Consider the following 288,358-nt stretch of genomic DNA (forward strand, 5'->3'; position numbering starts at 1 on the left):
GTGCACCAATACGCAACAATTCAAGTGCATTCAAACATAGAAGATGACTCAAATGAGAGAACTATCCTGCAAGCTCAACAAGTACCACCACAAACAATGGTAAAAAGCCATCACACACCGTAGAACCAAAACACACGAATCAAACACAAAGGATCATATCCCAACATAACTTCACTGCAATGCGCCACCCTATCCAAACACTGGCCCACTTGAAATACCTCAAGTCACAATGCTCAAAATCAACAATCACACGCAATTTGATGTCTAGTACCAAAAGTGCATGACCATAACCACTGAGAAGCAAATAACTCAATACCATAGTCCGGAAAGAACATAATCAATGCGCAATCAATCATTCAACATCCTAATACCTCTCTCGCTCAAATTCCGCTATACGGGCCAAATAGAACCGCACCAAGTGTGCATATAACCAACGAATCACACCCCTCGTAACATAGAAGAGTAGCTCACAGAACATATCAGAATACAAATAATCTCAACTCTAACCGGATAGCACCTCCCTCCACAATAGCAGTTAAGAGCAAACCAATCCGACCCTGTGTAGAAGACACATCCTTATTAGGCCTACCAATGGACCCCAAATCAACTCTGGTCACCTACAAATATATACATAACCCTCCGAAAGTCCACAATGACTGAACCATAACACATACTACCATCTGACTAGCTTTGGCCACATCTGCACAGTCCACAATCACGAAATAATCTATTTCCGAGAACTCCCGGTCTCCAAATCCATAGAACACACGAATCGCCATATCTGATCTCAACTCCACCGCCCGAATATCTAACACATCTCTCATACACGATCATCCCACGAGGAATACTTCGATAATTCTTCCGTGCCACATAGCAAAAATTCGAATATCAGTAGTCGATCAATGAGGTGAGTACCGCAATACCAATGAAGCATCCGTAAGTCAAAACTCAGTGCGCCTTCTGATATGCGCACCCTTCACAGTCAATATCGAGTAGTTATAGCATTCATCTAAATATCGGAAACCATCCATGATGTCTAAGAATTTATGATCTCCCCTTCAAAACTGACTTGTGACCTTGCACATGCAAATCTTAATCCCACACAACACACCACATTTATCATGCCATCATAGGAAAAGTACGAGAATCTCATAATCAACTCTGAGTCACAAGCAAACTACATACTCAATTATCCAGGAACCTTCCATTTGATCTCATCCAGAAGAAAATCACAATACGTAACATGTTCCTTGCGCCAGTAGGAAATATACACCTCTAACCGTGGTAGAAATCCGCGAGAGCACTTTGAAATCTATTTGCACACAATCAAGCCGTCAGATCTGAATCTCTCTAACTCAACCAATCCACGCGAGTCACCAAACCCAAGAGTACTGCCACAAAATACCTGTAGAGACTCACCACATCATGAGAACCAAAAGAACCAATCATACCCATTATCGTGCTGATCCAATCTCCTACCAAACTGTCATATTTCTCCGAGTTCCTTCCGAATCACCCTCAAGATGACACTTCTCCTTGCCAGAACACCACAATCCTTAACTAAAACTCAACCCACGAGATCCTAAAATAACTTCACACCGCCCTAAGGCCCATAAGTCGTTGTATCCCCCCCCTTAAGCACCCCAAAAGTATCGCAATCGAGACACCCACGTTGAAGAGACCTTCCGTGAGTCTAAAGTCGTTTCCTTCACCTTCCTGATACTAAAATGTAGAATCCATAGTGATATATAAATACTGCGAGTCTCGACACCATCTAATGTAAATCTCATATTCTAGCAGTAAACAAATCCGAAAAAATTCTCAATTGATACATATAAATCTTGAATCCATTAGAACCCTTTCAAGAGTCATCTACTCTGCTCGAATCTCAATTGCACCGCCCAAATGGGCCGAACGACCTGTGCCCCATTAGCATAATAACACCTAAAGAAGTAGCCCCGCCTTAACGCGACCGAGCAAAGTCCTACTCCATACACACTACATCTTCCGCAATAACAACTCAATCATTCCATGATACCCATTTACCCATAAGGTGTAACATAACCTGTACCCAGAAGTTCCTTTACTCAAGTCATCCTCGGTCTCAATCTCTGCAAGTCATATCCGATTCACAAGTATGCCTCAAACCGAAACCAGTACAACACATAACCGTGCATTCAAATCGTCGATAGCAGACTCTCCCACTTGGCTCAAAGCCATATAACAAAACACTCGATAACGCATAATACCCCTACTCTATTACTAACATGATCCCGCACTGAAGCTAAACTCAATCCTTCATAAGCTCATGTAACACAAACCCTCTAATACCTCAAATCATCTGCAAACTTCGCATTCATCCTCGTGACGGTCAGGTCAACTATTACAACCGATCCAAACTCAGATCACACAAATATAACCCACTGATAGAAAATAAAGTCTTTACACAACATCATAAGGATCACACATCTGTAGATTACCTCGCAGGTTATAACCTACCTGCTTAGCTTCAAACTGACATCTCTCTATAACCTTTCACAATCATAACTACTATGCCATCACTTAATCTCTCTGAGTCTGAACTCACAACAAGACATGAAAATATTCTTCGTTCCACAATTAAACAACATGAAAAATCTTTCAACACACTCATAACTTGAGACTATACGTCATATCAAGACAGAAATCAGGCACTCGATAGTCCTTTCACATCCCAAGCAAACTCTTCTCGTCAAATTCAACCCATCTGGGCACATCTCGCAGTCACATCATACTCATCATATAGCCATCCAGCCACTCATCGAGCCATAAATTCCACTCATAGGGGCACTACCGGACATATAAGTCCAAAAGCATGCCCACACAACCAAAATCACCATGCTCAAGCTACAGTCAAAACTCGGCCTCAAGTCCTCCACACTGGTCCATCATCAGCACACCAAAATCACATCTCGCACCTCATCCATGGAATCACAAGTCGTCGATGTACAACTAATACCGAGCGCTCACATGCGCATACGAATGTGTGGAAGGAATTCAAAGAGTTACGCTTCAAGCTGAATCAATACTGCACGATAAGGAAAGAAAGATAGAAAGTTCATCCTAAATGCCCTGTAGCCTCTCGAAGATAGGTATGGACGCCGTCATACCGATTCACAAGACTCTACTAGATGCTTGCTCATGACTTGTAGAACCTATGAACCTAGAGCTTTGATACCAACTTGTTACAATCCAAAATCCATCTAGTCGTGATGGCACATAACCCAACCCGCTAGGTAATCCAACTAACAACTATCCAATTTAATAAGATTGATCAAGAGAAGAAATGATAATACAACTACTTTTATACAATAATTTCCCAAGGACTGGTAGTACAAATCATAAGCGTCTAAGATTTAGAATTTACAAAGCTGATATGAAATAAAGTACATTATCTGTTTGAAATATACAGGAACAAATTAAAATTCTAAAGCTACCAAGATCAAGAAGCAACTATGACTGGAACGCAAGTACATCTTCAAATCCAGCTTCCGCCGTACACAACAACATCACCATCCAAAATCTGCACGCAAGGTGCAGAAGTGTAGTATGAGTAACACCGATTTCATGTACTCAATAAGTAACAAACCTAACCTTAGGTTGAAAGTAGTGACGAGCTGGGACAAGGGTCAAAGTCCAACTCTAATAACCAGCCACAGTTCATAACAATATAATAGAAATGGTATGAGAAAATAACTCAGAGATAAGATGCTCAACTCGTTCACAGTTACGAAAAATAGGCATACTTTTCAAGTATAACAGTAAATCCCAAGTCTTCCACCGAAAACACCTAAAAATAACATATGAGTAAGTTCAAAAACTATGATTTTTCCCAAAAACCTTTCAACAATAAATAAGATGTTTCATTTTTCATATAGTATGAGGAAAGTACATATCTATGCCTACATGTTAATACGTAGGTGAAATCATGAATGTCACCAAAGCCGGGTAGTAGAAGGAAATGCATCTCTATGCATGTATCTCAAGTACGCATGTCAAATGCAATGCATCTCAATGATGAACTCATGTACTCACACTTTCAGAGTACTCAATCTCACTGTCTCGTATTCTCACTCTTCACGCCCAATACTCATCACACTCAATCACTCAGTATTGTACAGGGGCAGACCCAACCCAATGCAAATGAACCAAAATAAAAATAAACCAGTGCAGATCCAGCCCAATGCAAATGAACCTGGGCAGATCCAGCCTAAATGTAAATGATTGCTAGCAATTGCGCCCATTGTGGATGTGCAGACTCCGGAGGGACCGATCCAGCCCAAGTGCTATAATAAGACAAATTCTGGTATGAATCAATAAAGCCTGCTGCGGCGTGCAGCCCGATCCCATAAATATCACTCGCAACAAGCCCTCGACCTCACTCAGTCATCAATCTCTCCAGTCTCTCGGGCTCAAAACACTCATGCTAAGCAGCCCTAATCAATGATACGAGATGTGACAATATACGATAACAGAGACTGAGTTATGATATAAAATGATGAATGCAACTGAGTACATAACTGCAATTAAGCAAATAACTCAATAGCAAAAAATGACCGCTGTGGGTCCCAATAGTACCAATATATAGCCTAAACACATTTTCTAGCATGAATCACAGCTCAAGTGCTCTAACACATAGTGTACAGTACAAGTATTCAGATAAGATAGCTACCCAATTCCATGAAATCGACTAGATCACAATTTTTACAGTGCATGCCTACACGCCCGTCATCTAGCATGTGCGTCACCTCAACATCAATCACATAACACGTAATTCGAGGTTTCATACCCTCAGCACCAAGTTTATAAGTGTTACTTACCTCAAACAAATCAAATCCAATACCGAGCAAGCCAAACGATGCTCCAAAAATGTCATCCCACGCGTACCGACCTCTAAACGGCTCGAAACTAGCCAAAAGCAACTGAAATTCATCAACTAAGGCCTAAGGAATCAATTCCAAATTATAAAGGTCGAATCCTTAATTCAAAAGCCCAAAATCAACCAAAAGGTCAAACCCGGGCCCGTGCCTCGGAACCCAACGAAACATATAAAATCCGACAACCCATTTAATTACGAGTCCAACCATACTAGTTTTACCTAAATCTGACTCTGAATCGATGTTCAAAACTCAAAAACTCACTCTATAAAACTTTAGGCTAATAACTCCCAATTTCTCTTTATAATTCATAATCCAAATGCCAAAATCAAAGATAGATTAATGAGATATAACCAAAACCGAGTAGAGAACACTTACCCCAATCCACATGGTGAAAATCGCCTCAAAACTTGCTTCAATCCGAGCTATATAGCTCTAAATATGCTAAAATGACCAAACCCTCGAACTTAAAGCTTCTGCCCAGCCCTCTTCGCTTTTGCGAACAATGACCCGCTTCTGCGGAAAAAGATGGAAAAATGACTTTTCGCACCTGCAGAAAACATTCGCTCCTGCGTAATCGCAGGTGCGACCACTGAACGCACATCTGCGCATAGGATTGCCCATGCGCCCAAGGATTTCGCTTCTGCGCACACGCATATGCGCCTCTTTCTCCGCATCTGCGATAATCTCCGGCCAAGCCTGTTTGTGCTTCTGCGACCAATTGTCCACGTCTGCGGACTCGCATCTGCGTCCATTCTTCCGCAGATGCGGAAGCACCAGAACCAGCAAACCCTACAGCAATGCAACATGAAACGAAAATGATCCGAACCTCGTCCGAAACTCACTCGGGCCACTCGGGCCACTCGGGACCCCCGTCCAAATATGCCAACAAGTCCCATAATATAACACGGACCTACTCGAGGCCTAAAATCACACATAACAATATCGAAACGACTAATTGTACCTCAATTCAAACTTGAATGAATTTTGAACTTTCAACTTCCAAAACTCGCGCCGAAACATATCAAATCAACCTAGAATGAACTCAAATTTTGCACACAAGTCCCAAATGATATATCGAAGCTATTCCAATTTCCGGAACCACAATCTGAATCCGATATCCTCAAAGTCAACTTCCGGTCAAACTTATGAACTTTCCAAACCTTCAAATTTCCAACTTTCGCCAATTAGTGCCGAATCCTTCTACAAATACCCAATTGCAAATCTGGGCATACGCTCGAGTCCAAAATCATCATCCGAACCTAACGAAACCATCAAAACTCCGTTCCGGGGTCAAATTCACATAGGTCAAACTTGGTCAACTCTTCCAACTTAAAGCTTCAATCATAAAATTTATTCTTCCAAATCGATTCTGAATAACCTGAAAACCAAGACTGACGATTTACACAAGTCATAATATATCATACGGAGCTACTCAATACTTCAAATAGCTGAACGGAATGCAAATGCTCAAAATAACCGGTCGGGTCGTTATAGTCATACACACATACACATATATACACATACGTAGCGGTACTGCTTTACTCCCTAAACTTTAAAAATCTTATCTTTCAAAGAGTATTTCAGTCTACATTCAGCACGGGGGGAGCTGAGTTTGAACTTAGCACATGGTTATATTCCAAAGAGTTGGCAGCAACTGGTCTGCTCTTCATTTGCCAACACTTACATTATTCAACCACTTAGATTATTTGAAAAAAAAGACCAAATACACCCTTCTAATTTCATTTATTGTTCAATCATATTTTCCCTTATATATACTTTCCGTTCACATGTACCATTGTCGTTCATCAAAGTTAGTATATTTACCCCTATTTTAACGGACATAACACGTGTCAATGTGTGAGTGAACGAACCAACCCAACAACAAAAAAACACATCCCTGTTCGGGTTACCCGTAACCTGTCGGACCCTCTACTCCCAGTTAAAACTCTAATCCGGCTTTGTACTTCTACATCCACCCCACCTTCAAAATCAAGGTCTCCATGAATGGAAAACATTCATTCAGATTATTCAAATTGTTGTTATTATTCTGATTGTTCAAATGCCCCTGAGATTAATTTCCCAGTGACGGAGTTTGATTACCGGTAGCCAATTCCGGGAACAAATTAAATCCAGCTAGAGTTGCCCAATCCAAGTTTCAAGAACACATGTGTTAAAGATTGAGCTTATCATCTTGTTGTAAATTCCTAAGAGAGTTCAATTTTGGTAAAAACTTTTGGGAGAAATTCACTCTTGCCCAATCGAAGTTTCTCCATAGATTGCCTTGCCTTTACAAATTCAAAAATAAAATTATTTGTTAATCAAGTTAAGGAACACTAAAATTAAATTTGAAAAGCTTTAGCAAGAAACATACTTGGGAGAACCCGAGGATCGAATTTGTACAAATCAATATGGCCAGCAACTTTTACCACATAAGCATTGAACTAAAGGCTCCTCATCAGCAACTTTTCCAAAGATTATTTGTATTATTTTATGGGTCACGGAATCAAATTCTTTCCAGAAAATAACGTAACATTTTTCACATGTATTCTTATTATAGTAGTAAAAAATGTTATCTTTAAAAAAAAAAAGAGTACTATAGTCCACCTTCCTTCAGCACTGGTGGAGCTAAATTTGGACTTATTAGCACATGGTTATTGACTTACTGGTTATATTCCAAAGAGGCTGCTCTCATTTGCCAGCACCTACATTTTCAAGTACTTTCATTATTTGCATTAGTTTCACATGTATTCTTATTATCTATTATTATAAAGATTGAGAATTGTAACCGACTACATACACCGATTCACATATTACACGTGAATGCTTCTCGAATAGACACGTGGCCATGAAGACCGATAAGAGACGAGTCAGCAAATGGCTAGTACCGATTACAAGCATATAACTGGCATTACATAAGTTTCGAAGGTATCAAGGTCGGGGAAAAGAATTTAAAAATAAGGTACCGGTTGAAATAGACAGCACTAAAGGAGCAGCCATTACAGAAATCATAGCATTTATTTTCAACTATTATGCGGGGGTGGAGATCCCCTCCAGTAACAATATGTCCATTATTGCTCAATACACTTACTGATTTGTGCCATGTGTCTACTCAATTAATTCAAGGTTGAGATTCAATAGGTTAACAAATAACTAAAAATGATAATGCACTTTCAAAAAAAAAATAGCAAAAAACTTAGTACTAATGGCATCCGTCTATTACACCGTTTCTTTCACTCAAACACAATAGGTAGGTCTCACCATGATATCATAACTAGTAAAACATAGTATATAATAAGCATAAGAAAAGTAAAAGAAAAATAACGTGGCGGGAATTCAACTTACACAATCATTTACCCGCCAAAAAAGGTCCATCACCTCTTTCCTTTTGTAAACGATTACGAATAATAAATCAAAGATCTGGTTTATCTTTCTAACTAATAATATATTATAGATTTTATATGAATATTTCTTTCTATTCTTTTCCTAAGAAATCAAAAGTGCCATTGTTATTGAGATCAACTTCGTAGCAGTTGAAGTGAACTTTTGAAAGACAAGGTTCTACTCTCTTTTCTTTTTACTAGACTTATTTTGATTTTTTTAAGTTTGGTTTGTTAAGTTAATGTGATTATTTTATATTCTTTGGAAGATGGATTACATCTGTTCTAGTATAATATTTTTCCATTACTTATATAATAGAATTCAAATGCAACAAGTTTATATTTTTCTAGTTAAACTATTCAAAACTTAATGATATTTTTATGTTTTGCATTCTTTTTCTTTTGAAGTATAATGGACAATTTCAGAGAAAGCAAGTATGAAGCTACTGCCGAAAAAGTTTTACAAAGTACTCCCTCCATTCATTTTTACTTGGCATGTATACTAAAAATAAATATTTATTTTTATTTGTCACTTTACACATATCAAGAGAAGACAAATTTTGTTTTTCCTGTTATACCCACAGTATTTATTACTCATTTCAAATCATTTTCTCAAATCTAATAAAATATGCATCAATTAATATGGATATCATGGTAAATTATTCACTTCATTTATTATTTTTTAAGGGGTGTGAAAAGTCAAAACGTGCCAAGTAAAAGTGAACTTTCAAGGATCAATAGATCTTGAGCCTGCACTTGGCCTTGAGTTTGACGACGATGAGAATGCATTTAATTTTTACAATGAGTACGCAAGAAGGATCGGTTTTAGTGTTCGCAAAGAGTACGTGAACATAAATAAGAAATTGGGTTACGTAACATCACGGAAGCTTACATGTTTTAAGGAGGGTTTTCGTGGAGATGATAAACAAAAATATTAAGCTAAAAATCTACGAAAAGAGACTAGAACAGGATATCAAGCTCATATTGTTATTACTCGCCAATCTGTTGGAAAGTACCATATTACTAAGGTTTAGTTACAACATAACCATCCTCTCGTTCTACCGACGATGATTCACATGTTGCCATCTCACAGAAATTTAAACGACGTACAAACTCATGAAATCGATTTGGCAGGATGCTTGATTATTTTCTAAAGGAACTTTTGATTTTATGAGTCTTCAAGCTGGTGGCCGAGCAAATTTGGGCTACACTAAATTAGATCATAAGAACTACCTTCGAACTAAAAGACAAAAAGCTATGGGACAAGGAGAAGCAAGTAAATTTTTCTTGTTCATATTGCATAATAATATTTTATTAGTCTTTTGAATGTGATTTTCTCATATTAAAAATTGTACATACATGCTTCTTTTTGGTATTTTCTTCCGGGAGTACTATTAGAAGATTTTGAGAAGAAAAGAGTTGAAGATCCATCTTTCTTTTTTGCGATATAGTTGGATGTTAATGATATGATCACGAACATATTTTGGGCAGATTCTAAGATGATAATAGATTATGAGACTTTTGGAGATGTGCTTTCGTTTGATACTACATACCAGACAAATAAAGTTGGCTAGTTTCATTGGATTTAATAACCATAGAAAAATGATTATTTTTGGAGGTGCACTGATGTATGATGAGACTTCAGAGTCTTTTCAGTGGTTATTTGAAATATTTCTTAGAGCAATGTCTGAAAAAAAACTAATAACTATTTTTACAGATCAAGATGCTGCTATGAGTAAGGCCATCTCATTCGTCATGCCTAATGCTCATCATAGGTTGTGTGTTTGGCACATGGAACAAAATGTAGCAAAACACCTCAATCAAGTTTGTAAAAGGTACACTTCTTTTCGTGGTGATTTTAGAAAATGCATTTATGGGTATGAGGATGAAGGAGAATTTTATAAATGCTTGGAATGCTATGCTTGATGAATATAATCTTCATGAAAATAAATGGTTGCAAGGAATATATGCTTTTAGAGAAAAACTATTTGCAGCATATAGAAAGCAAATATTTTCGGCTAGCACACAATTGAGTGAGAGCTTGAATAGTGAATTATTTGCTTTCTATATGCTGCAAATAGTCTTTCCAGATGAGTATATGCTGCAAATGCTTTCTAAAGGATTACTTGCAGTTTGATTATAATTTGATACGTTTTTTTAAGCATTATGATAGAGCAATTGAGGACAAGAGATATAATGAGCTGCAAATGAGCTGCAAGATACATGTAATGCATCACAACGATTGCCGGTATTAAAAGCAAATGTGCCAATTTTGTTTCATGCTAGAGAGGTATATACACCAAATATTTTTGCAAAGTTCCAAGATGAATATATGAAGTCTTTAATAGTCAAAGTGAATGGATATGAGGAAAATAATTTTTCCATCATGTATAAGGTTAGCAATTATGGGCATACTCGAGAGCATATTGTTAAGCTGGCAGAAGCAGATCATATATCTTGTACTTGCATGCAGTTTGAGTCTATGGGTATACTTTGTTGTCATGCAATAAGAATTCTTGATGTGATAAGAGGAGTGAGTAAAATTCCAGATGAGTATATTTTGAAAAGGTGGACAAAAACTGCAAAGGCCATAAATATTAAAGAAATTAATGGGCAAGATATAGAGATCAAGGATTCAAAGCTGACCTTTGTGAACCGTTATAGAATCCTTTGTCCTATATTTGTTAGAATGGCAGCTAAAGCTTCTGAAACAGATGAAAGCTATAAGCTAGCAACATCATGTGTAAATGAATTAAGTGCAAGATTGAAACAAATTATGGAGGTGACAGCTCCATCTCTCCGTACTACGGATTCGACAATAGATTTACCCGAAGAAAATAATGACAAAGATCTCCTCTTATGAGCCAAAAGTTTTAAAAAGAAAGATAATGTAAAACATATAAAAAAGAGGATCAAAACTTCTCTTGAAGCGAACTCAAAGCGCAAGAAAGCTGGAGGAAAGAATTCAGATTGTATTAATCAAGATGTGTCGACAGATAATGATAGAACTCAAATTGATAAGCGGAATTGTATCAACCAGGTATATCATATTTTATTTTCAGTTCATAATTTGAAAATTTAATATTGACTAACTGTTGTAATGTTATACAATTATACTATTTCTTATATTTATTCGTAGGATTCAACACGAGAGAACTTTTTTTACAATTCTAATTTAAGTGCTTCTCGTATGACTTGTGCCAACTTATCCCATCACTCTGAGTTTTCACTTTCGATGGCATCTCATAGCTTTACTCAAATGCTAACGGTAATATTAACACAAATTTTTTTGGTAATTTTTTTTTATCATATATATATATATATATATATATATATATATATATATATAAAATTTTCTTTTTTTTTTCTTTTTCTAATTGACTTAGTTTCTATTATTTGTGCAGGAACCTTTTTATTTTGATGCTCTTGCACATATACAAAATTCTTATTCTCTTCCTCATGATCAGGTTCATATTAAAGAAGTTTTTATGTTTATTTTTAATACATATCTTTTTATTAATGCATAGAATTTATCTACATTTGGCAGGCAAGCTTTTTGGAGAGTCACGGAGCACAAAAGTTTCAAGATAATAATCTATTGTGATCTATGTCAATTTATTTCTAGTTGTTTTTTATTATCTTATTTAAGATATTGGACATGTTATTTAAGTACTTCTAAAGCATCTTTGGACTTTAGAAGTAATTGGATGATCATAAACTATTATTTTTTAATAATAATTATTGCATTTGAACAACTTCAGTTGATTCTCATTATTCAAATATTTTTGAGGAAAAGACCAAAACAATACATCATCTTTGACTTTAGAATCAAAGTCATATATATTCTTTCACATGAAGCACTAATAGTACATTTACTTTAACAAAGTGATGCACTTTTAGTCATAACACTGAAAAAAACCTAAAAACATACATTATCTTTGGCTTTAGATTCAAAATCATACATATTCTTCCACATGGAGCACTAATAGTCCATTTACTTTAACAAAGTAGTGCACTTTTAATCATAACACTAAACACATTTTAATTTTTAACAGAAATCTAAGATATGACAAAATATATGTTTCCTTTATTTTCTTGTTTACCGAAAGAAATAAAGATGACAGATTTATCTGGATTGCAACTAGTAAATATACATAGAATTTATTTACTATTTATCTATTTACTATACGTAAAATATATATTTTACTAAGAAATGTTAAACACCGTTAATTTTTATTTGCAATAATTTTTATCTAGATAACCTCAAATGTTATCTAGATTTTTTATTATATACATAATATTTACTATACGTTGACATAAAATAAATATACGTAAAATCATTGCTGAGAGTAAAATAAATTTTATTACTAAAATAAATATACATAATATATATATTTATTAGATGTTTTTATTTTATGGGAGTCAGCGTATAGTAAACATAATATTTATTTTTATTTTATGTATATATAATAAAAAATTTAGATAACATTTGAGGTTATCTAGATAAAAATCATTGCAAATAAAAATTAACGGTGTTTAACATTTCTTAGTAAAATGTATATTTTACGTATAGTAAATAGATAAATAGTAAATAAATTCTATGTATATTTACTATTTGCTATCCAGATAAATCTGTCATCTTTATTTCTTTAGGTAAACAAGAAAATAAAGGGAACAAATATTTTGTCAGATCTTAGATTTCTGTTAAAAATTAAAATGTGTTTAGTGTTATGACTAAAGTGCACCACTTTATTAAAGTAAATGGACTATTAGTGCTTCATGTAGAAGAATATGTATGACTGTGAGTCTAAAGCCAAAGATAATGTATGTTTTTGGGCTTTTTTCAGTATTATGACTAAAAGTGCACCACTTTGTTAAAGTAAATGTACTATTAGTGCTCCATGTGAAAGAATATGTATGACTTTGATTCTAAAGCCAAAGATGATATATTATTTTTGTCTTTTTCTCAATATTTTTATATCAATATGGAAGAGATAATTCTTGTCATTTATTGTGTTATTTGTCAAGTTTCATTTAAAAAAATAATAATAGAAAAGACCAATTCTAAAAGTTAAGAAATCACTTACATCAGTAAGAATGAATTCGGGAACACATAACTCTAGTTATGACATCATGATGGGACCTACCTATTGTATTTTAGTGAAAGAAACGGTTTAATAGACGGATGCCGTTAGTACTAAGTTTTTTGCTATTTTTTGTTTGAAAGTGCATTATAATTTTTAGTTATTTATTAACCTATTGAATCTCAACCTTGAATTAATTGAGTAGACACATGACACAAATCAGTAAGTGTATTGAGCAATAATGGACAAATTGTTACTTGAGGGGATCTCCACCCATTATGCAGCTATGGAGAGGGATTTTCACTGTTCTTAAAGAGGAGCATGATTTGAGGATCTTGTCTTCCAAATTTAGCTATAAATAGTGAAATTTGTACTCATTGAAGTACACAAAATACTTGTATGAAAAAAAACTGATACTATTTTCTCATTCTATAAAGCTTTATTTTACTGTTATTAAGATTTTCACATTGTTCTTGGCTCCGGAGAGATCAATTCGAAGCCAGTCTTGTCTTCTCTTCAATTCTTCTTATTTTACTCTCTTTGCTCGTTGTTATTTTATCTTATCGGATCAATTTAATCTACGTGTTTATAAATTACGTTATAAATTCAATTGTACCTGTTTGCGTGTAAATACTTTCGCGTGAATGACTTTTCCATATGCACTCTTTATCTTTACGGGGAATCTTATGACCTCCTTAATTATGTTTGAAGTGTAACATGTAACACCTTTTAAGCCCATGCGGCGTTGAGAGTGTAAGACATAACTAGATATTAAGAGTTTATATTTATTAGTATTTTTTATTAAATATTAATTATATTTTACTTTTTAATGTACAATATGTAAAAATGTAGGCCCAATTTTCTTTTACATATCATTTTCTTTTCTTCTTTTCTTGTCTTATTCATTATCACATTCCATTACTGTCACTTTTATCGCCACCACAATGCTGTGTTCACTACCACCAGCAAAACCAATTCTTCTGTCTACACTACTGTAGTGCCATTTTTTTTGTTTTTCCTTCTCCATTATCTTTTATTTTCTTTTCCACCACCTCCTCTTCCTTCACTATCACCATAACCACCACCATAAGCATACCTTCTACGAAAAGTAAAATCAGCCAAATAATCAGTCTTTATCCTTGGTGAGTTTGATCATCAACGCTCGTAGTAACATCTGACACCTATACATTAACATTTCCCATCAAAATTATTCTTTGAGTACAACCAATTTATCAATTGATCGAAAAAAATTCAAAATCACAAAAAATAAAAAATCAATTTCAATTTTTGCAATACTAAATTCGAATTTCAACTTACCAAAAAGATTTGAATCTTGTTTGAGAAAGATGAGAGAAGTTTAAGAGTTTTAGTCTTGGGCTTCCATGACTTCTTCTGTTGTTGCAGAGCTCTAGTTGGGGGGTGGTGGGAGGGGGAGGGGCGGGGGGATCTTTTTCGTGTTACTGTGTCACGATCCAAAATCCAACTAGTCGTGATGGCACCTAACCCAACCCGTTAGATAAACCAATTATTAACTATCCAATTCCAATAATATTAATAAGATAATTATTCAAAAGAAATTATATGAAACTAATACATTTCCCCAAGAACTGGTAGTACAAATCATGAACTTCTAAGAATAGAATTTACAAAGCTGATATGAAGTAAATACATCTTCTGTTTGAAAAGTACATAAACAAAGTTTTTATAAATCTAAGGCTACCATGAACAAGAGGCAGCTACAATAGAAACGCAGGTACATCTTCAAATCCGGCAACCATCGAGCACAGCAACAACAGCAGCCAACATTTACACGCAATGTGCAAAAAGTATAGTATCAGTACAACCGATCCCATGTATTGAGTAAGTAACAAACATAACTTTAGGTTGAAAGCAATGACGAGTTGGAACATAGGTCGGGTCCAACACCAATAACCAATAGCAGTTTATAACAATGTAGAGCATATAAATAAGAAAGTAACTCAACGATAAAAATGCTTAGCTTTTTCACAGTTTTTCGAAAATAGTTCTACTTTTCATGAATATCAGTGAAACTTAAATCCTTTACCGAAATCGTCGTAAAATATGAGATAATTTGAAAACCGTAATTTTTTCCAAAAATCCTTTCCACAATAAATTAGATGTTTCGTTTTCTTTCTAGATAGCAAGTATGATATACCTCTCTATGCCCACATATCAATGTGTGTAAAAATTCATGAATGACGTGATACCGTACAACATGAGAAAAAATATATCTCTATGCCTGTATGTCATGTGTGCATGCCAATACCATGTATCTTAGAGATGAATCATGTACTCACACTCTCAGAGTACTCAATCTCAGTGTCTCACACTTTTCACTCATCATGCTCAACCACTCTGTACTGTATATGGCCCAGGGAAATCCATCCCATAACATATACAACACTGACTATAAGTCACCAAGTACCGAGGAAAAAGGGAAATCCAACCCTGTGGAGAAATCCATCTCCAGGTATCAAGTACTTTCGGACAAATCTATGTCCAGGGAAATCCATCCCTCAATAATATCATCTGCGCTCACTAGGGTGTGTTACAGACTCCGGAGGGGCTCCTATAGCCCAAGCACTATCATAAGCCAGATCCAGACATAAATCAATATAGCATACTGTGACGTGCAGCCCGATCCCATAACTGTCACTCATAATCAGGCTCTCGGCCTCACTCAGTCATCAATCTCTCCAGTCTCACTCACGAGCTCACAATGTCATGAAACTAGCCCGACAACAATGATATGATGTATCAATAAATAATAACTGAGACTGAGATACGATATGAATGCATGAATATGACTGAATACGAAATATCAATAAAATCAGTGAGATGACAGCAATAAACGACCGCTATGGGTCCCAACAGTATCGGCATAAAGCCTAAACATAATATCTAGTATGATTGACAGCTCACTTACTTTATCACATGGTGAAAATACGGATATCAACAAAAATAGGCCCATTATACAGTGCCATGGAAACAACGGAGTCCCAATTCACATGGTGCATGCCCACACGCCCGTCACCTAGCATGTACGTCACCTCAATACCAATCACATAACACGTATTATGGGGTTTCATACCCTTAACACTATGTTTAGAAGAGTTACTTACCTCGAACAAGCCAATTCCAATACCGAGCAAGCCAAGCGATGCTCCAAAAATGCCATCTCACGCGTTCCGACCTCCGAACGGCTCGAAACTAACCAAAAACAACTCAAGTACATCAAACAATGCCAAAGGAATCAATCCCGATCGAAAAAGATCAAATCTTGAATCAAAAGCCCAAAATCGGCCAAAAGCCCAACCCGGGCCCGCAGCTCGGAACCCGACAAAATTTATAAAAATCTAACAACCCATTCAATTACGAGTCCAACCATATTAGTTTCACTCAAATCCGACTCCAAATCGGTATTCACAACTCAAAAATTCATATTATGAAACTTTAGGCCAAACCCCCCAATTTCTCTTTAAAATTAATCAACCAATTGCTAAAATCGAAGATAGATTCATGGAATATATTCAAAATTGAGTAGAGAATACTTTCCCCAAATTGTTGTGATGAAATTTGCTTCAAAACTCGCCTCAATCGGAGTCCCACATCTCAAAATATGAAGAAAGAACCAAAACCTCAATTTTTATAACTCTGCCCAGCCATTCCGCATTTGCGGTCAAATTGTCACATCTGCGACCACCGCTTCTGCGGTAATTCCCCGCTTCTGCAAAACAACCTCACTCAGCAAAACCTCACACCTGCGGTCCTTAAGCCGCTTCTGCAATTGCGCTTTTGCGCACTTGAACCGCATCTGCGGTTGCGCAGGTGCGTCCAAGCACCCGCACCTGCGATCCTCACGCCCAGCTCCCTTTCTCGCTTCTGCGATGGTACTGCCGCTTTTGCGGCTCCGCACCTGCATTATACACTCTGCAGGTGCGGTCATACCAGAATTAGAAAATCTCCAGCAATGCAATATGGAATGAAAATGGACTGAACCTCGTCCGAAACTCACCCGAGCTACTCGGGACCCCGTCCAAATATACTAACAAGTCCCATAACATAGCACGGACCTACTCGAGGCCTCAAAACATACATAACAACATTGAAACCACGAATCATACCTCAATTCAAAATTATTGAACTTTGAAACTTCAACTTCCACATCCGATGCCGAAACCTATCAAATCACGTCCTATTGACCACAAATTTTGCACACAAGTCAGATTTGACATTACGGACCTGCTCCAACTTCCGGAATCGGAATCCAACCCCGATATCAAAAAGTCCACTCCCGGTCAAACCTTCCAAAATTCCAACTTTCGCCATTTCGAGCCAAATTCTACTACGGGCCTCCAAACCACAATCTGGACGCGCTCCTAAGTCCAAAATTACCCAACGGGGCTAACGAAACCATCAGAAAATCCAATCCAAGGTCAAATACTAAAAAGTCAAAACTTCGTCAAACCTTTCAAATTTAAAGCTTCTAGCTGAGAATCATTCCTCCAATCAATTCTGAATAACCTGAAAGCCAAAACCGACGATTCACATAAGTTATAATACATTCTACGGAGCTACTCATGCCCTCAAACAACCGAGCGAAGTGCAAATGCTCAAAACGACCGGTCGGGTCATTACATCCTCCCCTACTTAAATATACGTTCGTCCTCGAACGTGCCCAGAGTTGTTCCAAAAGCTATCAAATCGCCGTGTAACCTTACCATGCACATACCCGGGGGTGATCCCACGTCCCCTATCCCATATAGGTCTGATAACACAATATGACTGAAATTTCTTAATCCAACCTAGCCCATAAGCCTTAGAATCCAATTTCCACATCCGAAATTTTTGATAAGATCAGAATCTCGCATCTACACACTTTATAAGTCTGAACAAGTTGAATCTAGTCATAGCCATAACTCAAGATGAAATCACATGATATACCACATAACTCAACACTCATAGCGATAATTTCTAATCACAGTAGCTGCTCTAAATAACCCAATGCCGGTAATAAACCTCTTATCAAACAAAGCCTCGTTCTAACACCTTCATATACTGTCAACGATGAAAGAAACACGCAGAAACTCATAACCCTTCACCAGATCAACAAGTTGTGGAACTCCTTTTCCTTCGATAGGAACTATAGCAAATTTCTAAGCCGATCAGTATCAATATCCTTCCAAATATACCGCAATTAGATCCGATAGTACCCATTCTAGTGCGATGACCTCATCACATCTAACATAATCACTCTAGTGACATAACACATCAATACAGCTTAAAGCCACAACCCGTGCACCAAATAACAACATTCTAAATGTACTCAATCCTGAAAATGCCTCAAACGAGAGGGTTGTCCCGCCAGCTTAACAAGTACCATCACAACACCATGCTAAGAGCCTAGCACACACCGTAGAACCAAAACACATGAATCCAACACAAAGGATCATATCTCAACATAACTTCGCTGCAATACGTGACCCCATCCAAACGCTGGTCCATATTATATACCTCGAGCCACCTTGCTCAAAATCAATAACCACGCGAAATTCGACATCAAGTACCCACAGTGCATTACCATAACCATGGAGAGCAAATAACACAATACCACACAAACCCGAAAGAACATAACTAATGCACAATTAATCGTGCATCACCCAAATACCCATCTCGCGCAAATTCCGCTATAAAGCCCAAATAGAGCCGCACTAGGTGTGCTTATAACCAACGAATCATAACACCTCATAGCATAGAAGATAACTCACAGATCATTTCAGAACACGAATAAGCTCAACAACAACCGAATGGCACATCCCTCAATAATAGCAGTATGAAGTCAACCAATCCGGCTCGATGTAGAATACCCATCCTAGTTGGGCCTACCAATGGACCCTAAATCAACTCTGGTCACCCACAAATAGATAAATAACCCTCCGAAAGTCCATAATAACTGAAGCATAACACATATTATCACCTGGCTAGCTTCGGCCACGACTTTACAGTCCGCAACCATGAAACAATCTGTTCCTGAGAACTCTCAGTCTCCAACTCCATAGGACACACGAATCACCATATTTGATCCCAACTCCACCGCCAGAATGTCTAACACATCTCTCATGCACGGTCATCCCACGAGGAATACTTCTAAAATTCTTCCGTGCCACGAAGCAAAATTTGAACATCAGCAGTCGATCAAACAAGAGAGTGCCGCAATACCAATGAAGTATCCATAAATCAAAACACATTGCTCCTTCTGAAATGTATACCCTCATCAAGCCATACCAGATAGTAATATCATTTACCTAGTCGTCCGAAACTATCCATACTACCTAAGGACTCATGACCTTCCCTTAAAAATTGAATCGTGACCTTACACATGCAATTCTCAATCCTACACAACACACCGCACATACCATGCCATCATACAAAAGAATATGAGAGCTTCGTAATCCACTCTGAGTCACAAGCAACTGCATACTTAATTAGCTAAGAACTTTCCATTGATCCCATCTAGGAGAAAATCACTATACATTACATGCTCCTCATACCAGTAGAAAATATACATCTCTAACTGTGGTAGAAACCATCAAGAACTCTTTGAATCCCATTTGTACAAAACCAAACTGTCAGGATTGAACCCCTCTAACTCAACCAGGCTATGCAGGCCGTCAAAGCCCAAGAGTATTGCCACAAAACACCTGTAGAAGCTCACTACATAATAAGCACCAAAAGAGCCAATTGCATTAGTTGCCATGTTGATCCAACCCATTACTAAACTGTCCTAATTCTCCGAGTTCCTTCTGAATTACCTTCAAATTGATACTCTTCCTCGCCATAATACTTCAATTCTCAACCCAAGACTCACCACACAAGACCCTAGCATAAAACCACACCGCCCTAAGGCTCATAAGCCACTGAATGCTCTCTTAAGCACCACAAAAGTACCACAATCGAGATACCCACTCTGAAGAGACCTTCTGTGAATTTCAAGTTGTTCATCTTACCTTCCTAATAATGAAATGTAGAATCCACAATGATGTAGAAATACTGTGAGTCTCGACACCATCCAGTGTAACCCTCCGATTTTAGCCATGCATAAATTCGCAAAATTCTCAACTGCCACATTTAAACCTTGCATACATTAGAATCATTCTTGAGAGTCTTCCACTCTACTCAGGTCTCAATTAAATTGATCAAACGAACCGAACGACCTGTGCCCCATTAGCACAACAACACCCAAGGAAGTAATCCACTCTTCTAAGCAACCGAGTGAATCCTTACCCCATGCACGCTATATCCTTTACAAATAACAACTCAACCATCCAGTGCTTCTCATATACCTATAAAGCATAACACAACCCTTAACCAAAATTTCCTTTACTCGAGTCACCCTCGATCTCAATCTCTATAAGCCATAACGGATTCACCAGTATACCTCAAACTGAAACCAATACAACACATAACCACGTAATCAACCTGTCAATAGCAGACTCCCTCACTTGGCTCAAGGCCAAGGAATAAAGCATCTGATAACTTACAATAGCCACCCCATATTGGCATAACACATCAATAGGATTCAACTAAATCTTTCCTAAGCTCATGTAACACAAACCACATAATACCTCAAATCATTTGCAAAATTCGCATTCATCCTCGTAACAGTCAAGCTAACTTCCACAAGCGATCCAAACTCAAATTGCACTACATATAATTTACTGGTAAAAGAGAACTCTCAACAAAACAACATAGGGATCACACAACCTCAGGACATCCCGCAGAAGATAATCCACCTGCTTAGCCTCAAACTGACATCTTTCTGTACCCTTCCACAGTCATAACTATTACGCAACCACTTAATCTTCCTGAGTCTGAACTCACACCACGACATGAAAATCTACTCCACTCTTCAACTAAACAACATGAAAAGGATTCTTCAACACACCCATAACTTAAGACTATATGTCAAATCAAGATCGAAATCAAGCACCAAATAGTTCTTTCTACACCTCAAGCAAACCCTTCTCGTCACATTCAAATCATATGAACACATCTCGCAGTCACATCATACTCATCATGTAGCCATCCAGCCACCAATTCCACTACTAGGGATACTACCGGACATATAAATCCAAAAGCACGTGCTCAAGCAGTCAACACCTTAGTGCTCTAGCTACAGTCAAAACCCAGCCTCAAGTCCCCCAGACTGGTCCATCGTCAACACACAGAAATCACATCTCGCCCTTATCCAGGAAATCACCAGCCGTCGATGCACAACCGATACCGAGCGATCACGTGCGCATACGAATGCGTGGAAGGAATTCGAAGGATTATGCCTCAAGCTGAATCAATGCCGCAAGATAATGAAAGAAAGATGGGAAGTATATCCTAAATGTCCTGTAGCCTCTCGAAGATAGGTATGGACGTCATCATACCGATCCGCAAGACTCTACTAGACACTTGTTCATGACTTATAGAACCTATGAACCTAGAGCTTTGATACCAATTTGTCACGACCCAAAATCTAACTAGTCGTGATGGCACCTAACCCAACCCGCTAAGTAAGCCAATTAACAACTATCCAATTCCAATAATATTAATAAGATAATTATTCAAAAGAAATTATATGAAACTAATACATTTTCCCAAATACTGGTAGTACAAATAATGAGCTTCTAAGAATAGAATTTACAAAGCTTATATGAAGTAAATGCATCTTCTATTTGAAAAGTACATAAACAGAGTTTTTATAAATCTAAGGCTACCATGAACAAGAGGCAGCAACAATAGGAATGCATGTACATCTTTAAATCCGGCAACCATCGAGCACAGCAACAACAACAGCCAACATCTGCACGCAATATGCAGAAGTATATGATCAGTACAACCGACCCCATGCACTGAGAAAGTAACAAACATAACCTTAGGTTGAAAGTAGTGACGAGCTGGAACATAGGTCGGGTCCAACACCAATAACCAATAGCAGTTCATAACAACGTAGAGCATATAAATAAGAAAGTAACTCAATGATAAAAATGCTCAGCTTTTTCATAGCTTTTCGAAAATAGTTCACTTAAATCCTTTACCGAAATCGTCGTAAAATATGAGATAATTTGAAAATCGTAAATTTTTCCAAAAATACTTTCCACAATAAATTAGATATTTAGTTTTCTCTCTAGATAGCAAGTGTGATATACCTCTCTATGCCCACATATAAATGTGTGTAAAAATTCATGAATGACATGATACCGTAAAACATGAGGAAAAATGCATCTCTATGCTTGTATGTCATATGTGCATGCCAATGCCATGTATCTCAGAGATGAATCATGTACTCACACTCTCAGAGTACTCAATCTCACTGTATCACACTTTCCACTCATCATGCTCAACCACTCGGTATTGTATATGGCCCATACGGCAAAAGAAAATCCATCCCAGAACATATACAACACTGACTATAAGTTACCCAGTACCGAGGAAAAGGGCAATCCAACCCTGTCGAGAAATCCATCCCCACGTATCAAGTACTTCGGACAAATCCATGTACAGGGAAATTCATCCCTCAATAATATCATCCGCGCTCACTTGGGGTGTGTTACAGGCTCCGGAGGGGCTAGTACAGCCCAAGCGCTATCATAAGCCAGATCCGGGCATAAATCAATATAGCATGTTGTGGCATGCAGCCCGATCCCATAACTGTCACTCATAATCAGGCTCTCGGCCTCACTCAGTCATCAATCTCTCCAGTCTCACTCACGGGCTCATAATGTCATGAAACTAGCCGGACAACAATGATATGATGTATCAATAAATAACAATTGAGACTGAGAAATGATATAAATGCATGAATATGACTGAGTACGAAATATCAATGAAATCAGTGAGATGACAGTAAGAAACGACCGCTATGGGTCCAAATAGTATCGGCATAAAGCCTAAACATGATATCTAGCATGATTGACAGCTCACTTACTTTATCACATGGTGAAAACACGGATATCAATAAAAATTAGGCCATTATACAGTGCCATGGAAACAACAGAGTCCCAATTCACATGGTGCACGCCCACACACCCATCACTTAGCATATGTGTCACCTCAATACCAATCACATAACACGTATTACGGGGTTTCATACCCTCAACACTAAGTTTAGAAGAGTTACTTTCCTCTAATAAGCCAATTCCAACACAGAGCAAGCCAAACGATGCTTCAAAAATGCCATCCCGCGCATTCCGAACTCCAAACGGCTCGAAACTAACCAAAAACAACTCAAGTACATCAAACAATGCTAAAGGAATCAACCCCGATCGAAAAAGATCAAATCTTGAATCAAAAGCCCAAAACATACCAAAAGCCCAACCCGGGACCGTACCTTGGAACCCGATAAAATTTACAAAAATTCAACAACCCATTCAATTACGAGTCCAACCATACTAGTTTCACTCAAATTCGACTCTAAATTGGTGTTCACAACTCAAAAATTTATATTATGAAACTTTAGGCCAAAACCCCCAATTCCTCTTTAAACTTTATCAACCAATTGCTAAAATCGAAGATAGATTCATGGAATATAATCAAAACTGAGTAAAGAACACTTACCCCAAATCGTTGTGATGAAATTTGCTTCAAAACTCGCTTCAATCGGAGTCCCACATCTCAAAATATGAAGAAAGAACCAAAACCTCGATTTTTATAACTCTGCCCAACTATTCTGCATTTGTGGTCAAATTGTCGCATCTGCGACCACCGCTTCTGCGAAACAACCTCACTCAGCAAAACCTCACACTGCGGTCCTTAAGCCGCTTCTGCGATCGCGTTTCTGCGCACTTGAACCGCATCTGCGGTTGCGCAGGTGCGTCCAAGCACCTGCACCTGCGATCCTCATGCCCAGCTCCCTTTCTCGCACACTGTCACTTTTGCGACTCCGCGCCTGCACTATACACTCCGCAGGTGCGGTCATACCAGAACCAGAAAATCTTCAGCAATGCAACATGGACTGAAAATGGTCCGAACCTCGTTCGAAACTCACACGAGCCACTTGGGACCCCGTCCAAATATACTAACAAGTTTCATAACATAACATGGACCTACTCGAGGCCTCAAAACACACATAACAACATCGAAATGACGAATCACACCTCAATTCAAAATCATTGAACTTTAAAACTTCAACTTCCACATCTGATGCCGAAACCTATCAAATCATGTCTGATTGACCTAAAATTTTGCACACAAGTCATATTTGACATTACGGACCTGCTCTAACTTCCGGAATCAGAATCTGAACCTGATATCAAAAATCCACTCCCGGTCAAACTTTCTTAAATTTCTTCTTTCGCCATTTCGAGCCAAATTCTACTACGGACCTCCAAACCACAATCCGGATGCGCTCCTAAGTCCAAAATTACCCAACGAGGCTAACGGAAACATCAGAAAATCCAATCCGAGGTCAAATACTAAAAAGTTAAAACTTGGTCAAACCTTTCAAATTTAAAGCTTCTAACTGAGAATCATTCCTCCAAATCAATTTTGAATAACCTGAAAGCCAAAACCGACAATTCACATAAGTTATAATACATCCTACGGAGCTACTCATGCCCCCCAAACAACCGAGCAAAGTACAAATGCTCAAAATGACCGGTCGGGTCGTTACACACTATTTTTGTTCAAATTAGATTCAAGCATGGTATAGTGCTCTACTAGGAACCAAAATGTGGTTCTTTTGGACTCACAGAACCAAAATGTGTGGAAACAAACCGGTGACCATAATATATATAACGCCCTTTTATAAGGCGCTATACCTTAACGACCGTTTGCCCAGTTAAGTATATCGCCCTTTTTTAAGGCGTTATATTTGAACTCAAACGGGCGGGAAGGTATAGCGTCCTCACTTAAGGCGCTATAGTATAATGCCCTTACCTAAGGCGCTATACTTACATAAATAATCATCCCTTCCCCTTCAGCTTTTTCAGGTCGACAAGATAATACTCATAACGTGGTATTTCATCGCGCTATGTTTCGCGTGATAATGATTCTTTCGGGTATAAAACAACTTCTTAAATTGAACTAAGTCATCTGTATTTCAAAGACCTTTTGAATAAACATTACAACATCCATTTAAAAAATGCCACTAACATTTAACAAGTGGTTCAAAAAGAGACAAAAGGGTGAAGGTAGTTCAACAGATCCCCATGGAATACGTCTTAACACTATCGATTCCTACCTTGAAAAAAATATGCTAGGTGGCTACACTGACTTGGTTGATGATAAGTGGTATGGTGTTCTGCGTACCTTGAAAAATAAGCCTATCAATATACACACTAATCTTAAAGTTGCAGGGCACATTATTGAGGGCAAAGCACATTCTACAAAGCTTGAAGGTATGCGAATTTGGGGCGAAAAACTACAATGGGTTCCCTTTACTCAAAACGGTGTGATTACGAAGTACTATGTCGCTGGCATGGGCTTGTTGTGCCATAAGCACTATCTGCAACCTTCTAAACAAACACACACAAAGATGAACCAGAAGTGATTCGATATTTGATGAAGGAGATTCTAGAGATGGAAAAGGCACTAGTTGTTCATCATGCAATTGATGATCTTAACTTCCCGGGAGGAACGGAGGCTTAGTACTGGGATTTATTAGAAAATGATAAAATTCATAGAGACAAATATTATCATGTTTTCCCAACAATTGTCGAGTGGGAGGGACTACCTAAGTTTCTACCACAGACGTTGGACGTAGGAGTCCTATATTGTTGTAGAAATCAAGCAAGTGGTCTTCTTGATGATAGCAATGAAATGCGAGAAATGTGTGTCAACTGGGGCCTAGATTACGATGCCCTCGGTCCCAAAGGGTACGTACACAATGTTGACGGAGAAGATGAAGACAATGATAATGAAATAGTGCCAGATAGCGACAATAATGGTGAATGACAATTTTTTTTTCTTGGGGTGTATGCTAAATTATTGTACTGAAGTATTAATGCTAAATATCAATAAGACTTAACACCAATGGAAACATAATTTTATTTCATACATTCTACAAGATGAACATGTACATACACTTATTACAACAAATTATTGAAGTACAATACTACGGGTATCCTTGATAATTGGGCACATTGCATGAACTTCCACCGGGAGCTAAATTACTACCGCCATCCAAACCAGCTGAAGGACATTTACGATGGTCATGTCCTATTTGCGAGCATATGCCATATTTACGCGCATAAACGGTATCACCAATATTCATTTAGTTTCGTATACACATTCTTTTTTGCACTTGTCATTGACGCAAATACTCCTTGTTACACACCATTTTAAATGGTTCCGGCGGCCAATAATTCTCAGCACCCACTGACTGCAACTGTCCACTATAGGTGTTTAAGTATGCTGCAATACTATATTCTTTATCAACGTAGCTGGTTGCCGCGAAACCTGTATGTTGAAAGCACTTTATGGCATGTGAGCACGGCATGTGGTAGATGGACCATTTCCCACAAGAGCATAACCTTCTGGCTTCATTTACAGTGTGTATTATTCCCCCGATTTTGATGGATAGCGATGCGAACTTCAAAAATATTTCGTTTGTTGCAATACTGTAAATATGAATGCCAATGTGCTCACCTCCTGTATTTCTCAAATCTTTTCATTGGTATTGGCATAAATTCAACACCTTTTTCCATCATTGATGATGCACCTCTAGCCCTTTCAACAAACCTCTCCGCCATCTGTTTGAATGACATCCGCACCATGGCAGTGATAGGCAATCCACGTGCAGACTTCAATAACCCGTTAAAAGACTCTGACACATTTATAGTCAGAATTCCCCATCTTCTGCCACTATCCGCATGCAAAGTCCACTTGTCAAGCTCATGTAGCATCGACCAATGATAGGCTCCTTGGTCTTCCTACCTGATCGATTCCATGCGCCTCCTGAATTTACACTCTTGGTGCTCCGTTGCAGCCATCCACATTAAATCATACAAATCCTTGTTGGGATGTGCCTTCTGGAAATTGGCCTTCAGGTGCCTCACACAGTAACGGTGGTAGGCATACGGTTCCTGCCATGCAGGCAAATTCTGTACAGAACTTAAAATACTACCATGCCGATCAGATCTTAGACAAATAACTGAACGTTGTCTGACAACGTGCTCCTTCAAGTGGTTCAAAAATAATGTCCATGTCTCTTGGCTTTTATTGGCACAAATAGCAAAAGCTAGGGGAAATATACTTCCATTAGCATCAACTGCAACGGCGATCAACAACTTAATATCATACTTTTCATAGACATGACGTCTATGGATATTACCGGCCGGCAATGCACAAAACCATTAATTGCTGGTTTAAATGCCCAGAACACATATCTGAATATATGTTCTGGTATTTTTGGACTCCGCTCAAGCTTTCATTTAACAATAGTCCCGGGGTTAAAGTGTTGCAATGCGGCCTTGTACCTGGGTAGAGATGCAAAGGACTTATCCCAGCTACCATAAACAATTTCAAACGCACGTTTGCGCCCGAGAAATACCCTTCTTTTGGTAATGGAACACCCATATTCCTGGTGGACAGATGTTATACACTCTTTGATCTTTTACCTTATGGACGCTTCAATGTGTGGAAACAAGATAAGAGAAATCAAGTCAACATTCAAGTTAAAATGATTCTCACTGAATGTGTCCATTTCACAATTGTGGGTGCCAATGTATTTACCCACAACCCACACATTTATTTTCTTCTTCCTCGCACACAGCATCCAATTACAACCCATAAACTATCTATGGCAAATAACCTTGTATACATCCTGATATGACTCTGCTATCATGATCTCACGACACTCTTTTATGCTATACATTCGCACCGCCCTACTTAGACGCGCTTTATCAGGAAAAAGCATGCCCTTTGACAGCATTGTTGCTCTAGATTCATCCCACATTGCTGTTCGAATTTTGTCAATATCCCTTGTGAGGGCATCCACATCTGGCATACTTGGCAAATGATCAAGGTAGGGAATCTCCCTTGAATAAAATGACACGTGAGACTCGTACACTCTTGGTTTAACGGGAGGTGGAGCATGCTCCCTCATCAAATTAGGTTCAGCATTCTCTTCCTCCTCATCATCACCCTCATTAGGGAAAGGTGTGTCATCTCCAGACTCATCGGCATCATTGTCATAATCACTATTCTCTTCCTGACTCTGCGCATCTGCCAGATCCCGATTAAATATATCGTCTTCGGGCAATTGAGTAAGGACATGACCTTCAAGTTGCTCGTTTTCACTACACAACCAATAAAATAATGAGTTACTCAAATTGATCCAAACTTTACATATAGCTTTATCACTTCACTTACAAATCATAATGTATTGATATCCCATAATGGACATTATCCTATTATTGATGACTCCCAGATGGACCACCATGATCCAACACACCAAAACTAGGCATATTCCAACTGGGCGTTGGTTCATAAATTGTAAAATTCATATATGGCCGGTACCCCCTGTGGAATATATGAGTATTAATACAAATTCAATACATCAAAAATAAACATCGTAACACAAAGAAAAATTGAAGTTTATCACTCGGCTTGTGGATTATGTAAACTAGGAGAGAAATTATTTCCTCGCTCCTCATTCGCTCGTAGAAATAAGTTTAGATCATGCCAAACTCTTTCACCCGGAACCTGTTCGGCTAAAACTGTTCCAAAATTACCACCCGATGACTGAGGGATATCCCTACTTTGTACAACCTCATCATAGTGAACGTCTTCAGCCTTGACGTACATTTTCAATATTTTTATCACAAGAAATTCCCGGTATTCATCCGAAGTCCTCAAACAATCTCTCAGAGTTTCATCGTCTTCGATGTTAAACTCGGCATAACAAGCAACCCCATGCGGAGTGACAGAATACAAATATCTTCCGGTTACTTTAATATTCACCGTACGTTTGCCCACACTCATTTTTTTATATAAAAACAATATCAATATATCGTACTCCATTATAAGTGGCAACTTAACATGATACTGTGGAGATAAACTATAGCTTACTGAGTTATTCACCACCACAACCTCACCCCTCAATATAATGAAACCCTAATTCTTCGCTATTCAGATATTATGACAAAATGCAAAATAACTTAATATTTCAGAAGACTTGATAATATTTATGGATGGATTTTTACAAAATCCTTAACCTCTTTAAATAAGGAAAAAATCAGTCCGGGGGTATAATTATTTGAGGTATAGCGCCTTAAATATGGGCGCTATACCCAGTTGAATTATTATTATGTCAGTTAAGCCCAGAAGAATCATTGGTGAGCCACATAATATATATAGCGCTGTAAGTTAGGGCGTTATATATATAACGCCTTAAAAAAAGCCGCTATACTTAACTGGCAAACAGTCATTAAGGTATAACGCCTTATAAAATGGCATTATATATATTATGGTCACCAATTTGTTTTCCACATATTTTGATTCTTTGAGTCCAAAAGAATCACATTTTAGTTCTTTGAGTCCAAAAGAACCACATTTTGATTCTGGATTCGTCTGGTGCTAGTCTTCACCCCTGACGGGTCAACAATTTTCCAGTAAGGTGTCTGCGGCTATCTAGGAGCATGAAGGGGAAATGGGTTGCAGACATAATGATAGTGAAGAAAAATAAAGTGAAATAGGAAAGAAAATAAAAAAGAAAAGAAAGATAATGAATTAAAAAAAGATTAATAGAAAGAAAAAGAATAAAAAAATAATTGATTTTACACGTGGCATGTAAAGATTGGTGCGTAATTTACACTTCATTTTTGAAACTGGGATTGGCTTTAAAAGAAAATATTATTACACTTCAAACATGTAAAGATAAAGGTACATTTAGCAAAATCGTTTAACGTTAGGAGGGTAATTATGAATTTTCCCTTTAGTTGTGCTTCAAACAACCCGTAACGAGTTGACATGAGATTGATTTAAATAGTATTTAAGTTTTAATCGTAACCAAATTTACATAATGTAAGATCATTTTAGTGATGGCAATTCTCCCAAAAGAATACAACATTTTCCAACTCTTTTTGTTCCTAATATTTCCATCGAACTGCTAAGCACCTTCATTCCAAGTCCAACCTCCTCCAACATATATCGGGTATTGCAACACATCAAACCGATTATTTCTCACTTCCTATTATATATTAATTAATTTGGACATTGTTAAATATAGAGTCAACTAAAACTTAACGAAAAATTTAGGGAGCGTACCCGAAAATTCTTTTTTTAAAAATCAAATAAATATATTAGAAGTTAATCGAACCAAACCTGAATTGATACTAATAAAAAGGAATCGAATCAATTGCAATAATTTGGAAAAGTATTATTTTTATTATAACAAACGGCTAAATAAAAAATTAAACCGTTAACAAAAAAATTTGGGTTGGTACACTTTTCTAAAAGTAAACAATAGAATTGAACCTCACCCCTAATCTGAAGTGAATGTATTTTAAAGCAAATATATTTTGTCCAAATAATGAAAGCAAAAAAAACAAACTACTAACCTTATTAAAATCCTCCAAGCCCACGTTGAAGCCACCCATTTATGACCAAAAGTAGGTTCAGTTTTAGAACATCTCAGTTCAGCACCCAGTTTTATATATATCCCTATAATAATTTATGCAAACCTTTAATCGAATAGAAGCTGCCTTGCAATCCCCTCCGTAAAGTAAAAAAACTCTCCCCTTCTCTCTTTCTTTTCCTTCTTCAAATAATACAACATCTACAACTGACTTTTCCACCCTGCACTGCAAACCCTCAGTATTCATTACATCGCCTTCTCCACACGGCGAAAATTAAATTCCCACTAAAAACAGAGGTATTTAACTGCATTATATGAGCCATGGTTTGCTTTGAAAGTCATGATAGATTCGTTTCACTTCCCATTTATCTCCTCATCTTGTTGGTATTATCATGTCCTATGATTCCAAATGCGGCAGCGCTGCCATCAAATCCCGAGAATCGGATCCGGTACCCACGTCCAAGTATTAGCCCAGCAATGGCCATTATCATAGTGGTTCTCATAGCTGCCCTGTTTTTCGTTGCACTTTTCTCGATTTACATCCGCTACCGCATCTCCACTAACGGTAACAGCATCCTCCAAACACTTTCCACGCGCCGCCGCCCTTCTGCTGCAACACGTGGACTCGACAATTCGGTCATCGACACTTTCCCCACCTTTGCATACGCCGAAGTGAAGGATCATCATATTGGCAAGGGTGGTTTGGAGTGCGCAGTATGCTTGAACGAGTTTGAAGACGACGAAAAGCTGCGGTTGATCCCAAAGTGTGATCACGTGTTCCACCCTGAATGCATCGGTGCTTGGCTCAAGTCTCACGTCACTTGCCCCGTTTGTCGAGCTGACCTTACTACTCCTCAACCTGATGTTAAAGCCCAGGAGGTACTAAACCGTGATCAAGAAGGGACAGAGAATCTGCAGCAAAATAAGGAAGTTTCAATACAAATAGGGAGTGATGAAAATTTAACACAGCAAGAGGAGACCTCTAGTGTTAAGCGATTGAGTTTCGACGTGCCGAACCGGCCACCAAGATCGTTTTCTATAAAGAGACCAAAGATGCTGAACAAGTTTAGGTCACACTCGACTGGCCATTCATTGGTGTTACCTGGGGAGAATTTGGACAGGTACACTCTCAGATTATCAGAGAATGTTAGAAAAGAGGTAATGAACCGGGCACTACTAAACCGGACAAAGAGTTGTGCAGTCACTTTACCAAGACATGGTAGCACTAGAAGAGAGTACAGAAAAGGTGCCGGGGAGGGAAGCAATAACGAAGTCTCAATACAAATAGAGAGTGATGAAAATTTGATGGTACAACAAGAGGAGACCTGTAATGTTACGCGAAATTTGAGTATCAACATGCCGAAGCGGCTACCAAGGTCGTTTTCTATAAAGAGACCAAGGACGTTGAGCAGGTTTAGATCACACTCGACCGGCCACTCATTGGTGATAACGGGGGAGAATTTGGACCAGCATACTCTTAGATTACAGGAGAATGTTAGGAAAGAGGTAATGAACCGGGCATTGCTGCTGAACCGGACAAAGAGCTGCGCAGTCACTTTATCAAGATATGGTAGCACTAGAAGAGGGTATAGAACCGGAAATGGAGAAGGAAGAAAGATTGTACCACCGTTCTTTACTAGAGGTCCATCGATGAAGTCACCGAAAATAATGGCTGATATCGAAGAGGGGTCCACTTCACGCAGTGTGAAAATGGCAGTCAAAATGCCGTCGTTCAAATGCTTGGAGCCAAAAGGTGATGAAGCCAGTTTGCTGACAAATGAGTTGGCTTGAACTCTAGTTTAAAAAACTCAAGCCTGTTTAGTTGAAAGTCATCAACCATAGCATGATCCATACTAGTTTTGTTGCAAAGTACAATGCCAAAAGTTGAAATTCAAGATTGTCCATTTCTAGAAATTCTTTAAAATGTTGATTAATTGTTTACGAACAAATAATTTTCAACTTTTTGGTTTTTGCGGGGTTAGAGGAGGTTCAAGTGTGTTTTTCTAGTTGGTGGTTTTAGTAATTGAGACACATTCAATGATGTAATTATGTTTTTGGTTCTCGGTTTCATTCTTCAATGCAATTTTAAGACAAGAAAATAGAAAAGCTGAAAGAGAATATACTCGATACTATGTCTTTTATTTCCTTGGTTAAGATGATGGTGCTGATCTCGATTTTCTCATCGTCTGGAAGTGGTAAGTATTATGCAGCGCATTCTGCAAACGGCAAAATGGATATACTAGTCGTGCAAGAAAAAATATATTATTGTTATGGGATATTCAATACAATACAAGAGGTCCTTATTTATAGTTATACAAGGACATACTACTCCTATTCTAATGTAGGACAAGACTACACTATCTACATAGCTGTAAACTAACACTCCCCCTCAAGCCGGTGCATACAAATTATATGTACCGAGCTTGTTACATATATAACTAATACGAGGACCAGTGAGAGACTTGGTGAAAATATCTGCAAGTTGATCATTCGACCTCACAAACTTTGTAGCAATCTCTCCTGAAAGCATCTTTTCTCTGACGAAGTGACAATAAATCTCAATGTGTTTAGTTCTCTCATGGAACACCGGATATGATGCAATATGAAGGGCAGCTTGATTATCGCACACAAGTTCCATCCGACTGATTTCACCAAATTTCAACTCCTTGAGTAATTGTTTGGCCCAGACTAGCTCACATGTTGCTATAGCCATTGCTCGATATTCTGTTTCTGCACTAGACCGAGCAACTATATTTTGTTTCTTGCTCTTCCAGGATACCAAATTGCCTCCTACTAAAATACAATATCCAGACATAGAACGTCTATCAGAAGGTGATCCTGCCCAGTCAACATTTAAGTATCCAACGATCTGCTCATGACCTCGATCCTCAAACAATAACCCTTTGTCTGGAGTCGATTTTATATACCGAATAATACGGACAACTACATCCCAATGACTATCACAGGGAGAATTCATAAACTGACTTACAACACTCACATGATAAGAAATTTCGGGTCTAGTCACTGTGAGATAATTTAATTTTCCAACCAGCCGCCTATAAATTGTAGGATCGCTAAGCGGCTCCCCTTGTCCTGGAAGAAGTTTAGAATTCGGATCCATCGGAGTGTCAATAGGTCTACAATCTATCATCCATGTCTCCTCAAGAATGTCTAAAGCATATTTTCTTTGAGAAATAACAATACCTGAGCTAGACTGGACAACCTCAATACTTAGAAAGTACTTCAATCTGCCTAGATCCTTAGTTTGGAAGTGCTGGAAGAGATGCTGCTTCAGATTGGTAATACCATCCTGATCATTGCCAGTAATAACAATATCATCAACATAGACTACCAGATAAATACAGAGACTTAAAGCAGAGTGCCGATAAAACACAGAGTGGTCAGCTTCACTACGAGTCATGCCAAACTCCTGGATAACCATGCTGAACTTACCAAACCAGGCTCGAGGAGACTGCTTTTGACCATAAAGTGACCGACGCAAGCGACATATAAGGCCACGAGACTCCCCCTGAGCAACAAAACCAGGTTGTTGCTCTATATAAACCTCATCCTTAAGATCACCATGAAGAAAGACATTCTTAATGTCAAGCTGATAGAGGGGCCAATGACGAACCGCAATCATGGATAGAAAAAGGCGGACTGAAGCCACTTTAGCCACGGGAGAGAAGGTATCACTGTAATCGAGCCCAAATATCTGAGTATATCTTTGGCAACAAGACAGGCCATCGGGACCAACTTTGACTGCATAAACCCAACGACAACCAACATTAGATTTACTTGAGGGAAGAGGAACAAGCTCCCAAGTACCACTTGTATGTAAAGCAGACATCTCGTCACTCGTAGCCTGTCACCATCCTGGATGAGACAACGCTTCACCTGTAGACTTAGGGATGGAAACCGAGGACAAAGAAGATATAAAAGCATAATGGGGAGATGATAGATGATGATAACTCAAACCGACATAATGAGGATTAGGGTTAAGTGTGGTCCGTATAACTTTTCAAAGTGCAATCGGTGTATTAGGAGCAGGGTCTGAAGTAGGATCAGGTTCAGGTGCAGGACGAGAACCAGTTGGGCCTAATGTAGGGCGCGAACGATGATGATAAGTCAAGAGTGGTGTTCCTGTGGCTGGGAAACTAGGAAGAACAACACTAGACTCCTCAACGGTTGGTATGGGTGAAACCTCTATGGTCGAAAGTGGAGGGGGAGCTATAGTAAACTCCTCAAAGGTCGGTATAGGTAAGACCTCCGAGATATCATGGTGGTCAGCAGAAGTAAAGAAAGGTTTAGACTCAAAAAATGTAACGTCAGCTGACATAAGGTACCTACGAAGATCTAGAGAATAACAACGATATCCCTTCTGAACACGAGAATAACCAAGGAAGACACACTTGAGAGCACAAGGATCTAACTTATCTTTCCCAGGGGCTAAGTTATGAACAAAACACATGCTCCCAAAAATACGGGGTGGAAGAGAGTATAAGGGTGACTGGGAAAACAATACTGAATGCGGAATCTGACCCTTGATGGGAGATGAATGCATCCGATTAATCAAATAACAAGTTGTGAGAACTGCATCGTCCCAAAAACACAATGGAGCACGAGATTCAATTAGAAGTGTGCGAGCATGTAACACCCCAGAAAATTTCGAAGCACTTAAGTGTAAAGCCCAGTAAAATTTTGCAAAAGAATATAATGTTTCGTAGTGTCGAATTGGGCTTATGTGCTTGAGGATTGTATAAATTCTTCGCGGCGATCTTGCTCGCCGCGGCTCGGACTTTTTGGGTTGAACAATGCACTGAGGGATAAAGGAAAATATTTGGCAGAGAAATGCATTTCTGCGGTCCATTATGTGATCGCAGAATCACTCTGCGGACCTCATAATGGCCGCAAAGTGCGGCAGGAGAGGGGAAGTTTTGGATGCCATTTTGTGGTCGACTATGTGACCGCAGACTTGCGACCGCAGATCCAGGCAGATATTTGCAAGTTTTGGACACAAATTATGCGGCCGATATGCAGTCCGCATATCGATTATGCGATCGCAGACCTTGTTCCGGAGCTTCATTTTTGGGTTTTTATAATCCGACCCTACTTCGTTAAATACACTAAAAGGATCATTTTTGAGCAAAAATTCTCATGTTTTAGAGAGAAGGGAGAGTGTCTTAGAGAGAGAGAAAACCCTAGGCTAATTTTCATCAATCTTTGCTCAAATCTTGGACGATTAACAAGGAAAACCCATAAGGTCTTCATCCTAAAGGTAAGATGCTACACCCTAACACTCAATTTCGAATTTTGTCTAGAATTGGGTAATTAGTAAGATAATGTTTTGGCATGGGAGTTGTCCATCTTACATACATGTGTTATCAAGGGGTGTAGGAAGATTGTTGAACTAAGCATGGTAAGAAATGGGTTGTGGGATGATGGAATCCTCCATAAAAAGGACCTTGAAACTTTAATATACACCTAGTGTTTGATAAAATGCTTAAATGAGCTAGAACCATGATCATCTTCCTAATTTTGGTTTAATTTGTTATATTTCTACAATAGATTGAAGTTGCTAAGAATTTCAAAATATTTTAGAGTTTAAGGAAGCTCCATTGAGGTATGTTGGCTACAATAGATTGAAGTTGCTAAAATACTAAATACGGCCAACGTGCCACAAATGATTTTATAATTATGTCCATTAGTGCCAATGAAATGAAAATATGTAGAAGAAGTATGAAATGTGATAATTGATATAAAAGGTTGATGTCTCGAATAAGATAGCCTAGCCGATCAGGTCGTGATCGGACACCATGCCGCACACATGGTGGTGATTGTGTTGAAAATTGTAATTGAAAGAGTAATTATGGTCTATGTCCCTAATGGATAGCCTAGCTGATCGGGTCGTAATCGGACTCTGTGTTAAATATGGTGGTATTGATATTGAGAGTAATTGTGGTTGATGTCTCTAATGAGATAGCCTAGCCGATCGGGTCGTGATCGGACTCTGTGCTGAGAGCACGGTGGTATTGGTATTGTAAATAATGGTATTGTGAACAATGGTATATAGATACTAAAAATCTCCCAATGTGAGATATGGAAATTAATTTGAACTCTGTCTTGATCCTAAATTGAGGTTTGGTGTTGTTTAAGGCTTACATTGATATTATGATATTCTTGTTTGTATTATTTATCATTCTATTGAGAGGGTGTTTTGTCATTCATACTAGTACTATTCCATATGTACTAACGTCCCTTTTGCCAGGGGCGCTGCATCTTCAATGGATGTAGGTGGTTCCACAGCAGGAGACATTGATTAGTGACAATGGTACATCCTCTTCCCAGCTGACTTGGTGAGCCCCACTTCATTTCAGGGTCATATATCTTTTGTTTCTCGTGTATTATGTTTGAGGTATAGCCGGGGTCTTGTTGCCGGCATTATCATAATACTCTTTTGTATCTATTAGAGGCTCCATAGATATAGTGTGGGTTGTGTATTGGTGCTGGGAAAGTCAAACTATATTATGTTGTGGTTGTATTACTTGTCCATTTGAGACTTTAAAAATGATGAAACTTATGGTAAGAAGTTGGTATTGCAGACATGATCATCTTGTTGTCTAATTAACGAAAATATGTATCCTATTTATTCATGGATGAGTTTGGGTAGAAGAAAATCTAATAGGCTTGCTCGACCGGGTTCACTCGGTTGAGCACTGGTCGCGCTCCCCGGTTTTGGGGCATGACAGAGCAATCTCAATAAGGTGCCTATTCTTTCTCTCAACAACCCCATTTTGTTGAGGGGTATAAGGACAAGATGTCTGATAATATAATTCTTTGAGAAGTCATAAACTGCTGAAACGGAGAAGATAAATATTCTAAGCATTATCACTGCGAAAAATACGAATAGAAACACCAAATTGATTTTTGATTTCAGCACAAAAACTCTGGAATATAGAAATAACTCAGAACGATCTTTCATTAAGAAAAGTCAAGTACATATTGAATAATCATCAATGAAACTAACAAAATAACAAAATACCAAGGTTGAACTGACTCTACTAGGACCCCATATATCAGAATGAATTAAGGAGAAGACAGACTCTGCATGACTCTCAACAGTACGCGAAAAGGAGGCTTGGGTATGTTTCCCAAGCTGACATGACTCACAATCTAATGTAAACAAACTAGATAAACTAGGCACCATATTCTGAAGTTTGGATAAACTCGGATGTCCTAAACATCTATGGATTAGATTTGGAGGATCTGTAACTAGACATGTTGTGGAAGGACTAAGTGAGTTAAGGTAGTAAAGGCCTTCTGATTCACGTCCTATACCAATTGTCTGTCCCGTACTGCGATCCTGCATAATAAAAGAATCGTTAATAAAATATATACCACAATGGAGGGCACAAGTCAAACGACTAACAGATGCAAGACTAAAAGGACAACCAGGGACATAAAGAACAGAATCTAGGGTGATAGAAGACAAGGGATTAGCTTGTCCAACTCCTTTTGCCTTAGTTTGACATCCATAGGCTAAAGTAACAGTGGGAAGAGACTGTGAATATACAATATTTGACAAAAGTGATATTTTACCAGAGATGTGATCAGAAGCGCCTGAGTCCATGACCCACGGGCCAAGAGTACTAGACTGGGAAACACACGCAAAAGAATTACACATAACAGAAGTATTAGTCTGAGCAATTGAGGCTACTTGTGGAGATGTCTGCTTACTTGCTCGATACTGAAGAAGATCATTATATTCTTTTTTAGATAAAAAAAATCCCTGATTACCTGTAGTCTCGGTCTGAGCAATGTAAGCATTTTTGGGTGGACGACGATGTAAGGAATAGCACATTTCACGAGTGTGTCCAAGTTTGTGACAATAAGAACACTTGGGTCTAGATCTTCCAAAACGACCTCCTCCTCGTCTATGCTCCATAGTTTGAGATAACCGAACATCCACTATATGGGATGTAAGAACAGAGGAATCAAGTATCTATGATGAGATCACTGGGTGACTTGGTGCTGCAACAAGTCAGAGTAATCGAGAGAATAATTTATCAACTATCGGGACAGTCGGCCTAGCCAAAATTTGGTCGCGTACTGAATCAAGATCATTAGGAAGTCCAGCGAGGGTAAGAACGAGAAAACATTTTCTATCACTACTCTTGTTGTTTTTCAACACTAGCAGAAACTAGCATCAACTTCTCAAATTCCTCTGTGACTGCCTGTACTTGACCCAAGTAAGTAGACATATCTAATTCCTGCTTCTTTAAGTTTGTCATCCGCGATATCACATCATAGAAGCAAGATATGTCATTAGTGTATAAGGTGCGTGCCTTTACCCAAACCAAATAACATGTCTGGAATGGACGAAACAAGGGCATCAACTTGGAATCAATAGACCGCCACAAGATGCTACATAACTGAGCATCGATCTTCTCCCAAAGTGCTATTGCCTTTTCATCTCCTTCGCTAGACTGTTTGATTAGATGATCTTGAACACCTTGGCCTCTACACTACAACTCGATAGATGAAGCCCAAGCTAAGTAGTTTGAACCTCCCATTAAAAGTTCAGAGGTAATAATAGCACTAGAGCTTCCAAAACTCATGTTTCTAGACCCAAAAGTATCAAATCCCAAAGACATCGTTGTAAATTATTACCAAATAAGAGAAAGAATCAACTGTAATCCATTGAAACAGAGTAAGGAAACACAAAAACAGAATAATGAAATATCGTAGCTGCCAGAATCTTACTGTAGCTGCCGAAAAAACTCAAAGTGGTCGGAATGAAATGAAAATAGTAGGGGTAGGATCAGAATTACCATGCGACCCAACTGTTCTGAATGAAGTTTTTCAAAAAACGGTCGGAAGTGGTCGTACGCGCCGGCGCGTCAGTTCACACATGTGAGCTTCTGGTGGTGCATGGAGGCGCGTGAGGAGGCTATCGCCAGAGATTTTAACTGGGGTTTGGTCGCCGGACAGTGATGACTCTTGTGGTAGTGTTGGATTTTACACAACATTGACGGAGATGAAGCAGACGCAAAACAACCTTAAAAAGAGTCTCCGAAAAAAGACTTCCGCTGACTGATTTCTCTTCCCGGAATCGCTGAAATTTATGCACAGTGATAAATCTCTCACAATTGCTCTGATACCATATAAAAAAGTACGGGAAAAAATATGTTATTGATATTGGATGTTCAATACAATACAAGAGGTTCTTATTTATAACTATACTATATAAGGACATACTACTCCTATTCCAATGTGGGATAAGACTATACTATATACATAGCTGTAAACTAACAAGCCGCAAATTAATCATAGAGTTTTCTAAAACATGCCAATATCTAGAGCAATTTATGAGAAAGTCTGTGAATCGTAGAACTGATATGCGACTAGAATAACTAATATGCCAGTCACATAATAGGAGGCTGTGTAAATATTTAGTGTTTGTATTAAACTAGTAAACTAGATTTTGTTATAATCTTTTCCATTTTTGTTAGGGATTCTAGAGTTATTTGTTAATGTGTATATATACTCTTCAATATCAATGGAAGAAGCACACTTTTCCTTCCTCTCCAAGGCTAATTCTCTTTGAATTATGGCATGGCATTGGAGCCACGACCTTAGACCATCATACTCATGGCCGGAGAACATTAGTAAGGGAAGCAGTCCAAGCAAGAGCAATGCTAGTGATGGAACAAACCCGAGAAATATAATCTCTCTTTATGATATAACATCGAATGATAAACCTAAAATATTGATAACGCAAGTGAAACTGAAAGGAGAACTATTATGAATGGGCTCTGTCCCTGAGGACTGCCTTGAGGGAGAGAAAGAAGTCTAGGTTTATCGACGGAACAATCAAGAGACCTAATGAGCAATCTCTAGATATTGAAGATTGGTGGACTATCAACTCGTTGTTGATATACTAGATACGGAACACAATCGAATCCACTCTGTGTTCGATCATATCACATATGGAAGTAGCTAAAGACTTATGGGCAAGTATTAGAGAACGATTCTCTGTGTTTAATGGTTCAAACATACAACAATTGAAGGTTGAACTTGCTGAATACGAACAGAAGAGTATGATCATAGATAATTACTATGAAAAATTGACAAAGTTTTGGGAAGAACTTGCTAACTTCGAGTAGATTCTGACTTGCAAGTTCGGAAAATGTATGTGTGATCTTGGTGTTGTGTTAGAAAAGAAAAGGGAAGAGGATAAGGTGAATCTCTTTCTTATTAGGTTGGATGAGACTTTGTATGGGACAGTGAGACCAAATCTGATTGCTCAGGGTCTACTCGAAATTGGTACAATGAATAGGTAAATACCATGGTAGGAGGAGCTGACAAGCATGGTGAAGTGATGACCCTTGTCGTACAAGGCAGTACTTCCTACAGAGCTCGTAATGAAGGAAGGAGAAATTGTTTCCACTAAGTGGGTATTTCGATTGGTGGAGAGAATGTCCTCGTGGTAAGGGAAAGACTGGCAGACGTGATAGAGAACAACAACAATAACAAAGGGTTAGAATAAATGGGGGATGCAGGCGACCGTGTGTGAACACTGCACAAGCCGTAGGAGGAGGCAATCCTGCCGGAGCCATGGTGAAATTAGAAAAATCTAGACCTCCAAGTTTGAGCAACAAGCAGTAGCATACCCTTGTTGCTATGTTGAATAACCAAAAGTTAAGTTCAGGTAAGAAGTTGACTGGTAAGTATAAAAATATCTCTTGGATCATCAACAATAGGGTCTAATCATATGACAGGTAGATTGACTATTTTGCATAATGTACGAAAAATATCAAAGTGTCTAGTTATTCTACTTGATGGGAGAAGCACTATAGCTATGAACGGGGGTTTGACTAGACTTGATGGGAATTTGGTCCTGAAAAACGTTCTTTATGTTCCCGACTTAAGTGCAACTTGATTTCTATGTCGTAATTTATAGATCACTCAGATTGTTTTATTCTATTCACTAAAAGTTTGTATCTTATATAGGAACGCATATAGAGGATGTTGATTGGAGCAGGTGAATGTAGAGATGGACTCCATTATTTCTAGAACCAACCACGGATACAACATCTAAAGGCGAAAGTTGTAGGCTCGTTAGATTTTTGGAACAAGCGATTGGGACATCCCTCTCTACAAGTTAACAAATTAATTTATTTTATAGATTTTAGAAGAAGTAGTGATATTTTGAATAAAATTTGAATGTATGTCATTGAGCAAAGCAAAGAAGAGATAAATTTTCTTTGAGTAATTTTAGAGCTTCTTGTATTCTTGAATTGATTCATTCTGATTTATGGGGACTATATCGAATGACTTCTTCTTGCGGTCCATCATATTGTTTTTACTGTTGATGATTTTTCACAAGCTGTATGGATTTTTCTATTGATTGACAAAAAAAGGTTGCACAAATTTTGAAGAATTTCTTTGCTATGCTTGATAGACAATTCAATAAGAGTTAAAAAAATTAGGAGTGAAAATTGAACATAGTTTACGTGCATGAAAAACTACTTCTTGAGTTTGGTGTTGTTTTTCAAACTTCTTGCACTAGAATCCCACAACATAGTAGTAGAGTGGAAATAAAATATCGTCATATATTAGCTTGAGTTTTCAAGGTAGTTTTTGGGAAAATATATTTTAACTACATGTCACTTAATTATTCGGACCTCTATTTTACCTGGAAAGACTCCTTATGAAGTTTTTATGGACGAGTTCCTGAGTACGGGCATCTTCGGGTATTTGGGCCACTATATTATGCGCACAAATAAAGAGAACATGCGCCTAATGTTTCAAGTAGGAGTAGTAGGTGTATATTTGTTGGGTATCCCTATGGAAAGAAGAGATATAAGTTGTATAATTTGGAGACAGAAGAGTATTTTACCTCCCAAAATGTTGATTTCTATGAGTTCGAGTTTCCTTTCGCATAATCAATGATCGGATCGAACAATGGTATCGACAGAAGAGTGTCCGTGGGGAGTCTGGAATTGATGAATTTGAAGTGGGGGGGGAGGGGGTGGAGAGTGCCCAAACGGGTGAAGTAGAGCAAGAGGATCATGAACCCTAGGAAGTGGGGACCGAAAGTAGACAAGATGAAATAACAGAAGAGAAGAAGTTAGACGCTATGAACGATAAAAGGTGGAGGGAGACAATGAAATAAGAAATACATACTTTAGAGAAAAATGTGACATGGGTAATAGAAGATCTGCTCTCTAATAAGAAATCTCTTGATTGCAGGTGGATTACAAAATAAATCAACACTCTTGTGGTACTATTGAACGGTATAAGGCTTGTCTAATTATTTTCGACAATCATCAATTGAAAGGTATTGACTATACTAAGATGCTTGCTCCCGTAGATTAGATAGTGACTATACGCACATTTTTGGAAGTTGCGGCTGTAAGGCACGAGTGGCACCAAATGGATATGCAAAATGTATTCGTCCACGGGATCTTTAAGAAGAGGCATGCATGAAACTATCTCCTGGATTTCAGGTGGCAAGTCCAAGGAAGGCATGCTGAATTGGAAAACTCTTTGTGTATTGAAACATACACCACGATGTTGATTTGCTAAGTTATTCACTGCTCTAGAAGACTATGAATTCTTTCTGACAACTCGCTCTTTACTCTACAAAAAGGGTAAGGTTCACATAAATGTTTTGGTATATGTTGATGACTTAATTATTTTGGGAATAACCCTACGACTATCTATAATGACTCGATCAGTCATTTTGAGCTCTAGCATATTATTCGATAGTTTGAGACCTTGAGTAGATTCACTTTATATATTATCACTTGCACGTGTGGTTGGTTTTGATTTTCGAGAAGTTTGGAGTTGATTTGGAAGAATAATTCTCAATTAGGAAGCTTTAAGTTGGAAGAGTTGAATAAGGTTTGACTTTTAAGTAAACGATCTCGGAATCAAGATTTGAATGTTCTTAAGGTGATTTTGGACTTGGGCATATGTGCGGGTTGAGTATCGGATGGTCTGGGAGCATTTCGGCACTTAATATCAGAAGTTTGTATTTCGAAGGTTTTGAAATTTGCTAAGTTTGACTTGGAGTGGATTCTAGTGTTATCGGACTTCGAGTGGTGTTTCGGGACCTTAGAAAGGTTCATTTTATTAATTGGAAATTCTGTGTGAAGTTTTTTCGTGATCCGAAATGTCTAAGTGTGATCCGAATGCGTTCGATGAAGTTTGAAGGTTTGGAAATTAAAAGAAGGGTTTTGATTGTCGATTCGTGATTTTGATGTTATTCGTGGCATTTCAAGCCTCTAGATTAGTTTGGATGAGGTGTTGGGACTTGTTGGTGTGATTGTACGTGGTCCCGGGGACCTCGGGTGCATTTGGTGGTGGTTTTGGATCATTTCTCTATGTTTTGCAGCTGCTGATTTTTGGTGTGCATCGCGATCGCAGAAGCAGGGTCACAATTGCGAAGGGTTAAGTGGATTAGTAGAGACTTTATTCTTCGTGATCGCGAAAGGGGTGTCGCGATCATGGAGCTTGATCAGGTTGTGCTTTGCGTTTGCGTAGTGATGGTCATGAACGCGATGAGTTAGTGGGGCTGGCCTGGGTTTAGAAGGTTGTTCATTGCGATCGCGTAAGGGATTTTATAAGGCAAAAAGTTTTGACCTTCACGTTCGTGGAGCTAGGCTCGCGTTCGCGAAGGCTTGGGCAGGTTGAGCTTCGCGATAGCGAGAGGGACCTCGCATTCGCTAAGAAGGAATTTTGGGGCAAGGCTGGTTTGGCCTTCGCGATCGCGAGGGAACTTCTGGGATTGCGAAGTGGAAAGATCTGGGCAGAACATGGATTTAATACGTGACTTAGCTCATTTCTCTCATTTTTCACTTGGGTTGGCCGATTTTGGAAGCTCTTTGAAGGGAGATTTGTATCATCTATTACAAGGTAAGTGATTCCTACTCATTGTGAGTTAAATACATAAATTACATATGAATTTTAACATGAAAATTTATAGAAATTATGGATTTTGGAAGAAAACCTAGAAATGATATTTTTGAATTTTTACCACGAAATTGGATATAGAATTGGGAATAAATTATATATTTGAGTTCGTGATGCTATGAGTAATATTTATCTTTGAAAATTTTTGGAATCCGGGCACATGAGCCCCGGGGTTGACTTTGTTGACTTTTCGAGCGGAGTTGAGAATTGTTATAAATTGGTTAAATTATGAGTTTTTGAGTATATTTTTGATTGATTTGTAAGTTGTTTGGCTAGTTCTGGATGGTTTGGCATTAGTTTGAGGAGTTTGAGAGGTGTTGGAGCCAGTTATCAGATTTCGGAGCAAGATAAGTCTCATGTCTAACCTTGTGAGTGAAAAATTACCCAGTAGGTGTTATATTTTCTATGTGTTACTTGTGGTGGGAACTACGCACATATTAGGTGACGAATGTCCGTGAGTATTCTTGGATTCCTGATTAGGTCCGGGTAGACTTAGACTAACGTCATGGTTTAATTGTAGTATTTGAGTTATTCTTGCATGTTTAAATGCTTTAAATTACATTTTTGCATGAGACTAGACTTGCGTAAGTATCAGACTTGCTATTTTAGATATTTGAAGATCTACTTGATTAGCAGTAGAAACTGCACTTCCTTTTACGAATTTCTCCTGCGTTGTACGAAATTGTCCAAAAGGTTTCTTGAATTCCATAACTCTCACATATATTCGTGAGTAGGGCCAGTGACCCGTCAAGTTTCACTATTCCTATGGAAAAAGGCTGAACGCCTCAGTAATACTATTATGGATCAGGCTGTACGACCTTGACAGTATTATGAGATGCATCTATGGTTCGTGTCGGTCGACCCTCGGCAGTGTACACGAATATTATGGAATTGGGCTGAATCCCTCAATGGTACTATTATGGGATCGGGCCATGCGCCACGGCAGGAAATCGTGCCATTAATCTTATGGGATTATGCCGCTCGCCTCGGCAGAATCATGCATAATATTCGATAAGGAGTCAGAGTACCTATGAGATTTTTTGACTTGAGATGTGACATTCTATCTGATGTTGATCATTATGTATCCCATGTGAGGTAGTATCCGATTATTGAGGACTTCATATTTATCCTTTTGTTGAGGATCGTGATATGCACATATATCTGTTTTGTTGCTTTTACCTGCTATGCCTCATACTTGTTACTTTTATATATTTGATTTACTGGACCACTAGTAAGTGTCGACGTCGACCCCTCATCACTACTTCTTCGGGGTTAGGCTAGATTCTTACTGGGTACGCATTGATTTATGTATTCATGCTACACTTTCACATTAATTGTGCAGGTGCTGAGACAGGTTCATTTGGTGGTGATCTTTGCGCATAGGTGCAGTTGCTGAGGGGATTTTATGGTAAACTGCATTTTATGTTACGATCCGTAGCACGCAGAGTCTCCATCATATTCATTTATTTTATCCTGTCTATTTTGTATTCCAGATAATTTTACTCCCTAGTAGATGCTCATACACTTGTGACACCGGGTCTTGAGGATATAGAATTGCTCTTGATTGTATTCCTCTATGATTTTTCTGGTTCATATTTTTGCGTTATTCGAACATTTAAAATAATAATAATAACTATATTTTTTATAAAAACGAATGATATCCACTCTTATTTCTATAATTGTTTCGAAATGTATTTGGATTAACTAATAATGTGATGATTTAATTATTAGCTTTTCTAACGACGGCGTTGGGTGCCATCACGGCCTATTATGGGATTTGGTTCATGACAGTTGGTATCAGAGCACCGGATTCACTAAGATCTCACGTTTCATGAGCTGTGACGACCCTATAGGTCTTTTTGAGTTCTAGCCCTTATTCCGCATCCTGAGACCTCTATTAGCTCCATTTAGTATTTCTCAATTTGTGTGCACAGTCAGTGTCTTTTTCCGAAAAGTTTTTATTTAAAAATTTAAAAAAATATGATTTTTAGTTTTAAAAATGACTTGAGTTTACTACGGTCAACATATTATGTAAACGACCTTGGATTGGTATTTTGATGATCCCGGTGGGTCCGTATCGTAATTTTGGACTTGGGCGTATGCCCGGAATTGAATTCAGAAGTCCCTAACTTAATTTGACTTGATTTGTTGAAAACTAGTAACTTGAAGGTTTAAAGATTTTTTACGTTTGACTGTAGGTTGACTTTATGGCTACCTAGTTCGGATTTTGGTTTTGAAACGTGGTATACGTTCATTTTACAATTTAAAACTTGTCTGCAAAATTTGGTGCAAAACAGAGTTGATTTGATAGGATTCAGAAGCTCGGTTGTAAATTTGGAAGTTCTTGAGTTTCTTTGAAAATTACATGCATTTTGATGTTTGATTTGTAGTTCTAAGTGTTATTTGATGATTTGATCGCGCGAGCGAGTTCGTTTGATATTATTACACTTGTGTGCATGTTTGGTTTGGAGCCCGATGGACCCGGGTGAGTTTCGTATAGGCTACGGACCATTTGAACTTAGGAAAAATTGCTGGTTTAGCTATCTGCTGGTATATGGTGTTTTGTGCTTTGCGATCACGAAGGAAAAATTGGGCTAGGACGGATTCCTTCTATGCGAGTGCGAGGATGGGGTCACGAACGAGAAGCAGTAGTGGGATTACCCTTCGCGATTGGGACCGTACTCACACGAATGCGATGGGTTAATGGGTCTGGGGGTAGACTGGGCTATACTCTACGCGAACGCGGGCCTAGGCTTGCGAACGCGAAGGACATATGGGTGAGGCCATAACGAACATGGAGCATATCTCTCGAACGTGTAGGCCATTTGGGCCGCTGTGCTTCGCGATCGGCACTTAAATATGCTCGCTAGTCGAATATAGTATAATATAATATCGTATCCACATGGATTGGAGTTAAACAATATTTTCGTAGTTTATAGCTTGGTTGCTATCCAAGATGATCAACAATTGAGAATTATGTGATTAAAAAATGAAAATTAACTAAGAATCTAAAGCTAATTGACGAATGACAATCGAAATAAAAGTAAGCAAATAAGATATCAATGGGAGAAAATAAGGATTGATTGAATAGGTGCAAGATAATTGTCTGGGATTTAACTCTAGTTAATTCACTTTTAGTGTTTAAGTGAATTTCTCAAATTCACTCAATTATTAGTTCAAACGTTTAGTATAAACTTCTCTCTCGATTATGTATTGAATGCTTTTTTTAATTATGAAGTGAGTTAATTATTTCTTTAATTATTCTTGTTCTTTAATATTTCCAAAGGGATTAGCTAACCCTAGGACTCGCCCATTAATTTCGAATTAATCTTGGAAAAGGTAATTTGGGGTTGGTAAAGATTAATTAATAAGAACTTGAGGCATTAACCCTCGTTTTATAGATTCTACCTAGGTATAGGATTGAACTACTTGTAGCCATAATCGGGTGCACTTAATCTCTTAATTGTCTTAGGGATAATTCAGTTAGGAAGTCTTTTTAGTATTCGCAAGTAGCTAATAAAGAATTAATATTCGAGGCTAATTAACAAACTTGCTCATATTTGTAAAATCGTAAAATACATTGGATCGTTACTTGAGTGTAATTCCCCGTGTATCCATGCTTGTAGCTATTGATCATTTTACTTACATTCTAGGTTAGTTTATATTTTTGCATTTAGACATAAATATTCTCTCAAAACCTTTTTTAGTGTTTGGCTTAGCATAATAAGAAATAATTCTCTTACTTGCCCAATCGCCTACATATTGTTCTTTATGGGATTCGACCCCGACTCATAGTTGGGTATATTATATTTCATGCGACCGTGAGCGCTTACTATTTTAGTAGTGCACTTGGACGTCATCAACTATCTAAGTAAGAAGTTCATGCCCTACGAAGCTCAGTATTCTCTATTAGAATGTACCTGTTGTGCTCTGACATGGATAGCCTAAAAGTTGAGACATTATTTCTGCCCATACACCACATACCTCATATCGAGAATGGACCCCTTAAAGTGCATTTTCCAGAAACTTATGCCTACTGACAAGTTGGCAAAGTGGCAAATACTGCTAAGTGAGTTCGACATTGTCTATGTGACTCAAAAGGCAATCAAGGGGCAAGTACTGGCCGATCACCTGGCAGAGAACCCTTTAGGTGGAGAATACGAACCATTGAAGACGTTTTTTTCGGACGAGGAAGTATCTTTCATAGGAGAAGATATAGCCGAAGCTTATGATGGTTGGAGAATGTTCTTCGACGGAGTGGCAAACTTCAAGGGAGTGGGCATTGGAGCTATCCTTGTATCAAAAATCGGCCAACATTATCCGATATCCACCAAGCTCAGGTTCCCATGCACCAACAATATGGTAGAATATGAGGCTTGCATTTTGGGACTTATGTTGGCCATCGACATGAACATCCAGAAATTATTGGTAATCGGAGACTTAAACTTGCTGATACATCAGGTACTCAGAGAATAGGCCACTAAGAATACCAAGATACTACCGTACTTACACTGTGTGCAGGAATTGATCAAGAGATTTATAAAGATAGAATTCAAACATGTTCCCCAGATTAAGAACAAGTTTGCAGACGCATTGGCCACCTTATCTTCCATGATACAACACTAGATAAGAATTATATCGAACCCATCCCGATAGAGATCCGCAAGCAGCTTGCCTACTGTGCTCATGTCGAAGAGGAATTTGATGGGAATCCATGGTTTCATGATATCAGGGAGTATCTGGAAAAGGGAGAGTACCCGAAAAATGCTACACACACTCAAAAGCGGACATTACGGAGGTTAGCTAACCATTTCTTTCAGAGCAGAGGAATCCTGTATAGAAGAAATCCCGATCTAGGATTTCTAAGATGTGTCAACGCCAAGGAAGCATCCAAACTACTCGAAGAGATACATGCCGGTACATGAATACCACATATGAATGGGTTCATTTTAGCCAAGAAGATATTAAGGGAAGGATATTTCTGGATGACTTGGAGACCAATTGTATCAAGTTTGTAGAGAAATGTCACCAGTGTCAGGTACACGCCGACATGATACGGGTACCACTCAATGAACTAAATGTGACGAGTTTGCCTTGGCCTTTTGCCGCTTGGGGCATGGATGTCATTGGCCCAATCGAGTCCACTGCCTCCAATGGACACAAATTTATCTTGGTAGCCATTGATTACTTCACCAAATAGGTCGAAGCCTCCTCCTACAATGTCGTGACAAAGAAGGCCGTAGCAAATTTTGTTCTGGATCTATTGTTGCTGATTCAGGGTGCCAGTCAATTATCAGTAATAATGCCGCCAATCTCAATAGTGATCTAATGAAAGTGATCACTCCCAACTATGACTTACAAAAAGGACTAAACGGTCGCTGCAAATGAGTCTAGGGTTGAATCCCACAGAGAACTAAGGCTTAGCTATAGTTATTTAATATCACTAAGAAAATAAGTTCAAACAATTTTCGATTATAAAGATTAAGATTTTTTATTTAGACTACTAAACTAAAAAAATTACTAAAGCAATAAGATTATCAACTAAAGAGAAATATGTGAATTGAAGATAAAAAAGCCTAGGATTATGATTTCTTCAATTATCAGGATGAATGCTTAACGTGTTCACTATAATCACGCCGAGTTATTCTCCATTGGTCATGAGTTCTCCTATTACCACAATTATCTATCGATCAAAAGCAGTAATTTTCTATAATTATTCTCTTGAACTAACCCTAGCTAGCAATTTCGGCGACTCACAAAGATCGCGCCAAAGTTTTATTATTTCTAATCCCACTTTTAAATTCAAGTAATTAATCTCATAATTTACTCAAAAGTGACACTGTTCAACAACAATCTAATCAAGTTTTCGTTTTCAAGCAATACATGATAAATAGGTACAGTTAATCGATGGCCATTCAATTAACAACAAGCAAAACATAGTTGAACAAATAAATTATAAAAATGGCTCAATTATAAATAAGCATGGTCAATAATTCACCCAATAATTAATTCCATCAAAATCTTAGAATAAAGGTTTAGCTACCCATACTATTACTCAAAAATATATAAACCATTGTCAGGCCAATATCTATAGAAATAAAGATAGAAAAGTAGAGAAAAACTCTTTGATTCGTCTTGTGCAATGGACTTGAGGATCTTCCAAGCTCGATTTTACTTCAACAATGGTGTTCCTTGCCTTCTCAAGCCAAGAATGCAGCTGAAATAAGGGTTAGAAGCTTTTATATCACGTCCCTAAGACAAATGACTAAGTTACCCCTCAAGATAAAATGCATGCGAATTTGTACTTGTGCTATAGTCGTGCTTCGCACAGGATCTGGTTGAATTTCCGGATTTTCATGTGCTTTTCATGTGCTATGGGCAGTTACTTCACTGTTTGGGTCACGATTTTCCTTTTATTTCTTCAGTAATTGTCCTTTAGCTTCATTATTTCTCAAATCACCTTTATTGTTTACTCTTGGCGTCCTACGTAACAAACTTCAAACATTAAGCTCAATTGGTCATATTTCAACCTTCAAAACACCTAAAAATATACCAAATCAGGGGTAAAACATATCAGATTACATATAAATCTAGCATATTATCACCACCCCACACTTAGATTTTCGCTCGTCCTCGAGCAAACACAAAACATCACAGATAAATCACAAAGTAGTCAACCTCATTCAAACTCCTTGTCAAGTGATTATTCAGAGACATCAGAACACCTTTATTTTGCTCATATTCATATTTTGAAACTCGAAACATTGCTCCTCACAAATTCTGTTGAACCCCACAATCAAAGAAATTCCCCTAAAACACACATCTATAGTAGAAAATTACAAACACTAGGGCATATAAAACAAAACACTCACACTCATCAAGGAGTTTCACATGAAACACATACAGTACCATAAGCTTTGCCTTTCTGTCACTATCCACTAATGTAGGAGTCTCAATCCACAGACAAGTATGACTTTTCAAAGCTTGTAATGTTGGCTTGGGGTAAGGTATGGACACTTTTGAATATATAGTGATTAAATCTTTCCCTAAACACTTTAAGCATCACTAACTTCTACGTTTTCTACTCTTTTATTTTGTAAACACTTCCCACTTTCATTTGTTTTTCTCAGCTCAATCACCAAAGACCCCATTTTTTTTGTCTCCCTCTTATTTTTCCAATTACATTTTCCTCTTCTTTTTTTAAGATGAGAATGTAGTTTCAAAAAGAGTATATCAAGGGACTTAACTTTCATTACTTTCATTCTTGATGTAAGTTTGAGTTTTTAAGTACATAATATTTTATCACAACCACAACTTCTGCCCAATCACATAACCTAAATTAGTTAAGAGGAAGATGGGTCAATAAGAGAAATTAATACAAAATGGACATGGCTTGTAACATGGGTTGCCAAAGAAAAGGTTAATAGGAGCAAACTGGGATGCTAGGGATATCCATTCATTTGGTAGGCTAATTTAGACACTAGTAGTTTATATCAAAGAAGGCCTACTATCAGTCTAAGGATAAAAACTTCATAGAATTTCGCCTCAAACAACAGGCAGGGCTAGTTCTAGACTGGCATGCATACACAGTAATACATAAAAAAAAAACTCCCCACACAATTTACATGGAATTTGCAAGTCACTCAGTTTCAACCGTTAATGTACAAATATGAGCTCAGAAAGGAGGTTCAAGAACAACTTAGGTAACTCTCACAAAACATAGCTTTTCAAGGATTGAATTCTCTTTTTTTCAAGTTCTCTCTCTATTATATTTTTTTACAAACAAAAAAAAAATTCTTGGTTCAAAAGAAAAGCTCATTCGGAAAGAACCAAGTCCAAGAAAACTCAATCAGATTACTATGCTAAAAAAATTAAAATACGCTACATATAAGATATCCCCCACCCTACACTTAATATTGTGCATTATCCCCAATGCACACCATAAATAATAAGAGGATAAAAGAAACTCCTTGGAAGGCCAATGGCCGAAGCATTAGCAGCTCATAGGGTACTCAGACTTCTTCCAGGCATAGTCCTTTGTGCGGGTACCCCATACTTAGTTCCAACCATCTCGCTTGCTTTACCTTCTTCCAATGACTTTGCCTCCCATGCTCATACACCAAAAAAATAAAAATAACACTATAAAATAATACAATAAAAATTAACTAAATAAAAATAGAATAAAATAAAAATGCAATAAAGTCGGGTTGCCTCCCAACAAGCGCCTTAGTTAATATTGTGACACGACGTGAATCACTTTTTGTCTCCACCTTGAGATTATGAATTGGATCCCCAGTTTAGACACAAGCTTATGATTATCCTCTTGGGGTGGTGGAACAAACTCTTGCGAGCCAAAAACTAAATATTGCATTTCGCACTTCTTGGCCTTCAAACTCGGAACATTGTTTTGCCTAAATGGCATTGAATCTCTTTTATTTTCGTAAGGATCCACTCTCATTTCACAGTCCGAACACAATGTAGAGAACTGTTTGGAATAAGGTCTTACACGCTCAAATACATGAATTTCAAGCTTGTCAACATCCTCAACACTAATGACACTGGAGTCAACTAAATTGGTATCCTCAACGTCCATGACTGACTCTAGTAACACTTTTTCAACATCGACATCATCGAATTCTAGTTGGTTAGACTGTTGGTGTTCTACTCTGACCTCCTCCATTAGCACCTCAATATATGCCTCTATTTCATGATCTTCTTGACTACTATCCATAATAATAGCTTGTATAGCATTTAAAGCTTCAACCAGTTGACTCACTTGAGCCTCCAAGTTGAGAATAGTTGTCTCCTGCCTTTGCATCTGTAGTTGTTTCTCATTATTTTGCTCCATGAGGCACTTTAACAAATCCTTTATCGACTTCAGGTCCGCATCCCCTAGTTATTTTTTCCTATTAACTTCATAAGAAAAAGTAGAACCATCATAATATGGGTTTTGGGGAGGATAAGAAATATAAGTATAATTATGAAAGTTACCATCTTGACCACCACACACATCACACACATTCTACAAATAAGATTGAGTTGGTGCACATAACTCGCTCTCAGAAACAGTTTGATAATTGTTCCACGGGTGGTTTCCTCCACAATAAGCATTATGAAAATCAAAAGAAGATCTACCAACATCCAAACACCCATAAATCCAAGATGTTATAATTCTCGTATTACAAATAGAATAAAAAATAAAATAAAACAAAATAATATTAATATCTAAACTTGAGCCCTAGCAATATATACACCTACAACTACACTGTTAGTTCCCCGGCAACTGCGCCAAAATTTGATCACGCCCAACTATGCCTTATAAAAAAGACTAAACGGTCGCTGCAAATATAACCTGGCGTATGAGTCTAGGGTCGAATCTCACAGAAAACTAAGGCTTAGTTATAGCTATTTAATATCACTAAGAAAACAAGTTCAAATAATTTTCGAGTTATAAAGATTAAGATTTTTGTTTTAGACTACTTAACTCAAAAAAGAAATACTAAAGCAATAAGATTATCAACTAAAGAAATATGTGAATTGAAGATAAAAAAGCCTAGGATTATGATATCCTCAATTATCAGGATGAATGCTTAACATGTTCACTATAATCACGCCGAGTTAATCTCCATTGGTCATGAGTTCTCTTATTACCACAATTATCTCTCGATCAAAAGCAGTAATTTTCTAGAATTATTCTCTCAAACTAACCCTAGCTAGAAATTCAAGCGGCTCACAAAGATCGTGCCAAAGTTTCATTATCTTAAATCCCACTTTTAAATCCAAGTAATTAATCTCTTAATTTACTAAGAAGTGACGTTGTTCAATAACAACCTATTCAATTATTCATTTTCAAGCAATACATGATAAATAGACACAGTTAATCGATAGCCATTCAATTAACAACAAGCAATAGTAGAATAAATTGATTATAAAAATGAATCAATTATAAATAAGCATGGTAAATAATTTACCCAATAATTGATTCGATCAAAACCCTGGAAGAAAGATTTAGCTACTTATACTATTACTCAAAAACACATAAACCATTGTCATACCAATATCTATAGAAATAAAGATAGATAAGTAGAAAAAAAACTCTTCGATTCGTCTTGTGGAATGGACTCGAGGATCTTTCGGGCTCAATTTTACTTCAACAATGGTGTTCCTTGCCTTCTCAGGCCAAAAATGCGGCTGAAATAAGGGTTAGAAACTTTTATATCACGTCCTTAAACCAAACGACTAAGTTTCCCCTCAAGATAAAACGCATACGAATTTGTACTTGTGATATGGCTATGCTTCGCACTGGATCTGGTTGAAATTCTAGATTTTCTTGTGATTTTTCTGTGCTATGGGAAGTTACTTCACTGTATGGGTCACAATTTTCCTGTGCTTTTCCTGTGCTATGGGCAGTTACTTCATTGCTTGTGTCATGATTTTTTTTTATTTCTTCAGTAATTGCCTTTTAGCTTCATTATTGCTCAAATCACCTCTATTTTTCACTCTTGGCTTCCTACATAACAAACTTCAAACATTAAGCTCAATTGGTCATATTTAAACCTTCAAAACACCTAAAAATATACCAAAGTAGGGGTAAAACATATCAGATTACATGTAAATCTAGCATATTATCATAAGGCCATGTGCGAAACAGTCAGGATCAAACACCACAATTCCACTGCATATAGACCACAGATGAATGGATCCGTAGAATCCGCCTACAAGAATATTAAGAAAGTACTAAGGCAGTAGGTGGACAACTACAAACAGTGGCGCGAGATGCTACCATTTGCTTTGCTTGGATACTGCACTACACTCCAAACATCAACTGGGGAAACTCCATATCTATTGGCTTATGGTACCGAAGTTGTTATACCCGTCGAGGTAGAAAGTCGATTTGATCAGCTGGCTCTCATCGACGGGAAAAGAATGAACACAGTATGTCACAGATAACTTTACCAGAACAGAATGGCAAAGGCTTTCAACAAGAAGGTTAGACCAAGACAATTCACACCGGGGCAGCTAGTTCTCAAGCGGATATTCCCACATAAGGATAAAGCAAAGGGTAAATTCTCACCAAACTAGTGAGGTCCTTACATGGTTCGCCGAGTATTGACGAGAGGAGCACTCATGCTAGCATAAATGGATGGAGAGATATGGCCAAAACCTATCCATTCAGATGCCGTCAAAAGATATTATGTCTAATTTGTATTGACACTTTCTTCTTGATGTAACATGAACTATGCTTGAATTAATTCCCATTTAAGAGGGAATACGTAGACAGCCCTGTGGGTTCGATCACATTATAATAAAACTTCCTTCTGTGGTCAAAACCTGGGGCAAGATTTGGAGCTTCGTCAAATTCAATGTTGTCGTACCAAGTGTCGACGAAAGGATATAGCCGAAAGTATCCGTCAGAACTGGGCAGAATTTTAAGGGAGTCCTCAAAATTCCATTTAGGACAAGGACGTTGCAATGTCTCAAAATGTGTCACAGTCTATGATTGACAAAAACTATTTTTTATTTTTTTATTTTTATACATTATCACGTGTTTTAATAACTATAACGACCCGATCGGTCGTTTTGTGTAATTGCGCCCCCTTACCCATTTTTATGCTTCGCACATGTGTGTTTATGGTTTTATTTACGGGGTTGACTAGTTTCATTCAAGAAACATTTCGCGTTGTTTTGGACCCTTTTGTTCTTCACTTCAAAACTTAAGTTAAAAATGTAGACTAAACTTTGACTTTTGTGAAAACGACCCTAGAAATATATTTTGATGGCTCTGATAGCTTCGTATCGTGATTTTGGACTTGGGCATATGCCCAGAATTGATTTCAAAAGCCCATAGGTTGATTTGTGTTGTTTTGCTGAAATTTGGCAATTTGAAGTTGAAACGTTTGACCGTAGGTTGACTTTTAGATATCAAGTTCGGAATTTGATTTTGGGACTTGGAATAGGTCTGTTATGCTATTTAGAACTTGTCTGCAAAATTTTGTATCATTTGGAGTTGAATTGATAAGATTCAGATGCTTAGTTTCAATTCTAGAGATTCTTCAAATTTACTTTGAAACTTATGCGTTTTAGTGTTCAATTCGTAGTTTTAGATGTTATTTTTTAGTTTTGATTGCGGGAGCTAGTTTGTATGATATTTTTAGACTTGTGTGAATATTTGGTTTGGAGCTCCGATGGCTCGGATGAGTTTCAGAAGGTTTTAGACTGAAAATGAAAAATCTTGTGTCTGATGCCTCAGGTATCACATTTGCAAACACCAGGTTCGCAATTGCGAGCTTAGCAGGGGTCTCAGGCTGACAATTGCGAATTAGCTCAGGATTTTGGGTAGCTCGCATTTGCGACTAAAGTGTCTCTTTTGCGAAAGGACATAGTTCGCATTTGTGAACCCATTTGTCTCAATTGTGATGTCCCTAGAGGTTGGTTAGTGGCCGCATTTGCAATGAATTCTTTGCAATTGCGAGGGTTCGCAATTGCGAACCCAAGTCACAATTGCGACATATGCAGCTGATCGGGATTTCATCTCATATTCTCTCATTTTAGAACCCTAGACTTGGTAGGAGGCGATTTGGAGAGGGGATTTTCATCTACAAACTTTGGGTAAGTGATTCTAATCTATTTCCAACTATATCTCATCAATATATCTTAGATTTTAACGTCAAAATCATGTGAATCAAAGTGAAAATTTGTGAAACTTTGTCAAGTTTTTGAAAAAATAGAATTTGCATTTTGAGAGATGTCACGACCCAATTTCTCCTTTAAGCCGTGATGACGCCCAACGTTACCGCCAGGCAAGCCAACAGTGAACTAACTCTGTGATCCTTTCTTTTAAAGATTGAAATAGTTGATTGTCAGTTTGTGCCTAAATAAATTTAAAACAAAGAATAAGAATTTAATAAAAATCGTGAGATCAAAATTTTCATAAGTAAGTGAGATAAGTAAAATAACCCAAAACCATCGAGTGTCTGCTAGCACAAATCTCCAAGACCTGGTGTCACAAGTGTATGAGCTACTAATAGAATATACAAAAGAATACTACACTACTGTCTGAAACGAAATAGACAGAAAATAAAGCAAAAGAAAAACTTCGGCTGTTGCAGAATGGGCTTGGAAGGCAGCTTACCGCAAAGTCTCGTAGTAGTCAAGGATGCGCGCCGGATTGATATCCAGATGCACCTGCCTCAGATCATGCACATTTAGTGCAGGAGTGTAGCGTGAGTACATAAAAAATATGTACCTAGTAAGTTCTAGTCTAACCTCGAAAAAGTAGTGACGAGGGGTCGACTTCGATACTTACTTTGGGCCAACAAAAACAAATATATAATTCTAATTAAACATGGGATATATACATGACAATAGAACTCGACAGCAAAAAGAAAATAATTAAACGATCATTTCACCGATAGTAAATACCAAATCAAGTTCCCTCATTTAATCATTTAACCTCTCAAAGCATAGGCTGATAAGGCCATACAAGTATCTGTATACATGACATTTGTCTACAAGCCTCTAAGAGTACATAAATGTCATAAAGGTCATGACAGGGCTCGGCCATACCAATCAATATATATCCAAATCATACTGACCAAATAGGCAACTGCGGAGCAAATGGATTGCACAAACATGGACCACGGAGCTAATAGCCTACTAGGAGAACTCTCAACCTATCTATCGGGACCTGCGGGCATGAAACACAGCGTCCCATGCAAAAGGGACGTCAGTACAAATAAAGTACAGAGTATGTAAGGCATGAAAGTAGTATATAAAAGACATGAAAGAAACATTTAGAAAAGAACTCAACCTGTAATTCTGAATAGCTCTGTGAATCATGAAAAATTTATAATGTCATACATGTGCGTATAAATGTCATACCATGCATAGGTATATGCGTACATAACATCATCAGGCTTCTGAGGGCATCCCATCATATCATCTCAGCCACTGTGGGCAAAATCATCAACGTATACCAGCAGATCAGGTGGTGGTATGTATATAATGACATAACCTTTCCCCATACCCCATATACATATAATATATGCGTATATAACGTCATCTTGTCATGGGTATTATGTATAAATGAATGCAATGCATGAGAAGTAAGTCAATAAGATCTCTCGGAATTTCATAAAATTATTATGCCTTCGATTAATATCATGAAATAAACTTTATCAACTTACATATTTTTTGAGACCCATGAATAGACGATAGAATAATAGGACACATGGGGAATCAAGAACATAGGAACTCCTACTACTTTTAAGAATAGAATCATTTATGAAAGTTGTGTGCTTGTTTGTTTCGTTGTATCATGTGGATCATGCCAAAAGGAATGAAAGGATAGCTTTAACTTACCTCAAGCCATCAATGCAACTCAATAACAAGCTTACGGCAACTAGCGCGCCAACCCTATAACAAAGAAATACATGTACAACTTAGATGGCGCTAGTATATCACGTATCTCAAACGATAACTCGATTTTAAAATACAACGGGCAGCATTTCCCTTGATTTTAATGATCCCTCAAGCCTACTATAGGCGAGATACAAATACAATACAATTAGAAACTCAAAAACAACCCAACTACAATTTGGGACCTTCAATACAACAAAAACCCCAAATATACCATAACACACCCAATCAACAAGTTATCAATTAGCCTGAAATTGCAACAACGAGCGACCAGCCTACTACCCTACCATATGTGGCATTTCTCCACACCCTTCATTCTTCCAAACTCCATAAATCTACAGAACAATAGGCCACCATGAGTGGACTACAAAATAGTCCACTAAAAGTGAAATAAATCAAACTCACGGCTTCCGATCACCGTCCCGTGAGTTATAACTATTAGGAAACGAATTTATCAATCTTACTTGATATATAAAAGTTTAAAAACATAAATTAGACGTTTTCTTAACTATGAAGTACCTTCCATAACTCAAACTACAAAGAAAAAGAGAGGCGATATAGCGATACTTCTGTCGTAGGGATCGTTCTAATGTTATCGCGTCTTGATTTTGTACTTGGGATGTTAATCTTCTTTGAAACCCTAGAAGAGAGCTCAGGTATATGTTTATGGGTGTTCTATGGTCGTGTGCTTTGGAAACATGAAGATAAAGACGACCTAAGACCTTAATATATCAACTTTTGAAAAGTCAAAGAGGTGCTAGCTTGGCACCCTCTCATTGGCCCTTCTTCCGACGCTTATATATTTTTATCTCGATGCTGTATAAATAAACGGTTAATAGCATTGGAAAATACATTTCGAAATCTTCAATTTGGTATATAATATGTTCCAAAAAGATGTCATATAACACACGAAGTGTATTGCTCAAAAAGCTTAAGTGACACACCTACTTGTATCCTGTGCAGTCTGTGCAGTCTCGTAAAACTGAAAATATCTCTCTAATCCAATGTCGTATCAACAAATGGTTTAATGCTTAGAAAATAGACTCATATATCTTCAATTTTATATGTGTATTATTTTATGTGAACTCAATAAACGGAAGATGATCATCCTATCTACCCCTGAAGTCTATCACACAAGCCCGTAGCATATCCTCAAATGTCTGAATAGTACGCTTAGCCTGACCGTCCGTCTGGGGATGAAATGCAGCACTAAAACTTACTTGAATCCCCAATCCTTTTTGGAAGGACCTTCAGAAATTAGCTGTAAACTGAGCACCTCTATCAGAGACAATAGATATAGGGACACCATGAAGTCATACTATCTTCTTAATGTTAAGCCTTGCATAATCCTCTGCTGAATAAGTAGTCATGGCATGCAGAAAATGGGCTGATATTATAAGTCGATCAACAATGACTCATATAGAATCAAACTTACGCTGGGTACGAGGTAAGCCTATGATGAAATCTATATTAATTACTTCCCATTTCCATGTTGGAATCTCTATAGCCTGCAATAATCCACAGGGTTTCTGATGCTCAATCTTAACCTGCTAACAATTAGGGCACTGAGCAACAAACTCTGTTATATCCTTCTTCATTTCATTACCAATATGTTTCCTGGATATAATGATACATCTTCGTCACTCCTGGATGAACAAAATAGTGAAAATAGTGAGTTTCTCCCATAACCTGCCGGCGCATCCCTACCACATTAGGAACGCATAATCGACATCGATATCTGAGGACTCCATCTCCTGTAATCTCAAATAATGTCTTCTCCTTTTGAGGGGTTGTATCTCTGTAATGAGCTAGCACAGGATCCTCATACTGGCATTCCTTCACGTCATTTACTAAAGAGGATGTTGCCGAGTCCTGAATAATAACTCTAGTATCACCTGAATCAAGTAATCCAACTCTAAGACTAGCTAGATAATGAATCTCATGGGCTATCTCACTCTTCTATGGCTGTAAATATGATAGGCTACCCATTGATGTACGACTGAGGGCATCGGCTACTACATTCGCCTTTCCTGGGTGATATAAAACATCAACATCATAGTCTTTCAGTAGCTCCAACCATCGCCTCTGACATAAATTCAATTCCTTTTACTTGAAGATATATTGAAGGCTCTTATGATCTTTATAGATATCAACATGAATGCCATACAAATAGTGCCTCCATATCTTTAGTGCATGAATCACCGCGGCTAACCCTAAATTGTGGGTCGGGTAATTCTTCTGGTGCTTTCTTAGTTGTCTAGAAGCATAAGCGTCAACCTTACTACACTACATCAGTTCACAACCCAATCTAATGCTCGAAGCATCACAATAGATAGCATAACCATCGGTTCCCTCCGGGAGTGTCAGAACCTGTGCTGAAGTCAATCGGTCTTTCAATGCTTGGAAACTCCGTTCACATGCATCAGTCCACTGAAACTTAGTTGCCTTCTGAGTCAACTTTGTCAATGGTGCGGAAAGAGAAGAAAAGCCCTCTACAAATCTCCTGTTATTACCTGCCAAACACAGGAAGCTACGAACCTCCGTTGGTGTCATGGGTCTAGACAAAATCTTCACTGCCTCAATATTCTGTGTATCAACCCGGATACCCTCACTTGAAACAATATGACCAAGGAATGCTACAGAATTCAACCACAATTCACATTTAGAGAATTTTGCCTACAACTTCCTATCTTGTAGAACGCTGAGCACAATACGCAAATGATATGCATTCCCAGCCTATGAACGATAGTAAACCAAAGTATCAACTATAAATACAATCACAAATAGATCTAGAAAGGGTCTGAACACATGGTTCATCAAGTCCATGAATACTGCTGGGGCATTGGTCCAACCGAACGACATAACACGAAACTCAAAGTGCTCGTATCTGGTACTGAATGTTGTCTTAGGAATATCTTTCTCTTTAACCCTTACATGATGGTACCCAAACCTCAAGTATATCGTCGAAAAACACCTGGCACCCTGAAAACTGATGATATAAATTATCAATCCTTTGGAGCGGGTACTTATTCTTGATCGTCGCCTTATTCAACTGCCTGTAATTAATTCACATCCACAAGGAACCATCTTTCTTTCTCACAAACAACACAGGTTATCCCCACGGTAATGTACTTGGTATGATAAAACCTTTTTCAAGAAAATCCCTTAGTTGTTCTTTCAACTCTCTCAGCTCTGCAGGTGCCATTCTATAAGGAGGAATAGATATCAGCTGAGTATTTGGTAATATGTCAAGAGCAAACTCAATCTCATGCTTTGCCGGAAGGCCTGGAAGCTCATCGGGAAAAACATCGAGAAACTCATTAACCACCGGGATAGACTGAAGGGTCAGTTACTCTTCTTTCACATCATGTACCCGAACTAAGTGATAAATATAGCCCTTTCTGATCATCTTCCTTGCCTTGTGATAGGAAATAAACCTACCTCTCGGCGATACAGTTTTACCTTTCCACTCCAGAACTAGCTTCCCTGGAAATTGGAACCGAACCATCTTTGATCTACAATCAACGTTAGCATAACAAGAAGCCAACCAATCTATACCCAATACAACATCAAATTCTAACATATCTAACTCAATTAGGTCTACTATTGTAGAACGACAATGAACTACTACAATACCATCTCTAGCTATCACTGGATCCGCAATAGATTTAGACACTTCAAAAGGTTCAATAACCTCAGATTCAATCCCAAACTTACTAGCAACCAACAGAGTGACGTACGATAAGGTGAAACCTGGATCAATTAATGTATATACATCATATGAGGAGACTGATAATAAAACTGTAACAACATCAGGTGACGACCCATGATCCTGCCGACTCGCTAATGGATACATGTGGTTTTGAGGACGGCTCGAGCTAGATGCTCCACTTCTGCCTCTACCATGACCGACTCGTGCCTGTGAACCTTTCCTAGGGGGGCGTACTAATGATGATGAACCAGCTATCGATCTCGCTGGTTGAACTATACCTGCACCACCTCTCGTCGGACAATCTCTCATAACATGGCATGGATAACCATAAGTATAACAAACACCACACCTCATAAGGCACTGCCCGACATGCTGCTTACTACACTGAGCACATCCTAGAAAGGGTGGCCTTATTTGACTTGACTCACCCCTATACTAAGAACTACAGGCCCTGGAACTCTGACTGGGCCCTGAATATGTGGAGCGATCAAATCTCCTACCGGCAAACTGAGAGGGTGTACTAGCCGATGGAAGGGCTGAATGCCTCGAGTACTGCTGTCTCTAACCACCTCAAAATTCACCAGAAGAACCTAAAGATCTCGCTCTCTTACTCTGGCCCCTATCATGCTCACGATCAACCCTCTGTTTCTGCTTCCGCTCCTCTACACCCTGAGCATGTACCTGAATACGAGAAATATCCATGCCTGGCTGAAGTGAGACCGATATACAGTTATTAAGCAGGTGCAACTCCAATCCCATCACAAACTGATGAACCTGAACCTCCATCTTGTCATGCCCCGACCTCGGGGAGCACGACTAGTGCTTAACCGAGTACAAGTAATAGACCTGAGAAGAGTCAAGTGTTTCCCATTATTCAAAAGAGATTCATTTACCACTTCAAAATATTAAAAGTTTATAGATCTGATGAAAAAACATGTTTGCCACATACCAACACTTCTAGTTCATTACCTAACATCAAACACCACCAACAATCTATCTACGGAGCCTTTACATACAACAGAAGGGAAGAATGGAAGTGCCGGTGACAAGACCCCAGCTATACCTCCAAATATAAAGTACAACGTCAAATGACATGAAGCCCAAAAAAGAGTAGGGCTCACTAAAATCTGCTGACTAGAGAGTAACTTCTAACGAGGATCAAAATCACCCGCTGACGAACCACCTGCATCCATTGAAGATGCAGCTCCCCCGACAAAAGGGACGTTAGTGCATATGGAATAGTACTAATATGAAAACCAAAACACCTACTCAAGGACATAGAAATACAACATGAATATGATGAATCATGGTAACAATAAAAGGCTTAGTCAGCCGTTAAATTCATAACAAATTAATTAAAAGCTTTCAATAACATTTATAAATTCTTAAGTCGGGGATCCTCTACAACTACACTTACACAAAGCGGCCATGTCGCCTCACCCCAATGTATGCGGGTGGAGGTGCAATCACGATACCCTCAACACTACATAAAGCAGCCTTGCCGCCTCACCCCAATGTATGCGGGTGTAGGTGTATCACAATACCACAATCCCTACACAAAGCGGCCATACCGCCTCACCCCGATATATGTGGGTGGAGGTTTATCCACAATACCATAACTCTAGATTTCCAAAACGATAATAGTTCGTACAAGGGGTTCTCTTTCAATCAACCGTTTGGTACGTTTGGCCTTAGTAAGAGTAGGTTCATAAGGTTTCATCATATGAGAAATAAGTGTTTGATTACATTGATTTCATACAAGGTTTTTTACCCAAGAAGGGTGTATAAAATAATTAAGTCACAATAGAAAATCTTTAACACATCATTCATTCTTGAAATACTTTTTCCCAAGAAGGGCAATACACAATTTCAACTCATGAATATATAAGGGCTCAAAACACTTTGGAAATACTTACAAAGCATAGCATTAATTAAGACAGCCACATTTGGGCATGACTTGAGTACATAAGCTTTTAGGCACATCTATTTTTGAAGTAAATTTGGAACAGTTTAATCAAGGCCTATTTCATTACCTTTCTCACATCATTTCATTTCCTCGGCACCATTGGCCACAAGTATAACCTTCATTCTTGGCACGTTGGCCACACTTTATATCTCCAACCTATTACTTTCGCTTTCAATCATCCTTATAGATTATCAACAACAAGGAATTTCTACCCAAAAATTTAAATACATATTTGAGCCACTAACAAAATTAAAGGGTCTTAGGCACATGTAATTTCTTACACAATTCGACATGCTAGTTTTCATTAGGATCACGTTTTCAAAGCATAACATATTAACACACGGCCCATGCTTAATCACCTTCTCAAATATTAACTAAACATAACAAGTACATTTGAAATACAAATTGAACGCAAATATCTCTTGTCACAAGGCTTATTCGGAATAATCAATTTATAATGAGCAACACGGGACTTACAAGGCCATTGTGGGGTTCTATCCTAAAAAAGGAGTTTAGCCAACATGTCTTGTTTGTTCTTTATTTAAGTTACTACAACGTCCCAACACTTCTAGCAATAACAATCTATTGGAAGATAGCGAAAATTGGATAATAATTAGAAGGATTCACATGGTGTAACTCTCTTAGGAATTTTGTCAAACACCTTGTATACAAAATAGACTACAAATTTCTACAATGGTAAACCCTTCCTCCCTCAACCAATTTCAACAAGAAACTAACCAAAATGGTTCATTAATCCCACATACTACGACCTATTGTCACATGCATGGCCTATTTCCACCCCCCACAATATAATAGAACTCATAACCTCTTGCATGAAAGCTTAGTAGTAGGACTTACCCGGATAGATGATAATCTAGTGATTTGTTTCCTTGATTCTTGAAGGTTGGTGCAAGATTGGATGATTTGAGTGTTAGATTTCCTCCTTCTCTCCCTAAAATGCTCTTACCTCTCTCTAAAATCATCAGGTAATCACCCCAAAAAATGCCCCAAAGGCTATTTATCAAAATGGGGTTGGGTTATAAAAAATAGAAAAGTGGACCCTCCGAACACAAGTCTGCGGTCGCAAAATGGACTGCATAACAGATATGCGGTCCACACAATGGACCGCGAAACTGATGTCCAAAACCTGGAATGGTCTACGACAGGTCTGCGGTCCGCATACCACTTATGCAACCGTATATTGGACCGCAAAATCACTCTCCAAAATTCTTCATGCCAAATCTACGACAGAAATGCGGACCGCGAAACAAACCGCAGAATTGCCTTCTTCGGGTAAAAATTTCCATCAACTCCTTAGTGCATTCTTCAACCCAAAAAGTCCGTACTCATTACCCGACCTCGACAACACAAATCTATAATCCCTTAGCAAATTTTTATGGGGCCTTACATCCTCCCCCAGTAAGGACCATTCGTCCTCGAATGAGGAGTAGAGTCCGCCCAGAACACCTAACATAATTCATTTCTCCTTTCGCACATCACAAGCCCCCAAATTTGACTAGCTCCCAAATTTTTCAAACAGTTGCAGAGTCTGCCCTGTAATTGGGCCTATCCACCTGCCAGGGAACCACCAAAACAATTACTAATAGCACATCCACAGCTTAACAAAACATCACTGTCACGCCCCATCCTCAGGAAGCACGACCGACGCTCAACCGACTGAACTCGGCCGAGCAAGCATGTTAGATACTTTCTACCCAATTAACCCATGATCAAGAGGAGACGTAATTTTATTAATTATACAGTAGGAGTCTCATTCATACAATCCTAAATCATTTCATTAGTCATGACGCTTTTCAGTCCCAAATTACACATTTCTTAAAGTTCAAGTGGAACAAGTGATCAAACACAACATGACTTGTTTAACATTCCCAATATCCATAACCTACATAGTGTCTACAGAGCCTCTAAAGATACAAAAGAGAGTAAAGATGATGCCAACAATAAGGCCCCGACTATACCTCAAAAAGTGACCATAATATAAATAAAAGGTACAATACATGACCCCAGAATGAAATGGGGCTCACCGAGTCCATTGAGAAGAGGATGCAGCACTATCTGAGAACCGCACTGTCTGCTATGTAACCACCTGCATCCATTTAAAGATGCAGCGCCCCCGGCAAAAGGGACATTAGTACTGTCGAATAGCACTAGTATGTCTAGCTAAACACCAACTCAATAGAATGAATAATAATACAAGAGGAATAGTCAATAATTCAATAAGGGTTTCAAATAATAGTAAATTAGCAAGTCAAGGATCATATACATTTTCAAGACAATTTCCATATTCCTAGGTTGGGTGACCTTTAGTACCGATTTTCCACAATTCACAATACCTCCGTATTCTTACACGGAGTTCGATCTCGGCCTGATCGGCTAGGCTGCCTCATCTGAGACATTACCATAATTTCATTATAACATTCCAGCATAATACCACCATGTGTGCGGCATGGCGTCCGATCACGGCCCGATCGGCTAGGCCATCTCATTTGAGACATCAACCCTTTTCACAATTTCATCCACAATACCACCGTGTTCTTACACGGAGTCCGATCTCGGACCGATCGGCTACGCCATCTCATTTGAGACATTACCTTTTTCAGTCAAACATCTCACATTGTACTTCTTTCATGTACTTTCGATTCATTGACACTAGTGATTACGATTACAAAGTCATTCTTGGCACTTGGCAGTATTTCATAGTTCCAGACCCGTTTTCCACATTCAATATCATTATCAAAATCAATAAGGCTCCCCATTCAAAACATTAAATTCACATATGAGCAATTTGGGAATCTTAGGCACATAGAGGCTTTTCATATAATTTGGCATAACAACCTTTATTTCTATCTTGACATAAGGTCTTAACTTTCTAACACATATTCCACATTTTTAAACTCATCCTCAATGACACGATAACATGATGAAGCATTTAGAATAAATATTGAACTTGCATCCTTCAACACAAACACGTTAGAAATCGCCAATTCTATAATGATCAAGGGCTTACTCCAATTACATGATCACTGTGGGGTTCGATTCTTAGAAGAAGAGAGTTTAGCCAACATACCTCGCCTTAAAACTCTAAGATGTTCCGGAATATTAGCCACTTCAATCTATTTGAGCAATATAACAAAATTGAACCAAAATTAGGAAGATGAACATGGTTTTAGCTCATTTGAGCATATTATCAAACACTAGGTGTGCATCAATGTTTTAAGGCTCTTTTATGGAAGATTCCATCATTTACCAACCCACTCTCTACCATTATTAGCTCACAATCTTCCCACATTCTACAAGGATACATGCATGCAAGGTAAGCACTCCCATCCCCATGAATTACCTTACTAATGGCCCATTCTAGTTACATCTTGAAATTAAGGGTTTTGGTGATAGAATCTTACCTCTTAGGAAGAAGACCTAGGTGCCTCTCCTGATAATCTTCAAGATTTTAAGTGAGAATTGGAGAGCATTGTGATGAATATCACTTCTCCCACTAGGACCCTCTCTCTCACTCTAAACATATCAGAAAATATGATCAAAACGGTCCATCAGATATGTTTTAACGAAATAGGGTCGGGTTTAAAAATCCCAAAAATGAAGCTCCGTAACAAGGTCTGCGATCGCATAATCGATATGCGGACCGCATATCGGTTGCATAATCGGTGGAAAAAATAGCCAAAATTCTGTCCGTGTCTCCGATCACTATGCGGCCCGTAAACCTGTTCTGCGGTCACATAATGAACCGCATAACAGTTATGCGGTCGCATAGTCGATCGCAAAATTTCATCCAAACTGGCCCAATCAACCGCCTCACTCTGTGGCCATTATGCGGTCTGCAAAGTGATTCTGTGGTCGCATAATATACCGCAGAAATGCATAACAAGGCCAAATATTTTCCTCTACTATTATTAACCTTTATGCCTACTTTGGCATCACGAAAATTGGGTTTTTAGGAAAACTTTTACGGGACCTTACACCCACCCCCCCCCCCCCACTTAAGATCATTCGTCCTTGAATTAGGATCATAGTCCATTATTAGCACCTTGTGCAACTCAGTTAACATATCCTACATTAGCAACCCCAAATTTAACTAACTCTCTAAATTCTCAAAACTTTCGCTAGAGTTTCATTTGTAACTAGGCCTATCCACCTGTCAGAGAGCCCCAGAAACACATCTTTCAAAAATTACAGAATCGAACGACATAGCATAACTCATAACCACACCAACTATGGCCTCATGTAAACAATATATAATCAAAAGGAGCATCTTTACATTAACTGAACAAGTGATACAAAATTCTTAGGCGACAGATTCATAAAAGAAAGGATTATACAACTATTCAAATAAGTGAGGATACGTTTTCTTCATCTCTTCCTCGGCCTTCCACTTGGCCTCTTCAACCTGCTGGTTTTGCCATAACACTTTCACGGAGGCAATTTCTTTATTCCTCAACTTTCGAACTTGCCTATCAAAAATGGAAACTGGAATCTCTTCATATGATAATTCTTCATTAACCTCAATGGTCTTAACCGGCACAATAGCTGACGGATCTCCAACTACCTTTTTCAACATAACATATAGAATACCGGGTGCATTGATGACATCTCGGGGGGAAACCTTTTTCCCAAACCACATAATACCTTTCATAGGGGAAACCTTCAAGAATACCCAATCATCTTCTTTGAACTCTAAGTCTCTATGACGAACATCCGAATAGGATTTCTGACTACTCTGAGCAGTTTTTAATCGCTACTTTATGATCTTAACTTTTTCCATAGCCTGATGTATAAGGTCTGGCCCTATCAACTATGCTTCCCCAATCTCGAACCACCCAATGGGAGATCTACATCTCCTACCATATAATGCCTTAAATGGTTCCATCTGGATACTTGCATGAAAGCTGTTGTTATAAGCAAACTCTTTGAGTGGCAAATGATCATCCCAGCTACCCTTGAAATCAAGAACACAAGCACGCAACATGTCCTCAAGCGTCTAAATAGTCCGCTCTTCTTGCCCGTCGGTCTATGGATGGAAAGCTGTACTAAGATTCACCTGAGTACCCAAACCTTGCTGAAATTTACTCTAAGAGCCCCTCGATCGGAAATGATAGAAACTGGAGTGCCAACTGAGCATACTGTTCCGCTATTTCGGCAGGTTTAACTGGCAAGAAGTGTGCTGATTTCATGAGTCGGTCCACGATCACCCAAACTGAGTCAAACTTGCACGTAGTGCATGGTAATCCTACCAAAAAATTCATATTAATCATGTCCCACTTCTACATTGGAATTTCTATGTTTTGTGCCAACCCACCAGGCTGTTGATGTTCGGCCTTAACTTGCTGACAGTTTGGACACCTTGCCACAAAGTCCGCCACATTCCTTTTTATGTCATTCCACCAATAGGCTTCCTTGAGGTCGTGGTACATGTTCGTAGAACCTGGATGTACGAAATACCTAGAAGCATGAGCTTCGGTCATGATTCTTTCCCGGAGACCATCTACATTTGGAACACATAGTCGCCCTTGGTGCCTTAGTGTACCATCATCCATACTAAGAGCAAAAGCGGTAGTCTTATGGTTTTAAATCCCCTCCTTCAATTGCACCAAAAATGGATCGTTGTATTGCTTCTCTTTGACTTCCACAACAAGCGATGATTCGGCCCTATTTTGCACAATTACCCCCTCCTTCATTAGAATCCGTAAGAAGAACTCCCAAACTAGCCAATTGATAGACTTCCTTGGCCAATGGCCTTTGATATACCTCTAAGTATGCTAAACTACCCATAGATTTCCGTCTATGAGCATTCGCCACAACATTGGCTTTCCCCAAGTGATATAGAATATCGATGTCGTAATCCTTGATTAACTCAAGCCATCTTCTCTGCCTCAGATTCAGCTCCTTTTGTTTGAAAACAAATTGAAGACTCTTGTGGTCCATGAATATATCCACATGGACCCCATATAAATAGTGACGCCAAATTTTCAGTGCAAAAACCGTCGCCGCAAGTTCTAAGTCATGTGTTGGATAATTCTTTTCATGATTCTTGAGTTGTCTAAAAGTATATGCTATAACTTTGCCGTGTTGCATTAACACACACCCAAGCCCAATTCTTGAAGCATCACAATATACCACAAATTCATATGTACCCTCTGGCAAGGTCAACACCAGCGCTGTAGTCAATCTCGATTTCAACTCCTGGAAGCTCCTTTCACAGGCATCAGACCATTGGAACTTAACTGCTTTCTGAGTCAATTTAGTCAACGGAGAGGCAAGAGTAGAGAACCCCTCCACAAACTTCCTGTAATACCCTCCTAAGCCCAAGAAACTACGAATCTCGGTGGGCGTTGTAGGTCTAGGCCAATTCTTTATAGCTGAAATCTTTTGAGGATCAACCTTGATTCCTTCTCTAGAGACAACATGACCCAAGAATGTGATAGATTCGAGCCAAAATTCATACTTTGAAAATTTTGCATACAATTGGTGCTGATGAAGAGTCAGCAACACTGCCCTGAGATGATCAGCATGATACTCCCGACCTCGTGAATAGATAAGAATATCGTCAATGAACACTATCACAAAGGAGTCGAGGAAAGGCTTGAAAACCCTATTCATAATATCCATGAAAGCCGCTGGGGCATTTGTTACCCTAAAATACATCACCAAAAATTCAAAATGCCCATACCGGGTCCTAAAAGCTGTTTTCGGAATATCCTACTCCCTGATCTTCAATTGGTGATACTCGGATCATAAATCAATTTCGGAGAAGTATTTATCACCCTTTAACTGGTCAAACAGATCATCTATTCTTGGTAGTTGGTATTTGTTTTTGATTGTGACTTTGTTGAGCTGCCGGTGGTCAATGCACAATCCTCAGTAACCCATCTTTCTTCCTCACGAAGAGAACCGGTGTGCCCCATGGCGACACAATCGGTCGGATGAAACCCTTCTCTAACAAATCCTTCAATTGTTCATTTAGTTCCTTCAATTCTGCTGGTGCCATTCTGTAGGGCGGAATAGATATAGGCTGCGTGCCTAGTATCACATCAATCCCAAAATCAATCTCCATGTCTGGCGGAATTCCAGGGAGCTCATCAGGAAAGACCTCCAAAAATTCTTTCATAATTGGCACAGACTCGAGTGTAGGTGCCTCAGCATCGGTGTCCATAACCCAGACCAAGTGATAGATACACCCCTTGTATTCGTGGCCTTAAGGTAAGAAATAAACCTACCTTTTGGCATCACATTATTCCCCTTCCACTCAATAACCGGCTCATTAGGAAATTCAAACCTCACAATTCTAGTTCGACAGTCGAGCTTAGCAAAACATGAATAAAGCCAATCCATGCCCATAATTACATCAAAATCAACCATCCCCAATTCAATAAGATCGGCCACGGTGTCCCGACCACGCACCATGACAACACAACCCCAATAAACTCGTGCGGCCACAATAGACTCGCCAACCAGAGAAGATACATAGAATGGCTCAGGAAGCTATTACGGTTCTATCCCAAATTCCATAGCAACATAAGGGGTAATATAGGATAAGGTGGAATCGGGATCAATAAGACCATATACATCATGAGCTTGGATAATAAATATACCTGTGACGACATCTGGAGAAGCATCTGTATTCTGGCGACCGCTCATAGCATAGAAACGGCTAGGTCCTCCTAAACTATGCGCACCACCCCTAGCTGCACCACGCCATGCTGGTGCCGAATGACCTCGAGCTGGAGGGGGTGCGAAAGATAAAGCAGTTGCAGAACTGGATGGCTGTGTTGTGCCCCTGCCCGCACCCTGGCGGGATAAACGACACTCCCTTTGAATATGACCTCTCAATCTGCACCCGTAACATAAAGGTAAGTCCAGGTAGCAAATTCCTGAGTGCATCTTCCCACACCCGGGGTATGGGGGCCTTCGCTACTGTGGGAACCTCCCTCCTGATTGGCCCTGATGGTGCGGTCACCTGCTGCCCTGATTAGGCCTGAAGTGACTCCCCTGCTACTGATTGTGCCTCACTGGTGGTGCACTGGCTAAAGACTGAGCATGAGACTGGGTTTGCCTTGATGACCCTCCCCTAAAAGCTGATCTCCCCCCACTAAATGACTTCTCAAAGTTGCCCGCTGACCGAGCCTTGCTCGTACTCTCTTGCTCCCTCCTGTTCTTCAATTTGTGGTCCTCTGTAGCTTGAGAAAATGCTACCATTTTCCCATAGTTCATGTCTGAATTCAAGGCAGCTGTAGCGGCCTCATTGATAACCAAGGGGCTAAGCCCCTACACAAATCGGCGCACTCTAGCCTCTATAGTAGACAACATGAGAATGGCATATTTTGACAAGCGCACGAAATCCATGTGATACTCCCACACACTACTACTCCTTGTCTCGGCAAGCAAGAAATGGTCTATAAAGGCATCAGCAATCTCACTCAATCTCACTGGAGGGCTCCCCTCCTCCCGAAAGTCCTCCCACAGCTCAAACCAAGAATAGGCCACTCCTTTCAGGCGATAGGCGGCCAACTCCTCTCCCTCCGTCTCAGTAGCGCGCATAACCCAGAGAGTCTTATGCATCTCATCAATGAAGTCCTATGGGTCCTCCTCGGGATTATCACCCATGAACACCAGAGGATCCACTGTAGAAACCTGTTCACCCTGGAACCACTAGAATCCTCTTGTTGGCTAGAGGATGTAGGTGCAACATTCGACCTTTGGGCCTGAGAAGCCACTATCTGAGTCAGCATCTGAATAGCTCGCCTAAGATCCCCATCAGAAATACCAGAGCCAGAATCTGGGGTTAGAGGTGGAATCGGAATGCCAGGTGGAGGAACAATCACACCCTCAGTAGGTGTAGGAACTGGTGTGGCCTAGGTTGGTGTAGTGGAATCAGGTAGTGTAGCAGTCGGGGGATTATCCTCAGCCCTCGGGTGTTCACCTACATAATCTAATAAAGTGTCAACTGCCACTCCTTAGGCGGCATTGGCTCCTTGGCCAGTTCTTGCTCTCTTCTTAGGTCCAATATACTGAAAGTTAAAGGAATGCACGAGTTAGAGGATAAACAGTTGCACAATTAGTTTCATCGCGCGATCCAGAGTATCAAAGAAGGGTATTATTCCTAAATGTCCAAGTAGCCTCCAACTTATAGAAGTGGTTGACAACACACCGATCAGAAGGACTCTACCAGACATGGCTCCGAGACATTCTAGGACACTTTAAAACCTTAGGCTGTGATACTAAGTTTGTCACGCCCCATCCTCGGGAAGCGCGACCAGCGCTCAGCCGAGATACCCGGCCGAGCAAGCCTGTTAGATACTTTTTACCCAATTAACCCATGATCAAGAGAAGACGTGATTTCATTAACTATACAGTAGGAGTCTCATTCATATAATCTTAAATAATTTCATTAGTCATTGCGCTTTTAAGTCCCAAAATACACATTTCTTAATGTTCAAGTGGAACAATTGATGAAACACAACATGACTTGTTTAACATTTCCAACACCCATATACAACCCACATAGTATCTACAGAGCCTCTAAAGATACAAAAGAGAGTAAAGATGGTGCCGGCAACAAAGCCAAGCCCCGACTATACCTTAAAATGTGACTATAATATAAATAAAAGGTACAATACATAACCCCGGAATGAAATGGGGCTCACCGAATCCATTGAGAAGAGGATGCAACACTATCTGAGATCTGCACTGTCTACTATGTAACTACCTGCATCCATTTAAAGATGTAATGCCCCGGCAAAAGGGACGTTAGTACCGTCGAATAATACTAGTATGTATAGCTAAACACCAACTCAATAGAATGAATAATAATACAAGTGGAACAGTCAAGAATTCAATAATGGCTTCAAATAATAGTAAAACAACAAGTCAAGGATCATATACATTTTCAAGACAATTTCCATATTACTAGGTAGGGTGACCTTTAGTACCGATATTCCACAATTCACAATACCTCTGTATTCTTTCACGGAGTCCGATCTCGGCCTGATCGGCTAGGCCGCCTCATCTCAGACATTACCGCAATTTCATTTTAACTTTCCAGCATAATACCACCATGTGTGCGGCATGGCGTGCGATCACGGCCCGATTGGCTAGGCCATCTCATTTGAGACATCAACCTTTTTCACAATTTCATCCACAATACCACCGTGTTCTAACATGGAGTCCGATCTCGGCCCGACCGGCTACGCCATCTCATTTGAGACATTACCTTTTTCAGTCAAACATCTCACATTGTACTTCTTTCATGTACTTTCGATTCATTGACAATAGTGATTACGATTACAAAATCATTCTTGGCATTTGGCCGTATTTCATAGTTCCAGACCCCTTTTCCACATTCAATATCATTATCAAAATCAATAAGGCTCCCCATTCAAAACATTAAATTCACATATGAGCAATTTGGGAATCTTAGGCACATAGAGGCTTTTCATACAATTTGGCATAACAACCTTTATTTCGATCTTGACATGAGGTCTTAACTTTCTAACACATATTCCACATTTTTAAACTCATCCTCAATGACACGATAACATGATGAAGCATTTAGAATAAATATTGAACTTGCATCCTTCAACACAAACACGTTAGAAATTGCCAATTATATAATGATCAAGGGCTTACTCCAATTACATGATCACTGTGGGTTTCGATTCTAAGAACAAGAGAGTTTAGCCAACATACCTCGATTGAGCTCCTTAAAACTCTAAGATGTTCCGAAATATTAGTCACTTCAATCTAGTTTAGAAATATAACAAAAGTGAACCAAAATTAGGAAGATGAACATGGTTTTAACTCATTTGAGCATATTATCAAACACTAGATGTACATCAATATTTTAAGGCTCTTTTGTGGAAGATTCCATCATTTACCAACCCACTCTCTACCATTATTAGCTCACAATCTTCCCACATACTACAAGGATACATGCATGCAAGGTAAGCACTCCCATCCCCATGAATTAACTTACTAATGGCCCATTCTAGTTACATCTTGAAATTAAGGGTTTGGGTTATAGAATCTTACCTATTAGGAAGAAGACCTAGGTGCCTCTCCTGATAATCTTCAAGATTCTAAGTGAGAATTGGAGAGCAATGTTATGAAGATCACTTCTCCCACTAGGACCCTCTCTCTCACTCTAAAAATATCAGAAAATATGATCAAAATGGTCCATAGGATGTGTTTTAACGAAATAGGGTCGGGTTTAAAACCCCCAAAAATGAAGCTCCGGAACAAGGTCTGCGATCACATAATCGATATGCGGACCGCATATCGGTCGCATAATCGGTGACCAAAACAGCCAAAAACATGTCTGTGTCTGCTATCATTATGTGGCCCGCAGACCTGTTCTGTGGTCGCATAATGAACTGTAGAACAGTTATGCGGTCGCATAGTCGAACGCAAAATTTCATCAAAATTAGCCCAATCAACTACCTCACTCTGCGGCCATTATGCGGTCCGCAGAGTGATTCTGTGGTCGCATAATGGACTGCAGAAATGCATAACACTGCCAAACATTTTCCTCTACTATTATTAACCTCTACGCCTACTTTGGCATCACATAATCTGGGTTTTTAGGAAAAATTTTATGGGGCCTTACATCCTCCCGCACTTAAGATCATTCGTCCTCGAATGAGGATCATAGTCCATTATTAGCACCTTGTGCAACTCAGTTAACATATCCTACATTAGAAACCCAAGTTTAACTAACTCTCTAAATTCTCAAAAATTTCGCCAGAGTTTTGTTTGTTACTAGGCCTATCCACCTGTCAGAGAGCCCCAGAAACACTTCTTACAAACATGTACAGACCTTAACGACATAGCATAATTCATAACCACACCAACCGTGGCCTCATGTAAACAATATATAATCAAAAGGAGCATCTTTACAATAACTGAACAAGTGATACAAAATTCTTAGGCGACAGGTTCGTAAAAGAAAGGATTACACAATTATTCAAACAAGTGAGGATAATTCTCCTTCATCTCTTCATCTACTATTATTAACCTCTATGCCTACTTTGGCATCACGGAACCCAGATTTTTAGGAAAATTTTTACGGGGCCTTACAATAACAATATATATTAATAACACCAACCTCAACTATAAGTGCATTACATTAACAGAAGTGGTATCTTGACATGAACTGTACACATTTAAATCATAACACATAGAAATTACCTTTTGAACCACAGCCATTTGGCTCTACAAACGAGTGAGAATATTTCCTTTCCACAACACTTTCAGCCTACGAGGTGATCTCCTCGACTCACAGACTTGGACACAATACTTTGATGGAGGCAATCTCAACTTCCGGACTTATCTAACAAGGATGACAATTAGCTACCTCTCATAAGCCAATTACCCATTAACTTTACCTTCCATAGCTTCCACCAGAATGATAGACAAACGACTCCCAACTACCCTTTCGGGCATAGACACATGAAACACCGGGTGCATGGAGAACAATGATGGGGGACACATCATACTCATAGCTTGGCCTATTTCTTTCAAGATTCCATAAGGCCCAACTATAAACTATTCATATCTTACCTTTATTAACAATTCACATAGTATCTTCATGGAGAAGGTCTGGAGAATAACCCGTTCACTTTGTTCAACTCTAAATCTCTACGTCAAACACCCAAATTAAACCCTTGGCGACCTTCAACCATTATTCTATAATCGGCTAGAATGAATATGACTATAGAGTTCCTACCCAATATGTTTGATCATGGAATGATGCTCCTTCTTTGACATGTGAGAAACTACAACTCTCTAGAGATCTACTACAAATGGGAACAACGAGGTGCGCGTTTGAGCTAGAATTGTTCAAGAATCAACCAAGGTGTTGAACAGTGCATTTCAGGAGGTTATATTCTAAGAGACTTGAGGGCGACTACCAATAGTGATGACATGGTTAATCATCATAATGACATAATTGGTTAGAAAGGCTCTAATTGGTGATATGATGCTCCGGGGAGAAAGACAATTAACTCTTATCCACCCACGGATGTGGAACATTAAGGATAGTAAATTTTTCGCATATGACAATGGCATAGTAAATGATTCTAGAAGCCGGGTGTTTAAAGGTAACGGAACCCGGGGAGACACTATAAAATAATCATGGAAGGTTTGCAGATGTTCATAATGAGTTCGCCACGGATTTTATGACCTGAAAAGTACACATACGCTTCCAGAGGATGGGAAAAACATAAGAAGCCAAAATGAAGCTATGATAACCCCAAAGGTGCATTTGGTCTTTAAGGAGAGCCTTTTAAGGACCCTTATGAAAAAGGAAGTGTTGCAGCAATATATGGAAGGGTGCGATCTCTCATGGTTATCCAACAATGTCAGAAAACTAACACAATGAATTCACTAACTAAGGAACACAATTAATACATGTTTAGAGGTGTAACAAGAAAATGAACATTTGTTATGAGCTGGACACGTTTCTGCTATAGTAACTCCCAAACTGCAATACAAGGCCACGTCATGGGCAACTACAATACTAGGAACAAAGTGAGCTACTTACTACGGAATGTTCTAAGTGGACTTGAAAGTTATACTAAGATGGGCAAAAGCAAGATCTTCTTATGACGGATGGGTGAGGATATCAAATTTCAAAGAGCCTTTACGGAGACAAGTGACCATCTCAATTGACATGTACACATATGATAGGTATTCAGACATGCCCTTATGTTACTAGACAGTGAAAAGGGTCTATGACAATGTTCACAAAGGGAGTAAAGTGATTCTTTAAATCCCATGAGCCAACTTCACATACACAGAAGAGGGAGAGAGAGGCTCAAGAAAGATCTCGACACTGGATTGCCTTATATTAGATTTGATACTACGTAGGTAAACTTTACGACGGTGCATGCATAAGCACCAGTGAGCAGATGTTATCCATCTGAATAAAAAAGTTCTGTAAGAAATTCATCAGGTATAGTCCCTTGTTGGGAATTTAGGGAAGCAAGTGAGAAATATTAGCCTAGAGTTATAACTCAATTCAAGGACATAATTATATAGCTAATTTCCACAAGAGGTTGTAAATAAGAGAATTTGTGATAAAGAGGCTTCACAAATAATGCGCCTCGTACAATACATCCAATGTTTTGTGATTCACATTCTTGTTAAGACCATATCTATGCAGGCTCTCAATATAGATGTATATATACAACAAGGAAAAATATGTGGTGTTTAGAATGATGTACTAAGGAGTAACTTACTTGGTAACTTTAGATTGACGGGGGCAGTGCCTTAACTGATGCCCCCTGACTCCACATCTATAACATACATTAGTACCATAGTGACATACACCCAAATGACATTTCCTACACTTCACGCAACGAGAATGACGTCCACTAAACAGACTCGCCCCACTAACCTGATATTTACCTTTTTTGCATACATGATAAACATCCCCCTTATCCTTCTTCCAAGAATCCATGGCGGGAGTAACAATCTCTGTACCTCTTTGTTGTGTGGGCCTTTGGAGTTGCCCAAGCCTGCCACCCCTAACACTCCCCTGAGAATACTTACAATATGAAGGCAAATGTTCCTTCCCGCATATCGGACAGACCGTGATAGGTGTTCCCAACCTAGGGCATTTGTTCTTCCTATGGCCCCTCTTTCCACAACCATATCATATTTCAAGAGTCATCCAACATTTCCCCAAATGGCGCTTATTACAAATCAAACAATATGGCTCATTGGTACCAACAACCCTATTTCGTTTCTTAGGTACTCTCACCACATGATCCGGTGGTGTTGTGAAATTGATAGGACCAAGGACACTTTCCTTAGTAACAAGTTCTTCTAATCCCTCCACGGCTCGATGCATTCTCCCAATGAATTGTGTAATCTCCCCCAGATTAAATGGCGGGTCATTTCCTCCTTGTTGCTTCGAACTCATAGATTATTCATTTTGAAAATGAGGCATAACGAGGAAATTAGCTTCATATCTTAAGCTCTATCGCACAATCTGGAGTATCAAAGAAGTATGAAATTCCTAAATGTCCAAGTAGTCTCCTAATTATAGATGTGGTCGACAACACACCGATAAGAAGGACTTTACTAGACACGGCTCCGAGACATCCTAGGATAGTTTAAAACCTTAGGCTCTGATACCAAGTTTGTCACGCCCCGACCTCGGAAAACGCGACTGACGCTCAACGGAGATACCCTGGTTAAGCAAGCCTGTTAGATGCCTTCTACCCAACCTTGCCCATTAACAATATAAGAACTAGTACAAGTGATAGACATGAGAAGAGTCAAGTGCTTCCCATTCTTTTTCCATTATTCAAAAGAGATTCATTTACGACTTCCAAATATTACAAGTTTATAGATCTGATGAAAAAACATGTTTGCCACATACCAACACTTCTAGTTCATTACCCAACATAAAACACAACCTACAATCTATCTACGGAGCCTCAACATACAACAGAAGGGAAGAATTGAAGTGTCGGTGATAAGGCCCCGGCTAAACCTCAAAACATAAATTACAACGTCAAATGACATGAAGCCCAGAACAGAGTAGGGCTCACCAAAATCTGTTGACTAGAGAGTAACTACTAACGTGGATCAAAACCGCCCGCTGACAAACCACCTGCATCCATTGAAGATGCTGCGCCCCGGAAAAAGGGATGTTAGTACATATGGAATAGTACTAGTATAAAAGCCAAAACACCTATTCAAGGACATAGAAATACAACATGAATATGATGAATCATGGTAACAATAAAAGGCTTAGTTAGCCGTTAAAGCCGCATCTATTTTCGAAGTTTATTTGGAATAGTTGAATCAAGTCCTATTTCATAAGCTTTCTCACATCATTTCATTTCCTCGACACTATTGGCCACAAGTATGACTTTCATTCTTTGCACGTTGGCCATACATTATATCTCCAATCCATTTCTTTCCTTTTCAAGCATTCTTAAATGGAAAAATTCAAGGAAAGAATTCCAAGAACTTCTAAGAACGCAAGTTCTATAGCCTTGACAAGATCAAAGCAACAACGTCTTGATTTATTTAAGAAATCAAATGCCTTTACTTAAAAGAAAATCAAAACAATAGATTCAGATCTTGACCGATTTACGAGTAACTTGAGACAATAATTTATAACTAGTATTAATCGTCTTCTAAGAATACCACAAAGAAATCAAAGATATCACAATAGAGAAGTAATCTTACTACCTTGAACTATGAACTAGTAAAAGTTGAAAGATAAATCTAAAAGCACAAGTAACAAAGGTTCAAAATAACTCTCAAAGTATGATATACTTAATCAATAATGAAATCCCTCAATGAATGAGAAGAATTCCGTATTTATAGGAGTACTAAGGCATAAAAAGTCATTACAATTAGGTAGGGTGGTTGCTAAGGAGTAAGAAAAGTCATTACAATTAGGTAGGGGCGGCCAAATCTCTTTGGGGCAGATTTGGACCTTAAAACTACTAGTTTGGGCCATTGGTTTAGACTCCAATTGGGATTCTTTTGAAACACCCCTTTTTGGAGCTCTTTTAAGCTCATTTTGAGCCCCTTTGCTGAACTTCAATGGCTGATTTGGTGGCCCAATCTTCCTCCTCTTGGACTTCAATTTGGATCACTAAATAATTATAAACTTGGATAATTCATATACTTTGGGCTTGAGCTCCTCCTCTACAATTAAAAGTTTCTTTATTTTCCATTGAAGTCCAGCAACCTTAGTCGACAACTCTTTAGCTTGAGATCTTGTAAATAGCCTTAGAGCTTCCAAAACTCTATCTTTTTCCTTGATGCTATCATTCCCCTCTTCTTGAAAAGAATTCATCCTCGAATTCGATCCTACATCAAACAAAGACAAATCAGCAACATTGAATGTAGCACTTACTTGGAAGTCACCAGGAAGGTCCAGCTTGTAAGCATTGATTGTCTCCAATCCTTTCAAGGACTTGAAATGGGCCATCTCCTCTAGGATGCAACTTTGACTTCCTTTTGGAGGGAAATCTCTCCTTTCTAAAGTTAACCCAAACTGAATCACTAGGTTTAAAAATAACTTGTTTTCGACCCTTATTCTTTCTCAAGGCAGTTTGCTCATTTTTCTTCTCAATTGCAAGCCTTGTTTGTTCATGAATTTTTTTTATCATCTCAGCCTTTGTCCTACCATCAAGATTAACAATATCATTAGTAGTTAATGGTAATAAATCAAGGGGCGTGAAGGGATTAAAACCATAAACAACCTCAAAAGGAGACATACCTGTAGAAGAAGGGATTATTCTATTGTAAGCAAATTCAATCATAGGTAAGTGAGCTTCCCAAGAAGTTAATTTTCCTTTCAAAACAGCCCTCAACATGTTTCCTAAGGTTCTATTAACTACTTCAGTTTGTCCATCAGTTTGTGGGTGACAAGAAGTAGAAAACAACAATTTAGTGCCTAATTTCTCCCAAAATACACGCCAAAAGTGGCTCAAAAACTTAGCATCCCTATCACTAACAATAGTTCTAGGTATACAATGTAATTTGATAACTTCTTTTACAAAAAGATCAGCAACATGTGAAGCATCATTAGTCTTTAAACAAGGAATAAAATGAGCCATTTTGGAGAACCTATCTACTACAACATATATACTATCCTTATCATACCTTGTTCTAGGCAAACCTAACACAAAATCCATAGAAATATCAATCCAAGGTGAAGTAGGAGCAGGTAATGGCGTGTAAAGACCATGTGGCAACACTTTAGATTTAGCTTATTTACATTCCAAATATTGTGCACATATTCTTTCAACATATTTTCTCATTCCAGGCCAACAGAAATTTTTAGCAAGTATGTCTAGTATCTTTGGGACTCCAAAGTGACCCATAAGCCCTCCACAATGTGCTTCCCTACTTCACGTAAAGAGCAATTAGGGATACACAACTTATTTTCCTTAAATAGAAACCCATCTTGGAAGTTAAACCTCTCAAAAGGGCCCAACTTACAATCTGTAAAAATCTTGCCAAAATCAACATCATTAGCATAAAGTCCCTTGATTTGATCAAAACCCATCAATTTAGAAGTCAGGGTAGAAACTAAGACATACCTTCTTGAAAGTGCATCCGCAACAACATTCTCTTTCCCTTGTTTGTAAGAAATTACATAAGGAAAAGTTTTAATGAATTCAACCCACTTAGCATGCCTTCTACTAAGCTTACCTTGACTCTTCAAGTATTTCAAGGATTCATGGTCAGTTTTAATGACAAACTCTCTTGGCCACAAGTAATGTTGCCATGTGGCTAAAGCCCTTACCAAAGCATATAGCTCTTTGTCATAAGTGGAATAGTTCAATGTGGCTCCACTCAACTTCTCACTAAAGTAGGCAATAGGTTTAGAATCTTGCATCAAAACAGCACTTATTCCTTTGCCAGAAGCATCACATTCAATTTCAAAAGATTTAGAAAAATCAGGCAATTGTAACAATGGAGCAGAACATAACTTTTCTTTCAACAAGTTAAAAGCATCATCTTGTTCTTTTCCCCATGTAAAAATCTTATCCTTTTTAATAACTTCAGTTAAAGGAAAAGTAATGGTGCTAAAGTCTCTCACAAACCTCTTATAAAAACTAGCAAGTCCATGAAAACTTCTAACTTCAGTTACACTCTTAGGTTTAGGCCATTCTTTTATTGCTTTAATTTTCTCTTCATCAACCTCAACTCCTTTAGAACTAACCACAAAACCCAAGAAAATCACACGATCCACACAAAAAGTATACTTTTTAAGATTAGCAAATAAGAGTTTCTTTCTAAGAACTTCAAAAACTTGTTTAAGGTGTTCTACATGCTCTTCTAAAGTGTTAGAAAAGATCAAGATATCATCGAAGTACACCACAATAAATTTTTCATGAAAATCCTTAAAGATATAATTCATTAATCTCATGAAAGTGCTAGGTGCATTAGTCAAGCCAAAAGGCATAACTAACCACTCATAAAGCCCATATTTGGTCTTAAAAGCAGTTTTCCATTCATCTCCAGAATTCATTCGAATCTGATGGTAACCACTTTTTAGATCAATTTTAGAAAAGATTTTGCATCCATGTAATTGATCCAACATGTCATCAAGACGAGGAATAGGATGGCGATACTTTACCGTTATCTTGTTGATTGCTCTACAATCCACGCACATCCTCCAAGTTTCATCCTTTTTGGATACCAATAGGACGGGAACAGAGCAAGGGCTCATGCTCTCTCACACAAGGCCTTTCTCAATCTGCTCCTCAACTTGCCTTTGAAGCTCTTTTGCCTCTTCTGGATTACTCCTATAAGCAGGCCTATTTGGGATTTGTGATCCAGGCACAAAATCAATTTGATGCTCAATGCCACGTAAAGGTGGAAATCCATTAGGAATATCTTCAGGAAAGACATCTTCAAAATTATGCAAAAGAGAAGAAATACTACTTGGCAAAGAAGAAGTTAGTAACTCAGAATTAATCAAAACTTCTTTGTAAGAAAGTAGTATTATGGGCAACCCCTCTTTTCTTGCATTTAAACACTCTTTGGCTTTTATATAAAAACTCTCTTTTTTTATTTTCTTAGCCTCTTTCCTCTCACCAAGACTTTCTATTTTTTCATTCAAACCCTTTTTTTTTATCTCTTCTCTCAAATTGCTGCCCTCTCTCTCTTTCTCTCGGCCATCTTTCTTTTTTTTCTAACTCTTGGCCTCCTTTCTTTTCTTTTTTCTCAAGCTCACTTTTTATCCCTTCCCTTAGTTTTCCCATTGTTTCCCTTAATCTCTTTTGATCTTGAAATACTTGAGAGGAAGATAAAGGTGCAAGAGTAAATTTCCTGCCATTTAGCTCAAGAGAATATTTATTCTTCCTTCCATCATGAAAAACATTCCTATCATGCTGCCAAGGACGACCCAGTAAGATATGACAAGCTTGCATAGGGACTATGTCACAAAGAATATCATCCTCATATCTACCAACATTGAATGAAATCATGCATTGTTTGTTTACTTTTAGTTCACCACTATCATTTATCCATTGGAGTCTATAGGGAGTAGGGTGTTTCATGCATGCAAGTCCCAATTTTTTCACAAAGTAAGAACTCACCACATTATCACAACTACCACTATCGATGATCATAGAACAAGTTTTTCCCTTTATCTCACACCTAGTATGAAATATATTCTCCCTTTGTTCTTCACTATTGCTTCCCAAATTGATAGTCATAATCCTCCTAACTGCCCCAATCATGCCATCATTAAGTAGTTCTATATCATCATCATTAATCACATCTCCATCTTCTTCTCCCTCACTTTTTTCACTCTCATATCCTCCATCTTCTCTAAGAATGATGTTTCTTCTAGTTGGACATTCATGCATCATATGTCCCCTTCCTTTACATTTATGACATTGAATAGAACTAGAAGTGTAAAAAGGTTTAGGGTTAAAAGTTTTACCTCCCTCTTTGTTCTCAAATTTACCTTTATCCTTGTCTTCTTGAGGTCTAGAAGAACTCTTCATCTCCTGATTCGACCATGGCTTCTTGGAGATGGTGTTTGACTGACCTTTCCACGAGCTAGTTTGGTTTCTTTTATTTTGATTTTCTACCTTTACAGACAAATCAACTAACTCATCTATTGTTACATATTGTTGTAATTCTACTACATCAGTTATTTCCTTATTTAAACCATTTAAAAACCTAGCCATTGTAGCCTCTTCTTCCTCCATACAATTAGCTTGGATCATAGCCATATCCATAGCATTAAAGTACTCATCCACATACATGGAGCCTTGCTTCAATGTTTGAAGACGTTGTTGTATCTCTATTTGAAAGTGTGATGGTATGAATCTCTTTCTCATCACCCTCTTCATCTCAGCCCAAGTAGCAATTGGTGTTTGTCCTTCTTGCAATCTGTCCCTAGTAAGCTTTTTTTACCAAATAGCAGCATAGTCAGAAAACTCAACAATAACAAGTTTAACCTTCTTACCCTCAGAGTAGTTGTGACAGCCAAAGATGGCTTCAATCTTTCTCTCCCAATCAAGGTACAAGTTTGGATCCCTTGTTCCCTTGAAAGATGGCATCTTTATCTTTATACTACTTATATTATCGTCTTCTACTCTACCTCTTTGTCCCCTCTTATCTCTTCCCACCCTATCAAAATCAATCTCATTAAAATCATCTATAGGGTTTTCTTGATTTACAATGGGAGCAGGGGGTAAATTTCTCCTAGCTTGGGGCCTAACATTATTTTCCCTTCTAAGTTCAGTTATTGTATCATTTTGCTCAGCAATGGTGTCCCTCATCTCTTGGAGTTGCAAATTCCACCTTTTAAATTGGTGATGCATAGCTTGCAAGGTAAAATCATTTCTTGCTTTGATTTCGGCTTCTTGAAGAACCCTTCATTCATCATCACTACATGTACGTGACATCTTAAATAATTAAACTATATCAGATAAATTGACTTTTCCCTCAATTGTTCTCACACACACTTTGCCTTTTTTTTTTCTCTCGAAATAACCTTTGAACAAAATACTTTGTAGATTTATAGTTAAACCCAACTCGTATAAAGTTCTTAGTAGTAAAATATAGATTTTTGGGGAACAAATGAAAGAAGAACCAAATCCTAGAACTATTAGGCTTGGTTGAAACAAGACACGAATAAAAAGGAAAGGATTATATATTTAGATTAGAAAGAGTAAGAAAAATTGAATTTTTGTCTTATCTTTGAAATCTGGGATTCCCTCTTTTTGTTTCCTTTGATAGTTTTTGAAAACAAATTAGATACAAAAGAAAGTTCCTGGAGAGCAAACAATTTTTTTTTAACTAATTTTTGTTTTTTTTGTTTTTTTCGCTATTAGTATTCAAGAAATCCCCAGAATTATCAAGATCGAAACCTTGATAGAACCGCTCTAATACCACTTGATAACGACTAGGTCGGGAATCCAAACTAGAGTAAGAATTTAAAAAGTAAATGAGGAAGCAATAACAATAAGAAACTGAACAACTAGAACTAAAGGGCAGAAAATAAAGGATATGGGAAAATTCAAGGAATAGAACGGAAGTTCTATAGCCTTGACAAGATCAAAGCAACAACGTCTTGATTTATTGAAGAAATCAAATGCCTTTACTTAAAAGCAAATCAAAACAATAGATTCGGATCTTGACCGCTTTACGAGTAATTTGAGACAACAATTAATAACTAGTATTAATCGCCTTCTAAGAATACCACAAAGAAATTGATATCACAATAGAGAAGTAATCTTACTACGTTGAACTATGAACTAGTAAAGGTTGAAAGATAAATCTAAAAGCACAAGTAACAAAGGTTCAAAATAACTCTCAAAGTATGATATACTTAATCAATAATGAAATCCCTCAATGAAGAACTCCGTATTTATAGGAGTACTAAGGCATAAAAAGTCATTACAATTAGGTAGGGTGGTTGCTAAGGAGTAAGAAAAGTCATTACAATTAGGTAGGGGCGGCCAAATCTCTTTGGGGCAGATTTGGACCTTAAAATTACTAGTTTGGGCCATTGGTTTAGACTCCAATTGGGATCCTTTTGAAACACCCCCTTTTTGGAGCTTTTTTAAGCTCATTTTGAGCCCCTTTGCTGGACTTCAATGGTTGATTTGGTGGCCCAATCTTCCTCCTCTTGGACTTCAATTTGGATCACCAAATTATTATAAACTTGGATAATTCATATACTTTGGGCTTGAGCTCCTCCTCTACAATTAAAAGTTTCTTTATTTTCCATTGAAGTCCAGCAACCTTAGTCCGCAACGCTTTAGCTTAAGATCTTGTAAATGGCCTTAGAGCTTCCAAAACTCTATCCTTGTCCTTGATGCTATCAGGTTATTTCAACCTACCCCTCATCGCTGACTAACGATACTCCCAAATATTTATTATATAAAGGACTTTCAGTTCACTCATACTCTTTTACTCATATTTTCATTTCATTGGCACTAGTGGCCACACATGTAATGTCATTCTTGGCACGTCGGCCGTATTTCATATGTCATGATCACCCCTTTCACATTCAAACATCATCATGGATTATCAACAAGAATGCATCCCTAATCACGACCTTTAGTACACATATGAGCAAATAAGATTCTTAGGCACATTGGATTTTCTTCCACAAATTGGCATATTAACTAGCATTTAAGACATAATTGAATTCATAATATTTCAACACGTGGTCACATTTGAATACAATCTCGAAGGATAACACAATATGATAAGAGCATTCGGAATACATTTTGAATATATAACTTTCCACATAGCGTTTATTCGGAATAGTCAAGTTTATAAGAAACAACTCGGAACACGAGACGTAAGAGCTTGAGCCAATCATAACTACAACTTACAAGGACATCATGGATTTGATTCTACAAGAGGAGTTTAGCCAACATACCTAGCTTTGAGCTCTCCTTAAATTACTATACAATTCCGAAAATCCTAGCAACTTTGAACTATTTAGAGACATGATAAAATTGAACCATGATTAAGAAGATATTCACAGGTTCAGCTCACTTAAGCATTTTATTAAGAACTAGGTGTGCATTATGATTTCAAGTCCTCCTATGGTGGATTCCTTCATCCCACAACCCAATGTCTACCCTTCTGAGCTCAACACCTTTCCCACAACTTTCTTGGTACATGCATGCATAGATAACACCCCCCATACCTAAGAATCACTCTCCTCATTACCCATCTTCTATCCCAAACTCGAAATTGAAGACTAGAGTATGGAACCTTACCTTTTGGATGAAGACCTTGTGAGTTTTTCTTGTGAATTCTCCAAGTCTTGAGCAAGGATTGATGAATAATTAGCTTAGGAATCCCCCTCACTATAGACCACTTTCCTCTCTCTAAAATATCAGTTAGGACCAACCAAAATAAACACCAAGTTATTTTTATAAAAATAGGATCGGGTAAAATTTTCCAAAACAGGTATGCGGGCCCGCAAAGGGGACCGCAGAAAGGGTCCCAAAAACTCGGCAGGGCTAGACAGGTCTACGACGAATCTGTGGTCCACAGATCAGTTTTGTGGTCGCATAATGGACCGCAGAACCTCCTTCCAAAGTTTTCTCATGCTGGATTTGCGATGGGTTATAGGGCCCGCAAAATATTTATGCGGTCGCATAATGGACTACATAATGGTCCTCAAAATTAGCTCAAGTTTTGCTTCACTCTAAGATCGATCTACAGCCCACAAAGTGGTTCTGCGGTCGCATAGTGGACCGTAGAAAGGCCCTGGTCTGCAAAATAATTCCTTCAACTCCCCGACGTATTGTACAACCCACAAAGTCCGTACTCTACCTCGGCGCCACGAAACCCCGAGTTTTAGGTGAAATTTTACGGGGCCTTACACATTCACACTTATTTATCAATAACATCCTGGCCAGGAGCCCTTACTGCCTCTCCCTGGCATCATGCTTGCATAATGTTCTGGAGTCGTAACATATCTATAGGATTCGAATAAATGCATTGTCATCCCTTTCTCCTTTTTACCGCATTCTTCCTTTACAATTCCATAGTTAGTTGAACCACTTAACTCCGACTTAATACCATATCACACCATCTTTCCTCCCCCCCCCCCCCCCTCCCAGGGGGTACTAACATTTAATGCTATGAAGATTAACCTATAAATATTTTACCTCTTCATCTTTGGCCTCTTTTCACATCTTCACTAACTCTTACTCGTCTTGCGGTATCCCTTCTGTACAAAGGATAACTGAATTTCTTACGTACGAGGGTGACACCTAGTGTAACTAGCACACTTAATCCCTTAAGCTTTGCTTTAGGGAAGTGTCTTCATGAATGACCTTTAAAGGTTATTCTTCTGTTGTCTTTTTTATTATTGCCGGAATGCAATCTCTAAAATTCTCACGGTGTCGACTATTATCAAATCCTTTGATCCCTAATTCATGTTTACTTTATCTTGTTCACAAGCCCATACCGATTTCTATTACACCCTAACTTTTCCTTCTAGTAATCACGTTGGAGTCAGCAACTCATTTCTAGAAATAAGGATATGACTTTATGGCTTATACTCTTTTATTGTCTCAAGGCCTGTCACGTCTTGTCTTTTCCTTCACATGACTATAGACTCTATCATCCTATATATTTTGATTTACTGTTATCACCCATTTATCATATATTACTCATAATGCTTCATTTACTCTCTTCTTATTCTCCTGCTACTATTTCTGTCTATTACCTTATTCTGAAAACTTTAACAAAACATTCTTTCGCTTTGAGATCCTCTTTCTCCATCCATTGGCTCTTCAGGTCACCTAACATTCTCTCTTTACTAGGGACGGGAGCCATACTAAGGTAAATATTTTTCCCTTCTAGGATCTCGGTGCCTATCTTCTGAAATTTCTGAACATTCTTATGTTCATATCTACTGTACTATTCTAGAGTACACCACCTGGGTGTCTCACAAGGAGAACTATTACCATGTTTGCAATATCCTTCTGAAATGTCAGCTAGCGCTAACAATTCATCCACTATTTTGGGTCGTTCTAACTCAATTGGATCCTGATATCCCATCCTTCTCTTAAACTATATTTGTTAGCTCCCATTAGGCATAACTGAGATAGGTGTGGCCAATCGTACATACCTCTGTTACTGTTGAAGGTAACTCATAATGCTTATATTTCTCTGCTTGAATAGTAATACTGATAATCTTCACTAATTGGGTACCCCGTACCCTCATTTACCTTACTTCTGTTACTTGTTGAAACTTATAATTTTACCTTCTGATACTCCTATGGCCTACTATTCACGGGGTGTGTTTGTTAATCCCATCTTAGGGTCTTAAGCAGGAAATTTGCACATCTGGTATGCATGATCTGATAAGGCCTCAATCAGGGCCACGTTGTCAAGAATTCTCTCTCTACTAGTGCCCTTACCTACTGTTGTATTAGCCCTCTGGCTAGCTTTAATGCTTTTAATTTCAAGCATCTCTATATCATTAGCAAACATAAGTCCTAGCTCAAACTCTTATGACTCAGCTCTATAGCACGATTTGGATTTTAAAGAAGGGTAACAGACTCCTAGATGCCTAGTAGCTTCTTGTTTATATAATATGGTACACAACACATCTATAAAAAAGGCTCTACTAGACACGACTTGTAGACTCCCTATGATAGAACTGCCCTGATACCAAGTTTGTCACGCTCCAAACTTGGGGGCATGGACGGCACCCGATACCTCACTTGACCGAGCGTACCAACCTAATACTGAAGGACTCTAAACATATAACGTGATACTTTGGCGGCAAGGCCACATTGCAGGATAATTTGTGAAACAAAATATAAAACTGAACGGAGACTAGCTCCAACTGAACATCAGTATAAAGCTGAGCCGGCAAGGCCGTCATAACATCGGCCAACATGCGAGCTGACAATACCAATCAAGGCCGACGAGGACATATTCTGAATCATCTGAAAATAATGTCTATCTCATTTGAGGGGTAAACATAGCGAAAAAGTCATATACATAACTATGCAGGCCGACGAGGCCACCATGAACATCTACAACCAGCCATACCAAACTGAACATGTACACAGGGCAAGCAAGAACACAATACTAATATATAAAATATGCAGGACTCGTCTACAAGCCTTTAGAGATAACTAAACTTTATCATGGTCGGGACAAGGCCCCGACCTACCCATATAATCTCTATATATAAAATGGACTCCAAGGTCTAGACCTAGTAACCCCAGGGAAGTGGAGCTTACCAACCAAGCAGATGTTTGGCTCTTTCTACTTCCAGTTGTTTATCATGACCTGCTGGCATGGCATGCAACGTCCCCAGCAAAAGGGACGTCAGTACGAAATAATGTACCAAGTATGTAAGGAGATAGAATAACTGAAAGTTAAAACTGAACTAATAATATAATAATAACTGGGAGTCAAAAATGATCTGAAAATATGCTTACCTGTTGATACTGACTCAACTATCTCAATATAGTAAGTAAAATAGTTGTTCGACCTTATAAGGCTCGGTACATGTAACTGCTCTGTCGTACTAGGCTCGCTCATAGGCGCTCGTCCTTACCAGACTCGGTATCTCAGTCATTTTGGACTCGCTCATAGGTGCTCGGTCACAGTAGCTCGGTACATAACTTACCATCTGATCATAGGTTGTCCAATAGGGGCCTTCCCACCGATTATAAGGTCCAATACGGGAGAATAGTGCAACTTATGAGACTAGGATAATGTACATAAGTTCATGAATTCGAACTTCTCTTTATGACTCGTTATCAAACGCATGTAGTTACGGGATCATGCCAAAATAAAGGAACAGTTTAGCCTTAACATACCTTATCACAATCTGTCTAATAACCACATTCAACTCATCTCATCTCACTTTAATCTACAACACGATAATAATGCTATCGCTAATCTACGAAAGAGGAAACTATCGTACAACGAACGACAAGCTTATTTTATATTAAAACAGGTAGCATCTCCCTTGTTTCCCTTTATTTCCCCAAGTCCATAAAAACAACAAGAACACACACAACCTTCAACTATATACTTTTAACATAACAACGCAACCAACATCCAATAACACAAATCAATCTACACAACAACAAGTGCACACACGTTACCAACGAAACTACTATTTAACACGACGAGCGGCAAGCTTGGATTGAAAGCAAACCCCAACTCTTTTTCCCATATCCCATATACTTACAACACCATCAATAGGTCCATCAAATAAACATACTATTGACATGACATTCCAACCTTATATCCTCATAAAAGTAACATCAAATAACTCAACAAGATATAACAACAACATGGACAACTTCTAGGTATTGTGTGGTCGCTTCTTCTCCTATTTACAACATCATCAACATACTCAACATATTGACAAGCATAACAACAATAAAAACATTATAACCAATCTATTCCCCACTATTTCCAGCCATATGAACTCATATATACAACTCCAAAATAGTCCAATAAGAGACAACAACTTCTTATACCACTTCAAGTGCTATCTTATAGTTCTTCATCCAAATACCTTAACCAATACATAGATAAGATTAAGAACAAGAAATAGGGTGTTATACGTACCTTAAATAATCATAACAAACTCGAACCAAAGATTCCCTTAGCTTAGAAGCACCCTTAATGACATCACAACGCCATAAAGGCTCTTTTCTTCACTTAGGCTAACGTTTGAGGTTAGATTTAGGTAAAACCACTTTGGATTCGACTTGGAACCTTGGAGAACTGTTAGAGAGGTTTTGGGAGAGTTTGGTAACTGTCCTTGGTCGAAATTGACCAAAACTGAGCCTCCAATCACTTTAAAATATTCAAGGGTCGTCCACCGCCTAAGTGGGCCCCATAGGGAGCTGTTTGTCCAGTCTCGCAAAAACTTGAATATCATTCGATTCTGATGTCGTATTGATGCACGGTTCAATGTGTTAAAAATTAGACTCGTAGATCTTCAATTTGATGGATAGATCATTCCCTAACTCAAAGTATATTGGGAGAAAAACTCAGTGACATTATACCCAAATTTCAATTAAATTAATGAACGTAACTTGTGACGACTTTTGTCGACTTTTGTTTCATAACTCGCTTGACTTCAAAACTTCACAAACAACTATCATGACTAAAATATCTCATAACATCACCTTCTTATCATATTAAGCACCCTAGTCTCACCCCAAAAGTAGGGGTTATAACATTCCCAACTTGCTGACTTTCGACTGAACTTATTTTCTTCGATTCGTTTAGCTTCTAAACCTTCCAATCCTCTTGGTACTTGCAGTTAATGATCTTAAATATTTGTAACCTCCAAGGTAACATGATTAACTTACTTTATATACTTTCAAAGAGGATCTCATTTTTGAGCTTACATCAATTGACTTATGACATACTTTATGTATGAAAACATGAGGTGTAACATCATTCCCCCTTTAAGAAGATTTGTCCTTGACTGTTGGCTGATGCGCTTGTCGGTATCATAACCTACAGCTGATACGGATACTTTAATACTGTCCTTTCCATCTAGGAAATTATTTTGTGAATAAATCTAAAGTCCGGAGCATTCCCCCCTTTAGGCCTCTTTCTCATACCATGACCTCTGGTCGGAATTCTTCCAATCTCATAATTGTTGCTACCTTCTGTCATGCAACCTTTACGAATCTATCCTTGTACACGTGCTTACGTGACTCTTCCCTCCTTTTTCCTCCAACTTTTAGTCAATCTCTAGGCCTCACTTTGCAAGCATTTACAAAACTATGACAAGCTATTCCTCTGAGCGTCTACAGGTGTACTGAAGTTCTTCGTTTGGTACTTTGTCGAACTTGCGACGATTGCTATACTCTATTTCATAGCCTTAGAACTTTTATCCATCTATTGTTGATTCACTTTAATGTTGATCTATAATCCACCAGTGATAACTTGAAACTTCTTACATAATACATTGTCACTAAGGCTCACTTCTCATCGGCGAACATCTGAAGTTATTTGCCCGATCCACCTTAGGGACGATACTATACTTTAATAAGCGTATTTCATATCATCTCAACGTGATTCATTTTATGGGGGGTATTTTAATCCCATGCAATTCATGAAATCCCTTCACGTTGAATCATTACTTCAGTCGAAGGCTATATTCCTAAACGTCATCCTCTTTTCATTTATCACAATTACCCTCTTCTTCTATTACCAGGGCAGCATCCCATCTCTTCTAAATGCTCCTAGTCTTAAATTCCTCCGAGTTCATTCAGGTTATGCTGATCTTTCTATAACTTACGGAAACCATCAACTCTCTTGTCTTGATAGGCTAAATCCCGAGGCCTTACCTATTCTCGTCACCTTCTCACTCACATTTTTCTTATCCTTACTCCTATCTACCTAAAATCATATCTCTCTACCATACTTTAGCTTGCGACCTACACATATCTATTTATACTACTCGCAAAAGTCATTTAACTTGATAGCACCATAGATTTCATTATGTTATTCTGGAACCTCAAGAGAAACATCATGTCGTCTCTAACTCTTCTTTACTCTCTTAACTAGACCTCTCGATACCTGTAAACCATACGCTGGAAGATATGTTACTGACAACACCACTATCATTTTCTGGATACTGAATCACGACGCTTCTAGCCTTATATCTGAAGTCTAGACTATTCAAAACCTTCTGTCCATAAGTATCTCATACCTTCTTCACATTTACCTTACTTACCTTCTGTCGCTTTCATAATTTCCTTTCCACATAGGTAGAATTCATACACGCCTTAAAGCTCTACTGTAATACTTGCACCTCTGGTGCATACACAATCTTGTGGAAGCTTTATACTGACTTCTTACGACTCAGCTCTATGGCACTATCTGAAAACAAAAAAAGGGTAACATCTCCTAAATGCCCTGTAGCCTCTCAATTATAAGTGTGGCGCGCAATACACCCATAAGTGAGACTCTACTAGGCATGGCTTTGTAGACTCCCTAGGACAAGACCTTCTCTAATACCACTTTGTCACGCCCTAACCTGGAGAGGCGTAGCTGGCACCCGATTTCGTACTGGCCCGAACGAACCACTTTGTAATTCATGATCGTTCGACGAATACTAGAACATACATAGGTCGACTTGGTTGAACTCATTCTTTCTGTAACTATCCTAGGCCAACATGGCCACAACTCGTAATGTATAACTGTAAGTGGGAAAACGTAGTATCAGCGAACCATCGTACTCAAAATATGAATACACATGGGCCATCAAGGCCTCTAACATACTATACATAATGAACTTGTGTCTACAAAGCCTCTAAGAGTATCTGACATCTAAACATGATCGGGACATGGCCCCAGCCTACCCATAAGTCTGTAGCAAAACTCTGACACGATGATTTATAAACTCGGCTGCACTCCGAATGAAGTGGAGTCTTACCGATCCTTCGCTGAATGCTAACCTCGTCTACTATGAGGGCTCGTCAAATTTATTACCTACACCTGCAGGCATGAATGCGGTATCCAAGTATGTAAGGCAATAATGTACCAAGTATGTAAGGCAATAGAATAACTGAAAGCTGAAACTGGACTGATAATATAATAACTGAAAGTAACTGGGAGTCAAAGATGATCTAAAAATATGCTTACCTGTTGATACTGATTAAACTCTCTCAATATAGTAAGTAAAATAGTTGTCTGGCCTTATAAGGCTCAGTACATGTAACTGCTCTGTCGTACTAGGCTCGCTCATAGGCGCTCGGCCTTACCAGACTCGGTATCTCAGCCATTCTAGGCTCGCTCATAGGTGCTCGGCCACAGTAGCTCGGTACATAACTTACCATTTGATCAGAGGTTGCCCAATAGGGGCCTGCCCACCGATTATAAGGTCCAATAAGGGAGAATAGTGAAACTTATGAGACTAAGATAATGTACATAAGTTCAGGAATACGAACTTCTCTTTATGTCTCGTTATCAAACGCATGTAGTTACGGGATCATGCCAAAATAAAGGAACAGTTTAGCCTTAACATACCTTATCACAATCTGTCTAATAACCATGTTCAACTCGTCGCATCTCACTTTAATCTACAACACGATTATTATGTTATCGCTAAGCTACGAAAGAGGCAACTATCGTACAACGAACGACAAGCTTATTTTATATTAAAATGGGTAGCATCTCCCATGTTTCCCTTGCTTTCCCCAAGTCCATAAAAACAACAAGAACACACACAACCTTCAACTATATACTTTTAACACAACAACGCAACCAACATCCAATAACACAAATCAATCTACACAACAACAAGTGCACACACGTTACCAACGAAACTACTATTTAACACGACGAGCGGCAAGCTTGGATTGAAAGCAAACCCCAACTATTTTTCCCATATCCCATATACTTACAACACCATCAATAGGTCCATCAAATAAATATACTATTGACATGACATTCCAACCTTATATCCATCATAAAAGTAACATCAAATAACTCTACAAGATATAACAACGACATGGACAACTTCTAGGTATTGTGTGGTCGCTTCTTCTCCTATTTACAACATCATCAACATACTCAACATATTGACAAGCATAACAACAATAAAAATATTATAACCAAGCTATTCCCCACTATTTCCAACCATTTGAACTCATATATACAACTCCAAAATAGTCCAATAAGAGACAACAACTTCTTATACCACTTCAAGTGCTATCTTATAGTTCTTCATCCAAATACCTTAACCAACACATAGATAAGATTAAGAACAAGAAATAGGGTGTTAGACTTGCCTTAAATAATCATAACAAACTCGAACCAAAGATTCCCTTAGCTTAGAAGCACCCTTAATGACATCACAACGCCATAAAGACTCTTTTCTTCACTTAGGCTAACTTTTGAGGTTAGATTTAGGTAAAACCACCTTGGATTCGACTTGGAACCTTGGAGAAATGTTAGAGAGGTTTTGGGAGAGTTTGGTAACTATCCTTGGTCGAAATTTACCAAAAATGAGCCTCCAACCACTTTAAAATATTCAAAGGTCATCCACCGCTTAAGTGGGCCCATAGGGAGCTGTTTGTGCAGTCTTGCGAAAACGTGAATATCATTCTATTCTGATGTCGTATTGACGCACGGTTCAATGTGTTGAAAATTAGACTCGTATATCTTCAATTTGATGGATAGATCATTCCATAACTCAAAGTATATTGGGAGAAAAACTCAGTGATATTAGACCCAAATTTCAATTAAATTTATGAACGTAACTTGTGACGACTTTTGTCGACTTTTGTTTCATAACTCGCTTGACTTTAAAACTTAACAAATGACTATCATGACTAAAATATCTCATAACATCACCTTCTTATCATGTTAAGCACCCTAGTCTCACCCCAAAAGTACGGGTTATAATATTCCCAACTTGCAGACTTTCGACGAAACTTATTTTTCTTCGATTCGTTTAGCTTCTAAACGTTCCAACCCTCTTGGAACTTGCAGTTGATGATCTTAAATATTTGTAACCTCCAAGGTAACATGATTAACTTACTTTATTTACTTCAAGGAGGATCTCATTTCCGAACTTACATCAATTGACTTACGACGTACTTTACGTATGAAAACATGGGGTGTAACACTATTGTTTTTTGTTAAAAAAACATTTCCTATGAAAAGATATAGCTTCATCTAGTATAGCTCATGCATGGAATATCAACTTCTATTGTAGACCTCTTAAAGTTTTTGCATGGGAATTGAATAGTCAAACACAATCTTTTACCCTCTCACCTTTTTTTTTTGTCCATCCATTAGAGTAACTTAGTTGGTCATCTAAACTTTCACCTTAACGACGAGGGTTTTATTTCCCTGCCTTGTAATCCCCTCCCCTATTTCTCTTTCTCCTGCCCCTATATATTTTTTTTTTTTAAATTTAAAAAAAATTCTAGATAGAATAGAATCAGATCTACCATATCAATAAATAAATAAAAGTTGTTTTGTAATTGCACTATCTAAGTAGCCCCTAAGCTAGCATCCCGCCCACGCTGATCTGCTCATTTGTCTTTTTCTTTTTCTTTTTTTCTTTTTCCTGTACCTTTTATTTTTCCGCTTTTGTTTTCTTGTGTCAGCAAAATAGTTTTCTCCATATAGTTGATACTGCTTTTATGTGTTTTTTAATTTTAATTATGAGGGGTTCTCCCCGCAAACTGCTGTGCACCATAGTCCGTTTTTTTTCTTCTCAAATTTGAAATTTATTTGCCATAGGAATACAGGACAGAGTGAGGCAACCGCACCAAGGGTTGGTGCACAATGTTTACAACACACTAGATATACATGGCAGTTGCATAAAACATTTTAGGAAAAAGAAAGTGAAAGAACAGCGCGACAGTTACATGTTTCATCCTTCAGCCCTTTGCAGCTTCGATAGTTTTGCTTAGTTCTACTCTGGAAAGGGTATAGCACAGGTATAAATGCTAAATCAAAACTAGTGTAAAACCGCTAACCAGTATAAGCTCTGCAAGGGTTTTAGCCCTGATATCGATTGCCTTAACCGCATTTTCCACTAGTATTCAGTAGCTTTGAAGAGGTGATGCAAGAAATAATCTGCAATTTTTCTTCTTATTTTCTGAGTCAACCACATATAATAGTGGAATATAAATGTAAATTTGAGAGGAGACAATAATAGGAAACAGGGCAAAAAAATTGTGGGGGTGGGGGGGGGGGGGGGGAGAGTACGAGGAGCGGAAGGAGGAGAGGAAACATAACAGAAAACTACCACCTACAGATATAACCATATATTCACCCATGGTGTCCCAAAATTATGGCAAAAATGGATATACTGCAAAGCCTGCATCTATCTTTGACTGACTGAGATGGCGGCAAGCTTCAGTTTGATGGCCTCAAATTCCGCATCCTGTCTCTCCTCATTTGTCAACCAGGACGATAAGCATCGACTGATAAAATCACCGGAACAACTCACATGAGAAATGCCCCTGCAAACTTTGGGCTTTCCAAAACTCATAATAAGTTGTAAATTCGTTTCTGATGGATTTTCTGCGTAATTCTCCAGAATTTCCCTAATCGCTCTGCACCAGATAGGACGGGCCACCTTCAGGAATTCATGCACAGCCAACATCGGAAGGCTCACACTTCCCACCTCAGACTCCTGCTTCCCCCCTCTTCCATGGAAATCCGAACCCCCAAGCTTCAGCAGATCATAAGCATCTGCTAGGTCGTTGTATGCTGTTCACAGAAACAGGTGAATGGAAATATAATTAAAGGCAGATCAGGCATTTCAAAGATGCAGAGTATCAATTGGTATTTTTTTCCCGAAAAGCAGGCATGAGATAAAATATCTCAATGTTTCCCTAAGATTTCGAATAGCGGTCCCAAATTCAGCTTGATTCTATTTCCCAATTATGGTTCTAACGGATTCGATCATCCATATAATATACAAAAAGAAAGTCCAGATACTGCCCACTATAACTATTGTGGTAGTGGGTACAAACTCAGAATAAATAAATATTTCTTTTTCACTATATTTATGCTTAAGTCGAGCACCAGCTCCCACATGCTACATGTACCCCGAAATATAATCAAGGTGAAGAACACAATAAAACAAGGTTGTTATTTTACAGCATATATATAGTGTAGTATTGTCTCACATTGGTAGAGTAGTAGTATGTCCTTGTATAGTATAGCTATAAATAAGGACCTCTTGTATTGTATTGTTCATCCAATATCAATAACATATTTTCTCCCGTGCCTTCTCACAAAGGTGAAGGACGAGACATTCACAAAAGCACCGACTTCTAAATAGGCTGGGAATCTGTCAAAGGTAATTAACACAACCATCTACATTAAATAGTTTTGGCATACGACTTCTATGTACCACGAAGATTGGGAGAAACAAGGGCAACGCTAAGTAAACAGAGAAATTGCAAGCATCCTACTTTCTTCGAACAATCAAGAAGAGTCAAAATACAAAACCTGTCATTCCAGAAACTTGTTTGTATCATTGCTATCCTGTCAATATTAGTCCTTCACTAATGATAAAAGCACAAGAATTCATAAAATCAACACATCTGGCTTGATGTCCAACCAATAGAAGGAGGGGAAGGTGAAAAGTTAGAGGATTATTGTTGATATAAGAATTTCAACTTGATTTTGCTCTTTCTGCTATAATGCAATTATATTATTACTATGAGTTATTTTGCCCTTTCTGCTATAATGCAATTATATTATTACTATGAGTTAATTTTTATGCATTTAGAGGTAACATATTCACAAAAATCAGTTGAAGTATTAAACACTAGGGCAAAATGTATGGTACCTGCAAGTTTTCCATCACTCCTGTAGGCCTCTATACCATGTAGACCGACTTCTTTCAATCTTCTAACAACAGCTATTGGATCTTTTAATGCCCATGGATGTGCCAAAACTGCCACGCCTCCTGTCTCACGTATAAATTGGACGGTTTCCTCTGCAAGTGGCTCACTTCCCCTGTACCACAGCCACTCTTCATCAAACTTTTCAATGAAACAAAATAACCTTAGCAATAGATTTAATCTAACCAAAGCGTGATAATTACGTAGCATAAGCAGGTCCTCCGTCATAAAGATATCGGGAAAATGCCTGTCTTAGATTCTCTACATGGCCAGCTTCAACCATAGCACGAGCAACATGCAGCCTCCCTGGAGCAACTCCTTCTCCTGCAATTTTTGCTACCTGCTCCCACTTAAGGGGCAACTTCAGTTTGTTAAGTTTTGAAATCATGTTCTCCGCGCGGAGGAAACGTCCATCCCGTATACCACTCAGGAACTTCTCTAGTTGATCATATTTTGCTGGTCCGCAACTGCTGTAATATGCAAGAATGTGCACTGGTTCATCTGATGCAGAATCCCACCTGTAATGAAAACCTTTAAAATTCTGCAGTGAAGTGATGACAGGACTGAAAAATCTCCAGGATCAACAGAGTCGTCAAATTTGTAATGGAACACCAAAAACAGAAAATTAAAGAAAGACCTTGTTGTATCATAGAGTACTTTAGAGAGAGAGAGCCAAGAAATAATTTTCACATCTTTGCCCTGTTTAAGGTAGAACATTAAACCAAATCAATAGACTGACCCTTGGGAGAACATTGTACTGATTTCAACTCCGGGAATAATCTTAATGCCAAATCTACGAGCTGCTTCCAGTGCTTCTGGGATGCCAGACATAGTATCATGATCCGTCAATGAAAGAACTTTTACCTGTTATTGAACAAGTTGCACTAAATTAGTTTCTCAATATGCAATTAGATGGAAAAATAAACTAACAGTAAAACGTAACATAGGCAACTAATTGTGAGAAAAAAGAATTTTATAGAAGCAGATTTAGTTTATACAAATAGAAATAGGTGTCAAGGTTTTGCTGATGTTGAATCTTTTCCCCCACCTACAAATGTTGTACAGAACCTCTTTACCTGTGAAAAGATAGCTTCTTAGTTGATCACTTATTCAACAAATTACTAATTTCACTTTCTCTAACTTTTCGAAGAGCATCAAATGCCAAGCCACCTCCCCTAGCCCCGAAAATAGATAATTTAATTCTCCAAACTAGCTTTTCAATAAAAAGTATGATGGATGGGATTCCTGCTGACTTTATGTCCTTATTTCCTATGCCCGAAAAGTGGAAAGGCAATTGGATAGGAGAAGGTGCAATTTTCAGTGGTTGGGAACTCGAGATAGAAGAAAGATGCATTTAGGTGAAATGGAACATAGTCACAAGTAACAAACAAATTGGAGGTTTGGGAGTTAAAAATCTCAACCTACGGAAAAAAAGTTTGCTCTAAAGTGGAACTGGAGATTCATGGCTGTTAGCACTCAGTTTTTATGATGACAAAATTAGAATCAGAACAAAGTATGGCAAACGGTTTTTGCAGGAATAGAAAAGGGACTGAGATCGAAGGAAGATCAATTTAACATCAACGGGGGAAGATCAAAGCAGCTATTGGAAGAATAATTGTAAAAAGGGAAAGAAGATCTGTCAAGAAGCTTCACAAGGAAAATGAGAAATCAAAGGATAATCAAATACCTTTAATTGAAGACCTGAAGATAAGAAGAGCAGATTCTTAGGAGCAAGATTGGCAATGGTCAAACAGAAAAGGAAGAATTACAAGACAAATAAGGAAGAATATCAGCGAGATGAATGTGCGAAGATAGTAACAACAGCAACAACAACAAACCAGTAAAATCCTACAAGCGGGGTCTGGGGAGGGTAGTGTGTACGCAAACCTTACCCCTACCCCGGAAGAGTAGAGAGGCTGTTTTCGCTAGACCCTCGGCTCAAGAAGACGAAAAGAGACAATAGATCAGTAACAGCAACAGAAGCCAAGAAGATAATATCAGCATCGTAAGAGCCAGAAAATAGATGAAAAAGCAATAACAATACCATTAATAATGGCACAGTACTATAAAAACGGAAAAATAGTGTGAACACATTATTAACCACTAGCAGTCTAAGATAAAACACTATCAGACTAACCTAGCCTCACACCCGGTACAAAGTAGAAAAACGTTCAACTACCTCCTAACCTTCCACCCTAACGTTCGACCTCCACACCTTCCTATCAAAGGCCATGTCCTCGAAAATCTGAATTCGCACCATGTCCTGCCTGATCACCTCTCCCCAATACTTCTTAGGCTGCGTTCTACCTCTTCTCATACCCGCCACAGCCAACCGCTCACACCTCCTAACCGGGACATAAGCATGATCACGGAGGCCAACAGAAAACACAAGGAAAGAAGACCGAAGCATTTAAAGCTCCATTTTTGTTCCTGGAAAAGATCACAAGAAATCAGCAATATGATGGAGGCCAGTAGAAGACACAAGGAAAGAAGACCGGAGTATTTAATGCTCCACCTTTTATTCTTGGAAAAGATCATAATATATCTTTTCCAATAACCAAATCCTTTGGGTTGTTATCTTTGTATCAAGGAAATCAAATCAATCGCTGAAATCAAAGATGAGCATCAACTGGCTCTGGCTATATATTCAGAAGAAGACGAGGACTCAAGACATACTTCCATCTACTAACTTCCAAGCTCTTTGTTCTACTCTTAACAAGCATTGTATTTTAGTGAGAACTATTGTGTAATCAAAAGAGAGAAGAGAGAGATAAAATCATTGGTGAGGCATTGTATCTAAAGAAATGAGAACCTCTAGAATTAAGGTTGGTGTGTGCGTAGGAAACACATCAACGAAGTTGTTACAAATTCACCAAGGAGTTTACTGAGAGACCCTCTTGCAACCCAAGGGACTAGATTAGGATCCATATTGAATTTGAACCAGTATAAAAACATCGTTGTGTCATTTACTTTCCTGCACTTTACATTCAGTATTTATTTAGAAGCCCTGAAAGAAGAAATTGTCATAGTATCCAAAACCGGGAATGGCCTAATGAAAAGATTCAGGAATGCCAAGAAAGGCATAACAAATTCCATTAAACCAAAAAATTTCAATGAACAGGAAAGAAATAATGGAAAGTGATATGAATGTCGAAAATATGTACATATCAAGGCTGAATGCCCATAACTAAAAAGGAAGACATCCAAAGAATATCAGAAGAGTAGATCATTTGGGTGTTGGAGTGATGAGGACACAACAGATCATGACGAAACTGCAAATATACGCTTTGTGTCCCTTCCATGAAAATGATTTCTCCGGATGCTGGAATGATGAAGACATTTCAGATGATGATCATGAAGACTTAGCAGATCACTGCCTTATGGCTAAAGGAGAAACAAGTGAGGTAAGACCCTACAACTGCAACAGATGTAATGAATTACAAGATATTCTAGATTCTGCATTAAAAGAGTCTGTAAATGAAATAAAGAGGCTAAATAGGGAAAAGAAGGATCGGGAACTTAATCTTGAAGTCTGTGAACTCGAAAGAGATAACTTTAAGGAACAAGTTCAGGAATTATTATTGCAAATAAATGGTCTGCATAAATCCACCGGTCACAGTTCAGTTAGGTCAAACCAGCCAATTCAATCTTGTGAGTATACTGGAAAAAGACCTACCAGTAACACATCTAGACAAAGTAAGTCTACATGCAAATCTGTTACTAATGAACAGTCTGCTACCTCATGTTACTACTATGGCAAGTTTGGACATAAGTACTCAAATTACAGATTTTGTCATAATCAAGGATGGGTCTGGAGACCAAAAACTAATACAGGAATCATCAGATCTAACCAAAAAGGACCCAAGTAAGCTTGTTACCCGAAAGGAAGTAACTTCTCTATTTTGAAGGAACACCACAAGAAGAATCACAAAAGGAAACGGTAACTTGATAATGCGTGTTCCAGTCATATGATGGGTGATAAAAACTTATTTAGATTAGTCATAAAGATGAAGCTCTAAAGAACTTTGAGATCTTCTGCAAGAAAGTACAAAGAGAAAAAGGATACTACATTTCTACTACACAGAGTGATCATGGAGGCGAATTCGAAAGCAAATCCTTTGAAGTATTCTGTGATGAACAAGGATTCACACACAATATTTCGACACTCAGATCCTCCCAACGAAACATAGTGGAGCGCAAAAAATCGAACCGTGCAAGATATGACAAGAACAATGATTGTTGAACACTCCCTGCCAAATCACTTCTGGACAGAGGTAGTAAGCACAACATGCCACATTCTGAACAGGTGTCGTATACGAACTATTTTGAAAAAGACTCCATATGAACTATGGAAAGGTAAGAGACCAAATATCAATTATTTGCATCCCTTCGGATGTAAATGTTTTGTCCACAACAACGGTAAGGACAATCTGGAAAGTTTGATCCTAGGAGTGATGAAGGTATATTTCTTGGCTACCCAAACACTAGCAGAGCTTATAGGATTTACAACAAGCGTACTATGTGCGTAGAAGAATTTGTTCATGTCATATTTGATGATATTAATCCTATGATCGAGAAAGATATCGTTGCAGGTGATGAAGACAATAATCAAGAAGTATCTCAATCTGCTTAGTTGATGGAATATTTTTTTGGACAATTATTATGTTGTGTAGGACTGATGATTCAGTCAACTTGTTGTAAACTCTAAACTTACATTTTTTGACTGGTTGCTTTTGTCTAGCCGACTGTTTGGTATGTAGTCGACTTACATATTATCTGCCATGTTTAGTCAACAATATGCTTTATTGTGTGTCTAGTTCCTTTGTATTTTCCTTTTTGTTGATGCCACTGAGGGAAGTAACAAGTCTTGATCTCAATTTTTTTTAGATAAATCATTTTCTAATTTTTATTGTCATCATCAAAAAGTGAGAAATTGTTAGCACCCAATTTTTATGATGACAAAATTAGAATCAGAACTAAGTATGGCAAATGGTTTTTGCAGGAATAGAAAAGGGACTGAGATCGAGGAAAACCAATTTAACATCAACGGGGGGAGATCAAAGCAACTACTGGAAGAATAATTCTAAAGGAAAGAAGATCTGTCAAGAAGCTTCACAAGGAAAAATCAAAGGATAATCAAATATCTTTAATTGAAGACCTGAAGAAGAGCAGATTCTTAGGAGCAAGATTGGCAATGGTCAAACATAGAAGGAAGAATATCAGCGAGATGATCGTGCGAAGATAGCAAATGCAAGAAATCAGCAAGATGATGGAGGCCAACAGAAAACACAAGGAAAGAAGACCGAAGCATTTAAAACTCCACCTTTATTCCTGGAAAAGATCATAAGAAATCAGCAAGATGATGGAAGCCAGTAGAAGACACAAGGAAAGAAGACCGAAGCATTTAAAGCTCCACCTTTTATTCTTGGAAAAGATCACAATATATCTTTTCCAAGAATCAAATCATTTGGGTTGCTACCTCTGTATCAAGGAAATCAAATCAATCACTGAAATCAAGGATGAGCATCAACTGGCTCTGGCTATATATTCAGAAGAAGACGAAGACTCAAGACATACTTTCATCTACTAACTTCCAAGCTCTTTGTTTTACTCTTAACAATCATTGTATTTCAGTGAGAACAATTGTGTAATCAAAAGAGAGAAGAGAGATAAAATAATTGGCGAGGCATTGTATCTAAACAACGACAACAACAACAACGACCCAGTAAAATCCACTAGTGGGGTCTGGGGAGGGTAGTGTGTACGCAGACCTTACCCCTACCAAGGAGCTTACTGAGAGACCCTCTTGCAACTCAAGGGGACTAGATTAGGATTCACATTGAATCTGAACCAGTATAAAAATATTGTTGTGTTACATTCAGTATGTATTGAGTTCTTTCAGGATTAGTCGACTAACATGATAAAGTAGTCGACTGTCAAAGAAGAAAACTAAAAAGGCTTCAACTCATCAACGAAGTTGTAACCAATTCACCAATGAGCTTACGGAGAGACCCTCTTGCAACCCAAGGGGACTAGATTAGGATTCACATTGAATCCGAACCAGTATAAAAACATGTTGTATCATTTACTTTCATGCACTTTACATTCAGTATTTATTTAGTGTTTTCACTGTCTCGGGATTAGTCGACCAGCGTGGTAAAGTAGTCGACTGCCAAAGAAGAAAACTAAAAGGCTTCAATTCAACCCCCCACCCCCACCCCCACCCCAAACCTTCAGTGGCAACAAAGAGTAATTATGGAAGGATGTGATAATAACTAAATATGGTAGAAGAGATGAATGGTGCACAAATCTGGTGAGAAAACAAGACTCTGTATAGAAACATATAAGGAGTCAATGGGATGAACTCAATGATAAGGTCAGACTAAAGGTGGGCAATGGCTGCAAAAAAGATGCAGACTGATAGATGGTTGGATGACCTAAGGAGGTATTCCCCGCCATTTATGAGATTGTTAACAACAAAGAGTGTACAGTGGCTGAATGAGATTGTTAACAACAAAGAGTGTACAGTGGGTGGGATCTGCACCTAAGGAGGAACCTTAATGACTGCGAATTTGATTGCATAAATGAGCTAATAATGCTGTTGGCAACTGTTAATCTTGAGGAAAATGTGGAAGATTCCTTGGTATGGAGAGGAAGAAAAGATGATAAAAGCATGCTATAAGAATTTCCAGTGGGCACGGGAAAACTGGCCTTAGAAGATGATTTGGAGGACCATTGCACTCCAGGGTAGCATGTTTCAGTTGGATTGCAGCACATAATGCTTGTTTCGCCAAGGATAATTTAGAGAAGTGGGGGATCATAATTTGCAGTAGGTGCTACATATGTGAATAAGCCTTGGAGTATGTAAATCATCTATTACACTATAATCACATGTAGCAACTATGGTCAATGTTCCTACATATCTTTGGAGTATATTGGGTTATACCTGGAAGCATTCAGCAGCTGGAATGGAAAATTCACAATGAAGGGCTGCAGGAAGCTCAATAACGCAGTACCTATCTGCATACTATGGATCATTTGGACGCCTCTGTGGAAGGAAAGAACATATGTCCTATGTGAAGAGTAAATGTCGTTTCTTTTGGTATAAGAAGAATGTTGTAGCTGATTTTGCCTTTTTGATGGATCGTTTGTACTTCAATCTGTACAAGGAGAACTTCCTTTGTATCATCACAGTACCTTCTTGTACTTATCACTAAAACTTTTACCTATTCATTAAAAAGATAAAGAATACGAAAATGACAGACAGGAAGAACGGGGTTGCCAGAATTTTGATTTCACGCATGGAACGCTGGCTGAATTATCTTGGAATGTCACATAGCTCTCTCGATAACCCTTACACAACAGAAGTGAAAGAATGTCACTTCGGCATGTCCCTGTTTATTGGCATCTGTCATAGGACACAAGGGAATTACACTAGATACGGTGTTCTCTTGTTTACTAAGTAACATTCACACTGTTCCTGAACATTTAGAGAACAGTTGACCTAGACAGTTTGCCACTCAGAAAAAAGGAAACCAATCAATGTTTCTTTATTAATAATTCAGATAGCATTCAGACTGTATCATACTATGTTAGTAATGTTTGCAGAATATTCTGGGACGTAAAAGATCATACCATTTAGTGAACTTCTGTTTTCTTTTAGACAAGTTGATTTGCAATTTAACAAATAAGGCATCCCAAAACAACCAAAGAGTACTTGGTTTTTGAAAAGCTAAAGTCTTAGGATACGTGCGTTGCGCGTGTTCCCCATAATAATAAAATACAAAATTTTAAAGAACCACATAATAGTAATGCGTTTGAGTCATAAAATTAAAATTAAATTAAAAAAAAATAAGTTCATGAAAATGATGAATCATGTTGATTTTTAGCCATAATCTTCATTTTACATTTGTGGTGTTCAGTTGATCAAAGGTTTTAATTTTTCACTTTAAATCATGATGTCATGTTTATTATACATATATACCCAAAATAAAAACAATTTTGGAGTTCAAAAACTAACTTTTGAAAGAAGATTAGCATAAGAGACATTTTATTTTTTAAGAATAGCTTCATGCATTTCTTCGTGTTATGTTTTTATTGCCTTATTTCTATTTTTCACAAATGAAATAATGTTTTACTTGCAATATATGTTTTGAATAGGTCATTATTCAAATTTGCCTACTCATTTTTGTTAATAATTATCTTGGAGCTATTTGTTTAAAAACTTTTGAGCTCGACAGTTTATAGGGATAAACTTTAGGTCTTTAAAAACAAATATTTCTATGATTTTCATGGAATTAAAGGTTGAGCATTTTTTCCATCGATTTTCTATATTTTTGGGTGTGGCTAGCTGGCATCACAGATTTAAATTGTTATTATTTATTTTTTTCTTAATTTTAGTTCGATAACATTAGATTATCTGTGCATCGGTTGGGGTGCGACCCTTCCTTGTACCCTGCGTGAATGCGGGATGCTTCATGCATCGGGCTGCCCCTTTTAACATTATATTATCCATGTAAGGCAGGATTAGGGTCACAAAAGTTATCAAAAAGTATAGAGAAAAATACTTGAGAATATTTTTATGCTTAATTCATTCAAATGATTTGAACCCACGACGAAACAACAAATGTTCAAGAGTTAGTTCACAAAATAAAAACATAATATACGTGAAGAAACAAACATCACAACTTTAATAAAATTAATAAATAATCACAACTTAAATAAGAAAAAAACTCAAACACATGCAGACACAAAATATATAAAAGTGATTGCAGAAAAATCGAGAAGGCAATATGAATGAAAAACATAATCATAATTTAGGCATAGTCATCCGTACTAAAATATGATTATGTTTTCATTCATATTATCTTCAATCATATGCATATATCCAACATAAAATCTATTTTTGCATAGAGTTGGTTAAAATTATTAATATATGCATACCTTGGTTTTGATGTCAATTTTGCACATCTATAGTGTTTTTTTATAAATGACTAAATTATCATCTCATTTTTAATCATAACAAGACAACATATACTTTCAAATTGTACAAACAAATATATACACCACTATTTGACATTAATGCAAGGCTTTGCATTCTCTAAACGGCATATAATCAAACGGTGAACCAAAATGCTACTAAATAATTGCTGGATAATACTCAAATTGCTCATAGTGAGAATATTTTTGTATGAGAGTTGTTGCTAATTTGACAATGTAAATTGTATAATGAAATAAAAGCACTAAATATCATGAAAATAGGAGAACGAAATAAAGATATAAGAAAGAGTGTTAAATAAAAAGAGTTGGGTCTTCTTCAATTGTTCTTTAACAATTCAGCACTTTCGGTGCTCGTTTTAGCTGTACTCCCATTTTTTTTTCTTTTTTTTTCTCAGATTTTCTTCGGTGTTCATGGCCAAACCAGTTTATCGAGATTCGGCAGGGCAGGTGTCAACTCTTATCCAACTCTATGGAAGAATAGATTACAACATCAACAACATACCCAGTATTATCCCACACCGTCGGGTCTGGGGAGGGTAGTGTGTACGCAGACATTACCCCTACCTTGTGAGGATAGAGAGGTTGTTTCCAATAGACCCTCGACTCAGGAAAGCATAAGCACTACATTAATGAAAATATAGACAAGGACAGTACCAAAAAGCCATATAAAAGCAGAATAAAAACAACAAGACAGTAAGGTGATCAACAATGAAAGAAAACAACGGTTAGGCATAAAAACCTACTACCAACAGAAAGCGAGACTGCGTGCCAATACTACTGCTATGAACACTCTAGACTACCTACTCTACTACCCTAATCCTAGACCTCCATACCTTCCTATCAAGGGTCAGGTCCTCGGTCAGCTGAAGTTGTGCCATGTCTTGCCTAATCACCTCTCCCCACCTCTTCTTTGGCCTACCTCTACCTCTCTGTAGGCCCTCCAATATCAACCTCTCGCACCTCCTCACCGGGGCGTCTGTGCTCCTCCGCCTCACATGACCAAACCACCTAAGCCGCGCTTCCCGCATCTTGTCCTCAATAGGGGCCACACCTACCTTGTCGCGAATAACCTCATTTCTGATCCTATCTAACCTGGTGTGTCCACATATCCATCTCAACATCCTCATATCTGCTACATTCATCTTCTCGACATGAGCGATCTTGACTGGCCAACACTCAGCCCCATACAACATCGTTGGTCTGACCACCACTCTGTAGAACTTACCCTTAAGTTTCGGTGGCACCTTCTTATCACACAAAACACCTGAAGCGAGTCTCCATTTCATCCATCCCGCCCCAATACGATGTGTGACATCTTCATCAATCTCTCCATCCCCTGAATAATAGACCCAAGGTACTTAAAACTCCCTCTCCTAGGGATGACCAGCGAATCCAGCCTCACCTCCCCTTCTCCTCCTTGAGTCTCGCCACTGAACTTACACTCCAAGTATTCTGTCTTGGTCCTGCTCAACTTGAAACCTTTAGATTCCAGGGTGTCTGCCTCCATACCTCTAATTGCGCGTTCACACTGTCTCGCGTCTCGTTAATCAATACAATATCATCTGCAAATAGCATGCACCACGGCACCTCCCCTTGGATGTGGCGCGTCAGTACATCCATCACCAGAGCAAACAAAAAAGGGCTGAGTGTCGACCCCTGATACAACCCCATCATAACCGAAAAATGGTTCGAGTCCCCATCCACCGTTCTCACTCGGGTCTTTACTCCATCATACATGTCCTTAATCAACCTAGCGTAGGCAACAGGTACACCTCTAGCCTCCAAACATTTCCACAAAACCTCCCTCGGAACTTTATCGTATGCCTTTTCTAAGTCGATGAACACCATATGCAAGTCCTTTCTCTCCCTATACTGCTCCATCAATCTCCTAACAAGGTGGATAGCTTCTATAGTCGAACGCCCCGGCATAAACCCAAACTGGTTCTCGGAAGAATAGATTCTAACCGCCTAAATGAATTAATATATATTCATTTAATAATTTGCTTATTTAAAAATCTTTTCGTTAGGATATTAATTCAATCGTTATATCTTGATAAATAGTAGAAAGAATTAAATTTTTAGTTTTTCTTCTTGCACATGATTACATGAATAAGATTAAGGAGTTATAGTTATTTTACACAATTCAAATAATAAAAGAATTTACATAAATAAAATTTTGCGCGACTTTAATTCCTAAATATTAGGCACATAACTGAAACATATGGTGATGAACATAAGAAAATTATAATTTTCCTCAATGTACTTTGGTGTGTTAGCTGCAAAGGATCCAAAGGCTTCTAAGATCTATAATATGCAACCTAAAACTGGAAGGAAGAATTCACAAGAGTCGGTCAATACCAAGTTTAGAAAAGAAGAAGAGATGAAAAACATAAGCAAAACCACTAATAAGCAATAAAGGAGTTTGAATCAGAATCAACCATTAAGACTTCAGCAACCCTAACGAAAATATCAAACTATTAATATGGCAAAGTAAAAAGAACAAAAAAGAGAATCCAAAATAAGACTTTTTCCAAGTTTAAGCAATAATCAACCATGAATAGCGTATACACCACAAAGTAAAAGACAGGAAAATTGACTTTTAAAAGCAATAATGAAATCTTTAACGTAACTAAAATACAAGTCAAAGACAAATATACCATAGTTCACCTCAAAGAACGCTTATGCCATTGGGAAAATAAAAACTTGAGAGAGACCCTAATATCAGAATTAGTGTGATTATAGTTTATTACATAAAAGGATATAATTTTCATAGCATAATATCTTAATTGATCTTAATTTCCTAAATTTTAGGAATTTCTACATAGTTCAAATAAGAAAAGATTTAGCAAATTTTAGTTGCTTTGAAAGACCTAAATATTAAGAAAATATTAAATAACAATAATTTAATTATAATTTTGTCCAATGTGAAATATATTTTTAAAAGGTAAAAGGTGAACGACATTTCGCTAAGGGTATTCGTACTTTTAATATAATATATTTTTATAATTCATTTTATGGGGCTTTCTCCTTTGCTCTGGCGAGAAGAAAAAGTCTCTCTTATAGAGGCTTCTAAAAAGGCCATTTTCTTCGAGAGAGATTCCCAACTCAGCTCTTTTTTATGTCATCTTCATAGTCTTCCTTCCTAGCAGCCTATGTCTAGTGTTAAAAAGGCATTAGCAAGGTCTTTCCACATGGACCTTGATGGACTTCCAAGTTCTCAGTTTCATCCATTTATGGAAGCAAACAGAACGAGACTTAACCAGAAATACATGGTTATGTAAAAGTATTAAATAGGAATGTAAATTAAAAAGATAGAAGGACACACACAGACAAAAGAGCAATATTCTTCAACAATTAAAAAGAAGATGGAAACAGAATAGCTTGATTAGGTCTGCAACAGAAGTGTTTAAGCTTCAGGTTCAATTCTACAAACATTATGTTTCGCGCTTAATCCCTTTTGGAGGTTACATAGATTCCGAATAACAGACATTCAAGCAACTTTGACCCAATTTGAGCACACAAGGAAAAAACTGGAAGTCAAATCACTGTGTAGATGCTTCACCACAGTAGTTGGCAGATACAAGATTAAAACAACAAGGAGCCTTGGACCGCCAAGATGTTTATAATAACTTCAATGAGATTACAACCATTGAAGCTCATGAAATATCATATTTCTGGCTAAAAAGTTGATTCTGAGTTATCACTTGAATAAAGTGACACCATATTTCTCTCCAGCACAAACCAGTAGTACTACAAATTAATGAGTGAAATGACACACAAGTTTAAAAAAAAAAAAAAAATGACAGCCTATGTGTCAGGATAACCAATATATCTGCAAATGCTTTTCTTGTTCCTGAAGAATGAACCCTAAGGAAAGAGAAACTACTTGAAATTTCATATCATCCATCTCAAGCTCCAGCAAATAACAATACAATCTACAAGAAAGCATATATGCAGAGACACCAACCAACAAAAACAAAACTATTCGCTAAAGGGGGGGAAAGGGAACTCACTCCATTTTGATGGGCTCTCTCAACGAGCTTGAAAGGTGATAAGAAGCCATCGCTATGAATAGAATGAGAATGAAGTTCAAAGACTAATTTCTCTTTGGGTTGAGGAACAGCAAAATCCTCAGCTGCAGGTGAAAGAGGAGAGCGGTCCAAGAAAACCCATTCACTCACACAATTATACGCCAAAGTCTGTTCAGATGTCATTCTCCTCTTTGAACCACCTCTCTTCTTCTTCTTCTTATTGGAGCCTTGTTTCTTGGGGATTTCTTTGTCACCCATCATAGGATTCTTCTCTACCAATTGGGTACTGGGTCGGTCCAGAAGTAAGAGGAGTCTATATTGGGTACTGGGTCGGTCTATAAGTTTTATTATTATGGGCAAATAAGGGTGTCATGTGGGCCGGTTAAGACCGGGATCCGTCGAGTATCGCAAGCCAAAATGGGCGATGGGCCTAAACGGTCCTAATCGGATAGGACCGGGACCGTGGGGAGCTGGGCTGGGTAGTGGGCCGATCCTATAGGGGAGGCCCGTGAGACCGGAACCGTTTGGGACCGGGACCGGTTGAGAAGTGGGCCGGTTCAAGCGGTCCTAAACAGGCCTATCCGGACCCAACGGATAATTTAAAAAAAAATTGACCATTTGGCCATTTAAAAACTACTCGTTTGGTCTGCCAAAATAGTCATTGGCTATTTGCAAAATAGTCATTTAATCCCCCAAACTTTGTTTTAACCCCAAACTTTTTATAATTATACTTTTTTCCTATTTTCAACTATAAATACCCCCTCATTCTTTCATTTTTCTCACAAAATCATCAATCTCTCTCAATCTTTCTCTAATATTCTTCTATAATTGCTTACTTAATTGTTACATTTTGTGCAAAATTGTGAAGTTGTTGAATTGAAGTATTCAAGGCTTCAAGTCTTCAACGATAATTAATTTTCAACAAGTTGTTCGTCAATACAGTAAACTCGTTCCAACTCTTAAGTTTTAATATTATAGTTTTATTTGTTTTATTTACTTTGCTTGATTAATTAAGATGGCTTGTTCCTTAAAAAAAATATTTAGTAAAAATAAGAAAAAATCCAAGAGTGGTGAATCTAGTGGCCAATCTGTTCCTCCTCCACTTCCCCCGGATCCCCGACCCAAACCTGTTACCCTTCCTACACTTCCTATTCTTGATAGCGATAATAGTTTATTACAATTTATCGAGAGTCAATTTTGCCATAATATTGCACCCGGTGAACAATTAAACTATGAATATATGAATGCTCTTTATGGTAATCCAACTATTTATGAAAATGATGATGAAGAAATATATTTTGATGAAACGCAACTGGATGACGATACACTCACTAGTCCTGCTCCTGAAGTTAACCCAACTAATAATAATCCAAATGATGCCCCGGCTGACCCTCCTGTTACTGCCCTTACTTTTTCTAGACAACCTTCGAAACGGACAGAAACATCTCTTGTTTGGCCATTTTTTACTCAAGTAAGAGAAAAAAATAGGGCTAAGTGTAAAAATTATGGCAAAGAGTTAGTTTTTAAATATGTTGGAAGTTAGGGGGGACGGGAAGTTTGACTAGACACATATTGCTACACCCTCAAGATAAAGCTATATATTTTCGTATAAAAGCTTTGGCCGAGGGGACAAGTGCACCTAGTCAGGCTGACCTTAGTACCAGGTCAAATCAATTTCAACCGGGAATTAACACTGTTACTGGTGGTATTTTATATTATGATCCAAAAAAAGATCGGGAAGAATTGGCAAAAATGGTTAATGTTACCCTATAGTTTTCCTTCTAACCCTCACTTTGTGCATTATATTAGAAAAGTTTATAATCCTACTTATAAAGGTTTTCCTCGCACAACCGTAAAGAGCGATATTTATAAATATAAACATGAATATGAACAATATTTGCGCTATTTATTTACTTATATAAATTGTCGTGTTTCTATTACAACTGATATTGGTATAAGTGGTAATGACTGTGATTACCTTACTGTTACCAGTCATTGGATTGATGAGGATTGGATAATGCAAAAGCGCATTATTGCTTATAGAATAATTAATTTACGTCACACAGGACAGTTTATTTCTAGCACAATTACGGATATTTGTAGATATTTTTGCATTAATGATAAAATAATGTCAGTTTTAATGGATAATGCTACTAGTAACACAAATACTGTAGTCTTGCTTACCACTACACTAAGTCCTGCATTTAGTAACATTTTTCATGTTAGATGTATTTGTCATATTTACCATTTAATTGTGGGTGATGGTATGCGAATTTTAAATGTTGAAGTTGAAAAGGTTAAAATGGCTCTTAATTGGCTTTTAAATTCAAACTGTAGAAGTAGACTTAGAGAATATTTTAAAAGATGCGATGAATTTGGCCTAAGAGAAAAAAAGGTTCTTAAACCTTGTCCGACTAGATGGAATTACATGTATGAAAGTTTAGTTGTTGCATATGAATATAGAAACTCCATAAACTCAACGTTTAATGCTCATGTATGTGATGATGATGAGCACCTTACAAATGCGAATTGGGCTAATGTTAAAATACTTGTAGATTTTTTAGAAAAATTTCATATTGCTACAAATGAATTTTCTGGGCAATATTATCCTACTATTTATAACTGTTTAGTTTATATTGCAGAACTTACAAATTTATTTGATTATTTTTCAGAGGGTGGAGAAATTTATCAACTTGCTATTGATTATATGAGAAAAAAGTTTTAAAAATATTTTTTCCCTATTCCCCCTATTTACGGTGTTGCTGCATTGTTAAATCCTACTATAAAATTATGAGGTCCTCAATTTTGGTATGAAACTATTTATAATGGTTTAGCACTTGAAGATGAGGAGTTGTCTAAACTTCCGGACGCAATAACCTCAATTAAAATAAATGTTCAAACAATTTATAATGCTTATCAAGTTGCATTAGATCATGCTAGACCAAACGTTCCAACTCCTTCTTCTAGTTCTCAATCATCTAAAAGAACCGCGGGAGTAAGAGCACTTAGTGTTTGGGTAGGGTTCAGGGGTTCTCAAGGTTCTAGTACTAGTGATTTTCACAACTAAATGAGCTTGAAGTTTATTTGTCACAGGGAATTGAGGAAGTGAATCCCAACGGCTCCTTTAATATTTTGGAATGGTGGAAGGACAAAGAAAAATACTTTCCGATTCTTTCAAGGATGGCCCGAGATATTTTAACTACTCAAACTTCAACAGTGGCATCAGAGAGCGCTTTCAGTCAAGCAAAACTTCAACTCGGTGATTATAGAGCGTCTATGAGGGAGAGCTTGAAAAAATCAGTACTTTTCAGAGATTGGATCCGTTCGGAAAGAAGAAATTTTGGACTTGCTGAATCACAACCAGAGGTAGACGAAGCTTACGAAGAAATGCTAGCTGAACTTGTGGAGGATGATGCTTCGCCTGGAAGCGGTGATGACCAAGCTTCATTTCCGCCACCACCAACGGAAATTCCTCCGGACCTTGAAGGATTTATGAAATTTGTAAGAGATACCATGTAAATTAATATGTAACTTGTATTTTGGCACATCTTGATTAGTTTCTTTTTCTTCTCAATGGTGGTATTAGCACCTTGTTGTGCTCATTCCATAGGGGGAGGAAGACTAAGAAAGATATTGCCATAATTTTTTAATGCTATAATAAAATTATAACGCATTGCTTTGAATATCTCTTTAAAATATTTTTATTTTTTTATATATCTTAAGCTGTATATATATATATATATATATATATATATATATATATATATATATATTGTGTGTGTGTGTGACAATTCTATAATATAATTTACAAATTGCCTTAGATATTTTTTATTACCATTTTTTTTCTCTAACTTGTATAAAAAAAAATTTAAAAATAGAAAGTATATGTTGGGTCCACTTAGGCCCGGGACCGGCCCACTTAACCTGGGACCGTTACTTCGTGGTCCCGGTCCCGGGCCGGTTCCAACAAGAAGCCCGCAAAGTTCGGGACCGCTTAGGATTGGCCCACTTAGGACCGGGCCCGCAAAATCCACTTAGGACCGGGCCCGGCCCACATGCCACCCCTATGGGAAAACTACACTATATGCCTACAAAAACACAAATTATTTACCCACTTTTGCCCATCTTTAAACTATTTATAAAATTGTATAGGGCGTCCTATTTGGTCGCCCCTTTATAACTTATACCCTTTTTATTTTTTCGTTTGCATCCGTACCTATTTTTTTGTTAAAAGCATTTTAAAAAGACGATTTTACCCTTCGTTAATAAAAGACTATTGACAAATTGCAGGACAAAAACTTAAGCATGTTTAGGCTGAAATTTTAGCAAATAAACTAAAAAACTTTAGCTTGTTTAGACTGAAATTTCGGATAGAATTCAGGACAAAACTATAGACTGCGTTACAAAACTTCAGCATATTTTGGTATGAAGTTTTAGCAAATGAACTAAATAACTTTAGCATGCATTAGCAAAAACTCTTTAGAAAATTACATACTGCAAGACAAAAACCTAAGCATATTTAGTCTGAAATTATAGCAAATGAACTAAAAAACTTCAGCATGTTTAGTCTGAAGTTTTAGCAAATGAACTAAATTACTTCAGCATGTTTTGTCTGAAGTTTTAGCAAATGAACTAAATAAATTCAGCATGCATTAGCAAAAACTCATTAGAAAATTACATACTACAAGACAAAAACTTAAGCATGTTTAGTCTGAAATTTTAGCAAATGAACTAAAAAACTTAAGCATGTTTAGTCTGAAGTTTTAGAAAAAACTTAAACATGTTTAGTCTGAAGTTTTAGCAAGTGAACTAAATAATTTAAGCATGTTCAGTCTAAAGTTTTAGCAAATGAACTAAATAACTTAAGCATGTTTAGTCTGAAGTTTTAGCAAATGAACTAAATAACTCAAGCATGTTTAGTAAGTTTTAGTAAATCAACTAAATAACTTAAGCATGTTTAGTCTGAAGTTTTAGCAAATGAACTAAATAACTTCAACATGTTTAGACTGAAGTTTCGGAAAAAATTCATGACAAAACTGTAGACTGCAGGATAAATAACTTCAGCATGCATTAGCATGAAATTTCAGCTTCAATGTGAAATAACTTCCATGCTATATTAGCATGAAGTTTTAGCTTCAAAATAAAATAACTTCATGCTACATTAGCATGAAATTTTAGCTTCAAGGTGAAACAATTTCATGCAAATGTGATTCTGAAGATGAATCTGGACAAGTTTCTGATTTTTTTATAAAGTTGCTGAGAGGAGGAGATCATTTTATATCTTTTGTCAGGGGTGTAATTGTCATATTATTATGAATTTTTTGTGAGATGGATACCAAATCAATAATTTTAAAAAATAGGGTACAGGTTAAAATGTGGCACAAATATAGGGTACGGCTGCAAATCCCCCATATTTACCTATAGGGCCTAAATTCATTACACGCCTACCCATTCCCTTCCCCCCCCCCCTTCCCCCTTGATTCAATAGTAAAGGGTCCGATGTAAATGCAAAGCTCTTCCTCTCTTTCATTGTGCAAGCATTTACCTGTAAAAAGGAAGTTTAGTGTACCTATTTTATTTTATCTTTATTTTGTTAAATTGAAAGGAGTTTATTTCTATAATATGCAAAATTACGACATTTATAGATTAGTTATGCAAATAATTTTTTATGATAAATATCAATAGTAACCTAATAAAATTATAATAAACATAAGTTATATAAAAAACAAATACTATACTAATAGTATAAAATATTTTTATATTATTGTTAATGTATATAACTTAAATCAAAAAATAAAAAATTCTCTTAAACTTCAATAACGAATCAACTATGATTCTAGTATTGCTAATACATGAAAGGGTGATGCCTTGCTAGCTGTATCTTCTGTTAACTCTTTAAAGAGCGAAAATTTAATAATTTATTTTTATATATATTTGCAAACCCTAGTTAATCTATTTATTTTTGAGCAATTTATACTAACTACCTACTCAAGTCAAAATAATTACTCGTTTATACCCATTTTAAAAATAATTACAATACATGTCTATTCCACCAAAATTAATTACATGTCCATCTATCTCTGCCTAAAAAAGGAGTTGTCATCACGGCCTTTTTAGTAGAACTCGTATTCAACGGAAGTGATTTAAGCTGAAGGCAAAATAACATATCTAAATTTTAGTATAATCGATGACGCACAAAATTGAGTTAATTAGTTTATATGACAACTGATATTATTTCAGTTTAATAATTGAATTAATTTTTTTTTTAAAACTCTTTGTGTATAACAGTATACCCTGTTTGTATAGCTATATACTATACTGGTATCATATGTTAGTTGGAACCTTTTTTGGTTGTATTAGCTATATTTAATTGGTACACTGTTTGATTTTTCTTTAGTAATAGTAGAATAGTACAATATCTTAAATTTTTTTAATTTTCCTTTATGCATGTGTATTATGTAATCATTTTAATTTTTTCTTTATGCGTTTGTTTTATATAATAGTATTATAGTATAATATCTTGAAATATATTATTATATTAATATGTGGTATACTATTTTTTGATTTTTCTCTTTATGCATGTGTATTATGTAATAGTAGTATAGTCATACTGGAATTCATTAGTAGAACTGTATACCCTATTGGTATAATTATATGTCATATTGGTATCATATGGTAGTTGAAATATTTTTTGGTTGTTTTAGCTGCATTTTTAAATGAATTCTATTCTGAAATGATTTATATGATCATGTTTTGTTGTGTTAGATTTTCTTGTACCTATGGACATAGATTTTGTGTATTATGTAATAGTTTTTATAGTTATATGCAGTTGTTGGAACGACCCCGTACAACTATATACCCTATTAGTATAACTAAATACTATATTGGTATCATATGCTAGTTGAATCCTTTTTTGGTTGTATTAGCTGCATTTAATTGGTACACTATTTGATTTTTTTTTTAATAATAGTAATATAGTACAATATCTTAAAATACTTTATTATATTAATATGTGGTATACTATTTTTTTTTTATTTTTCTCTTTATGCATGTGTGTTATGTAATAGTAGTATACTCATAAAGTTACCGAAAATTAACCAGTAAAATTGTATACCATGTTGGTATAACTATATGCCATATTGGTATCATATGGTAGTTTGAACATTTTTTTGGTTGTTTTAGCTGCATTTTTAAGTGAATTCTATTCTTGAATTATTTATATGAATATGATTTGCAGTGTTGGAATTTTTTTGTGCCAATGGACATAGATTATGTGTATTATGTAATAGTTTTTATAGTTATAAGTAATTGTTGGAACGACCCCATACAACTATATACCCTATTAGTATACGGAATGAGCAAGTTGCTTTACGAATATTTAGTTTGCAATGTGAGCATATAATTTTTTCATACTTTTATTGCATCCTTTATGTTTTGGTATAGTAGTATAGTCGCAGATAGTTGTAGCAATATTCTAGAGCAATCATATACCATATTAGTATCATATGGTACTAGAAGTCTTTTTTGCTACTTATACTTTTATTGTATTTTCCAATATTTTATTATCATTTCTATTCTAACTAGTATATATGGAGATTTGGTGGCTATATATTGTGTTTTCTTGCTCCATAACTGGTTGTGTTATTGCTAATGGTAGAGTGTGTACTGACATTTATAGGGAAGGAGATCAAAGTTTGCATGGCAATCACGTGTTTATTCTTAGAATCTGATTATGTAATTTATGGTGCTCAGCAACAGTCAGTGTGATATTCAGTGAATTAGATCAAGTGACAATTGATATTATTTCAGTTTAATAATTGAATTTAAAAAAATAAAAAAAAGATAAAAGGTATATTATACTAGTTATATTAAAAAAAAAGGTGAACAAATATTTACTATATCAATTATTTTTTCTTATTGTATAAAAAAAGAATAAAAAAATAATGAAAACAGTAAATGAAATTAGATTATGAAGAGAAAAAGAATATAAAAAAAGAAGTTAAATAAAATTAGAAAAGGAACAAGAAATAAAAAAACAAACAAAAGCAAAAAAAAGAAGAAAAGAGCCAACATTGAGTGTGAAATTAAATTATGATAATAATAATAATAATAATATGATTTGGACCAAAATAAATAAACAGAAAAAGAAAAAAAAAAGATGAAAACGAGAAAAAAGAAAAGAAAAAAAGAAGGAAAAAAGACAAGAAGCTGAGAAATAAAAAATAATAGGTAGGAAAGGTAATTAGTTTGATGGGTAAAAAAGTAAATGGGTAGGTAAGGGTAAATAGTTCTGTTTTTGTGGATAATTGTGTCGTTCCCCCTTTTATTTTCTTACTATTTTTATATACTATTTTTAAAGTAAACTAATGCTCAAAAAGGATAACAAAGGTAAAAAAAAATACTTGAATAGCAGAATAAAATGTTTTCGTCATATTAAACATTAAAAAATTCAAGTACAAAGCATGCAATTCTATTTTTTTAAATTTTATTACTTGCATGTCCCTCCCTTTATATGCCTAAGCTCCCTCTAAAATCCTACCCTTTTCTTTCTTTTCTTGTTTATTTTTTTGTTGTTGTTGTTTTTATTTTATTTTATTTTTTCCCATTTTATTTTAGCTTTGTTTTTTTCTTCCTAATAAAACTTTGCAATCTTTTTTATTTTCTCTCCTTTTTTTATTTCTTTTTTAGTTTTTTGTTCTTTATAATAATAATTACTCGCTCTTTTTATTTTATTTATTTTGTCATAAAAAACTTTTAGTTGTATTTTTTATTTTTTTATTTTATTCTTTCCAGTAAAATCTCTTCATCCAAAATATTTATCACTCTTTTCACTTTCTTTACTTTTTATTATTGTCTATCTTTTAATTAATGCGGTGCTTATGTTTTCTGAGCCGATGGTCTATTGGAAACAGTCTCTTTACCTTCACAAGGTAGGGATAAGGTCTGCGTACACACTACCCTCTCCAGACAACTCGATGTGGGATAATACTGGATATGTTATTGTTGTTCCTTTTTCATTATTATTTTCCAATAAAATTCTCCCTTCCAAAACTTTTATCACTTTTTCACTTTTTTTTCTTTATAGTTAAATAGTCAAGTGCAAAAATTTATGTTGAGTTACTTTCTACATAGTCCCTAATCGATCATAACTGTTAAGAGTTATCGTGTCACACTTTTTTGTTTATTTTTATTTTTCAGTTTCTTTTATTTTTCTCATTTTATTGTTGTATTTTCACTTTATTTATTTCTTTCTAATAAAATTTTTCATTCTTTTTGAGTTTTTTAGTTTTTTTATTTCTTTATTATTTATTCTTTCTAGTAATAATCCCTCACGGTTTTTCACTTTATTTTTTTCTTATTTTATTTTTTATTATTTTTGCTGTAATTTTTATTTTTATTTTATTCTTTCTAGTAAAATATCTTTATCCAAAATATTTGTCACTCTTTTTCACTTTCTTTTTTTCATTATCATATTTGGCCTGTGTTCGTGATTCTAGTGCGGAGGTTTCTTCCATAGATTCAGTACCTGTTGACTGTTGTGCGTGAGTTTTCAGAGATGTTTCCTGCAGATCTGTCGGGGATGCCACCCGAAAGGGATATTGATGTTTGTATTGATTTGGCTCCGAGTACTCAGCCCATTTTTATTCCACCATACTGTATGGTGCCACCTGAGTTGAAGGAACTGAAGGGGTAGTTGCAGGATTTGCTTGATAAAAGATTCATTAGGCCTAGTGTCTCGCCCTAGGGTGCACCAGTGTTATTTGTTAAGAAGAAAGATGGTTCGATGAGGGTGTGTATAGATTATCGGCAGTTGAACAAAGTTACCATCAAGAACAAGTATCCCTTGTCGAGGATTGATAACTTATTTGATCAACTTCAGGGTGCCAAAGTAGTTTTGAAGATTGATTTGCGATCTGGCTACCATCAGTTGAAGATTAGGGCATCGGATATCCTTAAGACAGCTTTTCGGACTTGGTACATGCATTATGAGTTTTTAGTAATGTCATTTGGGTTGACAAATGCTCTAGCAACATTTATGGATTTGATGAACCAGGTATTTACGCCCTATTTGGATTCTTTTGTGATCGTATTCATTGATGATATCTTGATCTACTCCCGCAGTCGAGATGAGCATGAGCAGCATCTTCGGGTGGTACTTCAGACCCTGAGAGAGCATCCCTTCAAACTCAGTTGTGTAATGACCCGGACGGTCGTTTTGAGATTATTAGCCCCGAACCCCTAATTATTGCTCCCTCTATTTTATTTTTGGGTTTCGTGACTCGCTGGGAGGTTTGATTTTTGGTTTCGGAGTGGAATGGGACACATAGTCCCTAAATTGGAAGTTTAAGTTCTAGGAATTTAACATAGTTTGAACTATAGGAAGATGACCTCAGAATGGAGTTTTGGCAGTTCCAATAGCTTCGTAGGGTGATTTTGGTCTTAAGAGCGTATTCGGATGTTGATTTGGAGGTTCGTAGGTCATTTTAGCGTCAATTGACGAAAGTTGGAAATTGAATGATTTTTGAAAGGATTGACCTGGAGTGGACTTTTTGATATCGGAGTTGGATTCTGATTCCGGAAATTGGAGTAAGTCCGTAATGTCAATTATGACTTGTGTGCAAAATTTGAGGTCAATCAGACTTGATTTGGTAGGTTTCGGTATCGGATATAGAAGTTTGAAGTTTTAAAGTTCATTAGGCTTGAATCGATGCGCAGTTCGTATTTTTGGCGTTGTTTGATGTGATTTAAAGGCTCGACTAAGTTCATATGATATTTTAGGACTGGTTGGTATATTTGGTCGAGGTCCCGGGGGCCTCGGGTGATTTTCAGATGGTTAATGGATCATTTTGGACTTGTGAGAATGGCTGAAGTGCACCAGTTCTGGTGCAATCGAACATGCGCAAGATTTACCGCAGGTGCGGCATGAAGGCCGCAGAAGCGGAGTCGCTTCTGCGGAAGGGTGATCGCAGAAGCAGACGAGTGTTTGGGAGGCCTGTCCACAGAAACAGACATGTTTGCGCAGATGCGCACCCGCAGAAGCGGGATTTGGACCGTAGAAGCGGAATTGGGCAAGGGAGCTGGGACCGCAGAAGCAGCTTGGTGGCTCGCAGAAGCGGAGTAAGGGGACACAGGAGCGGAATAAGCCATAGATGCGGGTGATTGGTCGCTTCTGCGACGCCGCAGAAACGGTTAAGTTTCCGCAGAAGCGAAAGTGATGGGTAGAACACTTAAATACAAGGGTTCGCGATTTTGCTTCATTTTAAATATTTTGAGCTCGGGTTTTGGCAATTTTGAGAGCATTTTCGAGGGATTTCTTGAGGTAAGTCACTTGGGATCACTTTTATTCAATAATATTGTTTCCCCATTGAATTTCCCACCTAGTTTGTGTGTATTTAAGGTGGAATTTGGGAGTTTGAGGCTAGGAATTTGGAGAGTTTAATTTGGGGATTTAAGTGGCGATTTGGTGGCAGATTTTGGTAAATTTGGTATGGTTGGACTCGTGGTCAAATGGGTGTTCGTATTTTGTAACTTTTACCCGATTCCGAGATGTGGGCCCATGTCGACATTTTGGGGTAATATTCTAATTTCTTGCTAAAGTTGTAGTTTCATTATTTGAATTAATTTCTTGTAGTTGTATATATAGTATGTAATTGCTTTTGACTAGATTTGGACCGTTCGGAGTCGGAAATTCGAGGGAAAGGCATTCTTATCGATTGATTGAGCAAGATTTGAGGTAAGTGACTTGTCTAACCTTGTGTGGGGGAAATCCCTTTAGGATTTGGTACTGTTGTAACAATTTATGATATGTGAATGCCATGTACGTGAGGTGATGAGTGCGTACACATGCTAAATGTGGAAATTTCGGTTCTTGTTGAGTAGTCTTATTTTAATTCCTTAACTGAGTTGCCTTAACATGTGTATTTATCATGTTTCGCCTAGTATTACATGTCTACGTGTCTTAACTCTTACTTGCACTTTATGCAACATGCTTAGTTGAATTACCTGCTTCCTTGATTTTGTATTCAGTCTTTAACTGTAGGATTTTTTGCTGTAAATTCGTTGTTCCATAAGTTATGAGTTGTGTATTTACTTTTGGGACTACGAGGCGGTACCTCGGGAGCTCCCCGTTGCATATTTACTTTTAGGACTACGAGGTGGTACCTCGGGAGATCCCCTACTGTATATTTATTTTTAGGACTACGAGGCGGTACCTCGGGAGATCCTCCTGTTGCATAGTTACTTTTGGGACTACGAGGCGGTACCTCGGGAGATCCCCCTATTGTGTATTTACGTTTGGGACTACGGGGCGGTACCTCGGGAGCGCCCCTGTATTTTTACCTCTATTTGATGTGTTGTACCTTCCTGAAATTTCTCATTGTTAAATCCTCAGTCATTTTATTATATTATTATATCTTCTACCTCGTTTCCTTTTATTCCAGTGGGGCCCTTACCTGACCTCGTCACTACTCTACCGAAGTTAGACTTGGCACTTACTACGTACCGTTGTGGTGTACTCATACTATACTTCTGCACATCTTTTTGTGCAGATCCAGGTTTTTCCTACCAGACCAGATACTAGTGTGCTGGGCCGTACGTGGAGACTTCAAGGTATATCTGCCAGCGTCCGCAGACTTCGGAGTCCCCCTCTATCCTTATTATGTTATTTTTCATTATTCTCTTTAGACTCTGATGTATAGAGATAATTAGTATTTTCTCTTAGAAGCTTGTGACTTATTTCTACCGGGTTTTGGGAGTTGTAATTATTTGAATTGCAGTTTCTATTTATATTTCATGTGTTGAGATTTGAGTTCAATTTTATATTCAGTTATTCTGCAAATTGTTAGGCTTACCTAGTCTTAGAGACTAAGTGCCATCACGACATTCTACGGAGTAAAATTTGGGTCGTGATAAGTTGGTATCAAAGCTCTAGGTTCATAGGTGTTATGAGTCACAAGCAGGTTTAGTAGAGTCTCGCGGATTGGTATGAAGACATCTGTACTTATCTTCGGGAGGCTATGGAACTGTTAGGAAAAGCTTCACTTCTTTGATTCCTTATCGTGCGAGATTTTGACTTCGGATTCTAAATTTCTATCTTTCTATTCTCTCACAGATGGTGAGAACACGTACATCTGGATTAGATGACCAGACACCCGCGCCCCCTGCTAGAGCCACGAGAGGCCAGGGCTGGGGTAGAGGCCGAGGACGTCCACATGGTGTAGCCAGAGCACCCGCACGAGCTGCTACAGAGGATCTACCAGTAGCTGTAGTTGGAGAGCAGGCACCTGAGATGCCTGTTACTGCACCAGCCCTCCAAGAAACTCTAGCCCAGTTTCTGAGCATGTTCAGTACCTTGGCTTAGGCAGGATTGATACCACTTGCTCCTGCCACATCTCAGGCCGGGGAAGGAGTACAGACTCCCATCACCGATACCCCAGAGCAGCGGGTCCATGTCGACCAGGTTCTAGAGGTCGTACCAATGCAGTCGGTAGCTCCAGTTCAGCCAGAGGTTAGGGCAGTAGTTTCTGAGGTGGAGCAGCTCAGGCTCGAGAGGTATAAGAAATACCACCCTCCTACTTTCAGTGGCTTGGCGTCAGAGGATGACCAGGGTTTGCTTGAGGAGTGCCACTATATCCTCTGTACTATGGGTGTTGTAGAGACTAGTAGGGTTTTTTTCACTACGTTTCAGCTTAGAGGAGCGGCTTATCAATGGTGGCGAGCAAATGAGTTGGGTAGTCCGGCCGAGGCAGCTTCACTCACTTGGACGCAGTTCTTAGATATGTTCTTGAGGGAGTATGTTCCTCAGAGTCTCAGAGATGCATGGCGCGCAGAGTTTAAGCAGTGCCCCAGTGTTCTATGACCGTGTCAGAGTATACAGTCTGATTCAGTGATTTGGCTAGGCATGCACCAGCCTTGGTTGCTACTGTTCGAGAGCGGGTTCGTCGATTTATTGAGGGGCTCAACCCCAGTATCAGATTTAGCATGGAGCGAGAGTTAGAGATGGATATTGTGTACCAGCAGGTAGTGGGGATTGCTAGTAGGTTAGAGGGTATGCTGACTCAGGAGAGAAAGGAGAGAGAAGCTAAGAGGTCTCGAGAGTCTGGCACTTATAGTGGTACTCGTGCCCCAGCTAGAGCTCATCAGGGCATGAGTTATATGGGTCGCCCTGTTCATTCAGCACTTCCAACCGCTAGCGGTGCTCCGGCCACTCCTAGGCCCCAGGATCCCTATTATGCACAGCTGGTGTCTAGTGTACCTCCTATATGGGGTGCTTTCAGCGATCAGTCCAGCCGATCAGGCCCGAGCTAGTTGCAGCAGCCACGTCCTCCGAGAGCTTGTTTTGAGTGTGGTGACACTTTTCATGTGGTGAAGGATTGCCTCAGACTCAGGAGGGGTGCGCATCCATAGATTTCTCAGGCACTGCGTGCTCCATGGGTCCTCAGGCTATGATTACAGCACCAGATACCACTCCACCTGCACCGCCAGCTAGAAGTGGAGGTCGAGCAGGTAGAAGTCACCCTAGAGGGGGAGGCCAGGCCAAATATTATGCCCTTCCTGCTAGGATGGAGGCAGTTGCATCTGATTCTGTCATCACAGGTATTATTCCGGTCTGTCATAGAGATGCATCAGTCTTATTTGATCTAGGCTCCACTTATTCCTATGTGTCTTCTTATTTTGCTCCATATTTGAGTGTATCCCGCGATTCCCTGAGTTCACCTGTCTATGTGTCTACACCCGTGGGTGATTTTATTATTGTTAACCGTGTGTATCAGTCGTGTTTGATTGTTCTTGGTGGTTTTGAGACCAGAGCCGATTTATTATTGCTAAGTATGGTGGATTTTGATGTTATTCTGGGCATGGACTGGTTATCGCCTTATCACACTATCCTTGATTGTCACGCCAAGGTGGTGACGTTGGCTATGACAGGTCTACTACAGCTAGAGTGGAGAGGTACTTCAGATCATGTTTCTAGCAGGGTTGTCTCGTTTCTTAAGGCTCAGCGAATGGTTGAGAAGGGGTGTGATGCGTATCTGGCCTATGAGAGAGATGTTAGTGTTGATACTCCTACCGTCGAGTCTGTTCCGGTAGTGAGGGACTATTCAGATGTATTCCCGGCGGATCTTCCGGGCATGCCGCCTGACAGGGATATTGACTTTGGCATTGATTTGTTACCGGGCACTCAGCCCATTTCTATTCCACCTTATCGTATGGCCCCAACAGAGTTGAAAGAATTAAAGGAACAGTTGCAAGAGTTGCTCGATAAGTGCTTCATTCAGCCTAGTGTGTCACCTTTGGGTACTCCTGTCTTGTTTATAATGAAGAATGATGGTTCTATGCGGATGTGTATTGATTATCACCAGTTAAACAAGGTTACAGTGAAGAACATATATCCATTTCCATGTATTGATGACCTATTTGATCAGCTTCAGCAGAGTGTTCTCTAAGATCGACTTGTGTTCAGGCTATCATCAGTTAAAGATTCGGGAGCCAGATATCCCGAAGACTGCTTTTAGGACTCAGTATGGTCATTACGAGTTCCTCGTGATGTCTTTTGGGCTGACCAATGCCCCAACAGCATTCATGCACTTGATGAACAGTGTATTTCAGCCCTATCTTTACTCTTTCGTCATTTTGTTTATTGACGACATTCTGGTGTACTCCCGGAGTCGGGAAGATCATAAGCAACACCTGAGGACTATGCTTCAGACCTTGAGAGAAATGAAGTTGTATGCAAAATTTTTGAAGTGTGAATTCTGGCTAGAGTCAGTGGCATTTTTGGGTTATGTAGTGTCGAGTGGGGGGATCAAGGTAGATCCGAAGAAGATTGAAGCAGTGCAGAGTTGGCCCAGACAATCCTCAGCTACGGAGATTCGGAGTTTTTTTGGCTTGGCGGGATATTACCGTCGATTCGTAGAGGGTTTCTCATCTGTTGCAGCACCTATGACCAGATTGACCCAGAAGGGTGCTCCGTTCAGGTGGACCGAGAAGTGTGAGGAGAGCTTTTTAAAGCTCAGGACTGCTTTGACTACAGCCCCAGTGTTAATGTTGCCTACTAGATTGGGGTCCTATACGGTATATTGTGATGCGTCGCGCATTGGTCTCGGCATGGTATTGATGCAGGATGGTAGGGTGATTGCCTACGCATATAGACAACTGAAGGTGCATGAGAAGAACTATCCTATCCACAACCTCGAGTTAGCAGCTATTGTTCATGCCTTGAAGATCTAGCGACACTATTTATATGGTGTCTCTTGTGAGGTTTTCACTGATTACCAGAGTCTACAACATCTGTTTAAATAGAAGGATCTTAACTTGCGGCATCGGAGATGGTTGGAGCTGCTTAAGGATTATGACATCACCATCATCTATCATCCTGGGAAGGCCAATGTGGTGGCTGATACCTTGAGTCGCAAGGCAGAGAGTTTGGGCAGCTTAGCATATCTACCGGTAGTAGAGAGGCCTTTAGCCTTGGATGTTCAAGCCTTGGCCAACCAGTTTGTCAGATTGGATGTTTTCGAGCCGAGCAGAGTTTTGGCTTGTGTGGTTTCTCGGTCTTCTCTTTATGATTGTATTAGAGAGCGTCAGTATGATGACCCCCATCTGTTTATCCTTAAGGACACGGTGATGCCAAAGAAGTCACTATTAGAGATAACGGTGTATTACGGATGCAAGGCAGGCTATGTGTGCCTAATGTAGATGGTTTACGTGAGTTGATTCTCCATGAGGCTCACAGTTTGCGGTAGTCCATTCATCCAAGGACCGCGAAGATGTATTAGGATTTGAGGCAGCACTATTAGTGGAGGCAGATAAAGAAGGACATAGTGGAATATGTAGCTCGGTGCTTAAATTGTCAGCAGGTGAAATATGAGCATCAGTGACAGGGTGGATTTCTTCATAAGCTAGAGATTCCGGAGTGGAAATGGGAGCGGATCCATAGTTGTTGGGCTCCCACAGACTCAAAGGAAGCTCGATGCAGTTTGAGTGATTATGGATAGATTGACCAAGTCAACTCATTTCATTCTCATTGTTACTACTTACTCTTCGGAGCAACTGGCTCAGGTTTACATTCGCGAGATTGTCAGGCTTCATGGTGTACCGGTATCTATCATCTCTAACCGGGGTATGTAGTTTACATCACGGTTCTAGAGAGACGTACAACATGAGCTGGGTACTCAGGTGGAGTTGAGTATAACCTTTCACCCTCAGACGGACGGTCATTCCGAGCGCACTATTCAGATATTGGAGGATATGCTTCGTGCATGTGTGATGGCTTATAGGGGTGCTTGGGATCAGTTCTTGCCACTGGCGGAGTTTGCCTACAACAACAGTTATCAGGCGAGCATTCAGATGGCCCCGTATGAGGCTTTGTATGGTAGACGGTGTCGGTCTTTAGTAGGTTGGTTCGAGCCGGGCGAGGCTAGGCTATTGGGTACAGACTTGGTTCAGGATACTTTGGAAAAGGTTAAATTTATTCAGGATCAACTTCGTACAGCCCAGTCCAGGCAGAAGAGTTATGCGGATCGAAAGGTTCGCGATGTTGCATTCATGGTTGGGGAGCGGGTCTTGCTCCAGGTTTCGCCCATGAATGGTGTTATGAGGTTCAAAAGAAGGGAAAGTTGAGCCCTATGTATATCAGGCCTTTTGAGATTCTTGAGAGGGTTGGAGAGGTGGCTTACAGACTTGCACTACCACCTAGTCTCTCTGCAGTTCATCTAGTATTCCATGTTTCCATGCTCCGGAAGTATCACGGCGATCTGTCCCATGTGTTAGACTTCAGCTCAGTCCAGTTGAACAAGGATCTATCTTATGTTGAGGAGCCGATGGCCATTTTGGACAGGCAGGTTGGAAAGCTGAGGTCAAAGAGCATCGCTTCAGTGAAGGTTCAGTGGAGGGGTCATCCGGTCGAGGAGGAGACTTGGGAGACCGAGCATGATATGCGCAACCATTATCCCCATATTTTCACCACTTCAGGTATGTCTCTATACTTGTTTGAGGATGAACGTTTGTTTTAAGAGGGGGAGGATGTAACGACCCGGCTGGTCGTTTTGAGGGTATTAGCTCTGAACCCCTAATTATTTCTCCCTCTATTTCATTTTTGGGTTTTGTGACTCGCCGGGAGGTTTGATTTTTGGTTTCGGAGTGGAATGGGACACATAGTTCCTAAATTGGGAGTTTAAGTTCTAGGAATTTACCATAGTTTGAACTGTGTGAAGACGACCTCAAAATGGAGTTTCGGCGGTTCCAATAGCTCCGTAGGGTGATTTTGGCCTTAGGAGCATGCACATATGTTGATTTGGAGGTTCGTAGGTCATTTTAGCGTCAATTGGCAAAAGTTGGAAATTGAATGATTTTTGGAAGGTTTGATCGGGAGTGGACTTTTTGATATCGGGGTCGGATTCTGATTCCGAAAGTTGGAGTATGTCCGTAATGTTAATTATGACTTATGTGCCAAATTTGAAGTCAATCAGACTTGATTTGGTAGGTTTCGGCATCTGATGTAGTAGTTTGAAGTTTTAAAGTTCATTAGTCTTGAATCGATACGCAATTCGTGTTTTTAGCATTGTTTGATATGATTTAAAGGCTCGACTAAGTTCGTATGATATTTTAGGACTGCTTGGTATAATTGGTTGAGGTTCCGGGGGCCTCGGGTAGTTTTCGGATGGTTAACGGATCATTTCGGACTTGTGAGAATAGATGAAGTGCATCAGTTCTGGTGCAATCGCACCTGTGCAAGATTGACCGCAGGTGAGAACTCGAAGAAGTGAGCATTTGGGCACAGATGCGGGGCTGGAGGAAATGGCCCGTGGTCGCAGGTGCGGCGTGAAGGCCGTAGAAGCGGAGTCACTTCTGCGGAAGGGTGATCCCAGAAGCGGACGAGTGCTTGGGAGGCCTGTCCGCAGAAGCGGGCGTGTTTGTGCAGAAGCGGGATTTGGACCCCAGAAGCGGAATTGGGCAAGGGAGCTGCGACCACAGAAACGGCTTGGTGGCTCGTAGAAGCGAGTCCGCAGAAGCGAAGTGAGGGGACGCAGGAGCGGAATAAGCCGCAGATGCGAGCGATTGGTCGCTTCTGCGACACCGCGGAAGCGGTTAAGTTTCCGCAGAAGCAGAAGTGCTGGGCAGAACACTTATACAAGGGTTCGTGATTTTGCTTTATTTTAAATATTTTGAGCTCGGGTTTTGGCGATTTTGAGAGCATTTTCGAGGGATTTCTTGAGGTAAATCACTTGGGATCATTTTTATTTAATAATATTATTTTCCCATTAAATTTCCCACCTAGTTTGTGTGTATTTAAGGTAGAATTTGGGAGTTTGAGGCTAGGGATTTGGAGAGTTTAATTTGGTGATTTGAGTGGCGATTTGGTGGCGGAGTTTGGTAAATTTAGTATGGTTGGACTCGTGGTCAAATGGGTGTTCGTGCTCAAGACCGCCTTGACTACAGCTCCGGTGTTTGTATTACCCACGGGTTCGGGATCCTATACGGTGTATTGTGATGCATCGCGTATTGGGCTTAGTGTAGTATTGATACAGGGTGGCAGGGTGATTGCATACGTGTCGCGGCAACTGAAGGTTCATGAGAAGAGTTACCTTGTTCATGACTTGGAGTTGGCAGCCATTGTTCATGCATTGAAGATTTGGAGGCATTAACTCTACGGCGTACCATGTGAGGTATTCACGGATTATCGGAGTCTACAATATATGTTCAAGCAAAAGGATCTCAATTTGAGGCAGCAGAGGTGGTTGGAGATATTAAAAGACTATGATATCGCCATTTTGTATCATCCTAGGATGACCAATGTGGTGGTTATTGACACTCAATTTTGACCATCCGTATTTAAAAATTAACTTCTGCAGACTTCCAATTCAAAAATGATAAAATATAGTTTTTTGCACATTATTTAGCTCTTATTCAATTTATTGATAATTATTCTTATTTTACCAAAATATGTGAATTTTTATCATTTTAATGTAATTAGTTAAATACTACCATTTTGGTGCATTTTTCTAAATTTCAAATAATTTATTGATAATTATTCTATTTTTCAAATATTAGGATACTCTGCCAATTTTTTGTCATTTAAAAAAATAAAATAATTACTACGTCATCGTAATAGTTACATTTTAAAATAAATACTACAAGATTTTCTAACTGAATAATTATTTTCTAATTATAGCACAACCTAGTAATTACAAGGAAGGCAATAGAATTTATTTCAAAATACGGATCAGGTCCGGTCAAATTTAATATTCCATCAACATCCGATGTGACAAGACATTGACGTGACTAGACATTGACGTGGCATTGACATGACATTGATGTAACTTGATGTGACATGTCTTTCTTTAATTGTTGACCATACATTTTTCTTTTATATTTTACCTTTTTTTTTATTCAAAACTTGGTCCCTAATTTTGTTACCCCACAACCCACATTTTATACACACTACAAAAATAAAAATACACCCACACCCCACACCCCACTTTAATCCATCAGATTTTTTAAGGGCTTTTGAAAACCCTAAGGCTCATATTTTTTGGGATTTGGCTCTTCATCTCTCTCTCCTTTGAGAGGAGCCCCCCCTTTTCTTTGTTGCCTCGTCACTGGCCGGCCACCAACGGCCATGGCTAGCACCTCTCATTACCTCATCTCTGTTCTTCTCCTCTCTCACGCCATCATACCCTCAACGATGGTGAACGGAAAGACAGAAACTCGCCGGAAATACCAAGAAATCCGGCGAAACTCCATGAAAACCAGCGACCCCTACTCTTCTCTTCACTGCTATGGCCTTTATGCTGAGTAGAGAAAGGACACGACTCTCCGGCAACAACGAGTTGGAAACTCAGTAGCCAGGTTGTTTGTCCTCGTTGTCTTGTTTCAGGCGATGACTCGCCAAAATCCCGGCGACTGTGTGTTCCCTCAGACCCGACTGAAAATGTATCCCGGCGACTGTGTGTTCCCTCAGACCCGACTGAAAATGTCCAAATCTGGCTGGAGTTTTGATTTTCCAGCAACCCTCTTAGGATGTCGTTTGGACCCGTATTTAGTTATTATTGCTGTGATTTGCAGTTTTGATCGATTATGTGGTATATGAATTTTTCCGGCGACGAACCACTATTTCCCTCTCATTCCGGCGACCCTTGTAAAATCCGGCATCCTTGTTGTCTATTTCGATTTTGGGGGAGTTTGTTTGGTTTTGTTCATATTATCTAAAGCATGGCCTATTACTATTTTCTGCTATTTTCAGTTGCACTAACGCTTGTGAATGATTGACTCTCTTAGAGAATTTGTTCATGGTTTTGGTCTATTCCTGCCTTGCCTTGTACCTGTGACTTTCTTATTTCTGTCATTGGTTCTGTTGCTTAATATGCTGCCGCCCCGTTGGCTTTAACTATGTTTGACCATTGTGTTTAAATCTTTCTGTTTACGGCACACAAATTCAAAGTTTTGAGACCTTTTGATCCTTGCTGGACTGTATTTTTTATTTTGACCCCATTGATCGTTTGCTAGTATTCGTTATTGGGCTCAATACTGTTATTGAATAAATATTATACATAGGCCGATGAGAATAATTATTTTGAGGCCACGACGCCTCGAATGACCCTCAGATTGGGCCCGAAATAACGAGGCGATGATGATAAACATCGGGGAATAAAAGACGAGGATGCGATAAACCAATAAAACCTATGGAGGGCGACACGGTTGGCCACCAGAGTCGCTACCGAGGCGGTTCCCGTTCTCATGTCTAGACGGATATCAGAAAATACATATCTGAGCCTCCTATATTATTTTTAAAACTATTTTCCAAAACTATTTTTCAAAAACAATTTCCCAAAAAATACTTTTTCAAACAATTTTTCAAAAATTAAAACATTTTTCAAATCACTTTCAAGAGCAATTTTCCAAAAAAGTATTTTAAAACAAAAACCATTTCAAAAACATGTCACTTTATTAGCTTATCTTTTACGTCATATTATTTCACTAACAATTTCACTTCTCTTGTCTTGCGAGGTACTATCATACGAAGTCGTTTTCGGAAGACCCCATTTGGAGAAAGATCGAAGAAAATCCCTCATCGATCCCTGCTTCGTACTTCCCGTTGTGTACCTAAAACGTAAAGTGTAGTGAAATTGTAGATAAATGTTGTGCTTGCTTGCTTTGATATCGTCTACTTACTAAACACTTAGGGTAAATTGCATATAATTAACAATTGAGTTAAATTGCAATATTGCACGTTAGGTGATTTTCATGGAGTTTGTATATATCTTGAAGATGCCATATATATTTTACAACTCAGTTGATTAATTAGGATCAATATGCATATAGTCAACTAAATTAGTCATATACATAAAAAAATAAAAACATGTCATCTTCTTTCAAAAAAATAACAAAAAATAATAATTTTGTTGTCCTCTTAAAGTTATATTAGCATGTTTTTCAAACCATGTCATATGTAATTATGTTTTTAATTGACGCATCTTAAGTTGAAAATTTGTCACGACCAAAAATCCCACTAGTCGTGATGGCACCTAACCCAACCCGTTAGGTAAGCCAATTTCCAACTATCCAATTCCAATGAAATTAATTAAAAGAAATTATCTAAAACTGATACATCTCCCCAAGAACTGGTAGTACAAATCATGAGCTTCTAAGAATAGAGTATACAAAGCGGAATGAAATAAATACATAGTCTGTTTGAATATTACATAAACAGAGCTTTTATAAATCTAAGGCTACCCTGAACAAGAGGCAACTACAACAGGAACGCAGGTACATCTTCAAGTCCCGCAACTATCGAGCACAACAACAACAACAGCTAACATCTGCACGCAATGTGCAGAAGTATAGTATCAGTACAACCGACCCCATGTACTGAGTAAGTAACAAACCTAGCCGTAGGTTGAAAGTAGTGACGAGCTTCTACCAAGGTCGGGTCCACAACCAATAGTACACAACAATCCATAACAACATAAAGCAAATAATACCATAAATAACTCAGGGATAAAATACTCAGCCAAATAATGATTTCAAAAATTGTAGTTCTTCCTTCCAAATATCTCAGTGAAAACCCAAATCGTTTGCCGAAGTTTCCAATAATATAAATAGTTTGAAAATAATAAATTTCTCCCAAAATCTTGTCAATAATAAATAAGATGTTTCATTTTCCTTCCGGATAACCCGTGTAAAACAAATGCATCACTATGCCCATCTGTCAACAATGTGTGAAAACTCATGAGTGATGTGATGTTGTACAGCATGAGGAAATACATCTCTATGCATGTATGTCATGTGTGCATGCCAATGCAATGCAACTCAATGATAAAAATCATAAACAGCCCCTCGGGCAGAACATCACTCATATACAGCCCCTCGGGCAAACCTCACAGTCACTCGTGCCACTCGGGCAAACCTCACAGTCACTCTTGCCACTCGGGCATACCTCACAATCACTCTTGCCACTCGGGCATACCTCACAATCACTCTTGCCACTCGGGCATACCTCACAATCACTCATGCCTCCCAGTCACTCGTCACTCGGCACTCGCACTCAGTAGGTACCTGCGCTCACTGGGGGTGTGTACAGACTCCAGAGGGGATCCTTCATCCCAAACGCTATATCAAGCCAAATCATGGCATAAATCACTTAGTTATGCTGCAGGCGGGCAGCCCCGATCCACACTCATCCTCACAAATCAGGCCCTCGGCCTCACTCAGGTATGCTGCAGGCGGGCAACCCCGATCCACACTCATCCTCACAAATCAAGCCACTCGGGCATTTTAGTAAAACAGGGCATTCGGCCCAAAACATTTATTTGCATCAAAATATAGTCATAAAACTGAGTTATGATATGCAATGAAATGAATATGACTGAGTATGACTTTTCAATTTAACACAATAATTCACAGCAATATGACCTCTGTGGGTCCCAATAATACCGGCACATAGTCTCAACATGATTTGTAATATGCTTTTCAGCTCAATTTCTTTAACACACAAAACCGCATGGAAAATACCAAGGTTATTTAACTATAACATTCCACATAAACAATTATATCACAATTTCTATAGTGCACGCCCACACGCCCGTCACCTAGCATGTGCGTCACCTCCCAACAATGCACAAAATACATATATTCAGGGTTCATACCCTCAACTCCAAGATTAGAAGAGTTACTTACCTCAATCCAAAAAAATTCTTTAATCCAATAAACCTTTTCCTCGTGATTCGGCTTCCGAATGCCTCGAATCTTAGTCAAAATAATTTGATACAATCAACACGAGGTATAGAAATCAATTCCATATGAAAATGCTAATTTTCTATAAAAACCCGAAATTTAGCTCAAAAATAGCCCATGGGGCCCACATCTCGGAACTCGATAAAAGTTACAAAATCTGAACACCCGTTCCGATACGAGTCCAACCATACAAAAATTATCAAATTCCGACATCGGATTGACCTTCAAATCTTCATTTTACATTTTTGAAAGATTTTACAAAAATCAGATTTTTCTTCCATAAATTCATGGATTCATGATGTAAATGAATATGGAATCATGAAATATAATCAATATAGGATAAGGAACACTTACCCCAATGTTTTTCCATGAAAATCACCTAAACCGAGCTCCCCAACTCTATTTTTGTCAAAAATGGTCAAAAATCCCGTTTTATAGACCCTCAGATGTTTCGGGCGTCACAAGTAGCGTGGGGCGCTGCCTATGGCACAGTTTCCAGTACCCAAAAATTCCCAGCGCCAGGGCTAGCGCCCCACGCTACCCTGGGCGCTCGCGGCGACGGAAAAATCGTTCCAGTTACGAAAATAGGCATAACTTTCTCATACGATGTCCGAATTCAATGATTCTTTTTGCTATGGCTCCGTAATTTCAATACGGATCTAATACTTCAATCAAAACTGAATTTGGAGCTCATTTGCTTAATGTTATACCACATATTCTTGAAGAATCGACATCGAAACATAGAAAATCAATCCGGAATGAACTCAAATTTTGTGTACAAGTCATAATACCTCGTAGGAAGTTATTCGAGACTTCAAATAGTTGAAAGGAGAGTAATTACTCAAAAAAAATGACAAGTCGGGTCGTTACATTCTCCCCCACTTAAACATACGTTCGTCCTCGAACGTGCTAAGAGTTGTTTCCAAGCCATCATATCATTGTTCCATCTTACCACACACGTACCCGAGGGTGAACCCACGTCATCCTATTCCATATAGGCTTGACAACACAATCCAATTGAATTTATTAATTTAACTCTAGCCCATAAACCTTGGAATTTTATTTTCAACCTTTAAAATTTCTTTCAAGATGCAAATCTTACATTTACATACTGTATAAGTCCGAATAAGCTGCATCGAGCTATAACTATCACCACGGATATAATCAACCAACATATTATACAACTCGCTTGCTCGTAGCACCATTCCCGACCATAGTGACTACTCCAAAACTAACCGCATACTAGTATTAAACCCATATCGAACCAAACCTCATCCCAAAACCTTTGTACATTGTTGATAATAAAAGAAACACGCGAAATAAACAAGTCACGAAGCTCTCTCGCCCCAACCAGAACCATAATTGCTTTTTGAGCCGACTTTCAATATTATCCTCCCTAACATACCGTAATCAAATATGATACTACCCATTCGAGGTTCAATGGCCTTATATTACTAAACACAACTATTTTCACAGACATGCCGCACCAATATAACTCATAGCCATAATCCGTGCCATTTGTTCACCAATATGCAACAATTCAAATGTACTCAGTCATGAAAAATGACTCAAATGAGAGAACTGCCCTGCAATATTAATAACTACTGCCACAACGAAATGCTGAAAATTCATTATACACCGTAGAACCATCACCCGATTCTAACACAAGGTTCATACCTTAATATAGCTCTGCTGCAATGTGTGTCCCCATCCAAATGTTGGTCCATATTATATACCCCAAGCCACCCTGCTCAAAATCAATAACCACGGAGAGGCAAATGACAAAAAAATGACACACAAAACCTGAAAGAACATAACCATTACGCAATCGATCATGCAATACCCAAATACTCACCACGCTCAAATTCCACTATAAAACTCAAATAGGACCGCACTATCTGTGCACATAACCAATGAATCACAACTCCTCGTAGCATAAAGGAGCAACTCACAGATCATCTCAGAACACGAATAAGCTCAACATCAACCGAATGTCATATCCCTTAACAATAGCAGTATGGAGCCAACTATTCCGCCTCGGTATAGAATACACATCTTAATTGGGCCTACCAATGGACTGCCAAATCAACTCGGGTTACCCACAAATAGATAAAAATTCTTCCGAAACTCCATAATGGCTGAATCATAACACATTCTATCATCTGGCCAGCTCCGGCCACAACTTCACAGTCCATAGCCATGAAACAATCCGCTCTTGAGAACTCCCAATCTCCAAATCCATAGAACATGCGAATCACCATATTTGATTCCATCTCCACCGCCCGAATGTCTAACACCTCTCTAATACAAGATCATCCCACGAGAAATACTTTAAAAAAATCTTCCGTGCCACTTGTCAAAATTTGAATATCAGCATTCTATCAATAGTGTGAGTATCGCAATACCAATTTATACATCTGTAAGTCAAAATACAGTGCACCTTCTGAAGTCCACCCCCTTCTCATACAACATCAAGTAGTAATAGTATTCATCTAGACATCGAAAACTATTCATGCCTCTAAGAATTTATGACCTCCTTTTTAAGGCTAAACCGTGACCTTGCACACGCCAACCTTAATCCCACACAACTCACCGCATCTATTATGCCATGATGTGACAAGCACAGGGATCTTATTATCAACTTTGAGTCACCAATAATTTACATACCCCTTTTAGTTAGAAACCTTTCTCTTGCTTCTTTCCAAGAGGAAATCACAATACACAACACGTTCTCCACACCGGTAGAAACTATCAAGAATACTTTGGAATCCATTTGCATATAATCAAGCTCTTAAAACTAAATTTCTCTAACTCGACCAAGCCACGTAGGTCGCAAAGTCCAGGTGTATTGCCACAAAGCACCTGTAGAAAGCCCCCACATCACAAGCACCCAAAGAACCGATCATATCCATTACCATACTGATCCAACCTACTACCCAGTTGTCTTATTTTCTCCGGGTCCCTTTCGAATTTTTCTTTAGATTGATACTTCTTCTTGCTAAATTACTATGATCTTTAACCACGACTTACCCTACAAACCTTAGCATAGAACCACAACGCCCTACAGTCCATAAGCAACTGTATTTTTTTTCCTTTTTCTTAAGCACTTTCAAAAATACCACAATTATAACACTCACTTTGAGAATACCTTATGTGAATTTAAAATTGTTCTTCTTACATTCCTTATACAAAAATGTAGAATCCTTAGTCATATAGAATTTTTGCAAGTCCAGGCACCATCAAACGCAAATCTCGGATTTTGTCCATACACAAGTCCGGAAATATTTTTAATTGCTACATATAATTCTCAAACCCACTAGAATTTTCTCGGGAGTCACCCACTTTACTCAAATCTAATTGCACCGCCCAAATGGGCCAAAATACACGTGCCCCATTAGCACCACAACACTCAAAGAAGTAACTCTACTTTAACACCACATATCAAATTCATACTCCGTGCGCACTACATTATTCACCAATAACAACTTACTCATCCCGCGAATTTCATTTACTCATACGTGCAATATAATCCTTATTCAGGAATTTTCTTATTCGAGTCATACTCGATCTCAACTTTTGCAAGTTATAGCTAACCCACAAGTATGCCTCAGACCAAAATTAAAATTTAACACCTAACCATGAAATCAAATTGTCAATAGCAGACTCCCCCACTTGGCTCAAAGCCATAGATTAAAACATTTCATAAATCACAATACCAATACTCTCTTACTGCCATAATGGCACAGTCAGTCAAATGAAACTTCTTCCCAAGTTCATACAATGCCAACCATAAAAATACCTCAATCATCTGCTAAGCTCGTATTCATCCTCTTAACACACAAGTCAACTTTCTCAACCAGATTCATATTCAAATCTCCACCCATACACCCCATCGGTAGAAAAGAAACTCTCTACTCACATCATAAGGAATACTCCTACGTAGATTACTCCGCAGGGGATAATTCACCTGCTTAGCCTCAATCTGGTATCTTGTTATACCCTTTCGCATTCACAATTACTATGCAATCACTTAGTCTATCTGAGTCCACACTCATTAACTAGACGTGAGAATTTAGTTTTACCCCAATTTAACAATGTGAAAGATCCATCAAAACATTCATACTAGAGACTGTACGCCACATCAATTCGAAAATCAAGCACCCAATGGCCTTTCCTTTACATTTCAAGGAAACACTTCTCGTCATATTCACATCGTCTTAACACATCCCGCATTTACATCATACTCATCACAAAGCCATTCCACCGCTCATCGAGCCACAACTTCCACTCATAGGAATATTACCGGACATATGAGTCCAAATGTACAGGTTACAACTGAAGCTACCGAGCCTAAGCTGCGGTCTAAACTTGGCCTCAAGTCCTCCAGACTGGCCCATCACCAAAACACAAAATACACACCTCGAACCTCATTCATAGAATCATAAGCCGGCGATGCACAGCTGATACCGAGCGCTCATATGCTCATACGAATACGTGAAAGGAATTCAAAGAGTTATATTTCAAGCTGAATCAATTCCGCACGAAAAGGAAAGAAAGATGGGAAATTATCCTAAATGCCTTGTAGCCTCTCGAAGATAAGTATGGACGTCATCATACCAATCCGCAAGACTCTACTAGACACTTGCTCATGACTTGTAGAACCTATGAACCTAGAGCTCTGATACCATCTTGTCACGACCCAAAATCCCACTAGTCGTGATGGCACCTAACCCAACCCGTTAGGTAAGCCAATTTCCAACTATCCAATTCCAATGAAATTAATTAAAAGAAATTATCTAAAACTGATACATCTCCCCAAGAACTGGTAGTACAAATCATGAACTTCTAAGAATAGAGTATACAAAGCGGAATGAAATAAATACATAGTCTGTTTGAATATTACATAAACAGAGCTTTTATAAATCTAAGGCTACCCTGAACAAGAGGCAACTACAACAGGAACGCAGGTACATCTTCAAGTCCCGCAACCATCGAGCACAACAACAACAACAGCTAACATCTACACGCAATGTGCAGAAGTATAGTATCAGTACAACCGACCCCATGTACTGAGTAAGTAACAAACCTAGCCGTAGGTTGAAAGTAGTGACGAGCTTCTACCAAGGTCGGGTCCACAACCAATAGTACACAACAATCCATAACAACATAAAGCAAATAATACCATAAATAACTCAGGGATAAAATACTCAGCCAAATAATAATTTCAAAAATTGTAGTTCTTCCTTCCAAATATCTCAGTGAAAACCCAAATCGTTTGCCGAAGTTTCCAATAATATAAATAGTTTGAAAATAATAAATTTCTCCCAAAATCTTGTCAATAATAAATAAGATATTTCATTTTCCTTCCGGATAACCCGTGTAAAACAAATGCATCACTATGCCCATCTGTCAACAATGTGTGAAAACTCATGAGTGATGTGATGTTGTACAGCATGAGGAAATACATCTCTATGCATGTATGTCATGTGTGCATGCCAATGCGATGCAACTCAATGATAAAAATCATAAACAGCCCCTCGGGCAGAACATCACTCATATACAGCCCCTCAGGCAAACCTCACAGTCACTCGTGCCACTCGGGCAAACCTCACAGTCACTCTTGCCACTCGGGCATACCTCACAATCACTCTTGCCACTGGAGCATACCTCACAATCACTCTTGCCACTCGGGCATACCTCACAATCACTCATGCCTCCCAGTCACTCGTCACTCGGCACTCGGCACTCGCACTCAGTAGGTACCTGCGCTCACTGGGGGTGTGTACAGACTCCGGAGGGGATCCTTCATCCCAAGCGCTATATCACGCCAAATCATGGCATAAATCACTCAGTTATGCTGCAGGCGGGCAGCCCCGATCCACACTCATCCTCACAAATCAGGCCCTCGGCCTCACTCAGGTATGCTGCAGGCAGGCAACCCCGATCCACACTCATCCTCATAAATCAAGCCACTCGGGCATTTTAGTAAAACAGGGCATTCGGCCCAGAACATTTATATGCATCAAAATATAGTCATAAAACTGAGTTATGATATGCAATGAAATGAATATGACTGAGTATGACTTTTCAATTTAACACAATAATTCACAGCAATATGACCTCTGTGGGTCCCAATAATACCAGCACATAGCCTCAACATGATTTGTAATATGCTTTTCAGCTCAATTTCTTTAACACACAAAACCGCATGGAAAATACCAAGGTTATTTAACTATAACATTCCACATAAATAATTATGTCACAATTTCTATAGTGCACGCCCACACGCCCGTCACCTAGCATGTGCGTCACCTCCCAACAATTCACAAAATACATATATTCAGGGTTCATACCCTCAACTCCAAGATTAGAAGAGTTACTTAACTCAATCCAAGAAAATTCTTTAATCCAATAAACCTTTTCCTCGTAATTCGGCTTCCGAATGCCTCGAATCTTAGTCAAAATAATTTGATACAATCAACACGAGGTATAGAAATCAATTCCATATGAAAATGCTAATTTTTTATAAAAACCCGAAATTTAGCTCAAAAATAGCCCATGGGGCCCACATCTCGGAACTCGACAAAAGTTACAAAATCTGAACATCCGTTCCGATACGAGTTCAACCATACAAAAATTATCAAATTCCGACATCGGATTGACCTTCAAATCTTCATTTTACATTTTTGGAAGATTTTACAAAAATCAGATTTTTCTTCCATAAATTTATGGATTCATGATATAAATGAATATGGAATCATGAAATATAATCAATATAGGATAAGGAACACTTACCCCAATGTTTTTCCATGAAAATCGCCCAAAAATCGCCTAAACCGAGCTCCCCAACTCTATTTTTGTCAAAAATGGTCAAAAACCCCGTTTTATAGACCCTCAGATGTTTCGGGCATCACAGGTAGCGTGGGGCGCTGCCTGTGGCGCAGTTTTCAGTACCCAAAAATTTCCAGCGCCAGGGCTAGCGCCCCACGCTACCCTGGGCGCTCGCGGCGACGGAAAAATCGTTCCAGTTACGAAAATAGGCATAACTTTCTCATACGATGTCCGAATTCAATGATTCTTTTTGCTATGGCTCCGTAATTTCAATACGGATCTAATACTTTAATCAAAACTGAATTTGGAGCTCATTTGCTTAATGTTATATTACATATTCTTGAAGAATCGACATCGAAACATAGAAAATCAATCCGGAATGAACTCAAATTTTGTGTACAAGTCATAATACCTCGTAGGAAGTTATTCGAGACTTCAAATAGTTGAAAGGAGAGTAATTACTCAAAAAAAATAACAAGTCGGGTCGTTATAAAATTATAGTTGGATTATCATACTTTTCTTTGAGAAACTTGGGCCTTGTAGTCATTTGGGCTTGGCTCACATAGTTTGTGTTTCAAGACCAAGACTCGAGAGATGGTCTTTAGTTACTCATTGAATGATGACTCTTTTTTTAGAGCGAATATTTCTTTGTATTGATGGGATAATTTCTATGTTATAAATATTTTGATACATTTTCAGGCGCCCTCCTAAACAATGAGCATTTCATTTCAAAGTCAAATTTTTCAGGCGCCCTCCTGAACAATGGGCATTTCATTTCAATATCAAATTTTACAGGCGCCCACCTTACAGTACGAGTTTTTTAGATTTTAAATGCTCCGATATCGTTTCGGACCGGTAAACAATCCGGAGTTTTTTTTTCATCCAAGTGCTCCGATCACTTCGGACCGGTACACAACCCGAATTTCCTTTTTTCATCCAAGTGCTCTGATCACTTCGGACCGGTACACATCCCGGATTTACTTCAATAATCCAAGTGCTCCAATCACTTCGGATCGGTACACAACCCGTACTTCCTTCAATAATTCAAAATGCTCCGATATCATTTCGGACCGGTATCTAGACCGGATCTCTTTCGAATTAGAGTTCCAACCTGGGGCCTACTTCATTCAAAATAAAATCACGTCATTCTTGCATCGCATACAATCATTATTCAAGTCATTATAATCCATCTATCTTAAATCAATGGAAGCATAGTCCACAACTCGTCAACTCTACTGATCAAAGACGCGATACAACGTGGAACTAACTTCTAAGCAAATAAACTGGGGCATATTTTGAGGACGGGTGTCGAGCTTTCCAACATCAATCGATGACATATCTCAAGTATCGTTCTTATGTCCCATTGGCATGGAGTGTGTAGGTAATCCGAACCCTCATAGTCAAAATAAAACACCTAGTGTCATCACAGTTTGACGTTGGGGTAATTTTCAAGTCAAAAATAAAAATCCCATCGTTTTCTCGAACTACAATCGGCCTGATTCTCGTTACATCCGAGATATGTAGGAAAGCTCAACAAAGAGCCCAGCTGTATCCACAACAAAATCCATTCAATCTATCTATCCATCCAACACCACGTCCTAGTGTTACCACAGTCTGACCCTGGGGAAAGTTTGGAAGCAATGTCGAGATCACACGAACCCTTTCGTCCTCGAACATTTGACTTCCACTCCATTTAGCTACGATTCACATGTAGTAATCAATCCTCTAGAACTACACGCTACCTGATTCTCGTACAACCCGAGATATGTAGGCAACTCAAAAACCAGAGTTCGGTCACAACCTTCAAAACATCCTCATTCCCACCCTGTCATGTAGGGACAAAATTGAGTATGATGTCAATTTCTATGCCCGAAGACTCTTAGATCATCTCCGGTCAAAGAGAGGCAGCTGTTGACACTCAATTTTGATCTTCCGTATTTAAAAATTAACTTCTGCAAGCTTCCTAGTAAAAAATGATTAAAATGTAATTTTTTTCACATTATTTTGGCTCTAATATAATTTATTGATAATCATTCATATTTTAACAAAATATGTGAATTTTTATCATTTTATTGTAATTAGTTAAATACTACCATTTTTGTGCATTTTTCTAAATTTCAAATAATTTATTGATAATTTTCCTATTTTTCAAATATAAGGATACTCTGTCAATTTATTGTCATTTAATTTTTTTTTTTACTATGTCGTCATAGTAGTTACATTTTAAAATAAATAATACAAGATTTTCTAACTGAATAATCATTATCTAATTCATAGCACAACCTAGTAATTACAAGGAAGCTAGTAGAATTTATTTCAAAATACAGATCATGTCCAATCAAATTTAATGTTCCGTCAACATCTGATATGATAAGACATTGACGTGACTAGACATTGACATGACATTGATGTAACTTGATGTGACATGTCTTTCTTTAATTGTTGACCACACATTTTTCTTTTATATTTTACCTTTTTTTATTCAAAACTTGGTCCCTAATTTTGCTACCCCACCCCCCACATTTTATACACACTACAAAAACAAAAATACACCCACACCCCACACCCCACTTTAATCCATCAAAATTTTTAAGGGCTTTTGAAAACCCTAAGGCTCATAATTTTTGGGATTTGGCGCTTCATTTCTCTCTCCTTTGTGAGGAGCCACCGACCCCCCTTTTCTTTGCTGCCTCATCGCCGGCCGGCCACCAACGGTCATGGATGGCACCTCTCATTGCCTCATCTCTATTCTTCTCCTCTCTCATGCCATCATTCTCTCAACAATGGTGAACTGGAAGACAGAAACTCGCCGAAAATACAATGAAATCCGGCGGAACTCCATGTGACCAGTGACCCCTACTCTTCTCATCACTGCTATGACCGCTCTGCTTAGTAGAGAAAGGACCTGAATCTCCGGCAACGAGTTGGAAACTCAGTAGCCAGGTCATTTGTCCCCGTTGTCTCGTTTCAGGTACTGACTCACCAAAATCCCGGCGACTGTGTGTTCCCTCAGATCCGACTGAAAATGTCCAGATTTGGCTGGAGTTTTGATTTTCCGATGACCCTCTAAGGATGTCGTTTGGACCCGTATTTAGTTATTGTAGTTATGATTTGCGATTTTGATCGAATATGTGGCATATGAATTTTTTCGACGACGAAACACTATTTCCCTCTCATTCCAGCAACCCCTATAAAATTCGACACCCCTGTTGTCTATTTTGATTTTGGGGGAGTTTGTTTGGTTTTGTTCTTATTAGCTCAAGCTTGGCTTATTACTGTTTTCTGCTAATTTCAGTTGCACTAATGCTTGTGAACTCTCTTAGAGTGTTTGTTCATGGTTTGGTCTGTTCCTGCCTTGCCTTATACTGACGACTTTCTTGTTTTCGTCGTCGGTTCTGTTGTTTAAGGTGCTGCTGCCCCGTTGGCTTTAACTGTGTTTGACCATTGTGTTTAAATCATTCTTTTGAAAGCGCACATATCCGAAGTTTTGAGACCCTTTGATCCTTGCCAGACTGTATTGTTTGTTATGACCCCGTTGATCGTTTGCTAGTATTCGTTATTGGGCTCAATACTGTTATTGAATAAATATTATACATAGGCCGATGAGAATAATTATTTTGAGGCCACGATGCCTTAAATGACCCTCGGATTGGGTCCGAAATAATGAGGCAATAATGATAAAAGACGAGGATGCGATGAACCAATAAAACCTATTGAGGGCGACACGGTTGGTCATCGGAGTTGCTACCGAGGCGGTTACCGTTCTCATGTCTAGACGGATATCGAAAAACACATATCTAAGCCTCCTATATTATTGTTAAAACTATTTTCCAAAACTAATTTTAAAAAATAATTTCCCAAAAAATACTTTTTAAACAATCTTTAAAAGAAAAAAAAAATTCAAATCATTTTTAAGAGCAATTTTCCAAAAAATATTTTAAAACAAAAACCATTTTAAAAATATGTCACTTTATTAGCTTATCTTTTACGTCATATTATTTCACTAATAATTTCTCTTCTCTTGTTTTGCGAGGTACTATCATATAAAGTCATTTTCGGAAGACGACATTTGGAGAAAGATCGATGATAAATTCCTCATCGATCCCTGCTTCATACTTCCCGTTCTTGGGTGTACCTAAAACGTAAAGTATAGTAAAATCATAGATAAACATTGTGCTTGCTTTCTTTGATGTCGTCTACTTGCTAAACACTTAGGGTAAATTGTATATAGTTAACAATTGGGTTAAATTGTAATATTGCATGTTAGGTGATTTTCATGGAGTTTGTATATATTTTGAAGATGCCATATATGTTTTACAACTCGGTTAAATTAATTAGGATCGATATGCATATAGTCAACTAAATTAGTCATATACATAAAAAATGAAAACATGTCATCTTCTTTAAAAAAGAAATAACAAAAAAATAATTTTGTTGTTCTCTTAAAGTTATTTTAGCATGTTTTTCGAACCATGTCATATGTAATTTTTTTTTTTTAATTGACGCATCTTAAGTTGAAAATTGTAGTTGGATTATCATACCTTTCTTTAAGAGACTTGGGCCTTGTAGTTATTTGGGCTTGGGTCACATAATTTGTGTTTCAAGACCATGACACGAGAGATGGTCTTTAGTTACTCATTGAATGATAACTTTTTTTAGCGCGAATATTTCTTTGTATTGATGGGATAATTTTCTATGTCATAAATATTTTGAAACATTTTCCTATACCATACTCATTCAATTCATTAAATTAATTCTTTTAATTTATCCATTATCTACTAAGATTGTTCAAAGATTATTCTTTTCCAGTCTTACTAATCATTTAGAGTAAATTTTTATTTCTAGCTTTTCACTTAAATAGTTAATCTTTGCGCATAAATCAAAATCTTCCCAAGTGTATCCTTTAATTAATATTAATTTAGTTAATTTATAAACATTCCACATATCACTACACATTATCTTATATTTTTATTCCTTTAACACTTACTCATCATGCTAATATTTTCACACTTTGTTTCTTTGGTCAAATTACTCATATGCAAATAATCATTTTTTTCTTTTCACTTTACTCTTTAATGCATGTTCTCTCATACTTTAATCACTCATTCAAAGTTTTTGTCTTCAAATAGTAAGTAGATTCTTTTAATCTTATTCTTCTGATATTCAAATTTTTATTTAAATTCCTTGAGCCAATATGTAGTCTTTAAGCACAATTCTTTTATATTCTTTAATTCACACTACGATACGATTCTTTAATATATTTTTAAATACTCCATTCATGTTGCATATTTTGTTACATATTTAATCATTCTTTGTCTTAATTAATTTTCACACTTAGTCTATTCTTTCAAAACATAGCTCTTTGTACACTTCATATATTCTATACGATTTGATATACCTTAATCATTTCGTTTTCCAGACACAAAGTCAATGTCATACTTTATTTGCACATGATCTATTATGTATTTAATTATACATTTGGGTGCATGTTAATCACCCTCTTATTTGAATTCTTTGTGAATAGTAGTGAGTATTTACTTGAACCTCCCCTCTTATTTGATCGAGTCTACATGAACCACATTTTGTGAATCTTGAGGGATGCCTAACATATTTTCCTCGAGATAACTTTAACCATTACTCAGAATCTCAACGGTTTCGCAAACCATAATCAAATGTACATTACATAGTGTAGTATAGGTGTCCTAGTATACCTTAAATACTAGGTGACGACTCTAAACTTTAATTAACCTTATAGAGTACTATAGGTTGTACATTATTTTGACTTGTGCAAAATAGGGTGCAACAGTGGCCGATGCCTTGAGTAGAAAGGCTGTGAGTATAGGTAGCCTTGCATATATTCCAGTTGGTGAGAGACCACTAGCATGTTCAGGCCTTGGCCAACCAGTTCGTGAGGTTAGATGTTTCAGAGCCTAGTCGGGTTCTTTCTTGCATGGTTTCTCCGTCTTCTTTGTATGAGCGCATTAGAGATTACAAGTTCTCCAATACTCCTACTCCTATTCATTCTGTCACATGTTTCAAGTCGTATATTCTCTGCTTCTAGTTGTATACTCTTTGGTACAAGTTGTATAATCTTTATTTTGAATCGTATATTCTCTGCTACAAGTCGTATATTCTTCTTCGCATGCTTCAATGTGGTCTATTCTTTGTCATGCGCTTCAAGCGGTATATTTTTTATCATTTGCCTCGAGTTGTATATTCTTTATCGTGTGCTTCAAGCCACATATTCTCTGTTGCGTGTTTCAAGTCGTGTATTCTCTGTTGCGTGTTTCAGGCTGCATATTCTTTGCCATGCCTATGTTGTACATTCTTCACATGTATCTATGTTGTATATGCCTATGTTGTATGTTCTTTTACACATAACTATGTTGTATATGCTTTCTCATATGCCTATATTGTATATTTTGTCACATGCTTATGGTACTGTTGTATTAAATTGTCATCACTTTTTCGTCGACTCTTGGTCGTACACAATCACACACAAGTCACGCGAGGGTTGTCTTTTTACCCCTCCGAACCTTCTTTCAAAAACTCTCTAGTTTCAGACATTGTCATACGAGGTTAACTACGTACCATCTCGCAGTTGTCCTAAACTCATGCTTGAATCTAGGTAAATCTACTCTTAGGATTCATAGGTCACTATACACACGATCTTACAGCTTGTTTTAGCTAAATCAATCTTTGCATATCCTTTACTTGCTACATATTCTTTATATATTTGGTATATTTTCTTTGCCTGCCATTGTTATGTATTCTTTATTTGTTACATGTACATTCTATTTGTTATCTATTATTAAGTCCTCTTTGTCTTATTAAACTCTAGTTGACTTGTGTTGAATCTTGAACCTTCCAAATATACATACCCATTGCGGTCTTCATGACCATCCACATAATCATACCATCATTTGGACTCTATCCTCCTTTTCCAAAGATATTTTAATCTAGATTGGTACATCTTCCATTGATTTGGCGTATTCTTCTCAATCAGACTTCACGTTTTCACTAACTACCGTCATTTGAGACAGATGCGTGCGCTACGCTACCATCTATCTCATGTTCGAGAGTTACCAGTCTCCACTCACCCATCCAAGGATTCTCATTTACAATCACTCATTCTCAAAGAACAATCACCCATTCATCACCACCGCACAAATCTCATAATTCCAGTAGTCTGCCCGAACTACGTTTCGACCTGATTCATGCCTTAGCAGGATACATAGGCAACCCTACATAAGGGTTTGGTCTCCCCACTATTTCGAATTCATTTCCTCAGTACTGAAACTGGGACAACTCTTTTGGAACAGTGCGATGATGCTCTCAACCAAGAAATCTCTGAGAGCGTCAACACAGTTTCACCCAAAATCCAAACATCAAAATACCAAGCCAAACTTATTCTGACTCTCACTCGACTTGAATCCCAACATACGGGATGCAAGTCCTTTTCTTCAAACATCTGTCTATGGAGTCACGGTGTTCAATCTCCACAGTTTCAAAATAATTTCCTTAGTACTAAAATTGGGGCATTTGTTTGGAATAATGCAATGATACTTTCGACCCAGAAATCTCCTCGAGCTTCAACCAAACTTCACTCAAAAAAATCCAAATCTCAAAATACCATACCAAGTCTTACCCTAACCCTCGCTCGACTTAAATCCCAAAATATAGGATGCAAGTCCTTTGTTCTAACATCTGGCTATGGAGTCATGGTGTTCACTCCCACTTCCCAAATTCAAAGATTCAATACAAGTCAACTCATTCCGTTATAGGGGTAAGTTGTTAGTCAGCCTTCGAGTAGTGTCATGCTCGCATGACTAGAACAAACAAAGAAGAACAACTGAAGACTCAAGTCAATACGAATTAATTTTCCTCCCTCGAACTAAGAATTTTTCTTTGGACGCAGAATGGATGACACAATTTCCGGAACCATCATGGAATGACGACATCGCATTTCTAATCACAACCGGATACACCATTGGCTGCATGGACTAATATGTACCCTCTTGATGCTATAACTTCATCTAAGAGGGACTCTAACATTTTTTCCTCTGAGATTTGCAGGAATGTCATCCTGGGTACTTCACGGGAGATAACATCTTGTCTCGGACTTAGTGGAGCATCAGTCAGATAATCAGAGGAGTAGTAGTTTTACAATGAACTCCATAAATTTTCATGACTTCGCTTCTCTCACCACTTTTCTATATTCAGATCATAACATCATTCCCGATTGTCAACTGGAGACGATCGTCAAATGGTTCCTGTGGATGGCCGAAAGGTGTATCATCTTGGAGACTGCACGGGAAATAGCACCCGACATTGGATATTACGGAACATCAACCGAACAATCAGGGGAGTGTTAGTTATAATTCTTAATTCCATTATTTTATGACGACACTACTCTTACTATATTTCTATATCTGTATCAGATAATTTCTGCGTCTAATAGACGGGGATGATTACCAATAGGTTCCTGTGGACAACTGGAAGGTCATAACAAAACATCCCTAACTTCAATTGGGAGACAACCACCACAACTGTCTCGCAAACAGTTAGGGGCATCAAGGCAACTGTTCGAATGAGCAATATGGGTACATCTTCTGGAAGGAGACACTCTTCAACTCCAGAGATACCCCACCCAATCATGGGTACACTGAGGCATCGTCCCAAGTTTGTCTATACCCTTGCGTTTCATACATATCTTTGATGAAATTAATATAGTTAGTTGCAATGCCTTGAAATAGAAGAGTAAAAGAAGTGTTAAAATCATACATCTCATACTCTCCAACCTTCACGAACTATGCGTGCCTAATTCTTGACCTCATGCCAAGATACGTAGGCAACCTATAGTGGGTCCGATTTTTCTCGTCCTTAACTGGATGAATCAGTCAAATCTGGCCACTTGGGTAACAGTTGACCGAAGATCTTTGCGAAATGATTATTTCCAAAAAATAAAAATTAAACACATATATATCTTCCTCTATTGCTGCTCTAAAAGTCTCCCTGTGAGACACCAACATCAAAATCTAAAATATCATTCTCTTTTCTTGAGGAAATTCAAAAATAAAAAACCAAAACATCTCCCCTTTGTCTCTAACCTTCCCGAACTATGCCTGACCTGATTCTCGTTTCGACGAGATACGTAGGCAACCTTCGGGTTCGGTCTCATTTTTCAAAAATCAAATAAATCATCAATCAAGGACCCTTCCTGGGTTCAATCACATTTTTCAAAAAATAATCAAAAAATCAATCAAGGACCCTTCTCGGGTTCGATCATATTTTTTAAAAAATCAATCTAGGACCCTCGGGTTCGATCTCATCTTTCAAAAAATCAAAAAATACTCCCATCACGCGGAGATTTCCAATTCATGTCTCTTCCATCTTGTGGAGATTTTACATTTCAGCCACTCCCATTGTGCGGAGATTTTACATTCCTGTCAATGCTCCTATACGGAATGGTACACAACCCTTCATTTTACTTTCTTGTCAGAGCTCCTAAACAGAACAGTACCCAGCCCCGTTTAACAATCAATGCTCCTATACGGAATGGTACACAACCCGTCATTTTAATTTTCTCTCAGCGCTCCTAAACGGAATGGTACTCAGTCCCGTCTCATGATCAATGCTCCTATATGGAACGGTACACAACCCGTCATTTTACTTTCTTGTGAGCGCTCCTAAATGGAATGGTACCCAGTGATGATGTCCAAATCCACTACTAAAACGTAAATGGATACAGTCGCATGCAATATAATTTACCCAACTATGAGTCGGGGTCAAATCTCATAGAGAACAATATGTAGGCGATTAGGCGTGTAAGAGAATTATCGCTTATTATGCTAAGCCAAATACTTATAAAGGTTTTGAAAAAGTATTTATAAATAAATGTGAAATTATAAACTAACCTAGAAAACAAGTAAAATGATCAATGGCTACAAGCATGGATACAAGGAAAATTACACTCAAGTAACGATTCAATATATTTCACGATTTTACAAATATGAGCGAGTTTATGTTAATTAGCCTCGGGTATTAATTCTTTATTAGCTTCTTCCGAAGACTAACAAGACTTCCTAATTGAATTATTCCTAAATCAATTAAGAGATTAAGCATATCTGAATATGGCTACAAGTAGTTCAATCCTATCCCTACGTAGAATCTATAAAGTAAGGGTTAATGCCTCAAGTTCTTGTTTATTAATCTTTTCCAACCCCAAATTATCTTTTTCAAAATTAATTCGAAGTTAATAGGCGAGTCCTAGGGTTAGCTAATCCTTTTGGAAACATTAAAGAACAAGAATAATTAAAGAAATAATAATTCACTTCAATATAAATAAAAATCGTTTAATACATAAGCACAACAAGATATTTAATCCATAGTTTATATATGAATATTCCCATAAACATGATTCAAGTGTTGAAAAAAATACTACATACTTAGATATACAATACAAAGCAAGAAAATGAAGAAATGAACATAAATGGGTAAGAAAGTCTCAACCTAAAGCTTCAAATCTTCAAGACCCAAGTGTGTGTGCAAGAACCCTAGCTCCAAAACTTATGTTCTCTAGTCAAGGAGACTGAAAATAAGCCAAAGATCGGCCAAATATGTTTTTCCAATAAGCTAGGTCGTATATTTGTGGGTTTGGAATAGAGAAAATGTAAAATGCTAAGTCTGTCCAGAGCATAAGCCCGTTGACCGTACATGCGAAAAAGATTATTGCAGGTGCGACTCCGCAAAAACGGAGTTTCATTCGCAGATGCGAAACTTGTGGAGAATTGCCTTCTTCGCAGATGCGGAACATATCGACGCAGAAGTGGCTCTGCAAATGCGGATTATCAACCGCAGATGCGATCCTAGTGGAAGGTTGCTATTTTTCACAGATGCGACCCTCTACTCGCAGAAGCGAACAGTGTTTCGCAGATGCGAAATCACCGAAGGATTTTGCACTACTTCAACTCTCTTTTGCTTAATTCAACTTCATTTGATTTCAATTCTCTTCAAGACTTCATTTACCTGAAAAATCTAGCAATACACACCATAAACAACTTCATATTATAATTAAAGGACACAATAACTAAAGAAAAGAGACTAAAAAAAATGGTAAAATCATCACTCATCAACACCCCCAACTTAAAGCTTTTGCTTGTCCTAAAGCAAATCAAAACTAAATATTCAATTAGGTTTTACCATTTAAAGCACAAGTAGAATCGCTATCATTCCCAAATCACATTCTCCAATTAAGCACCATACTTATGGCTTTGGTTGGTACTAATAATTAGGCTCAAGCATGTGAACTTCAACCAAATGAATCCCTCATTTAAATACAATCTCAAGAATGCAATGGAGCTTCAAATTTATCAAGTGACAACAACCAAGCCTCAAGAAGTGACTCAAAAGCACTAGTCTACTACATATGCTCAATTTACTCAATTCGGAATATATTAATGTCACCAATCCATCATAATCCATGTACCCTCACAAGAAAAAAAGTTCCAAAATCACCATATTTACAATAACAACACAAGGGACAAATGCACAAAGACACTCACTCTCAACAAAGAATTTTAAGTATTACACAATATCATGCCATAAGCTTGCCCTTATTTTAATTCGCCGCCTATTCAAGTACATTCAGTTGGAGATCCCATAAGGACTTTTTAAGCTTGTAATGTAGGCTTAGGGAAGGGTAGGATAAGCGTTTGGGATACAAGTGACTACACCCTCCTTGAACACTACTCACATTTGTCTTTCTTTTTGCACTTTGCTTCTTTTTAAACCACATATCCCTTATTGACATCTAGTTACCAACATAGAACTACCTTAAAGTACCTCTCTAATTTTCTCAAGACTCCATTTTTTTATACAATAATTTTCTTTTGGAGCTTGAGTATCTTCATATAAACAACTTTGAGGTATGTTTCTACACACAATGTACATCTTCACCATTTTCCAATTAATACAAACACCCCCAACTTAGGCTTTTAGCCTCATCTTTAATATTCAAAGAGGGACGCGTTCAAAAGAGGGAATTATTTCATAAAAAGGGTAAAGGTTTGTAATGAGATAGCCAAAGAAATGGTTAAAGGCTCAAATGGGGTTAATTAGTAATAATATTTATGCAATGGTAGGCTCGAAAGACTAAAAAGGCTTTTTCAAAGATCACAAAGAATGCCTAAGTTCATCCCTCCAACCAAACATAATTAACATTAGCATTGAAACACCAACCGGGCAAGTTCTAGATGATAAAAGTAAACACAAGAATTATTTTTAACAAAAACTAACACACATGGCACATGAACTAATCAAGACGGATCAATTTCACTTCTTAATAAGAACGAAATATCATGCCAACTAGTGGGCAAAGAGTATAAAAATGAGCCAACAAGTTATCACAAAAATTATTCTTCCCTATGCAACTTACTTTTTCAATTTACAACCAAAATTCGGAGGGGTATTCTTAATTTACACTTCATATACAAGAGACTAATTTTATTAGTACCAAACAATTCAAAAGTCTCCACATACAAAACAAGACTAATTCCCTTAAGAAAGTCATCATGCCATCCAACATAGGGAAAAGTCAACCGGTTCAACACAAAAATATTCCTCGAAAAAGAACCGTAGCACAAAGAAAATCCAAGAAAATTTATTTAAAAGTATATTACTACTAAAGAGATAAAAATAATATAAACTAAAAACTACTAAAGAAAATAAAATAAACACTAAAGGAATAAAAATAAAATAACTAAAAACTACTAAAGAAAAAAAAAACAAAAGCAACTAATACTAAAGGAATAAAAATAACATAAACTAAAAACTACTAAAGAAAATAAATAAATAAAAATAAAATAGAATAACAAAAGCGACTAGTCCGCAATTATATCACCAATCACAAACTACGCCCGACAAAGGCACATGATAAATAATGGTAAAACAAGCCCGGTAAGGGCACACAATATCCATATAAAAGCATAAGCCCGGCAAGGGCATAAGATAAGCATCAATGTACAAGTAAAGTTTACTCCCCTAAAGCCACCCCAACTAAAAATACTGCAGTGTCCTCACTGCATAATATCAAGATAAAATAAGAGTAGTTTGAGGGTCTCCCTGAGGTCTGCATCAGACTGCGGGAAAAAGGCTCATCAATGTCGTGTAGAGCTCTCGGCCTCCTCATCATCAGTATCATCAGTATCAGCCTCAACATCATTTGACAAGAAGGAATACTATTCACTATCATCTATGTCCTCGATCAGTATCTTTCTGTTCGGCTGCCCCCATTTGAAGATGGCCTTGATTCATCTCCACATCTTTATCGTGAACTTGCCCTTATTCTTATTTATCTCTTTCTCCTTTTGGAAGTCTACTTGAAGACCTACATGTGCCTTGGCCATATTGCCATAGGCTGTCTCGAGCCTGCTAACAGAAGCTGCCAACTTCTTCTGAGACTCTGCCTGCTTCTTATGGGCCTACAAGTAGGTCTTCATTTCTTCCCTAGTATAGTTCTCAAGCATAGGCTGGGAGTGTGAGAGACCACTAGGGAGCTGTGACCTAAGTCACGAATGGAGGTATGCTGGGAATGTAGTATCCCAAATGGTCCCTCGGCCTATGTAGCTTATGAGGAGGACCCCTCACCTACAACAATCTCCATTTTCCTCTTCTTGCTCTTTAGCACATTGCCTTCTCCTGTCACTCTCAATGGGTGAAAGGGCTTGTCTGCCTGCATCAAATGATCTCCATCCCATTCCTCAACTTGTGCACGCTGGCACAACTCTATAATCAATGATGGAAATATCAATGTCGAGCCACCTTGAAGCACATACTCCGTCAGCTCTCGAATGATGTAATGATCGACATTCACTGGAATTCCATCAAGGATGTAAGCCATTATCAGGGCCCTAGTATATGTGCCATCAGACACGTTCCCACAAGGTGACACTCTGCTCACAATGATACACAACCACATTTTTGCTTCTGCTGTAAAATCACCATATTTAATGCCTTTTTTCTTTTTAGCCCAAGTCACTGTTTGACCTGTAGGACAGAGCTTTGAGACTAGCTAATTACCATTTTCGCATGTATCTCTTTCTCACATTGGCTCGAGCAGATGATTTTGAAGCCAATAGACATCATTTATCTCTTCAACTCCAAATTTTCACAATCTTTCCCCTTATTGTAAGTTCATGATTTTGGAAATGTGTACGCTTTAAATTTGCGTAAAATTCCCGCACCCATTCCTTATTGGCGTTGCATGGAGTAGGAATAAAGTAGGTCCAGCCGCTTGAAACTAGCCGGCCATGGAAATACGGAATGAGCTCGGCCACTTTGCTATCGACAATTCCTTTCTCAAGTTTGAGTTTCTTTGTGAGGAGATCATCATAATACCGGTTTTGACAATCGGAAGACATGAATCTGTTGGCATCATAGTTCAAATCCTCAGCCACTTCTTCAATATCGTGATCAAGCGCAACATTGTCGTTCATGTTCGGGTCCATTTTAAGCTCAAAGCACCTTAAAAAATTAAAACAAAGTTAATCGGGCATTAGAATCATGTTGAGAAATTTAAAATTATGCAATTAGGCCAATGAATCAAGCCAAATAGGCCCAGCAAGCCAAAGTTGCATAGCTACTATTTTTGCAAAAACTGTCTAGTCACCGCACCTACGGAAAAACCATCGCAGGTGCGGTTCCGCTTCTGCGAATATTTCTTTGCTTTTGTGAACATTCACAGTTGACTAAACATAGCACTTGCGGAAGGGGCATCGCAGGTGCGAGGCCATATTTGCGTCCCTTTTTTCGCTTCTGCAAGTGTTCATCAGGGGTTTCAAAAGCCCAGCAACTGCAGCTTTATTTTTTAGCTAATATATTATATAAATCCCAAATTGGGTCAAAGTTACAAAATGTTCAAGTGAACTACAATAAAACAATACGACAAAAAAATTCAATGGCTATTGCTACCAAATACAATGCAGCAGTAGCGTAATGAAAGATGAAAAATACAAAGCTAGTAATTTGAAACGTCCAATTGTTGCCGACGACCATGAATGCACACACCAGTTGACAATAATTTATTGTATCACCTACAAAGCTCTCACTAGGTGCCATTTGTTGCAATCCTCAGGATTAAGGTATGTTTAAATCCAGTAGTTGTAAAGCAAAGCATTTTGGGCATTCTGAACTTGGGGTTTTTGAATTCATGTTGGACTCTTTGAGATGCCTGCTTGACTCCATGGTTATGTATGATGTTAAACCACCCCTAGAATGAGCATGATACCATGCTAATACCACTGAGAGATAGTCTAACACCATACAAATATTACACAGTAGTCAACCTCAGGCCATGTAATAACTGTCTGTGTAGATATATCATAGTGCTGTCCAAGCCAAGAATTGATGTTGTAACTTGTTGACCAATACCGGACTGAGCATTTTAACCTGGTAATATAACTGGGAAATGACAAAACAAGAGACAGCCAGTCATTAAATCAACTGTACTGTTCCATATTGCTGTGGTTTCCAGGTTCTCAAACCCTGCTCGAGTCGTACTTGATCTCCACCAATTTAACCTGGTACATGGTGTATTGTACAGTAGCAATAGATTGAAAGAATCACAATCTGCTGATACTTCAAATATCTGGATTTATCTTTGGATGGTCTTTCCGGATTTAAACTCCAGATTATGAAATAGCTCCTTCTTAGATGCAGCTTAAATAATCCATTCTGATGCATTAAAAACTGAGACTAAATCTACAACCTCCCAAACCACAGAATCAGTTGTCAAGTTATACATGTGTAGCATGTTGTCATGTTGATGGACATGATTGTGATGTAGTCAGCATAAATGGAGAATCAGTTGCCAAGAGACTTTGGTATGATTTTGTGCATAAGTAGCTGTAACAAAAACCAATAATTGCCTGGTGTATTCATGAAGGAATTGCTGGAAAGTATCTTTCCATTTATAGTTGTCTCAATTACTGAAATATTCCATTTCCTGCACCCTACGAAACAAACTTTTGGTAAACCCCCAGGTTGTAGCACTTTGGCACAACTCATGTACTGCTGTAATCTTCCAGTAGAGATGAATACTATGCAGTTAGCATAATGCATGTCGGAAATTGACATGCATACACAGTGTTGCATTAGTTTTCTGTCAACTGATATGCTAGTGATGTATTCGTTGGAGCACACTATAATTTATATCCTGCTAAAATAACTATCATCATCGATTGGTAGAGCAGCAGAGAACCAGTCCAGATGTATCTTGTTGTATAAAGCAAACAAACTTGGTATGTTTGCAGTGACCCAGAAATAGTTGTATCCTCATTGAGTAGTTATATATTTCTGTTGATGCAACCACTAAACCATGAATGTTCCCATAGCTGAAACGCTTGTGATCAACCTGTATTAAGCCCTGTATATGAAGAGCCACTGTTTCCCTGCTATATCTAGAATATTTTAATAAGACTTATGATTTCCTTTTTGCAACCCGTATCCTAATGTTAGGGATTTATGCTTTGTCCATGTTCAGTAGTTTCTTTCCTGCTGTAGGTACACTTTCAAATGAGTGAAAGGTGATTGAACCTGCAAAAGAGAAAACCAAGTTAGCTAAATGATCCGCAACTGCATTACCCTCCCTTAGCACACGATGGAATAGGACATTGTAGTCGTTTCTGATCTCCTTTATCTGTTTGATCTCTGCACATATACTCCAAGGACATTCCCATTCACCGTCAATGATCTTCCTCAAACTCAATGAGTTAGTTTCCATAATTAGTAGATGAAGCTGCTTTTTACACAGTATAGCAGCCCATTCATAAGTCCTTTTGCTTCTTCCACTAAGTTTGTAGCTTCCCCTATTTCTGTAGCCTCAACATGTATCAAGTCACCAGCACTATCACGTACACCGAAACCATATGAACTAGGGCCAGGATTTCCTTTAGATGCCCCATCCGTGTTACATTTGAACCATCCTTCAAGGGGTAGCTCCCAGGTAACTCTTCTGCTTACTAGTAATAGCTTGTAGCTTTCAAAAAATCTAATCATATTTGGCCATAATCCTGGTATGTTTGATAGCCATGGGTATCTGATTCTAGCCAGGAAGTGCAATGTTTTGTTAACTTCATGAATTACCCTTTGTGCATATATAGTTCCTCCATTCTTGATGGTGTTTCTTCTCTTCCAAAGTTTCCATGTTATAACTGTAGGTGCTGCCTGGAACAGAGGCTTTAATTTTTTGCAGCATGGTTCATTCCACCATGCTCTTATCACCTGATGAACCTGCACCATATTTATTAATGTCCCTGCTGGTTGTAAGAAATGCTTCCACATTCTGTCCGCAGTTTCATTCATTAGGAAAAGATGTTGAAATGATTCTTCATTTGGTGGAAAGCAACACCAGTACTTAGACACAATGATATATCCATTTCTTCTCCATAGATCATCAGTAGGAATCTTCCTTTTCCACAGTCTCCATGCGAAGAAGGAGATCTTGAAAGGTAATCCTTTGGTCCATAAGTTGCTGAATTCCGGATTTATTGGTGCTCTATGTCTTAAAATCCTCCATGCGCTATTTACAGAAAACTGACCTCAAGTAGTTGGCATCCATTTAGGTTCATCCCAGGTGTCATTAGTCTGATTAAAGTATACTTCATCCCTTATGTGATCAGCTATGGATTCAGGAAATTTTTGAGTCAGTAGTTGTTCATCCCAGTCATTTCCATCCCTCAACTCAGCTATTTCCTGTATTTCTTCATTGATATTGAAATCATGAGGAAGAACATGATATAGAGCTCCTATACCAGTCCAGTTTTTATGCCATATATTTGTGGAACCCTTATTCAACATCCAAAGAATTTCATGCTCGACCTCTTCTCTTGCCTCTAACATTTTCCTCCAGACATGGGATCATCCTCTAAATTATACCACAGTTGGCATCTCCTTCTTACAGTATTTGTTCCACATGTAATTTGACCACAATGATTTGCTGGTCCTAAACCTCCACCACAATTTGGCAAACAATGATTTGGAAACATCAAATAAAGATTTTATCCCTATTCCTCCTTCCTCCTTGGGTAGACACATATTCAGCCACTTGCTCCAGTGTTTGCTTCTGCCTTCTTCCTTAGTGCTCCAAAAGAATCTTGCAAAAGTCTTATGTAAATGATCAATAACATTATTAGGAGGGTCCAATCCTAATAAGGAGGGTCCATCCCATTCCTCAACCTGTGCACGCTGGCACAACTCTATAATCAATGATGGAAATATCAATGTCGAGCAACCTTGAAGCACATACTCCGTCAGCTCTCGAACGATGTAGTGATCGACATTCATTGGAATTTCATCAAGGATGTTAGCCATTATCAGGGCCCTAGTATATGTGCCATTAGACACGTTCCCACAAAGAGACACTCTGCTCGCAATGATATACAACCACATTTTTGCTTCTGCTGTAAAATCACCACATTTAATGCCTTTTTTCTTTTTAGCCCAAGTCACTGTTTGACCTGTAGAACAGAGCTTTGAGACTAGTCAATCACCATTTTCATATGTATCTCTTTCTCACATTGGCTCGAGCAGATGATTTTGAAGCCCATAGACATCATTTATCTCTTTAACTCCAAATTTCACAATCTTCCCCTTATTGTAAGTTCATGGTTTTGGAAATGTGTACGCTTTAAGTTTGCGTAAAATTCCCGCACCAATTCTTTATTGGCGTTGCATGAAGTAGGAATGAAGTAGGTCCAACCGCTTGAAACTAGCCGGCCATGAAAATCTGGAAGGTGCTCCGCCACTTAGCTATCAACAATTTCTTTCTCAAGTTTGAGTTTCTTTGTGAGAAGATCATCATAATACCTGTTTTGACCATCGGAAGACATGAATCTGTTGGCATCATAGTTCAAATCCTCAGCCACTTCTTCAATATCGTGATCAAGCACAACATTGTCGTTCATGTTCGGGTCCATTTTAAGCTCAAAGCACCTTAAAAAAATTAAAACAAAGTTAGTCGGGCATTAGAATCATGTTGAGAAATTTAAAATTATGCAATTAGGCCAATGAATCAAGCCAAAGTTGCATAGCTACTATTTTTGCAAAAACTGCCCAGTCACCGCACCTACGGAAAAACCATCGCAGGTGTGGTTTCGCTTCTGTGGAAATTTCTTCGCTTTTGTGAACATTCACAGTTGACCAAACATCACACCTGCGGAAGGGGCATCGCAGGTGCGAGGCCGCATCTGCGGCCCTTTTTTCGCTTCTGCAAGTGTTCATCAGGGGTTTCAAAAGCCCAGCAACTGCAGCTTTGTTTTCAATTCCATACATTATTTTTGTACAAACTTTATACTTAAAACTTCTAAATTAGTGTACTACATGAACATACGACTTAATTCCTCATGATTTTAAGGCACATAGCATAAAAAGTTCTTTCAGACAATTTGTCGAACATATGACAAACACAAAGTGATTTTTGATTCCTTGAAGTAATTGGTACTCAGACATCCCCAATTCTTTTCAACAATAACAATACACAAAACTACACCCAAACACAGATGCGACCCTCTACTCGCAGAGGCGAGCTCGCATAAGTGAACAGTGTTTCGCAGATGCAAAATTACTGAAGAATTTTGCACTACTTCATCTCTCTTTTGCTTAATTCAAGTTCATTTGATTTCAATTCTCTTCAAGACTTCATTTACCTGAAAATCGAGTAATACATACCATAAACAACTTCATATTATAATTAAAGGACACAAAAACTAAAGAAAAGAGACTAAAAAAAAGTGGTAAAATCAAAACTCATGAACACCCCCAACTCTCAATGGGTGAAAGGGCTTGTCCGTCGGTATCAAATGATCTCCATCCCATTCCTCAACCTGTGCACGCTGGCACAACTCAATAATCAATGATGGAAATATCAATGTCGATCCACCTTGAAGCACACACTCCGTCAGCTCTAGAACGATGTAGTGTTCGACATTCACTGGAATGCCATCAAGGATGTAAGCAATTTTCAGGATCCTAGTATATGTGACATCAAACACGTTCCCACAAGGATACACTCTTCTCGCAATGATATACAACCACATTTTTGCTTCTGCTGGAAAATCACCACATTTGATGCCTTTTTTTTTTTAGCCCAAGTCACTGTTTGACCTGTAGGACAGAGCTTTGAGACTAGCCAGTCACCATTTTCGCATGTATCTCTTTATCGCATTGGCTCGAGCAGATGATTTTGAAGCCCATAGACATCATTTATCTCTTCAACTGTAATTTCATAATCTTTTCCCTTATTGTAAGTTCATGGTTTTGGAAATGTGTACGCTTTAAGTTTGCACAAAATTCCCACGCCCATTCCTCATTGGCGTTGCATGGAGTAGGAATGAAGTAGGTCCAGCCGCTTGAAACTAGCCGGCCATGGAAATCGGGAAGGAGCTCAGCCACTTTGCCATCGACAATTTCTTTCTCAAGTTTGAGTTTCTTTGTGAGGAGATCATCATAATACCGGTTTTGACAATCGGTAGACATGAATTTGTTGGCATGATAGTTCAAATCCTCAGCCACTTCTTCAATTTCGTGATCAAGCGCATCATTACCGTTCATGTTCGGGTCCATTTTAAGCTCAAAGTACTTTAAAAAATCAAAACAAAGTTACGGGCATTAGAATCATGTTGAGAAATTTACAATTATGCAATTAGGCCAATGAATCAAGCCAAACGGGCCCTGCAAGACAAAGTTGCAGAGCTACTATTTTTGCAAAATCTGCCTAATCACCGCACCTACGGAAAAACCATCGCAGGTGCGGTTCCGCTTCTGCATAATTTTTTTCGCTTTTGCGAACTTTCACAGTTGACCAAACATCGCACCTGTGGAAGGGGCATCACAGGTGGGGGGCTGCATCTACGACCCTTTTTTCGCTTCTGCAAGTGTTCATTAGGGGTTTCAAAAGCCCAGCAACTGCAACTTTCTTTTCAATTCCAAACATTATTTTTGCACAAAATTTATACTCAAGAATTCTAAATTAGTGCACTACATAAACATACGACTTAATTCCTCATGATTTTAAAGCATATAGCAGCAAAAGTTCTTTCGGACAATTTGTTGAACATATGACAAACACAAAGTGATTTTTGATTCTTTGAAGCAATTGGTACTCAGACTTCCCCCATTCTTTTCAACAATAACAATACACAAAACTACACTCAACCAATTTCTCTCACCCCTAAATGCACATTGATTAAAAGGGGAAAAAAAGGATTCTGTCATGGAGAAAAATATATGACGATGAGAGAAGAAGAAAGTCGAGGAAGAAGAGTGAGCAGTTAAGAGACAGAAGGAACAAGATGATTACCTGATTTCCTTATGTGTGGGCAATAGGATTCGAGCAGTAGTTGCCTTGTGTGAGAGATGAGAGAGAGTTTTGATTTTGGGGAAAAAAAAGGGTTAGAGTCTCACCTGATGAAAGACACAGTGGGTCTTTAAAATTTACCCGACGGTTTGCATCTGCGGATTTTTAACTGCTTTTGTGTCTACGCTTTTGCGATCGGTGAACCGCTTCTACGAAGATTTCGCATCTGCGCTCTAACTGACGCTTCAGCGAGGCCGCATCTGCGAGTAGTGTTCCGCAGATACGGTTGCACCAGATTCCTCAATGACAGAACTGGGCAACCACTGCTTTGGCTCATTCCAACACCTCAAACTCCTTAATTCAACTCTATAAAATCTGAAACATTGCAGATTAGTCAAAAACAATATACTAAACTATTCTAAATAAGAAAATTTCAAAAACGACTTCAAAATTTAAAAATGATGGGTGTGTGCTTGGCCAATGTGCAACCGCATTTTCGGTCGCATAATCGTTATGCGGTCTGCATAATTTACATTCCACTGTATTTTTGAGCGACCATAGCTTATAAACTTTTGACTCATTCCGCGACCAATATTCGGTCCGCATAGCCATTATGCGATCGCATTATTTTTGCCGCAGAAAAGCAAGCTTAGCCACTTTTTCTTTATTTTCCTTGCACTCTATGATACACACACATCAAAATTTTCAATAAAGAATAATAATCTACAAAAATAAAAATCTAACAACATTTAAAAACGATGGGTTGCCTCCCACCAAGCGCCGCATTTAACGTCGTGGCACGACGCGAGTCAACTTTACCACTTTTCTCTCCACTTGGAAGATATGAATTGGACACCTAACTTGGAATCAAGCTTGTGACCACGAGCAACGGGGGATGGTAAGTAGATCAAGCCAAACATCAATTTTTTCATTTTGCATTTATTGATTTTCTTTTGAGGCATGTCATTTTGTATTCTTGAATATTCAAATTGCAAGGTGTATGGCTCTTGTGTTTCTTCTTTGCACTCCCCCATGGATTCACATGGTTCAATTCTCATATCACCATACAAGTCCAAAGTTAAAAAGTGCTTGGAACGAGATATCAAACTCCCAACTTGCTACTTTTTTCGGATTTTGACATCCTCTTTTCCCCCCGAACTAGAGTCATTTTAAACCATCTTTTCAACTACATCAATTGACTCTAAATCCAATTTTTTTTGGCATCACCAACAAACATGTAGTCGGTTGGCGGATGTTCAATTTTTGATTCATCAAAATAAAGCTCACTTTCTTCCTCGAAGTTGGACTTTTCTTGAGCTCTTTCCGCACTCTCAAGTTGGTGGGCATAGTGAGTCTCAACCAATGATTTTATTTGATCTTTCAAAGTGCGGGTAGTCTCATCATTTCGATCTAGTGCTGGTTTTAAGTCCTCAAGTGCCAAGTTTTGCTTCTCCTCATTTTCAAGAATGGCCTCCAACATGAGCATCATCCTCTCATTTTGAGAATTTGAGAGTTCTTTTTGTTTTTGATCAAGTGCCAAAGAAGGATTTTCAGCTTCAACCTCTAAGGAAGGTTCTTGGCTATCATCCACTTCCGAGACTTTTTGGACCTTTATAGCTTTAAGCATTTCTCCCATTTGTAAGTTCAACCTTTCAAGTTCTAAATTATTTTGGAGACTAGTTTCCAAAAGTTCGTCCAAGGTATTTTGTCTTTGTTTCCTCCTTCAAGTAGGCATTCCATCAAGGGCTTGAACTCTCCATTTTGACCATGATCACTTTCTTCCACTTCCATATCCCTATAATTCTAATCACAAAAAGTAGAATCATCATAGTGGGGGTTCGGGGAAGGGAAGAACAAATAAGCACAATTATCCCATGACCATTTTGACCACCACACTTATCACATATACTCCACTCATGGGTTTGAGATTGTGTGCACAATCCACCCCCGGGAGAATTTAAATAATTTTACCACGAGTGTGGTCCTCCACTATAAGGACAAGGGTCATCAAAGTATGAACAACTACCATTCGACCAATATTCATTACATGATGCCATTTTTCAAAACTAAGAAAATAAACAAGAAACAATCAAGAAAACAACAATAAAAATAAACAAAGATAAGAAAAATACTTACACAAATATTTACAAGTTTGGACCAAAGCACGTACGCTTATTTCTCAAACAACCTAAATATGCCAAATTGCTCCCCGACAGTGGTGCCAATTTTGATGACATCCAAATCCACTAATAAAAAGTAAATAGACACGGTCGCATGCAATATAATTTACCCAACTATGAGTCAGGGTTGAATCCCACAGTGAACAATATGTAGGCGATTAGGCGTATAAGAAAATTATCACTTATTATGCTAAGCCAAACACTTAAAAAGGTTTTGGGAAAATATTTATAACTAAATGTTAAATTATAAACTAAACTAGAAAATAAGTAAAATGATCAATGGCTACAAGCATGGATACAAGGAAAATTACACTCAAGTAACGTTCCAATGTATTTTATGATTTTACAAATATAAGCGAGTTTATGTTAATTACACCTGGAACCTGACCAATATGAACCCGCTGCTCTAGAGTGTGGGCGGCGAGAGTCTGAGCTCCTCCCCCGGTCTGTGAAATAGCTGGTGCAACTAGAATCAACCCCACCTGAGTCAATGTACCAAATATGCTCAGAAACTGTACTAAGGTCTCCTGAAGTCCGGGGGTAATAGCAGGCACCTCCGGTACCTGCCCCCCAACTGGAACTACTGGCGGCTCCTCAACTGCTACTCTGGTAGGTTCCCTAGCTGTGGCACGTGCTCCTTGTCGGCCTCTGCCTCTGCCTTGCAACATCTGCTCCGGGGGTAACGTCATCAGTAACTGCAGCTTGTGTCCTCACCATCTGTGAGAGAATGGAATGATAAAAGTTCAACTTCGAGATCAATGAACTCGCACGATAGGAATGAAGGAAGTGAAACTGTCCTAATAGTTCCATAGCCTGTCGAAGATAAGTACAGACGTCTCCGAACCGATCCGCAAGACTCTACTAAACTCGCTTATGACTCGTAGCACCTATAAATCTAGAGCTCTGATACCAACTTGTCACGACCTAATTTCCTCTCCGTTGGGTATCGTGAGGGCACCTAGTCTTAGGGACTAGGCAAGCCTAACATTTACTGAATAACAACAATAATAAATAACATCTAACAACTTTTGAAATAGAATTCTCTATCAAATTTACAATTCTCAAAACCGGTAGTACAAGTCATAAGCTCTACAAAGTTTGCTACAAATTTCTAAATACAACTATTTGGAAATAGGTAAAACAGTGTGAATACAAAATAGGAAGGTGACTCCAAAGCCTGCGAACGTAGCATCAGGTTTACCTTGAGTCTCCACAGCAACAGTCCGCACAACTAGCTAATGATCAACTGACTTCGAAGTACTTGGATATGCACAAAAATGTGCAAAAGTGCAGTATGAGTACACCATGTCAGTACCCAACAAGTATTAAGACTAACCTCAGAGTAGTGACGAAGAACAGTCAAGATACCTACTGGACTAAATAACCTGAACAAGGTATAAGTATAGAAACAACAGAGTATAATATCTACATAAAGACTACCCGATATGACTAACCATACAGTAATTGCAATAGGAAAGGACAGTAACAAGTATCAGCGGAATACCATAATAATGACACAGAAGGGTGAACGTAAACACAACCTAAATCCGAAATCACAGATACAACAAGGACAATTAATAACTCAGCAATAACGACCGCTTTCACATCAGGTTTTAGTCAACAAACTCCAAGAGGTATCGAACCTCGGACAAATCACAACTCACGGGTCTCAATACCTTAACCCTAACACTTGGCATCCTGTGCCCTCATTACACCTCATAACTACACTGACGACTTGAGTACCAAATAGAGCCATTCTCACATAGAAGGCAAATAAGCAAGGGTGTACATCTGTACTCAACAATATCAAGAAAACCTCTTATTCGATAAGAGTGCTTAACTACGTGTATGCTTGTGCAAGTGTCCTAACATAGTTCACACCAGCTAGTGAGCATAAGGGGAAAAGAGCGGACAACACATAGAATGTTTCCTCACAACTTTCACAAGATAAAGCTCACACATGTAAGTGTACCACTATACAAATATCAACAACAAAGATGCCCCCAAGTCATCACAAATTATCACAAATCAATCCCTGACACAACCCACCTTGTCTCGCCACCTGTGCAATAGTAAAGTAAATGCTCGCCTTGTCTCGCCACACATGCATAATAATGTTTCCACCTTGTCTCGCCACATGTGCAACCCACATATATGTATCCCGCCTTGTCACGCCGCATGTGCAAATATCAATAATAACAATAGCACGGCAGAAACCTCGTGCAATCCCATAACAAAGAGATGTCAACAAAGGGCACTCCCGAGATACCGTCTCGTAGTCCCAAAAGTAAATATGCAAGACAGGGGGATCTCCCGAGGTACCGCCTCGTAGTCCCAAAGTAAATATGCAAGACAAAGGGATCTACCGAGGTACCGCCTCGTAGTCCCAAAGTAAATATGCAAGAACAACAAGTACAACAGCAACAATAACACTAATACTAGGGTACGCCAAATAAATCAACTCAAGAACCTTCGATCGCAAGAAACAGTAAAACTAGTTTGCAAGGAATAGCCATAATAAAGAATACTAGGCGTAATAAGAACAACTCAACAGGGAAGAAAATAAAATGTAATAATGATCCCACAATATACAGTTCAACAACAAGAAAACTAACACGAGTCAAATAATTCCAAATAAGGGCAAAACAACTAAGGCATATGATATCTAAGCTTTTTTTAATTTTGGAAAATTACGAAAGAGATGCAACAAATTCAAATAAAGGTAGGCGGCGGAAAGATAACCATAACCTCAATTAAGGGCGAACATTTACAAAAGGGATTACTACAACTTCAAATAAAGATAAGAAGTTAGGGAAAAGATAACATGTCAATAGAAGAGATAACAATTTCAGTTAAGGCACATATGACTCAAATAAGCATCAAGGGAGGATCATAAAGTAATTAGTTCTAATTAAAACAGGTAGAGGTGAAACTAGTAATTTAGAAACGTAATCATAACGAGAATAACTACATATTCAGTGAATACAAGGATCTAAAAACCCTAAAAGGCCAACTTTTCACAAATAAATCCGAGTACGTACTCGTCACCTCACGTACACGGACTACAATTAGCATAGAAGACTCAAATCCTAAGGAGTAGTTCCCCCACACGAAGTTAGGCAAGATACTTACCTCAAAGAAGATAGACCGATACTCTAAAATGAACTTCTCGGGTGAAATGACCTCCGGGCGGCTCAAATATAACCAAAATAATTTCAAAGCACAAATAAAACTCATAAGAAACTATTTCGGATCATAAAGCCTTAATCTTTATCAAAATCCAAAAATCGATCAAAAAGTCGACCCCCGGGCCCGCACCTCGGAACCCGACAAATTTTATAAAACCCGAACACCCATTCCGATATGAGTTCAACCATACTAAAATTATCAAATTCTGATACCAATTCGTCCGTCAAATCATGATTTTTTATTTTGAAAATTTTCTTCAAAAACCTCCATTTTGCTCAACTCAAAACCCAAATTAAATGATAAAAATAAAGATAAAATCATACAATATAATACATTCTAGGTAAAGAACACTTACCCAATTAATTTTCTTGAAAAACCCACAAAGAATCTCTCAAAACCGAGCTCTAAAAGTCAAGATATGATGAAAATGGCCTAACCCTTGATTGGAAGATCTTATATTCTGCCCAAGCGCCAAAGCATCGCGAACGCGGAGAAAGGATCGCGTTCGCGAAGAAGAAAAATGTAGGCTGCCAATATAACCCTACGCGAACACGAGCTAAGGGGTGCGAACGCGAAGGGTAAGAAACAGAACTTACGCGAACGCGGGAAGAATGACGCGAACGCGAAGAAGAAATAGCCAACAGCCCCCAGCTCCCAATTTCTACTACGCGACCGCAGGGGAACAGATGCGAACGCGAAGAAGGAGAAAGAAGACTTTCGCGATCCCGAACGTGATCATGCGAACGCGAAGAACAATGAATTCCTCTTCCAAAATTACTCTTCGCGAATGCGAAGGAAGGGACGCGAACGCGATTAAGAAAACCAAATGACAGAAAATAGTAGTTCAAAAATAGAAGAAAATGGCCCGTAACCCATCCGAAATACACTTGAGGCCCCCGGGACCCCGTCTAAACATACCAACAATTTCCATAACCTAACACGAACTCGCTCGGAGTCTCAAATCACATCAAATAATGCCAAAAATATAAATCGCACCACGAATCGAACTTATGAACTTCCAAAACTTCCAACTTCGAAAACTCGTGCCGAAACCAATCTAACCAACCCGGAATGACGTCAAATTTTGCAGGCAAGTCCCAAATAACATAACGGAGCTGTTCCAACTCTCGGAATCACATTCCTATCCTGATATCAAAATGTCCACTTCCGATTAAAGTCTAAAAAAATTCGACTTTCGCCATTTCAAGCCTAAATTAGCTACAGACCTCCAAAACACAATCCGGACATGTCCCTAAGTCCAAAATCACCCAACGGAGCTAACAGAACCGACTAAACTCCTTTTCGGAGTCGTCTTCACACAGTTCCGACTACGGTCAAAATCCTAAGGCTTAAGCTTTCATTTTAGGGACTAAGTATCCCGAATCACTCCGAATCACCCGGTAATTGAATTCAACCACGCACGCAAGTCAATACACATAATACAAAGCTGCTCAGGGCCTTATGCCGCCGATCGGGACTACAGTTCTCAAAACGACCGGCCGAGTCATTACACATGGATACAAGAAAAATTACACTCAAGTAACGATTCAATGTATTTTACGATTTTACAAATATGAGCGAGTTTATGTTAATTAGCCTCGGGTATTAATTCTTTATTAGCTTCTTCCAAAGACTAACAAGACTTCCTAATTGAATTATTCCTAAAACAATTAAGAGATTAAGCACATCCAAATATGGCTACAAGTAGTTCAATCCTATCCCTAGGTAGAATCTATAAAGTAAGGGCTAACGCCTCAAGTTCTTGTTAATTAATCTTTTTCAACCCCAAATTATATTTTTCAAAGTTAATTCGAACTTAATGGGCGAGTCCTAGGGTTAGCTAATCCCTTTGGAAACATTAAAGAACAAGAATAATTAAAGAAACAATAACTCACTTCAATATAAATAAAAATTATTTAATACATAAGCACAATAAGATATCGAATCCATACTTTAAGTATGAATATTCCCATAAACAAGATTCAAGTGTTGAAAAGAATACTACACACTTAGATATACAATACAAAGCAAGGAAATGAAGAAATGAACATAAATGGGTAAGAGAGTCTCAACCTAAAGCTTCAAATCTTCAAGATCCAAGTGTGTGTGCAAGAACCCTAGCTCCAAAACTTGTGTTCTTTAGTCAAGGAGACTTAAAATAAGTCAAAGATCGGCCAAATATGTTTTTCCAATAAGCTAGGTCGTGTATTTGTGGGTTTGGAATGGAAAAAATGTGAAATGCCAAGTCTGTCCAGAGCTGAATCCCATTGACCGCACATGCAAAAACAATTATTGCAGGTGCGACTCCGCAAAAGTGGAGTTTCATTCGCAGATGCGAAACTTGTAGAGAATTGCCTTCTTCGCAGATGCGGAACATATCGACGCAGAAGCGTCTCTACAAATGCGGATTATCAACCGCAGATGCGATCCTAGTGGAAGGTTGCTATTTTCCGCAGATGCGACCCTCTACTTGCAGAGGTGAGCTCGCAGAAGCGAACAATGTTTCGCAGATGCGAAATCACTGAAGGATTTTGCACTACTTCAACTCTCTTTTGCTTAATTCAACTTCATTTGATTTCAATTCTCTTCAAGACTTCATTTACCTGAAAATCTAGCAATACACACCATAAACAACTTTATATTATAATTAAAGGACACAAAAACTAAAGAAATGAGACTAAAGAAATGGTAAAATCACCACTCATCAACACCCCCAACTTAAAGCTTTTGCTTGTCCTAAAGCAAATCAAAACTAAATATTCAATTAGGTTTTACCATTTAAAGCACAAGTAGCATCGCTATCATTCCTAAATCACATTCTCCAATTAAGCACCATACTTATGGCTTTGGTTGGTACTAATAATTAGGCTCAAGCATGTGAACTTCAACCAAATGACTCCCTCATTTAAATACAATCTCAAGAATGCAATGGAGTTTCAAATTTATCAAGTGACAACAACCAAGCCTCAAGAAGTGACTCAAAAGTACTAGTCTACTACATATGCTCAATTTACTCAATTCGGAATATATCAGTCACTAATCCATCATAATCCATGTGCCTTCACAAGAAAGAAAGTCCCAAAATTACCATATTTACATTAACAACACAAGGGACAAATGCACAAAGACACTCACTCTCAATAAAGAATTTTAAGTATTACAAAATATCATACCATAAGCTTGCCCTATTTTAATTCGCCGCCTATTCAAGTACATTCAGTTGGAGATCCCATAAGGACTTTTTAAGCTTGTAATGTAGGCTTAGGGAAGGTTAGGATAAATATTTGGGATACAAGTGACTACACCCTCCTTGAGCACTACTCACATTTGTCTTTCTTTTTGCACTTTGCTTCTTTTTAAACCACATATCCCTTATTGACATCTAGTTACCAATATAAAACCACCTTAAAGTACCTCTCTAATTTTCTCAAGACTCCATTATTTTATACAACTATTTTTTTTGGAGCTTGAGTATCTTCATATAAACAACTTTGAGGTATATGTTTCTACACATAATGTACATCTTCACCATTTTCCAATTAATACCAACACCCCCAACTTAGGCTTTTAGCCTCATCTTTAATATTCAAGGAGGGGCGCGTTCAAAAGAGGGAACTATTTTATAAAAAGGGTAAAGGTTTGTAATGAGATAGTCAAAAAAATAGTTAAAGGCTCAAATGGGGTTAATTAGTAATAATATTTATGCAATGGTAGGCTTGAAAGACTAAAAAGGCTTTTTCAAAGATCACAAAGAATGTCTAAGGTCATCACTCCAACTAAACATAATTAACATTAGCATTGAAAGACTAACCGAGTAAGTTCTAGATGATAAAAATAAACACAAGAATTATTTTTAACAAAAACTAATACATATGGCACATGAACTAATCAAGACGGATCAATTTCACTTCTTAATAAGAACAATTAGAGAAATATCATGCCAACTAGTGGGCAAAGAGTCACAAAATGAGCCAACAAGTTATCACAAAAATTATTCTTCCCCATGCAACTTACTTTTTCAATTTACAACCAAAATTCGGAGGGGTATTCTTAATTTACACTTCATATACAAGAGACTAATTTTATTAGTACCAAACAGTCCAAAAGTCTCTACATACAAAACAAGACTAATTTCCTTAAGAAAGTCATCACGCCATCCAACATAGGGAAAAGTTACCCGGTTCAACACAAAAATATTCCTCGAAAAAGAACCGTAGCATAAAGAAAACCCAAGAAAATTTATTGAAAAGTATATTACTACTAAAGAGATAAAAATAATATAAACTAAAAACTAGTAAAGAAAATAAAATAAACACTAAAGGAATAAAAATAAAATAACTAAAAACTACTAAAGAAAAAAAAATAACAAAAGCAACTAATACTAAAGGAATAAAAATAACATAAACTAAAAACTACTAAAGAAAATAAATAAATAAAAATAAAATAGAATAACAAAAGCGACTAATCCGCAATTATATCACCAATCACAAACTACGTCCGACAAAGGCACATGATAAACAATGGTAAAACAAGCCCGGCAAGGGCACACAATATCCATACAAAAGCATAAGCCCGGCAAGGGCATAAGATAAGCATCAATGTACAAATAAAGTTTACTCCCCTAAAGCCACCCCAACTAAAAATACTGCAGTGTCCTCACTGCACAATATCAAGATAAAATAAGAGTAGTTTGAGGGTCTCCCTGAGGTCTTCATCAGACTAGCAGATTGCGGGAAAAAGGCTCATCAATGCCGTGTAGAGCTCTCGGCCTCATCATCATCAGTATCATCAGTATCAGCCTCAACATCATTTGACAAGAAGGAATACTATTCACTATCATCTTTGTCCTCGACCAGTATCTTTCTGTTCGGCTGCCCCCATTTGAAGATGGCCTTGATTCCTCTCCACATCTTTATCATGAATTTGCCCTTAGTCTTATTTATCTCTTTCTCCTTTTGGAAGTCTACCTGAAGACCTACATGTGCCTCGGCCATATTGCCATAGGCTGTCTTGAGCCTGCTAACAGAAGCTACCAACTTCTCCTGAGACTCTGCCTGCTTCTTCTGGGCCTACAGGTAGGTCTTCATTTCTTCCCTAGTATAGTTGTCAGGCATAGGCTGGGAGTGTGAAGGACCACTAGGGAGCTGTGACCTAAGTCACAAATGGAGGTATGCTGGGAATTTAGCATCCCAAATGGTCCCTCGGCCTGTGTAGCTTGTGAGGAGGACCCCTCACCTACAACAATCTCCATTTTCCTCTTCTTGCTCTTTAGCACATTGCCTTCTCCTGTAACTCTCAATGGGTGAAAGGGCTTGTCTGCCGGTATCACATGATCTCCATCCTATTCCTCAACCTGTGCACGCTGGCACAACTCTATAATCAATGATGGAAATATCAATGTCGAGCCACCTTGAAGCACATACTCCGTCAGCTCTCGAACGATGTAGTGATCGACATTCACTGGAATTCCATCAAGGATGTATGCCATTATCAGGGCCCTAGTATATGTGCCATTAGACACGTTCCCACAAGGAGACACTCTGCTCGCAATGATATACAATCATATTTTTGCTTCTGCTGTAAAATCACCACATTTAATGCCTTTTTTCTTTTTAGCCCAAGTCACTGTTTAACCTGTAGGACAGAGCTTTGAGACTAGCCAATCACCATTTTCGCATGTATTTCTTTCTCACATTAGCTTGAGCAGATGATTTTGAAGCCCATAGACATCATTTATCTCTTCAACTCTAAATTTTACAATCTTTCCCCTTATTGTAAGTTCATGGTTTTGGAAATGTATACGCTTTAAGTTTGCATAAAATTCCCACACCCGTTCCTTATTGGTGTTGCATGGAGTAGGAATGAAGTAGGTCCAGCCGCTTGAAACTAGCCGGCCATGGAAATCTGGAAGGAGCTCGGCCACTTTGCTATCGACAATTCCTTTCTCAAGTTTGAGTTTCTTTGTGAGGAGATCATCATAATACCGGTTTTGACAATTGGAAGACATGAATCTGTTGGCATCATAGTTCAAATCCTCAGCCACTTCTTCAATATCGTGATCAAGCGCAACATTGTCGTTCATGTTCGGGTCCATTTTAAGCTCAAAGCACCTTAAAAATTAAAACAAAGTTAGTCGGGCATTAGAATCATGTTGAGAAATTTAAAATTATGCAATTAGGCCAATGAATCAAGCCAAATAGGCCCAGCAAGCCAAAGTTGCATAGCTACTGTTTTTGCAAAAACTGCCCAGTCACCTCTCCTACAGGCAAACATCGCAAGTGTGGTTCCATTTCTGCGGAAATTTCTTCGCTTTTGTGAACATTCACAGTTGACCAAACATCGCACCTGCCGAAGGGGCATCGCAGGTGAGAGGCCGCATCTGCGGCCCTTTTTTCTGTTCTGCAAGTGTTCATCAGGGGTTTCAAAAGCCCAGCAACTGCAGCTTTGTTTTCAATTCCAAACATTATTTTTGTACAAACTTTATACTCAAGATTTCTAAATTAGTGCACTACATGAACATAAGACTTAATTGCTCATTATTTTAAGGCACATAGCATAAAAAGTTCTTTCAGACAATTTGTCGAACATATGACAAACACAAAATGATTTTTGATTCCTTGAAGCAATTGGTACTCAGACTTCCCTAATTCTTTTCAACAATAACAACACACAAAACTACACCCAACTAATTTCTCTCACCCCTAAATGCACGTTGATTTGGGGGGGGGGGGGGGGAGGAACTATGGGAATTCTGCCATGGAGAAGAGTATATGATGATGAGAGAAGAAGAAAGTCGAGGAAGAAGAGTGAGCAATTAAAAGACAGAAGGAACAAGATGATTACCTGATTTTCTTATGTGTGGGCAATAGGATTTGAGCAGTAGTTTCCTTGTGTGAGAGATGAGAGCGAGTTTTGATTTTGGGGAAAAAAAGGTTAGAGTTTCACCTGATGAAAGACACAGTGGGTCTTTAAAATTTACCCGATGGTTCGCATCTGCGAGTTTTTAACTGCTTCTGCGCCTACACTTTTGCAATTGGTGAACCGCTTCTGCGAAGATTCCGCATATGTGCTCTAACTGACGCTTGTGCGAGGCCGCATCTGTGAGTAGTGTTCCGCAGATGCGGTTGCACCAGATTCCTCAATGACAGAACTGGGCAGCCACTGCTTTGGCTCATTCCATCACCTTAAACTCCTCAATTCAACTCCAAAAATCTAAAACATTGCAGATTAGTCAAAATCAATACACTAAACTATTCTAAAAAAGAAAATTTCAAAAACGATTTCAAAATTTGAAAATGATGGGTGTGTGCTTGGCCAATGTGCGACCGCATTTTCGATCGCATAACCGTTATGCGGTCTGCAGAATTTGCATTTCACTGCTTTTTTGAGCGACCATAGCTTACAAACTTCTAACTCGTTCCGCGACCAATATGCGGTCTGCATAGCCACTATGCGATTGCATTATTTTTGCCGCAGAAAAGCAAGCTTAGCCTCTTTTTCTTTATTTTCCTTGCACTCTATGATACACACACATCAAAATTTTCAATAAAGATAAATAATCTATAAAAATAAAAATCTAACAACAACATTTGAAAACGATGGGTTGCCTCCCACCAAGCGTCGCATTTAACGTCGTGGCACGACGCGAATTAACTTTACTACTTTTTTCTCCACTTGAAAGATATGAATTGGGCACCTAACGTGGAATCAAGCTTGTGACCACGAGCAACGGGGGATGGTAAGTAGATCAAGCCAAACATCAATTTCTTCATTTTGCATTTATTGGCTTTCTTTTGAGGCATGTCATTTTGCGTTCTTGAATATTCAAATTGCAAGATGTATGGCTCTTGTGTTTCTTCTTTGCACTCCCCCATGGAATTTACATGATTGACATCCTCTTTTTCCCCCAAACTAGAGACATTTTCAACCATCTTTTCAACTACATCAGTTGACTCTAATTTCAATTTTTCTTGGCATCACCAGAAAGCATGGAGTCAGTTGGCGGATTTTCAATTCTTGATTCCTCAAAATAAAGCTCGCTTTCTTCCTCGAAGTTGGACTTTTCTTGAGCTCTTTCCGCACTCTCAAGTTGGTGGGCATATTGAGACTCAACCAATGTTTTATTTGATCTTCCAAAGTGCGGGTTGTCTCATCATTTTAATCTAGTGCTTGTTTTAAGTCCTCAAGTGCCAAAGAAGGATTTTCGGCATCAACCTCTAAGGAAGGTTCTTGACTATCATCCACTTCCGAGGCTTTTTGGAACTTTATAGCTTCAAACATTTCTCCCATTTGTAAGTTCAACCTTTCAAGTGCTAAATCATTTTGGAGACTAGTTTCCAAAAGTTCGTCCAAGGCATTTTGCTCTTTGTTTCCTCCTTCAAGTAGGCATTCCATCATGAGCTTGAACTCTCCATTTTGACCATGATCACTTTCTTCCACTTCCATATCTGTATAATTATCATCACAAAAAGTAGAATCATCATAGTGGGGGTTCGGGGAAGGGAAGAATAAATAAGCACAATTTTTCCATGGCCATTTTGACCACCACACTTATCACATATACTCCACTCATGGGTTTGAGATGGTGCGCACAATCCGCCTCGGGAGAATTTAAACTATTTTGCCACGAGTGTGGTCCTCCACTATAAGGACAAGAGTCATCAAATTATGAACAACTACCATTCGACCAATATTCATTACATGATGCCATTTTTCAAAACTAAGAAAATAAACAAGAAACAATCAAGAAAACAGCAAGAAAAATAAACAAAGATAAGAAAAATATTTACACAAATATTCACAAGTTTGGACCAAGGCACGTACGCTTACTTCTCAAATAACCTAAATACGCCAAATTGCTCCCCGGCAGCGGTGCCAATTTTGATTACATCCAAATCCACTAATAAAAAATAAATGGACACGGTCACATGCAATATAATTTATCCAACTATGAGTCAGGGTTGAATCCCACAGTAAATAATATGTAGGCGATTAGGCGTGTAAAAAAATTATCGCTTATTATGCTAAGCCAAACACTTAGAATGGTTTTGGAAAAATATTTATAACTAAATGTGAAATTATAAACTAACCTAGAAAATAAGTAAAATGATAAATGGCTACAAGCATGGATACAAGAAAAATTACACTCAAGTAACGATCCAATGTATTTCACGATTTTACAAATATGAGCGAGTTTATATTAATTAGCCTCAGGTAATAATTCTTTATTAGCTTCTTCCTAAGACTAATAAGACTTACTAATTGAATTATCCCTAAAATAATTAAGAGATTAAGCACATCCAAATATGGTTACAAGTAGTTTAATCCTATCCCTAGGTAGAATCTATAAAGTGAGGGTTAACACCTCAAGTTCTTGTTAATTAATCTTTCTCAACCCCAAATTATCTTTTTCAAAATTAATTCGAACTTAATGGGAGAGTCCTAAGGTTATCTAATCTTTTTGGAAACATTAAAGAACAAGAATAATTAAAGAAACAATAACTCACTTCAATATAAATAAAAATCGTTTAATACATAAGCACAATAAAATATTTAATCCATACTTTAAAGATGAATATTCCCATAAATAAGATTCAAGTGTTGGAAAAAAATACTACACACTTAGATATATAATACAAAGCAAGAAAATGAGTAAATGAACATAAATGGTAAGAAATTCTCAACCAAAAGTTTCAAATCTTCAAGACCCAAGTATATGTGCAAGAACCCTAGCTCCAAAACTTGTGTTCTCTAGTCAAGAAGATTGAAAATAAGCCAAAGATTGGCCAAAGATGTGTTTTCAATAAGCTAGGTCATGTATTTGTGGGTTTGGAATGGAGAAAATGTGAAATGGCAAGTTTGTCCAGAGATGAATCCCGTTGACCGCACATGCGGAAAAAATTATTGCAGGTGCGACTTTGCAAAATCAGAGTTTCATTCGCAGATGCGAAACTTGTGGAGAATTACGTTCTTCGTAGATGCGGAACATATCGATGCAGAAGCGGCTCCGCAAATGCGAATTATCAACCGCAGATGCGATCCCAGTGGAAGGTTGCTATTTTCTGTAGATGCGGCTCTTTACTCGCAGAGGCGAGCTCGCAGAAGTGTACAGTATTTCGCAGATGCAAAATCACTGAATGATTTTGCACTACTTCAACTCTTTTTTCTTAATTCCACTTCATTTGATTTCAATTCTCTGACTTCATTTACCTAAAAATCTAGCTATACACACCATAAACATCCTCATATTATAATTAAAGGACACAAAAACTAAAGAAAAGAGACTAAAATAAATGGTAAAATTACCACTCATCACCCAACCCCGTCTAACAATCAATGCTCCTATACGGAACGGTACACAACCCGTTAATTTACTTTCTTGTCAGCTCTCCTAAACGGAACGGTACCCAGCTCCATCTAACAATCAATGCTCCTATACGGAACGATACACAGCCTGTCATTTAACTTTTCTGTCCAATGCTTCTATATGGAACGGTAACTAGAAAGCCCGTATAACCTTCAATGCTCCGATATCGCATCAGAATGGTAACTAAGCCTGTCTAACATTCAATGCTCCGATTGCGCTTTGGAACGGTAACCACAAATCCCGTGTTACATTCAGTTCTCTCTAACAAAAATCACAAAAAATTCTCTTATTCAAAATTTCAAAAAACAATGAAATGAAATAAAAATCTTAAAGTATTTTCTTTCCACCCTTCCTGAACTACGCTTGACCTGATTCTCATTTCAACGAGATACGTAGGCAACCTTTGGCTTCGATCTTATTTTTTCAATAATCAAAAAAATAATCGATTAAGTCAAAAATTCAAAAAAATTGTTGCTAAGTCAAAATCCAAAAAAAGAGGAACCCTTCCACGAGTTTAGTCCCATTTATCAAAAATCAAAAAAAAGAACAAGAAAATCACCAAAATATTGACTTGGTTAATACCAACATAGTTAAGAGTGTGCATGAGAAAGAACAAGTATAAAATTGGTATGATGGAGAGGATCAGCTTTGGGTAAACTATAGACTCTTGCGGTACCTCTTAATTACACCTTAGTGACACTTGAAAAAATTCTCATGCTTACAGTTAAGGTAAGAACAAAGCCGAACTCATTTGTTTCATGTGTATTGTGTGGTGAGCCTAGATTAAAATTCATTGCATGGCATTGTAGATCTAGAACTTGGTCCGAATATTTGTTGAGGTGAAATCCTGAGTAACGCTTAGTTTAGGAAAGGATGATAGGCATTCTTTGCCCGTTCGAGCCTTTCAAGCCTACCAAATGACATTAATCCCTAGCATTCCCCCTTTGAGCCTTAAGCTTTTTCTTGGAGAACCACATCTTATCCTATACCCTTCTTTGTGCTTACGAGCACTACCCCTCTCTTGGCCCAACCTCCTTGCGCGCACTGAAAATGTATAACTTTGGACGAAGACCAAAGTGAAGGCGAAAAGCATAAAAAGACGAAAGATGCAAAGTCCAAGGTAATCAAAGACATGACTTCAAGAAAAGAAAGAGGAAACTCCGCAAATTCAAAAGGAGGATCTAACGAGAAGGAGAAAACTTCTGCAAATTCGGACGAAACAAAAGAGAAAAAAAGGGAAAAAGAGAAAAGGGGAAAACTCCACAAATTCAAAGAGGAGGAACTCCAACAAAAGAAGGAAAAACTCCTGCAAAGCAGGAGAAGCTTCAAAAAGAAAAAAAAGAAAAAAACCCTCCAAAAATGGAAGAAGAATCTCCCACAAGTTCAAAATAAGTTAAACAAAAGAAAGGGACATCGAACCGAACAAGATCAAGCGACGAAGTATGGTTTGAACGCCAGAAACACGGATGCAGTGCAATGCTCATAGAGGATTTAGTCACTTTTATCCCAAATGAATATCCTACCCGTCCCCAAGGCTACATTACAAGCCAATAACAAAGTCCTACATGATCCTACTCCAAGTGTTCTCACATTAGTGGATACTCACATAAAGGTCAGGTATATGGTATCTCAATTGCATGCATTGGACATCTTTTTGAGTGTGAGTGTACTTCTCAAAATATCCTAAAAAAGCAAAACACTTCAAAATGTGTGAAAATCAGGACTTTCTTTTGGTGAGGGCACTTGAAACATGAGTTAGGCAGAAGCCGAAACCTTTGATTGAAGCAAGACGAACAAATCTTGTCGAACCTAGGTATATCTGAGGTACCATTCGAAGCTATATGAATTACCCATAAGCTGATCTCGATTTACTGAAAAGTATATGATGGAAATTCTTAAGCACAAAACTAATCGTTGGTTCAAACCAAAGTCAAGTAAAAAATGAATGATCAATAAAATCGCAGTCTTTCTTCAAATATTCTCTACAAAGCTACAAAACAACGAAAAATACAGAAAAAAGAGTCAAGTTTGTTGACAGTAGAGTGTTTTGTTGTAACAGAACTACGCCCGACCTGACTTCCTACAGGGGCATACGTAGGCAACCCACGTAGGGTCCAGTGCCACTCTTGTAATGGAAAACCAAACAAAAAAATCATTTCTATTTATTCGGAACTACGCCGCAACTTGATTTCCTTTGGTAGGAATCCGTAGGCAATCCACATCGGATTCAGTCATCTTTTGCAATCGAACTACGCTTTGGCCTGATTCCATTGGGATACGTAGGCAGTCTTAGTCAGACCCGGCCATATCATTTCAAAATTCTATAATTTTGCATCTAGGAAATAACTTCTTGCTTTTTCATGTGCCCTCTTGAATAATGGGCATTTCATTTCAAAGCCAATTTTTCAGGTGCCCTCCTGAACAATGGGCATTTTATTTCAAAGTCAAAATTTTCAGGCGCCCTCCTGAACAATGGGTATTTTATTTCAAGATCAAATTTTACATGCGCCCACCTTCTAGTGTCCCATTGACATGGGGTGTGTAGGTAATTCGAACCCTCAAAGTCAAAATAAAACACCAAGTGTCATCACAATTTGACGTTGGGGTAATTTGCAAGTCAAAAATAAAAAATCCCATCATTTTATCGAACTACAATCGGCCTGATTCTCGTTACATCCGAGATATGTAGGAACGCTCAACAAAGAGCCCGACCCTATCCACAACAAAATCCATTCAATCTATCCATCCATCCAACACCACGTCCTAGTGTTACCACAGTTCGACCCTAGGGAAAGTTTGGAAGCAATGTCGAGATCACACGAACCCTTTCGTCCTCGAACATTTGACTTCCACTCCATTTAGCTACGATTCACATGTAGTAATCAATCCTCTAGAACTACACGCTACCTAATTCTCGTGCAACCCGAGATATGTAGGCAACTCAAAAACCAGAGTTCGGTCACAACCTTCAAAACATCCTCATTCCCACTCTGTCATATCGGGACAAAATTGAGTATGATGTCAATTTCTTTGCCCGAAGACTCTTACATCGTCTCCAGTCAAAGAGGGGCTCCTGTTGACACTCAATTTTGACCCTCCGTATTTAAAAATTAACTTTTGCATGCTTCCTAGTAAAAAAATAATAAAAATATAGTTTTTTTCACATTATTTAGCTCTTATGCAATTTATTGATAATTATTCATATTTTAACAAAATATGTGAATTTTTATCATTTTATTGTAATTAGTTAAATACTACCATTTTTGTGCATTTTTCTAAATTTCAAATAATTTATTGATAATTGTCCTATTTTTCAAATATTAGGATACTCTGTCAATTTATTGTCATTTTAAAAAATAAAAATAAAATAATAATTACCATGTCATCGTAGTAGTTATATTTTTCAATAAATACTACAAAATTTTCTAACTGAATAATCATTTTCTAATTCATAGCACAACCTAGTAATTTAAGGAAACGAGTAAAATTTATTTCAAAATACGGATCAAGTCCGATCAAATTTAATGTCCGTCAACATCCGATGTGACAAGACATTGATATGAAATTGACATGACATTGATATAACTTGATGTGACATGTCTTTCTTTAATTGTTGACCACATATTTTTCTTTTATATTTTACCTTTTTTAATTCAAAACTTGGTCCCTAAGTTTGCTACCCCACACCCCACATTTTACACACTACAAAAATAAAAATACACCCACATCCCACTTTAATCCATAAGCTCTTTAAGGACTTTTGAAAACCCTAAGGCTCATATTATTTTGGGATTTGGTTCTTCATTTCTCTCTCCTTTGATAGGAACCACCGACCCCCACTTTTTCTTTGCTGCCTTGCCGCCGGCCGGCCACCAACGGCAATGGCTGGCACCTTTTATTGCCTCATCGCTGTTCTTCTCCTCTCTCACGCCCTCATACTCTCAATAGTGGTGAACGGGAAGACATAAACTCACAGGAAATACCATGAAATCTGGCAGAACTCCATGAATATCAGCAACCCCTACTTTTCTCTTCACTGCTATGGCCGCTATGCTCAGTAGAGAAAGGACAAGACTCTACGGCAATGAGTTGGAAACTTAGTAGCCAGGTCGTTTGTCCCCGTTGTCTCGTTTCAGATGATGACTCGCCAAAATCCCGATGACTATGTGTTCCCTTAGATCCGACTGAAAATGTCCAAATCTGGCTAGAGTTTTGATTTTTCGGTGACCCTCTTAGGATGCTGTTTGGACCCGCATTTAGTTATTGTTGATTTGATTTGCGATTTTGATAGATTATATGGTATATGAATTTTTCCGGCGACGAACCACTGTTTTCCGCTCATTCTGGCGATCCCTGTAAAGTCTGGCACCCCTGTTGTCTTTTTTGATTTTGGGGGAGTTTGTTTGGTTTTGTTCATATTAGCTCAAGCTTGGCCTATTACTGTTTTCTGCTAATTTCAGTTGCACTAACGTTTGTGAATGATTTGACTCTCTTAGAGTATTTGTTCATGGTTTTGGTCTGTTCCTGCCTTGCCTTGTACCGATGACTTTCTTGTTTCCATCATTGGTTCTATTGCTTAAGGTGCTGCTACCCCATTGGCTTTAACTGTGTTCGACCATTTTGTTTAAATCTTTCTGTTGAAGGAGTACAGATTCGAAGTTTTGAGACCCTTTGATCCTTTCCGGACTGTATTGTTTATTATGACCCGTTGGTCGTTTGCTAGTATTCGATATTGGGCTCAATACTGTTATTAAATAAATATTATACATAGGCCGGTGAGAATAATTATTTTGAGGCCCGACACCTCGAATGACCCTCAGATTGGTCCCGAAATAACGAGGCGATGATAATAAATATCGGAGAATAAAAGATGAGGATGCGATGAACCCATAAAACCTATGGAGGGCGACACGATTAGCAACCGGAGTCACTACCGAGGCGGTTCCAGTTCTCATGTCTAAGATGGATATCGAAAAATACATATTTGAGCCTCCTATATTATTTTTAAAACTATTTTTCAAAACTAATTTCAATAAACAATCTTTCCCAAAAAATACTTTTTCAAACAATCTTTCAAATACAAAAACATTTTTCAAATTATTTTCTAGAGCAATTTTCCAAAAAATATTTTAAAACAAAAACTATTTCAAAACACATGTACCTTTATTAGCTTATCTTTTACGTCATATTAACTAATAATTTCACTTCTCTTGTCTTGCAAGGTACTATCATACGAAGTCGTCTTCGGAAGAAGACATTTTGGAGAAAGATCGAAGATAAATCCCTCATCGATCCCTGCTTCTTACATCCCGTTCTTGGGTGTACCTAAAACGTAAAGTATAGTGAAATCGTAGATAGATATTGTGCTTGCTTGCTTTGATGTCGTCTACTTACTAAATATTTAGGGTAAATTGCATATAGTTAACAATTGGGTTAAATTACAATATTGCACGTTAGGTGATTTTTATGGAGTTTGTATATATCTAGAAGATGCCATATATGTTTTACAACTCGGTTGATTAATTAGGATCGATATGCATATAGTCAACTAAATCTATATACATAAAAAAATGAAACCATGTCATCTTCTTTCAAAATAAATAAATAAAATAAATAATTTTGTTGTTCTCTTAAAGTTATATTAGCATGTTTTTCGAACCATGTCATATGTAATTTTTTTTAATTGACGCATCTTAAGTTAAAAATTGTAGTTGAATTATCATACCATTCTTTAAGAGACTTTGTCCTTGTAGTCATTTGGGCTTGGCTCACATAATTTGTGTTTCAAGACCATGACTCGAGAGATGGTCTTTAGTTACTCATTGAATGATAACTCTTTTTTTTAGCGCGAATATTTCTTTGTATTGATGGGATAGTTTTCTATGTCATAAATATATTGGTACATTTTCCTATACCATACTCATTCCATTCATTAAATTAATTCTTTTAGTTTTTTCATTATCTACTAAGATTGTTCAAAGATTATTCTTTTCCACTCTTAACAATCGTTTAAAATAAATTTCAATTTCTAGCTTTTCACTTAAATAGTTAATCTTTACACATAAATAAAAATCTTCCCAAGTGTATCCTTTAATTAATATTTATTTAGTTAATTTATAAACATTCCACATATCACTACACAATATCTTATATTTTTATTCCTTTAACACTTACTCATTCATGCTAATATTTTCACACTTTGTTTCTTTGGTCAAATTACTCCTATGCAAATAATCATTCTTTTCTTTTCACTTTACTCCTTAATGCATGTTCTCTCATAATTTAATCACTCATTCAAAGTTTTTGTCTTCAAATCATAAGTAGATTCTTTTAATCTTATTCTTGTGAAATTCAATTCTTTGTTTAAATTCTTTGAGCCAATATGTAGTCTTTAAGCACAATTCTTTTATATTATTCAACTCACACTACGATACGATTCTTTAATATATTTTTCAATACACCATTGTTACATATTTAATCATTCTTTGTCTAAATTAATTTTCACACTTAGTCTATTATTTCAAAACACAGCTCTTTCTACACTTCATATATTCTATACTATCCGATATACCTTAATCACTTTGTTTTCAAGACACAAAGTCAATGGCATTCTTTATTCGTATTTTTAATATTGTTTGATATGATTTGAGACCTCTACTAAGTTCGTTTCGTATTTTGGGATGTTTTGGTATATTTAAATGGGGTCCCGGGAGTGATTCAGATTGAAATGAGATTGGATTTTGGAATTTTGGAAGAGCTGGTGTGATCAGGTCTGGTGCAACCGCACCTGTGAGGGATAGGCCACAGGTGCGGAGCCGCAGAAGCTGCCATGGGGTCACAGATGTGGTTCTGGGTGAGTTGGGGTATTTGCGCAGGTGCAAGGGAAAATTCCGCACCTGCGATCTCGCTGATGCGAATGGTTGGTCACAGAAGCGGAAAGGGGCCTGGAGTGGTTGGTCCGCAGAAGCGGATGGTTTTACATAGAGGCGCACCTGCATGAGCAGGATTGGGACCGTAGAAGCGAAACTTTCATCGCAAAAGCGATCCCGCAGAAGTAAAATTTTGGCCGCAGATGCGAAAGCACTGGGCTGAGTTGAAAACTTTAGGGTTTCGTGATTTTTATCATTTTGGACATTTCAAGCTCGGGCTAAGGCGATTTCTTTGTAAGGGATTTCGATGGGTTTCTTGAGGTAGGTCACTTGTGATCATTTTTATTCAATAATATTATTTTCCCACCTAGTTTGTGTGTTTTTGAGGTGGATTTTTGGGAGTTGAGGCTAGGGATTTGGAGAGTTTAATTTGGGGATTTCAGTGACGAATTGGTGTCGGAATTTGGTAAATTTAGTATGGTTGGACTCGTGATTGAATGGGCTTTTGAATTTTGTAACTTTTATTGGATTCCGAGACATGGGCCAGGTGGTCGACTTTTGAGCTGACATTTTGACTTTTGATTAAGAACTTAGTATTTTCTTATGGAATTGATTCCTTTAGCTCGTGTTGATTGTATCAAATTATTTGTGGCTAGATTCGAGGCATTCGGAGGCTGATTCGCGAGGCAAGGGCTTATTGGAGTAGAGATTCGTACGGTTATAGGTAAGTAACACTTCTAAACTTGTTTTTGAGGATATAAAACCCCGAATTACGTGTTATGTGATTGTTGTTGAGTTGACGCACATGTTAGGTAACAGGCGTGTGAGTGTGCACCGTAAAAATTATGACTTGGTCGATTCCGTGGAACTGAATAGTTGAATAATCTTGTTGTTATCCATTTATTCTCCATGTGTTAGAGAAATTGAGCTACAAGTTATGTTAGAAATCAGGCTTAGGCTACATGCTGGTACTGTTGGGTCCCACAGAGGTCATGTTGCATGTTGAATTATTTGCTTAATTTTCAATTATATACTCAGTCACAACTATTATTTGCATACCATATCTCAGTCTCTATTGCCATTTATTGATACATCATATTATCATTGTTTGGGCTGATTATCATAATTCTTGTGAGCCTGAGAGACTGGAGAGATTGATGACCGAGTGAGGCTGAGGGCCTGATTGTGAGGATATTGATAGGATCGGGCTGCACGCTGCAATATATTTTATTGATTCATGCCATGATTGGCTTATTATAGCGCTTGAGATGGATTTGCCCCTTCGGAGTCTGCACACCCACAGTGAGCGCAGGTACCTACTGAGTGCGAGTGCGAGTACGAGTGCGAGTGCCGAGCGTTTGGGAGAATTGAGTGACTGTGATGTCACGACTTAAATTTCCCTCCGTAGGATGTCGTGATGGCACCTAGTCTCTATGATTAGGTAAGCGTAACAATATGCAGAATAACTAAATATAAAGCAGAACTCAAACCTCGACATATGAAATATATAAACACTGCGATTCAAAATAGTAACAACTCCCAAAACCCAGTTGAAATAAGTCACAAGCTCTAAAGAGAAAATGTTAAGTATTTCTATACATCAGAGTCTAATAAAAATAAAGAAAGCAACACCATAGAGATAGAGGGAGACTCCGAGGTCTGTGGATACTGGTAGATGTATCTTGAAGTCTCCACGTATGGTTTAGCTCACTGGTACCTGGTTTGGTAAGCAGTACCTGGATCTACAATAAAAGATATGCAGAAGTGTAGTATGAGTACACCACAACGGTACCCAGTAAGTGCCAAGCCTAACCTCGGTAGAGTAGTGACGAGGTCAGATCAGGGCCCTACTAGAATAAAAGGGAAACAAGGCAGAAGATATAACAATATAATGAAATGGCTGAGAATTTGAACAATGAGAAATTATAGAAAGGTAACAACACAGCAAAAAAAGGTAAACAATAGGGGAGCTCCCGAGGTACCGCCTCGTAGTTCCAAATGTTCAGGGGGAGCTCCCGAAGTACCGCCTCATAGTCCCAAAAGTAAATACACAATAGGGACACTCCCGAGGTACCGCCTCGTAATCCCAAAAGTAAATATGCAATAGGGGCATTTCCGAGATACCGCCTCGTAGTCCCAAAAGTAAATACATAATAAGGGCACTCCCGAGGTATCGCCTCATAGTCCCAAAGGTAAATACACAATAGGGGCGCTCCCGAGGTACCGCCTCGTAGTCCCAAAAGTAAATACACAACTCATAACTTATGGAACAACGAATTTACAACAAGGAATCCTATAGTTAAGACTGAATACAAGAATCAAGGAAGCAGGTAATTCAACTAAGCATATTACACAAATTGTAAGTAAGAGTTAAGATACGTAGACATGCGACATTAGGCTAAACATGATGACTACATAGGCTAGAGCAACTCAGTTAAAGAATTAAAAGAAAGCTACTCAGCAAGAACCGTGTTTTTCAATATTTAACCTGAGTACGCACTTGTCACCTCGCGTATATGGCCTTCACGTATTACAAATACCATAATAGTACCAAAACCTAAAGGGAGTTTCCCCCACACAAGGTTAGACAAGTCACTTACCTCAAATCTCGCTCAATCAATTGATAAGAATGCCTTTCCCTCGACTTTTCGACTCCGAACAGACCAAATATTGCCAAAAACAATTACATACTATAAATATAACTATAAGAAACTAATCTAAATAGTGAAATTATGACTTTAACAATGAATTAGAAAATCGCCCCAAAAAGTTGATCCGGGCCCACATCTCAAAATCGGGTAAAAGTCACAAAATACGAACACCTATTCGATATCGAGTTCACCCATACCAAAATTACTTAAATCCGATACAAAATTCTCGATCAAAATCTCAAAATTCGGCCTAAGGATTTTTCCACCTTTTTCACAAATTTCTCAACCCAAATCCTAAATAAAATGAAGAATAAATGATATCTTAGTAGAGATTAATCAAAAACAAGTCAAGAATCCTTGCCCAAATGTTTTCTCTGAAAAACTCTTGAAATTTTGCCTCAATCCGAGCTCTCTAGGTTAAAAAATGGAGAATGAAATCAAACCCTCGGACTTGGCCCTTTTTCTACCCAGTGATTTCGCTTCTGCGGGCTCTCAGTCGCACCTGCGGAAAAACCATCGCAGGTGCGGATTCCACTTATGGCCAGGCTTTCCACTTCTGCGGACCGGGGCTCACACTTGCGAGCCCACATCTGCGACGAATGCCCTATTTCTGCGACCACAGCCTAGGCTAGCCCATCCGATTCTGCGATCTTGCTTCCGCATCTGCAGACGCACAGATACGGCCCTTACCTCACACCTACGATCCCAGCTGGGCCAAGCCTGCGTTGCTTTTGCGGACAAATGCTCGCTTCTGCGGGACTCTGACCGCATCTGTGGTCTCAGCTGGGCAGTCTAATTTCCGCTTTCGCGGCTCGATGGATGCTTCTGTAGTGCCGCACCTGTGCCCCAAAATGCACAGGTGCGATTGCACCAGACACAGTAATGCCTCACCTATGCACCAAGTCGAATTTTGTTCCGGATTCAAGTCTGAATCACACCTGGGGCCTCCGGGACCCCGTCCGAATATACCAACAAGTCCTAAAACATCATACGGACTTAGTCGAGCCTTTAAATCACATCAAACAACGCTAAAAACACTAATTGCACATCGATTCAAGCCTAATGAACTTTAAAACTTCAAACGTCTACATCCGATGCCGAAACCTATCAAATCAAGTCCGATTGACCTTAAATTTTGCACAAAGGCATAATTGACATTATGGACCTATTCCAACTTCCGGAATCAAAATCCGATCCCGATGTCAAAAAGTCCACCCCCGGTCAAACTTTCCAAAAATCATCCAATTTTTCAACTTTCGCCAATTAACGCCGAAATGACCCACAAACCTCCAAATCAACATCCGGATACGCTCTTAAGACCAAAATCACCCTACGGAGCCATTGGAATCGTCAAAACTCCATTCCAGAGTCGTCTTCACAAAAATAACCTACGGTCAATTCCTACGACTTAAACTTCTATTTTTAGGGACTATGTGTCCAATTTCACTCCGAAACCAAAAACCAACCCTACCGGCGAGTTACGTAACCACAAAAAATGAAATAGAGGGAGAAATAAATAGGGGTTCAGGGATAATACTCTTAAAATGACCGGCCGGGTTGTTACATCCTCCCCATCTTAAAATAAATGTTCGTCCTCGAACGAGTATAAAGATATACCTGAAGTGGTGAAAAGATGAGGATAACGGCTGCACATATCATGCTTGGTCTCCCAAGTCGCCTCCTCGACCAGATGACCCCTCCACGGCACCTTCACTAGCGCGATGTTCTTTGACCTCAACTTTCGAACCTACCTGTCCAAAATGGCCACCGGCTCCTCAACATAAGATAGATCCTTGTCCAACTGGACTGAGCTGAAATCTAACACATAAGACGGATCGTCGTGATACTTTCGGAGCATAGAAACATGGAACACTGGATGAACTGGAGAGAGGCTAGGTGGTAGTGCAAGTCTGTAAGCCACCTCTCCAACCCTCTCAACAATCTCAAAAGGCCCGATATACCTAAGGCTCAACTTGCCCTTCCTTCCAAACCTCAAAACACCCTTCATGGGCGAAACCCGGAGCAAGACCCGCTCCCCAACCATGAATGCAATGTCGCGAACCTTCCGATACACATAACTCTTCTACCTGGACTAGGTTGTACGAAGTCGATCCTAAATCAATTTAACCTTTTCCAAAGCATCCTGAACCAAGACTGTACCCAATAGCCTAGTCTCACCCGGCTCGAACCAACCCACTGGAGACCGGCACCGCCTACCATACAAAGCCTCATACGGTTCCATATGAATGCTTGACTGATAACTGTTGTTGTAGGAAAACTCCGCAAGTGGCAAGAACTGATCCCAAGCACCCCCAAAATCCATCACACACGCACGAACCATAACCTCTAATATCTGAATAGTGTGCTCGGACTGTCCGTCCGTCTGAGGGTGAAATGCTATGCTCAACTCCACCCGAGTACCCAACTCTTGTTGTACGGCTCTCCAGAACCGCGATGTAAACTGCGTACCCCAGTCAAAGATGATAGATAACGGCACGCCATGAAGCCTCACAATCTTGCGAATGTAAACCTGAGCTAGCTGCTCCGAAGAGAAAGTAGTAACCACAGGAATGAAATGAGTTGACTTGGTCAATCTATCCACAATCACCCAAACTGCATCAAACTTCCTCTGAGTCCGTGGGAGCCCAACAACGAAATCCATAGTGATCTGCTCCCATTTCCACTCCGGAATCTCTAGCTTTTGAAGCAATCCACCTGGCCGTTGATGCTCAAGACCTGCTGACAATTTAGGCACCGAGCTACATATAACACTATGTACTTCTTCATTATCCTCCACCAATAATGCTGCCTCAGGTCCTAATACATCTTCGCGACACCTGGCTGAATGGAGTACCGCGAACTGTGAGCCTCCTGGAGAATCAACTCACCCAAACCATCTACATTGGGCACACATAGCCTGCCCTGCATCTGTAATACACCGTCATCTCCAATAGTGACTTCCTTGGCATCACCGTGCTGAACCATGTCCTTAAGGACAAGCAGATAGGGGTCGTCATACTGACTCTCTCTGATACGATCATAAAGAGAAGACTGAGAAACCACACAAGCCAAAACCCTGCTCGGCTCGGAAACATCTAATCTGACAAACTGGTTGGCCAAGGCTTGAACATCCAAGGCTAAAGGCCTTTCTGCTACTGGTAGATATGCTAAACTACCCAAACTCTCCGCCTTGCGACTCAAGGCATCGACCACCACATTGGCCTTCCCGGGATGATAAAGAATGGTGATGTCATAATCTTTAAGCAACTCCAACCACCTCCGCTGCCGCAAGTTAAGATCCTTCTATTTTAACAGATGCTGCAGACTCCGGTGATCGGTGTAGACCTCACAAGGGACACCGTATAAATAGTGCTGCCAGATCTTCAAGGCATGAATAATAGTTGCTAACTCGAGGTCGTGGACAAGATAGTTCTTCTCATGTACCTTCAGCTATCTAGACACGTAGGTAATCACCCTACCATCCTGCATCAACACCACGCCTAGACCAATGCACGACATATCACAATACACCGTATAGGACCCCGAACCAGTAGGCAACACCCACACTGGGGCTGTAGTCAAAGTAGTCTTGAGATTTTGAAAGCTCTTCTCACACTCCTCGGTTTACCTGAACGGAGCACCCTTCTGGGTCAATCTAGTTATAGGTGCTGTAATAGATGAGAAACCCTCTACGAATCGACGGTAATACCCCGCCATGCCAAGAAAACTCTGGATCTCCGTAGCTGAGGATGGTCTGGGCTAACTCTGCACTGCTTCAATCTTCTTCGGATCTACCTTGATCCCCTCACTTGATACTACATGACCCGAAAATGCCACTGACTCTAGCCAGAATTCACACTTCAAAAATTTTGCGTACAACTTCTTTTCTCTCAAGGTCTGAAGCACAATCCTCAGGTGCTGCTCATGATCCTCCAGACTCCGGGAGTACACCAGAATGTCGTCAATAAACACAATGACGAAAAAGTCAAGATAGGGCTGAAATACACTGTTCATCAAGTGCATGAATGATGCTGGGATGTTGGTTAGCCCAAAAGACATCACAAGGTACTCGTAATGACCATACGGAGTCTTGAAAGTAGTCTTCGGGGTATCTAGCTCCCGAATCTTCAACCGATGATAGCCCGAATGCAAGTCAATCTTAGAGAACCCTATGGCACCCTGAAGCTGATCAAATAGGTCATCAATACGTGGCAATGGGTACCTGTTATTCACTGTAACCTTATTCAACTGGCAATAATCAATACATATTCGCATAGAACCATCCTTCTTCTTTACAAACAAGACAGGAGCACCCCAAGGCGACACACTAGGCCGAATGATGCCCTTATCGAGCAACTCTTGCAACTGTTCCTTTAATTCTTTCAACTCTGTCGGGGCCATACGATAAGGTGGAATAGAGATGGGCTGAGTGCCTTGTAACAAATCAATGCCAAAGTTGATATCCCTATCGGGCGGCATGCCCAAAAGATCCACCGAGAATATATCTGAATAGTCCCTCACTACCGAAACTGACTCGACGGTAGGAGTATCAACACTAAAATCCCTCACATATGCGAGATACGCATCACGCCCCTTCTCAACCATTCGCTGAGCCTTTAGAAATGAGACAACTCTGCTAGGAACATGATCTAAGGTACTTCTCCACTCTAGCCGTGGTAGACCTGGCATAGCCAACATCACCGTCTTGGCATGACAATCAAGGATAGCGTGATAGGGTGACAACCAGTCCATGCCCAAAATAACATCAAAATCCACCATACTGAGCAATAATAAATCGGCTTTGGTCTCAAAACCAATAAGAACAATCAAACACGACCGATACACATAGTCAATAACAATACAATCACCCACGGGTGTAGACAGGAGAACTTAGAGAATCACGAGATACACCCAAATACGGGGTAAAATAAGATGACACATAGGAATAAGTGGAGCCTAGACCAAATAAGACTGATGCATCTTTATGACAGACCAGAACAATACATGTGATGACAGAATTGGATGCAACTGCCTCCGTCCTAGAAGGAAGGGCATAATATCTGGCATGGCCTCCCCTTCTAGGGCGACCTCTATCTGTCTGACCTCCACCTCGAGCTGGCTGTACAGGTGGCGTGGTAGCTGGTGCTATAACCATAGCCTGAGGACCCGGTGGAGCATGCAGTGCCTGAGTGGCCTGTGGAGGTCCACCCCTCCTGAGTCTGGGGCAATCCCTCACCATATGATGAGTGTCACCATACTCAAAATAAGCTCTCAGAGGGCGTGGCTGTTGTGACTGGCTCGGGCCTGATCGGTCGGACTGACCGCTGAAAGCACCCCATGCAGGAGGTGCACTAGACAATGGCAGTGCATAATAAGGAGCCTGGGGTGTAGGAGTGGACGGAGCACCGCTGGCAGCTGGAAGTGCTGTATGAACAGGGTAACCCACATAGCCCCTGCTCTGATGAGCTACAGTTGGGGCACGAGTACCACTATATGTGCTAGACTCTCGAGACCTCTTGGCGTCCCACTCCTCTCTCTGACATGGTCATAGAACCTTGGCGTAACTGCTCAAACTCTGTGCGCCATGCATCTATGAGACTCTGGGGGACATACTCCCTTAAGAACATATCTAAGAACTAAGTCCAAGTAAGTGAAACTGCCTCAGCCGGACTACCCAACTCATATGCTCGCCACCACTGATAGGCCGCTCCTCTAAGATGGAACGTAGTGAAAGAAACCCTACTAGACTCCGCAACACCCATAGTACGGAGGATACAGTGGCACTCCTCAAGAAAACCATGGGCATCCTTTGATGCCAAGCCACTGAAAGTAGGAGGGTGGTATTTCTTGTACCTTTCAATCATGAACTGCTCCCCCTCAGAAACTGCTGCCCTAACCTTGGGCTGAACTGGAACTACCGGCTGCATCGGTATGACCTCAAGAACCTGGTCGACCTAGACCTGCTTCTTTGGGGTACGGGTGGCGGGAGTCTGTGCTCCTCCCCCGGCCTGAGATGTGGCAGTAGCAAGCGGTATCAACCCTGCCTGAGCCAACGTGCTGAACATGCTCAGAAGTTGGGCAAGAGTTTCCTGGAGTGCTGGTGCAGCAACAAGCATCTCAGGTGACTGCCCTCCAACTGGAGCTACTGGTGGCTCCTCTATAGCTGCTCGTGCGGGTGCTCTGGCTACACCACGTGGACGTTTTCGGCCTCTACCCCAGCCCTGGCCTCTCACGGCTCTAGCAAGGGGTGCGGGTGTCTGGTCATCTAATCCAGTTGTAAGTGTCCTCACCATCTGTGAGAGAATAGAAAGACAGAAATTTAGAATCCGAAGCCAAAATCTCGCATGATAAGGAATCAAAGAAGTGAAGCTTTTCTTAACAGTTCCATAGAATCTCGAAGATAAGTACAGACGTCTCCGTACCGATTCACGAGACTCTTCTAAACCTGCTTGTGACTCATAACACCTATGAACCTGGGGCCCTGATACCAAATTGTCACGACCCCAATTTCCCTCTGTAGGATATCGTGATGACACCTAGTCTCTAAGACTAGGTAGGCCTAACAATATGCGGAATAACTGAATATAAAGCTGAACCCAAACCTCAACATATGAAATATATAAACATTGTGATTCAAAATAGTTACAACTCCCAAAACCCGGTAGAAATAAGTCACAAGCTTTAAAGAGAAAATGTTAAGTGTCTCTATACATCAGAGTCTAATAAAAATAAAGAAAGCAACACCATAGAGATAGAGGGGGACTCCAACATCTGCGGACGCCGGAAGATGTACCTTAAAGTCTCCACATACGGTCTAGCTCACTAGTACGTGGTTTGGTAAGCAGTACCTGGTTCTTCATAAAAAGATGGGCAAACATGTACTATGAGTACACCACAACGGTACCTAGTAAGTTCCAAGCCTAACCTCGATAGAGTAGTGACGAAGTCAAGTCAGGGCCCTACTGTAATAAAAGGGAAACAAGGCAGAAGATATAACAATATAATGAAATGACTGAGAATTTAAATAATGAGAAATTACATAAAGGTAACAACACAACAAATAAAGGTAAACAACAGGGGCGCTCTTGAGGTACCGCCTCGTAGTTCAGAATGTAAAAACACAACAGGGGAAGCTCCCGAGGTACCGCCTCGTAGTTCCAAAAATAAATACACAACATGGGTGCTCCCGAGGTACGACCTCGTAGTCCCAAAAGTAAATATGCAATAGGGGCACTCCCGAGGTACCGCCTCATAGTCCCAGAAGTAAATACACAACATGGGCACTCCCAAGGTACCGCCTCGTAGTCCCAAAAGTAAATACACAACAGGGGCACTCCCGAGGTACCACCTCATAGTCCCAAAACTGAATACACAACCCATAACCTTTGGAACAACGAATTTACAGCAAGGAATCCTATAATTAAGACTGAATACAAGAATCAAGGAAGCAGGTAATTCAACAAAGCATGTTGCACAAATTGCAAGTAAGAGTTAAGACATGTAGACATGCGACATTAGGCTAAACATGATGACTACACAGGCTAGAGCAAGTCAGTTAAGGAATTAAAAGAAAGCTACTCAACAAGAACCAGATTTTTTAACATTTAACCCAAGTACGCACTCGTCACCTCGCGTACACAGCCTTCACGTGTTACAAATACCATAATAGTACCAAAACCTAAGGGGAGTTTCCCCCACACAAGGTTAGAGAAGTCACTTACCTCAAATCTCACTCAATCAATCGATAAGAATGCCTTTCCCTTGACTTTCTGACTCCGAACGGCCTAAATCTAGTCAAAAGCAATTACATACTATAAATATAACTATAAGAAACTAATCTAAATAATGAAATTATGACTTTAACAAGAAATTAGAAAATCGCCCCAAAAAGTTAACCTAAGCCTACATCTCGAAATCGAGTAAAAGTCACAAAATACGAACACCCATTCGATATCGAGTTCACCCTTATCAAAATTACTCAAATCCGATACAAAATTCTCGATCAAAACCTAAAAATTTGGCCTAAGGATATTTCCACCTTTTCACAAATTTCTCAACCCAAATCCTAAATAAAATGAAGAATAAATGATATCTTAGTGGAGATTAATCAAAAACAAATCAAGAATCCTTATCCAAATGTTTCTTCTGAAAAACCCTCGAAATTTTGCCTAAATCCGAGCTCTCTAGGTTCAAAAAAGGAGAATGAAATCAAACCCTCGGACTTGGCCCTTTTTCTTCCCAGCAATTTCGCTTCTGCGGGCTCTCAGTCGCACCTGCGACGCCGTACCTGCGGAAAAACCATCACAGGTGCGGATTCCACTTATGGCCAGGCTTTCCGCTTCTGTGGACCAGTGCGAGCCCGCATCTGCGACGAACTTCCCGCTTCTTCGACCAAGCCCAGGCCAGCCAATCCGCTTCTACGATCTTGCTTTCGCATCTGCGGACGTGCAGATGCGGTCCTTACCTTGTAACTGCGATCCCAGCTTCTGCGAGTCCGCTTTTGCGGGACTCTGACCGCATTTGCGGTATCAGCTGGGCAGTCCAATTTCCACTTCTGCGGCTCGATGGCCGCTTCAGCGATGCTACACCTGTGGCCCAAAATGTGCTGGTGCGATTGCACCAGATACAACAATGCCTCAGCTGTGCACCAAGTCCAATATTGTTTTGGATTCAAGTCTGAATCACACCCGGGGCCTCCGAGACCCCGTCCGAATATCCCAACAAGTCCTAAAACATCATACGGACTTAGTCGAACCTTTAAATCACATCAAACAACGCTAAAAAATGAATTGCACATCGATTCAAGCCTAATGAACTTTAAAACTTCAAACTTCTACATCCGATGCCGAAACCTATCAAATCAAGTCCGATTGACCTCAAAATTTGCACACAAGTCATAATTGACATTACGGACCTACTCCAACTTTCGAAATCGGAATCCGACCCTGATGTCAAAAAGTCCACCCCGATCAAACTTTCCAAAAATCATCCAATTTTCTAACTTTCGCCAATTAATGCCAAAATGACCTACGGACCTCCAAATCAACATCCGGACACGCCCCTACGGAGCTATTAGAACCGTTGAAACTCCATTCCTGAGTCGTCTTTACACAAATCAACCTGCGGTCAATTTCTATGACTTAAACTTCCATTTTTAGGGACTATATGTCCCATTTCACACCGAAACCAAAAACCAACCCTCCCGGTGAGTAACGTAACAACACAAAATGAAATAGAGTAAGAAATAAATAGGGTTTCACGGCTAATACTCTTAAAACGACCGGCCGGGTCGTTACATATGAGGATGGAGTGACTGTGAGGAACGAGTGATTGTGAGGATGGAGTGAATGGGAGGACTGAGTGATTGATACTCTGAAAGTATGCATATGATTTCATCACTGTTCTGTGCTCCAGTTGACATACGAAACTGACATGTAGATATCGAGATGCATCATTTCTTATTTCAATTATACTTGGCATATCCTACATGTTTGGGCTTTATCTATTAAATTTGGAAGCATGTCTACCTTTCGGTATCGTATTTCTGTAATTGAACTGTACCATGTAAGGCTCGTCACTGCTTTCAGCCCAATAATTAGACTTGTTACTTACTGAGTTGGTTGTACTCATGCTATACCCTGCACTTCGCGTGTAGATCCAGGTGTTTCTGGATACGGTGGTTGCTGATTCTTAGAGTTTACAGTCATTCGGAGATTACCGAGGTAGCTGCTCTGGCGTCCGCATACCTTGACTCTCCTCCCCTATCCCTCAGTCTTATTTATTTAGTTTCTGCTTCTTAAACAGTGTATCAGACTATGCTCATGCACTCAGTAACATCCTAGTTTTACGAAACTTCTGTATTGAGTTGCGACATTTTTATCAGTTTTATGAGATATTTATTTATTTAAACCTGTTTTAGTATATTTTAAATTTGGAAGTGTTGGAAATATCAGTATCACGCCAGATTGAGTTTTGGGTCGTGACAGAAGCCTAGTCGAGTTCTTGCTTGCACGGTTTCTCGGTCTTCTTTGTATGAGCGCATTAGAGAGCATCAGTATGACGACCCCATTTGCTTGTCCATAAGGACACGGTGCGGCACGTCATCGTAGTAGTTACATTTTTAAATAAATACTACAAGATTTTCTAACTGAATAATCATTTTCTAATTCATAGCACACCCTAGTAATTATAAGGAAGACAGTAGAATTTATTTTAAAATACGGATCAGGTCTGGTTAAATTTAATATTCCGTCAACATCTGATATGACAAGACATTGACGTGACTAGACATTGACGTAACATTGACATGACATTGATGTAACTTGATCTGACATGTATTTCTTTAATTGTTGACCACATATATTTCTTTTATATTTTACCTTTCTTTATTCAAAACTTGGTCCCTAAGTTTGATACCCCACACCCCACATTTTATACATACTACAAAAATAAAAATACACCCACACCCCACTTTAATCCATCATCTTTTTAAGGGCTTTTGAAAACCCTAAGGCTCATATATTTTGGGATTTGGCTCTTCATTTCTCTTTCCTTTGGGAGGAGCCACCTGATAGCATCAAGGACAAGGATAGATTTTTGGAAGCTCCAAGGCCATTTACAAGATCTCAAGCTAAAGAGTTGCACTCTAAGGTTGCTGGACTTCAATGGCAAATAAAGAAGCATTTAATTGTAGAGGAAGAGCTCAAGCCCAAAGTAGATGAATTATCCAAGTTTTATAATTATTTGGTGATCCAAATTGAAGTCCAAGAGGAGGAAGATTGGGCCACCAAATCAGCCCTTGAAGTCCACCAAAGGGGCTCAAAATGAGCTTAAAGAGGTCCAAAGGGGGTGTTTCAAAGGGAGCCCAATTGGAGTCCAAATCAATGGCCCAAACTAGTAGTTTTAAGGTCCAAATCTGCCCCAAAGGGATTTGGCCGCCCCCCACCTAATTGTAATGACTTTTCTTACTCCTTAGCAATTACCCTACCTAATTGTAATGACTTTTTATGCCTTAGCAACCACCCTACCTAATTTTAAGAACTTTTTGTGCCTTAATACTCCTATAAATAAGGAGTTCTTCTCATTCATTCAGACACTTCATTATTGATTAAGTATATCATACTTTGAGAGTTTTTTTGAACCTTTGTTACTTGTGCTTTGAGATTTATCTTTCAACCTTTACTAGTTCATAGTTCAAGGTAGTAAGATTACTTCTCTATTGTGATATCTTTGATTTCTTTGTGGTATTCTTAGAAGGCGATTAATACTAGTTATTAATTGTTGTCTCAAGTTACTCGTAAAGCGGTCAAGATCCGAATCTATTGTTTTGATTTGCTTTTAAGTAAAGGCGTTTGATTTCTTCAATAAATCAAGACGTTGTTGCTTTGATCTTGTCAAGGCTATAGAACTTGCGTTCTTGGAAGTTCTTGGAATTCTTTCCTTGAATTTTCCCATATCCTTTATTTTCTGCCCTTTAGTTCTAGTTGTTCAATTCCTTATTGTTATTACTTCCGCATTTACTTTTTAAATTCTTACTCTAGTTTGGATTCCCGACCTTGTCGTTATCAAGTGGTATCAGAGCGGTTCTATCAAGGTTTCGTTCTTGATAATTCTGGGGATTTCTTAAATACTAAGAGCGAAAAAAAAAACAAAAAAAAAACGAAAATCAATTTTTTTTTAAAAAAAAATTGCTTGCTCTCTAGGAACTTTCTTTTGTATCTAATTTGTTTCCAAAAACTATCAAAGGAAACAAGAAGAGGGGATCCCAGATTTCAAAGATAAGATAAAAATTCAATTTTTCTTACCTTTCTAATCTAAATATATAATCATTTCCTTTTTGTTCGTATCTTGTTTCAACCGAGCCTAATAGTTCTAAGATTTGGTTCTTCTTTCATTTGTTCCCCAAAAATCTATATTTTACTACTAAGAACTTTATATGAGTTGGATTTAACTATAAATCTACAAAGTATTTCGTTCAAAGGTTATTTCGAGAGAGGAAAAAAAAGGCAAAGTGTGTGTGAGAACAATTGAGGAAAAAATCAAGTTTCTGATATAGTTTTTTAAGATGTCACATACAGGTAGTGATGATGAACGAAGGGTTCTCCAAGAAGCCGAAATCAAAGCAAGAAATGATTTTACCTTGCAAGCTATGCATCAACAATTCGAAAGGTAGAATTTGCAACTCCAAGAGATGAGGGACACCATTGCTGAGCAAAATGATACAATAGCTGAACTTAGAAGGGAAAATAATGTTAGGCCCCAAGCTAGGAGAAATGTACCCCTTGCTCCCATTGTAAATCAAGAAAACCCAATAGATGATTTTAATGATATCGATTTTGATAGGGTAGGAAGAGATAGGAGGGGACAAAGAGGTAGAGTAGAAGATGATAATATAAGTAGTATAAAGATGAAGATGCCATCTTTCAAGGGAACAAGGGATCCAGACTTGTACCTTGATTGAGAGAGAAAGGTTGAAGCCATATTTGACTGCCACAACTACTCTGAGGGTAAGAAGGTTAAACTTGCTATTGTTGAGTTTTCTGACTATGCTGCTATTTGGTGGAAAAAGCTTACTAGGGACAGATTGCAAGAAGGACAAGCACCAATTGCTACTTGGGCTGAGATGAAGAGGGTGATGAGAAAGAGATTCATACCATCACACTTTCAAAGATAGCTACAACAACGCCTTCAAACATTGAAGCAAGGGTCCATGTCTGTGGATGAGTACTTTAAGGCTATGGATATGGCTATGATCCAAGCTAATTGTATGGAGGAAGAAGAGGCTACAATGGCTAGGTTTTTAAATGTTTTAAATAAGGAAATAGTTGATATAGTAGAATTACAACAATATGTAACAATAGATGAGTTGGTTGATTTGTCTGTAAAGGTAGAAAATCAAAATAAAAGAAAGCAAGCTAGCTCATGGAAAGGTCGGTCAAACACCATCTCCAAGAAGCCATGGTCGAATCAAGAGATGAAGAGTTCTTCTAGACCTCAAGAAGATAAGGATAAAGGTAAATTTGAGAACAAAGATGGAGGTAAAACCTTTAACCCTAAACCTTTTATACCTTCTAGTTCTATTCAGTGTCATAAATGTAAAGGAAGGGGGCATATGATGCATGAATGTCCAAGTAGAAGAAACATCATTCTTAGAGAAGATGGAGGATATGAGAGTGAAAAAAGTGAGGGAGAAGAAGAGGGAGATGTGAGTAATGATGATGATATAGAACTACCTAATGATGGCATGATTGGGGTAGTTAGGAGGATTATGACTATCAATTTGGGAAGCAATAGTGAAGAACAAAGGGAGAACATATTCCATACTAGGTGTGGGATAAAGGGGAAAACTTGTTCTATGATCATTGATAGTGGTAGTTGTACTAATGTGGTGAGTTCATACTTTGTGAAAAAATTGGGACTTGCATGCATGAAACACCCTACTCCCTATAGACTCCAATGGTTAAATGATAGTGGTGAACTAAAGGTAAACAAACAATGCATGATTTCATTCAATGTTGGTAGATATGAGGATGATATTCTTTGTGACATAGTCCCTATGCAAGCTTGTCATATCTTACTGGGTCGTCCTTGGCAGTATGATAGGAATGTTTTTCATGATGGAAGGAAGAATAGATATTCTCTTGAGCTAAATGGCAGGAAATTTACTCTTGCACCTTTATCTCCTTCTCAAGTGTTTGAAGATCAAAAGAGATTAAGGGAAATAATGGGAAAACCAAGGGAAGGGATAAAAAGTGAGCTTGAGGAAAAAGAAAAGAAAGGAGGCCAAGAGTTGGAAAAAAAGAGAGATGGCCGAGAGAAAGAGAGAGAGGGCAACAATTTGAGAGAAGAGATAAAAAGGGGATTGAATGAAAAAATAGAAAGTCTTGGTGAGAGGAAAGAGGCTAAGGAAATAAAAAAAGAGAGTTTTTATATAAAAGCCAAAGAGTGTTTAAATGCAAGAAAAGAGGGGTTGCCCATAATACTACTTACTTACAAAGAAGTTTTGATTAATTCTGAGTTACTAACTTCTTCTTTGCCAAGTAGTATTTCTTCTCTTTTGCAGGATTTTGAAGATGTCTTTCCTGAAGATATTCCTAATGGATTGCCACCTTTACGTGGCATTGAGCATCAAATTGATTTCGTGCCTGGATCACAAATCCCAAATAGGCCTGCTTATAGGAGTAATCCAGAAGAGACAAAAGAGCTTCAAAGGCAAGTTGAGGAGCTGCTTGAGAAAGGTTTTGTGAGAGAGAGCATGAGCCCTTGCTCTGTTCCCGTCCTATTGGTACCCAAAAAGGATGGAACTTGGAGGATGTGCGTGGATTGTAGAGCAATCAACAAGATAACGGTAAAGTATCGCCATCCTATTCCTCGTCTTGATGACATGTTGGATCAATTACATGGATCCAAAATCTTTTCTAAAATTGATCTAAAAAGTGGTTACCATCAGATTCGAATGAATCCTGGAGATGAATGGAAAACTGCTTTTAAGACCAAATATGGGCTTTATGAGTGGTTAGTTATGCCTTTTGGCTTGACTAATGCACCTAGCACTTTCATGAGATTAATGAATCATATCTTTAAGGATTTTCATGGAAAATTTATTGTGGTGTACTTCGATGATATCTTGATCTTTTCTAACACTTTAGAAGAGCATGTAGAACACCTAAAATAAGTTTTTGAAGTTCTTAGAAAGCAACTCTTATTTGCTAATCTGAAAAAGTGTACTTTTTGTGTGGATCGTGTGATTTTTTTGGGTTTTGTGGTTAGTTCTAAAGGAGTTGAGGTTGATAAAGAGAAAATTAAAGCAATAAAAGAATGGCCAAAACCTAAGAGTGTAACTGAAGTTAGGAGTTTTCATGGACTTGCTAGTTTTTATAGGAGGTTTGTGAGAGACTTTAGCACCATTGCTTCTCCTTTAACTGAAGTTATTAAAAAGGATAAGATTTTTACATGGGGAAAAGAACAAGATGATGCTTTTAACTTGTTGAAAGAAAAGTTATGTTCTGCTCCATTGGTACAATTGCCTGATTTTTCTAAATCTTTTGAAATTGAATGTGATGCTTCTGGCAAAGGAATAGGTGCTGTTTTGATGCAAGATTCTAAACCTATTGCCTACTTTAGTGAGAAGTTGAGTGGAGCCACATTGAACTATTCCACTTATGACAAAGAGCTATATGCTTTGGTAAGGGCTTTAGCCACATGGCAACATTACTTGTGGCCAAGAGAGTTTGTCATTAAAACTGACCATAAATTCTTGAAATACTTGAAGAGTCAAGGTAAGTTTAGTAGAAGGCATGCTAAGTGGGTTGAATTCATTGAAACTTTTTCTTATGTAATTTCTTATAAACAAGGGAAAGAGAATGTTGTTGCGGATGCACTTTCAAGAAGGTATGTCTTAGTTTCTACCCTGACTTCTAAATTGATAGGTTTTGATCAAATCAAGGGACTTTATGCTAATGATGTTGATTTTGGAAAGATTTTTGCAGATTGTAAGTTGGGTCCTTTTGAGAGGTTTAACCTCCAAGATGGGTTTCTCTTTAAGGAAAATAAGTTGTGTATCCCTAATTGCTCTTTACGTGAAGTATTTGTAAGGGAAGCACATTATGGAGGACTTATGGGTCACTTTGGAGTCCCAAAGACGCTAGACATACTTGCTGAAAATTTCTTTTGGCCTGGAATGAGAAAAGATGTTGAAAGAATATGTGCACAGTGTTTGGAATGTAAACAAGCTAAATCTAAAGTGTTACCACATGGTCTTTACACGCCACTACCTGTTCCTACTTCACCTTGGATTGATATTTCTATGGATTTTGTGTTAGGTTTGCCTAGAACAAGGTATGGTAAGGATAGTATATATGTTGTGGTAGATAGGTTCTCCAAAATGGCTCATTTTATTCCTTGTTTAAAGACTAATGATGCTTCACATATTGCTGATCTTTTTGTAAAAGAAGTTGTTAAATTGCATGGTATACCTAGAACTATTGTTAGTGATAGGGATGCTAAGTTTTTGAGCCACTTTTGGCGTGTATTTTGGGGGAAGTTAGGCACTAAATTGTTGTTTTCTACTTCTTGTCACCCACAAACTGATGGACAAACTGAAGTAGTTAATAGAACCTTAGGAAACATGTTGAGGGCTGTTTTGAAAGGTAAATTAACTTCTTGGGAGGCTCACTTACCTATGATTGAATTTTCTTACAATAGAACAATCCATTCTTCTACAGGTATGTCTCCTTTTGAGGTTGTTTATGGTTTTAATCCCTTCACTCCCCTTGATTTATTACCATTACCTACTAATGATATTGTTAATCTTGATGGTAGGACAAAGGCTGAGATGATGAAAAAAATTCATGAACAAACAAGGCTTGCAATTGAGAAGAAAAATGAGCAAACTGCCTTGAGAAAGAATAAGGGTCGAAAACAAGTAATTTTTAAACCTGGAGATTTAGTTTGGGTTCACTTTAGAAAGGAGAGATTTCCCTCCAAAAGAAAGTTAAAGTTGCACCCTAGAGGAGATGGCCCATTTCAAGTCCTTGAAAGGATTGGAGACAATGCTTACAAGCTAGACCTACCTGGTGAGTTCCAAGTAAGTGCTACATTCAATGTTGCTGACTTGTCTTTGTTTGATGTAGGATCAAATTCGGGGATGAATTCTTTTCAAGAAGAGGGGAATGATAGCATCAAGGACAAGGATAGAGTTTTGGAAGCTCCAGGGCCATTTACAAGATCTCAAGCTAAAGAGTTGCACTCTAAGGTTGCTGGACTTCAATGGCAAATAAAGAATCTTTTAATTGTAGAGGAAGAGCTTAAGCCCAAAGTAGATGAATTATCCAAGTTTTATAATTATTTGGTGATCCAAATTGAAGTCCAAGAGGAGGAAGATTGGGTCACCAAATCAGCCCTTGAAGTCCACCAAAGGGGCTCAAAATGAGCTTAAAAGAGGTCCAAAGGGGGTGTTTCAAAGGGAGCCCAATTGGAGTCCAAATCAATGGCCCAAACTAGTAGTTTTAAGGTCCAAATCTGCCCCAAAGGGATTTGGCCGCCCCCACCTAATTATAATGACTTTTCTTACTCCTTAGCAATCACCCTACCTAATTGTAATGACTTTTTATGCCTTAGCAACCACCCTACCTAGTTTTAAGGACTTTTTGTGCCTTAGTACTCCTATAAATAAGGAGTTCTTCTCATTCATTGAGACACTTCATTATTGATTAAGTATATCATACTTTGAGAGTTCTTTTGAACCTTTGTTACTTGTGCTTTGAGATTTATCTTTCAACCTTTACTAGTTCATAGTTCAAGGTAGTAAGATTACTTCTCTATTGTGATATCTTTGATTTCTTTGTGGTATTCTTAGAAGGCGATTAATACTAGTTATTAATTATTGTTTCAAGTTACTCGTAAAGCGGTCAAGATCCGAATCTATTGTTTTGATTTGCTTTTAAGTAAAGGCGTTTGATTTCTTCAATAAATCAAGACGTTGTTGCTTTGATCTTGTCAAGGCTATAGAACTTGCGTTCTTGGAAGTTCTTGGAATTCTTTCCTTGAATTTTCCCATATCCTTTATTTTCTGCCCTTTAGTTCTAGTTGTTCAATTCCTTATTGTTATTGCTTCCGCATTTACTTTTCAAATTCTTACTCTAGTTTGGATTCCCGACCTTGTCGTTATCACCACCGACCCCCCTTTTTCTTTGCTGCCTCATCGCCGGCCGGCCACCAACGGCCATGGCTGGCACCTCTCATTGCCTCATCTCTGTTCTTCTCCTCTCTCAAGCTATCATACTCTCAACAATGGTGAACAGGAAGACATAAACTCGCCGGAAATACCATGAAATCCGGCGGAACTTCGTGAAAACTAGCGAGCCCTACTCTTCTCTTCACTACTATGGCCGCTATGCTCAGTAGAGAAAGGACACGACTCTCCGGCTATGAGTGAGAAACTCAAAAGCCAGGTCATTTGTCCCCGTTGTCTTGTTTCAGGCGATGACTCGCCAAAATCCCGACGACTGTGTGTTCCCTCAGATCCACTAAAAATATCCAGATCTGGCTGGAGTTTTGATTTTTCGGTGACCCTCTAAGGATGCCGTTTGGACCCGCATTTAGTTATTGTTGATGTGATTTGTGATTTTGATTGATTATGTGGTATATGAATTTTTCCGGCGACGAACCAAATTTTGAATTAAGCTGCATCGGTATGAATTTTTCCGACGACTTTCTTGTTTCTGTCGTTGGTTCTGTTGCTTTAGGTGCTGCTGCCCCATTGGATTTAACTTTGTTTGACCATTGTGTTTATATCTTTCTATTGAAGGCGCACAAATCCGAAATTTTGAGACTTTTTAATCCTTGCCAGACTGTATTGTTCATTATGAACCCGTTGATCGTTTGCTAGTATTCGTTATTGGGCTTAATACTATTATTGAATAAATATTATACATAGGCCGATAAGAATAATTATTTTGGGGCCACGACGCTTCGAATGACCCTCAGATTGGGCCCGAAATAACGAGGCGATGATAATAAACATCGGAGAATAAAAGACGAGGATGCGATGAACCAATAAAACTTATGGAGGGCGATACAGTTGGCCACCGGAGTCGCTACCGAGGCGGTTCCCGTTCTCATGTCTAGACGGATATCGAAAAATACATATCTGAGCCTCCTATATTATTTTTAAAACTATTTTCCAAAACTATTTTCAAAAAACAATTTCCCAAAAAATAATTTTTCAAACAATCTTTCAAAAAATAAAACATTTTTCAAATCATTTTCAAGAGCAATTTTCCAAAAAATATTTTTAAACAAAAATCATTTCAAAACACATGTACCTTTATTAGCTTATCTTTTACATTATATTATTCCACTAATAATTTTACTTCTCTTGTCTTGCAAGGTACTATCATACGAAGTCGTTTTAGGAAGATGTCATTTTGTAGAAAGATCGAAGATAAATCCCTCATCGACTGCTTTGTACTTCCCGTTCTTGGGTGTACCTAAAATGTAAAGTATAGTGAAATCGTAGATAGATTTTGTGCTTGCTTGTTTTGATGTCGTCTACTTGCTAAACATTTAGAGTAAATTGCATATAGTTAACAATTGGGTTAAATTGCAATATTGCGTGTTAGGTGATTTTCATGGAGTTTGTATATATCTTGAAGATGCCATATATGTTTTAGAACTCGGTTGATCAATTAGGATCGATATGCATATAGTCAACTAAATTAGTCATATACATAAAAAAATGAAAACATGTCATCTTCTTTCAAAAAAAAAAATAATAAATAAATAATTTTGTTGTTCTCTTAAAGTTATATTAGCTTGTTTTTCGAACCATGTCATATATACATTTATTTTAACTGACGCATCTTAAATTAAAAATTGTAGTTGGATTATCATACCATTCTTTAAGAGACTTGGGCCTTGTAGTCAATTGCGTTTGGCTCACATAATTTGTGTTTCAAGACCATGACTCAAGAGATGGTCTTTAGTTACTCATTGAATGATAACTCTTTTTTTAGCGCGAATATTTCTTTGTATTGATGGGATAATTTTCTATGTCATAAATATTTTGATACATTTTCCTATACCATACTCATTCCATTCATTAAATTAATTCTTTTAGTTTATCCATATCTACTAAGATTGTTTAAGGATTATTCTTTTCCGCTCTTACCAATCATTTAGAGTAAATTTTTATTTCTAGCTTTTCACTTAAATAGTTAATCTTTGCATATAAATAAAAATCTTTCCAAGTGTATCCTTTAATTAATATTCATTTAGATAATTTATAAACATTCTACATATCACTACACAATATCTTATATTTTTATTCCTTTAAAAATTACTCATTCATGCTAATATTTTCACACTTTGTTTCTTTGGTCAAATTACTCATGCAAATAATCATTCTTTTCTTTTCACTTTACTCCTTAATGCATGTTCTCTCATACTTTAATCACTCATTCAGAGTTTTTGTCTTCAAATATTAAGTAGATTCTTTTAATCTTATTCTTGTAAAATTAAAATCTTTGTTTAAATTCTTTGAGCCAATATGTAGTATTTAGGCACAATTCTTTTATATTATTCAACTCACACTACGATACGATTCTTTAATATATTTTTCAATACTCCATTCCTATTGCATATTTTGTTACATATTTAAAATCATTCTTTGTCTAAATTAATTTTCACACTTAGTCTATTATTTCAAAACATAGCTCTTTCTACACTTCATATATTCTATATGATCCGATATACCTTAATTATTTCGTTTTCAAGACACAAAGTCAATGGCATACTTTATTTGCACATGATCTATTATGTATTTAATTATTCATTTGGATACATGTTAATCACCCTCTTATTTGAATTCTTTGTGAATAGTATTGAGTATTTACTTGAACCTCCTCTCTTATTTGATCGAGTCTACAGGAACCATATTTTGTGGATCTTGAGGGATGTCTAACACCTTCCCATCGAGATAACTTGAACCCTTACTCAGAATCTCAACGGTTTCGCAGACCATAATCAAATGTACATTATATAGTGTAGTATAGTTATCCTAGTATACCTTAAATACTAGGTGGTGACTCTATACTTCAATTAATCTTGTGGAGTATTATAAGTTGTACATTGTTTTGACTTATGCAAAATAGGGTGCAATAGTGGTCGATGCCTTGAGTAGAGAGGCTGTGAGTATGGGTAGCTTTGCATATATTCTAGTTGGTGGGAGACCGCTAGCATGTTCAGGCCTTGGCCAACCAGTTCATGAGGTTAGATATTTTGGAGCTGTAACAACCTGGATAGTGGTATGAATAAACACTATGGGGGGGGGGGGGGAGGGGGGTCTATGAAATGCATAAGTGTATAATATGATATGTGAATACTATGGACGGTCTATGAAATGCATAAGCGTATAATATGATATGTGAACACTAAGGACGGTCTAATGAGACACATTATTAATGCAGACATTAGGTGCCCCTTTTGTTGTCCTTGTTTGTACAGGTTGTTTCGATTACATTATATTATGTGTTTCACGTATAATGGACATTCTATTTTGAAAGAGAATTTCTAGCTATACATAGTAGTGCTATTCGACAGTACTAACGTCCCTTTTGCCGGGGGCGCTGCATTTTTAATGGATGCCGGTAGTTCTACAACAGGAGACATTGATCAGTGATAGCAGTACACTCCTTTCAGCTGATTTGGTGAGCCCCACTTTATTTCGGGGTTATTTATCTTTTGTTTCTCATGTACTTTGTGGTTGAGATATAGCCGGGACCTTGTTGCCGGCATTTTCATATTACTCTTCAGTTGTACTTAGAGGCTCCGTAGACGGGTTGTGGGTGGTATTTGATATTGGGAATTGGATTAGAACTGTTGGTATTTGGCAACATATTTTTCATTAAATCTATAAACTCATACTATTTTGGAAATATTGAATGATGTTGTTAATGGGAATGAAATGAAAGCGGTTAATGAAATTTCTTCAGTATTTGATTAACGGAGTACATCTCCTCTTTATTCACAAATGAATTTAGGTAGAATGAAGTCTAACATGCTTGCTCAGTCGGGTTCACTCGGTTGAGCGCCGGTCGCACTCCTCAATTTTGGGGTATGACAGTTAGGTGGCCTACAAGCTTACATTGCCACCTAGTTTATCAGCAGTCCATCCAGTGTTCCATGTGTCCATGCTCCAGAAGTATCACGGTGATCCATCCCATGTATTAGATTTCAGCTTAGTTCAATTGGACAAGGATTTAACTTATGAGGAGGAGCCGGTGGCCATTCTAGCCTGGCAGGTCCGGAAGTTGAGGTCTAAGAGTTATCCTTCAGTTAGAGTGTAGTGGAGAGGTTAGCGATCGAGGCAGCTATGTGGGAGTCCGAGTCTGATATGCGGAGTAGATACCCACACCTTTTTACCAGTCCATGTACTTTTCTATATCCGTTCGAGGACGAATGTTTGTTTTAGAGGTGGAGAATGTGATGACCTGATAGGTCATTTTGAGATTTTGCCTCTATTTGCGTGTTTCAAGACCTCGATTAGCTCCGTTTAGCGTTTCTCGATTTGCATGCGCAGTCTGTGTCTTATTCCAGAAAGTTTTTATGTGAAAAATTGAAGAAAATATGAATTTTTGCCTTAAAAAATAGTTTGAGTTGACTACAACCAATATTTTATGTAAACAGACCCGGATCAGTATTTTAACGACCCCAGTGGATCCGTATCGTGATTTGGGACTTGGGCATATTCCCGACGAATTCAGAAGTCCCTAACTTCTTTTGGCTCATTTTGCCGAAAACTAGCATTTTTGAAAGTTGAAAATTACTAGGTTTGACCGTAAGTTGACTTCTTAGCTAACGGGTTTGGATTTTGATGTTGAAACTTGGTATAGGTTCGTATCGCTATTTGAAACTTGTCTACAAAATTTGGTTCAATTCGGAAATGATTTGACATGATTCGGACGCTTAAATATGATTCTAGTGTTCTTGAATTTCACTTTGAAATTTCATTCGTTTTGAGGATTGATTCGTAGTTTTAGATGTCATTTTGGTGATTTGATTGCGCGAGAAATTCGTATGATGTTATTACACTTGTGTGCATGTTTAGTTTGGAACCCTAGTGTCACGACCCAAACTTCACCTGTCGTGATGGCGCCTAACGTAATACTAGGCAAGCCGACAACCACAATAAACCACACATTCTTTAAGTTTGAAAACATAGTAAAATAAGCTTAAGAGTAAAATCTCATAAATACTGATACGAAAATACCGCGACTCAATACGATATTCCCCCAAAATCCGGGTGTTACTGAGTATATATGAACATCTATACAATAACATGGTCTGACAGTTGAAACACTATCTAGGAAGGTAGAACAATATAAATAAAACTAAAAGATAAAGGAGGAGAGTCAAGGTCTGCAGACGCCAAAGTAGCTACCTGATAACGACAAGGTCGGGAATCCAAACTAGAGTAAGAATTTGAAAAGTAAAAGCGGAAGCAATAACAATAAGGAATTGAACAACTAGAACAGGGCAGAAAATAAAGGATATGGGAAATTCAAGGAAAGAATTCTAAGAACTTCCAAGAACGCAAGTTCTATAGCCTTGACAAGATCAAAGCAACAACGTCTTGATTTATTGAAGAAATCAAACGCCTTTACTTAAAAGCAAATCAAAATAATAGATTCGGATCTTGACCGCTTTACGAGTAACTTGAGACAACAATTAATAACTAGTATTAATTCGCCTTCTAAGAATACCACAAAGAAATCAAAGATATCATAATAGAGAAGTAATCTTACTACCTTGAACTATGAACTAGTAAAGGTTGAAAGATAAATCTCAAAGCACAAGTAACAAAGGTTCAAAAGAACTCTCAAAGTATGATATACTTAATCAATAATGAAGTGTCTCAATGAATGAGAAGAACTCCTTATTTATAGGAGTACTAAGGCACAAAAAGTCCTTAAAATTAGGTAGGGTGGTTGCTAAGGCATAAAAAGTCATTACAATTAGGTAGGGTGATTGCTAAGGAGTAAGAAAAGTCATTACAATTAGGTGGGGGGCGGCCAAATCCCTTTGGGACAGATTTGGACCTTAAAACTACTAGTTTGGGCCATTGATTTGGACTCCAATTGGGCTCCCTTTGAAACACCCCCTTTTGGACCTCTTTTAAGCTCATTTTGAGCCCCTTTGGTGGACTTCAAGGGCTGATTTGGTGGCCCAATCTTCCTCCTCTTGGACTTCAATTTGGATCACCAAATAATTATAAAACTTGGATAATTCATCTACTTTGGGCTTGAGCTCTTCCTCTACAATTAAAAGCTTCTTTATTTGCCATTGAAGTCCAGCAACCTTAGAGTGCAACTCTTTAGTTTGAGATCTTGTAAATGGCCTTGGAGCTTCCAAAACTCTATCCTTGTCCTTGATGCTATCATTCCCCTCTTCTTGAAAAGAATTCGTCCCCGAATTCGATCCTACATCAAACAAAGACAAGTCAGCAACATTGAATGTAGCACTTACTTGGAACTCACCAGGTAGGTCCAGCTTGTAAGCATTGTCTCCAATCCTTTCAAGGACTTGAAATGGGCCATCTCCTCTAGGGTGCAACTTTGACTTCCTTTTGGAGGGAAATCTCTCCTTTCTAAAGTGAACCCAAACTAAATCTCCAGGTTTAAAAATTACTTATTTTCGACCCTTATTCTTTCTCAAGGCAGTTTGCTCATTTTTCTTCTCAATTGCAAGCCTTGTTTGTTCATGAACTTTTTTCATCATCTCAGCCTTTGTCCTACCATCAAGATTAACAATATCATTAGTAGGTAATGGTAATAAATCAAGGGGAGTGAAGGGATTAAAACCATAAACAACCTCAAAAGGAGACATACCTGTAGAAGAATGGATTGTTCTATTGTAAGCAAATTCAATCATAGGTAAGTGAGCCTCCCAAGAAGTTAATTTACCTTTCAAAATAGCCCTCAACATGTTTCCTAAGGTTCTATTAACTACTTCAGTTTGTCCATCAGTTTGTGGGTGACAAGAAGTAGAAAACAACAATTTAGTGCCTAACTTCCCCCAAAATACACGCCAAAAGTGGCTCAAAAACTTAGCATCCCTATCACTAACAATAGTTCTAGGTATACCATGCAATTTGACAACTTATTTTACAAAAAGATCAGCAACATGTGAAGCATCATTAGTCTTTAAACAAGGAATAAAACGAGCCATTTTGGAGAACCTATCTACCACAACATATATACTATCCTTACCATACCTTGTTCTAGGCAAACCTAACACAAAATCCATAGAAATATCAATCCAAGGTGAAGTAGGAACAGGTAGTGGCGTGTAAAGACCATGTGGTAATACTTTAGATTTAGCTTGTTTACATTCCAAACACTGTGCACACATTCTTTCAACATCTTTTCTCATTCCAGGCCAAAAGAAATTTTCAGCAAGTATGTCTAGCGTCTTTGGGACTCCAAAGTGACCCATAAGCCCTCCACAATGTGCTTCCCTTACAAATACTTCACGTAAAGAGCAATTAGGGATACACAACTTATTTTCCTTAAAGAAAAACCCATCTTGGAGGTTAAACCTCTCAAAAGGACCCAACTTACAATCTGCAAAAATCTTGCCAAAATCAACATCATTAGCATAAAGTCCCTTGATTTGATCAAAACCCATCAATTTAGAAGTCAGGGTAGAAACTAAGACATACCTTCTTGAAAGTGCATCCGCAACAACATTCTCTTTCCCTTGTTTGTAAGAAATTACATAAGGAAAAGTTTTAATGAATTCAACCCACTTAGCATGCCTTCTACTAAGCTTACCTTGACTCTTCAAGTATTTCAAGGATTCATGGTCAGTTTTAATGACAAACTCTCTTGGCCACAAGTAATGTTGCCATGTGGCTAAAGCCCTTACCAAAGCATATAGCTCTTTGTCATAAGTGGAATAGTTCAATGTGGCTCCACTCAACTTCTCACTAAAGAAGGCAATAGGTTTAGAATCTTGCATCAAAACAATACCTATTCCTTTGCCAGAAGCATCACATTCAATTTCAAAAGATTTAGAAAAATCAGGCAATTGTAATAATGGAGCAGAACATAACTTTTCTTTCAACAAGTTAAAAGCATCATCTTGTTCTTTTCCCCATGTAAAAATCTTATCCTTTTTAATAACTTCAGTTAAAGGAGAAGCAATGGTGCTAAAGTCTCTCACAAACCTCCTATAAAAACTAGCAAGTCCATGAAAACTCCTAACTTCAGTTACACTCTTAGGTTTTGGCCATTCTTTTATTGCTTTAATTTTCTCTTCATCAATCTCAACTCTTTTAGAACTAACCACAAAACCCAAGAAAATCACACGATCCACACAAAAAGTAAGCTTTTTAAGATTAGCAAATAAGAGTTGCTTTCTAAGAACTTCAAAAATTTGTTTTAGGTGTTCTACATACTCTTCTAAAGTGTTAGAAAAGATCAAGATATCATCAAAGTACACAACAACAAATTTTCCATGAAAATCCTTAAAGATATGATTCATTAATCTCATGAAAGTGCTAGGTGCATTAGTCAAGCCAAAAGGCATAACTAACCACTCATAAAGCCCATATTTGGTCTTAAAAGCAGTTTTTCATTCATCTCCAGGATTCATTCGAATCTGATGGTAACTACTTTTTAGATCAATTTTAGAAAAGATTTTGGATCCATATAATTGATCCAACATGTCATCAAGACGAGGAATAGGATGCGATACTTTACCGTTATCTTGTTGATTGCTCTACAATCTACGCACATCCTCCAAGTTCCATCCTTTTTGGGTACCAATAGGACAGGAACATAGCAAGGGCTCATGCTCTCTCTCACAAAGCCTTTCTCAAGCAGCTCCTCAACTTGCCTTTGAAGCTCTTTTGTCTCTTCTGGATTACTCCTATAAGCAGGCCTATTTGGGATTTGTGATCCAGGCACGAAATCAATTTGATGCTCAATGCCACGTAAAGGTGGCAATCCATTAGGAATATCTTCAGGAAAGACATCTTCAAAATCCTGCAAAAGAGAAGAAATACTACTTGGCAAAGAAGAAGTTAGTAACTCAGAATTAATCAAAACTTCTTTGTAAGTAAGTAGTATTATGGGCAACCCCTCTTTTCTTGCATTTAAACACTCTTTGGCTTTTATATAAAAACTCTCTTTTTTTATTTCCTTAGCCTCTTTCCTCTCACCAAGACTTTCTATTTTCTCATTCAAGCCCCTTTTTATCTCTTCTCTCAAATTGTTGCCCTCTCTCTCTTTCTCTCGGCCATCTCTCTTTTTTTCCAACTCTTGGCCTCCTTTCTTTTCTTTTTCCTCAAGCTCACTTTTTATCCCTCCCCTTGATTTTCCCATTGTTTCCCTTAATCTCTTTTGATCTTCAAACACTTGAGAAGGAGATAAAGGTGCAAGAGTAAATTTCCTGCCATTTAGCTCAAGAGAATATCTATTCTTCCTTCCATCATGAAAAACATTCCTATCATACTGCCAAGGACGACCCAGTAAGATATGACAAGCTTGCATAGGGACTATGTCACAAAGAATATCATCCTCATATCTACCAACATTGAATGAAATCATGCATTGTTTGTTTACCTTTAGTTCACCACTATCATTTAACCATTGGAGTCTATAGGGAGTAGGGTGTTTCATGCATGCAAGTCCCAATTTTTTCACAAATTATGAACTCACCACATTAGCACAACTACCACTATCAATGATCATAGAACAAGTTTTCCCCTTTATCCCACACCTAGTATGGAATATATTCTCCCTTTGTTCTTCACTATTGCTTTCCAAATTGATAGCCATAATCCTCCTAACTACCCTAATCATGCCATCATTAGGTAGTTCTATGTCATCATCATTACTCACATCTCCCTCTTCTTCTCCCTCACTTTTTTCACTCTCATATCCTCCATCTTCTCTAAGAATGATGTTTCTTCTACTTGGACATTCATGCATCATATGTCCCCTTCCTTTACATTTATGATACTGAATAGAACTAGAAGGTGTAAAAAGTTTAGGGTTAAAGGTTTTACCTCCCTCTTTGTTCTCAAATTTACCTTTATCCTTGTCTTCTTGAGGTCTAGAAGAACTCTTCATCTCTTGATTCGACCATGGCTTCTTGGAGATGGTGTTTGACCGACCTTTCCATGAGCTAGCTTGTTTTCTTTTATTTTGATTTTCTACCTTTACAGACAAATCAACTAACTCATCTATTGTTACATATTGTTGTAATTCTACTACATCAGCTATTTCCTTATTTAAACCATTTAAAAACCTAGCCATTGTAGCCTCTTCTTCCTCCATACAATTAGCTTGGATCATAGCCATATCCATAGCCTTAAAGTACTCATCCACAGACATGGACCCTTGCTTCAATGTTTGAAGGCGTTGTTGTAGCTCTCTTTGAAAGTGTGATGGTATGAATCTCTTTCTCATCACCCTCTTCATCTCAGCCCAAGTAGCAATTGGTGCTTGTCCTTCTTGCAACCTGTCCCTAGTAAACTTTTTCCACCAAATAGTAGCAGAGTCAGAAAACTCAACAATAGCAAGTTTAACCTTCTTACCCTCGGAGTAGTTGTGACAGTCAAATATGGCTTCAACCTTTCTCTCCCAATCAAGGTACATGTCTGGATCCCTTGTTCCCTTGAAAGATGGCATCTTCATCTTTATACTGCTTATATTATCATCTTCTACTCTACCTCTTTGTCCCCTCCTATCTCTTCCCATCCTATCAAAATCGATATCATTAAAATAATCTATTGGGTTTTCTTGATTTACAATGGGAGCAAGGGGTACATTTCTCCTAGCTTGGGGCCTAACATTATTTTCCCTTCTAAGTTCAGCTATTGTATCATTTTGCTTAGCAATGGTGTCCCTCATCTCTTGGAGTTGCAAATTCCACCTTTCGAATTGTTGATGCATAGCTTGCAAGGTAAAATCATTTCTTGCTTTGATTTCGGCTTCTTGAAGAGCCCTTCGTTCATCATCACTACCTGTATGTGACATCTTAAATAATTAAACTGTATCAGAAAAATTGAATTTTTCCTCAATTGTTCTCACACACACTTTGCCTTTTTTTCTCTCTCGAAATAACCTTTGAACGAAATACTTTGTAGATTTATAGTTAAACCCAACTCGTATAAAGTTCTTGGTAGTAAAATATAGATTTTTGGGGAACAAATGAAAGAAGAACCAAATCCTAGAACTATTAGACTCGGTTGAAACAAGACACGAATAAAAAGGAAATGATTATATATTTAGATTAGAAAGAGTAAGAAGAATTGAATTTTTATCTTATCTTTGAAATCTGGGATCCCCTCTTCTTATTTCCTTTGATAGTTTTTGGAAACAAATTAGATACAAAAGAAAGTTCCTAGGGAGCAAGCAATTTTTTTTAAAATTGATTTTCGTTTTTTTTGTTTTTTTTTAACTTTTTTTTTTGCTCTTAGTATTCAAGAAATCCCCAGAATTATCAAGAACGAAACCTTGATAGAACCGCTCTGATACCACTTGATAACGACAAGGTCGGGAATCCAAACTAGAGTAAGAATTTAAAAAGTAAATGCCGAAGCAATAACAATAAGGAATTGAACAACTAGAACTAAAGGGCAGAAAATAAAGGATATGGGAAAATTCAAGAAAAGAATTCCAAGAACTTCCAAGAACGCATGTTCTATAGCCTTGACAAGATCAAAGCAACAACGTCTTGATTTATTGAAGAAATCAAACGCCTTTACTTAAAAGTAAATCAAAACAATAGATTCGGATCTTGACCGCTTTACGAGTAACTTGAGACAACAATTAATAACTAGTATTAATCGCCTTCTAAGAATACCACAAAGAAATCAAAGATATCATAATAGAGAAGTAATCTTACTACCTTGAACTATGAACTAGTAAAGGTTGAAAGATAAATCTCAAAGCACAAGTAACAAAGATTCAAAAGAACTCTCAAAGTATGATATACTTAATCAATAATGAAGTGTCTTAATGAATGAGAAGAACTCCTTATTTATAGGGGTACTAAGGCACAAAAAGTCCTTAAAATTAGGTAGGGTGGTTGCTAAGGCATAAAAAGTCATTACAATTAGGTAGGGTGATTGCTAAGGAGTAAGAAAAGTCATTACAATTAGGTGGGGGGCGGCCAAATCCCTTTGGGGCAGATTTGGACCTTAAAACTACTAGTTTGGGCCATTGATTTGGACTCCAATTGGGCTCCCTTTGAAACACCCCCTTTTGGACCTCTTTTAAGCTCATTTTGAGCCCCTTTGGTGGACTTCAAGGGCTGATTTGGTGGCCCAATCTTCCTCCTCTTGGACTTCAATTTGGATCACCAAATAATTATAAAACTTGGATAATTCATCTACTTTGGGCTTGAGCTCTTCCTCTATAATTAAAAGCTTCTTTATTTGCCATTGAAGTCCAGCAACCTTAGAGTGCAACTCTTTAGTTTGAGATCTTTTAAATGGCCTTGGAGCTTCCAAAACTCTATCCTTGTCCTTGATGCTATCACTACCTCGAAAATCTCCGAACTGATAATTCTCCAAAATCAACAACCACTGTGCCCAGAAGTACCTAGATCTACACACGAAGTACAGAGTATAGTATGAGTACAATCGGCCCAATGTACTCAATAAGTAATAAGACTAACCTTGGGCTGAAAGCAGTGATGAGCTCAACAAGTACAGAAATGTAGACATGCTTTCAAGTTCAACAGTTAAGCTCAAAATAGATATAATATGCCAAGTGTGAGTGAAATGAGGAATGATACATCTCTATATCTACATGTCAATGATGCTGCCAACTGTAATGCAACAAAGTGATAAAAATCATATGCATACTCTTGGAGTATCAATTCACTCAGTCCTCCCATTCACTCAATCCTCACAGTCACTCAATCCTCCCAATCGCTCGACATTCGCTCTCGGCACTCGCACTCGGCACTCGCGCTCGCACTCAGTAGGTACCTACCCAAGAACGATAATAAGCAATCATAACATGAATCAATAAAGCCTGTTGCGGCATGCAGCCCGATCCCATAAACATCCTCACAATCAGGCCCTTGGCCTCACTCAGTCATCAATCTTTCCAGTCTCTCGGGCTTACAAGTATCAATGATAATCAGCCCAAACAATGATGATATGGTGTAACAATAAATGGCAACATAGAATGATATATGATATGCAAATGATAGCTGTGACGGAGTACATAATTGCAAATTAGGCAAATAATTCAACAACAACACGACCTCTGTGGGTCCCAACAGTACCAGCATATAGCCTAAGCATGATTTCTAACATGAAGCACATCTCAATTTCTTTAACACATGGGGAATATGTGGAAAATAAAAAAGTTATATGACTACAAAGTTCCACGGAATCGACCGAGTCACAATTCCTACGGTGGATGCCCACACGCCTGTCACCTAACATGTGCGTCACCTCAACACCAATCACACAACTCGTAATTCAGGGATTTATACCCTGAAAACCAAGTTTAGAAGTGTTACTAACCTCAAACCATGCAAATCTCTACTCCAACAAGCTCTTGCCTCACGAATCGGCCTCCAAACAACTCAAATATAGCCATAAATAGCTCGATACAATCAACACAAGCTATAAGAATTAATTCCATATGGTAAAGCTATGTTCTTAAGCAAAAGTCAAAAGTCAACTCAAAAGGTCAACCTCGAACCCATGTCTCGGAATCCGACAAAATTAACAAATTCCGAACACCCATTCGACAACGAGTCCAACAATACCAAAATTACTCAAATCTGACCACAACTCGACCTTCTAATCCTCAAATTAAAGCCTATGAAGTTTCTACAATTTCCCCCCATTTTCTACCCATAACACTAATTAAATGATGAAAACAATAATATATTCATATATATTAACCAAATCCGAGTTAGAATCACTTACCCCAATCAATTCCTTGAAAATTCCTCCAAGAATCACCTTAATTCGAGCTCCCAAAGTCCCATTATGAAATTTCACTCTAACCCTCATTTTGATATTTTATATTCTGCCCAAACATCCCCCTTCGCAATCGCGAAGCACAAAAACTAAGCTGCTGAAAATTAACTCTACGAGAATGCATACAGACCCATGTGAATGCGTACAGACCCATACGAATGCGAAGACCAAACATCTCTGACCTACGCGATCGCGGAAAGCCTCACGCGATCGCAAAGAACAACGCGTGGAATCCCTAGCTTCTTCGTTTCCTCTATGCGAACGCGACTTAACCCACACGTTCGCGATGCACTGATGGTCAAAGCTTTGCGATCACAGTCCTCACTTTGTGATCACATAGCACAGAATCCCAGCTGCCCAAAATAAGCCTACGCAATCACAGACCTTCCCACGTGATCGCGTATAAGGAAACAAGACCTGCAACATCAGCAATCTTCTAAGTCGAAATTCCAATCCGTTAACCATTAGAAATTTACCCGAGGCCCCCGGGACCTCAACCAAAATACCAACAAGTCTTAAAACATCATACGAACTTAGTCAAGGCCTTAAATAACATCAAACAACATAAAAAACACGAATCACACCGCAATTCACGCCTAATGAAACTAATGAATTTCCAACTTCTACAATCGATGCCGAAAGCTATCAAATCAACTCCGATTGATCTCACATTTTGCACACAAGTCATAAATGATACAATGGACATTTTCCAACTTTTGGAACAAAAATCTGAGCCCGGTAACCACCAAGTCAACTCTCGGTCCACATATCTCGCTCGATCTCCCAAGTAGCCTCCTCAACTGGTTGACCTCTCCACTGCACCTTCACTGAAGCTATGTTCTTTGACCTTAACTTCTGAACCTACCGAGCCAACATGGCCACCGGCTCCACATCATAAGTCAAATCACTATCCAACTAAACCGTGCTGAAGTCCAAACATGAGACGGATCGCCGACATACTTCCGGAGCATGGATGTATTAAACACTAGATGAACACTCGATAAACTAGGAGGCAATGGAAGGCTGTAAGCCACCTCCGCAATCCTCTCAAGCACCTCAAACAGGCCAATATACCGAGGGCTCAACTTTCCCTTCTTCCCGAACCTCATAACACCCTTCATGGGTGAAACGCTGAGCAATTACCTTCTCTCCCACCATGTAAGAAACATCACAAACCTTCCGATTAGCGAGATCTTCTGTCTAGACTGCACCGTGCGAAGCCGATCTTGAATCAACATAACCTTGTCCAAAGCATCCTTAACCAAGTCAGTACCCAATAGGCTAGCCTCACCCAGCTCAAACCAACCCATCGGAGACCGATACCGTCTCCCATACAAAGCCTTATACGGAGCCATATGATTGCTCGATGGGTAGCTGTTGTTGTAAGCAAAATCGGCAAGCGGCAGAAACTGATCCCAAGAACCCCCGAAATCCATGACACAAGAGCGTATCATATCCTCCAATATCTGAATAGTGCACTCGGACTTTCCATCCGTCTGAGGGTGGAATGCTGTACTCAACTCAACCCGTGTGCCTAACTCTCACTGCACTACTCTCCAAAACTGCGTGCTCCGATGTGAAATGATGGACACAGGCACACAGTGAAGGCAAACAATCTCGCGTATGTAGATCTCAGCCAACCGCTCCGAAGAATAAGTAGTCCCAACTGGAATGAAATGTGCGGACTTGGTCAACCAGTCCACAATCACCCAAATAGCATCAAACTTCCTCGAAGTCCGTGGGAGCCCAACTATGAAGTCCATGGTGATACGGTCCCATTTTCACTTCGGAATCTCAAGCCTCTAAAGAAATTCGCCCGATCTGTGATGCTCTTATTTCACCTGCTGACAATTTAGGCACCGAGCAACAAACCCCACTATGTCTTTCTTCATCCTCCTCCACCAATAGTGCTACCTCAAGTCTTGATACGTCTTTGTGACACCCGAATGAATAGAATACTGCGAACTGTGGGCCTCCTCAAGAATCAACTCACGTATCCCATCCACATTAGGCACACAAATCCGACCCTGCATCCGCAACACCCCATCATCCCCAATAGTAACCTCCTTGGCATCATCGTGCTGAACCGTGTCCTTAAGGACAAGCAAATGGGGGTCATCATACTGACGCTCTCTGATGCGATCATATAAGGAAGACCGAGAAACCACACAAGCTAGAATCCGAATGGGCTCCGAAATATCTTACCTCATGAACTGATTGGCCAAGGCCTGAACATTTGATGCAAGTGGTCTCTCACCAACGGGAATAAATGCAAGGCTCCACCTTTCTACTCAAGGCATCGGCCACCACAGTGGCCTTCCCGGGATGATACAGAATGGTAATATCATAGTCCTTTAGCAGCTCTAACCATCTCCGCCGCCTCAAATTAGATCCTTTTGTTTGAACAAGTGTTGGAGACTCCGATGATCCGTAAATATCTCACAAGACACACCGTAGAGATAATGCCTCCAAATCTTCAATGCATGAACGATGGCTGCTAATTCCAAATCATGAACATGGTAGTTCTTCTCATGAGGCTTCAACTGGAGCGAAGTATAAGTCATCACTCTACCCTCCTGCATCAAGACACACCCAATACCAATCCGAGAAGCATCATAATACACAGTATAAGAGCCTGACACCGAAGGAAAAACTAGAACTGGAGCTGTGGTCAAGGCAGTCTTATGCTTCTGAAAGCTTTCCTCACACTCAACCGACCGCCTGAGTGGCGTACCCTTTTAGGTCAACCTAGTCAAAGGCATTGCAATGGATGAGAAACCCTCCATGAAGCAACGATAACATCTGGCCTAACCGAGAAAACTCCGAATCTCAGTAGTTGAAGACTATCTGGGCCAACTCTGAACTGCCTCTATCTTCTTTGGATCCACTTTAATCCCCTCACTGGACACCACATGTCCCAAGAACGCCACCGAACTGAGCCAAAACTCATACTTGGAGAACTTGGCATAAAGCTTATCCTCCCTTAACCGCTGTAGTACAATCCTCAAATACTGTGCATGCTCCTCCTGGCTATGTGAGTACACCAGGATATCATTAATAAATACTATGACAAACGAATCAAGATATGATTGGAATACACTATTCATCAGATGCATGAATGCTGCTGGGGCGTTGGTCAGCCCAAAGGTCATCACTAGGAAATCATAGTGACCATAGTGGGTCCTAAATGCCGTCTTCAGAATATTCAAGTTCCGAATCTTCAACTGGTGATACCCAGACCTCAAATCAATCTAGAGAACACCCTCTCTCCCTGAAGCTAGTCAATTAAATCATCCATATGCGCCAAAGGATATTTGTTCTTTATTGTAACTTTGTTTAGCTGCCTATAGTCGCTGCACATCCGTATAGTACCATCCTTCTTCTTCACAAACAGAACCGGTGCACCCCAAGGCGACACACTAGGCCTAATAAACCCCTTATCAAGAAGCTCCTGAAGCTGCTCTTTCAATTCCTTCAACTCTACTGGTGCCATACTATACAGAGGGATAGAAATGGGCTGAGTGCCCGGCACCAAGTCAATACCAAAATCAATATCCCTATCGAGTGGCATGCCCAACAAGTCTGCAGGAAACACATCCGGATAGTCTCGCACTATCAGAACAGAATCAATATATAATAATATCATCACCCACATCTCTCACAAAGGCCAAGTATGACAAACACCCCTTCCCAACCATCCGTTGGGCCTTCAAATATGAAATCACCCTGCTGGAAACATAATCCAGAGAACCTCTCCACTTGATCCTTGGCAACCCCGGCATCGCCAACATCACGATCTTAGCGTGATAATCCAGAATAGCATGATATGGAGACAACCAATCCATACCCAAAATCACATCAAAATCAACCTTACTAAGTAATAAGAGATCAACTCTAGTCTCCAATTCTCCAATGGTCACCACACACGACCGATACACACGGTCTAGAATAATAGTATAGCCTACTAGCGTAGATACATGAACATGTGAAACTAAGGACTCAAGGGGCATATCCAAATAACGAGTAAAATAGGATGATACATAGGAATAAGTAGAACCAGGGTCAAATAATGTGGAAGCATCTCTATGACACACTGAAACAATACCTGTGATCACTGCATCTGAAGCAACGGCCCCTGGCCTTATAGGAATAGCATAGAATCGAGCCTGACCGCTACTTGATCGGCCTCCCCTTCTAGGGCGACCACTAACTTCCTGAGACCTATCCCGAGCTGGTTAGGCGGGTGGTGAAGTAACTAGTGCGGAAGTTGCCGCCTGAACCCTCTGCTGAACTGGACCTCCAAAGCGACGGGGACACTGTCTCCACACATTCCCCAACTTCCCGAACTCGAAGCAACTCCCCGATGGTGGTGGGGGCTAAATTGGGCCTCAAGAACTAGAATAACCGTTAGAAGGATCTGGCACAAATGAACGCTGAATCGATGGAGTACGAGATGAACTCTGAGCTAGGAGAGCACTGAGAGATGATTGATTCGGATGAGCACTGTATGAACCATGGCTAGTTGATGCACCCTGATGAACCGAACGAGCCATTTGAGCGGGCCTATAAGGATGACCCCTGCTGTGATAGGACTGCTCCCAGAAGGAACACCGCTGAAACCACCCGAACCACGAGGCCTCTTGGCCTCCCTTTGCTCACGCTCCTAACTGCGGACCAGCTCTAGCTGCCGAGCAATATCAACCACCTCATCGAACCTAGCACCTGATGCATTCTCTCGAGTCATAACAAAACGCAACTGATAGTTGAGGCCATCAATGAACCTCCTAATCCTCTCCCTCTATGTGGGAACCAATCAAATCGCGTGACGATCCAACTCTGAAAATATCATCTCGTACTGGGTCACAGACATACCTTCATGGCATAGTTACTCAAACTGCCTACGTAGCTCCTCCCTGCGGGTCGGTGGCACAAACTTCTCCAAGAAGAGAATGAAGAACTCGTGCCATGAAAGTGGTGCAGCATCCGCTGGCCTGCTCTACTCATAGGCCTCCCACCATCTAAAGGATGCCCCCATTAGCTGAAAAGTAGTAAATGTGACCCCACTAGTCTCCAGAATATCTGTCGTGCGAAGAATCCACTGGCACCTTTCTAAGAAGTCCTGAGCATCCTCTGACTCAGCCCCACTAAATGTTGGAGGCTTGAGCCTCCCAAACCTTTCTAGTCTCTTCTTCTCCTCATCACTCATAATGGGACCCACCTAGGCCTGAGCAACTACAATCAGATGGACTAGTAATAAACCCGATATTTGAAGTCCCTGCATCACCTGCTCTGGAGTACGGGTGGCGAGAGTCTAAGCACCTCCTCCGGCCTGAGAAGTGGCTGGTGTGGCCGAAACTGAAAATGCCTAAGCAAGGCTAGTGCCAACAGTCAATATCTGGGCCAGAGTCCCCTCAAGGTCTGGAATCACAATGGGCACAGCTGGTGCCTGAGGTGGTTCCACTGGCTCAACCACATCTAGAATCTACTCCTGAGGTAGTTTCTAATGCTTATTTTGAATTATTTGGTCAATAATTTGCTAGATTTGGTTCGTTTGAAGGCTTGTTCAAAAGGGAAGGCCATGGTTGATTGATTGCTTGAATTGTGGAGTGAGGTAAGTATTAGTCCTAACCTTGATTTGAGGGAATTAGGAATCCTTGTTCTACATGTTATGTGAATTACGTGGGAAACAACGTATATGCGAGGTGACAAGTGTATATGCACAATTATGTTACTTGCTTCCATGTTTTATTTCTTCATAATATATCTTGTTTCATGCCTTAATTGCTACATGCTTATTTGACTTCCATGTCATAATTGTTACTTGTCATTTAGTTATCTTTGTATTAAATTGTCCATCTCTCCCATGATTCCATGCTTATTTGCTATTTGTCTCCACTTGCTTTACTTGCATATTTAAATTGTTATATGTTTTACTTGTCTTATAGTTTTGTAAAATTGGTTTCCTTCTATAACGTAGTTTCACTCGTATGGGTTGTTACTTGGTAGATATCGATGAGTTGGTAAAGTTGAGACATTCGAGTTGTTAGAGATTCTTTGATTATTATGTGATTCTTCATTGCCTTATACATTTACTCTCTTGATTTAGAAATTCCTGTAAATTTTGGTTGTTGAGTTGTTATTGTTGATTGAAAATGTTTGGGGAGCGGGTTGCATGCCGCAACGGAAATTGAAAGGTAATGAATTGAAATGGTGGAATAAGGATAGATTGTGATATTGACAGATCATGATATGGTAGGATCGGGTTGTGCCCCACAACAGATTGTATAAGTTGTATTTGTTTGTGACTATTGGATTTGCCTCGGTATATGAGATGAGTTTATAAGACTTGTTATTCTGGGCTCTCTGGTAGTTGGATTTTGAGTTCGTTGTTATGAGTTAATTGCTTTTTTCCATTCCTGTCTTTTCTGTTATTATTATTATTGCGTACAAGTTATTGTATGTGACCCGCCTTAGCTTCGTCACTACTTCGTCGAGGTTAGGCTCGGCACTTATGAAGTACATGGGGTCAGTTGTACTCATACTACATTTTGTACTTCTTGTGCAGATACCGAAGCTGGTCCCAGCAGCACTGAGTGAGATTTGCTCGGATCTAGCTATCAGTGGAGACTTGATGTATTGCTGCATGGCGTCCGCGGCCTTGAAGTCCCCTTCTATACCATCTTAGCTGTTTATTTTGATTCAGACAATTATGTTATTTTATTCAGACTATTATTTGTATCACTTTAGACGCTCATGTATTTGTGACACCAGTTCTAGGATTGTATTTGTATTTTGTCGTTTATTAGTTTATCACCTTATTTTGGACAATTCAGTTTTGTTGTTGTCATTTAATTTAGAATCGTTAAAAATGGTTAATAGATATAGCTAATGCTGGCTTGCCTAGAAAGTGAAATATTAGGCGCCATCACGGTCCCGAGGGTGGGAATTCCGGGTCGTGACAACTCCTGATCAACCCTATGAACTCTCCAAACTTTCAAGCTGCCAACTTTTAGCAAAAGAGCTAAAACCTCCTAAGAAAATCCAAATCTAATTTTGAACATATGTACAAGTTCGAAATTATCATAAGAGCCTGTAGAAATAACCAAATCACCATTCCGAGAGCGTTTATCCAAAGGTCAATCTTTGATCCATATTTACAACTTAAGCTTCCAAAATGAGACTAAGTGTCTCAAATCCCTCTCAAATCTTCTCGAAACCAAACCAACCATCCCCGCAAGTCATAGAATGATAAAAACATATACAAAAAGCCTCAAATAGGAGAAACGAGGCTCAAATACACAACACGGTTGGCCACATCATTACTTAATCATAGTATACCATAGTTAAAGTGTAACAACCCGGCCAGTTGTTTTGAGTATTTTAGCCCCGATTCCCTAAATTATGCTTTCTCTATGTTATATTATAGTTATGTAACTTGCCGGGGTGGTTGCTTTTGGTTTCGAGTGAGTTTCGGAGTGAAATGGGACACATAGTTCCTGGGTTGGAATGTTAAGTCGTAGGAGTTGACCGTAGTTTGATTTGTATGAAGACGACCCCTGGAATGGAGTTTTGATGATTCTGATAGCTCCATATGGTGATTTTGGTCTTAGGAGCATGTCCGGATGTTGATTTGGAGGTCCGTAGGTCATTTCGATGTGGTTTGGTGAAAGTTGGAGGATCTTGGAAAGTTTGATCGGGAGTTGACTTTAGTGATATCGGGGTCGGATCCCGATTCTGAAAGTTGAAATAGGTCCATGATGTCAAATATGACTTGTGTGCAAAATTCGAAGTCAATCGGAGTTGGTTTGGTATGAATCAACATTGGTTTCGGAATTCGAAAGTTCATAATTTCTTAGGCTTGAATTTGGGTTGCGATTCATAGAATTTATGTTGTTTGATGTAATTTTTGGCCTCGAGTAGGTCCGTTAGGTGTTTTGTAATAGTTGGTATTTTCGGACGGGGTCCCGGGGGCTCTAGGTGTGATTCGGATCGAATCTGGAACAATTTGTACTTGTTGAATTTTTGCTGAAGAATTGCAGCTTTTGGTGTCTTCGCACCTGCGGAGGGATTGGTCGTAGGTGTGGGCTCGCAAAAGCGAGCTGGAGATCGGAGTGTGGAGCTGGAGATCGGAGGAGCGATGACCACATCTGTGCATTTGCAGGAGCAGAGAAGTGGTCGCAGATGCGGAAAAGGGCTGCTTGGCCGATCATCGCAGATGCAGAGAATCCTCTGCAGGAGCGCACTCGCAGGTGCAAAGTTTTTTCCGCAAAAGCGGAATTTGCTTGAGTAAGTGAAATCCGCACATGCGATGGAAGTTCCTGTGATGACCCAAAAGGTTATTTTATGTTTTAGAACTTGAATCTGCGCTCTTAAGCCTTAAAAATCTCATTTTTACCCTCCTCGATTTGCGTGCACAGTCCGGGCAGGTTTTCGGAAAGCTTTTATTTTGAAAATTGATGAAAATAAGAATTTATGCCTTAAAAATTGATTTTTGTTGACTTCGGTCAATATTTTTGGTAAACGGGCCCGGATCCGTATTTTGACGGTCCCGGTGGGTCCGTATCATATTATGGGACCTGGGCGTATGCCCGGAATCGAATTCGGAGGTCCCTTGCTCAAGTTATGAATTTTTGATGAAAATTAAAAGTCTAAAAATTAATTATTTTTAAGAATTGATTGATGTTTGGCATTGTTAGTGCCGGGACCGTATTCTGGTTCCGGATCCCGATACAGGTTCATTATGATATTTAAGACTTGTCTATGAAATTTGGTGAGAAACAGAGTTGATTTAACGTGATTCGGACGTCCAGTTGAGAAAATAGAAATTTTAAAATGTTCTTGAGAATTTCATTTGATTTGGTGCTAAATTCGTAGTTCTAGGTGTTATTTTGGCAATTTGATTACGCGAGCAAGTTCGTATGATGTTTTTAGACTTGTGTGCATGTTTGGTTTGGAGATACGAGGGCTCGGGTGAGTTTCAAATAGGCCACGGGATGTTTTGGACTTTGGAAATTTGGTATTTTGCTGCAGCAGGTGTTCTGGCGTGTCCTTCTTTGCGTTCGCGAAGGTACTCTCGTGAACGCGAAGAGTAAACTGGGCAACTGAAGATTTCTTCTTCGCGAACGTAAAGGCTTGGTCACCAACGCGAAGCGATAGGGGCGTTACCCTTCGCGAACGCGACAAGCCCATCGCGAACGCGTAGTGTTAGGCATTGGGGAGGGGGAGTCAGCCGTTCCTTCATCGCGAAACCGAGCAATGCCTCGCGAACGCGAAGGCCAGGGGGGAGTAACCATCGCGAACGCGAGCTTGGTCTCGCGAACGCATGGGCTTGGCAGCCAGTACCCTTCGCGAATGCGACAGTGCTCTTGCGAACGCGATGAACACTGTCGCCCAGTACTTAACAGAATCCAAAAACGGGATTTTAGCCAAAAATTCATTTTCTCAAAAATCAAACGGTGAGAGGCGATTTTTCAAGAGCCATTTCTTCCCCAAATTGTTGGTAAGTGATTCTAAACCATTTTCTTTCAATTACCCATTATATTTCTTGAATTTTCAACCTAAAATCTAGAGTTTTCATGGTAGAATTAGGGGTTAGGGTAGAAACTAGAAATTTCGAGAATTTGGGGATTTAGACCTCGATTTGAGGTCGGATTCCAAAACCAATTATATATTTGGGCTCGGGGATGAATGTGTAAAAAGATTTTGGTCCGAACTTCGGGTTTTGACCAAGTGGGCCCGGGGTTGATTTTTCGACTTTTTTTGGAGGAAAAATTTGGGAAATTTAATTTATGAAATATAATTGATTCCTTTAGCAATATTTGATATTATTGAGTCATTTTTGAATAGATACGAGTGGTTTGGAGGTGAATTCCAAAGGAAAAGTTGTGATTGAGAATTAAGTGGCCTTCAGAGCAAGGTAAGTGTCGTGTCTAACTTTGGCTTAAGGGAATAGGTATTATGTGTTCATTTGCTACGTGTTTGATTGTTAAATACGATGTCTAGGTGAGGTGACGAGCATCTATGCATCGTTGTCGAGTCATAGCATGCGAGTGAAATTCTATTCTTATCTATTTTGTAGCCCTAAATTCTACTATCCATGCTTAGCGAGTTATTTTAAATGTTGGGTGACTCATATCTGGTTTCACTGAGATTTGGTAACTTTCGAATATTGATTCAAGGTTGAGATTACATTGTGCTATTGATTATGGGTAAGATACTGGTTTCTTTGTGATACTCCTATCTATCCGTTGTTATTGATTCTGTGATTTGTGAGAAGGAGTGTAAAGCACGAAGGGTGATGCCGTGCATGCATTATTTATATTGTGAGGAAGAGTGTAAAGCACGAAGGGTGATGCCATGCATGCATTATTTATATTGTGAGGAAGAGTGTAAAGCACGAAGGGTGATGCCGTGTATATTATGAGAGGTTTAATACACGAAGGGTGATGCCGTGTCATTCTATTTATTTATTTGGCGAGGTTGAGAGTAAAAGCACGAAGGGTGATGCCGTGCCGTTCTATTTATTTATTTGGCGAGGTTGAGAGTAAAAGCACGAAGGGTGATGCCGTGCCGTTCTATTTATTTATTTGGTGAGGTTGAGAGTAAAAGCACGAAGGGTGATGCCGTGCAGTTTTCCTTTGTTGTTTTATTTGCTCAATTTGTTTAAAGATTTTCGGTTTAATTCAGTCTTTTTATTATTCTCACTCTTTATATTGTATTCCCCTACTGCATGTTCCCTTCCTATTATTTCTGCATTATTTCTTTATTTACTGTTTTTACCACTAGCATGATTATACTGCTCAGGTTATATGTGAGTGTCTTGTCCTAGCCTCGTCACTACTTCGCCGAGGTTAAGCTCGACACTTACCAGTACATGGGGTCGGTTGTACTGGTGCTGCACTCTGCACTTTTTGTGCAGACTTTGATACCAGCTTAGGTTGATCGAGATTTTTCTATTGGTCCTCTGTCCGGAGACTCAAAGTAGATCTGTCGGCGTTCACAAACCTTGAAGTCCCCGTCTACTTGTTATGTCATTGTTGTTTTCTATCATTCAGACAGTTGTATTTCTTCCAGACTAACTTGTAGTAAATTCTAGAATGCTCGTGAATTGTGACTCCAGATCCGGGTGGTAATAATTAATACAGTTTTATAAAATTCCGCACCTCTTATATTTCATCTTAGTTAATATTTTTTGTTATTTACTGAATGGAAATAAGGAATTGGTTTAACGATTTTCTAATGTTGGCTTGCCTAGCAAGTGAAATGTTAGGCGCCATCACGGTCCCGTCGGTGGGAAATTTTGGGTCGTGATAGTTGGTATCAAAACGCTAGGTTACATAGGTCTCACGAGTCACGAGCAAGCTTATTAGTGTCTGAAGGATCGGTATAGAGACGCCTGTACTTATCTCTCAAAGGATATGGAGTTTAGGAACAATTTCACTTCTTTCATTCCTTATCGTTCGACATTGATTTATCTTGAAACATATATCTCATATTCCTTTGTATCCACTCATGTATGATATTGCGCACTCGGTATCAGTTGTGCGTCGACGGTTCGTGATGCCGCAAATGGATTATGAGAGAGCCATAGATGCTCAACATTGCCTCAGTGTATGGTTCCGACTGAAGATACGGATGTATTGAGAGATCAACCAGTGAATCATGTGAGGGGTACAACGGACCTTGGCATCTGGTTGATTTATACGAGCTGTGAAGGTTATTATTGTGGATCATCGGACGTGGTGAACTATGACTTCACGCCGAGTGGGGGGAAGTCCACTATCAATGGATGGATTGCGGGGTCATGTGTTATATCAGTTTTGGCTTGAAATGTATATATGTGGTACTGAAAGGTTCCCCAAAAATTTACGCATGTTTAAGTCCTGAGATTTTGTAGAGGATAAAGTTGGGACTTGCGGTATGTTCGCCTACTTAATAATCCTATACTTCAGTACCGAAGGAGTTAGAGAAACAACTTTAAATTTACAGAATGTCTACTCAGCGTGGACGTCATGGTTGCGGATTTTGGGGTGCTTCGGAGGAAGTACAGTGGTTGACAAGATTCTGGACTATGTGGTTCGTGTCAAGATTTGCATGTATGGAGCTTTACTTGTGTGATCGTTGTGTATAAATAGGGGTAAGGGTTACCCCAAAGAAGAATCGAAGAGTTTGTTAAGAAATGGGTCAGCTCAACAGTGTTGAGTCAGCATAACAAAAGAAGAAATTAGCCTTGGGAGAGATAATTCTCCACAGGTGTCTGTGGCAAGCCTATGAAGAGGGCAGACCAGCCAATACAACACCGCCCACTTGGTTCGATTCTCAGAAATACTTTTGAAAGAGTTTGTTTCCCGGACTCTCCATAATACGTGGCGCATAGGGTTTGAATGGTTGTGTCAAGTCACCATGACGGTGTGATAATATGCCATCGGGTTCAATAAGTTAGCCCATCATATTCCTTCTTTGCTTCCTATAGCCAGAGAGCGAGTCCACAGACTCATTAAAGGACTCAATTATGGTCATAAAATTTTGTATGACTCGGGAGCTACAGGCTGATACTTCATTTCCACTAGTGGTAGAAATTGCCAAGATATTAGAACGTGTTCGGAGTGACCAAGACGAAGAGACCAAGGAAACTAAGGAGACCAAGACGTCTCGAGGTTCTGGGGGATTCAGTGGATTATACTCTGCGAGTATAAATCATTATGGCGGGGCTCGGGTAGTCGGCCAGCCCAGTTCGCACATCGGATTAATCAAGGTTCTCCAGTAAGTTCTTTTAATGCACCACTGACATGAGTTTCCTACAATGGTTATTCCAGTTATCTGGCACAGACTCATTATGAGCAGCCAAACCCGCAAAGGGGTTGTTATGAATACGGCGATACTAGGCACATCATGAGAAAATTGTCCCAAACTTGGGAGAGGCATATTTCATCAAAGCACTCAGGCTACGTGCCCCATTGCAATTACTACACCACCCATACGATCAGTTAAGGGTGGAGGACAGGCGGGTAGAAGGCGTCCTAGAGGTGGAGACCCATTCGTTGTTATATTTGTTTTATGGTTTGGTGGAGGTCGTTACATCAGATGGTGTTATTATAGGTACGACCTCGATTTGAAATAAAGGAATAATTTCCTTAACTTGATTCGGTTCTGAGTATCAAGACGAGTCCTCCTATTGTGCTCCACTTATGGGTGAGCTTCGTAATTCTATAATCTACTTATGTGTTTACTTCTGTTTGGAGGTTTTATGGAGATAACTACACCTATCATTCCATGATGGACTCTAATAAGATCTGTGAGGCTAAAGGTGCCTTTTTGTTACTTATTTCGGTATGTTTTGATATATTTCCGGATAATTTATTTACAAATTGTGAATTATATGCCCTACCGGTGTGGGGTTCATTATGTGTTGTGATTTTGTTTAACAAAAGTTATTTAAAAGGAGAAAATGGAAAGTTTTGATTGGCAAGATGTGCATATTACTTGTGATTCAGAACTGAGGCCGAGGTCCTCGTATTTTACGGTGGAAGTTATATAAGGACAAGATCCTTGTGATAAAAAATTCTTGTGTTTAAATTCTCCCTTGTGAAAATTAAATTTGTACTATAGTACTAATAGGGAGTCATGCCTGCTAGGCTTATTTGGAAAAAAAAAAATTTGTATGAAATTCTCTGTGCATACTTGCCAAATTTGTGTTGTGATATTGAGTTGTAACCTAGGAGGTAGGTGCCCGCCCAGGTGGCGTTAAATGTGACTCATTAATTCGGGTGAATAATTATGAGGTCTTCATGCCTGGTATCTCGTTATTAGTATTGTGAAGGTTTGAAATGAGATTTTTGTTAACATGAAGTTAATTGACGATTCTATAATTGATTATGAACAACTATTAAGACCAGATTGACCCAGAAGGGTGCCCCATTTAGATGGTCAGACGAGTGTAAGTTGAGCTTTCAGAAGCTCAAGACCGCTTTGACTACAACACTAGTGTTGGTATTACCCACTGGTTCAGGATCGTATACGGTATATTGTGACGCCTCTCACATTGGGCTTGGTGCAGTATTAATGCAAGATGGCAACCTCGGTTATTGGAATATAACTTTAGCATCGATGCATCGGGCATTGTTTCGGCAATCGGAAGGATCAGAGATACTAGGTGGCCCAAACCCATACAAACCGATCCTTCCCGAAGAAACCCAAATTTGATGTGCAAGTATCATGGCACGCATGGTCACAAGACCAAGGATTGCAGGCAATTAAGGGAGGAGGTAGCCTGTCTATTCAATGAGGGTCACCTTCGAGAGTTCCTCAGCAATCGATCCGAGAATCATTTCAGAGAAAAGGATGCCAACAGGAAAAATGAACAGGAGGAACACCAACATGTCATTCATATGATCGTCGGTGGGGTCGACATCCCATAGGGACCCATATTCAAACACACTAAGGTATCAATCACTAGGGAAAAACGAACCCAAGATTATGTGCCCGAAGGCACTTTATCATTCAACAACGAAGAAACAGAAGGCATTTCTCAGCCCCACAATGATGCTATGGTAATTTCTATCTGATTAAATAAAGTTCAAGTTAAGCGTGTTTTAGTGGATCCAAGTAGCTCGGCAAATATCATCTGATCGAGGGTCGTGGAGCAGCTCGGCCTACAAAGTCAAATCGTACCCGCAGCTCGAGTCTTAAACGGCTTCAATATGGCCAGTGAAACAACTAAAGGGGAGATTATTCTACCAGTGAACGTGGCTGGAACCATTCAAGATACCAATTTCCACGTAATCGAGGGCAACATGAGGTACAATGCCCTGCTCGGAAGGCCTTGGATCCACAATATGAGGGCAATCCCTTCGATTCTCCACCAAATAATGAAATTACCGATGTCAGACGGTATAAAAACAGTGTACGGGGAGCATCATGCTACAAAGGAAATGTTTGTGGTCGATGAGGTGACCCCGATATCGACACTATGAACCTTGGAAAGGTCGAGCATCAAAGATAAACAGGAAGTAAAATAGCAATCACAACCACCAGCCTCGACCGAATCAGGGAAGCGGGAGATAGAAGAAGAAGAGTAGGATTTTCTGACCCCTCGAACTTTTGTTGTTCCCAAAGATACTAACGCCACCAAATCAACGGTCGAAGAGATGGAGCAGGTTATATTGAGCGAGTACTTGCCCGAGCGAAAGGTATACCTGGGAACGAGATTAACCCCCCGAACTCAGGAAAAAACATATTTAATTTCTTGTTGATAACATAGATTGTTTTGATTGGTCCAATTTATACATGACAGGGATTCCACCGGAGGTAACGACACATCGGCTAAGTCTGGACCCTAGATTCAAACTTGTGAAGCAAAAGAAAGACCCCAGTCCGAAGTAAAGCACGCATTCATAAAGGACGAGGTAACTAAACTTCTCAAAATAGGATCCATTCGGGAGGTGAAATATCCCAAATGGTTAGCCAATGTAGTTGTAATTCCTAAAAAAGGGGGCGAACTTAGAATGTGTGTAGATTATAAGGATTTAAATAAGGCGTGCCCCAAAGATTCTTTTCCACTGCCTAACATCGATCGCATGACCGATGCCACTGCCGGCCACGAGATCCTTACTTTTCTCGATGCCTATTCCGGGTACAATCAAATCCAAATGAACCCAGAAGACCAAGAAAAGAATTCATTTATCACCAAGTATGGAATACATTGTTATAATATAATGCCCTTCGGGCTAAAAAAATGCAGGAGCTACTTACCAACGCCTAGTGAATAAAATATTCGAAGAACAAATACGTAAATCAATGGAGGTTTATATTGATGACATGCTAGTTAAGTCCCTGCGTGTAGAGGACCATTTGGATCATTTGCAGGAAACGTTCAATATTTTAAGGAAATACAACATGAAGCTTGACCCCTAGAAATGTGCTTTCGGGGTTGGTTCGGGCAAGTTCCTTAGTTTCATGGTATCAAATCGGGGGATCGAGATCAACCCCGATAAAATTAAGGCCATCAAAGACATCACTGTCATGGATAGTGTAAAAGCTATACAGAGGCTAACTGGACGGATAGTTGCCTTAGGCCGATTCATTTCGAGGCCATCAGATCGAAGGCACAGATTTTTCTCTTTACTCAAAAAGAAGAACGATTTCGCCTGGACCCCGGAATGCCAACAGGAATTGGACTAGTTGAAGTGATACCTATCAAGCCCACCACTACTTCACACTCCAAAGGCAGATGAGAAACTTTACTTGTACTTGGCAGTATCAGAAATCGCGGTAAGTGGTGTCCTAGTTCGAGAAGAGCAAGGTACGCTATTTCCCGTTTATTATGTAAGTCGAACATTAGGAGAAGCAGAAACTAGATATCCACACTTAGAAAAATTGGCACTTGCATTGATAAGTTCCTCTAGAAAGTTAAGACCATAGTTTCAATGTCACCCCATATGCGTATTAACCACTTACCCACTTCATAATATTTTGCAAAAACCCGAACTGTCGGGCCGATTGGCCAGATGGGCCGTCAAACTCTGTGGGTACGACATCGAATATCAACTCCGGACGTCTATCAAGTCTCACATTTTAGCGGACTTTGTGGCCGATTTCACGCCAACCCTCGTACCCGAAGTTGAAAAGGAACTCTTGTTAAAATCGGGCATGTCATCGGGGGTATGGACCCTTTTCACAGACGGTGCTTCAAATGTGAAGGGGTCCGGGCTAGGCATCGTTTTGAAGCCACCCACGGGTAGAACTATTAGGCAATCTATCAAAACTTCTAGGTTCACTAACAATGAGGCCGAGTACGAGGCCATGATTGCAGGTCTCGAGCTAGCTAAAAGCCTGGGGGCAGAAGTCATTGAAGCCAAGTGCGACTCTTTACTGGTGGTGAACCAAGTAACAAAACCTTCGAAGTTCGAGAGGAGAGAATGCAAAGGTATTTGGGCAAGATGCAGGTAACTTTGAACCGTTTCAAGGAATGGACTTTACAGCATCTACCTCGAGAACAAAACAGTGAGGCCGATGCACTTGCAAACTTGGGGTCATCGGTCAAGGAAGATGAGATCAGCTCGGGGACTGTCATTCAACTCTCGAGATCCGTGATCGAGGAAGGTCATGCCGAGATAAACTCTACAAGCTTAACCTGGGATTGAAATATATTGAATACTTGAAGAATGGAAAGCTTCCATCGGACCCTAAAGAGTCGAGGACCTTACGAACCAAAGCTGCTCGATTCACATTAGCTGAAGATGGAACATTATACAGAAGAACATTCGATGGACCATTGGCAGTGTGCTTAGGACCAGGAGGCACCGATTATGTTTTACGAGAGGTCCATGAAGGCACTTGTGGGAACCACTCCGGCACCGAATCACTAATTCACAAAATCATTAGAGCAGGATACTACTGGGATAGCATGAAAAAAGATACTAAGGAGTTTGTTCAAAAATGTGATAAATTTCAAAGGTTTGCAATGATCCATCATCCCGGAGAACAACTTCATTCAGTCCTATCCTCATGGTCATTCATGAAATGGGGGATAGATATCATCGGCCCTCTTACATAGGCCCCAGGTAAAGCTAAGTTCATTTTATTTATGACTCACTATTTATCTAAATGGGTTGAAGCACACGCATTCGAGAAAGTGAGAGAAAAGGAGGTTATAGACTTCATCTGGGATCACATCGTGTGTCGATTTGGGATACCCGCAGAAATAGTATGCGACAATGGTTAGCAATTTATCGGCAGTAAAGTGACAAAATTTCTTGAAGACCATAAAACAAAAAGGATATTGTCAACACCGTGTCACCCTAGTGGGAACGGACAGGATGAATCGACGAACAAGACTATCATCCAAAACCTAAAGAAAAGGTTGAACGAAGCTAAAGGGAAATGGAGAGAAATTCTGCCCGCCCGAAGTCCTTTGGGCATATCGAACAACATCGAAGTCCAGTATGGGGGCAACTTCATTTCCTTAGTGTATGGCTCCGAAGCCTTAATCCCAGTCGAAGTCAGAGAACCCAGCCCAAGGTTTCGACATGCATCGGAGGAATCAAACCACGGGGATATGAATACTAGTCTCGAATTATTAGATGAAAAACGAGAAGCGGCACTTGTTCGAATGGCTGCACAAAAGCAACGAATCGAAAGGTATTACAATAGAAGAACCAACCTTTGCCACCTCAGGGTCGGGGACATAGTCCTAAGGAAGGTCACCATCAACACTCGAGATCCTAATGAAGGGAAGCTCGGCCCGAATTGGGAAGGACCCTATCAAGTCCTCGATGTTGTCGGAAAAGGGTCTTATAAACTCAAAACGATGGACGGTGAACCACTACCAAATAACTGGAACATATCACTTCTCAAATGATATTATTGTTAAGGTATGATTTTCTCCCTTCTTTTGTTTATATATATTCGATGCTAACTCATTGTAGGAGTTCGACCAAAGACATCGAGACCTCAGGTATTAAAGTACGTGTTGCACTCTTTTTCCCTTAGATCGGTTTTTATCCCAACTGGGTTTTTTCGGCGAGGTTTTTAACGAGGCAACAATTATGTGCTACCTAAGGACAATTAGTATCCAAGGCTTCTTTGTAATAAACCTCGAATACTGGAGGGCATCACCCTCGGATGTTGTATTCTCGAGAATAGTACTGCATGTCAAAGGGCCTCGATAGGGAAGCTTTGTAATGGACCAAACGGTCAAGTGAACTGTGGATAAATTAGACGAGCCTTGATGGCAAAACGTATGCGCATGTATAAACTATTCAAAGAAGCATTCTCTCTTCATTTAAACATTTTGTGTCTCGAAGAAAATTATCTACTATACAAACCTCATGCTTGTGATATTGCGAGAAACGACTCAAGAGCCAAAGTGCAAATATATACTCGGGGACTACCATCGATGATAGGCATATTCGAGTTATCTAAACACGAATGCATAAGACCTCAAAGAGGCACCCCTCGATCTATAGGCCAAGGCCACCATTCTCGGGGACTGGCATTTCAAACAAGTTTGAAATGTTATTTGGAAATAAGCCTAAGCGGCGTACCCGAAGGCTACAGCCAAACTAAAGGCTTCGGCCAAACTAAAGGCTACGGCCTAAATAATGCGGATCGGAGACGTCCGAATTCCGCAATAATGATAGGCCTTCAAATTCTCTAAAAAACCGGTTAAAAAAGGCTACCCTCGGCAAATAATCAGAAGGGCTTCGATAAAATCAGGCCTCGAAAAACCTTAAGAGGTATCAAACTATTTTTAACACAAATGTGCTAAGGCACAAAAAGCAAAAGGGTTTCAACTGACATCGGACCCTCAAAAAACCCAATGGGTAAAATACATGCTAAGGCAATACATTTAGAGTTCGAGACTTTGTTCTCACTCAACTCGGACCTAAGGGTTCCATTATTCCGAGTTCAAATAGAGTTGACTTGAATTTAGCTCAAGGATCCGACATAAAACCTTAAGGGGTATGTTACTATAAGTTCGAAAATTACCCATTATTAGATAAAAAAAACCTAAGGGTTTACTCTATGCTAAGTTCGAAACATACTCGAACTTAGTTATAAAAAAAGTGCAGTCATGGCATCGATTAAGCCATCCGAAATCTCGAACATATTATTGAACTCGGGGACTCGCCCTTGCGCGTCTAAAAGACCTAAGGGTTTATTCTAAAGTTCGAATTAGTGTTCACTCGATTACAGAAGCTGCAACAACAACATTTTCACAAGGCAAAAGCACAAAGCACATTTGAACATAAAACTGAGAAGATATTCAAGAGAAGTTTGTTTTATCTATTTATTAAAAAGGTTATGTATAAAAGACCGATCAAGGTCTTACAAAAAGAAAAATTAAGCCCTAACTACTACCGGTTTCGACCTCTTCTCCAGGAGCAACTTCCCCTTCAGTCCCCTCATCGGATCCACCTCGACTGCCTTCTTCATCATTGTCTTCGTCATCGAAGGAGGCAAGTTGCTTGGCTTCAGCTTCAAGCACCTTGGCTCGGGCTATCTCCTCGGAGAGATCAAAACCTCGAGTATGGATTTCCTCGAGGGTTTCCCTCTGGGATTGACACTTTGCCGAGTCAATGATCCATTGCTCTCGGTCAGAAGCCTCCCTTAGCTGCATTTGAGCAGCCTCAGCATCGGTCCGATACATGGCAATGGACTTGTCCGCCATGACCTTTGTCTTCTCGATCTCCGCCTTGACCTTAGCAAGCCCGGTTTCAAGCTCCTCGATCCTCTTGGCTTGGGCCGAACTTTTCTCTTTGACACCTCGAAGTTGAACCTCGGCCGATGATAGTTTGGCTAAGGTAGTTTCTTTTTCCGCAGCCAGACGGTCCATATTCTCCTTCCACCAATCACAATCGGCCTTTACTTGATCGACTTCTCCCCGAAGAAGCTCGATTCTTTCAACCTTTTGTTGTAGCTAAGATAATGAAGTATTAGCCTTCACAGTGGGGTCGATTCCGTACTTTATCAAAAGGATGCTTACCTACTTATCTAGCTTGGCCTCTTCCTCATGAGCCTTGGCCAAATCCGCTTGAAGGTCCTTTATAGTTTCATCTTTTTGGCCGCAAAGAAGCTTCAAAGCGTTCCTCTCCTCCGAGACCCTTTGGAGCTCGGTTTCGCACTGGCTAAGGTCAGCTCGAAACTTGGAAAAGGCCTATACAAAAAAGGAAAACACAAGTCAGATTTAGAGAAAAAGAAAAAGAAGAGCAAAGAAAAGAAGTGCAGTAAACTGATTCTTACCCGAGATAAGAGACGTTGGGACTCTTCTAAAAGAATAGAAGCATCACCGATATCAGAGGCATCATCGACTCCAGTAAAGCAATCCCGAAAGGGATCCCTTACATTAGAGCCTCCGCCTATATCAGAAGTCTTCAACTCTCGAGCTTCCCTTAGTGCCTCCTCAGAAAAGGTTGGGAGAGAAGGCATGTGACCTGCTATCATGGTCCCGAGTAAGTCGCTCGTGATGCTCTGATCGATCTTCGGGGTCACAGAACCGGTCCCGTCCAGTGTAGCTGCAGATGGTCGAGAAACGGTCTCGACCTCTGGTAATTCGGGATCCTCACCTGATCTCTTTTTGGAAGCCTCCTCGACACGAGGCTTGATTTTAGCAGTCACCGTCGGCTCAGAAGGTTTGGTGACCTCGACGGCTTTCCTAGGTCGGACCGTCAGAGCCGAGGCATTTTCCTCTTCTTCCTTTTTTTCATCTCTCAGTTTTTGGATCGAGTCAATCGTGAGAGCGATTACCTTCCTCCTCACTCTTCGAGGTTTGGGCTTGGGGTCCTCGGAATGCGAGGCAGTTTTCCTCTTCTTGTCTTCTCCCGGCTTCGGAACTGGGGACTTGGTTTCTTCCTCAACACTTGAAGGCCTCAAAATGGCATCCTTGGTCAGGCTCGCATGAAAGAAAATTAGTGATGAATGGAGTATAAAAAGTGTTTCAGAACATTAAAAAGGAGATCCTTACCGTGGTTCTTGGCCTCCCATCTGCCCTTTGCTAAATCACGCCATGCGCGTTCGACATATATGGAAGTTGAGTCTAACTTCCGAACCCAATCTTTGAGGTCAGGTACCACTTGAGGCATCCAAGGAATGGATGCATGTCGAAAGGGGATATCAGGCGAAGTCGAAGAAGGTACGAAGAATAAAGTCTAAAAGATCACTAATGGTCGAAGTTCCACTCCTCAGGGAACAACATCTTCTCTTCCGGGATAATGTCGTGGGTCCTCACTTTATATAAAATGGCTCATCCAACTCTGATCCTTGTCCTCATCGATAATTGAGATCAAGACCTTCGTTGCCCGGCATTGGAGCCTGATTAGTCCTCGGTAGATTTGAGGCCGGTACAACAGCATGAGGTGATTTAGAGTAAACTCTAGTCCCTTGTCCTTGCTATAGAACAAACGCATCATGATTACTATGCGTCATAGAGAGGTGTGGATTTGGCCAAGGGTGACCTGATATCTTTTACAGAGATCAATAATCACTGGATCGAGGGGACCCAATTTGAAGGTGTAAGTTTAAACACTTAAGAACCCCTCCACATAAGCGGTGATGCTCTCTTCGGGAGCAGGAATTTGCACCATGACATCGGGACCCCAGTTGCAGTCTCTCTTCACGGCCTCGAGGTAGCTCTTCGATATTGAGCACATGTACATCGACACATGCTCACATCGGCCCGAGATCGATGAAGGGTTTTCGACCTTGAAGTCAGATTTTAAAGTACACGGGCCGGGAACATATTCATGGGGAAGCGGCTCCATCGGTGCCTTGCCGCCGGACGACCGGGAAGAGGAGCAAGAAGCTTTCTCCTTTTGCGGTACAGTCTTTGAGGTTTTCGCCATTTGTATAAGTAAATAAGAGCGAAGAAAGATGAAAAACTGGTGGTTTTGGTGCTAACGACGGTGGCTCTACAGACGACGAAAAGGAGGAGATTAAAAGAGTGAGAATACTTAGAGGTTTGATTAGAGCAAAAGTAAAGTTTGATTCAATGAAGGAGCGGGTATTTATAGGTTCACGGCGACGGTTCGGTGGCGTTAGTGGCCGACCACTCTGACAAGCATTAATGATTTGGGGAACTGAACTGACGGGATGTTTCGATCACATCAGTCACTTATGTCATAAGGACGATGTCATGATCGAGGTTTCGGATAATCAAGGCTCAAACCGTTTCTTATCATATTATTCCAAGAAACACGGGGACTATCTATGTACGGTCGAAATTGGGTATGTCAGATATCATAGGCACGAGGAGCTGCCCCGAGAGTAAGCTCATAATAAACCAGGCTCGAGCTCAATGGCAAAGTATGGAGCACGAGGATCGAAGTGTTCGCTGAAGATCGAGACCGAGCATGACTGACTTCAAGTAAGGCATAATAACGGAATGATGAGATATTAGCAACTGACCGAAGATCTTGGCGGAAATCCCGGAACAGATCAAATCAAACGGTTATTGACGTCAATCATGAGAATTGTTTTCGTTATTAGAATTGTACCTTATTTAGGATTCCTCTACTATATAAAGAGGGAGCCTATTCATTTGTAAGGGCATTGATTCACTGTTAAAGATATACAAAAATGTTGCTCTCTATTTTACTTACTATCCATTACTGTTCATCATTGTGTATCTTCTGCTCTTTACTGTTCTTCTTACCCAACCCCGAGACCATATTGAATTGAGGTCGAAAGCGCTGCTAGAATACTGGTTTGATTTATTTTACTATTCAGATTATTTATTCAATTCCTTGTTTGTCAATTGGTATTGGATTAAATCATATATCCTTAAAATCACTAAATAAGTTTAATTTTTACTCGAATTTTAGGGTAAACACACTGATATGTGAAAAAGAAATAATTTCTTATGACTTAAAACTTTCGATCTACTAACTGAAAGTGGCAATGTCTGACCAACTAAATCAATTGTTTTTGCTTGTCGTTATTTATAATTGATCTAGTAATACTATAATTCGAACAATAGGCTCTTGACTACACTATTAGAAATTACAAAGCAGTAGATGATTGTTCCTAGTAGTTAGGAAATGAAACGAGATTTTAAAAAGGTATTTAATACAGGCATTATTATTCCATGTTTTATTCTACATAGAAAAATACAAATATTTTCACATTATTGTATACAAGTATTATTTTATACGGGTATAAAAAAAAGAAAAAACCTAATCAATCATTGCAAAGTTGTGTAAAATTTTATATGGAAATCAAAATTCCAATTAAATGTTATATAGGTTGTGCAAGATTTATAAGGATATCAAAATATCAACCAAATGTTGTATTAAGTTATGTTGGATTTTATCTATGATTATACATGAATTAATGTATTAGGAAGGCAAACCTAACAACCTCTAAGAATAATATGCATACCACTGCAACAACTCGGCCGATCGTTTTTCATATTATAGACCTGTTCCCCTATTTGATGCTTCCCGTATGTGTATTTGGTGATACGTGACTTACATGGATGATTGTTTTGGGTTCCGAAAGGTTTTGGAGTGAATTGGAACACTTAGTTCCATGGTTGGAAGCTTAAGTTGTAAGAGTCAACCAAGGTTTGACTTTTCTGTAGACGACCCCTGAATGGTATTTTGATGGTTTCAATAGGTTCATATAGTGATTTTGGTCTTAGGCATATGTCCGGATTTGGATTCAGAGGTAGCTCGGTTGTTTTGGCATGAATTGGTGAAAGTTGAAAACCTGAAGGTTTGGAAGGTTCATAGGTTTGATCGGGAGTTGACCTTTGTATTATCAGATTCGAATTGTTGTTCCAGAAGTTAGAATAAGTTTGTTATTTCATTTTAAATTTGTGTACAAAATTTGAGGTCATTCCGAGTTGGTTGGACATGGTTCAGCATGAGGTTTGGAAGATTGAAAGTTGACTAGTTCATTAGGCTTCAATTGAGATGTGATTCATAGTTTTGATGTTATATGATGCAATTTAGGGCCTTGAGTAGGTCCGTGTTATATTTTGGGACTGGTTGGTATGATTGAATTGGGTCCCGAGGGCCTATAGTGAGTTTTGGACGAGCTTCAGATCATTTTGACCTGGTTTGGCATTCTTGTTCTGATGTCTTCACACCTGCGAGCTTTGATCCGCAGATGCAGACGGTTGGTTGAAGATGCGGAGTTGGGGGGGGAGCTTGGGTTCGCAGATGCGAAGGACTTTGACAATGCGGTGGCACAGGTGCGCTTCATTGACCACAAAAGCAACTCCGTAGAAGCGGATGATTGGCAGTTTAGTGAAACTTGCAGAAGAGAGATTTTGTCGCAAAAGCGATGCCGCAAAATCACCTTTCTTGATCGCAAAAGCGAAAGTGCTGGGTAGAACATATTAAGTCGAGGGTTTTGTTCATTTTATCACATTTTGAGATTGGGCGCTCGGATTTGGACGATTTTAGAGGCAATTTTCACGACTTGGATTAGGGTAAGTATTTTTGATGGATTTGATTATTATTCATGATTTTATCTTTGATTTTAGAATTTTATTGTTGAATCTAAGTGAGAAAATGGGGGATTTTGGCAAAATCTTTCTAAAATGAAAAATAAAGATTTGAACCCTGATTCGGAATCGAATTTGGATGAAACTTGTATGGTTGGACTCATATTTGAATAGGTGTTCAGGATTTGTGAATTATGTCGGGTTCCGAGGTGCGGATTCGGGTTGAGTGTTTTGGTTGACTTTGTGAATATTTATGCTTTATTGTTTGGGGGTTGTTTCCTATGGCCTTAATTGATGTTAGTAAGTTATTTTTTGGCTAGATTCGAGCCATTCAAAGGTCGGTTCCTGTGGGAAGGCTATTTTAGAGTATTGATTTGGCTTATTTAAGGTAATTATCTTGCCTAATATTGGTGATATGTGACTTACATGGATGATTGTTTTGGGTTCCGAAAGGTTTTGGAGTGAATTGGAACACTTAGTTCCATGGTTGGAAGCTTAAGTTGTAAGAGTCAACCAAGGTTTGACTTTTCTGTAGACGACCCCTGAATGGTATTTTGATGGTTTCAATAGGTTCATATAGTGATTTTGGTCTTAGGCATATGTCCGGATTTGGATTCAGAGGTTGCTCGGTTGTTTTGGCTTGAATTGGTGAAAGTTGAAAACCTGAAGGTTTGGAAGGTTCATAGGTTTGACCGGGAGTTGACCTTTGTATTATCAGATTCGAATTGTTGTTCCAGAAGTTAGAATAAGTTTGTTATTTCATTTTAAATTTGTGTACAAAATTTGAGGTCATTCCGAGTTGGAACATGGTTCAGCATGAGGTTTGGAAGATTGAAAGTTGACTAGTTCATTAGGCTTCAATTGAGATATGATTCATAGTTTTGATGTTATGTGATGCAATTTAGGGCCTTGAGTAGGTCCGTATTATATTTTGGGACTGGTTGGTATGATTGAATTGGGTCCCGAGGGCCTATAGTGAGTTTTGGACGAGCTTCAGATCATTTTGACCTGGTTTGGCATTCTTGTTCTGATGTCTTCACACCTGCGAGCTTTGATCCGCAGATGCAGACGGTTGGTTGAAGATGTGGAGTTGGGGGGGAGCTTGGGTTCGCAGATGCGAAGGACTTTGACAATGTGGTGGCACAGGTGCGCTTCATTGACCACAAAAGCAACTCCGTAGAAGCGGATGATTGGCAGTTTAGTGAAACTTGCAGAAGAGAGATTTTGTCGCAAAAGCGATGCCGCAAAATCAGCTTTCTTGATCGCAAAAGCGAAAGTGCTGGGTAGAACATATTAAGTCGAGGGTTTTGTTCATTTTATCACATTTTGAGATTGGGCGCTCGGATTTGGACGATTTTAGAGGCAATTTTTACGACTTGGATTAGGGTAAGTATTTTTGATGGATTTGATTATTATTCATGATTTTATCCTTGATTTTAGAATTTTATTGTTGAATCTAAGTGAGAAAATGGGGGATTTTGGCAAAACCTTTCTAAAATGAAAAATAAAGATTTGAACCCTGATTCGGAATCGAATTTGGATGAAACTTGTATGGTTGGACTCATATTTGAATAGGTGTTCAGGATTTGTAAATTATGTCGGGTTCCGAGGTGCGGATTCGGGTTGAGTGTTTTGGTTGACTTTGTGAATATTTATGCTTTATTGTTTGGGGTTGTTTCCTATGGCCTTAATTGATGTTAGTCAGTTATTTTTTGGCTAGATTCGAGCCGTTCAAAGGTCGGTTCCTGTGGGAAGGCTATTTTAGAGTATTGATTTGGCTTATTTAAGGTAATTATCTTGCCTAATATTGGTTGAGGCATTAGTTGCATGAGTTATTAGTGTTGACTACGTGCTATGTGTGGTGCACATGCGAGGGGTTGAGCCCATGTACATGTACCCGGGTTCTATCCATGCTCAGGGCAGTACTTAGGCTATATGTTATGCCTTGAATTGATTGCTAAGCTTCATGCTATCATGCTTCATGTATTTGTACCCTTTTGTGAGCTACTTGAATTGCGTTAGAGATCATGTTTAGGATAAACCTCATGTTCAAACATGTTAATTGCTATTTTGCGATGTAATTGCCTTATCATAGCTTTATTAGCACACGTCGCACATGCATACACCTTAGCATGCCACTTTTATCGGTCCATGAGATTACAATTTGATATTCATTGTTTGTATACATGTATGGTTGTATATGCTTGTTGCGTGATATGGATCGGATTTGTAGCACGTGAGTTGTCCGTGCGGTTTGAGTTATGATAGCACGTGAGTGGTTTGCGATTGTTATATATGGCACATGAGTTGTCCGTGCAGCGTGTAGATAAGGATCCATACCCCTAAGGTCACCCTCTCATTCTTTCTTGATGGTGTACATGCAATTTGAGGAAAACTTATAAGTGTTTGGTTATTGCATATCTTCTCTATTTGCAAATACCTTGGATGTATACATTATTTTAATCGCATATCTTTTCTATATGCTAGATCTGGAATGTATAACTGCCTCGTTGTGCATATCTTCTCTATAAGTTGTTTGGTTCAATTAGCGAAATCACGGTATATATCTTCTCTATATGTCTACATGTGCATCGAAACTTGATCATATATGCATATTTTCTCTATATGCTAGGTTGTTAACTGATACAAGGTTTGGCTCATCATCTCTTCATGCACCGATGTGATTTTATATGCACTTCTGTGATTAGATAGTACCATTGTTGTGTACTTGTGAAATTCATGAACTGAGCAACTTATTAGCGAGTATCATTGATAATTCTTGCCATTATTACCTCGCAAGGGTTAGTTACGATACTTGCTGAGTACATGGGATCGGTTGTACTCATACTATACTCTGCACTTAATTTTCCAGATCCAGGTGTTGGACCCACTAGTCAGCCGTTGTGATTTTGCTATGAGTTGCTGAGAGACGAGGTAGAGCTGCATTTCGACCGCAGTCTTTGATGTCTCTTTCTATTTTAGTTGTTGTTATTATTTAGACAATATTTTCATTTTGTATTTCAAGACTTGTACTTCTATTTTAGAGCTCATGACTCTGTATTACTAGTTTTGGGGGATTTATGTATTGACGCAGTTTATTTATGTCATTCGGATTTGGATTGGTACTATTTTCATTAGTTTTATTTTCTTGCTCCGCTTTTGTTATGCTTGGCTTGCCTAGCAAATGAATTAGGTGCATCACGACCGGATGGTAGTTTTTGGGTCATGACAAGTTCGTATCAGAGCCCTAAGATTCATAAGTTCTATGTGTCATAAGAAAGTTTAGTAGAGTCTTGTGGATCAGTATGTAGACGTCTGTAATTATCTTTGAGAGGCTACCGAACTGATAGGAAAATTTTACTTTCTTTCATTCCTATCATGTGTCTTTACTATTTCCGAAGTTTGAACCTTTACTCTTCTATTCTCTCACAGATGATGAGGAAACGTTCAGCCAAATCAGCCGAGCAAACACTAGTGCCTCCAGTTAGGGCTGCAAGAGGACGGGGCCTTAGAAGAGGCTGAGGTAGGGCTCACGCTATAGCTAGAGTAGCATCTGTGGAGCCACTAGTTTCTCCAATGGAGAAGCGGGTTCCGGATATTGTTGAGCCGGTGGGAGCAGCTCAGACTCCGGCGGTGCCTATTGCTATTCCTGGTTTTTAGGAGACTTTGGCCTAGATCTTGAGTATGCATACGAGCTTGGCTCATGCAGGTATGATACCAGTTGCACCAGCCACGTCACAGGTCTGGGGAGGAGCCCAGACTTCCGCCGCCTATACATTGGTGACAATAACACGACAGTGGTCGAAGAACTACTAAAGAAAAATAATAAAATCAAGAAACGTGTGGAAGCTAAAAAGAAGGTAAAGAAACGAAAAAGAAGATAGAAATTAAAGATAGATTGAATTCAAGAAAGAATTTCTTGAATTCACGAAGTCTATTCTTGAAGTTGAATCCTAACAACAACAATTAGCTGATGAAGAATTAATCGCCTTTGGTAGAGAATTAAAAATAAGAGAGAGATTGTGAAACCCGACCCTTTAGAATAACAAGAACAATAATAAGCCAAAACTTATCACCTTTCTTGATTAAATATAAGTGATCTAAGATTTCAAAGAATTCATCTTACCACCTTAAGTTGAGCCTTGAAGGGTGAAGAATAAACCCAAGAGTAGCCACACACAAGAGTGCAAGAAGAATATCATGATTTTTATTGATAATAGTCTGTCATAATCCATGTCTAAGAATAAAGAAGATACCCCTTATATAGGTAGGAGGGGGTAAAAAAATTAAGGCTAAAAACACAAGGAAATAAAGTCCTAAACTACTATGGACAACAAGTCCAACTACCTTAGGAAAAGGAAAACACTAAGAAACAAAAACCAAGTCAATCTTGGAAAGTAATTCCAACAATCTTAGGAAAAGGAAAACAGAACCTTAACTACATAGGAAAGTAATAAATATAGTACCAAAATATATAGAAATAAGTTAAAACAAATCTAGGATAGGATCTTGAAAGTCCCAAACTAATCTTGGATAGGATCTTGGAAATCTTAAAGGAAATTTGCAAGCAACTTGGCACCAACTTGCACTCAACTTTTAGAATGACTATTGTAAGGCCCCGAAATATTTCTCTAATGATTTAATATTTTAAAGTACGCCAACGGTATTTGGGAATAACGTGTTAGAGTATTAAAGGAGACCCATCGGATAGAACCACATTATTTCGAAATGAAAAGTATATGTTTAAGGTGTTTTGGAATATACTAAGGAGTTTTGTGAATGGAAAGAATTCGTGTGGAACAAGTAGGAATCTTTAAGTGGAAAGGATGTCTCAATTCGCACAAGATCCTACTTCAAATGCATTCTGCTACCAAACTATAACGACGTATGAGGTGATATACCTATCAAATTAAAGCCCTTTGAGTCTAGTTTCTAACGCTTCAAACCGCTCATCATTTGGACATTCCCACAAGAGGTTATGGTCAAATACCCAAAGGCTGGCCTGTAGCTCACTACAGAGCTCGCGAGGCCAGGCTTTAGCCTGGAGAGGCCAGGTCTGTAGCACGCTAAGACCAGGCTTTAGCCTGGAGAGGCCAGGCCTGTAGCATGCTAAGACCAGGCTTTAGCCTGGCGAGGCCAGGCCTATAGCACACTAAGACTAGGCTTTAGCCTAGCGAGGCCAGGTCTGTAGCCCGGTCCAGAATTTCGGAGTATCTATTCTTTTTATCTTTATAACCCGACCCAACTTGGATAAATAACCCTTGAAGCTCATTTTGGAGAAAACATCTGATATTTTTAGAGAGAAGTGAGAGTGTTCTAGAGAGAGGAAGAAGCTCAAGTGATTTGTTCATCAAGATCTTGTTCAAGCCTTGAAATCCAACAAGAAATCCCTCAAGTTCTTCATCTAAGAGGTAAGGGTTCCATACCCTAGTTTTCAATTTCGAATTTGGGTAGAAGATGGTTGATTAATGGTATGATTCTTGGGTATAAGAGTATTATTTATACATGAATGTACCAATAAGGGTTGTGAGAAGTTTGTTGAGCTCAAGTAAGTAAAGATTGGGTTGTGGAGTGAAGTAAATCTTGTAGAAGAACCTTGTAGTTAAATTTGCACACCTAGTGTTTGATAAAATGCTCAAATGAGCTGAGACCGTGAATATCTTCCTAATAATGGTTCAATTTTGTTATGTCTCAAAATAGATTGGGAATGCTAGAATTTTCGAAACGTTGTAGTAATTTAAGGAAAACTCAAAGCAAGGTATGTTGGCTAAACTTTCTCTCTTGGAATTGAATTCCATGATGTTCCCATAAGTTCCAAGTATGTTTGTCTCAAGTTCCTTATTCTATGTTCCAAGTTGTTCCCAATATATTCGATTGTCCCGAATAAGCAAAGTGATGAGAATTGTGTAATCAAAACTTGTCCCGAATGTTCATATCACATTATGTTACCCTTTGGGAATGTGTTCAAGAATGATATGTGTATTAAAATGCTATGTCTTTGAGTCGTGTTCCAAATGAAGGTTATGAGGACAAATTGAGTGAGAAAATCTCAATATTCCTAAGACTTTTAATTGCTCATATGTGTACCTAAAGTCTTAATTTGTAAATGTGTTATTGTTGATAATCTATAAAGATGGTTGGAAGTGAAATAAGTGAATTGGGGATATAGAGTGTGGCCAACGTGCCAAGAATTTAAGTTATGATTGTGGCTAGTAGTGCAAATAATTTGAGAGGATGTGATAAAGAATATGAAATGAAACTCGACTCAATTGTTTAAAAAGGACTTCGAAAATAGAATTTCCTAAAAGCTTTTGTACTCAATTCATGCCCATAAGTGGTTGCTTTGGATAATGCTTTGCTTTATAAATATATTCAGGGTGATTTGAGTTCTATATACTCATGTGTTGAAATTGTACATTGTCATTTCTGGGGAAGAGTATTGCAAGAATAAATGGTGTATTGATTGTTTATGATTTTGATGTGTGTTTCAATTGCTGGTTGGTATGCCCCATTCTTTGGGAAGAAACCATCTGTGTTTGAAGTTTCCATTTTAAATGGATTTGAAGTATATGATTTCTAAAATATTCTACATGTTGATATTTGATGGTGATCTTTAAATTTAAAGGGGTGAAAGTATGGAATATGAAATACGGCAATTGTGCCATGAAAGAAGAATCTTGTGTATGGCCAAGAGAGCCAATGAAATAATAATGTTGTAAGTGGTTGACAGTACGGATTACGTGATATAGGGTGTGAAAGGTTATGAGATGTACGTATCTGTAATTTTATTTCCAATGTGTTATAAGCCCCTACGTTCTTGCGAGTGAAGGCTTTGATGTTCCTAAATGTTCTAAATGCTCTTAATGTTCTATGATCATCCATGGCAAATACAAGTAAGTGATAGCATGAGCATAAAATGTGATCGTTGCCTAAATGAGAATTTCGAAGTGTTGTATGTCCCAATGGTTTCAACTATAGTTGTATGCTTCTGAAATAATATATGTAAATGACTTTGATTGTTAAGTCCCCAAGAGTGATGAACCTAGATAATGACCTCAAGAGATCAAGGGAGTGAATAATAAGATGGAAGGGAGATGTCCATTGATAAATGACGATGAACCTTAAGAAAAGGAATTGGGCTCATGTACCATTGAAATCGGCTTATTGATTTACCATGCATGCACTAATGTAATGAGTTGTGTTTCTCCACGATGAGCATGAACATGAACATGAAATATTCCAATGATATGAGTAATTACGACGTTAAATGTAATGACAAACTATGTTGATTTGAGTTTATATATGGTATTGTGATTGGGATTACACCTCCACCCGTATATATTCGGGTAAGGTAGTAGGACCGCTTTGTGTAGGGATTGTGATATTGTGGAATACACCTCCACCCGCATATATTGGGGTGAGGCGGCATGACCACTTTGTGTAGGGATTGTGGTATTGTGATACACCTCCACCCATATATATTGGGGGTGAGGCAGTGGGACCGCTTTGTGTAGGGATTGTGGTATTGTGGTGTATACCTCCACCCGCATATATTGGGGTGAGGCAGCATGACCACTTTGTGTAGGGATTGTGGTATTGTGATACACCTCCATCCGCATATATTGGGGTGAGGCGGTAGGACCACTTTGTGTAGGGATTGTGGTATTGTGGAATACACCTCCACCCGCATATATTGGGGTGAGGCGGTAGGACTACTTTGTGTAGGGATTGTGGTATTGTGGAATACACCTCCACCCGCATATATTGGGGTGAGGCGACATGACCGCTTTATGTAGGGATTGTGGTATTGTGATACACCTCCACCCGCATATATTGGGGAGTGGCGGCATGACCGCTTTGTATAGGGATTGTAGTTTTGTGATACATCTCCACCCGCATATATTGAGGTGAGGCAGTAGGACCGCTTTGTGTGGGGATTGTGGTATTGTGGAATACACCTCCACCCGCATATATTGGGGTGAGGCGTGTAACACCCCAAAAAATTTTGAAGTACTTAAGTGTAAAGCCCCGTAAAATTTTATAAAAGAAAATAATATTTCGTGGTGCCAAATTGGTTTTACGTGTTCAGTATTATAGGAAAATGCACCGGAAAGTGAAGGAAAATTTTTGACAAAAAAGTGCATTTCTGCGGTCCATTATGCATCCGCAGAATCACTCTGTGGACCGCATAATGGACGCAGAGTGAGGCAGTTAATTGGGTAATTTTGAAGCAATTATGCGGCTGACTATGTGGCCGCATAACTATTATGCGGTGCACTATGCGACCGCAAACTCAGGCAGATTTTTGGTCATTTTGGACACCAATTATGCGACTGATATGTGGTCGCATATGCAACCGCAGAACCTGTTCCGGAGCTTCATTTTTGGGTTTTTAGAACCCGACCCTACTTCGTTAAATACACGTTTTGGGCAATATTTTAGAGATAATCTGACATTTTAGAGTGAGAGAGAGTTTCCTAGCGAGAAGGTGTTTTTCAATAATTGTTCTTCAATTCTTGCTCAAGTTTTGGAAAATTAGGAAGGCAAGCTCACTAGGTCTTCATCCTAGAGGTAAGATTCTACATCCTAAACCCTAATTTCGAAATCATCTGAAAATGGGTAATTAGCAAGATAATTTTTGGGCATGAGAGTTGATTATTTTACATGCATGTGATATCATGGGGTGTAGGAAGATTGTTGAACTAAGCATGGTAAAGATTGGGTTGTGGGATGATGGAATCCTCCATAAAAGGACCTTGAAACCTTGTGTATACCTAGTGTTTGATAAAATGCACAAATGAGCTAGAACCATGATCATCTTCCTAATTTTTATTCAGTTTGTTATATTTCTAAAATAGATTGAAGTTGCTAAGAATTCCGGAACATTTAGAGTGTAAAGAAGCTCAAGTGAGGTATGTTGGCTAAACTCTTCTTTAAGAATTGGAATTCCCAATATCCTTGTAAGTTCCGAGATGTTGATTATAAATGGAGTAATCCGATAAGTTTTGTGATGAAGATATATGTTCAATTCGTGTTTCAAATGCTCTTATCATATTGCATTATAAATTGAGGATGCGTCCCAAACTATGAATTATGTATCCACATGTTATAATTTCCAGTCGTGATTTATGTGAAAGTTATTATGCCATGTTGCGTAGAGATTGTGATTGTGATACACCTCTACCCGCATACATTGGGGTGAGGCGGCATGACCACTTTGTGTGGGGATTATGGTATAGAGATTGTGATTGTGATACACCTCCACCCGCATATATATATATATATATATATATATATATATATATATATATATATATATATATATTGGGGTGAGGCAGCATGACCGCTTTGTCTAAGGATTATGGTATTGTGGGACTGCACCTCCACCCGCTTACATTGGGGTGAGGCGGTACGACCGCTTTGTGTATATTTTTGGTATTGGTGTGGCACCACCACCCACATACATTGGGGTGAGGCGGCATAGCCACTTTGTGTTGGTATTGGTATCGTTGATGCATTTCCACCCGCATACATCGGGTGAGGCGGCGAGGCCGCTTTGTGTGAAGATGGTTACAGAGGATCTCATCTTAAATCCTATAAATGTTATTTATATCTTTTAATAAGCTTGCTATGGTTTAAACGGTTATCTATATTATTCTATTGATGCACTGGTTCATTATTTTCATCTTGTATTTCTGAATTCTTAAATTAGTGTTTAGTTTTCATACTATTACTATTTAACGGTACTAACGTCCCTTTTGCCGGGGGCGCTGCATCTTTTAAATGGATGCAAGTAATTCCACAACAGGAGATATTGATCACTGATAGCAGCACACCTTCTTCCCAGCTAACTTGGTGAGCCCCACTTCATCCCGGTGTAATGTATCTTTTGTTCTTTGTGTATTCTGTTTGAGGTATAGCCGGGGCCTTATTGCCGGCATTATCATTCCATTCATCTTTATCTATAGAGGCTCCGTAGACATAGTGTGGGTTGTATAATGGTGCTGGGGAAGTCAAACTTGTGTGTTGTGCTTGAATTACTATTTCCACTTCAGATTATGAAAAATGTGTTTGGATTTGAGACTTTAAAATAAAGTAAGTGATGGTAAGAAATTGGAATTGCAACATGATCACTTTATTGGTTGATTAACGAAAACATATATATTCTCTTTATTTATGAATGAGTTTGGGTAGAAGAAAATCTAATAGGCTTGCTCGGCCGGGTTCACTCGGTTGAGCGACGGCCGCGCTCCTTGATTTTGGGGCGTGACAAACTTGGTATCAGAGCCTAAGGTTTTAAAGTATCCTAGGATGTCTCGGAGCCGTGTCTAGTAGAGTCCTGATTATCGGTGTGTTGTCGACCACATCTATAATTAGGATGCTACATGGGCATTTAGGAATAATACCCTTCTTTCGTGTTCTTGATCGTGCGATAAAGCTTGTTGTAAGATTGTTCCTTCTTTAACTTCCGCGTTGCTCTAATATTCAGTACATGGCACCTAAGAAGAAGGCAAGAACTGGCCAAAGAGCCAATGTCACCCCAGGTGTGACAGTTGACCTTATAATTGATGATGCAGGTGAGCACCCGAGGAGTGAGAATAATCCTCCAGTTACTACACTGCCTGACTCTACTACAACTAATCAGACCGCACCTGTCCCTATACCTACAGAAGGTGCAACGGTTCCTCCAACTGATATTCCAGTTCCACCTCCAGCTCCAACTTTCGATTCTGGTGTGTCTGATATTTATATTAGGGGAGCCATACAAATGTTGACACAGATAGTGGCTTCTCAGGACCAGAGATCGAGTGTTAGGCCCACTTCTTCCAGTTATCCAGGGGAAGCTGCTAGTTCCAGGGTGAACAAGTTTCTTCAGTTAGATCCTCCAGTGTTTACAGGTACTGATCCCGAGGAGGACCCCCAGGACTTTATTGATGAGATGCACAAAACTCTCCGGGCTATGCATGCTACAGAGACGAAGGGAGTAGAGTTGGCCTCCTACCGCCTGAAAGGGGTGGCCTATTCTTGGTTTGAGTTGTGGGAGGAATCCCGTGAGGGGGGAAACCCTTCGGCAAGGTGGGGTGAGTTCACATATGCCTTTATGGATCATTTCTTGCCTGCCGAAACTAAGGCAGCTCGTGCCGCTGAGTTTGAAAGCCGGAAGCACGGTAGTATGAATGTGTGGGAGTACCATATGGAGTTTGCGCGCTTGTCCAAGTATGCTATTCACATGTTGCCCACTATGGAGGCTAGAGTACACCGATTTGTACAGTGCCTTAGCCCCTTGGTTATCAATGAGGCCTCTACAACTGCCTTGAGTTCCGATATGAACTATGGTAAGACGGTGGCATTTGCTCAAGCCATAGAGACCCGTAAATTGAAGAATAGAATGGAGTGTCAGAGTAGTAGCAAGGCCCCGTCGGCAGGCAACTTTGGTGGTTCTTTCGGTAGTAGTGGTGGTAGGTCGGCATTCAAGGGAGTGTCATCAGGACCATCCCAATCATTCGCCCAGTCTTCGATGGGTGCACAATCATCTGGACACAGTCAGGGCAACAAGGGAACCCACCAGCAAGGTCGGCCCGACAGAAGGTTTCAGCAGCGGAGGCTTCTATGCCCTAAGTGTGGGAGGATGCACTTTGGGTTCTGTTTCATGGACCTACCAGTATGCTATGGGTGTGGTTTGAGGGGTCACATTTAGAGAGATTGCTGCTCGTCCCGCCAACCAGCTAATTCTGCAGCTACTACATCCACAGCACCTCCAGCTCGAGGCACCTTAGCACCCGCAGGGCGTGGTGCAGCTAGGGGTAGTGCATAGAATTCGAGAGGGCCTAGCAGATTTTGTGCTATGCAGAGACGTCGGGAATCTGAGGCTTCTCCAGATGTTGTCACAGGTATATTGACTGTCCAATCTCATGATGTATATGCTCTTATTGATCCCAGTTCCACTTTGTCATATGTCACACCTTATGTTGCTATGGAATTTGGTATAGAACCAGAACAGCTTTATGAGCCGTTCTCTGTATCTACTGCGGTTGGTGAGTCTATTTTAGCCCCGTGGGTTTATAGGGATTGTGTTGTCACGTTTTGTGGTCGGAACACCGTGGCCGATCTTATTGTATTGAGAATGGACTATTTTGATGTGATAATGGGGATAGATTGGCTTTATTCATGTTTTGCCAAGCTTCATTGCCGAACCACAACTTTTAGGCTCGAATTTCCAAATGAGCCAGTTATTGAGTGGAAGGGTGATGATGTAGTGCCGAAGGGTAGGTTTATTTCTTACCTTAAGGCCACAAAGATGATCAACAAGGGATGTATTTACTATTTGGTCCGGGTTACGGACACCGATGCTGAGGCACCTACACTTGAGTCCGTGCTTGTTGTGAATGAATTTTCGGGAGTATTTCTGGATGAACTCCCTGGGATCCCACCAGACAGGGAGATTGATTTTAGGATTGATGTGATGCCAGACACGCATCCTATATCTATTCCACCCTATAGAATGGCACCGACAGAATTGAAGGAGCTAAAGGAACAATTGAGAGATTTGTTAGAAAAGGGTTTTATCCGGCCAAGTGTGTCGCCTTGGGGCGCACCGGTCTTTTTTGTAAGAAACAAATATGGGTCACTGAGAATGTGTATTGACTATCGGCAACTTAATAAGGTCACAATCAAGAATAAGTACCCACTGCCAAGGATAGATGATTTGTTTGATTAATTGCAAGGTGCCAGGTACTTCTCCAAGATTGATTTAAGATCCGGGTATCACCAATTGAAGATCAGGGAGCGGGATATTCCGAAAACAACTTTTAGAACCCAGTATGGGCATTTTGAATTTCTAGTGATGTCTTTTGGGCTAACAAATGCCCCACCAGCCTTCATGGATCTTATGAATCGCGTTTTCAAGCCATTCCTTGATTCTTTTGTGATAGTGTTTATTGACGATATTATTGTATATCCACGCAATCGAGAGGACCATGACGGTCACCTTAGGGCAGTGTTGCAGACTCTGTATCAACACCAGCTGTATGCGAAATTTTCAAAATGCGAATTTTGGCTCGAGTCTGTCACATTCTTGGGTCATGTTGTCTCTAGTGAGGGGATTAAGGTTGATCCTCAGAAAATTGTGGCTGTGAAGAATTGGCCGAGGCCTACAACTCCAACAGAGATTCGTAGTTTCTTAGGCTTACCTGGATATTACAGAAAGTTTGTGGAGGGGTTTTCTACTCTTGCCTCTCCATTGACCAAATTGACGCAGAAGGCAATTAAGTTCCAATGGTCATATGCTTGTGAAAAGAGTTTCCAGGAATTGAAAGCAATATTGACTACGACGCCGGTGTTGACTCTACCAGAGGGTATAGATGGAACATGGGAAGGTGATAGATTATGCTTCTAGGCAACTAAAGAATCATGAGAAGAACTATCCAACACATGATTTAGAACTTGCGGCAGTGGTAGTTGCATTAAAAATTTGGCGTCATTATTTATATGGGGTCCATGTTAATATATTCACGGACTATAAGAGCCTCCAATATATTTTCAAGCAGAAGGAATTGAATCTAAGGTAGAGAAGATGACTTGAATTACTCAAGGACTACGACATTGATATTCTATATCATCCGGGAAAGGCCAATATTGTGGCTGATGCTCTTAGCCGAAAATCTATGGGTAGTTTGGCTCACTTGGAGGCATATTAGAGGCCATTAGCTAAGGAAGTTCACCGATTGGCTAGATTGGGAGTTCGTCTTGCGGACTCTAGTGAAAGAGGGGTAATTATGCAAAATAGGGCTGAATCATCGCTTGTTGTGGAAGTCAATGAGAAGCAATACAATGATCCATTGTTGGTGTAGTTGAAAGAGGGGATTCATAAACATAAAACCATGGACTTTTCTATTGGCATGGATGATGGTACACTAAGGTACCAAGGGCGACTCTGTGTTCCAAATGTTGATGGTCTCTGGGAAAGAATTATGACTGAAGCTCACACTTCTAGGTATTCCGTGCTCCCAGGTTCTACGAAAATGTATCATAATCTTAAGGAAGTCTATTAGTGGAATGATATGAAGAGGAATGTGGAGGATTTTGTGGCAAGATATCCAAATTGTCAGCAAGTGAAGGCCGAACACCAAAGGCCCGGTGGGTTGGCATAGAACATAGAAATTCCAATGTGGAAGTAGGAAATGATTAATATGGACTTTATGGTAGGATTACCGCGCACTACGCGCAAGTTTGACTTAATTTGGGTGATTGTGGATCGACTCACAAAATCAACACACTTTTTGCCGGTTAAGTCTACCGACATAGTGGAGCAGTATGCTCAGTTGTATATCAAAGAAATAGTCAGATTTCATGGCACCTCAGTTTCCATCATTTCTGATTGGGGAGCACAATTCACTGCTAACTTTTGGAAGAAATTTCAGCAAGGTTTGGGTAATCAGGTGAATCTTAGTACAACCTTTCCCCTGTAGACTGACGGGTAGGAAGAGCGGACTATTTAGACGCTTGAGGATATGTTGCGCGCTTGTGTTATAGACTTCAAAGGTAGCTGGGCTGATCATTTACCACTCATAGAATTTGCACATAACAATAGCTATCATGATAGCATTCAGATGACACCGTTCGAGGCTTTATATAGTAGGAGATGTAGATCTCCCATTGGGTGGTTCGAAATCGGGGAAGCAGATTTGATAGGGCCAGACCTTGTGCATCAGGCTGCTCAGAGTCGTCAGAGTGGTAAATCGGGAAAGGAGCGGTTGAAGACTGCTCAGAGTCGTCAGAAATCCTATTCGGATGTTCGTCGTAGAGATTTGGAGTTCCAAGAAGATGATTGGGTATTCTTGAAAGTTTCCCCTATGAAGGGTGTAATGTGATTTGGTAAGAAAGGGAAATTGAGTCCGAGATATGTCGGACCGTACAAAATCATTCAGAGGATTGGTGATGTGGCATACAAGCTTGAACTACCACCTGAGATGTCATTAGTACACCTGGTATTTCATGTGTCTATGTTGAAGAAAGTAGTTGTAGATCCGACACATTGTTTCGGTTGAGACTATAGAGGTAAATGAGAAATTGACTTATGAAGAGATTCCGGTTTCTATTATTGATCGGCAAGTCCAAAAATTGAGAAATAAAGAAATTGCCTCCATGAAAGTGTTATGGCGAAACCGACAGGTTGAAAAGGCTACTTGGGAGGCTGAGGAAGAAATGAAGAAAAAGTATCCTTATTTGTTTGAATGACCATGTATTTATAAAGTTGTGATCTAGGAAAAAAATTATAAGACTTACTTTTTATGAATTTTGTATCATTTGAACAATTGGCGTTAAGGGTGTTCCTTTCTGGAAATATATTGCTTATGAGGCCACAATTGGTGTTGTTTTGTATTATGTTATGTCGTTGGAATATGTTTATGTTGTTAGGATGTGTTTCTGGGGTTCTCTGACAGGTGGATAGGCCTAATTACAAAGGAAACTCAGGTGGAATTTTTGGAAATTTAGGGAGTTAGTAAAATTTGGGGCTGCTAGTTTGTGGTATAAAACAAACTAAGTTGCATAAGATGCTAATGATGGATTTTTACCCTCATTCGAGGACGAATGATCCTAAGCGGGGGAGAATGTAACACCCCGGAAAATTTCGAAGTACTTTAGTGTAAAGCCGCGTAAAATTTTGCAAAAGAAAATAATGTTTTGTGGTGCCGAATTGGTTTTACGTGTTCAGTATTATAGGCTTGGACTTTTTGGGTTGGACAATGCACCGGAAAGTAAAGGAAAATTTTTGACGGAAAAGTGCATTTCTGCGGTCAATTATGCGACCGCATAATGGCCGCAGAGTGAGGCAATTAATTGGGTTAGTTGGAAGCAATTATGCGGCCGACTATGCGACCGCATAACTGTTATGTGATGCACTATGCGACCGTAGAACAGTTATGCGGACCGCATAGTGACCGCAGACTCAAGTAGATTTTTGGTCATTTTGGACACCAATTATGCGACCGATATGCAGTCCGCAGAACCTGTTCCGGAGCTTCATTTTTGGGTTTTTAAAACCCGACCCTACTTCGTTAAATACACGTTTTGGGCCATTTTTGAGAGATAATCTGACATTTTAGAGTGAGAGTGAGTGCCCTAGAGTGAGAAGGTGTTCTTCAATAATTGTTCTTCAATTCTTGCTCATGTTTTGGAAGATTAAGAAGGCAATCTCACTAGGTCTTCATCCTAGAGGTAAGATTCTATACCCTAAACCCTAATTTCGAAATCATCTGAAAATGGGTAATTAGCAAGATAAGTTTTGGGCATGAGAGTTGATTATTTTACATGTATCTGATATCAAGGGGTGTAGGAAGATTGTTGAACTAAACATGGTAAAGATTGGGTTGTGAGATGATGGAATCCTCCATAAAAGGACCTTGAAACCTTGTGCACACCTAGTGTTTGATAAAATGCTCAAATGAGCTAGAACCATGATCATCTTCCTAATTTTGATTCAATTTGTTATATTTCTAAAATAGATTGAAGTTGCTAAGAATTCCGGAACATTTAGAGTGTAAAGAAGCTCAAGTGAGGTATGTTGGCTAAACTCTTCTTTAAGAATTGGAATTCCCAATATCCTTGTAAGTTTCGAGATGTTGATTATAAATGGAGTAATCCGATAAGTTTTGTGATGAAGATATATGTTCAATTCGTGTTTCAAATGCTCTTATCATATTGCATTATAAATTGAGGATGTGTCCCAAACTATGGATTATGTATCCATATGTTATAATTTCCAGTCGTAATTTATGTGAAAGTTATTATGCCATGTTGCGTAGAGATTGTGATTGTGATACACCTCTACCCGCATACATTGGGATGAGGCGGCATGACCGCTTTGTGTGGGGATTATGGTATAGAGATTGTGATTGTGATACACCTCCACCCGCATATATATATTGGGGTGAGGCGGCATGACCGCTTTGTCTAAGGATTATGGTATTGTGGGACTGCACCTCCACCCGCTTACATTGGGGTGAGGCGGTACGACCGCTTTGTGTATATTTTTGGTATTGGTGTGGCACTACCACCCACATACATTGGGGTGAGGCGGTATAGCCACTTTGTGTTAGTATTGGTATCGTTGATGCATTTCCACCCGCATACCTTGGGGTGAGGTGACATAGCCGCCTTGTGTAGGTTCTTGGTACTGTGGTTATACATCCACCCACATACATTGGGGTGAGGTGACAGGGCTGCTTGATTAGAGTTGTGGTATTGTACGTACACTTCCACCTTCATACATCGGGTGAGGCGGCCGGGCCACTTTATGTGAAGATGGTTACAGAGGATCTCATCTTAATTCCTATAAATGTTATTTATAGCTTTTAATAAGCTTGCTATGGTTTAAATTGTTATATATATTATTCAATTGCTACACTGGTTCATTATATTCATCTTGTATTTCTGTATTCTTAAATTAGTATTCGACGGTACTAACGTCCCTTTTGCTGGGGGCGCTGTATCTTTTAAATGGATGCAGGTGGTTCTACAACAGGAGATATTGATCACTGATAGCAGCACACCTTCTTCCCAGCTGACTTGGTGAGCCCCACTTCATCCCGGGGTCATGTATCTTTTGTTCTTTATGTATTTTGTTTGAGGTATAGTCGGGGCCTTGTTGCCGGCATTATTATTGCACTCATCTTTATCTATAGAGGCTCTGTAGATATAGTGGGGGTTGTATAATGCTGCTGGTGAAGTCAAACTTGTGTGTTGTGCTTGAATTACTATTTCCACTTCAGATTATGAAAAATGTGTTTGGAATTGAGACTTTAAAATAAATAACTGATGGTAAGAAATTGGTATTGCAACATGATCAATTTATTGATTGATTAATGAAAACATATATATTCTCTTTATTTATGAATGAGTTTGGGTAGAAGGAAATCTAATAGGCTTGCTCGGCCGGGTTGACTCGGTTGAGCGCCGGTCGCGCTCCTCGATTTTGGGGTGTGACAAGGTGGTAGGATCTTGTCATGTATTTATGTTCACAGTATTTACAGCTATTTATAGACCTGTGTAACCACCATGAGAAAGAAAATATGGGACATTGAGCCAAGTGTATTTAATATGAAACTCAAGATTTTATTATGTTATGGTAAATCATGCATGAGTAATGATGAGAGGTTAATGTAAATTAGGCTTGCTCGACTGGGTTTACTCGGTTGAGCGCCGGTCGCGCTCCACGATTTCGGGGCGTGACAAACTTGGTTTTAGAGCATGGTTTATGAGTCCTAAGGTGTTATGGAGCTGTGTCAGTAGAGTCCCTCTTATCAGTGTGTTGCCGGCCACACATATAATAGGGAGGCTACAACAACGTTTAGGAAAAGTTTCTCTTCTTCTATCACCGATCGTGCATTAAGGTTCTGAGTTAGTCTCAGAGTTTCCTTGTTAACATCAAGGAATGTTTGCATATCGTGCTTCGAAATGATAAAGGCCTAAGGATTAAAGGAATGATGTGGATAAAAGGCATAATGTGTGAGGTGCCCAATTGTCCTCGTAATAGAGGAAGGAAAAGTCAAGGATACGACCAAGGTAAGAAAGGTCATAGAGTTGGTCTAGAGAAGCATGGTTGTTGTTTTCATGTATATAGTGAAATGTGGTGTTATCTATATGTTGTTTAGGATTGATTTCTAAGATTCTCTGCCAGGTGGATAGGCCCCAATTATAGGGGAGACTCTGGCAAAATTTCTAAAAATTTAGGGAGTTAGCCAAATTTTGGAGCCTTTGGTGTGTAGATAAGGATTTAAGTCACATTAGGTGTCTATGGCAGACTCTAATCCTCATTCGAGGACGAATGATCCTAAGCCGGGGAGAATGTAAGGCCCCAGAAAATTTCTCTAATAATTTAATATTTTAAAGTACGCCAACGGTATTTGGGAATAACGTGTTAGAGTATTAAAAGAGACCCATGGGATAGAACCACATTACTTCGAAATGAAAAGTATATGTTTAAGGTGTTTTGGAACATACTAAGGAGTTTTGTGAATGGAAAGAATTCGTGTGGAACAAGTAGGATACATTAAGTGGAAAGGATGTCTCAATTCGCACAAGATCCTGCTTCAAACGCATTCTGCTACCAAACTATAACGACTTATGAGGTGATATACCTATCAAATTAAAGCCCTTTGAGTCTAGTTTCTAACGCTTCAAACCGTTCATCATTTTGACATTCCTACAAGAAGTTATGGTCAAATACAAGAAGGCTGGCCTGTAGCTCGCTACAGAGCTCACGAGGCCAGGCTTGTAGCACGCTATGACCAGGCTTTAGCCTGGCGAGGCCAGGCCTGTAATATGCTAAGACCAGGCTTTAGCCTGGCGAGGCCAGGTCTGTAGCCCGATCCAGAATTTCGGAGTATCCATTCATTTATCTTTATAACCCGACCAACTTGGATAAATAACCCTTGAAGCTCATTTTGGAGAAAAAATCTGATATTTTTAGAGAGAAGTGAGAGTATTCTAGAGAGAGGAAGAAGCTCAAGTGATTTGTTCATCAAGATCTTGTTCAAGCCTTGAAATCCAACAAGAAATCCCTCAAGTTCTTCATCTAAGAGGTAAGGGTTCCATACCCTAGTTTCCAATTTCAAATTTGGGTAGAAGATGGTTGATTAAGGGTATGATTTTTGGGTATAAGAGTATTATTTATACATGAATGTACCAATAAGGTTTGTGGGAAGTTTGTTGAGCTCAAATAAGTAAAGATTGGGTTGTGGAGTGAAAGAAATCTTGTAGAAGAACCTTGTAGTTAAATTTGCACACCTAGTGTTTGATAAAATGGTCAAATGAGCTGAGACCGTGAATATCTTCCTAATAATGGTTCAATTTTGTTATGTCTCAAAATAGATTGGGAATGCTAGAATTTCCGAAACGTTGTAGTAATTTAAGGAAAACTCAAAGCAAGGTATGTTGGCTAAACTTTCTCTCTTTGAATTGAATCGCATGATGTTCCCGTATGTTCCAAGTATGTTTGTCTCAAGTTCCTTATTCTATATTTTGAGTTGTTCCGAATAAATTCGATTGTCCCGAATAAGCAAAGTGATGAGAATTGTGTAATCAAAACTTGTCCCGAATGTTCCTATCACATTATGTTACCCTTTGGGAATGTGTTCAAGAATGATATGTGTATTAAAATACTATGTCTTTGAGTCGTGTTCCAAATGAAGGTTATGAGGCCAAATTGTGTGAGAAAATCTCATTATTCCTAAGACTCTTAGTTGCTCATATGTGTACCTAAAGTCTTGATTTGTAAATGTCTTATTGTTGATAATCTATAAAGATGGTTGGAAGTGAAATAAGTGAATTGGGGATATAGAGTGTGGCCAATGTGCCAAGAATTTAAGTTCTGATTGTGGCTAGTAGTGCAAATGATTTGAGAGGATGTGATAAAGAATATGAAATGAGACTCGATTCAATAGAATTGCCTTAAAGCTTTTGTACTCAATTCATGCCCATAAGTAACTGCTTTAGCTAATGCTTTGCTTTAAAAATATATTCAGGGTGATTTGAGTTCTATATACTCATGTGTTGAAATTGTACATTGTCATTTCTGGGGAAGAGTATTGCAAGAATAAATGGTGTATTTATTTTTTATGATTTTGATGTGTGTTTCAATTGCTGGTTGGTATGCCTCATACTTTAGGAAGAAACCATTTGTGTTTGAAGTTTCCATTTCAAATGGATTTGAAGTATATGATTTCTGAAATATTCTACATGTTGATATTTGATGGTGATCTTTGAAATTGAAAGGGGTGAAAGTGTGGAATATGAAATACGACCATTGTGCCATGAAAGAAGAATCTTGTGTATGCCCAAGAGAGCCAATGAAATAATAATGTTGTAAGTGGTTGAAAGTACGGATTACGTGATATAGGGTGTGAAAGGTTATGAGATGTACGTATTTGTACTTTTGTTTCCAATATGTTATAATCCCCTACGTTCTTCCGAGTAAAGGCTATGATGTTCCTAAATGTTCTAAATGCTCTTAATGTTCTATGATCACCCATGGCAAGTACAAGTAAGTGATAGTCTGAGCATGAAATGTGATTGTTGCCTAAATGAGAATTTCGAAGTGTTGTATGTCCCAATGGTTTCAACTATAGTTGTATGCTTCTGAAATAATATATGTAAATGACTTTGATTGTTAAGTCCCCAAGAGTCATGAACCTAGATAATGACCTCAAGAGGTCAAGGGAGTGAATAATAAGATGGAATGGAGATGTCCATTGATAAATGACGATGAACCTTAAGAAAAGGAATTGGGCCCATGTGCCATTGAAATCGATTTATTGATTTACCATGCATGCGCTAATGTAATGAGTTGTGTTTCTCCATGATGAGCATGACCATGAACATGAAATATTCCAATGATATGAGTAATTACAACGTTAAATGTAATGACAAACTATGTTGCTTTGAGTTTATATATGGTATTGTGATTGGGATTATACCTCCACCCGCATATATTGGGGTGAGGAGGTAGGACTGCTTTGTGTAGGGATTATGATATTGTGGAATACACCTCCACCCGCATATATTGGGGTGAGGCGGTATGACCGCTTTGTGTATGGATTGTGGTATTGTGATACACCTCCACCCGCATATATTGGGGTGAGGCGATGGGGCAGCTTTGTGTAGGGATTGTGGTATTATGGAATACACCTCCACCCGCATATATTGGGGTGAGGCGGTGGGACCGCTTTGTGTAGGGATTGTGGTATTGTGGAATACATCTCCACCCGCATATATTGGGGTGAGGCGGCATGACCTCTTTATGTAGGGATTGTGGTATTATGATACACCTCCACTTGCGTATATTGGGGTGAGGCGGTAGGACTGCTTTGTATAGGGATTGTGGTATTATGGAATACACCTCCACCCGCATATATTGGGATGAGCGGTCATGCGGCATGACCGCTTTGTGTAGGGATTGTGGTATTGTGATATACCTCCACCCATATATATTGGGGTGAGGCGGCATAACCGCTTTGTGTAAGGATTGTGGTATTGTGATACACCTCCACCCGCATATATTGGGGTAAGGTGGTAGGACCGCTTTGTGTAAGGATTGTGGTATTGTAGAATACACCTCCACCCGCATATATTGGGGTGAGGTGGTAGGACCGCTTTGTGTGGGGATTATGGTATTGTGGAATACACCTCCACCCACATATATTGGGGTGAGGCGGCATGACCGCTTTATGTAGGGATTGTGGTTTGTGATACACCTCCACCTGCATATATTAGGGTTAGGTGGTTGGACCGCTTTGTGTAGGGATTGTGGTATTGTGATATACCTCCACCTACGTATATTGGGGTGAGGCGGTATGACTGCTTTGTGTTGGGATTGTGGTATTATGATACACCTCCATCCGCATATATTGGGTTGAGACGGCAGGGCCGCTTTGTATTGGGATTGTGGTATGGTGATATAACTTCACCCGCATATATTGGGGTTAGGCGGCAGGGTTGCTTTGTGTAGAGGTTGTGGTATCGTGATACACCTCCACCCGCATATGTTGGGGTGAGGGGGCATGGCCGCTTTGTGTGAGGGTGGTTATAACGGATCCGTGACTTAATATCGATAAATTTGAATGGAAGCTCTTAATAAATTTGCTTGATGTTAACGTCTATCTAAGCCTATTTATTGTTACCATGATTCATCATATTCATGTTGTACTTCCAAGCCCTTGAATAGGTGTATTTGTATCGTGTAAGTGAACGCTGTGAACGGTCTATGAGACGCATAGGTGTATAATATGATATGTGAACACTAAGGACGGTCTATGAAATGTATATGTGTAAATTAAGGGAGGAAGGTGCCACTTTCGTTGGCATTGTTTGTACATGTTGTTACAATTATATTATATTATCTATTCCACGTATAGTTCATATGGCACAGTTGATCCTAAAAGAAAGTTAGAATGATGCAAGTATAATAAGACTTGAAATGTGATTTATTGGATGTTTCGTAGTTTCTTGATGTACTTTAATTGCCTCTTGTTTCAGTTACCATATTTTCATATGTTGTGTTGACTGCCTTACATACCAGTACTATTCCACATATACTCACGTCCCTTTTGCCGGGGGCGCTGCATCTTTTAATGGATTCAGGTATACTTCTACAGGATGATGTGGATCTTTGATAGGGATCTTCTTCACTACTCAGCTTATGGTGAGCCCGCTACAGTTCTAGTAGGTGTTTGGGTCTAGCTCGTTTTATGTATATAGGGATCCATTGTCATTGAAGCTCCATGTACACGGTGGGTCATGTAATTAAAGATTTGAGTTTTGTCATGTATTTATGTTCACTGTATTTACGGCTATTTATAGAGATGTGTAACCACCACGAGAAAGAAAATATGGGCCATTGAGCCAAATGTATTTAATATGAAAGTCAATATTTTATTATGTTATGGTAAATCATGCATGAGTAATGATGAGAGGTTAATGTAAATTAGGCTTGCTCGACTGGGTTTACTCGGTTGAGCGCTGGTCGCGCTCCACAATTTCGGTGCATGACAACTATTGTACCCTTCTTGGACATCAAGTAAGTCATTTTTATGTTATAAAAACGTGGATTTATGTAGGACTTCCATCTGAATGCTCGACCGATAACTGTTGTTGTAGGAAAACTCCGCAAGTGGCAAGAACGGATCCCAAGAACTCCCTAAGTTCATCACACACACACGGAGCATATCCTCCAATATCTGAATAGTGCGCTCGAACTGTCCGTCCGTCTGAGGGTGAAATGTTGTACTCAAATCCACCCGCATGCCCAACTCATGCAGTATGGCTCTCCAAAAACGAGATGTAAACTGCGTACCCCTGTCAGAGATGATAGATACTGGCACGCCATGAAGCCTGACAATCTCGCAAATATAAACTTGAGCCAGCTGCTTTAAAATGTAAGTGGCCACCACTGGAATGAAATGAGCTGACTTGGTCAATCCATCCATAATCACCCATACTGCATCGAACTTCCTCTGAGTTCGCGGGATCCCAACAACAAAATCTATAGTGATCCGCTCCCATTTCCACTCTGGAATCTCTAGCTTCTGAAGCAATCCACCTGGCCGCTGATGCTCATACTTCATCTGCTGACAATTTAGGCACCGAGCCACATACTCCACTATGTCCTTCTTCATTCTCCTCCACCAATAATGCTGCCTCAGGTCTTGATACATCTTCGCGACACCTGGTTGGATGGAGTACCGCGAACTGTGAGCCTCCTGGAGAATCAACTCACGCAAATTGTCTACATTGGACACACATAGCCTTCCCTGCATTCGTAATACACCGTCATCTCCAATGGTGACCTCCTTCGCATCACCGTACTGCACCATTTCCTTAAAGACAAGCAGATGGGGGTCATCATACTGATGCTCTCTGATACGATCATAAAGAGAAGACTGAGAAACCACACAAGCCAAAACTTCGCTCTGCTCAGAAACATCCAATCTAACAAACTGGTTGGCCAAGGCATGAACATCCAAGGCTAATGGCCTCCTTGCTACTGTAGATATGCTTAGCTGCCCAGACTCTCCGCATTGCGACTCAAAGCATCGGCCACCACATTGGCCTTCCCGGATGATATAGAATGGTGATATCATAGTCCTTAAGCAACTCCAACCACCTCCGCTGCCACAAGTTAAGATCCTTCTTGTTTGAACAGATGCAGTAGACTCCGGTGATTGGTGTAGACCTCACAAGGGACACTATACAAATAGTGCTGCCAGATCTTCAAGGCATGAAAAATAGTTGCTAACTCGAGGTCATGGATAAGATAGTTCTTCTCATGCACCTTCAGTTGTCTAGACGCATAGGCAATCATCCTACCGTCCTGCATCAACACCGCAATGAGACCAATGCGCGACACATCACAATACACCGTATAGGATCCCGAACATGTAGGCAATACCAACACTGAGGTTGTAGTCAAAGCAGTCTTGAGCTTTTGAAAGCTGTCCTCACACTCCTCGGTCCACCTGAACGGAGAATCCTTCTGGGTCAGCTTGGTCATAGGTGTTGCAATAGAGGAGAAACCCTCTACAAATCGACAGTAATACCCCGCGAAGCCAAGAAAACTCTAGATCTTCGTAGCTGAGGACGGTCTGGGCCAACTCTGTGATGATTCAATATTCTTCGGATCTACCTTGAACCCCTTACTCAATACTACATGACCCAAAAATGCCACTAAACACATGTGCTGCTCATGATCTTTCTCTCAAGGTCTGAAGCACAATCCCCATGTGCTGCTCATGATCTTCTCGGCTGCGGGAGTACACCAGAAAATCGTCAATAAACATAATGATGAAGGAGTCAAGATAAGGTTTAAATACATCATTCATCAGGTGCATGAATGCTGCTGGGGAATTGGTCAGCCCAAAAGACATCACAAGGAACTCGTAATGACCATACCGAGTCCTGAAGGCAGTATTCGGGATATCTGGCTCCCTATTCTTCAATTGATGATAGCCCGAACGCATGTCAATCTTAGAGAACACTCTGGCACCCTGAAACTGATCAAATAGGTCATCAATACGTGGCAATGGATACCTATTCTTCACTGTAACCTTGTTCAACTGGAGATAATCAATACTCATTTGCTTGGAACCATCCTTCTTCTTTACAAAAAAGATAGGATCACCCTAAGGCGACACTCTAGGCTGAATAAAGCCCTTATCGAGTAACTACTGCAACTGCTTCTTTAACTATTTCAACTCTTACGATAGGGTCGAATAGAATGTGCTGAGTGCCCGGTAACAAATCAATACCAAAGTCGATATCCCTATCGGGCGGCATGCCCGGAAGATCCACCGAGAATACATCTGGATAATCCCTCACTACCGGAACTGACTCGACGGTAGGAGTATCAACACTAACATCCCTCACATATGCCACATACACATCACACCCCCTTTCAACCATCCACTAAGCCTTTAGAAATGAAACAACCCTGCTAGGAACATAATCTAAGGTACCTCTCCACTCTAACCGCATTATACCTGGCATAGCCAACATCACCATCTTGGCGTGACAATCAAGAATAGCATGATAGGGCGACAATAAGTCCATTCCCAAAATAACATCAAAATCCACCATACTGAGCAACAATAAATCGGCTCTAGTCTCAAAACCACTAAGAACAACCAAACACGACCGATACACACAGTCAACAACAATAGAATCTCCCACGAGCGTAGACACATACACAGAAGAACTCAAAGAATCACGGGATACACCCAAATACAGAACAAAATAAGATGACACATAGGAAGAAGTAGAGCCTGGATCAAATAAGACTGATGCATCTCTATGACAGACAGGAACAAAACCTGTGATGATAGAGTCGGATGCAACTACCTCTATCCTAGCAGGGAGAGCATAATATCTGTCTTGGCCTCCCCTTCTAAGGCGACCTCCACCTTGAGCTGGTTGTGCAGGTGGGGTGGTAGCTGGTGCTGTAACCATAGCTTGAGGACCTGGTGGAGCATGTGGTGCCTAAGTGATCTGTGGAGGTGCACCCCGCCTGAGTCTGGGGCAATCCCTCACCAAATGACGAGTGTCATCATACTTAAAACAAGCTCTCGGAGGACGTGGTTATTGTGGCTTGCTCGAGCCTGATCGGCTGGACTGACCGCTGAAAGCACCTTGTGCAGGAGGTGCACTAGACAATCGCGGTGCATAATAGGGAGCATGGGGCCTAGGAGTGGCCAGAATACCGTTGGCAGCTAGAAGTGCTGAATGAACATAGCGACTCACATAGCCCATACCTTGACGAGCTGCAGTTGGGGCACGAGTACCACTATAGGTGTCGGACTCTCGAGACCTCTTGGCCTCTATCTCCGGTCTCTCCCGAGTCAACATGCCCTCCACTCTCCTAGCAATCCCCACTACCTGCTGGTATGCAATGTCCATCTCCAACTCTCGGGCCACGCTAAATCTGATACTGGGGTTGAGCCTCTCGATAAATCGACAAAACCGCTCTTGAACAGTAGCAATGCCTAGCCAAATCACTGAACCGGACCGCATACTCTGACACAGTCATAGAACCCTGGCGTAACTGCTCAAACTTTGTGCGCCATGCATCTATGAGACTCTAGGGAACATACTCCCTCAAGAACATATCTGAGAACTGAGTCCAAGAGAGTGAAGCTGCCTCGGCCAGACTACCCAACTCATATGCTAGCCACCACTGATAGGTCGCTCCTCTAAGCAGGAACATAGTGAAAGCAACCCTACTAGACTCCGCAACACCCACAGTACGAAGGATACAGTGGCACTCCTAAAGAAACCCCTGGGCATCCTATGATTCCAAGCCACTGAAAATAAGAGGGTAGTACTTCTTGTACCTCTCGAGCCTGAGTTGCTCCTCCTCAGAACTTGCTACCCTAACCTCGGGCTGAACTGGGGCTACCGGCTACACTGGTATGACCTCTAGAACCTGGTCTCCCTGGACCCACTACTCTGGGGTATGGGCGGCAGGAATCTGTGCTCCTCCCCCGGCCTGAGATGTGGCAGGAGCAAGTGGTATCAACCCTACCTGAGCCAAAGTGGTGAACATGCCTGGAAACTGGGCGAGAGTCTCCTGGAGGGCTGGTGCAATAACAGACATCTCAAGTGCCCGCCCTCCAACAGGAGCTACTGGTGGCTCATCTGTAGCAGCTCGTGCGGGTGCTCTGGCCGCACCACGTGGATGTCCTCGGCCTCTACCCCAGCCCCGGCCTCTTACGGCTCTAGCAGGGGTGCGGGTGCCTGGTCATCTGATCATGTTGTACGTGTCCTCACAATTTGTGAGGGAATAGAAAGACAAAAATTTAGAATCTGAAGTCCAAAATTTCGAACGATAAGGAATCAAAGAAATAAAGCTTTTCCTGACAGTTCCATAGCCTCCTGAAGATAAGTACAGACGTCTCCATACCGATCCGCGAGACTCTACTAAACCTGCTTGTGACTCACAACACCTATAAACCTAGAGCTCTGATACTAACTTGTTACGACCCAGATTTTTCTCCGTAAGATGTCGTGACAGCATCTAGTTTCTAAGGCTAGGTAATCCTAACAAGCATGATGAATAATTGAAATAATAACCTAAAAGCTCAAAACGGGAGCAACTGTATAAAGTAAAAACTACAACTCAAAGTATATACAACTCCCAAAACCCGGTAGATATAAGTCACAAGCTCTAGATACAATGTTGCAAATATCCTAAACATCACTCTCTTTCAAAACATAAAGAAACAAGGAAAAGACGGGGTAGAAGGGGACTCCAAGGCCTACGGATGCGGGCAGGTGTACCTTGAAGTTCCAAGCAGCATCACAACACTCTAATATCGAGGCTGATAGGATGCACCTGGATCTGCACAAAATCATGTGCAGAAATGTAGTATGAGTACACCATAACGATACCTAGTAAGTGCCAAGCCTAACCTCGATAGAGTAGTGACGAAGTCAGGTCAGGGCCCTACTGGGGAATAATAAGAAACAAGGCAGAAGATTTAATGATATAATAAAGTGACAGGGAAGTGTAACAATAGAATTTTACGGAAGGTAACAACACAGAATCAAGAAGACAAATACAACATGTAAGGAAGCAAGAATCTTACAAGTTAAGGTCTAACAACAACAAACAACAATACATCAGATAGAAGAAATCAACAGGGGCACTCCCGAGATACCGTCTCGTAGTCCTAAAAGTAAATATCTCACAATCCTTCCTTATAATAACAACCGCACGGCAGAAACCGCATGCCACAATAACAATTCGCACGGCAGAAACCTTGCCCCACAATAACAATCCACACGACAGAAACCTCGTGCCACAATAAAAACCCGCATGGAAGAAACCTCGTTCCATAATAGCAATCCGCTTGGCAGAAACCTCGTGCCACAATAACAATCCGCACAGGAGAAACCTCGTGCCACAATAACAACCCGCACGGCTGAAACCTCATGCCACAATAACAATCCGCATGACAGAAACCTCGTGCCATAATAACAAACCGCACGGCAGAAACCTCATGCCACAACCAAACAATCACCTCAACAATAATCACAAAAACCAAAAAATAACAAATGAAACAATGATATTTCAAGTAAAGAATCCCACAGTTAAATAATGAATACATAATCAAGGAAGCAGGTCATTCAACTAAGCATGTTGTACAAATTACAAATAATAGATAAGACATGTAGACATGTGAAATTTGGCTAAACATGATGACTAAACATGCTAGAGTAACTCAATTAAGGAAAATAAAAGGAAATTACTTAGCAAAAACTGGATTTTTAACATTTAGCCCGAGTACGCACTCGTCACCTCGCGTTCACGGCCTTCACATATTGCAAATTACCATAACAGTACCAAATCCTAAAGGGAATTTCCCCCACACAAGATTAGACAAGTCACTTATCTTAAACCTTGCTCAATCAATCAATAAGAAGGCCTTTCCCTCGATATTCCGACTCCGAACGACTGAAATCTAGCCAAAAACAATTACATACTATAAATATAACTGTAGAAAACTAATCTAAATAATGAAATTATTATTTTAGTAAGAATTGGAAAAATCTCTCCAAAAAGTCGACCTGGGCCCACATCTCAGAACCCAACAAAAATTAAAGAATCCGAACACCCATTCGATATCGAGTCCAACCATACAAGAATTATCCAAATTTGAACTCATTTGACCTTTCAAAACTCAAGAATTTGGTCTAAGAACTTCAAACCTTTTCCCCAAATGTTTCAACCCAAATCCTTAATTAAATGAAGAAATCGAAGATAGATTAGTGGAAATTACTCAAACCCGAGTTACGAACTCTTTCCCCAACAATCCCTCTAAAATTCCCTCAAATTATTGCCTCAATCCTATATCTCAAAGTCCCAAAATGAAAATGAGATCAAACCCTCAAATTTTCCCTTTTTCTGCCCAGTTATGACGCACCTGCGACCTTGCTGCCGCATCTCCTCACTAGAAGCGAAGCCGCTTCTGCGGAACATTATCTGTATCTACGAGCCCTTTCCTGGGCTGTCTTATCCAATTTTGCGTTCCCTCAAGCGCACCTGCGAGTGCGCACTTGTGATCATAACCTCCGCAGGTGTGATTACACCAGAAGCTGGGAGCTTCAGCATTTGTACAAGTCCAACAATTGATCCGATATAGATCCGAATCACACCCGGGTCCCCCGGCACCCTGTCCGAGTATGCCAGCTAGTTCCAAAACACATAACGGACCTAGTCGAGGCTAAAAACCACATCAAACAATGCTAAAACATGGATTGCGCATCGATTCAAGCCTAATGAACTTTAGAACTTCTAACTTTACATCTGATACCGAAACCTATCAAATCAGGTCCGATTTACCCCAAATTTTATCATACAAGTCATAATTGACATTATGTACCTATTACAACTTCCGATTTTTCCCTTTTTCTCAAAGCCCCAAAATGAAAATGAGATCAAACCCTCGATTTTTCCCTTTTCCTGCCCAATTATGACGCACCTGCGACCTTGCTGCCGCATCTACGGCTTTGCACCTGCAGAAACGTCATCGCATGTGCGGATTTCACTACATCCATAGAGTCCGCTTCTGCAATCATAGGGCCGCACCTGCGCGTGCGTGCCTACGACAAATGTTTTGCACCTGCGATCTTAGCCGCTCATGTGCATCTCCTCACCGCAGAAGCAAAGCCGTTTCTGCAAAACATTGTCCGCATCTACGAGCCCTTGATTGAGCTGTCTTGTCCACTTTTATGTTCCCTCAAGCGCACGTGCGAGTACGCACTTGCGATCATAAGCTCCGCAGGTGCGATTACACCAGAAGCTGGGAGCTTCAGCATTTTCACAAGTCCAACAATTGATCCGATATCGATCTGAATCACACCCGAGGCCCTCGGGACCCTGTCCGAGTATGCCAACTAGTTCCAAAACACATAACGGACCTACTCGAGTACAAAAACAACATCAAACAACACTAAAACATGGATTGCACATCGATTCAACCTAATGAACTTTAGAAGTTCTAACATTTACATCCGATGCCGAAACCTATCAAATCACGTCTGATTGACCCCAAATTTTATCAAACAAGTCATAATTGACATTATGTACCTATTATAACTTCCAGAATCAGAATCCGACCCCGATCTCCAAAATGTCCACTCCTGGTCAAACTTTCCAAAACTCCACCAATTTCTAACTTTCGCCAATTAATGCCGAAATGACCTACGGATCTCTAAATCAACATCCAAACAAGCTCCTAAGACAAAAATAACCATACATAGCTATTGGAAATATCGAAACTCCATTTCAGAGTCGTCTTCACACAAGTTAAACTACGGTCAACTCATACGACCTAAACTTCCATTTTTAGTGACTATGTGTCCCATTTTGCTATGCAATTCACCCGAACCCGACACCAAGCGCCCCGATAAGCCACATAACCAAAAGTTGAAGTAGAGGGAGCAATAAATAGTGGATCGGGGCTAATACTTTCAAAACGACAGATCAAGTCATTACAGTACATGATTTTACGAGGGATAGGTAACGTAATTAGACTTCTCTATGATGTTAGGTGTTCAAGTCATGCGTGCATTGTGATATTAAATTGGTTTTTTAGGCCATGATTGTTATGAGCATGTTCTCTTCATTGTGAATATTTCTTTTGAAAAATGGTACAAGAAAAGGGGAAGTGTATGTGTTTGCATATGCTTTAGCTTAATTGTTGCTATCAACCGTAGTCATTGGTGTAGTGTGCTTCGATGGTGTAAATGTAAGGTTCTCAAGAAAAGTGTATCCTGCTGGTTGACTCGAGGACGAGCAACGTTTAAGTGTGGGTTAATGATGTTTGGCTATAAATATATATTTTTAGTGCATTGTTTACCTTACAATTTAATTTTTTAGTGATTAAATGTGCGACGTTTAAGCCTAACTGTGTCGTTTTATATGTAGGATTGTTGAAGGATGAAAATGCATGAAGGTTGCACACATGGACATCAAAGATACACAAAAAGAGCACCAACAGGCCAGAAAATTTGACTAGGTGCTAGAGAAGGTGATGTCTGGTCCTGGGCGAGGTCCACCGGGAACTGGAGTGGGCGACACCTGCTCTAAGGTGCGCTACACACCAGGCCACATGAGCACTAAGGCCTGGTCCTTTCCTAGTCCTTGCATTAAACGTTTTCTACTTGGATTTGGGCTTGGGCACAGTGACCTTTACCTATAAATACCCTCTAAAGGTAATTAGTGAGGGGTTGGTCAATTTTGGAGGCAAGAAAAGGCAAAGAAATACAAACGGAGCACAAAATTCATCATTCTTCTATCTTCCATCTAGTATTCATAGCTTTTGTGTTTAAAAACAATATTTTGATTATTGATATGAACATGAGTGGCTAAGAACCTCATTATTATGCGGTTATGGGTTGTTATTGACTGGTGTTGTTTGACGGTTGATGATATTGCTTGATTTTATCATATTAATTTCTTTATTCAATCTTGCACTTAATTATTCTATTGCGTAGCTAACAATAGAGTACTATCTATGAATTTATAGTTGAATTTGAAAGTGGGAACTATAGATTGCATATAAGATTGGATAGAGTAGGTTCTTGAATCCTGGCATCGGAGAATAGATTCGCGATTAGGATAGACATATTCTTGTTGCCTTACTTGGTTATTTTACAGGAAATACACATGCATTCTTGTGAATTCTAATTCTATAGACATATAGTCTTAGGTTAGCTTGAATAGGCAAGCAAAACAACGAAAGAACTTCGCGAGCATACTAAACCCTGCTAATCAACAAATTAGATAAATCAAGTTATTAAATCAACCGGAAGAACGCAATAGGAGAGACATAAATCCCATAACCTCGGAATATTCCCATCTAACTGAATCCTTGCTAATTGTTTGTTTGCTCTACTTGCGATCTCATTTTCTTATTAGTTTCGTAGTAAGTTAGTTAATTAATATAACAATCATTTTCTTCACAACCACTTGAGCAATAAATTTATAAATAGTTTAAATTGGGCAATAGTTATTTATAAATCCTAGTGGGAACAATACTCTCCCATCACTTTATTAGTTATTGACCGCCTATACATGCGTGTGTGTTTGGACCCTACAGTTTTTGGCGTCGTTGTCGGGAATTTAGAAATTAGCTACTTGTCTGAAATAAGCTTTTATTGGTTTTTGTTCGACATTTAATTTGCTTTGTTATGTCTGACTCTACATGTGTTTATATTTAACGTTAAGAAGAAGTAATAGTATGAATGATCTTTCGCCATTTGGTCCTGAACCCGAAAGACTCCTCCACAGGTTAAGGTGAGAGGCGGAACCAAGAGCAAGAACTACAGAGTTGGGCGTTGTAGTCCAACCACATCCAATCGAAATGGCAGAAAATGATGAGAGCCTGGTGATTGAGGTTGCAAGGCCTAGTCTCACAAACATGACTTAGGCTATCGTAAAGCCTGACATAACTGGGCACTTGGAGCTAAAACAATACATGGTGCAACTGATTCAATCCACATGGCAATTCGTGGGTTTACCAAGTGAAGATTACGAATACATACAACTATTCGAACGTCCCCTGGACTATGTCAATCTAAACTTGTTTCCCTTTTCTCTGTTGGGGGAGAAAAGGAGTGGTTGAACAAAGAGCCAGCAAACTTAATCCGAGCATGGGAAGATCTAGCACGAAAATTCCTTATCAAATTCTTTCCCACAAAAAAACAAAGTCACTGAGAAGCCAAATTCAGGGGTTTCAACAAAAAGATGGCGAGACTCTACGTTAAGCATGGGAGAGATATAAAAAGCTACTCAGAGATTGCTCACATCACTTTCAGACTGATGAATTCCTGGGTCATACTTTTGTTGATGGGTTAGACAAAGTATCCAAGATGAATCTTGATTCGGCCTGTGGAGGTAGTTGCATGGTAGGCCGTATAATGAAATTCAGATCCTGTCGAACAATTTCACGGCTAACGATAACAATTGGCAAGGAGGCGGGGAACCATAGAGAGCACTTTAACGCAAGGCAGCAAGTGTTATTGAGCTTGATAATTTCTCAACCATGAGAGCTGATATAGCAATGTTAGCCAATCAGGTATATAAGATGATAATGCAACAAGCACAGTAGATGAAGCTGGTGCAAAAAATGTCTACATGTTGTGAAATTTATGGAGAAGGTCACACGAGTGACCAATGTCCGGTGGATCCAGAATCTATTTATTATGTGGTCCAGCAGAGTAGAGGTCTAATGAACCAAAATGCGCAATATGGGAACACTTATATTCCCAACTAGAGGAATCACCCGAACTTTGCATCGGGTGGAAATCAGGCTACTCAAAATCAATACGACTCCCAAGGAAACTACAATCAGCCCCAAAAGCCACCACCTCACGTAGAAGAAACCACCAATGATATGTTGAAAAGGCTGTTAATTGCCAGCAGTTGAGGACTAATTTTCAAAATTTAGAAAGGCAGATTGGGAAGTTAGCTGCACAAAAAAATACCCGACCTACTGGAGCACTCCCAAGTGATATTGAGAAAAATCCCATTGAACAGGTACAAGCAATTAATCTAAGAAGTGGAAAAGTATTGGAGGAGCTGCCACCTAAAAAGTATGTGCCTAAAGATGTTTTTGAAAGATTGGTACGTCAAACAGAGGTAGATACTGAAAAGAAAGATGACGAACACATGCAAGAGATAGAGGTAAGGCCACCATTGCCTTTTCCTCAAAGGTTGCAAAAGTTTAAAGAGGAGTCCAAGTACAAAAAGTTCTTAGATATATTGAGCCAGGTACGGGTGAATCTACTGTTGATAGAAATGCTGCAAGAAGTTCCTAAATGTGCCAAGTACTTGAGAGACATCATGGCCAATAAAAGAAGGTTCACAGAGTTCAAAACGGTTACACTCACTGAGGAGTGTAGTGCTAGAGTACAAAGTAAGCTCCCGCCCATGTTGAAGGATCTAGGTTGTTTCATAATTCCATTGGCGATTGAAAAACACGAGGTTGGTAGAGCCTTGTGCGATCTTGGAGCGAGCATTAATTTAATGCCTTTATCTATTTTCAAGCAGCTCAAACTGGGAGCATATGGGCATACGAATGTAACTCTACAGCTAGCGGATCGGTCATTAGCAGTGCTAGAAAAAATAATTGAAGATGTGCTGGTGCGAATGGGGAAGTTAATCTTTCCCGTTGATTTCATTATTCTTGACTACATAGTCGATGAGGAAGTTCCAATTATTTTGGGGCAACCGTTATTAGCCACTGAAGGAGCACTTATTTATGTGAGGTAAGGCAAGCTAAAGATGAGTGTGCATGATGAAGATGTTACATTTAATGTGTACAAGGCACTCAACCTTCCTAAGCATTACGAGGACTTATGCATGATCTGGTGATTGAACCAAAGGTAATAGAGCCCAGGGTTGATGTGAGTGTTGATGCCATCAAAAAGAGAAGTGAGCCTGAAAAGCTTTAGTGGGTTGAAGATGTAAAATTGTGTAAGGGCAAGATAAGGACGTTATGTGACAAGAACCTTGTGCATTGTGAATTTGAGTCGGATCAATCCATGTTTGTGCTTAAGTTGAGATTGAAGCTCTTCCCTAGAAAGCACCAACCTCGATGGTGTGGTCCATTTAAGGTAGTTTGTTCTACAAGGCATGGAGATCTAGAACTGAGGTATCCCATACATATTGACACATTATTCGTCAAAGAGCAAAGAGTTAAACACTATTAGGGTAGGGGTGTTCATCGTCTCCAAACTTTGATAGACATGGTGGATGCTTGATGGAACATTTTGCATCGTTCCGCGACGTTCAATCAGGCACCTCATGGTAGGCAACCCATGGTAATATTGTAAACATCATTCCATGATGTTAACTAAGGCGCTTGTTGAGAGGCAATCCAATTCATAGTTTAGTTAGCTTAGTTAGATTTTTCTTTTTTGTTTTTAGGTACTAAGGAGTTTTTTGTTGAATTTTGGTGTTTGAATAGATACGAGAGCATGATGGGAGGTCAAATAAGTTGATAACGAAGTTCAAACCATGAAAGATCTAGCTACAGATCTGGCATCGCCCAGCTAATCGGTTAGTCAAGCTCTTGTTACATCCGGCATCGCCACGCTTGGATCTCGCCCCACAGTGGGTGTCGCCCACTCTGCTACGTAGTGGACCTCGCGGCGCCCAAGTAAGTCTTCGCTCACTCTTATTTGTCCTTAGTTCACCCATTCCTACACTAGCACACACACACCCATGAACCCCATATGAAACGTGATTGTTGAGTACATGAGTGTTTACACTCAAAATTCCAAGCCGATTTGGGAGGGTGAGGCAATCCCTCACCCATTCAAGAGATTACACACAACTACTGCGCACTAAGTGTTGTTAAAATGACTCAACGGTAACTTTTATCTCAATAGGATCCCGAGTCTCCGGGATTGACATACTAGTAGATTGTGAGCCTAATTAACATGAAATTTTAAGTGTGGAGTGGCTCACCGGAGCCGAGATATATTGTTAAAAGTGTGGTGAATTCATTGTGCTTAAATTTGAATGAGTTGATTGTATGATACTAACGAGTTTAAATTGTGCAAGGTGAAGTTTGAGTAACCTTAATTTAGTTGAAGGACTGTGTTTTAAGATCTTAAGTGTGGGGTCGTTATGACCACATGTTGAGCTAATGAGAAGGATCATGAAGAATGACCAGGGAGTTTTCTTATTTTAAGTGTGGGGTGGAAAATTCTCTGTGGACTGTACATTAGTATATTAGTATCTTTTAGCTTCTTATTTTTTATTTTTATTTGGGTTTTTATCTTCTATTTGGCATTAATTAAATGATTTTTTTTGAAAAATTAGAGTTTTCTCGACGATGGATCTCTCAGGCGATTTTCTTGAGGGATTAAAGTCTAACCAAAGACACAAAAAAAATTAATAATTAGAAAAACACAAAAAATATGTTTTTTATTTTTTTTAGGGTGGTAATAATCCCCTGTGAATTTTCATTGTGCCTCGGTTCTTTTTTTGTAACGATCCGACTTGTCATTTTTAACATTTACGCTTCTTTCAACTATTTGAAGTCTTTAATAGCTTCATATGATGTATTATGACATGTGTGAATCGTCGGTGTTGATTTTCAGATGTTTCGGGATTAGTTCGGAAGAATGAATTTCATGTTGAAGCTTAAATGAAAAATGGTTGACCAAGTTTGATTTTTTAGTATTTGACCTCAAAACGAAGTTTTGATGGTTCCGTTATGTCCGGATGGTGATTTTGAACTCGTGCGTATGCCCGGAATTTTATTTGGATATTTCTAGAAGGTTTCGGCAAAAGACCTAATTTTGGACAAGAATATCTACATATATATAAAGAGTTATGTGATGGACAACCTATCAAATGAAAGATCTTCCAGTCTTGTTTCTAAAGCTTCAAACCGTTCGTCATTTGGACATTTTTACAAGACGTTATGACCAAATCCCCAAAGGCTGGCAGAGGAGTGAACTGTGGATGCGAAGCATCCGGGGCCGCGTCCGAAAGAAGGGCTAGCAGTGAAGTGCTGCCATAGCATCCGGGGCAGCATCCGAAACCCAGAAATCTGGGCCTATAGATACAATTTCAGGGTTCATTTTTTCAATTTTTCTTGGCGGAATTTTGGGGTTTTTCTCCACTGTCTCAAGACCTCCAACTCCCTCATTTTTAAGGTGAGTAGTCCCTACTGATTTGGTGTTTCATTCCATCAATTTCACCCTAAAACTAACTCAATCCTCCATAAAATACATAGTTCTTCAAGAAATTTCTTCAAGAACTCAAAGGAGGATTTTTGCAAGATTTCTTCCAAAAGGTAATCCTACACCCTTAGACTTACATGTATGGATATATTATGAGAATATGAGTATTAGTTAAGTATAGGAACTTATGGTATGGTGACTGTAAGCCATAAGTTCCTAATTTAAATACGTAACCATTGTAGAGATTGAAATGTGATTATTTGATGGAATTTTATTGGTTGGGTATGGATGGATAGTCATGTATGTGATGTTGGAAGTTATGAATTGTTTAAGAATGATAGTGGGATAAATTATTGGTAAATGGTAATAGTTGGATGGACTAATTCTATGGTTAAGAGATGTAGAGATTCATGCCTACTAGGTATTTGATAAAGTGCCTAAATGGCCTAAATTATGGAATTTGTTACTAATATTGGTCCCATTGGATGTTGTTATTGTAGATTGAAGTTGCTTAGTGTAGTGGATAGTTGTAGCATCATTAAGGGACGAATTTGAGGTATGTTGGCTAAACTCCTCTCTTAGAATTGAATCCCACGGTATTCATGTAATTTATATAAGTCCCGAGTTGTTCATTATAAAATTGGCTATTCCGAATAAGCTTGTGTTGAAAGATATATGTTCAATGTGTATCCCAAATGCTTTTATCATATTATGTTATCATTTGAGAATGTGTTCAAAGTATGGGCTGTGCATTAAAAATGTTTCGACTTCAAGTCAAATTCAAACGAAGGCTATTATGCCAAAATTTGTGAAAAATCTGTATGTGCCTAAGACTCTCAATTGCTCACACGTGTACTAAAAATCTTGATTTAAAATGCCTTGTTGTTGATGATGATGATGATGTTTGAAAGTAAAAAAGGAGAGCATGAAATACTAAATACGGCCGACGTGCCAAGAATGATTTTATAATTGTGGCCACTAGTGCCAATGAAATGAAAAGATATGAAAGAAGTATGAATTGAGATGATTGGTAGAAAAGGATGATGTTGATCTACACATCATCGTGGTGAGACGGCCTAGTCGATCGGGTCGTGATCGGATGCCATGCCGCACACATGGTGGTGATTGTGCTGGAAATTGTAATTGAAATCGTGATTGTGGTTGATGTCTCGGATGAGGCGGCCTAGCCAATCGGGTCGTGAACGGATTCCATGCTAAAAGTACGGTAGTATTAGTATTCTGAACGGTGGCATATTTGTACTAAAGATCTCCCAACTTAAAATATGAAAATTTATTTGAACACTGTCTTGGTCCTAACTTGAAGTTTGATGTTGTTTGAGGCTTCCATTGATAATATGATTATTCTTGCTTGTATTATTAATCGTTTTATTGATAGGGTGTTTTGTCATTCATACTAGTAATATTCTATATGTACTAACGTCCCTTTTGCCGGGGGCACTGCATCTTCAATGGATGCAGGTGGTTCCACAGCAGGAGACATTGATCAGTGATAGCAGTACACCCTCTTCCCAGCTGACTTGGTGAGCCCCACTTCATTTCGAGGTCATGTATCATTTGTTCCTCATGTATTGTGTTTGAGGTATAGCCGGGGCCTTATTAACGGTACTATCATAGTACTCTTTCGTATCTATTAGAGGCTCCGTAGACATAGTGTGGGTTGTATATTAGTGTTGGGAAAGTCAAACAAGTTATGTTATGTTTGAATTACTTGTTCCACTTCAGACCATGAAGGTGTGTGTAATTTGAGACTTTAAAATGAAGTAACTAATGGTAGTGAATTGGTATTCTTTACATGATCTCCTTATTTTCTAACTAACGAAAATATGTATTCTCTTTATTCATAAGTGAGTTTGGGTAGAAAGTATCTGACAGGCTTGCTTGACCGGGTTCACTCAGTTGAGCGCCGGTCGCACTCTCCGAGTTCGGGGCGTGACATTTTCATGGGATGTATTTTGAACCGGGTAGTAGTTTCTTTATTTTATTTTTAAAGTAGATTAGGAATTAGGAAATATAGGGTGGAAGAATAATGAACCTATATTTTGAAATTGATCATGATGTCGTGGTTAATTTGATAGCATGTCTTGTAACACCTCGTCCCATTTACTTGACTATTATTCACTTTGTGCATAATGCTGAATATCTTGTGGCTTTATAAATACTTGTATTGGTTGAGAGTCGGAATGGGACCATCCTTAGTGAGTCATGTGCCATGTGAAGTGAGATTTTGTGTAGTACATGTTATTGTGATTGAGTCTAGAACTTGCCCGGTATGTGAGTTGAAGCAAAATTTTAGGTGATTCTCGGTTTGAAAAATGATGTTAAGCTTTCTTTGATCTTTTTGAGCTTAATTGCATACCACAAATAAAATTTGTCCCTAGTTAATCCTTTTGAGCCTATAGACTTTTATTTGGCACCCGCACTACAACCCTATACTATTTTGTTCTTAATTGACATTATTTTCATCATTTTACCTTTTAAGGTACTTTAATTATGAA

The 288,358-nt window shown here is 39.0% G+C and overlaps 7 protein-coding genes and 2 long non-coding RNA genes across 10 annotated transcripts; 7 read left to right on the plus strand and 2 right to left on the minus strand.

Annotated features, from left to right (window-relative positions):
* Positions 1-30,934: 30,934 nt before the first annotated feature.
* LOC104092445 (E3 ubiquitin-protein ligase ATL31-like) lies at positions 30,935-33,096 on the plus strand. The gene has a single exon (XM_070192169.1). The coding sequence runs from the start codon at positions 31,289-31,291 to the stop codon at positions 32,756-32,758; it is 1,470 nt and encodes a 489-aa protein (XP_070048270.1). The 5' UTR covers positions 30,935-31,288; the 3' UTR covers positions 32,759-33,096.
* Positions 33,097-85,437: 52,341 nt separating this feature from the next.
* LOC138903663 (uncharacterized) lies at positions 85,438-206,402 on the plus strand. Its single transcript, XM_070192105.1, has 2 exons — positions 85,438-85,473; positions 204,713-206,402. The coding sequence occupies exon 2, from the start codon at positions 204,740-204,742 to the stop codon at positions 206,300-206,302; it is 1,563 nt and encodes a 520-aa protein (XP_070048206.1). The 5' UTR covers positions 85,438-85,473; positions 204,713-204,739; the 3' UTR covers positions 206,303-206,402.
* LOC104092456 (uncharacterized) lies at positions 99,132-114,263 on the minus strand. Its single transcript, XM_009598069.4, has 5 exons — positions 113,942-114,263; positions 101,668-101,792; positions 101,132-101,446; positions 100,874-101,043; positions 99,132-99,783 (listed from the first exon to the last, which is right to left on the minus strand). The coding sequence occupies exons 1-5, from the start codon at positions 114,218-114,220 to the stop codon at positions 99,395-99,397; spliced, it is 1,278 nt and encodes a 425-aa protein (XP_009596364.1). The 5' UTR covers positions 114,221-114,263; the 3' UTR covers positions 99,132-99,394.
* On the plus strand, positions 147,575-149,313 carry LOC138903540 (uncharacterized). The gene is made up of 2 exons (XR_011412755.1): positions 147,575-147,992; positions 149,055-149,313. It is a non-coding gene; the product is annotated as an uncharacterized lncRNA (long non-coding RNA).
* LOC104120240 (uncharacterized) lies at positions 161,804-162,919 on the minus strand. The gene is made up of 2 exons (XM_009631972.1): positions 162,680-162,919; positions 161,804-162,613 (listed from the first exon to the last, which is right to left on the minus strand). Exons 1-2 carry the CDS (start codon positions 162,917-162,919, stop codon positions 161,804-161,806), a joined length of 1,050 nt encoding a protein of 349 aa, XP_009630267.1.
* On the plus strand, positions 183,241-183,594 carry LOC138902588 (protein PXR1-like). Its single transcript, XM_070190470.1, has one exon. It carries the CDS (start codon positions 183,241-183,243, stop codon positions 183,592-183,594), a length of 354 nt encoding a protein of 117 aa, XP_070046571.1.
* On the plus strand, positions 188,410-201,537 carry LOC117276116 (uncharacterized). Of its 2 annotated transcripts, XR_004506343.2 has the most exons (3): positions 188,410-189,298; positions 189,634-189,701; positions 201,284-201,537. It is a non-coding gene; the product is annotated as an uncharacterized lncRNA (long non-coding RNA). The 2 variants fall into 2 exon arrangements; XR_011413109.1 differs by having other exon boundaries at positions 188,410-189,701.
* Positions 206,403-258,858: 52,456 nt separating the features above from the next.
* LOC138902589 (uncharacterized) lies at positions 258,859-259,788 on the plus strand. Its single transcript, XM_070190471.1, has 2 exons — positions 258,859-258,988; positions 259,226-259,788. The coding sequence occupies exons 1-2, from the start codon at positions 258,859-258,861 to the stop codon at positions 259,786-259,788; spliced, it is 693 nt and encodes a 230-aa protein (XP_070046572.1).
* Positions 259,789-282,187: 22,399 nt separating this feature from the next.
* On the plus strand, positions 282,188-283,416 carry LOC104085273 (uncharacterized). Its single transcript, XM_070190472.1, has 2 exons — positions 282,188-282,220; positions 282,565-283,416. Exons 1-2 carry the CDS (start codon positions 282,188-282,190, stop codon positions 283,414-283,416), a joined length of 885 nt encoding a protein of 294 aa, XP_070046573.1.
* The last annotated feature ends 4,942 nt before the right edge of the window (positions 283,417-288,358 follow it).

This window comes from Nicotiana tomentosiformis, chromosome 12, assembly GCF_000390325.3.
Source record: "Nicotiana tomentosiformis chromosome 12, ASM39032v3, whole genome shotgun sequence".
Taxonomy (NCBI): domain Eukaryota; kingdom Viridiplantae; phylum Streptophyta; class Magnoliopsida; order Solanales; family Solanaceae; genus Nicotiana; species Nicotiana tomentosiformis.

Coding starts and splice junctions, on each gene's coding strand:
- LOC104120240 (XM_009631972.1), bottom strand. CDS start 162,919: ATGTTAGAGGCAAGAGAAGAGGTCGAGCATGAAATTCTTTGGATGTTG. Junction 162,614..162,679: donor CTGATCACATAAGGGATGAA/GTATACTTTAAT, acceptor ACTTGAGGTCAG/TTTTCTGTAAATAGCGCATG.
- LOC138902589 (XM_070190471.1), top strand. CDS start 258,859: ATGTTGACACAGATAGTGGCTTCTCAGGACCAGAGATCGAGTGTTAGG. Junction 258,989..259,225: donor AGATCCTCCAGTGTTTACAG/GTACTGATCCCG, acceptor AAACTAAGGCAG/CTCGTGCCGCTGAGTTTGAA.
- LOC104085273 (XM_070190472.1), top strand. CDS start 282,188: ATGAGAGCTGATATAGCAATGTTAGCCAATCAG. Junction 282,221..282,564: donor TAGCAATGTTAGCCAATCAG/GTATATAAGATG, acceptor GTTAATTGCCAG/CAGTTGAGGACTAATTTTCA.
- LOC104092445 (XM_070192169.1), top strand. CDS start 31,289: ATGGTTTGCTTTGAAAGTCATGATAGATTCGTTTCACTTCCCATTTAT.
- LOC138903663 (XM_070192105.1), top strand. CDS start 204,740: ATGATGCATGAATGTCCAAGTAGAAGAAACATCATTCTTAGAGAAGAT.
- LOC104092456 (XM_009598069.4), bottom strand. CDS start 114,220: ATGATGGGTGACAAAGAAATCCCCAAGAAACAAGGCTCCAATAAGAAG. Junction 101,447..101,667: donor AGTACAATGTTCTCCCAAGG/GTCAGTCTATTG, acceptor TTTTCATTACAG/GTGGGATTCTGCATCAGATG. Junction 101,044..101,131: donor GGAGGACCTGCTTATGCTAC/GTAATTATCACG, acceptor GCTGTGGTACAG/GGGAAGTGAGCCACTTGCAG.
- LOC138902588 (XM_070190470.1), top strand. CDS start 183,241: ATGACTTCAAGAAAAGAAAGAGGAAACTCCGCAAATTCAAAAGGAGGA.